General features: G+C 43.3%; 4 protein-coding genes and 1 long non-coding RNA gene across 26 annotated transcripts; 2 read left to right on the forward strand and 3 right to left on the reverse strand.

Annotated features, from left to right (window-relative positions):
• Positions 1-2,041: 2,041 nt before the first annotated feature.
• LOC142024009 (torsin-1A-like) lies at positions 2,042-12,365 on the reverse strand. The gene is given in 6 exon segments (XM_075015564.1): positions 2,042-3,494; positions 6,549-6,676; positions 6,767-6,942; positions 10,712-10,977; positions 11,744-12,010; positions 12,013-12,365. Coding segments are annotated over 6 exon segments (1,320 nt in total). The 5' UTR covers positions 12,245-12,365; the 3' UTR covers positions 2,042-3,243.
• A 1,340-nt stretch (positions 12,366-13,705) lies between these two features.
• C21H9orf78 (chromosome 21 C9orf78 homolog) lies at positions 13,706-27,982 on the reverse strand. 4 transcript variants are annotated; one of them, XM_075015477.1, is made up of 10 exons: positions 27,839-27,982; positions 25,677-25,736; positions 24,860-24,911; positions 24,314-24,384; positions 24,029-24,106; positions 22,633-22,830; positions 21,958-22,094; positions 20,624-20,722; positions 16,150-16,259; positions 13,706-15,408 (listed from the first exon to the last, which is right to left on the reverse strand). In XM_075015477.1, exons 1-9 carry the CDS (start codon positions 27,922-27,924, stop codon positions 16,168-16,170), a joined length of 873 nt encoding a protein of 290 aa, XP_074871578.1. In that variant the 5' UTR covers positions 27,925-27,982; the 3' UTR covers positions 13,706-15,408; positions 16,150-16,167. The 4 variants fall into 4 exon arrangements, with proteins under 4 accessions (XP_074871578.1, XP_074871577.1, XP_074871580.1 ...); XM_075015476.1 differs by having other exon boundaries at positions 13,706-16,259; XM_075015479.1 differs by having other exon boundaries at positions 13,706-16,259; positions 27,856-27,971.
• Positions 27,983-33,785: 5,803 nt separating this feature from the next.
• Positions 33,786-68,528, forward strand: USP20 (ubiquitin specific peptidase 20). Of its 6 annotated transcripts, none has more exons than XM_075015864.1 (27): positions 33,787-34,008; positions 34,830-34,881; positions 40,976-41,083; positions 41,655-41,752; positions 42,477-42,530; positions 45,081-45,143; positions 45,377-45,508; positions 46,062-46,158; positions 46,394-46,463; positions 47,082-47,195; positions 48,825-48,903; positions 50,258-50,690; positions 52,769-52,906; positions 54,547-54,659; positions 55,259-55,431; positions 56,120-56,214; positions 57,464-57,497; positions 57,948-57,993; positions 58,264-58,444; positions 59,165-59,291; positions 59,385-59,554; positions 60,723-60,804; positions 61,320-61,428; positions 62,376-62,478; positions 64,344-64,415; positions 66,072-66,256; positions 66,432-68,528. In XM_075015864.1, the coding sequence occupies exons 4-26, from the start codon at positions 41,672-41,674 to the stop codon at positions 66,230-66,232; spliced, it is 2,727 nt and encodes a 908-aa protein (XP_074871965.1). In that variant the 5' UTR covers positions 33,787-34,008; positions 34,830-34,881; positions 40,976-41,083; positions 41,655-41,671; the 3' UTR covers positions 66,233-66,256; positions 66,432-68,528. The 6 variants fall into 6 exon arrangements, with proteins under 6 accessions (XP_074871970.1, XP_074871965.1, XP_074871967.1 ...); XM_075015866.1 differs by having other exon boundaries at positions 40,990-41,083; XM_075015865.1 differs by lacking the exon at positions 33,787-34,008 and adding an exon at positions 34,485-34,608.
• Positions 68,529-77,954: 9,426 nt separating this feature from the next.
• On the reverse strand, positions 77,955-235,296 carry FNBP1 (formin binding protein 1). Of its 14 annotated transcripts, none has more exons than XM_075015794.1 (18): positions 234,937-235,079; positions 184,098-184,213; positions 175,373-175,429; positions 169,558-169,705; positions 155,727-155,789; positions 154,961-155,065; positions 131,104-131,232; positions 128,915-129,061; positions 117,190-117,387; positions 115,666-115,848; positions 109,269-109,358; positions 105,318-105,332; positions 99,921-100,030; positions 94,750-94,882; positions 88,856-88,977; positions 86,256-86,395; positions 84,633-84,791; positions 77,955-80,647 (listed from the first exon to the last, which is right to left on the reverse strand). In XM_075015794.1, the coding sequence occupies exons 1-18, from the start codon at positions 234,958-234,960 to the stop codon at positions 80,640-80,642; spliced, it is 1,947 nt and encodes a 648-aa protein (XP_074871895.1). In that variant the 5' UTR covers positions 234,961-235,079; the 3' UTR covers positions 77,955-80,639. The 14 variants fall into 14 exon arrangements, with proteins under 14 accessions (XP_074871895.1, XP_074871892.1, XP_074871903.1 ...); XM_075015791.1 differs by lacking the exon at positions 77,955-80,647 and adding an exon at positions 235,207-235,296 and having other exon boundaries at positions 84,613-84,791; positions 234,937-235,001; XM_075015802.1 differs by lacking the exons at positions 77,955-80,647; positions 184,098-184,213 and adding an exon at positions 235,207-235,234 and having other exon boundaries at positions 84,613-84,791; positions 234,937-235,001.
• On the forward strand, positions 92,009-93,952 carry LOC142024098 (uncharacterized). Its single transcript, XR_012648396.1, has 3 exons — positions 92,009-92,198; positions 92,400-92,585; positions 93,174-93,952. It is a non-coding gene; the product is annotated as an uncharacterized LOC142024098 (long non-coding RNA).
• Positions 235,297-257,461: the final 22,165 nt, after the last annotated feature.

Below are 257,461 nucleotides of genomic sequence, written 5' to 3' on the forward strand. Positions count from 1 at the left end.
GAGTGGGGGAAGTGCATTTGTGAGACTCAGGCTGGATGTGTGTACGACAAGCAGAGCAGCTCCCAGGGGCTAAGGATGACCCTGGGGCTATAACCTAGGCTGGCAGGTAACACCTCTGCCCTAAACAAAGAGGAGGGAGGAGCTGAGCTGGGTTTAAATCAGGGGTGGCTGTTAGGTGGTGGACGGGAGAGGGAGCTGGAAGGCAGCCAGCTGGGTGAGGGGGAATAACTGTCTCTAATTGCTGCACTGACTCTTCTGTGAGAAACTGGGCCTCTGTCGCCTAATAAACTTCCTGTTCTACCTGCTATGTGAGAGTCACTCCTGCCTGTGGCCAGGGTGCAGTGCATGGAGACCCCTGAACCCCATCACACACACCAATGCAGTTTCCAAAGGTGCCATTCAGGAGCACAGAGGTAGGTCAAATTAATGCTCCCTTCAGGTGAATCTGAGATGAGGATTTAACCAAGAGTTGCCTTTTTATCTCTGGTTCCACTGAGAAAGAGAGGCTGGCAGTTTAGTTGAATTCACTTGATCTTTGGGTCTCAGCCCTTTTCCAACAAGCCATGTTCCCCACTGTTACAGGGTCAGTAATGTGACAGAGTTGCTGGACTTTAAACATCTTATCTAGCCAGGATGTTGGTTAAAATGCCAGCAGCCCAGAATACACATCCAATAATTAGTGTGAAATCTGGAAACTAGTATTCTGTGCAAGACAGCGCTAACCCTCTTCACCTCTCTTAGAGGGGTAAGAATGTAACAGCATGAATTGTCAGAAGGGAAGCCGTGTTAGTCTGTATCAGCAAAAACAACAAGAAGGCCTGAAGCATACTAGAGAGTAATAGACTTTTTGAGGCATGAGCTTTCGTGGGCAAAGACCCACTGTGTCAGATGCATGTGACACCTGCATGCCATGCAGCTGCCAAAGAGGGTCTTCATCCATTAGTGAACTCACAGCACTGAATCCTGTTAGACTAACAGATTTTTTGGAGCATAAGCTTTTGTGAGTGGAGTGTAAAGTGCTACTTGGCAGAGATGCATGGTGCTTTGATCCACTGTTGAACATGAGAGGGTTACGATACTGTGATATAAACAAGAGCATGACTTCTTCAACAGGAACCACCAGGGACACTGAGGGAACTTCCTTACTTCCCCTCTCTCCTGACTGCACCATGTCACTACAGTACTTGTAGGATGTAATCCTCATTTATGTACTTCGGAGAAGCCAGCATATAGATGCTTATTCCTACATGCTTATTCCAGCTGGTCTGCACTGCAACTTTCAAAAACTCAGGTTCCTGCTGGGTTTGAAGCCAACAGGTTAAGGGAACCTCTAAGAATGAGCTATCAGATTTTAAAGACCAATTATGTTGTCCAAATGTAACAAGAATGCCACGAAAGACTTGAATTCTGCTGCTCCATTTTTCTACAGAGGTCCACTGCATACTGAAGTGCTGCACTTTAACAGTCTTCCCTAGACACTGCTGGAATGAATTAAGGTGGCATTTACTTTGCACATAGTCCTACTGGAAGAGGGCTACATTAATGTAACTAGGTATAGCAGTTACTGTACAGCCCCTGCTGCCAGCTGCAACTAACAAACCCCAAGTCTGCCATGAGGGCTCATGTAGACACAAGGCCATCATCACTCACCTTAGTTACAGCAGGAAGTGGGGTTTTCAGCTACGCTAGCTGCTGGACAAATTCAGTCGCTGTTTTAAGCACTTCTGGAAGACTGTTTTGTTAACAGAAGACAGGAGCCTGGTTTGTACTAACTCTGCTTCACAAAGTTCATGCACACTGAAGCAGTCTGCACTAATTACTCACTTGATTCACAGTAGCCCATTAAGGTTTGCAATCTTTTTCACCATTGGATGAAGAAACACATATCCCCTCCCCTACTTAGCCACAAAAGGTGTACATGAAAATTTGCATTTAAGCACAACATAATGCCTCTACCCAGAAGGCAGAAATATGGTCAGTTTGTAAATTTACATACAAAGGTAAGAGTGAGGCAATCCTTCAATATATTCAAACAGAAAAGTAGCATATAAAAATTTTACTGGTGAGACCTTTAAGGGAATTATAAAACACTTATTTTCAAATCGTAAGAACTAGAAACTAGAGTGACAAAGTGAACAGTGTTGTTTATAAATAAAACTGGCACAGGGTGCAATAACCTTTGTTGAAGGCATTACTGTAAGTATTTTTCCAGGTAGTTCTGAAGTGGTCTTCATCCTTTTCCGAACAGCACTGGCTTGCAAGGTTAAGATCAAAACTAAATCACACAGAGTCTGACTGGTGAAAAGTTTGGAACCAAAGCAAATCTTTCAAAATCCACATGGACTAGATAGGGTTCAAACAGATTCTGCCCTCCCATTACTCTGATTCTATGAAGCTGATGCTCCAAACAGGAAGCATCATAGGATTTTAGTTAACATCCCTTTTCTGAATTTCCCAAAAGGAAAGCAGCCAAAGTGCCACCTCTCCATTTCCTAGCAAACAGCTAAAGAAGGAACTAATTCCTTTACAGGGACACAAAACTTTGCTGCAATTCCTCTTTTTACTCCACTTTCTTTCACATAGTAACCTTCCCTGATCATAGGTAGGTTCCACATGGCTGGTGCAGTATGACACCAGAAGGGACTGTTTACAGTCTTGTATAATGCTACATAAAAGAACATACGGGCTTCACTTGATTCCAATGGAGCTGGAAGCACAAAGTGTGGGTGGTGTTTAGGAAAAAACTCAGCCCTGCATATTCCCCTTTCAAAGACAGGTTTGGAAATACCCAACCCACAGCTCCTATGAGTGATCTTGCAGATATAAGGGCCTTGATTAAAATATTCTTTACCATCTAGAAATCATTTCTACAAATTAAAACCTAATTAAAACCACATCAAAACTGCAGGTCTAGTGCACGTCAGTGTTCTACCGAACAACTGTAACAATCAATTTGCAATTTGAGATAAACGATAAGCACTGTTAGACAATGCTCCGGAAGGGGTGACTGCTCCATGCACAGTTCTTTCCTAACTTCATGGCACAGGCAAGACATCTTTTGAACATATGACCAGTACAAGGCTCCCCCAGTATAAAAAGACAAGTGTATTGCCACTTATTTACACCCGCAATGAAATGGTAATGGTCCTTTTTTTAAAAAGTGCTTGACAGTGATATATCTTGATTTCTTCACTTTGTGACGTGGTTCATTTTTTCCTTTGCTGATCACAGCATTGTAAAACATTATAAATCATAGTAAAAATCCAGCTTGGTGAACACAGTTTTGCATCCTTTATCAGAGTAAATTCTCTCTTCCTTGGGGAAGTAGGTCATCTCATCAGCTACTTTGGTGACAATTTCTTCATCCACCACGTACCCACGTGACTCAAGTTCAACCCTGACACACATTTTCACGTGTTTGTATTCCAGGGGCAGAAAGGGGACAAAATAATCAATGAGGTTTCTGTCGATCAAGCTGCTGTGCCAAAAGCCACCTGCAAACAAACACTGTTGGTTAGTGCACCTTGTGCATATGTTGACAGCCACAGTGGATGGCCATACATTTATCCCAGCTCCCTGCCACCCACCCTAAAGTTCTTTAGTCTTGTTTTTATTCTTAGTATAAGCACCTCTGTTTTTATACGGTCACACATTGCCCCCGTATGACAGCAGCTTCACCTAAAGCCAAGCAGGATGGACAGAGAAACAGCATGCACTGGAGCTGCTGCTGCACGTCAAGGCTACAGAGCTAGGAACACCTCTGCTTTCTTTCCTGTTTCTGAGTGCAGCTCCTCCAATGTCAAGCTTCATGTCTGTCTCTCTCCTGGGGCAGAATCTTCCAATTCTCCCAATTTTAGACTGGGTCCCAGCAACAGGATCTGGTAGAGCAACTGTGCTTACCCTAATGTGTCCAATGGGACAAAACAGCAGAAATGTATCACTTTAAAGACTAACAAAATGATTTAGTCGGTGATGAGCTTTCGTGGAACAGACCTACTTCATCAGATCCAATGGGGTTCAGGTACCTCAAGTTCTTCCCTTTGGGAAGCCCAGTAGCAGCGGTAAATACAGTGACTCAACAGCCGCCTCAAAACCAAGTACTGTTTAATCTCACCAGTAGGAAGAAAGCAAACAAAGGATTTTAAAACAACAAAAGGACTATGCACGTGTGCATCTTACTTAATGGCTTACCAACCCAGTTTTGGAAGCATAGGAAAGCCTTAGTGATTCAGATCCTCCAGCAGGGCTTGAGTGTTTCAGTCTGTCCCTCACAAGTACCTGCACTCTCACCACATAATTTTCTAAATTGTTATTTTGATTCACAGGCTGGGCAAAACAAGCTCTGTAACTTGGTTGGAGCCAAGGGATCGGGTTCTTTACCGATAACATCTCAGGTATTTTCTCTTAGCCCCTTTTCGAGAGTTTATAAAAGCATGTTTTTATTTCCCGGCTAAAGCTAAAAATGCAGCAGAGTGGGTAGATTAAATCAAAGCAATTCAAAACCACCAATTTTAAATGAGGATGCAAAAACAGAAAGCAAGAAACATTGATTTAAAAAAATCAGATTTAATGAAGTTCTGCATTTGTACTTTAGATACTTTCCTAAAGAAAGGTTGATTCTTATTGGGTGGTAACCATTACAACAGGTATTTCCAGTTGAATACAGCCTTTACATTAATTACATTTAGTACTTTTTTGGGGATGGAGAGCTATTTAAAAGCATGTGCTATTAATTACACACATTTAAGCAATTATATGGCTTAATTTATATTTATTTGGATTTTAATTTTTTATATTTTGACTATTCTGCAAAATGGTGAATAAAAATGTTTAGTTAATAAAGGTATTTGTGATCAAAAGGATCATCAAAATGTTTTGCATTTAAAACTGAAAATACTGTGTGTGATTCGTGAATTTAAATGCTTGTTTCATATCACATCTTCAGGATTTTTAGAACAAGCATCTCTCATCCTCTCACATAACCTAAGTCTACATTAGCCCCCTCCTTTCGGAAGGGGCATGGTAATGAGGGAGTTTGGAAGATGCCAATGAGGCACTATCATGAATATGCAGTGCCTCACTAGCATAATGGCAGCCACACGCAATTCGAAAGCGCCACTTTCAGAACGCATGCCACCCATGTAGATGGGGGCCTTTCAAAAGGACACCCCGGACTTCAAAAGCCCCTTCTTCCTATTTGGTTTTAGGAATAAAGGGCTTTCAAAGTGTGGGGGGTCCTTTTGAAAGGCTCCTGTCTACACAGGTGGCGTGCATTCTGAAAGCGGCACTTTTGAACTGAGCTTGGCTGCTATTATGCTAATGAGGCACTGCATAGTCATAGAAGCGCCTCATTACCATCTTCCGAACTCCATCATCACCATGCCCCTTATGAAAGGAGGGGGTAGTAGAAATGTAGCTATATAGATTGGAAAAGGAAAAATTTTCCTGTTTCTTCTTGGTTTCCCATCTTTGAATGAATTAGTCATTGAACTACCCTAGCCAAATAAAATGAAAAAGAAAATACTCTCTGCATCTGCTGAAGCAGCTTCTGTTGTCACAAGCTGGATGGACACTTCAACAAAACTTTGTAAAAAATGTGAACCTAGTCTTCATTTAATTTTTTTAAACCATCTATTTATGCACAGCACACCAAACTTCTGAAGAACCAGGTCACATACAATAATCATAAATCATAATGCCGTCCCATGTCCTTCACCGTGCATCATTCCGTTTCACCTCAAATCATCAACCAAAAAGCAGCAATTGAAATGTGTCCTGGTTATGCCACAGCACCTCCCTGCTTGAACTGGGAGTTCACATTGACCTGCAACTGCTGCTGTCTCTGCCCATATGAACGCTAGCCCTGACAAATTTGCTTTCTTCTTGGTCTCTTGGTAAATAAACCTGTACACACTTTCACCATTGTAAAATCAGCTCATCTCTCTCTTCTGCATAAGGCTGCTCAAAAGAATATCAAGTCCACAAATGCTGAATCCATTACTTAACACACCAGAGTCACCGAGTGCATTTCATAGTTTGTTATCCTGCGGACAGCTCTGTCGGACAGCTAACAGGCTGGGCCCATTGTTAGATTTCTGAGCTATTGTTACAAATTATTTTTAACTATATAACTATACCATTATAATTTAGGGAAAACGTTCCCTCAGACTGACAATCCATCCACCCTCAATTCTGAAGGGCAAGGAAGGATTGGGGCCTGGCAGTTATCATGCAGCCTCTGCTTATGAACCAAAGAAATCTACTTACTCGTAGGAAGGGGCATGGCAACCTTCCTCATCAAAGACAATGGCTCAGTGCCACAGGCAGCAAATGGATGCTTAAAATAATCCCACTGAAAAGTGCATGTACTCTGTTGAAAAGTCAAACTATGTAAAGAATGAAATAAAACCGGGGACTATTATAATTGAAGTATCTGTTTCTTAGGTGTTCTTCAAAGAAGAGGCAGTTGGCAAATACCAGAAGCAAGTGCAGAATCACTCATTCAAAGACAAGGATTTTTAGCCAGGGAAATAACCAACGTTACTCACTATTCTTGTTGTTGAAGACAGACAGAGACACTGAAGCTTCCAGGTCTCTGAGTTCCATGTCTTCCCTTTTCCTTCCACTCCTCCAGAAATCTAATGCCACTGCTGTTATCTTTTCAGCCCCAGCGTTGCTGCATCACAGAGGGAAAGGATTTTAGCTGGGTGTGTTTCACAGCGCATTCAGTTTACAGCATTTGAAGGATTTCACAGACCCACCTTACCTGAGAAAGATGAAGATGGCTCGTCGATAAGACACACCATCAAGTTGCTCATAGTAGTCCAAGAACGGCTTGATGGAGTCAATGAGTCCTGCGTGCATTTTATCCATTTCATCAAATATAAAGATTGACCTGGCACAGGTGCTCACATTTCCCCGAATCCAGGACTGCAACTGGTCCTATGTTATACAAAAATAAAGATGATGGCGAATTCCAACTGCAGCTATGTCACAGTGAAGACACACGGAATGCGTAGATTTTGGATCACCATTTTCCATTCAAAAGCTGTAACTTCAATTCTATACCTGTACTTGTGTGAGTGTCTTGATCAAAATCTGGTTGAAAGGTCAACAATAAAGAATGATTAAAGGAACACAGTAACAAATGCATTTTGGTTGTTAAAATAACCTTAAGAACTCAAGTGAACTATGGTAATCTGTCTGCAAGTATCCATGAAAAGAACAATACCTCAAGTCAGTGAATAAACATTAATATAAGGAAGTAATCAAGCTTGTAAGACAAAGCGAAGCCCAGAGAAGCAAATTAATTTCTCTGTTGCTAATCCTCTGCAGTTATATAGCATATTCCATCCTTAGATCTCAGAACATTTTACAACATTCTTTAACTGAGACAGTGGGCAATTAAGTGACTTAGTCAAGGTCAAACAATAAAATCACAGGAACAGCTAGGGATAGAACCTAGAATCCTAACTCACAGAGCTGTGCTTTAACCACTAGGAAGTAATCTAACTGGAAGTGATTTAAAATCTTTAAAAAGAGTAGATTTGTTCAGGAAGGGAAATAACCTAATTTAAGCATTTTATTATACAGGAAGTCCTCAGACTTATGACACAGTTGGCTCCTGAAAACTGTGTTGTAAGTCAAAATGTTGTAACTTAGAACTGCAATCCGTTGTGGGATCAAGCATCGTAAAGTTGATTCAGGGTGTCAGTTCAGAAATATTTTAAGTGCCGACTTTCGTAGGTCGAATGTCATAAAATTGAGGACTGCCTGTATGGCCCAGGTGTTTACTCACTGTTAAACGCTATTTAAGATTAGCTATGAGAGGGAAAAGGAACAGGATTTAAACCAATGATTCTGCTCATTTTACCCATCTCACTAGTATTTACTCCCTATACATGGGTGATGCAGCATAGGGAAGACTGCACTGCCTTGCTACAGAAAAAGATTTAGCACTCTTCATATGGTGAATTTCACATGCAGCTTTTCTTTTTACATGACCGAAGCACATAAAGACCCATTTCTACCACTGCATTCAGGAAAGATTCATCTGGGGCAGGACAACAGAAAACACATTAGAAGCAGGAAGACTACTAAACAACCAGTGGGGCCCCTAGGCAATCGAGATGCAAAAGGAGCAATCAAGGATGATAAAGCCATTGTGGAGAGACTAAATTATTTCTTTGCTTCAGTCTTCATGGCTGAGGATGTTAGGGAGATTCCCAAACCTGCACCGTCCTTTGTGGGTGATGAATCTGAGGAACTGTCCTGGATTGAAGTGTCATTAGAGGAAGTTTTGGAACAAACAGAAAAAACAAACAGTAACAAATCACGGGGACCAGATGGCATTCACCCAAGGGTTCTGAAAGAACTCAAATGTGAAATTGTGCAACTATTAACTGTGATTTGTAACCTATCCTTCTGTATGCAAGGACTGGAAGACAGCCAACATAATGCCAATATTTAAAAAGGGCTCTAGAGGCAACCTTGGCAATTACAGACCGGTAAGTCTAACATCAGTACCGGGCAAATCAGTCAAAACAATAGGAAAGAATAAAATTGTCAGACATGTAGAAGAACATAATTTGTTGAAAAGTCAACATGCTTTCTGTAAGGGGAAATAATGTCTTACTAATCTATTAGAATTCTTTGAAGGGGTCAACACACATGCAGACAAGGGGGATCAGTAGATCTAGTATATTTAGATTTCCAGAAAGCCTTTGATAAAGTCCCTCATCAAAGGCTCTTGTGTAAATTAGGTTGTCATGGGATAAGAGGGAAGATCCTTTCATGGACCGAGAACCGGTTAAAAGACAGGAAACAAAGGATAGGAATAAATGTTAAATTTTCTGAATGGAGAAGGGTAACAAGCGGTATTCCCTAAAGGTCAGTCCTAGGACCAATCCTGTTCAACTTATTCATAATGATCTAGAGAAAGAGGTAAGTAGTGAGGTGGTAAAGTTTGTGCGCGATACTAAACTGTTCAAAATAGTCAAGATGAAAGCAGACTGTGAAGAACTTCAAAAAATTCTCACTAAACTGTGTGACTGGGCAACAAAATGGCAAATGACATTTAATGTGGATAAGTGCAAAGTAATGCACGTTGGAAAAAATAACCCTTAGTATACATTCAATATGATGGGGGCTAATTTAGCTACAACTCAGGAAAGAGATCTTGGAGTTATTGTGGATAGTTCTCTGAAAATATCCACATAGTATGCAGCAGCAGTCAAAAAGCAAATAGGATGTTAGGAATTCTTTAAAAAGGGATAGAAAATAACACAAAGAATATTTAGTGCCCCTTTATAAAACTACAGTACGCCCACATCTTGAATACTGCGTACAGATTTGGTCTCCTCACCTCAAAAAGGATATTTTGGCATTAGAAAAGGTTCAGAAAAGGACAACTAAAATGATTGGGAGTTTGGAACGGGTCCCATATGAGGAGAGGTGAAAGAGACTGGGACTTTTCAGTTTAGATAAGAAGAGACTGAGCTGGGATATGATAGAGGTATATAAAATCCTGAGCAGCGTGGAGAGGGTGAATAAAGAAAAGTTCTTTACGTGTTCCAATAATATAAGAACTAGAGGACACCAAATGAAATTAATGGGTAGCAGGTTTAAAACTAATAAAAGAAAGTTCTTTTTCACACAGCGCACAGTGAACCTGTTGAACCCCTTGCTAGAGGAGGCTGTGAAGGCTAGGACTATAAGAAAGTTCAAAGAAGAGCTAGATAAATTAGTGGAAGTTAAGTCCATAAAAGACGATTAGCCAGGATGTAAGAATGGTGTCCCTGGCCTCTGTTTGTCAAAGGCTGGAGAGGGATGGCAGAAGACACGTCGCTTGATCATTGTCTTCGGTCCATCCCCTCTGGGACACCTGGCACTGGCCACTGCCAGCAGACAGGGTGCTGGGCTAGATGGACCTTTGGTCTGACCCACTAATGGCCATTCTTATGTTCTTTACAAGGGGAAATCCATAAAATAGAATTCTCCATTTTGAAAGATAATGTGTAAACTGTTCCATTCCTTTAAGCCTTCAATATGCATACGTTTTGTGTATATAGGTTTAAAACACTGTACAAATGTTCACTAATGAGCATAATATTCCTAACAGGTAGAAAAGTTTCATCCTCAATTTGCAGACTGCAGAAGAGACTGTCTCACACAACCTGGTGGCAGAATCAGAATTAAAATTCAGAACCACAGGCGGTGTGATTTCTCTAAACTGCGCTGACTCTGGTATCTACCTGGCTAAGGTATTTATATAGGCCCCTGTCACTGACATATCTCAGCATTTCACAATTTCTAATGTATTCATGCTCACAAAACCCCTGTGACGGAAAAACTGCTACTAGCCCCATTTTTCAATTGTGAAATGGAGGAAGAGAAAGACTAAGTCAAAAATACAGAAACCTTTGCTGGAATATGTGGAACAGAGAACTCAATCCAAGTCCTATGCTAGTTGCATTCTTCTCCTCTGGACAGAAATATGACAAGACAAGGAAACTTTTTTTTCACGTTCAGGGGAAGTCAGTCCCTAGATGTTAGCATTTGCACTTGAGACTCAGCATACAGTGTATTTTATTGTTTCAGACAAAAAGTGTTCACTTGCTCGTATTGATGATTCCATGAACTTTATAAACTAACAAAAGAAATAACCCACAATCACACTTTAAACACGGTGAGCTCCAGTATGCACTCTTACCTTGTACTGGCTAATGCTATGTGCATGGGGGAAATGCAAAGTGGACACAAATTGATGGACATATTTGCTGTTCAGTCCTCCTTCGTAGATACTCTCTGCAATTATTTTACTGACAAAATTTTTGCCAGTACCAGTCCATCCATGTAAGGAGAGAGTGAGAGGTTTTTTGGGGTTTGTGTTGTTCAAGAAGCCAATCACAGCTTTCACAATCACCTTCTTTACGAGGTGCTGGCCAAATAGTTTCCGGTCCAAATCCTCCTGAAGTGCTGAATAAAGGAGACACCAATCCAATAAGAAAAAAGGAGGTGACAGATTTTAGTGTCTCTAAGCTGCTTTGGAACGCAGGCCTCTCTGACACTACTCCAGGATGCCCAAACTTTGATCCCCTGGCAGCTGCCTTGGGATAACCAAAGAGCTACCCTCATTACAATGGAACTGCCACCTTTCTCTGTACTATACAGACATGACCTGTGGAGACTACAGATACTAGAGTAGGAGGCTCTTGATACAGCTGCCAATCGCACCCCCTCCCAAACTCCACCCAGTGTTCCTGTGGACAAACTCATACCACCAGGTCTCCCTTTTAAACCCTTCCTGCTTTCTGCATGGAAGCTGCCACACGTTTCTACAGAAAAAGGAAGAGCCCAGTCCAGCCTTCAACTTCTGAGTACTTCCTAAATCAGGACCACAGGCTCTTTCCTCTAGCTACATCCTCCCTTCACTCTTCCTGGCATCCTCCCTCTAATTGCCTGTGCCTGCCTCTCACTGCCCTCCTCTGCCTACTGCACTACAGCCCTCCCCGCAGCTATCCTACTCTGACCCCTTTCTCCGGGTAAACTCCCTAGAGCCCCTTGATCCTTCCTCAGCCTAAGAATCCCCCAAGATCAACCCCACCAAGACAATGCTGAAGTCCTCCCCGGCCGCAGTTACCCCACAACTGCCATCCCCATCACCCTGCCAGCCCCTCATCCCAGTCCGCCCGGCCCCGCCCCCTCTGACCTCACTCCCGTTCCGCCCCGCTACCCCGCGTACCTGCTCCCGCCCGGGGCCCCTCGTGCTGCAAGCAGCACTCCCTGAAGTAACAGTAGAGGCGGGGATAGGAGATGAGGCCGGTGAGCGCCGAAGCTGCCCCGGCCAGCGCCAGCCCCAGGCTAATGGGCTCCACCGTCTGCACCGGGCTGAGCAGCAGAGCAAGCGCCAAGGCAGTCCCCAGCGGTCCGCGCAGCAGCTTCATGACCCCTCTGCCGGGACCCAGGCCCAACCCGGCCTGACAGCCGCCACGCCTCCAATCCCAGCACAGCCACTTCCGCTTCCGCACTCACCGCTTCCAGAGCCGCCATCTTGGGTGTGGGCAGAGACCTTGTCCGGGTCCATAGGAAGATAGGCTTTCGCTGTCACATGGCAGCCATTTTGAAAACGAGCACTGACTGTCACGTGACCGAAACGTTCCCCTTGCGCACCCACACGCGGGCCCACCCTGCCGCGGTTGGTGTCTCCCGACAGGTCAAGCGTGCAATGACTCCGTACTGACATCGTGACGCAGCATCCTGCGCCACATGCCGTCAGGCTATCGAAACATGGCGTGACGCCGCTTCCGCGTGGCCGCACCCGGGGCGGGCCCGTCCCGAAATGACATCGGTGCGTGGCGCAGTGTGAGCCCGCTGGCCGGCGACACAACCGGTTCCCAGGCAGAAGAGGGGCTGGGCCAACCTCCGGCCCTGCCCGGCGCGCAATGCGGCCGCCTCCCCCGTGAGACAATGTCATAAGTCACAGAGCCCTGCCTGGCCGCACTCTGCTCTGAAAGAGCGCCTCCAGAGTCCAGCCCAGTAACGCACGGGGTATCCCTCGCCCTTTGTCCTGCTCGAGGCTCTCGGGGGGTCTCCCCCCACTGAACACTGGTGTCCCAAGTACCGTGGGCAGGTTGGTTCAGCAAAACCCAGGAGGCTGCTGTCACCATAAAGACTAACACTTTAATTAGGGTATAAGCTGCTGGGAGCTGTAGGTCACTTCCTCCGACGCGTGAAGGGAAAGAAAAAGAAACAGGGATACAGAAATGGCAGTGACACACCACAGCTAATTAATTCACGATAGAGCTGTCACACCATGCTCCATTCAGGAGGACGTGGGAAGGGCTCTTACTGCAAGAAGTCATTTTCCACTCTAGGGATTCTTGCCTTCTTATCCACATCTACCCGATTGAATTAGCTCTGATTTACCCTTGCCCTGTCTGGTTGCAGCGAGGGGTAGCCACATCACTTTGTTTCAGCAAAAAGAACAAGTCGTCCAGTGGCATTTTAAAGACTAACCAATTTATTAGGGTATATTGGTTGAAGTGCCACCAGCCTTGTTGGTTTTACTCCCATTTCTGTATTCCTACAATCTTTCTTTTTCTTTCACTTCATGCATCTGATGAAGTGAATTACAACTCACAAAAGGTTATGCTATAATCCAATTGTTAATTTTTAAGGTGGCAATAGATTCCTTGTCATTTCTATTTAGAATGAAAACATGGAGAAGCAGAAGGGGGGGGGGGGGGGCAAGCCTGTTATATAAGTCCTCTAACTCACCCCCTTTGAAAAGAGTAATTAATAAATGGTTTTGTTCTGTCTCCTCTAAGTCACTGCTTCCTGATCAAAGCACTTTTATATCTGCTCATACTAAAAAATGAACACTATATTGGCACTGCTTTCAACAAGACTGATTCATTATTCTTCCTCCTATTTCATTGTTAATTTGCGCAACAGTTTCATGCTTTCTAAATCAGGTAATTTTACATATCAATGCATTGTTGATCCCTGGATTAAAATAGTCTTGAGCATCATGAAAATAAACTGGATACCTTTGAATTCACACATTTTTGTTTACCAGACAATCAAACATGATTTACATCAAATGCAAGAATGTAACTCACTGAAAAGCCAACTCTTTCCTCCCACCCTTTTCCCCTGCTATAAATATGTAAAAGTGGCTAACCTCAAAATTGTAACTCAGACGTCTGGAGTAATGTTTTTAGTTTAATAGGTCAACATTTCTTATGCCATCCTTTGAGGAAAAGATAATTTAAATATTTGAAATCACTATGCTATTTATGCATACTCTAACTGCTAGACCATGCCCTACTGTAAATCTCTATTTACTATGCATTTAATATATACATAAGAGCACTTAAGATGCCTTTTCAGATTTATGACTGGTCATATTTTTAAATGGTGCAGGAAGTTGCCACCCATTATGTCGAAGCAAAATACTGAGTACAGTTCTGAGAACAACAAAAATAATCAAATATTAGATGAACTGTTCCATGATCACAGCATTTTTCATCCTGGAGACCAAAATCACTTAAAAGAATCACTTTCCCCATTTTACAGATGACATTAAGCAAAGACACACAGAGGCATTAAACATCATCTTCCAGATTACAGAGAGTCTGTAAGTGGAAGAATCATGGACAATGGTATCTGTACTTTCCAGGTATGTCTGCACAGTGAGTGGCAGTCCTCCACAGTGAATCTCAAAGATTTGGTTGACAGGTTTGCAAGGGCTTGTGCTATAGTGCCAAAAATAGTGGTACAGGTATCTAGGATCAAGCTGCAGCTTGAGCCCTAAGATTGAGCCTGAGCCCAAACATGTAAACAGCTATTTTTAGTGCCATAGCACAAGCCCAAGTCTGGCAGTCTGGGAGCTAAGACTGACTGCTGTGGGCAATGTAAATGTATCCTCAGTCCAATATTTGAAGCGCCAGACAATATTGCCTCTCTAACAATTTTCATACTAGATTTTAACAATTTGAGGAAAATTCTATTATTTTCCCCTCCCATTTAACACAAAATTTACATTTTTGTTTTGTATTAATTTTATTTGAAAGGTGCCAGTATAACAGGACTGAGGACAGCAATTCTTATAGGTGAGATGGGAGTGTCTCAGTGCATCATTGGCTTTTTTTTTTTTTTAAAAACTGATATTGCCAATAACCACACTGTCTCTGCTCTCAGCATACCCACACTAACAACAGGGCCAGCAACATCCAACTCATTTGGACCAGGCCAAACAGCTTTCAGCTAGGCACAACGTTCAGGTGTTACTTTGGCCGACAGCAGCATGAAGATTATCTGGAGCAGATGAAAGCCTATATGCAATTATCAAACACCTGACCATACCAGTATCTTTAGTATTACAGACAGGCAGGCAAATCAACTGTTTGAAATATACAACAGTGAAAATTAATTCTAAAAGTGTGGTTGACATGCTAGAGAGGATTCATGAAAGCCCCCAACAAGACTGGTTACAGACGATCACTGAAGCACTGGACGTGAGCTGGCTCTTGATCCCAACTCTCACAACAACAGCTGCTGGTCCTTGTTCTGATTCAATAATTTAATCATTTTGACAGACAATTTTACAATAGTATTTGTTTTAAGTACATCCAAGACTTCATTACACACAGCAGAGGATGTACCTAGCGTTCATATTACTGAAAGTACAGAATTTCATGGATAATAAAACTTTTATTTTTTAAAAAGTTAAAACTCCATTTCTCAACCTATTTTACACAGAGTTTTTGGAAATATATAGCTGGTGCTCGCTTTCAATTTATTTGGCTCTCTCATACAAACTCCTACATTCAGCCTTACCTCAAAATGTTGGAAATTAGATTCCTCCCACTCTCAAAATAGTAATATTTAAAGATTTTTCAGCAACTGAAATAAAATGAAAAACCCATTGCTGTGGAAAAAAATTCATAGCGAGGGGAAAAAAACACTCACACAATGGGGTTAAACATTAAAAAAAAATCTCAAAACATTCACTCCTCAGGCACCTACAGCAACTGACGAATTTCCCTACATCGAAGATAAGAAATCCTGTGATATGCAATCCATGCAGAGTAAAACACTTTCAAGATCTTATATGGTGTCCACTATAACCAGAAAAGAAGTTGAATACTGCTGTGTACTGCACAAATTCCTGCAGTATCTCAGACGCACGTACTGTACAAAATGCATGCCCTTTGGAACTAACAGGAAGTGCCTTTATATGAAGTCACTTTGGAACCTCAATCTGTCAAACCAGCCTTATACCTTCACTGCATGTTTACAGGCCAAAAGCATTTTTGTCTTTAACAAGGTTTTTGTTTTTTGGTTTTTTCTTAAAAAGTAGAAAAAAAAATCTACGAACAAGGCTAACTTTACACTAAAATAAATGTCAAAAAAGGAAATCAGCATACTTACAAAGAAAGTTTTATAACAAAATAAGTTATATACAATTCACCACAGGGAAGGGAGATTTCACAATCACCATGCTGACTAATTTACTACAAGTTTACAGTAAGAAAAGTCTCGAGGGTTAATGTTAAAACCTATGGAAAGCAATCCCACCCTCTTTAAGAGTTATTTACACAATATCTTGCACTTAAAAGCTCCAGCAAAATGTTCAGTCCATACCATTCTGCTGGGCAGATTTCAGTATCGCCTGTTCATCTTCTTGAATTTCTCATAGTGGTAGTCATCTGTTGCTTTCTCATTGGGTGGACGCTTGCGATTTGGAGGAGACCCTTGGAAGAAGAAAGAGAGGAAGCCTTTATTTCTTATTCTTAAATTAATAGATAGGCATAGGTGAGCACTGGAATGGGCTGTTAAAAAAGCCACCTGAAGCCCACAGATGGCACTTGGGGAAACAGGCTGGATGAGGTTGTACAGAGACTGAACAACTGACAGACCCCTACGGGCAGTCCAATCAGCAGAGGATTCTTCCCTACAGGGAAAAATTCCTCAAACTTCGGTTGCGCCACTCAAGGACTCCAAATCTAATCCTGGAGATACTGTTGTAATTAAACACCCTAGCCTGGGAACACAGACTCATGTACTGCACTCATACAAAGGTGGGGGTGTAGACTGCTTTAGACTCTAAAAGGGAACCAATAACCACTACCAAGGCTTGGATCACATCCAAGACTGGCTGACCTTGTGTTTTCTCTCCAGAAAAGAAGGAACCACCTGGAATACACACCTCCCTGGGAGGAAGCAAGGCAATGACCACCTGTAACATCAGTACACACCAAAGAACTTTAATGTATATAATATATGCATGCTGCTAGATGCCATATTAATACTAATAAGACTCTTAGTAATTGCTATAGGCCTAGTTGTGTTGTAGCTACCTTCAACCCAGATGACAGCATGGCACCTCAACTCCTCGTCATCTTCCTGACAACCTCGCTGACCTTTGCCACGCCTAAGCATCCCCTCAGGAATGCCATCCAGTCCATCGTCTCCACCGCTGGTGCCACGGATTGCTGGATGTGTACCCTGCTGAACTCCTCTACCACATTGGGAATTAAGTTTGTCCCTCTGAACCTGAATGATTGGTGGGAAGTTCTGGTTCTGGTTTTGTTATTGTACCCTGTAACGGGATGAGGCTTGCTGGGATTTGGTCCCTGACAACCTTGTCGTCCCGGGTGCTGGGAGGGTGGAACTGAATGTCTTGCTTGTAATTCCTTGGAGTGGAAGCCATTGCGTGCGAGGAAGCTCCAAGGTTAAGCTGGGCCCTTCTGTCCCGTCCTCCTAGCCAAGCTGGTGTGGGTAGAGGTAACCGGTTTAAACTTTTGCGGCACTGAGTGTCTTGCTTGTAATTCCTTGGAGTGGAAGCCATCGTGTGCGAGGAAGTTCCAAGGTTAAGCTGGGCCCTTTTGTCCCGTCCTCCCAGCCAAGCTGGTGTGGGTAGAAGTAACTGGTTTGAACTTTCTGGATTAGACCATAATTCTCATCTGCCTTCCTGTCTAATTGTTCTCTGTCTGAGTGTCAGCAAGGGATGGGTGGGTCTCAAAGTATGTAGTACTGGCCCAACAAGGAGGAGTTTGTGCTGTAATTAACCAATCTTGCCACTTTTAGGTAAACACTCAGAACAGATTAAACAGGATGTATCTGCCATCAAAGATGCAGTTAAAATCTTACATGCTGTAACTATCTCATGGTTAAAATGGTTAGCTCAACAATTAGAATTTTCTCTTACTCCATTCTTGCATTCTATTGTAACCACTATTTTGATTGTTCTTGTCATAGTAGTTGTGTCTTGTATAACACTGTGCATCGTTAGGAGACTAATTGATGCGGCTATCTCCTCCACGCAAATCCGATACATGGAGCTGACAAGTGATCCTAGCCAGTTCCGCGATTCCCCACATACTGATCGGATCATTGGGCACTTTTAGACTTCCCCCAAGGAGGGCAAAAGGTGCTGGCATCACCGCCACCTTGCGTTCTGGGATGTAGTGTGGTGCATCAGGGGGTGGAATGTAGCCAGACAGAGTCTCCCCCTTACAAGCCAGCTTGCTCATTGCCCCCCCACACCGAGGAGCACACAGGGCACGGAAACGGCTGCTGACAACAGTCTTTGATGCCCTCATTGAGGCCCAGATATGCTAGCTTATCATGACCCTGAGAAGCAGAAAGTACAGCTAGAAGGCTAACAGGCCAGACTGTCAACAAGAGGGGGGGGAACCCTCAGAAATCACCCCAGCTGGCATTGGTCAATATGATGCACACACACAATCACCCAGAAGGGGACGTGCCCCGCCCGCACAAAAGAATGTCCTGTACTCCTAAATTGTTTATCTCTTGTCTTACAAGTGCAAACTAAGTAGAAATGCCCTTGTAACAAACTGGAGTCACAAAGACAGACCAGTATGATCTGGCACCATAGATAAGAAAGAGAATACGTAACCCAAAAGGGGTATAAAAGATGGGTCCAGCAGAACTCTAACTTTGAATGCATTCCACCAACTTCCTGCTGGTCGGGTCAGGTGATTGCCTCCCGAGGTCCACTACTGGGGACGCCCAACCTCGTATTCGTCTTTCCGCGGAATTGAGTGACCGATCCGGCTTGGCTACGCTGGTATCGAGAGACGCAGAGAGGGTAAGATACACCCATGCTAGGTCTCTGACATTTTTTTGTGCACAGCTAAAGAATTAGAGCTCTGTAACTAGTGCCAAGATATCATTGTGTTAGATGGTAACAGATATCTTTGTATTGGATTGTAACGTAACTTGTTAACACCTGTACTTTGCTAGCATATAAGAAGTAAACAATAGCCTTTTGTAACCGCACGCTTATAACTGTAGCTTAAATAAACTTGTAACTAGTTAAGATCCAAGCCTAACCATTTTGTTAACCCTTTTGTCACTGCAACACAGCCGGCACAACAAAAAGAACTTTAACCGTTTGGTTACTACAGCCTGGCCATGGGAGAGTGTGCTAGGAGCTGCCTGCTCTAACAGTAAAAAACTGGGTTGTTTAGGACCCAGGGGAGTACCTCACCGCACATTACCCGGCCACCGGCTAACAGATACTGCAAGGAAACATTGTCATCCTTCACCCTGCCTTACACCACTCAGTCTGCAGTATTCCTGCTATTTTACACTCAAGCCATGAACAATGCCAGTATTCTTCAGACTGGCTTCTTTGTTCATCTAAATCCTATTTCTCCCTGTCCCCAATTCCTTCCAAAACAGCATTTCACAATACACCTAAAATTTCCACCTTCATCGTCATCTCCCCACCCCCAATTACTCTAGCCTTAGACCTAATCTGAGCAGAGACTGATAGCCTTCTGTCCCATGCTTGGCTACACACCATTAGTCAATGGGTAATTTCTACTTGTGATCCTGACCCTTCATCTATGATGGGAGATAGCAGGAGAGACATCATCCATCCAGGTTGCTTCATGACATGTCCAGCAGGGAGCAACTCTAGAATTGCACAGGCATCACCTTGCCATTGAAGATCAAAGGCAAACCACTCTACAAATCCTACCCATCAGCTCAGGACACCATGCTTTAAAGCAGGTAGTAGTAAGTCTCTTCCACTCCTACATCGTGGAGTATAGGCCATTGACAATTATCACCAGCATCTCCTGTCCTGGGACATGGTGGGCAAGAATGTTTGATGGTGGGGGACCGCCAAGAATTTGATAAGTGGTCAGAGTCCACACTTTTCTGGGATATTAATAGAGGGGTGCTGGGTCTTGGACAGAAGTTGGGTACAGGAGGGAACTCTGTTTGGGGACTGGGTGCAGGAGTGGATGTGGGTGGGGTCTCTGAGGGAGTTTGGGCGAAAGAAGCGGTTGTGACCTGGGGCAGGGGATTAGGGTGGATGAGGCGGGGTGCAGGGTTTGGGTGCAAACAGGATTCTGACCTGGAGGAATGCAGAGTCTTGGAGGGAGTTGTGATTGGGCCAGCAAAGGAGGGTTCAGTGGGTTTGGGTTGTAACCTAGGGGAGGGTTCAGTGGGTTTGGGTTGTAACCACAGTTGGAGTGTGCGGGAGGACAGGGTGCCAGGTAGAGTCTGGCCAAGAGGCGCTTATCTAGGCACCTCCCAGTCAGTAGCCCAGTGGGATCCTCAGGCAGACTCCCTGGCTACCATGCCCCCACATGCTACTCCAAGTGGCCAGCTGCTGAGACCAGCATGTGCTTTCTGAGTGGTGCACCCTTGCGGGAAGGCAGGTTTCTGCAGGCTGCACCCATCCACAAACACAGCCCAGGCAGTTCCCATTGGCTGGGAACTGGTCAATGGGAGCTGTGAGGATTGTGCTGGTGGTGGGAGCAGTGCCCAGAGAGGCCCTCCTAATGGGTGTGCTCTGCACAGAGACTCATACACTGGCCCTAGCAGCTGGCCAATTGAGCATGTGGAGCTGCAGCAGGCAGGGAGCATGCCCAAGGGTCCCACTGGGCCTCAGAGCATTGGCTCAGAGTATTATGGGAGGCTGGATCCAAATGCTTGATCGGCTGAATCCAGCCTGTGTGCCTTGTTTTGCCCATCCGTGCCTTAGAGAGCTAGAGAAGGTCGTATCTGTTCATGGATCATGGATATAGAAGACATGATACAACCAACAAGCTGCCCATGCTTTGTGTTTAGTACTCACGCTCCGGTTCTGGCTTCTCCGTATCCCCCACTCTCAGTGGACGGGCTTTTGGTTCTTCCTTATTCCTCCTCACTGGTGCATTCAGTTCCTCATGATAGACTGTGAAGAGACAGACACCAAATAATGAATTTTAGAGAGCAGCGTTGTTTAGATGAAGAGTCACAGACATGTACGGCTGGAAGAGCTCTCAAGAGGTCATAAGAATAAACCATAACGGGTCAGACCATCTATTCTGGTATCCTGTTTTCCCAACAGTGGCCAGTACCAGTTGTCACAGAGGGACTGAACAGAAGAGTTAATCAGATGATTTGTTACCTCTCACTAATTCCTATCTTCTGCCAAACAGAGGTTAGGGACACCACCCCGGCCCATCATGGCTAATAGCCACTGATGGACTTATCCTCAGTGAACTTTAGTTTTTTTGTTTGTTTTTTTTTTTAAACTCTGTTATAGACACGACCTTAAAATTTTCAAAGAATTCTACAGGCTGACCCCACATTGTTTGAAAAAAATCCTTTTGTGTTGGTTTTAAACCTGCCTCCTATTCATTTAATTTGTTGCCTTCTAGCTCTTGTGTTATGAGGAGTAAATAGCACTCCCTTATCTACACCAGTCATGATTTTATGGGTTTCAATCATATCCCTCTAGTTATCTCTTTTCCAAGTCCCCGTCTGATTAATTTCTCCTGATACAGAAGCCATTCCATACCCCCAAAATAATTTGTTGCCCTTTTCTGAACCTTTTCCAATTCCAAGACGCCATTTTTGAGATGGGGTGAACACATCTGCACACAGTATTCAAGAAATGGGCCTACCATGGATTTATATAGTGGCAATATGATATTTTCTGTCTTCTTATCTAATCTTTTCTTCATGATTTCTAACATTCTGTTTGCTTTTTTGACTGATGCTGTACATTGAGTGGATTTTTTATCACACAACCAAGATGTAATTTATGGGTCTCAGTCAACTGGGTGTTCACAAGTGGAAAGATGAATAACATGCTCTACCTTCAGTCTTGCTGTGTGAAGGGAAAGATTAGGGTAGCCAGATGATGTCCGTGTAGGAACCCCAGAACGTGAAAGTCAAACAGTGCTTAAGGTTGAAGATGTGAATTAATAAATTCTGCTTGTATCACTTATTTTCCACACCTATGCTTACTGCCTCTAATTAGTAGAGCAACTGCCCAAACCTGGGGCTAGAGAGTTACACAATTAGACAAACCAAGCAGGGATGGTCTAGGTGTACTCAGTCCTGCCTCAGTGCAAGGGCTGGACTAAATGAAACAGAATTGTAAGACTGGAAAGGACAGTCAAATGTTTCCATCGTACTTACATCTGTTGTGCTGGACATAGTTCACAGCCATGTTTGTAGGAACAAAGGAGGTTTCACTGTCTTTCTTTTTGTTTTGCTGCTCAGCCAGCAGCCTTGCCTTGGCATCCTCAGTAAAGATAATGTTTTTTATTTTGGCGCTGAAGGGAAAAAAACAACGAGGAAGATGCTTATTTATGTGATACAGAGAGAAAAAGGCCTTGGGGGCTCCACATACCAAAATACACAGAAGAGCAGTTTTATCTGAGAATGAGTGAACAGGAAGTTTCACATGGGTGGGGCGGTAACTGCCATTGTCTTTGACTGGCAATGTGGTACAGGCGTGCTGCATTCCAAGGATGGAGTGGGCCCTCACATCCCTCAAAAGCTCACACTGTCTTAGTGCCTGGTATGAGCCAAGACTACTGGAAGATGCTGCACTGCATAACTGAAGAGTGAACACTTCTATTACACTGAGTATTACCACAGTGCGTAAGACACCCTAGCCACTGACCAGGGTCCCACTGCGCTTGGTGTGGTACAAACACACAACAAAGAGACTGTCACTCCTCTTGGAGCGTAGGAAGGGCAGTGTAAGTTACCTCGGCACTTTCCTATCAATAGGCTTGCCTCAGACATGACCTGCAGGGATCACCAGGAGAATTCAAACGATAAATAATTGAACAGTGAACCACATACTCTATTCCCAAGTCAACTTCAGGAATACCACTCAGCATCTGATTGGACAGCATCTCTTCAGTCTTCTTGGCAGAAGAGACACGGATGCTCTCAGGCAGCTCGTACAGACAGTCCTCGGCATTCTTCAGCTTCACCTTCTGCTCCTCACTTTCTACAATCCCCTTCCTCTTCTTCAGCTCTGTCTCGATGTACTTCATCCTGAATAGCAGTGCACCAGGGATACTTGGCTTTAAGTTCTATTTCTTGCACACCCCTCCAGTGCCACTGACCACAGCTACGTCACTATCCCAGCAGGTAGGAAGGAGGGATGAATGATTTCTTTGATGTCACTCAGCTATTAGACACACTGGGAAGCAAGAGATCTGCTACCTTGTACAGGAAACTAATCAAATTCTCCCTACAATAAGTCCTTTACCAACCCATGGAGTATTCTGTCAACAGTGCCTATGGACCATCTGCCTGGCCAGAACGACAGACTAACTAGGGATGCAAAATACTGTTTAATTAGTTAACTGATTAAATGGGATGGGGATGGCCAAAAGGGCTGCTCCAACACAGCTAGGCTGGAGCACCCCTTCCACAGAAAGAACCTGTTCTTGTGGGGTTGGAGAGCCCTGGCCTACGGCAAGCCCCAGGCCACTTCACACTAGGACTGCTCTGGCCCAGTTGGAGAGCCCCCTACACATGGTACTCCCTGGCCAGGCCCACAATGGAAAAAGGCTGCTCCAGCTGTGCTGGAATGCCCTTCACCCATGGTGCTCTCATGCAGGGCCCTCACAGATAAGGGATGCTCCAACCCCCACCAGGTAACTGTAACCTGGTGTGTCCAATATGCTCACCACTGACCATTTGCAGCAAATAGGACGCTACATTGTGGTGAATGCAGCTCTTGGAGCCTTTAAATGAGGCTCCTCCAGAGAGCTGCACATGGGGAGTGCTATCTGCCTGCTCCGTGCATGCGCCCTACTGCTTGGTGGGAGAAGCGCACGGCGGTGGCCCCGGTGAGTTGCTAGCAATTAATTAAAAAGCAGGGGGATAGCAGTGGGGCTGGGGGTGCCTGGATCTGAGGGAGGGCATTTATTTAGAGCCGGGGAGGGGAGGAGAAATGTGGTGAATGTGGAAAGATGACAACTACGGGCGTAGCAATCTTTGAATTTCTTTTGGACACTGCTGCTGTAACCAATAAGACTAATCCTTTTAGGATGAGGCTTACAGGTTAAACATTAAAATCCCTATCTCTAACCACCAGACCACGTTGGGGTCCAGAAGTGAATGATCAAGCAGCCATTTCAATGTAAATTTGGAAGCTCTTCTTCATTTTCAGGGAGGACACCTGAGATACCCTATCTAGCACAGTGAATCAGAGCGCAACAACTATAACAAAGCAAACACTTACATGTCTGCATCCTCATCCCGCCTGTTGGTTTCTGCTGAGAAAGAGGTTCCCAGATTGAGATCCTCCTCTTCATTAATCCTAAACAGAATAATAATTTTAAACAACTTGACAGTCTAAGATGTAACCGACCAGACTGCATTAAATAAAGCCTTCAAAACCACACAAAACCTGGAGTATTTAGCCTGTTTTCTCCAACAAATTAAAGCCTTTTGGTGCTGTTAACTGCTGCAGATTCAGTAATGTTCAAGAGAGCGTTTTCCAAGACTGAGCCTCCCACACACCTACCTGTCCTTGCCACGTTCTTTCAGCTTCTTCATGTCCACCATCCCACCAACTTTTATCTTAAAGGGATCATCCTGACAGACAAAAAATATGTATGAGAGGAGTAATCGTGTTTGTCTTTCAGTAAAAAGAATGAAGAGTCCTCTGGTGCCGTAAAGATACACTCAAAAAATGCGTGTAAGCTTTTCTGGGCTGGAGCCCACTTCATGCATCTGACAAAGTGGGCTGCAGCCCATGAAAGCTTATGCCATACATATTTGTTAGTCTTTAAGACTCTAAAGAACAACTTATTATTAAAAAGTAGTTAGCACAAAGCTGCTGCCTAGGTTTATATCATCCTCAGGTTTACTTTCTTGAAAACTCTACGCTTCCATCAACTGTGCAAAAATGCCTATGATTTTTCTATCGTATGAAGCTGCATCTTACACTGCCTTCATTAATGCAAGTCATTTCCTGGAACTTGACTTTCAAAGACAGCTATTGGCCAGAGCAGATGCTTTTGTACTGATACGAACCAGCAGCTCAGCAATGAAAATATTCAGAACTTACCACCAATGTTGTCTCTTCTTGCAATTTCTCCCCAATGAGCAGACCTGCAGCACTAGCAAAACACACACACAAAAGACAATCTAAATTAATAGAGAAGCAGTGCACCGTACTTCTGGTGCTGACTACCCGGCAAGGTAATTTATTAGAAAAAATACTCTTCTTATTTGCTTTCCTCTAACACTTTCTACCTGAAGATTTCAAAGCGCTTTGCTAGTACTACATAATTAATCCATATATTACTCTTAAACACTAGGGAACTATTATCCCCATTTTACAGATGAGTAAAATGAGTCAGATGGATAAATCACTTGACCTAGGTCATGCAGTGAATTATCAGAGTTAGGAACAGAACTCTCAGCCACTACACAACACTTCTTTCCATCAAAAGGCTTATGGAAGAAAATGAAATAATAACAGGAGAGACTTGTTTTATAAATCTCAATTTATAAGCCATACACTAGATTGAGGAGCGTAAGATACTGAGATCTCCCCCGCTCTCCAAAATGTTACTACTCTGGGAGATAAAAACTGTCCATATGATATGGTTAGTTAGCAATATACGGCATATTAATAGTGAACTCTGATCTTATTCTAATTGTTTAAGGTTGTAATTATGCTGTCAAACGTTGCTTCACAATGAAGTCTGTTAAAATTACGGCACCTATCCCCAATATCTCCTCTTATCTGTCTTCTCCCTCTCATGGGTCAGATTCTTGTTGTCACTAATATCTCGCAACTATGAGTGAATGCATAAGGTAAGAAAGGGACAGGAGACCCTCAGATAAATCAGAAACTTGCCTCTTATTGTGTCACCTACCTCACCCCATTTGGCCGTCTTCTGAGACTCTGAACTTCTTTTGCTTCTTCAAGTTTTAATCTGGAGAAAAAACATTTAGTTTATTAGGACGGTCTTTAAAAAATGGCAGGCATTTTCTTCAGCTTTCACTCAATTGTCAGGGCAGACTTTTCATTGGCGTATTTAATCAATTTTTCTAAGCAGATCTCATTCTTTCTTGAAAATGTACGACAGTTTCACATTCCACTTCATGAATCAATGGGGAAAATCTTATATCACGTCTCTCAACATGTCACTTCTGTACAAGCTCCTCTGTTAAGTAAGGAAGCATCAAAAGATGGCTCCCAAATCCAAGTCTCTGTACACAATAGGGTAAAAATGCTGCCTTGAGTGACCAGCCCAACTTCAATTTTCAGTTTGTTTAGCTCTCCAACTACGATTGTCACACAAAAAAATAAGGAAGTCCTTGAATCAGATGAATTATCTGTTGAATGGTACGCTTTTCTATCAATAGTTCATGCTCTCTAGTAAGGTATTTTAGATAAAGCGTTTTCATAGAAGGGGCAGTGAACTTGTGAAATGCCCTACCTATGCTACATGTAGCAAGCAATATGGTCAGGTGAACATTACGTAACTGAGCAACCATCAAGTTTTATTGATGCTTCAGCGACAGAGAAAACCTAAATACGCATCAAAATAGTAAGTCTGTGTATGCAGAGGTGTAGATATTCGGAACCTCTTCAACACTGAGAAATTTCGTTATATAACAAGAACTGCTTATAACACCTGCCTAGAAAATGTATCCTAAACTAATTTCCAGAGTTAAAAGAGGAGAAAGAGAGAGAAACTAAAAGTAGTAGTCAAGGGGGAAAAAAAAAAGATATTAAAATGTGTTGATCTGAAAATAAGATGGCAAGTTAATGAAATTGGTTGATTCCATATGATAGGCATGGAGGCAAACTGGGAATCCTGCAAGAAAGGATAGAGAAGAGGCTGGTTCCAGCAAACAGAAGGAATTCAGAGGAGAAGGCCTGTGAAAGTCCATAGATATCAATGAATTTCCACAGGCTGCACACACCCACAAGCACAGTCCAGGCAGTTCCCACTGGCCTGGAACCAGTCAATGGGAGCTGTGAGGATTGTGCTGGGGGTGGGAAAAAATCATTCATCTCTGATGTGCCAATCAGGAAGTAAAAACGTGTGTGTTATTTGATTGGCGGAAGTTCAATGCTAACAACCTCTAAGCCAAACAGAATGCATATATTTACATGGTACAATATGATACATCAGCATTGCTATTAATCTCCATGTTACTTTTCAGGGAGTAAACAGAAACAAGCCATGCTCATTCTGTGATTATTTTAACCAAAACTATGACAACAATCCTGGCCCATAATTCCCACTTGTATCACGTAACAATGTGGATTTGTAGATTGTCTTGACCAGCTCCAAAATGCAATTCCAGTAGGTAATGTCTCTGTGCAAATTACTCCCCATGAGGATTTATAGTTGAATAGACATTAGACAGAGAAAACAGAGCAATAACAACAACATGTACAATAGGCCAAAAATTCTAAATAGAATGGATATAAATGAGGGGTCTTCTAGGGGGTTCATCAAACTCATCTATTTACCTAGTGTTATAACAGGCTACATAACAGCACCAGCGCAAACAATCCCCGCTAAATTTTCAGAGGGGTGGCCGTGTTAGTCTGTAGCTTCTACAGGGGACAAGCAGTCCTGGGCCACCTCAGAGACTAACAAAAGCATTCGGTCACGTGTTTTCATCGCCTAAAAAACGGCGGGAACGCTCGTGACCCCATGAGGGGGTTAGTCTCTCAGGTGCCACAGGACGGCTTGTTACGTGTACGATTTCAGACAGTGACTGGTTCGTGCTGCTCCACGCTGACATGTAAGTGCCCCGCTGACGCCCCCATGTGTTTACGGGACAAGTGTAGGGCCCAGCAGGGACAGGCCGCACGTGCGCGGGGACTGTGCGCGGGGACAGGGCTGTGTCCAGCTCGGGGCCTGTAGGCGAGTGGTTTCAAGCGCCGTGTAAGTGGGGGTCGCGCGAGGCCAGACTCCGCCCAGGGGCCCCGCGCGCTGATCAACGCCACAGGAGGGGCCCCGCCTCCCCAGCTGCTCTGCGGGGCCCCTGCTCCCCGCCGCGGTCTCCCACCCACCTGACCTCCTCCGCCACCTGCTCATCCTCCTCCTCCTCCCCCTCGGAGTCCGCTCGCCGCCGCCGGAAAACCTTCCCCGCCGGCATCTCGGCCCCGCCAACGGCCTTCGCTCCCCTCAGCCACCCGGCCGCGCTTCCGGCGCGCGCTGACGGCACGCGCACTGCCCACAGTGCCCTCCCGGGGGCGGGGCTGCTCCGGAGGGAGGGGCGAAGGAGGGGGTGTGGCTAGCTACAGGACTGGGCCGACTGGGCGTGGCCAGCAAGGGAGAAGCAGAGAGAGCAGCGCCGGGGGTACCCGTTGTCCAGAGGGAGGAGGAGGAGGAGGAGGAGGAGGAGGTGGAATTTCCCGGCGAGCTGTTGGGGAGAGAGGTAGGACCAGGAGGTCGTGGTTGGCAAACAGGCTGCAGCTCAGCTGCATCGCAGGCTTCTGTAGCAGTTCAGCAACTGCTATCAGAAGGAATGGGGTCAGCCGCCTTCTCTGTTGCTAGGAAGGCATCAGTTTATGCCATAATAAAACTGTCAGTCTTTAAGGTGCCACCGGCACGGGTGCTGGAACTAGGGGTATGAGAGGCGCTGCAGCACCTCCTGGCTTGAGGTGGTTTCCATTCTATATAGGGTTTGCAGTTTGGTTCAGTGGTCCTCAATGCATCTACTAGAAAATTGTTCCAGAACCACTGGACTCCTTGTTGTATACCTTTAGTACAGTAGTGCATAGGGAGCAAACTAAGATCAGGAACCCGTGGTGCTTGACAAACACAAGCTATTCATATGTGGCCTTGCCTCCAGAAGCTTTGCTAGTAAATACAAAAGGGTAGTACAAAGGGCAATAACAGACAAACAGGTTTTGACGAGGATTCAGTGGTATGATAAATTTTAGGCATCTTGGGGTCAGCTGCATTATATGTTTTAGTAAAGGATTAGGTGCTGTATTTCTATATATGTTTTAGGAAGAGATAGTACCCATTGCTTTCCATAATCTAGGAAGACTCTGTGGCATGTATTTGATATTTTAAGAGGTTTTGGAGCTTCAGGAAAAGGTCCATTACATGAAGTAGGTTTTAGAAACGATTCATAGCCATTAGTAATTTTAAGGCGGAATTGGGTAGTTTATGCTTTTGGGAAGAATCTGTTGCATCTTGCACTAGGGAACAGATGTTTGATAATTTAAGAAGAAGAGCAAACTGTCATTATGTCACTGCTAATCCAGAGCTTCCAACAGTTTATATGTAATGTTTTTGGTCTGACTAGTGTTCAGTGTCTTAACCAATGGGGAGGTTATGCCACAAACTGATAGCTCTCGCCATCAAGAATGTTTTTTTAGGCCTTGACTTTGCAATGGGGTCTACAGAGGTTTGAGGGTTTTCCTGTATGAGTACTATTGAAGGATTAGGTCTTGAATCACTGTGGTGTATTGGTACATAACTACTGGAACATACCTTCTCCTGTAATCCTATGAAAATTAAATGTTATGAAATTTAACAAAGGATATCGTAGAATAAAATTACACTACAAAGTGGACTTATTTTTATATGGGATTAAAAATAGGTTCATGTTCCTAAAGCTCTGTCATTCTCTCTGGAGAAATAATGTTCCATTACTGGGGGCATTTAAAACTAGGCCAGACACAACAATAGAAAGTGCACCTTCGGAAACAGTCCTGCATTGGCTGGGAAAGACACTAGCTGGCTCAGTAGGTCTTTTCTGTCTGACATTCCTTTGATTTCTTGAGTCTTCTTTTCTTTTAAAATTTAAATTTTACCTCCCAGAAAAAGGAAAGTTACCAACAACTTCTCTGAGATTAATGAGCTAGTGATGCTTTCCAAGTCGCTGAAAATCCAAGTTCACTCTCCTTTTACTAAGCAAGTTACAACCCACCATGGGTGTCTTGAAAAGAGATCCCTGCTATGTTTGGCATGATTGTAACTTTCAAGGCTTCTTCCCTGACTGCTGACTATTTCCAATGGATGGAACCTGGGAGTTAAGTGTGGAGAGGCAATTAGAACATTGAACTGGGAGTCTTGATTCCTGGGTTCCATTCCTTGCTTTTTCCACAGTATCACTGAATGACCCTGGCAGTTAGTCTTTCTATGGGTCAGTTTCATCATCTGTAAAATGAGAATAACACCAACTCATATAGGAGCTATCACTAAAGGATTTGAGATCCTGAGGTAAGAGATACCTATAGAAGTGCAAACTCATCCTCCTTTGTGCGTTCGTCCCATCAAATGGGGCCTGCTTAGTGGAAAGTATTACTATTATTACCGAGTCATCCCATTATTTGAAAAAATATTTTCCCTTGTGGTGCTGCAGGCAGGGATGCTCCAGCCTAGCTGGGACAGCCATGGTCCCCAGTCTGCTGGAGATGGGTTGCTACAGCCCAGCCAGAGCAGCCCCTGTCCATGGCAGGGGGGCCGGCTCCAGCCTAGGTGGGCTAGAGCAGCCTCTCAAGCCATCTCCTAGTTCAATTGGTTAACAGGTTAAACCTGACATTTAACCAGTTCACTAATTAAACAGGCTTTTACATCCTACCCAAATACCTTTCAACCCATACCTGGATCCCCCGACCCCTCATACTAAGCCCCATCACAGTTGGATCCTGTTTTGCTGAGCCTTCCTGCCTACCCCTGGTGTACCGGGCCTGGAAGGGTAGGTCCCTGAGGCATTTTTGAGACTGTCTCAGTCTTTGTGCTGTGTCAAGGTTGAATGCAGGCTCACCACTGAGTCCATGTTCTGGGGTGCCAGCTTCAGGGTGTTCTGTATCTCTGTGCAACCAGTGGCCTGTGCTCCCCAATGCCATGCTGGGGCCTACACATTTGACAAATAAAATTTGAAGAATTTTAAAATTTTGTATGCAGAACTATTTTTCTTTTTTGTCCAGTATTTATTTATTTATTTATTTATTTATGGCACACAATGCCCTCAAGCATAACAATCAACCACTGGATGGGAGATTCCACTAACTAGTTTTTCCGGCTGATACTTGGGTAAGACATTTCTATTTCCAGTATAAAGGCATAGAAACTCCTTTGGTGCAAAACAAAAAATCAGTAAAGTAGCACTTTAAAGACTAACAAAATAATTCATTATGTGAGCTTTCGTGGGACAGACCCACTTCTTCAGACCATAGCCATACCAGAACAGACTCAATATTTAAGGCCCAGAGAACCAAAAATAGTAATCAAGGTTGACAAATCAGAAAAAAAATTATCAAGGTGAGCAAATCAGAGAGCCAGAAGAGTGGTGGAGGGTGGGAATTTGAGAATTAGACTAAGCTGAGTATCAAAAGAGCCCCTATAATGACTCAGAAAATTTGCATCCTGGTTCAAACAATGTGTTGAATTTGAATATAAAATTCTTTGATGCAGTTGCCCCTGATCCTGTAATGAGAGACGCAGGAGTGAACACCTGCAAACTTTTTGTTACAAGGTCTGGACTTCAGAGAACTTCCTCCAGACCTTTGCAATAAACTTGCAATATTGTATTAGATATATTCAGTTGGTAACAAGGAATGTGTGAGGGTGTATGGCTCCTTCTGTGAATGATAATGCTGTGTAAGAGCCAGTTCTCATTAATTTTGATAACATTGATGATTATTCAGTGTGACAGCTCAAGAAACTGATTTCTTTTACCTGAGTGGTTTTAATCCATAAAAAATGTACAGGGTTCTTTGTGTCCTTTCGTGACTGTGATAGAATGCAGCTTTTACCACAGCAGAACAGCAGTCTTGAGAAGAATAATCTAAGGACTATACAAGGACAAAGAGCCATTGCCAACAGGCTGTGAAGTCCTGGAAATCACTACACCCTGTCAGAAGCAAGAGCCAAGCTGCAGAAATGCTATGCTTGCTTTCTGTTCCAGGGCATTAACATGCAGCATGCATTTTTCTTCCTTTGGAAGAAACAAAGAGCAAGTCATCTGTTAGTACTGTTACTTAGATTACAGTAACATCTAGAGCCCTATGGTGGACCATTTTGTTTTTGATGCTGTATCATGAGTGAAAGGGACACAAGGATATGACTACACAGCCCATGGCAGCGAGCCTCCCAGCCCAGGTCGACACTCTTGAGTTGCCAAGCTAGGACTCTAAAAATAGTTTTGTAGACAGAGCTTTGAAGTTGTGGCTCAGGCTGCAGTGTGGGCTCTGAATCTTAGAAACTGAGGGCCCCACAGCTCCAGCCTGCACCACAATGTCTACACTGCTATTTTTCAAGTCTGTCTGTCAACCTGGGCTGGCAGTATTGCTTCCCTGATCTGTGTAGACACACCTAGGCAGCGGAAGAAACCTGAATGTCTTTGCTTTGCAATAAACTTTCCTGGGGGGAATATACTGTGAGCTGTTTCTTGGTTGTTGAATGTGCCACATTACTTCCCAGGTTCCCAGGGCTTCTGCACTTCATCTCCTAGGATGGAGTTAGAACTGGGTATCAAACCATCTTGTAAAACAATGCACTTCCACTAGGGTCTATGGCTACGTCTACACGTGAAGCCAACATCGAAATAGCTTATTTCGATGTAGCAACATTGAAATAGGCTATTTCGATGAATAACGTCTACACGTCCTCCAGGGCTGGCAACGTCGATGTTCAACTTCGACGTTGCGCGGCACCACATCGAAATAGGCGCTGCGAGGGTATGTCTACACGCCAAAGTAGCACACATCGAAATAAGGGTGCCAGGCACAGCTGCAGACAGGGTCACAGGGTGGACTCAACAGCAAGCCGCTCCCTTAAAGGGCCCCTCCCAGACACAGTTGCACTAAACAACACAAGATACACAGAGCCGACAACTGGTTGCAGACCCTGTGCCTACAGCATGGATCCCCAGCTGCCGCAGCAGCAGCCAGAAGCCCTGGGCTAAGGGCTGCTGCCCATGGTGACCATAGAGCCCCGCAGGGGCTGGAGAGAGAGCATCTCTCAACCCCCCAGCTGATGGCCGCCATGGAGGACCCGGCAATTTCGACGTTGCGGGACGCGGATCGTCTACACGGTCCCTACTTCGACGTTGAACGTTGAAGTAGGGCGCTATTCCAATCCCCTCATGAGGTTAGCGACTTCGACGTCTTGCCGCCTAACGTCGAAGTTAACTTCGAAATAGCGCCCGACGCGTGTAGCCGCGACGGGCGCTATTTCGAAGTTAGTGCCGCTACTTCGAAGTAGCGTGCACGTGTAGACACAGCTTATGATGCCTTCCTTATTCTTTTCATGGTACTTCCTCTCACTTATCCTAGCTGCTAGTAATCCCCTCTCTGCTTCTGTAGCTTTATCTTTTGACTGATCAGACTGGAATTATGGAGATACACACACACACCCCTCCTAGAACTGGAAGGGACCTCTGGAGGTCATCGAGTCCAGTCTCCTGTCCTCTTGGCAGGACCAAGCACCATCCCTTTTTTTCTGTTTTAAACCTATTTGCCCCAGATTCGTAAATGGCCCCCTCAAGGGATTGAACCCACAACCCTGGGTTTAGCAGGCCAATGCTCAACCAGCTTTGAATAGCTGAAGAAACACTGGTGGGGGGCTGAGGTGGTTTCATGCAAAACAGACATTCAGGGTTCTTGCCCTGGGTATGTTCTTCACAGCTGCCAACAGCTGAATGGTACCGCCAGGGCAGTGCCTATGTGGTATCTGTATGACTTGCTCTTTGCTGGGTAGGATACAGTTCTCACCTGGGTGGGCTCAGGGTTTCTGTGCCTGCTCCTGGCTGCTGCCCTCAGGGGAGAGGCGAGCTGTGGTGTTGGGGGGACCCCGTCACTGCTTCCTGGTGACCCCCTCTGTCTGGGAACCCCTCCCCAGGCGGGACGAGCCTGGGCCAGTGTCTCCCACCAGGCTGCTCTCCAGGCCCTGCCACCCTGGTCATCCCTCTCCCGCCCCGTGGGGCTCAAAGCAGCTCGCGCTGAGGCGGGAGCTTCGCAGCTGTTCGCGGGGCTGGCACCCGCCCGGGCTCTCCTCGGCTCGCCCCGCGCTGGGGGAGCTGGGTGCCCCCGGCTCGGCGCTCCCCGCGGGCGGCAGCTGTCAGCGGGGGGGGGGACGCCCGCCCCGGGAGCCCCTCCCACACCGAGCAAGCCGGCTCCCTGGGGGCGGGCGGAGGGTCCCCTCGGCCCGGCCCCTTCCCATCCTGCCCGGGCTGTCGGCTGCGGCGCCGGCCCGCGGGCCTCTCCCCCTCCGGCAGCAGGTAACCGGCCCCGCGCTCCCGCCCGCTTCCCCGAGGAGGAGGCGGCGGTTTGGGCCTAGCTCGGGGCCGAAGCACCGGCCTCTCCTAGTCGGGGCGCCTCGCCTCGGTCCCGGCGGCCGGGGGACCTGTCGCGCTCCCCGGGCCGCTGTAGGGTGACTGGGGCAGTGGGCTGTCTGCTGCTCCCCGGAGCCTCCCCTGAACCGGGGACTTGGCCCCTTCCCCGCCCCGGGGTCGGGCTGTGGGGGAGGCGCTGCCCGGGGTCGGCTGTCAGCGGGGCCGGGCTGGGCCTTGTCTCGCGCGAGGGACTCGCTCTCGATTGGGGGGCGGGGGCCTTGGGGTGCCCGGGGCGGGGGACGGAGGCGGCTGCCCATTAGGATGTCTGCGGAGCTGAGGCACTTCCCTGTGTGTCACCCCCTGGGGCCAGGCCGGGAAGGGGCCGAGGGAGTTTCTCAGCTAGGTCTGGAGGTTCAGGAAGGGTTTTAATGCGGGTCTTGGGGGGTTGCGCCTGCACGTGCCCTCTTCCCATGGGGCTGGCGGCTGCACAGGGCCAGCAAGAAGGGAAGAGTCCAGGGGCCCCCGGAGAGCGTGCTGACAGATCAGGTATCTCCTCCCGCTCCCCTCCCCATAAAAGCATGCAGCCCATGTGGTTACTGACTGGCATGTGCCTGATGCAAGCCCCCCAGCTTCCTCCATCACCGAAAATTCCCAAGTTTGCAGCTGAGGGTACTGGGATGGTTTGAGAATTTCCACTATATTTAGGATTCTGCCAAAATGCTGATGTCCCCAAATACTGACTGCATTTTGCATTGCTTGTCTTTAAGGTCTTGGCACCCATCACCGTTGTCTTTGCTGTGAGCTGAGTGTCTTGGCAAGGTAAAGGGCATTTATCTTTAAATCATATTTTAACAACCAGGTTTATTTTCTATTTCTGGTCAGTAGGTGGGAGGGGGAACACAGAAGCAGAAAGCTCAGAGGCTCCACGGAAAGGGGGTGATGCAGCATCAGCTGTTGGAAAAATTATGACTAATGCCTGCTGTTCCTACTAGAAAGGGCAAGTCACTGCTTTGATTCAGCTGCACTGACATTCTGTTATTCCTCTGGTACTTAAAATATTGGTGTCACCAATGAAGCAGTTTGGCTTATTTAGCAGAATTTAAGGAACTTTACCTCTTCTCCTAAGCAACAGTGAACGCCTGATTCTAAGTATTCTTCCTTTCTTAATTAGTGCAGAATAATTTTGTTGGTTTCAGAACTGTGTTCTAGAATTAGTCTTTTCTGTTGTATCTTATCTGCTGAGTCATTCTTTCTGCTGGTAGTGGACAGGGTCCATATTTAACTTCTATTTTGATTGAAAGTGGTAACTTAATAACTACAATAACACTAGTTCCTTGCATGTTGAATAGTAACAAAGACATAGCTGTGCTAGTCTATATACTATCAAAACAATAACACTAGGGGAGGGAAATAGTTTTCTGGACCTATTGTGTTTGAAGAGTTGGATTTTTTTTTTTTTTTGGAGGATCCAAATGGCAAATACTTACAGATAGTTCTTTTGCAATCTTAAAACTTAAATATGTGGGCATATAATTTTTATTACCTCAGATAATTAATATATATTAAACATTTTGATTTGTTTGGGTGTATTCCAATAAATCAAGTAGTATCATCAGGGTTTCTACTGTGAACTGTGTTCTGAACATGGGCTTGGAACCAGAAACTTGTGAGTTCTGTCTGATTCCATCTCTGACACTGAGCCTGTCTTACATTGGGCAAGTCACTTAATTTTCTGACCCAATTTCTCCTTCTATAAAATGCAGATAATATTTAATAGGTCTGCCTAGAATGTTGTCTAAATTTAATTTCTGCAAAAATATTTGCAACTGACAAGCTTTAGTTTAGTTGCCCATAGCTCCTTTTAGCTAAAGGAGAAAAATATGTTATTGAGTAGGATAGGCCACTGGTTTTGGTAGCACGTGTCATCTTTGTAGGTCAGAGTTACTGTGGAACTGTTCTGACAGGTTCATGCAATATTTTGCAGTGTCTGTTGGGATGGCGCAAACTGGGGACTTGTTTTAAGGTTATTTTCTTTCATTTGAAAACAATGCATACATGTTGATAAATAAAAGGGTGGCTTTAAGAAATGTTTTTAATATTAAATTCCTGTTTTCTCAAGCAACAGCAGAGAGAGAACCTGTATGCATGAAGTAATTCAATTGGCCTAAGTCCTAGTATAGATTTGGCTAGGTCAACAGGAGAGCTTTTCTGTCAGTTGAGCTCCCACTTCTTTGAGAAGTGGATTTACAACAGCAGTGAAAAATAGGGATGTTTAATCCTGTTTTAATGGGTTAACCGGTTAAATGGGTGTATGTGGGGGGGCAGCCTCCGTGCTGCAAACATTGGTTGCTCCAGCCAGGCAGAAGCATGCCTGCCCATGGTGCTGGCATGGGTTGGGGGCACTTCAGCCTGGCCAGAGCAGCCCCTGTCTATGGTGGCCCTTGATGTGGTGCAGTTGGGGTTGCTCCAGTCAGGCCAGAGCAGTTGTGATCCGTGGCAGGGGGCCCCCTCCAGCCCACCTGGGCTGGAGTGGCCTTCGTAGCTGCCCCTCTCTCCTTGGGCCGCCATGGATGGGTCTACTTCAGCCTGGCTGGAACACATCTTTCCATGGTGGCCCTCCGGGGCTGGAGCAACTCCCAGCCTGCAGCAAGCAGGTGGCTGCTCCAGCCCTTACCAGTTACACTTTAACATCCCTAATGGAAAAACTCCCACCATTGCTGTAGTGTCTTTGCTATAGAGGCACAGTTGCAGCATTTTGAAGGGCCTGTCCACACTTGAAATGCAGGCCTATCAAGAAGGGTGGACAAAGGGGGCAGTTGCCCCAGGACCTGACGATTCTAAAGAGCCCAGGCTCCCAGCTGCTGCTGCCACTCCTGTAGCAGCACCAGCAGTTGATGGAGCCCTGGACCTTTTAAATTGCTGCTGACTGGTGTGCTCTAGGCAGCACCCATAGGCTGACTAGCCCCCAACTGCACCCTTTCTGGGGGGCACAGAGCCACCCCCTCATCTAGTCCAGGGCCCAGCAATTTGTCTGTCTACCCGTTGAAATGTTACAGTGATATCACTGTAGGACTTCGCTACCTCAGATGATGGGAGGGTTTTCCCATCAGCGCAGATAATCCACCTCCAAGAGGTGGTTGTTAGGTAGACAGAAGAATTCTTCTGTCGCATTAGCGTGGTCTACACTGCGGGTTAGCTCAGTGTAACTGCATTGCTCAGGCGGTGTGGATTTTGTAATAATGAAGACTAAACTTTCTACTGAAATCCAGACCTAGTGTAAATGTACCCTACAGTACAAGAAAATCAAGTTTTAACGGTGGTTGGTACACTCAATCATAACCTAGCTGTAGTCTAACAGATTCAGCCTTTGCTAGGTGAATAGGATTGATTCCCTTCCCAGTTGTACTGAAAAAATGAAGTACTGAGAACAAGTGGGTAAATCAACTCCACAGCCTCTCAAACACTTAACACACAGTAACAGAGAGGGAGCCGTGCTAGTCTATCTACTAACAAAACAAAAAAGCAGTCAAGTAGCACTTTAAAGACTAACAAAATAATTTGTTAGGTGAGCTTTCTTGGGACAGACCCACTTCTTCAGACCATAGCCATACCAGAACAGACTTAACACACAAGTTTAACTTGTCCTTTGGAAAACTGTAGAATCAGTGGAATTCAGTGGGACCACTTGTGTATGTAATTTTAAGAATATGTGTAAGTAATTGTGTGATCAGAGCAGCTATTTGTTAATTGTTTTAAAAATAGTTCCCGTTTAATCGAATGTACATCTGATAAAGATATTAGTGAGGTGCTGTTGTTTGTTGGACTGTTGATTAACCAAAGTTAACTTACAAGAATAACTAAAAAATTAATCTCAGATGGGTAACCATGCTAGCCTGTATCTATAAAAAGAGTCATCCCAGGCACCTTAAAGACTAACAGATTTATTCGGACATCAGCCTGTGTGGGTAAAACCAACTTCATCAGATGCAAGGGTTAGGCATCTGATGAAATGAGTTTTTTCCCATGAAAGCTTATGCCCAAATAAATCTGTTAGTTTTTTAAGGTGCCCACAGGATTCCTTGTTGTGTGGGGTGGTTTTTTGTTGTTTTTTTTTTTTTTTTAAAGATCACACTTTAAAACAATAGAATCCTAATTTATTAAATACTTTTGGATGTTTTTCTATGTTTTCAAATATATTGACATCAGTTATGACGCAGAATACAAAGTGTACAGTGATCCCTTTATATTTTTATTGCGCATATTTGCACTATAAAAAACCCAGCACTAATAGTGTGTTTCAGTTCACCTCATACAAGTACTATGGTGCAGTCTCTTTACAGTAAACTCTTTCATATCCAGCAGCCCTGGCATCGGGAGGTTGCTGGATATTCAAATATTCCAGATAGTAGACAGGGATATCTAGCACTGCATAACACTAAAGAAAAACAAGATTAGTTATTAAGAAACAAACAAAAATGTATGCAGAGCACTTTATTTACCAACAACAGTAGTATTGTAGACTGTAAATGTATACTGTATTTGCTGCATTTATTTGAATATACTTTCAGTATACTGTACTTAGGGAAAACATAACTAAAATTTACTTGTGGTCAAAATGCTGGTTGTTTGAGAATTCTGGATGATAGACTGTTGTATATGAAAGAGTCTACTGTATCATGAAAGTGTAACTTACGAATATATATACTGCTACATAACTTCTCCCAAAAACAAAACAGTAAGGCTTTAGGGCCCACATGTCCACTCAGTCCTACTTCATGTTCAACCAATCGTTAAGACAAACAAGTCTGTCTACATTTATGGGAGGCAATGCTGCTTGCATCTTATTTACAGTGTCACCTGAGATGAGAACAGACATTAGCCATGGCTGTTTTGTAGCCAGCATTGTAAGGTATTTAGGGGCCAGATATGCTAAACATTCATATGCCCCTGCAGGGTTCAGCCACCATTCCAGAGGACATAATTCCGTGCTGATAACGCTCATTAGAAAAATGCATTAATTAAATTTGTGATTAAATGGCTGCGGGACAGTTGTAGGCCTCCTGCTCTGTTTTACTCCATTACGCCATATGTTTTAGGTTATTGTGTTCTCAGACGATGACCCAGCAAATGTTCATTTTAAGAACACGTTTACTGAAGACTTGATGAAATGCAAAGGAGGTACGAATCTGAGAGTTCTAAAGACAGATACAGCATCCCACCTGTCATAATCATGAGGGTTAGCCAGCAGCCTGGGAGTAAAAGGGTTAACCTCCTTAGCCAGGTGGGGTTGGCCTATAGGAATGTAGGTAAGAATTAAATTTTGGCTCCTCCCTCTTCTGTTCTCTGTCTTTTTCTTCTTCTTTCCAGCCATGAGGGGGAGAGAGACAGAATATCTCCCTCCAAACACAAACCCTCCAATCTTCTGTAAGTAGGGTAAAGTTTAGATAGATAGATCCGTTAGGCTTTGTTGTTTTATGGTTTGGGATGTGGGATCTGATGTCTGTGCTCTTTTTAGAAATGTTCTTTTACTCTCCTTGTAACTAAGTTCTAGGCCCATGGTGAAGACTCTCCATGTGTTTTACTTTGTGACTCTTCCATCTAGTCATGAGGCTTGCAACACAAATATTGTTGTCATAATAAAAGTTCTCTTTTTCTTTTTATTAACCTGGTTTTGGTTAATGTTTGTGTCCTGGTTTTTACTTTTGGGGCTGAGATTTCCCAAGTAGTCTCTCCCTGGTTTCCTTATTATTACTTGGGTGGTGGCAGCTAATTTTATCCCCAAAATCTAAGGTTTTTAGGATTTTTGGGGGAAGTTTATACCAAAACATGGTAGATAAGGTTTTAAAGGTACTTTTGCTGGCCCCCACTTCTGCATTTATCTTGCTAAAGTGGGGAAGGAGCCATAACATGGTGGCAGCGGTGGGGCTTAAAAACATGAAGTGCCTTCCCAAATCTGAGAAAGATGAGGTGTGGAGCTTGCTTTCAGAAGACTTAAAAGATGTGGAAAATACAGAGCCTAAATCAGCGACCAAGAATATTTAACTTTCTGTTGACATCTGTGAACGTGTGTCAGCTCACACTACTCTGCATTGTTATAGAGCAAAACCTGTCCTCAGTGTGGACATATGTCTTCTGGAATGGTAGTTGAAGCATGAAGGATCATATGAATCTGTAGTGCATCTAGCACATAAATATCTTACAACACTGGTTACTGCAGTGCCATGCAAAGCCTGTTCTCACTTTCCGGTGACAGGTAAACAAGAAGTGGGGAGCATTATCTCCTGCAAATGTAACCGAAGTGTATTATCCTGAGTGGAATCCCACTTGTCATACTCTGCACAGTCTTCATAACTTACATATGTTAATGTTGCCGAGCAGCTATTTAACAGTAAACCCCTCAGAAATGCTGATGATTTCCTTTCTTCTGAAGGCTGGTTATTAACATAAGAAGTCTTCCTATACCAGTCCCCTCACCCTCTTTCATTCCTACGTTTGTAGTGATTAAGAACTGATAGCACTACCTTCAGCTAGCGATAGCTGTCAGCTTCTATACACAGCTATACTGAAGCACCTCAAAATTGAGCTACAGCTTTCTTTTCAATCTAAGCCTCTTGTGAAGAGCTCTACTAGAATTTCATGCTCTCTTGTGGAGCTTTGCTTATATTTGACAACAGGAAGTAAGATAAGATAATTAAGCTTGTTTTTACTTGTGGCCTGCTGAGCCAGGATGAGCAACTTGGTCTCCTGCAGTAAAAGTCTCTAGTTCATCAAACCAGCCTTGGATTAATTAAGAATGTAGTCATGACGTGGAGCTTACATGTCTTTCTCGTTACCTTATTTGGACTATTAATGAAACGACAGATGTAAATACATGTATGAAATGTGTTTTTGTTTTGTTTTGAAATTGGATAAGTATATATTCTCTAGCATCCACCGATGCTGTGGCATCCAGACCAGCTGGGACCCTGAGCTGTCAAAAGAGACAACTCTGTGGCTCATCACATTATCGTCTTTCTGAGAGGTATGGACTGAATAATTTTTCAGCAAATCCAAATCTTTGGTTAGACAGTGTGAACTGGCAGTTGTGGCCCTTAAAATGTGTATGTATATTTAGTTTTTTACACAGCTAGTACACTGAACAAGCAATAATAATCTTTGTTTGTATGCTCCCTGCTCCTTTCCATTGCATCACCTGCTTACCTCTGATATCATAATGCCACTACTCAACAATGGGCTCTTCAGCATTAGCACAACTGCTAGATTGAACTGTAGGGTTACCAGTTGTCAGGATTGGTGCTTTTGTGTGTTGCCTGTGATGCTTGGCGGTTTTAATTTAATGTCTGAGATTTAGTCATGTAGTACCCTCCTCCTGGTATTGGGACAGTTATATGCTCTGGAAACTTTTACCGATTACAGAGCAGCTGTATAATGTCAGTATTTGACCTTATCCTTCAATTTTAAAATGGTGGGGATTGTGAAAATCCAAATTTACAACTCAAAAGCATATCCATTTACTTTCCTGCTGGCTTTACTAGTGAGTCTGATATTGAACCAAACTGAGGCGTCATCGTGTGATTTCTGTACTTCTGTAGGTGAGCATTAGGTAAGAATGGGAGACCCAAGAGATGTCTGTCCTCACCTGGATTCCATAGGTGAGGTCAGCAAGGATGACCTGCTGCTCAAATCCAAGGTAAAGGAAGTGCTACTTGCAGCGTGGTTACTGTGTGTGTGTTTACGGTGGGGTCTGCTCTGTGATGCAAAGATTGTCCATATTCCCAAGTGGGATGTAGAAACTGAATTTGAAATACTGATGTCTTTTTGAGGGTGCCTAATACAATGAGGCTTTGTCAGCCATTTGTATTTCCGAAATACAGTTAAATCATATGAAGAGTGCTGTCTTGATGAGAGAGCCTAAGGGAAAGCACAGAACTCTAGCATTTACTCTTGTTCTGTCTACCTTTCTCATTAACAATTTAAGTCTTCAATCCTGAAATGGTTTCATTTGGCAGCTAATACATTTCCAAAGCTCATGGGGTTACTTCAGCAAAGGGGTATATGAAAGGAAGCATCTGCATGCTTGGCATTTTTGAGTGAGTAGAGGTGGCTGATGGAATTAGATTAAAACACCCTGGGGATAGTGTGCAACACTACCCTGGGGATAGTGTGCAACACTGGTGCATTTCTAAAGGACTGTTTATCCTGCTCGAAGATGTCTCTTATTCCCGGTATTCTAAAGTACAGTACAGATTTAGTTTAGGTGGAATTCATAGTAATGGGGAAAAATAAATTGTGCAGCCAAGCAAGTTTTTAATCTCTGTCCCCAAAAGTCAACTCAGCCAATAAGGCAACTCCTGCTCCCCTCTAAATCAATGGCCAGGCTACTAAAGTATGACTTTTTCTTTGTCTGACTGCAGGGAACCTGCCAATCATGCAGAGCTGCGGGACCAAACCTCTGGGCTTGCCTGCAGGTAAAAAGGATCTGCTATTTGTGGGTGCTGTGTGGTTGGGCTTCACATTTTTATTGTTTCTTAGGACAAAGCTGTACTTACTGTTTCAGGCTGACTTATCACCTTCAGATATGAAATTGGGTCTGAGATCATAGTAAACAAAGAAAGAAGAAAGAAGCAAGAAGCCCAGAAAAAGTGTCCATCAGCTTTCAATTATTCACAGAAAAAACAGAAGCGAATGATCAAACGTTAATACTGCGTGCTTCATGTCTGGGCCTATTCTTTTGATGCTTCACAAATGCCTTCCTCCTGGAGCCCCACTGGGAATGAACACTGAACAATGATACTACTTCCCATTTTTAAGTACCTGGTGATTGAATGGAACCTTCAGCATTAAAATGTGTGGAGAGATTTAAAATGTATGGAGCCAGGGACAATTAGTGATGTTGTTGAAAGGAGAGGAACAATACAGAGCTGACTTATGTAAGGTCAGAGCTGAAATGGATCTGGGATGCCGCCTAGTTTGGAACCTAGGCCCAATTCTGCTCTTGAGTAAGCAGATGAGTCACCATCGACATTAAGACAAACCAAACTTAAAACATTCTATACAGTGGTGTCAGTGACTGTGGTGGAACTTCACCTGCTTACACTGGCTTTGATCTTAGTCCATTTCTTAAAATGGTCCATGCTAAGAGCTGCAGAGTAGTGTTTCTCAGTGGGATTTCAGAGGGCAGATATCACCAGGGAAATAGGGCAGGGAAGTGCATGGCATTGGAAGTGTTATTACCACCTAAAGCGAGGAAAATCTTAATTTCCCCACTCTCTCCCCACACTTACTGTTCGAGGTCAAGCACCCTCTGTCAAACCTCTCAAAACAAACATGCAAATATCATATAGGATTTTCTTTGCTGTCATGGATACATTTACTATAAAAGCAAGATTAAAAATGTAAGGAAGTCATGAAAATGTTTGAGTTGAAAGAAAGGTTTGTTTACCTGAGAAGCTTGAGACGCACTGCTCCAGAGAAAGTCATAGATTCCCACAGTGCACCTGACTGTGCACTGATACAGCACACCTTTTTGCACCTGCCAAACCAATTGTCAGTCACATGTACAATCAAAAATTATACCTTGGTAATATGCACACAGCACTTTTCAAACAGAGGGGAAGTCACATATCCTAAGGAGTTTACAGTCTTTGTCAATTTCATTTTGCTGTTCTTTCTTGTGAAGTTTTATGTGCAGGAGCTTCGGAAACACCAGTAGTTGTACTCTGGTAGTGCAGGGGCTGCTCTACAGGGAGCAGAAAGAAATTTTTTCCACTGGTGAACCCCCAACTGGCAGGCAAGGATTGCTCTGTCTTGGCTGTGAATATCAAGTTGCATGATGATACTTACGATCAATATGCATCTTGATAGTTCCCAGGCCCTGTTATGCTGAGCACTGTGTAATCAGACCTAAAAAACAGTCCCTGTGTCAAAGAGCTCTTAGTAGGCACAGTGGAACAAAGCTGAAAAAGATTGTTCAGGAATGTGCAGCATCCCCAGAAATATGAGGCTTCTAGATCTTATACCTGTAACTACAGGGGCACATTATTCCTTTTAGATAAATTTCAAGTCCTTTCCAAAACATAGCTGTAATAAAAGAAAGAAAATGATGTTTGAACAAGGGGATTAATAGGGACAGATGAAGCGGTGAAAAGTAGGGATGTTAAAACTGCTAACTGGTTAAATGAGAGTGCTTAACTGGTTAACTGTTTTACCTTAGGTCTTGCTGCCCAGCCTGCCAGTCAGTCTCTCCCAGATAGGGCGGCTCCAGCCCAGTGTGGCTGGCTGGCTGGCAGCAGAGTTCACTGGCCAGGGTCGGTTAGCTGGTAAGCATGCAGGTAATTCTCATGCTGACAGGTTAACTGTTTAACATCCATAATGGAAAGAGAAGAGATGACTAGGAATGTAAAATCCCATTTAATTAGCTAACTGGTTAAATGTTAGGTTTAACTGATTAAACGGGGAAGGGGGTGGCTCTCCAGTTGACCTGACCCCCTCATGCCCTACCACTGTGGATGGGGACTGCACTCAGGGCCACTGCAAACAGGAGTTGTTCCAGCTGGGTTGGAGCACCTCTGCCTGCAGCATTCCTGGGCTGGGGAGCTGGGACCAGGGCTGCTCTATTTAGGATGAGGCTTATTGTTTAATCCGCTAAATGTTAATATCCCTAGAGATGACGATATGGACATGAACCAACTGACTGCCTTTCCTGTTACTGTCTGGATTTCATTAGACAAGCAATTTGTTTTTACAACCAGTTCTTGCATGATCACTGTGTAGATCCCTGGGTGCTCATATCAAGCGAGTGTTATCAGAACTAGCTTTGAGCAGGCATGGGCATAGGTTTTTTTTACATAGTGCCATGTCTTTTGCAATGCTGTGACTCACGTTACAAAGCACTTTTGTGGAGGAGCAGCACAGATGTACCTGGACCCATATGGGATCACATAAACCCATAACAAAATGAAAATGGGCTATCTTGCCACATCCAGGCTGCTCTGTCACTGTCTCCTCTCTCTCTCTAGGTTTCTTGTCCTTATGTTGGATGTGGGGAATCCTTTGCGGATCATAGCACTCTTCACGCACAGGTGAGCTATTCTGTGTAACTCTCTGATTCTCATTAGGACTGGTAGGGTTAGATTTCTGAATGACTAAACTCTGATCCACAAAGCGTTACTGATAATAAAGCTTACTGATAATAGCCATTCTCCACCACCTTTTGTGCCCAGACACCATTTATACAATGTCTATGGTGTGTAGGTTCCAGATGCTCTAAGGATCATGACTTATAGTTTACGCTTCTCCCTGTTTTGTTTTTTAGATCAAAAAGCACAACCTGACGGTGAACCTGACGACATTCCGGGTGTGGTGTTACGCCTGTGAAAAGGAGGTATTCTTGGACCAGAGGCTCGCAGCACATGCTCCATCCCAGCCAGCCAAGTTCAGTGAACAGGTGGGTCTTTCACCCCATAAGTCAGGAGAATACAGCTGAGTGGAATGCAATGCTCAGCAGGGTTTTATGTGACTATTAGTTTAGAACTCCCTATTATTGCACAAGCAAGGTTGAAACAAGGGCTCTCAAATCTGAAGGAAGTTGCTAAATAAACGTAAGATTATCTTTATGAAAAGCAACTTTCATCCAGAGGGATTTCTCAAGCACTTTAAAAACTGTGTGCATGTTTACATAATCACTCTGTCTTTGGCCACTTCTGAAGGGTGGCCATGTCTGGAGTGAACTGCAGCAGTGTTAACTGCCAGACTAGAAATGCACCCGCACCAGACGCTATTGCCTGTCCCTTGGGCCTCTCGTGGCACATCCTGAAATCTCGAATGGTACTCCATGGACAGCCTTGTTGTGCTACTGCGGTAATGCCATCAGGGAAGGCAAAGTGGTTATTGCCCTTGTTACTGGTGGACCTACTTAATGGCTGAGTAAATGGACACATCATATATCTCTCTGCAGATGAAAACTGCCATTAATGCTTATTTCTCTGCCTTTAATCTAGGATTCTCCTTTGCCTGCTCACCCTCTGAAGGCGGTTCCAATTGCAGTGGCTGATGACGGGGAATCAGAATCGGAGGAGGATGATCTGAAACCAAGAGGTAATGCCACGCTCAATTATGAAGCTGGTTACAACTGCAGCTCTGGACTCTAAGCCTTACGTTCAGAGGTTTCTGGAGAGCCTTTATGATTTCAGGGGGACTAGGATGCTGAACTCGTGCAAGGGACGTGCTAGATTCCCTTCCATCTTGTGTGGAATATAAAATTCGGTGGCTCTGAAAAGGAAGAGGTGCTGAAAAGTTCATTTTTGTCTCATGTCTCTTGCACTTTCTCTAGGCCTTACTGGAATGAAAAACCTTGGGAACTCCTGCTACATGAATGCAGCGCTTCAGGCCCTCTCTAATTGGTGGGTAATAAAATCATTCTGTCCAGCTACTCCCTTGAAACACCCAGTAAAATAAAGTGGAAATTCAAGTTGGAGACCTTTTTCAGGAATTGTATGCGTAGAAATCAGTCAGCCTCGGTGCAGAATAGGAAAGGAGAAGAGGGAAAAACAGATTAATGGTATTTATGGTACAAAAAACTGTAGAACATGAAACAGGGCAAATCAGTGGGACGCATCTCTGGATTAGTGGTGGAACTTCCAGCCTTTGCTTTCCATTGTGATCTTTAAAATATATAAATATAAATGATTTAGTAGGTGGAGGTACAGAGTTTTTCCTCCCAAATTCTTTTTAATGTTGTCCAAAATGAGGTAGCCTTGAAAACCTCAATGCAAAATAATTTCCCCCATCCTGTCTTGGCAACGAACTGCAGCATCTCTCATGGATCCCTATCATTCTGTTCAAAGGGAATGACTTGTTAAGAATCAGAAGGCTGAATGTACAATATCACCTCTTTTCCCTTTTTCTAAATATTACATTTAAAATGCAACCTTAGAACATTTCCTTTCTGTTTTGGTGTGATTTTAAGTGTACGTGCAGAAGAAATTCCCCTCCATGTAACTCTATCTTTCCTTCTTTAGCCCACCTCTCACACAGTTTTTTCTGGAGTGTGGTGGACTGGTACGTACAGACAAGAAGCCAGCATTGTGCAAAAGTTACCAGAAACTAGTCTCTGAGGTTTGGCACAAGAAGCGGTGAGTAATCCCTTCCCAGTCCAACCAGGGCGGCGCACAGTGGTTCATACCTCAGTTACAGACACAGTAAAAATGAGAGAGGGGTGACCTGTTCCCTGAATACAGGCTTTAGGGACAGCCCTAGAGGACGTGGTGTGCGTCACTTTGAGTGCATGGTATAGTAAACCCCTTATACCACCCTGCGATGAGTGATCAGAAGAACCAGGTCTAGAAACCTCTGACAATTCACTCCATTGAAATCAGACCAGTGAATCAAAGCATGAATGATGACGTTAAGTGCTTTAAACAAAGAAAGCTTAAAAAAGGCTTCTCTAATTGTCCTTCAGGTAGTGAGAAGAGGATGTGAGTATATTTGGCTGCTGCAGTATGAGTGCAGCACTTAGTGGTGCTGGTCTTGATTTGCAGGAAAAAAAAAAGCAACAGGCATCTCAGAGCGATATTTACAAATCAGTCTAGAAGGTGTTTTTGATTATCTGTTAGTGGTTTGCTCTTGACTCAGTATGAAAACTATCAGAGAGGTAGCCGTGTTAGTCTGTACCTTCAAGAACAACAAGAAGTCCTGTGGCACCTTATAGACTAACAGATATTTTGGAGTGTAAGCTTTCATGGGCAAAGACCCGTTGCATCTGACGAAGCAGGTCTTTGCCCATGAAAGCTTATGCTCCAAAATATCTGTTAGTCTATAAGGTGCCACAGGACTTCTGTTGTTCCGTATGAAAACTAGTAACCCTGGGCAAGATCCTCAGATGATATAAACTGGTGCAGCATTGCTGAAATAATTTGGTTTGTAGACCTGAATAATATGGCTCCCTACGGGAAAATGTAAGTAGTTACCAAAGTCAAATCCAGTATCTAAATGGTGCCTTCTATTTAGTGTTAATTGTTATCATAGTAGAAGACAGACAAGGTGGATGAGGTAATATTTTTTTTGGATCGACTTTTTGGTGGAAGAGACGAGTGTTTGAGTGTCACAGAGCTCTTCTTCGGGGCTGAAAAAGACAGCTAGTGCACCAGCTACTCTAGCAACGGAAATTGGTCCAGTAAAATACTTTTCCTCATCCACCTTGTCTCTCTCTGAAATCCTGGGATCAACACAGCTTTACCAACACGGCAGGCAGCACACTATGAGCAAGCTGAGGATTTTGAATGGACTAAGACTATTTAGAATAAGCTGTAGAGTGGTGGCAGTAATTTTTAGCAGTGTTTTATGTAATTTTAATGTAATTTATCTCTTGTGGGTTCTCATTATTGATGCAGGCACCTACATTTGAGGTGGGCACCACTCTTGGTCTTTGAAATCACAATAAATAAGTAGACCAGAACAGTCTGGCCACTGTAATGATGGAAGGCTCCATTACTTGACATTTTTAAAAGTGACAAAGCATTAGCGAATGTACAGTAGAGAAGAGTCTGTCACTAGTAGGGAGAATTGATTAAAATACAAGATAGAAATCTACACCACCTCAAATCTTCTGAATTCTAGTTAACGAAGAAAGTCAGATGTTTTGTAGCTACGTAGATAACTGATCTTTTCCCCGTTTCCTTTAAAATGATTACTACTCTGTTTTGTGCTTGCTACACGAGTCAGCTGTAGACATGATGTGAACTAATGTTTTTGTTCTCAAACAGCCCAAGCTATGTGGTTCCAAGCAGCTTGTCTCATGGAATTAAACTGGTCAACCCCATGTTCCGGGGATATGCACAGCAGGTGGGCCATTCAACAAAAAGATATGCCTAGGTTGTTCCACATCATGTGATCCTTACTGTTGTAGTGGAGCCTGCTTAATGAAGTACCTCATGTAAGAATAAAGGGACCGTATTAACTGGCTGGGTTCTGAGATTGTCCCATTTGTTTGTATCCATACTAGCAAGTTGCTAGATCTCCTGGGTCCCAGACAAACACTCTGTTTTCTTTCTAGATCTGCCATGAGCCTGCTAGGAGACTTTGGGCAAGGCTTGGCAGGTCTCTGTGCCTCACTTTCCCTGTCTTGTAAAATAGGAATAATGATACTGATCTGCTTTTCCCAGCATATTGAGATGTGATGGAAATATGCCATCTAAGAACCAGGGGATATTATTACATTAGAGATGAGTCTGGTTACACCCGCACTAAGGGTTACAAATACCAACCTTTCCTACACACATCCTTCTGGGCACCCAATTTAAATGAATCCTATTAAAAATATGCCTTTTTCAGGGAAGGGAGTACTTCACTATACACAACAACTTTAAAATGAAATTTAACCCTCATTAGCATCCTTCTCTCCATGTGCTTTCTAATCAACTACACAGATACCAGTGTACTTAAGCCATGATACGGGCTGGAAATGAAAACATGATGATAAAAAGATCAGTAGCTGAAATAAAGACCAGAGCTGCTATATTTGTCCTTGATGCAAAGTACATTGGATTGGAATTCCAGCAATAAAGTTTTAAAACTGAAGAGCTGGGGCTTCATTGTGTTTTACGCCAACTGTTTTATAATGTGTCACAAATCTTCAAAATGTAACTACCAAAAGCTCTCAGGGCACTAAGTGGTTCTCACTGGCTGATTTGTCTCTGATTTCTAGTGCTAATTCCTGGCAACAAAGGACTTTAATATCATGCTTGCGGTGAGAGATCGGGTTATCCTGTGAAGATGTTAATGGATCACGAAGATTGTTTTTATAGCACAGACTGTACTGTTTTTTGCAGCCCACTGTATTGTTTGTTTTTTCTCCTGGTTTTCCATGTTCTTTCAGTGGTGGCATCTCACTAAACAAGGCAGGTTCTTAAGTTCTGAGTCAGTGGCCCAGTTTGACCATCTTGAGTCTTTCCTCAGCTCCTGTGAGAAAGCAGAAACTGAAATAGTTAGCTGCAAATTGGGACTCTAATACCCAGGAGTTAGAGCAGTCAGTTAAGTGGGTGGGATGCCTTTGTCCAGCTGCTGAATGCCATCAAATCCACCTGGTATACCCTGAGGAACTAACTTTTGTGGACATCTGATGAATTAAATGGAAACTGGAGTAGAGTATTGTATCCAGATGAGCAGCAGATAATGTTGACTTTCCCCTGGTTTTCAGGACACTCAGGAGTTCCTGCGATGCCTGATGGACCAGCTTCACGAAGAACTAAAGGAACCTGTTGTTGCTGAGGCAAGAGATTCTGACTCCAGTGACACGGATGACAAGCGGGAAGGGGACCGTAGCCCCTCAGAGGATGAGTTCCTCTCTTGTGATTCGAGCAGTGACAGAGGTGATGCGGATGGGCAAGGCAGGACAGGGGGTGTGAGTGGCCCCCTAGCAGAGGCTGAATTGCTGATCCAGGATGAGGCTGGGAGAGGGATCTCTGAGAAAGAGAGGATGAAAGACAGGAAGTTCTCCTACAGCCATCGGAGGAGCAACTCGGAACAAGTCGATGAGGATGCAGATGTTGATACCACGATGCCAACTGATGGCAGAGCTTCTCCTGAAACCCTACCTCCTCCCTGCCCTGCCAGCCCATGTAGGACACTAGGTACTAACATGGTGTGACATGAAAACTATATACGGAACCAGAGCCATGCTCATATGTTGAGGCATGCTAATCGGGGGTTGTCAGACAGTTGTGCAAACATCGCATTCCTGGCTTCAGAATCTTTGTTTCTAAGATAGGGTATTTGCGTCCTCCAGCTTGCCTCATTTCTACCCTGGCAGTGCTGGATAAATCAGCAGAGAAGTACTTCAGTGGGCCCAGCTACTGAGGGGAGGAACATAGTTTACATGCTAGATAGGCTAATTTGAGCTGTCTCTGCCAAATGCAGTAATTTAAAAAAAGAAAAATACTTCCTGTTGAGGGAAAAGTGTGATTTATTTCCTAGGATTAGCACTTCTAACATTCATGCCAGAGCAGCAGTTTAAAGAAGTCAAGTGCTATATATGCTAACGATCAATATCACTAACACAAGATATACCAAAAGAAACCAGAAGGTGCGGTAACCTGTAACAGAGAAACCAGAGCCCAAGCTGAAGATGCTTTGGGACCTGTGCACCCTTTTAGAAGTCATGTGAGGGAAAAATACGAGCCTTACATATTACTTCCATGTTATCTTACACGCCTGCCTGTGGAACAGCTGGTTCCACGAGGGGTAAAGGAGAGGGAGGTAGTAAGAGGTAAGTGGAAGAGTGGACTCACAGCTGGTGCACACTTCATGGCTAGGTTTGTGGACCGCCAGCTCTGTCTCTAGCAGGCCCTATCAACTGTCGCTCCCATTGCTTGGTGGTCTCCCTTCTTGTCACTCCGCCTTCTGGCCTGGTTACATTTGGTCCAGCCCCTTTTGAGATAACAAAATCCAACAAACAGTCCAATGTCCCTGCCTGCCTGAGGACCCAGTTCTTCTCCCAGGGTTCTGTTGTTTTTTGTCCCATTCTGAGGGGCTTTGTATCTCCCTTACCCAGTGGCTGGGAGGGGAGCTCAGGCCCTCGCCTGATGCTGGATTGCACCCAGATATTCTATACCTAGCAGCCAGAGTCTGCTCCATTGGACTTTTTGCTGCTGTTGCCTCCCTGGACTTCCTCTTCCCACAGTCTCTTTAGGGTCACCTGTCAGGCTGGCTCTTGCAGGGTCTTCCGCTTCCTTTCCCTCTCTTCCAACCGGGAATTCCCCAGCAAACTCCCAAACCAATGGTATCAAATGTAAATCCATTTCTGCCCTCCCTGGGTTTGTCCTTTTGATCCCTTTCTGCTTCTTACCTGAGCACCTCCCAGGGCTCTCTGCATGGACATCCAAATCTTGTCCTGTTATCGTAGCTCCAAAGCCTGTGCCTGTGGTGTGGTGTGTAACTACTGGCCACCTGCTAGACTTCTCTGCTCAGGAGAGGATCCCAGGGCCAATCTCTTCTTTTCCCTCCTAGTCTCTCTGGTCCCAGAGAACTGCAGAATTTCTCCCTGCCATCCACTTCTGCTGCAGACTTGGTGTATATACCCAGTTCCTCTCACAGCTGGACCGCCTCTTTAATTGGGCATATCCCCCTCTCTAGGTGCAACTTCCTGGATTGATTGACTTCTCAGGTTCAGATGAACCCTTTCATTGCCTGCGTGGGTACACAACCCATCACTGGGAAACAGAGCAGTTTGTTAGTGCTGGGCAATGAACATTTTAAAAATATTTTTAAGCTGTGGCATAGGAGCCTGGAGAAGCGCCATGCGGTTCTGCAGAACAGCTGGTATGTAGAGGCTATGCCCCAGATGTGACTTCTCCATGTTTTGAGGTGATTGTGACCCAGCCTGCAGCCGTGTGGGCCCCAGAGACAGGAATGTCAGCAGATGTGGGACCACTTGTCAGTATCCATTTGGGCAGAATGAACTTCTTGATGAGGAGCTAAGCTAGAGGTGACTGGCGTCCTTTTGGTCTGTCTGACCAAGTTCCCCATCACGCTTGTGGTATCTGACTGAACTCCTCAGGCATTGGGTCTGTGGTGAGTCTGGTTTGGGAGCTAACCTCCCTGAAAAGGACTTTGCTGAGTGAAGATTCAGAGGCTGGTATTCTGCCAGGCTGACATGCCCAGTTTGGCTAGCACGTCTGGTGTTTCACTGATGGTCTCTCTCTCTACACAGAGCCTGACAATGATGCCTATGTGCGCTGTTCCTCGCGCCCCTGCAGCCCGGTTCACCAGGAGATGCACTCCAAACTCTCCAGCAGCCCCCCTCGCTCCAGTCCTGCACGTCTGGGACCCTCGTATGTGCTGAAAAAAGGTAGTGTAAACGGGAAGCTACAGCACCCAAGAGACTGAGCTGGGCATGAAGGTAAATGGCTGTGTGTGCAGGAGGGAGGAGGGGAACAGGGAGGTACAGAATCCATCATGACCCCTTGCCTAACAGTCCTTCAGTGAGTTGATTGCTATCAAAAGGGTATTAGGAAACAAATGTGGCTGTGTGTTCAGGGCCAAGCTAAGCCTTGCTGTCCAAATACAGCCTGAAAGCTCTCAGGAAGGGTCATCATTGGCCTTATCTTCTCTGTATCCCAATGCTAGCTTATTACCCACTGTCAGGAACTCCTGGGCTACCCTGCACTGAAGGGAGAGCAGAGGATGCACCTTCAGTCTTTAAGCTCCAGGGCAAGGGACTGTAGAGCAGTGTTACGAAAGGGCTATTGCCATATTCATTCAGCTCTCAGAAGGACTGAAGTTAAACACACTCCTCCAGAGTGTGAGCATTTTGAGGTGACCAAATCAGACCCTGGTTGCCTGCTGCTTCATCTCAAAGAAATCACAAGGCCAAATCCACCTTCCTTCCACTGCCCACGGACCCAGCAGGCTTGAGTCTTTGTCACTGGCCCTGCAGCTGTTCAATAAGATCATTCTTTCCCAAGCTACGCTGACCTCAGCTGGGAGATGGCACTCAGACACAGAGGTTCTAGCCCAATAAAAAGCACTCTGTGTGAGTGGGGTTTTGTTGTTAAACAAAACAACCACATTCTGCCAGCCGCCACATTGGCTGTGTCTACACTAGCCCCAAACTTCAAAATGGCCACGCAAATGGCCATTTCGAAGTTTACTAATGAGGCGCTGAAATGCATATTCAGCGCTTCATTAGCATGCGGGCGGCCGCGTCACTTTGAAATGACGCGCCTCGCCGCCGCGTGGCTCGTCCCGACGAGGCTCCTTTTCAAAAGGACCCCGCCTACTTCGAAGTCCCCTTATTCCCATGGCGGAATAAGGAATAAGGGGACTTCGAAGTAGGTGGGGTCCTTTCTAAAAGGAGCCCCGTCGGTACGAGCCACGCGGCAGCGAGGCGCGTCAATTTCGAAGTGCCACTGCCGCCCGCATGCTAATGAAGCGCTGAATATGCATTTCAGCGCTTCATTAGTAAACTTCGAAATGGCCATTTGCATGGCCACTTCGAAGTCTGGGGCTAGTGTAGACGTAGCCATTGTGTGATTGAAGCTGCAGTGTGAAATGTGTAGAGAGAAACTGTGTGATGGCCAGAGGGGAAAAGACAGAGGTCTCAGGACCTTGGCAGGATTTCATCATAAAGGGATGAAGAGAATAAAGATGTCAACGTGATGTGAGCCCACTGTGTCCTTCTGAACCTGTGCTAGAGAAGGATGGAGACAGACAGCACCTTCTAGAGCACAGTTCCCCCTCACAGGAGCCAGGTGTATTGCACTGGTGCAGATTGCTACACCCAGCTTCCTGCTCTTACCTGAGAAAAGGATGTTCTTAGTAGAAGCTTAAATTTGGAGCCTGTGCCAGAGTCATGCAGTCTGTATCTAAGCATGTACAAACACACTGGTCTTGTGCTGTACTCTCAGTGAGATCTCCCCCAGCTTGACAGCAGGAGGAAGCTATGGAGGAGAGCTTGTCGGTGATGTGGGGGTATGTGTGTCTTTGCAGCCCAGATGCAGGCTTCCGGGAAGAAGAAGAAAGAGCTTCGTTATCGCAGCGTTATTTCAGACATCTTTGATGGCTCCATTCTCAGCCTGGTGCAGTGCCTCACCTGCGACAGAGTGCGTTTCCTTCCTGCCATCATTCACATAATAAAACAGAAGGGCCTGCTTGTTTCAGAGAACTCTCCTTGGGAAACAGCTCTTCCCAAGTAGCCTGGCATGCTATGACCTACATGTGTGAAAACAGCCAGGCATAGGAATGCTCTGGGTCATTGTTTATGCGCTGCCCAGAGTATTTATTCTGTGTAGTTCAGTTATCTTGGCCATTATGCATGTCCCACTGTGGAGCTGACTACAGCACAGGGGAAATGAGGTGGGGGAGCCAATGAAATAGGGCTGGTGGGGTGGGGGAGCCTTCTGTGGAGAACTTGGCATCATGGCTTTTGGGAAGACTGTGTGGCTAGGAATGAGAGTGAGCACACTTCTGTCACCCTGTTTGTGACTGAGGACTAACCCCAGCATAGATGGGACAAAATCATTTCCGTGCTGCTTCTGAGAGCATGGCTGGGATGGGGCTGCGCTCTTCCTGTTGATGGTGCTGAAAATGGCATACAACTGCCAGCAGCACCTTACACTGGACCCGGTGAGGCTAACAGTTATGGGATGAGTATCTGCTGCCTTGTGGACACTAGAAGCTGGATTTCTTTGCATGCCTTCAGGTATCCACGACAGTGGAGACGTTTCAGGACCTGTCGCTGCCAATCCCTGGGAAGGAGGACCTGGCCAAGCTGCACTCCGCCATTTACCAAAATGTGCCAGCAAAGACAGGAGCATGCGGAGACAATTACTCCTCACAAGGCTGGATTGCCTTCATCATGGAGTACATCAGGAGGTGTGGTTCCCTGGGGTTCCTATATGCCATTACTCTCCCTCCTTCGGTTTGCACTTGTCAGTCCCTGGAAGGCAGTGACCCTTAAATGTAACAAGCTGGTTTCCCCTTTTGTAAAGAGCCATGGAGGAGAGAGAGAGAGCTTTGCCTAAAAAAGCCACTGCAAAGAACTAAGATGCAGAGCCAGGAATCTAGCTACAGCTGTGCTAACTGCTTTCCTAACCAAACACATTTTTTGAGTTTCAGTTGTGTTAAAAATATAAGCTGTGTTCAGTAGTAATGGCCGGCTGTAAAACATCTGTGACCTTAGCGTGCAGGTCTTCACTGGTGTGTTTCCTTTCATGTCAGTCAGTTCCTTCAGCTATTTCATAATGGTCCTTCCTGGCTGCTTTCCTTCCAGTGGAAGCCTCTGTCCAGAACCTGTCAGTGCCATTCTTTTCTTAACCTTTCACTCTTGGAGAGCCACATGTCCACCACCTTGGCCTTTCCAAGGTGTGGGCGGTACCAGTAGCAGGCCCAGTTCTGCGAAATAAACAATATTGTCCCATAATGCTGTGGGATGCTGGTCTTGTGTGCCTTCCAGACTCGCGTTATATAAAGCAGGAAGCACTGGGGAATTTTAGAAGCCAAAGTGCGTAGAACGCCAGCGAGAGTCATGTTTGTTTCTCACAAGACCCCCTCCCTTCCACAGGTTCGTGGTGTCCTGTATCCCCAGCTGGTTTTGGGGTCCGGTGGTCACACTGGAGGACTGTCTTGCTGCCTTTTTTGCTGCCGATGAGTTGAAGGGTGAGTTGGGGAAGGCTGCCACGTGTTGTCTTTGTCCGCCCTCAGGGAAGCTGTCTAACCCTCCCAGGTGCGTTTCTGGAGCAATGCAAAGCTGCTGGCTGGGAGCTGCACTACTGCGTTAGCTGTGCTGGGTGAAGGAATGAGTGTTCACTGTCTGCTTGGCGGCTGGGGATCCGGTTTGTAACCAGGGTGTGGGAGGCTCAGCAAACATATGATGATTGTTCCCTTTTGTGTGTAGCGAGAGTGCTTAGCCTGGGGTTAGTCTAGGCAAGGACTTTCCTGGGCAGAAAGAACAAGTTGGAGTTGGTAGGCTCAGCGAGGTTTGCTTGGGGGCAGGGTAGAGCTGCTCCTTTCCTGCATTGCTTGCTGGGTGTTGTGGTGTTCACTAGCCAACTGCTGGGTTGGATGAATTTGTCACGTGCTCTGGCTGTTGTATTCAGGGCCAATCAATGGGTCTTTGGCTCCATCTCATTGTGTTGCCAGGTAGCCAGTCTGGGCTGGCTGCAGCAACAGGGAGATCAAAGCAGGGGACTGTACTCTATGCTAGCTAGCGCTTTTGGGCCTGGTCTCTGTAGTATCCATCCTCCATACAGGGAGTTTCTCTGCACCTAGACTGTGGGCCTCATCGGCATCTCCCAGGTCCTGGTGCCGACAGGTTGCTTCTTGGGGGGATGAGTTCTGCATTGCAGAAGTGTTACAAGGAGACTTGGTCTCCCTTCTGCAAGCCCAGCCTAGGAGTCTGGGTAACCTCAGTCAGCCCGCAAGACTTGCGTGCTGTGCTCGTGGCGCAGGTACCCCTCTGAGAGCCCTCACTGGGGAGGCAGAAGGAGGCTGTGCAGATCTCGCAGCAGAACAGGCTCTTGTGTCCTTACCTTGGAAAGGAGAGCAGAGGGACTGGGCACATTTTGCTTGTGTCACTCTGGGGAGTGGAATGGAGGGTTTGGAGCAGTTTCCTCTCATCTCTGCTTTAACTGTGGGGAGAAGAGGCTTTTCCAGCCATACACTAAGCAGTGATGACAGGGCTAGGTGGGTTCCCTCCCACCTGGGACACACACCTGTGTTGCTTACATGGTGGCTGGCTGCCATCTGTGGCATGCCTGGGGGTGACAGAGTTTCCTGCCCAGATCTGCCTTACATCTGCCTGGCAGGCACTGCACCTGGCTTCCCCGTGTGGGATGAGAGTTTGGGACTGCAGCCCTGTGGCTCCTGCTGTCTGTAACACCATAACGCCTTTCTTTTCCCTTGGCAGGGGACAACATGTATAGCTGTGAACGGTGTAAAAAGTAAGTTTGTGTCCTCCCTCTCATGCTCCTTTCCCTTACGTCCTCTCTACCCAAACTGATTGTCCTCTCCTGCCCCCAGTCAGATGCCCTCTCTGCTAACCAGCCTGTTCAGCTGGGAGATGTTGAGTTCTAGGTCTGGAAATGACTTGAAAGCCTTAATTCGGAGGCACTAGAGGGCCTGGTGCTGGTGGGAGGAAAAGTGCCCACTGTGGTAAAGGACAGAAGCAGGGGAATGAGGGTGCCTAGGAGATATTGAGGAGACTTGCAGGAAAATGGAGAGGTGAGGCCTGTGGCCCGTGCTCTGATACATGGCAGGAAGCTGCTCTCACTCAAGTCCATTCCTGCTTTGCCATGGAGCCCAAAGGATTGGGGCCCAAACCTGACCTGCCCAGCGTAGCCTTGTGTCGCTGTCCTTCGTTCTCATGGGGGACTTGTCTCTTTCTCTCTCAGACTGCGGAATGGCGTGAAGTACTGCAAAGTTCTCCGGTTACCCGAGGTCAGTAGAGGTGGCTTGTGTCCCATCTCCACTGGTTACCTGCGTTCGCGCCGTGTGGGAAGGGATGAGTTGCCGATCTGAGATTTGAAAAGAGCATTTATTTCTTTGCCATAAGCAAAGTCCTCTTTGTAGGTAGACCAGGAAAGTTCCAGTGTCCATAGTATGAAGAAACTCCTGAAAAGATCAGGGGTCCAGAGAGAGAACTGTATTTGATTTAGGAGTTCCTGGAAACATTCTGTGCTTTTGTGCCCTCTCCATCTGGCTCTGTAGATCCTGTGCATCCACTTGAAACGGTTCCGGCACGAGGTCATGTATTCCTTCAAAATCAACAGTCATGTCTCATTCCCTCTGGAAGGGCTGGACCTTCGCCCCTTCCTGGCCAAGGAATGCGTCTCCCAGATCACCACCTACGATCTCTTGTCTGTCATCTGCCATCATGGCACAGCAGGCAGTAAGTTGCCCTTCCTGGTATGTCTGTTACAGAAATGCCTGAACATGAGATTGGTCTGATAGCATGTGTGAGAAGAACCTGATGCACTGGATTCTGATCTTGGTCTTTGGGCAATGCCAGGGCATTAGGTTTTCCACTTTGCCCCTCCTTCCCAGGTGATGCATGTAACGCACCAGCATGTTTTGTGGCGGAGTTGGCTTTGAGGCTGTCCAAGGTGCATGTTCCTATCGGGTTTCCCGGTTCAGACTTTGGGCTCCTTCTTAAACCTCTTCAGATTTCTTCTTGTTCCCTTTTCTGGAGTCTCCTCTTTCCCTCTTGCCTGTGAAGTAGCCTTTACATGGCAGCCTGGAGGCCCATTCAGGCGCATGCAGCTTTAGGCAGGAGACACTCACTTCGCACTGCTCGGGGCTCAGGCTTTGCCTGTTTCAGGTTCCAGAACTCCTGAGCCATCATTACAAACCCCCCACCACTCACCCTGCACTGGTTTGGACACACTTGCCAGTGAGGCCCCGAGCAGTGTTCCCACTCATTCAGCAAATGGGCACACAAAAACAGGTACTTCTAAGCTGAGACAGTGCCAGAATTCCCCCACACTGTCCTGGCAGGCCTGCCAGACTCCAGTCTCCACACCACATAGCGTGACCCTTTGCTGGACCAACCGTACAGTTGCAGTCATCGTTCCAGGCCTGACTCTGAATCTCAGTGCTGCTCCTGTTGCAGGTGGGCACTACATTGCATACTGCCAGAACGTGATCAATGGCCAGTGGTATGAGTTTGATGATCAGTATGTCACTGAGGTTCATGAAACGGTGGTACAGAACGCAGAGGCCTATGTCCTGTTCTACAGGTGAGTGGTGCCCGGGGCTGGAGTGGTCCATCCGTGCTGTTAGCATAGAGAGGCCAGGGATTGCTTTGCTTTTTCTCCCCTTTCCTCCTCCAGAAAGAGCAGCGAGGAGGCCGTGCGGGAGCGGCAGAAGGTAGTGTCCCTTGCCACCATGAAGGAGCCCAGCTTGCTCCAGTTCTACATCTCTCGAGAGTGGCTCAACAAGTTCAACACCTTTGCAGAGCCTGGTCCTATTACCAACCACACATTCCTGTGCGCACATGGAGGTGAGGGGAAGTGCCACCACATTGGCTCCCAGGCCGTCTGCAGTAGGGATAGTAGCGTTCACTCAGCAGCAGGTTGTTTCCAGCTTCTTTTGCTGATTGACACATTTGGATAAAAGCCCCAGCTCTGTTCCCAATGTAATGTGTGTTACAGTACAATCTGCCTCATGGGCAGAGACACCCATACACTCAGGAATGATGATTAGATGCTCATAGGCCTGGAAGGATAAGCTCTGCTGGGAAACGATCGCTTTCACTTCCTCAGTTGTTTTCAAACCAACATTCAGAAAGTCCATAGTGGGAAGAGGGTAAACTCTTGAGCAGAGGTAGGCAACCTGCAGCCCAGGAGGGTCATGGTGGTACGCAAGGCATTTTGTTTACTATCGCCCACGCACAGCGTTGCCAGATTCTGCTGGTTTCCATCTGTTTGGCAATACTGGTAGGAAAAACCTGAAGTCATGCACACACAAGCTGATTGTACACAACATTGTCTGTGAGAGCCGTGGACTCCCTCTGCGTCCACTCGAAGTGCTGCTACTGTTCAACAAAGGCCATGAGGCCTAGGCGTGCACGCAGGATTAGCAAAACTGCCCCATCCCAGGAGACCATCTTGGCTACGACAATCTTGTGGCCAACTGAGATGGAGGAGGGCCCCTCAAGCAGCCCACTCGCTAGCTCAGGTTGCCCATCATTGCTTTTGAGCAGTAGGGCAGCATCCCTGTAGAAGGTGTATGTGTAGCTGTACAGGTGTAGCCGGAGATTAGCTGCAAGCACCTACTGCCATTTACTACTGAGTTAATAGCAAGGCTAGTGTTCAGTGTGTTGTGGCAGAGGTGGGACCTGGAACCCTTATGGATAGGTAGAAGCTCAGTTTCTCTTTCTACCTGACAGAGTATTTATAATGCTTTAGTCAAAGCAAGAACTCTCCAAAAGCCCGGGTGCGGGAGCAGGGCCTGGCCTGAAGGGTGCAGCTGTCTTAGACGCATAGTGGAAGGTGTCCCACTGAGAAAGCTCTGCCACCACCCATTGTCTTCTTCCTTTCTTTGCCCCACTCCTGGGCTAGATGAGTGGTACCTGCCCTTGATTTCTTGTCTCCCTCCATTGCAGGGGAAAACATTTTCCTTGTTCAGTAAGTACGCAGTTTAACTCGTCCACTCGTTCTGGTTTGCAGGGATCCCTCCCAATAAATACCATTACATTGATGACCTGGCAGTGATCGTGCCCCAGACTGTGTGGGACTATCTCTATAACAGGTGAGACAAGCTGATGTACTACTTACCCTACCACACTGTTGAACAAACGAAGCGTTCTTGTGGTTGAGAACTACCTAGACTTGCAATGCTGGATCCATAAAGCCTGGGATCCTGCCTCTGGCATTGGCATGGTGCTTTCTTCTGAGGCATCTAAGCAGTTGTATAAAGTGCTGAGATTATTTCCTGATCTCCAGGGTGATTTATGCCCTGAATCCTGAGGCAGGGATTTCCCTCTGGAGAGATGGAGCCTGGTAGTGAGTAATATGAGAACACCCTAATCTAGCCAGAAAACCAGCTGTAACCTCCATTATCCCGGGGATCACAGAGGCAGGACTATTCTGATTTACACCCTGTAAGGCAGAGGCAATTTCATTCATTAAAATAACCAGTCACACTTCTGCTTCCCCTGGATACAGGGATTAGTGTAAGAATCCACCCTATGGAGATGTAGGGCCCAGGGCACTTCTTCACCAACCCAGTTCTCAGTTCCTCTTTCCTTCTTATCCTGGGCTCAGGTTTGGGGGCGGCCCTGCCGTGAACCATCTGTACGTGTGCTCAGTTTGCCAGGTGGAGATCGAAGCCCTGGCCAAACGCAGGAGGATTGAGATTGACACCTTCATTAAGGTGCGTGTGGAAAGGAACTAGAGAAGGGACCCCAGGGCTGGAGTCAGAAGTGGAGACTTCACCACAGATGGGTGGCAGAGACCTCACCCTTTGACTCGCAGAACAAGATTGGTCTCATGGCATGGAGATCCAGCTCTGTGGTCGCTGAGGCCCATGCTGTGCATGGCTGCGTGGGGTCGTGAGTTTGAGAGCCCTCTCTGGAGTTCCCCATAGAATCACAGAATTCTAGGGCTGGAAGGGACCTCAGGAGGTCACCTAGTCCAGCCCCTGGCCTAAAGCAGGATCACCCCTAACTAAATCAGCCCAGCCATGACTATGTCAAGATGAGACTTGAAAACCTTTAAGGATGGAGATTCTACCATGAAGCTCAGTAACACATTCCAGTGCTTCACCACCCTCCTGGGGAAATAGTTTTTCCTAATATCCAACCTACACCTCTCACTCTGCAACTTGACACCATTGCTCCTTGTTCTGTCTGTCGCCTGTGAGAACACTTTCTCTCCATCCTCATTAGAGTCCCCCTTTCAGGAAGCTGAGGGCTGCTATCAAATCGCCCCTCATTCTTCTATTTTGCAACTTAAATCAGCCCAGATCTCTCAGCCTTTCCTCTTAGGTCATGTGCTTCAGCCCCTAAATCAGTTCGTTGCCCTTCCGCTGACCCGCTCCACTGCGTCCACATCCTTTCTAAACTGGGGGGGGCTCAGAAATGGATGCAGTACTCCAGATGTGGCCACACCAGTGTCAAGTAGAGGGGAATAATAGTAACTTCTCTAGATCCCATGCTTAGCAAGCGGGAGCAGGTGAGCTGCTGTGGTGGTTGGGAAGGCAGGAGCTACAGCTGAGTAATCCTGACGAGGGGCGAGGTCTCTCTAACCCATAGGGGAAAGCACTGCTGCAAACCTCAATAGCCACTTACTATTTCCCTTCTCCTGTTTCTGGGTCTCCAGCTGAACAAGGCATTCCAGGCAGAGGAGTCGCCCAGTGTCATCTACTGTATCAGCATGCAGTGGTTCCGGGAGTGGGAGGCTTTCGTCAAGGGGAAGGACAATGGTAAGGAGCCCGAAGACTCTGGAACCTGCTGGAGGAGGGGCGTAACATGTGCCTGCTGCGCTTGCTGGTTCACATATATGTGTCGTCTCTGCTTAACCTGCAAATGACACCAGGCAAAGCAGGCTCACAAAGGGGGAACGGCTTCTTCCTCCAGCCACACACAAGCTGTTTCTCAGAGAGCACAACCAAAGAGCGACTCACAGGAAGAGGAACTTGAAGGCAGGGGAGTGGGCTGAGTCTCAGTGAAAACCCAGCCCAAGATGGTGAGGGTGGGACAGCGTGTGTCAAAAGCCCCTTTAAGTGCTACATGCTATGTTGCTCAAGTGTTTGTGCCAGCTTCTTAAGGTGGCAAAGTCAAGAGGCAAACAGAGGGTACAGCTGCACGACAGCATGAGCCTGGTTCATGCAGCTTGGGTTAACAGACCTGGAGTTTATCATCTTTGGGCTGGAGTATCCATGCGCACTTCTAGCCCAGATTAGAAATTCTTGAACCCTGGGTCCCAAACTGGGTCTACAGTTGACGCTGCATTATGCAGCCCAAAGCAATAGGGCTTAGACCCTGGGTTCCTGCTTGGGCACATGCCCTATGTCTCCACATGGTCGTAATCCAGGTCTGAGCTCTGGGTTAGTGCCATTTGTGTGTAGCAGGACGGGGGTGAGGTTTGAACCTTTGGGCTTGTACTGCAGGGTAGACTTGCTGAGCGAGGACCTGGCTTTCTTAAGACTCGTCCAGTCCAGGGTCAGGGCTGCATATGGTCACTGGCTGAAGGGCTAGTGTGATAGCTGGGAGAATCCAGGCTTGAGCCTCCCTTTCTGGAGGTAGCAGGGAACACACCCGGTCTGGGGGATGCTGTGTCAGTCTAGAATATTGTTCTGCATTTACGGTGCTTGTCAGCGGAGGCTCGCAAGTGGACACATTCCACTCCCTGTTTGATACACAGAAAAATGGAAGTACAGGGTGGCTGAGCTGTCCATAGCAACACAGTGGGTCGACAATAGAGGAGGAATCAGCAGTTCTGACTCTGTCCCTGGCTTTGACCATAAGGCCATGCTGGCCACAGTGCAGGGGCCTCCTTTAGCATGCAGGGAGCTAGATGGATCAGTGACGCACCTTAGTCAGCCCCAGGCTCATTGCAGGGTGACAAAGTGCTGCCTCCCATCCATGAGTCAGTTAGGTTGATGCAGTTACAGTCTGGCTGGAAGAGCAGAGGGAAGCTGGAAGTCTTCGCCACTTGCTTGTTGTTGTGTACTGCTGTACCTTTCCCTCCATTAACATCCTTTACGGCACGAGTGGTACCAGTTCAGTCCCTGAGAGGTAGCTCCACTCCACCAGTGGTGGAAGGGAGTGTCTCAGTCTTGCAGGGTCTGGAGCGCACCCACGCAGACAGATCTAGGCCATGGAGCTGCCTCTCAATTCCCCATTTCCTACAGCCCTGAGTTCTTGCTTTTCAGCAGTCCGAGCTCCTGGTGCTGAATGAGAGCTGCTGCCTGGGTGGTGCTGGAACATTACTGTTCTTTGAGGTTCTGTCTCTCATGGTTTGTTTTGGGGCTAGTGCCTTTTGCAGCTGCTAGCCAAAGGGAAGCATTTTCAACCCTGTTTATTGAATGCCAGGCTTTTAGATCTTGGACAGTTGCTCTCCTGGACATCAGCCAGTAGCAGTCACGCTGAGTCCCTCTGGGTTTGAATTCCGTTACATACACGCAAAAGCTCTTTGCTGTTATGTTTAGTGTGATTGTTGGAGCAAATCCTCATCCCACTCCTGCCCCAGATGGGCGTCCATCTGCTCAGAGAGCAGCCGAGGGCAGGTGAAGTTGGAGAAGCAGGAACCTGGGCTCACTGATTTACACTCCATCCTTTCTTACAGAGCCTCCTGGACCAATTGACAACAGCAAGATTGCATTCTCCAAAGGAGGTGGACATGTGCAGGTGAAGCAGGGTAAGGCCTTGAGCCTGTGTGTCTTTCTAGGACTGGTCCCATAGCGAAAGGGGGGCAGAGCCTGGAAATGTTCCTTTTCCATTCCAGTCATTGTCACTCTGCCTCTGCTCAGTGCAAAGCAGGACCGTTGGCTGGCATCCTTGTGCCAACTCCCAGGTTTTGCCTTCTCTGGCTGGGCTTGTGTCTCTGCCCCTCCTCTCTACGTCCTGCTGGCTTTTCACTCTGTACGATAAAGGCTGCACTTCTCTTTCCTCTCAGTCCCTCTGTCTCTCTAGTCACCTCCACCAGCCTCCCTCATGTGCAGGCCTGCAGCCTCTGTCTCATCTGCCTCATCACTTTCCATGCCCAGCTTCCCTGCCATGGTCTGGGATCTTGCAAAATCCAGGCGCATTTCTCCATCTCAGGTGCTAAAAGTGCTGCTCACCCCTTGAACGTTTCGTGCACCAATGCCTGGCTTCCCCTCTGGCCACATACCGTCGCTTCTGGCTCCCTCGAGTGTACAAACGTTGCTGCTGACTTCCTCCTCTGCTCTTGCTACCGGGCCTGCGTCCTCTGCCTCGACTCTCCTCATTCCCCGCATAACCTCCAAGCATGAAGTCCCTACACATCTGTGAGCCACCTGCCATCACAGTTTAAATCCCTTCCTCATCTTGGTACCCCTCCCATGCTGAGCCACGTGTCTGGGACTCTTTGCCTTTCCCGGCTGGCCTAACCTCTCTCATCCACTTAACTCTCTCTGACAACACCTTTTGTCAAATACAGCTTTGAAATCAGCCTGAGGTAGGACCTTCCTGCTGTGCATCAAAGGGGCCTGGATGGCTCTGACTGTAGTGTCAGACCGATTGCCCATTGGGGTAGGAACCTAGTACTCCACACTGTGCAGACAGACATTATATGATCACTGGTCTGAAAGACACGAAGCCCCGATGAAGAAAGTGTAGCCTGATAACGCTCAAAAAGCTGTGTAGGGTACATAGCCCTCCTGTCCAGGAAAGGCTAGAGCTGCTGGGGTCAAAGTGTGTTCAGCTACTGCGTGCTCTGTGTAAATGCAAATACACCAATCCAACGTGAAAGCCAGTCAGCCTGTTCTAAGTTGGGCCTTTCCTTGTTTCATGAGAGAGAGAGAGCCCAGAACCAAGGTCCCTCTTGATTAAAGATGTTGATTCCATGTGAGCCCCATCACAGGAGGGACTGTGCTGTTGGGGGTCCCCTGCATCACTTTTCACTTCCTCTTGGGCCGCAAGACATTGGCAACTTCATGGAGCCCTGAAGGGTTTCATGGCTAAGTTCTGTGTCAGGTGAGCTGCTGACACTGCTGCTTTGAGAGGAGGCTGGCATAGTGGCAGGCACAAGACCCCAGGGTTTGTAGCTCCCTTCATCCATAGCGACCCTTATGGAGAGCACTCTTTGCCTGGCACTGGGTGCACCCTGCCCATCGCCCATTCGGCGATCTGGCCTTTGCGCTGGGTTAGTATATTTCAAGTACAACGAAGGAGTTTTTTAAAGTCACATTTTGAGTGGCCTTGCTGCGGCTCTTCATCATCTGAGGAGAGGAGGGAATGACGGCAGTTTCCTCAGCCTTGGGCTGTAAACTGAGACGCGCACCCTGCCCCCCACCCCCTTGCATCTCACTGCTTTTGGTGCTGTGCTTTTCAGGAGCTGATTATGGGCAGATTTCCGAGGAGACGTGGATTTACTTGAACACGCTATATGGAGGAGGTCCTGAGATCTCCGTCCGACAGAATGTAGCACAGGTGCAGGAACTGGAGAGCCTGCATGGGGAGCAGAAGATAGAAGCAGAAACACGGGCTGCATGAGCCACACTGGACCAAAGGATGGAGGTATGCCACGGCAGCCTGATGTGTCTGGAACTCGGGGGTGTGTGTGTGTGTGTGGGATTGTAGGACTGAAGAAAAAGGGACATGGTCCACCTCAGCAAGTGTGGTGGTGCCCCCTTGAGAATAAGCTTGCTCCATTGTCCTTGTCTAACAATGCAAAACCTCATGTGGACTCTAGGTTTGGCTGTAAGGGTGCTGCTGGTCGGAAGAACCTTTCCATTACCCACCTCCTGCACAGCCTCTGTGCATGAAGCCATTGGAGGGAGACTGTATCCAAACACAACTTCAATGGAAAGACGTTTGGCCTGAGCCTGCCCCTGCCCTGCTTTGGCTGGTCTCAAGAGTAGCCCAAGTCTGCCTTCAGTGAGTTAAACTCTGCTCCTTTGCAGGTTGTGCTTGGCCCAGACTTCACACTGGCTTGCCCCTCAGGAGCAGTTCTGAGCACTTTTTGGAACATGCATGTATAAAGGAGAAACATTGTGTTCACATTGAGTAATGTTGTGACTAGAGGAACCCTGTTCAGTTGAAGCTGGTTAAAGCCATGAGAGCTGGTAGCCTTTGTTTTGTTCTGCTGCTGCACAAGTCACAAATGTTCAAGTTTTGCTCTTGTTCTAGTTCTTCCAGCCCAATTATAGCTGAGAAGCCTTCCTGAGAGAGAGCATTTCTCTTCCATTGTCAGTCAGGTGTGTGTGCCCCAGTGCTGCCTACATGTGCGTTCATCTGTTCTGCGCATCCTTGGTGAACAAAGCTGGAAGACTAGTAGCAGCTTCACCCAGGCCTTCCCTTGTGCTGTTTCCATTTGTACAAGTTCATTGGAGCAGTGGACAAGTACTAGGCTTGTGGGGCTCTTATGAGTTGCTTAAAATCAAAGGTGTTAAAAGGTCCGACTCCATTTAAGTTGCTGAGGCTGGACAGGGCAGTTTTGCAGCAGGCACCAAGTGCCAAGGTTTGGCCTATATGAGGTTCCCCCACTTCAGTTTCATAGTCACAAAATGTAACTTTTCCGTATTCCACTCTGAAAACATCACTGCACAGCCCAGGCCTACAGCTGTGGCCCTGAGGAGCTGGAGAGAACTTCTGAGCCAGGCCATTTGCTTGCAAGAATTCAGGTGTTATCCCACCTGCGTTGAAATGTCCATCTTTTGACTTACACTAAATCTTCACCAGTCCCGCTGGAGAAGGCACCTGGCTGAGCCCTCCCAGCTGTGGGACGGCCTTGGAAACAAGCAGCTCTCTGCAGCTGAGCCTCCATCCTCTCCTGCGTGCAATGCAGCGCTGAGCTTGTTCTAGCTTTTAAGGCAGACCTTGTTTGGTGTATACAGTGGCTCATTTAATGACTAGGAATTCTTTGCACCCCAAACTACTGCTCTAATGCAGCCAACAAGCAGGAGTGAGTGGGGATGGAAGGGAGGGTGCCAGATGACTGACAAATGGCAAACCCCCTTTTATGTCTAAGCATCTCTTCACGGTTACTGAATTGCTTAACTTTGGCCCCTCCATGTACCAGTGAGGTGGCTACAAAATCCAGCATGACTCTGGGAAGGGCTCTGGAAGCTCTTGGGTGAGACCCATTGAGTGCAGGGCAGAGCAAGGGTGGCACGGCTTCTCTGGCCAGCTGAAATGTGCGCCTGGCTCAGCCTTGCTAGATGTCTCTGAGAACAGCTGTGCCGTATGCTCACCATGGGGCTGGTGCTGGGAACAGAATGAATTCACTGCCTCAACTACCTTTGGTGCAGCTTGGCTCCATCATGTGTCTGACCTCACAAGCACACATGCTCCTGGCCTAGAAGATGATGAACAAGGGTGGAAGGGGTTGCTGTTTTCTCACTGCAGAGAAATTAAACTAGGCATGGGGCAAGCAGGAGTGAGTTTTGGAAACGAGGGCTTCATGTTATTTTAGACCAAATAGTTGCTGTGAATAGCAAGATGTAGGTGGGGATGGGGGGGAACCCTTCTAAATTGTTCAGTGTGTTTCTTTTACTGTCTTGGTTACCTGGACCCTTGTCTAACCAGGCACAAAGCCAGGGGTCAGGGAATGAGCCACTATTGGATTTCTCCATGTTTTAAAGTGGTTTCGTTAGCTGCTGCAGCCAGCATTAAATCTATTGCAGAGCCTCTAGGGCTGCATGTTGCATCTTGTGTCTGTGTTGTCTAAAGGATGCTGTACAGATTGTATCAGGGGTAACCATGTTCATCTGTATCCACAAAAACAACGAGAAGTCCTGGGGCACCTTATAAACTAACAGATTTTTTGGAGCACGAGCTTTTGTGAGCAAAGACCCACTTCGTCATCAGATGCATCTGACGAAGCAGGTCTTTGCCCATGAAAGCTGGTGCTCCAAAAAATCTGTTAGTTTATAAGGTGCCCCGGGACTTCTCATTGTTTGTACAGATTGTAATTACACTCCAGTGCTCAAGTATTACACTCTGTGCTGAGAACGTGTTACAATAAATACATTTACATTCAACAAGTTGCCTGACTGTTGCCTGTGTGTTTGGGGGCCTGAGCTGTACACAGCAGATGGCGGTGGTGAGAGTCCAAGTTTCCTGCTGTCAGGACCCTGCCTTGACAACGCTTCCAAACAGCAGTTGGCTTTAGCAGTGGGAGCCACTGAATCATGAGAGCACTTGGATTCTGTCATCTACAAAAATGCTTTTTGGTTGGACTTACTCAAGCAAGGCCCTTGTGCCTTTCACATGAACTTGGAACTGCTTCTTAGAAAGGCTCTGCATATTAATGCCTGCTCTTTCATGCACCAGTGCACTAAAATAGATGAGGAACATTCTCAGCTACTGGCTTCATTCTCTGATAGTCTCGTTAGCTGGATCTCCACTGTCCTATTGGCAGGACAGAGTGTTCGTTGTTCATATCTGATTCCTAAGGGAGCACTTGCAGAAAAGAGCTGCACAAGGTGAGTCATTTGGCCATTTTATAACTAGAAAGACTTGTGTCGCTAACCTACCATGGCAAGCTGGCTGACGCGAGGGGCCCAAAGGGTGCAGAAACTGTGGTGGCCAGAGCCCAGATCCTTTACATTGCTGCCAGAGCACTGTGCTCCAGGCAGCTGTGAGGGCTGGGGGCAACAAAGTGTGCTCTGGGCAGTACTGAGGACTGGCTGTCCCAGCTCCCCCCATTCTGCCTGAGGCCTTCTCCCTTCCCTGAACTGCTGAGCCAGCCAGCCTCCTCTCCGCCCCCCGTACACCTTGCTCAGGACCAGGCAAGTCTGTCAGCCCCACACCACTGTACCATGGTGAAGTTCTTGGAGAAATACAGGAGAAGTGCAGAGTGCTCTTAAATGCTCCTGGCAGGGTAGGTGTAAAGATCCAGATTGTGCCCAGGCCCAGCATTACTCCTCCCCTCCTTGACTGAGCCCAGGGGGTTCTGTAGGAATGGATCCTCTTGTGAAGAAATGTTAATTCTCATTTTGCCCATATGCTACATCCAGGGTGGAATGGAGCACTGTCTTCCTGATCACTACCAAATTCCCAGTTCAACTGAAGCTTGTAATCTGACAGAACTGCTGAGGGTATTTTCTGGATGGAATTCCAGGTGGGGAAAAGAGGGGGTGACTGATAGACTGGAGCTGGTAGCATAAAGCCTCAGACTGAAAACACTTTAGAGTTGCCTTGCTGCTGTGAAAAGTTTGTTTTCAATGGTGCTCTGCTTGGTACTGCCACACGGTATCAGGGCACGTCTTCACTGAGGGCTGGATTGATGGGCAGTGATCGGTCCAGCGGGGTTCCATTTTTCACAACTATAGACCCAGTAAATCAGCTTCCAAGTGCTCTCCTGTCACCTCTGGTACGCCATCAAAACGAGAAGAATAAGCAGAATCCATGGGCGAGCATCAGCTGTTGACTTACTGTGGTGGAGATACCATGGCAAGCAGACCCAAGTATATTGAATTCAGCTAAATTATTCACATAGCTGAAATTACATAACTAGGCTGATGGCCCACAGTAGCTTAGACAAGGCCTCAGGGACAGTGCCAAACAAAATTCAGACTGCTCCTCAAAGGAAGGCATTAAACTAAGATACTCCTAGTGATGGAAAGATCATTACATGAGACTATCCAGAGGGAGCTAAGTGTCCCAGCAGCATTCTGGAAGTTGGCAGACATTGCTTGACTGCTAAGAGAAGGGGATGTTTTATAGCCTGAAATATTTAACAGGAAAATGCTTTTGCAGTTGAAGTAGGCACAGAACTGTGGCTGCTTGAAACAGTGTTTAGGAGTGGCCAATCCTGGGCTGTAAGTATGAAATAGATAAGTGCACTAGGAGTTAATCTTTGCATATTGGAGTGTGAAATAGTTGCACTCTGGAGAGTTGGATTCTTCCAGGGAACATGTAAGCTGAAGTTCTTTGCAAGGGCTCATATTGTGCTATGTAAGAGAGGCAGTGCAAGGGCAGCTTCATCATCTTTGTGCTCCTTCAATCATGGTCTCATTTCCTGGCCTCCCTTCCAGGAGCCTGAAATTGCTGTAAATTTCACCAGCTTGCTGCCAGTGGCTCCAAGGAGTTGATAATGGCAGCTGGAGAGTCCACAGCATGAAGCAAGGGCTGGGCCCTGTCCTCCAGCTGAGGGTAGAGATGGAAGTTACATAATAACTGCTACTGTGCCTGGAGATCTCTGCAGTGGGCTAATCTTCTCTGTCCACGCTCTACATGTTTCAGCAGCTCTGTGCTGGGGGCATGGTGTGGAGCTGCTCTTTGGATCTGGTCTATAGAAAGCAGTATGCTACCACCAGCCTGTTTCTGCTGTTCACCAAAGTATACTCTAGTGGCTCAAAAGCAAAAACAAGTTATTTCCACTTACAGTCGCTATGATCAAAAGTAAAACTGCTAAACTATCTTGAGCAAGAAGGTCCTAGTACTTAGGTCTATGGTAGCTGAGACGAGTTATGAAGGGAAAAACCACAGCTTTTATTCCTCTGATTCTCAGCCTCTCCCCCAAAACTCATAACTAAAGAGTGTAACAGCAACGAAGGGTCCTGTGGCATGTTACAGACTAACAGAAAAGTTCTGAGCATGAGCTTTCGTGAGCACAGACTCACTTCATCAGATGCTGGTAATGGAAATCAACTAAAGAGTGAACGTTGCTCTGCAGCTGCTGACATTAGGAGAATGTTTGTAACATTTTAGAAGATGCAATCAGCATGTGCTTCCCTTTCTTGTGACTATCTCATGTTTCAGACAAACATCTCAAACAGTGCTTTAAAAAACCATTATTGTACTAAATGCTGTCTACTCATCACAAAGCTCAGCTCTGTTGTGCATCCACACTTGACTTTGAACCTGGTCTGTGATCAACAGTCTGGTATTTTTGAATAGGTATGTACAAAATTATTGGGCCCAAAAGACACCACAGCTTCCCATCACACTGCTGGCCTGATTGCTGCTCTTCACGGTGTGATCCAAATTCTGATTTTTTCCTCATGGCCAACTCCCCTCTTGTTAGTTTTCCACTTTTTTTCCTACTGCAGGTTGAACCTCTCTAGTCTGGCACTTGTCCAGCAACATCCATAATCGTGCATGATGTTATTTAGCCAGGTGACCACTTATCATGGGTTTGGCCAAGTTTCCTGTCATCCCATAAAGTTTGTTTACAGCCACCAGTTCTAGCTCAGCATTCTCTACTGCTGTTTAGCTGTAATTTACTTCTTAATGTCTTCTAAGAGTTCAGTAAGCAGTGGAAGTGGTGGTAATGCTGCTAAGCCATATTAACCTTCTGTGGTCTGGCAAATTCCCTTTTTGGCACCAGTCAGGTTCCCCATGATGCTGGACCAGAGACGCTCAACTGGCAAGGCAAGGGGAAAGCTTTGTTTATTCACTGTATGGACTAGCAGCTATTCCCCTGTACATGCTCTCTAGTTAGCAGATGTGATGTTTCTTCTTTCCTGGCTCTAACCCATGTGTGTTAAAACATGGTAACAAACCCATCCTCGCACCTGCTACTAACTGGCAGGGCAGAGCAGAGGCAATTTTTAGCCCATCATTAGCAGCTGAGCACACACCTCGCCCCAAGGCAGAGTAGTTTCTAACATTTTTGGTCCCATTCAATCTGTGAAAATAAGAGTTAAAAAACCAGTGACTTTGCTGGCCAATTGGCTTCAGCTCTCTACCTTTTTAGTCAGTCATCAGGGCACTTGCTCCATTTCTTTTTGAAGCCAGGACTACTACTAATGATTCACAAAGGTGGTGCTCTAACCATTCCTTCCTACTGCCTTCCATCACTGTAAGGACAGCCATGGTGGTTTTGTGGTCCATTTCTGACAGCATCTGACTCTGGCTACCGGAGGATAATTTGTGGTTTGGACACCACTCTGTAACACTGACCTCTGGCTGGCCAGGGCTTCCCATTGCAGCTGACAAACAGCTGACCTAGAAGAAACAGGGAGAGTCCAGTGATTTAAAAATAAAGAAGTATCCCAGTCTTTGAGTCGACAGCTAGCCACTTGGGGCAGATGCTATTTCTCCCTCCTGTGTTTGCACTGCTGAGCCAGATGCTACTCAGCTCAGGTGCTGAGTGAGCCTACATAATAACAAAAGACTTGAGCTGCTGAAGGAGGCTGATTTCAGTGTGCAGGGCAGAGTGCTGGCATTGAAGGAAAGCCTGCCAGGAGCTAGTCAGGGGCTTGTGGCAAATGCTGCTGTGAGCAGTAGCAGTTTTCGGTGATGAAGAATGGAAAAAGGAGCAAAGGGTGTTTCAGGCCAGCATCTGCAAGCCAAGGAAAATCTTAAAGTAACTTGATCAGGGCTACAGTAGAAAAGGCCACTTGAGTGTTCAGAGTCAGCTGAGAGGGGCTTTTAATTCACCAGCAGATGGCAGCATTCACAGTTACCAAAAACACAGCTATTATACATCAGGCATAAGTACATGCTACTGAGGGCACAGGGAGAGATTTCTTATTCTCTATTGAGAGGCTAATCCTCCCTATTCTTAGGTCAGATCTACACTACAGGGAAAGGTTGAATTAAGGTATGCAATTTCAGCTACGTTAATTACATAGCTGAAGTCGATGTACCTTAATTTGGGCGACTACGCTAAAGGTGGTCAACTAATGGGGGTCAGGAGTACCATGCTGGATGGGAGCACCCTGTTAATTCGATTTAGCATGTCCCAAGTAGGCACACTAAATTGAACTCCAGTAGATGGACTGCAGCAGGGTTGATCTTCCCTGTAGTGTAGATGTACCCTTACACTTTCCCATAGAGGGACACAGAATACACTGCTCTGTGTTTTGTGTAGTAACGGTAATTAACATCCTAAATTCAAGGCTGTTTAAGTGATAGTTCCCCTTCTGCAAGTAGTTTCTCTATCAGTCCAGAAGCAAGATGCTGTTCTAGTTACTAGCAGCCAAACGCACCTTCAAAAAGAAGTTAGAGGGAGGCATGGTTGTAACGTGAACAATTATTGCCATTTCCACTACCTAATTCCACACAAAAAGACATTAAAATGTGAAGCTTGTAAACTGAGGGATGGTTGGTGTTTATACACCCTAACTCTGCCCCCTCATGTATGCATTACAATACCATCTTCACTGCCCTCCCTTCTATATTCAATGCAACTGCTGAATGAGCTGTTGATGCAGCAGCTTTTTTTAACTTTGTATTTCATCCTCTTGCATAACACCTCTCACCCCATATCTTTTCTACTGTTCATCATGCAATCTCTGAATTCCTGTGGACTCCTGCCACTTGCACCTCACCTCCATCTTATCCATTATACCCCATTCAAATTCTCAAGTGAATAAGGCAGCACCTTCTGAGCCCACCTTTGTTTATAATCCACCCTGTGCCTGGAATGAAGCCGGGGTTTTCTGGGGAAAAAATAACACTGCTTGTGTAAATGAAGCCTGGACTGCAATGTGTCTGCACAAGTAGGCAGAGATAAAGATCACAGAATCATAGAATGCTAGAATTGGAAGGAACCTTGAGAGATCAAGTTCAATCCCCTGCACTCCCAACAGGACCATGCACCTATCAATCATTCTGCACAGATAGCATAGAAGTGTCCAGATTTTTGAGTCACCATGCGATCATAACAGGCCTAATCGTTTTTGGATAGAATTTCTTTATTTTCTAAAGGGAAAATTATCAAAAAAAAAAATCAACCATATTCACAGAATGTCAGCACCAGCACAAAGGGTGCATGCAAAGAGGCAGCTGGGGCCTGAGATGCGATTTCCTTGAATCCCCCCTTTTCTTCCACTTAACACCAGTCCAGTTTCTATCCTACAGGCACTTGCATATTAAAACTTCCTTCACTCACCCTTCTTGTGCACATTCAGTAAGGGAGAGATTCTCCATTCAGTCAAAATGTCCGGACAGGTGCCCATGCAGGGGCTATCACAATGCTGTAACAAATTTAGTTCTGTTGTATATAAACTAGTGTTCACGTGCAAGATATATTTTTCAAAACTTCAAAGTTAAACTGACTTTTTACTGGACCACTAGAAGTCACAGCTATGACTTAGTGATCGCAGTCCAGATTTGGGTGCTGCTGCATTCAACATTGCTTTGGCTAACTGTGCTAGGAGCTGAAATTTTGAAAATGAGATTTAGATGCCTGAATCAGGGAGGTGTTGCAATGTGCAGTGCAGTCACACCTCAAACAATTGTCCTTGTGGAATTTCAAGTTCCCAGTGTCTGACCCAGACCTGATAAAGCACTTTAAAAAAAAATATTTGAACGTTTTTTCCAGACAGCATAATTTCAGCTTTCTTCTCACATGACTGAACTGTTTCTGCTCAAACTCCCCAAAGTCCCATTCTAAAACTGCCAGTTGTACAAATTTTAGCCCAAAAGGTAAGTTTGACAAAGTTATCAGCTATCAGAGTGAAAGCATTTAGGCCGTCTTTATCCTAGGCAATTGATCTTCAGCCCAATTACTGCCAAAAGGTGCCTAACACCCCTGCTGTGATGTAAATATAAGTGCCACGCGTAAAAGTGTTCCTTCACCATCCCACGGATTACAGCAGCTACACACAAACATTGCACGCAAGCAGCTTTGTTTCTACTCATTTGCCAAGACATGTTGCAGTTGAATATAAAACTCAGACAGCATCGAGCAACTCACTGTGAATGCGGAGGAGGAAGAAACACCCCAAAGAGTTCCAAGCTTGTGATTTATATTTGGCTACTAGCAAAGTGACCTGGTGTTGCTCGGGTATTTAAGTGAAGAGGGTCTCTCCCTCCCCTCCCCCACGTTTGAAAATAAAAGGAAAACGTATATGAGGATTTGGGGAAGGGGAGCTTAGAGGCAGTGTTGGGGTTGGCTGTGGCCGGGGGTGGGGGCAGAGTGCAGGGGCTAGGTGCATGGGGGGACTTAGTGGAAGGCATGGGATTGCTGTGGGGAGGGTCAGAGGTTGGATGAGGGTCAGGGAAGACATCAAACTAGGGGAGTTCAGGGCAGGGGGTGGAAGGAGTGAGGGCTGTGGGGGACTGAGGGCAGAGAGAGAGTATGTGTGTTGTGGGCGTCCGGGCAGGTGGCTTACGGCAGGGGGTTGTGAGGATTCAGGGTGTTTACTGGGAGGTGGCCACAGTGGTGAAGGTGGAGCTGCCCTGGGGAGCTCCAGCATCCCAAGGAAAGGGAGGGCTGGACTAGATCAGCTTCTGCAGCCCCAGCTGCAGCTACATGGGAGGCACCTTCCTGAACTGTGGGAGAGGCTGGGGCTGGGCTCATTTGTGGGAACTGGGAGGGTGCCAGGCTGGCACTGGGCCCAGGGATTTTTTCCTCAACCCAGGCACAACAGCAGCTGGTGAGGCAGAGCTGGGCCCGCACTGTTTTCCCCAGCCCAGTGGCAGCAGGAGAGCTGTGGCTCTCTCCCACCCCCTGGTACAGCAGCAGTTGCGGGTGGGGGGCAGGGGGGAGCAGAGCCATGGCTTTATTCCTGGCTTTGTGCACGTACGCCACCTGCTCCTGCATTTTTCCCAAGAGGGAGGGGGCAGGTTTGGGGCTAGGGCTGTAGCTGTTTTCTATGGCCCTAGCCCAATAGTGATGTGGGGTGGGGGCCGAGCTACAGTGGGGGCCGGGAGTCTTTTCCTCAGCCCTGCCCCAGCAGTCATGGTGGGGATCAGAGCCAGGAGCTGGGGGGCCAGGGCCGTGGAAAAAGGTGTACCCTGGCACAGACAGAGCAGGGTTGGAGGGTATGCATCCAGGGCTGTTTTCCTGGCCCCAGCATGAGCTTGAGAGCGAGAGAGAGACGGGGTTGGTGGCCAATGCCTCTTGGGGGGGGGAGCTAATTGTGTACGGGAGTTGTGGGGGTGCAGCAGGGCTCCCCCTGCAAGGCACAGTTGGCAAACACTTCGGGAGGCCAGAGAGACCTGTCCCCAGGTGGCCACTGTTTTCCTGCTGTGGCTGGTCCCAGTGGTCACTCTGCAGTATGGCTGTTCCCTGTGCTCGCTAACCCCAGTGATGAGTTGGAAGTATGTCTTCCCTCCTGTTGGTGCCCCTCCCTCTCCATGTTCTGGGAAATCCTGCGATTTCAGGCATTTCCCACTTTCCAGGCACAACCAAACCCTGACCTTGGTTTAAGTTAGGGTGAGAGGAAACTGCAAACCACATTTCGTGGTCATAGTTCTAACAGGTTAAGAGGAGTTCTTGAACAAACATAGCATAGACAGACACTCAAATACATAATATCTAGAAGTAATGCATAGTGCTGTTTGCATCTGCAAGTCTGTGTGGTGATGGCAGATGTATAACTGCAGATATAATGGCCCAGCCAATTATAGCAGCAGCCCTTCACAGTGAGTAACCAGGAGAGTCTGGACCTTTTTTGTGAATCAATAGGACAGTTCTGCATGCATCCTCTCTAATTAAGAGGGTTAAATGAAACAGCATGTCTGGAATGAAAGTTTTATTTAAATACATAGATGACTTCTCATTCATGGTTACACAGTCAATATTTGCTTTCCAATGGAAGCACTTTATTTGGTTGAATTCTGTCTCCAGAAATGAATGGGCAACATCAGACCCTTTTACATTGGCAATGAAATCACAATACTTGAGATGCCACCAAGAACTAGAATTCAGTGCGCAAACACATACACAAATACAAATTTAAAAAGTGCTCAGCATCATGTTAAAATATAATTTGGCTTCTTTTAAGTCTCTTGACACCTCTATCAGGAAAAAAAATCAATATGCATCAAACTGAAAAGAACTTTTGAAAAATACTCAGGATTAAACACAACTTTAAGTATCAGTAAATATGTTTCTTTTCTTCTGTATTTACAAATGTTAAGAAAGGGCATTAGAAACACTGTTTTGCTAGGGACAATGGTGAGACTGCATTTTACAGAGTGTAAAATCACATTTCTTCAGTGTGATCTTATTAAATTCAAGCACAGTTTTCATAAACCAGTCATATGTTTGGAGAGACAATATGGGGTGACAATAACTTTAACTGGACCAGTTTCTCTTGGTGAGGGCAGACCAGCTTTCAAACTTACATGGAGCTTTTGTTCAGGTCTGGCATCAACCACCTGGTGTGTTTCATATCCTGGGACCAACACAGTTAAAACAATACTACATATGTCTTATGTTTAGTCTGTCATGTTTCGAGAACAACAAGAAGTCTTGTGGCACCTTTTAGACTAACAGATATTTTGGAGCATAAGCTTTCATGGGCAAAGACCCCTCTACATCAGATGCATCTGATGAAGCGGGTTTTTGCCCACGAAAGCTTATGCTCCAAAATATGTTAGTCGATAAGGTGCCACAAGACTTCCTGTTGTTCTCGAAACATGACAGACTAACATGGCTACCTCTCTGATATCTGTCATGTTTGTTTTTAAAATTAAACTTTATCACTTACCTAATTCTTACGCTGAACAAGCATACCAGAAGAAAGAGACCTAACTACAGTACTTCACTGTGGTGGAAACTGATTCCTTATCATCAGTTTTGAGGTCCAGGCTTCCTGAAATGGGGCAGCAGGTTTATAAAAACTCCACAGATGGTCTTCAATATATCCCTTTCAAAGTAAAGCAGGTGGTGTGGCCAAAGCTAATGCTCCTTCGAAAGCACTATGTAGCAACACTGACATGGGAATAGTTCAAACGTTCACAGAGGCTGACAATAATATACTGTCCACCTAGATTAAATATATAACAGAAAACCCTCTCTCATTTTTACATAGATGGCACAAAAAAGGTGAAAGTCAGCTGATTCTAGCTGCTGATTCAACAGTGCATCAGACAGAAAGGAATAAATACTGCAGCTAAAAATATGAGTAGATATTTGAATGCCTGTTGGCTGCTTAATCATTTAGGTCCCCTGATGGAGAGAGAGGCTGATCTTGAAATGCAAAAGAATCATCACACATTATGTTACAGTTCTGCATTCTGAAACTATATGAGCAAACTGTGCATGGTGGAGTTTATTCTGGTATCAAAGAGTCACAGATCTAAAGAATTAAGCAAATGCAGGAGCAGCAGTTTAATTGATTTTGACCCTTCAGACTGTGGTAACTGCAGCTGAAGGGCTTCAGCCATGTCTGAGTTTGTACCATCTGCTTAGACATGCAACCTCCTGGCCTATGTTCACTTGATTTAAAAAGCTGGCTTCTTGCTTGCTGATGCTTATAGTTCTCATGTATGACGAAGCATTAGCTACAGTATTAACTGCAGAAGTGAAGAACTCTGCTACTAAAAATAAGGGTTTTTTATTATTTAAAGAGGGACAAAGTTGTGGATACAACATTTAACCTACTGTAAAGACAACCACCTCATTCTAAGATGGAAAGAGCTAGGTGATACTGTACATAAAGAATGCATGATTCTTGGATACTATATTTTAATGTTGGCCCTTCTCACAAGAACAAGGACAGCTTTTCAACAGGCACAGGCCCGCCTGCAAATGAAAGGTGGCAGATTTCATTTTAGGGCCACTAGCCACAATGGCATCCATTTTAATTCTTTCATGCTGGGCTGTCTACAAAAAAACCCAGGACACTTCTAAAGAGCTGGGGATTGTTCCCAACTACTACAACAGGCCTTGGAGAACTATTCTTACTATCCACTGGCTGCTGTTAGACAAAGTTCGAGGAGGTGTATGATTACAATAGCCTAGTAACGTGAAGATTTTAGGAGGAAGAGAGTGAGGAATTCATAGTTGGAGATTAGAACAACCACCTAACCCCTCTCTAAGAAGTTTAGTTCCATATGAACCGGATATTTGGAAGCAGCACAACTTCTTTACTACAGCAGGGGCGAGGTACAGCACCACCATCAAAATCTTTCACCTTTAAAGAAGATCATATGACAATAGGATGGTCGATATGGGATGATGAACAAGTCCAAATTCCTGTCTGAAACGCCTGGGCAAAGGTCCAGTCCGTGGCAAGATGAAGGAGGGGACGGGAATACAGGTAGTTTTATTTTTTTAAAATGTGATTTCTGCTATACAAACACATTGTTGAGCGTGCGCAGGAGCTCATGCAAAAGGAGAAGGCAGGTAAAATGCTAAAAATCTGGAAAGGTTAAGAACAATGAGCTGCATATTGATGCAACTGTTAGGAAGGTATGCGCAGGCAAGGCAACAGGGCGAGCATGCAGGCTGAAACAAGATTCAAATGGAAGTCTTGGTGATGGGGGAAATGTGGCTTCAAACCCAAATGCCCAGGCGCATGTGCCAGTGAGCAGGAAAGCAAGCATATGTATATGAGGTGCGAGGCTGGCAGGACACAGCAAAGCCAATGGGGATTGAGCTCTTCGAGAGAGCACCAGCCATTTTTAAAAAGTAAAGAGGCTGGTTGACATTTGGGACCTTTTGTGAAAGATGTAATATTGAACAATGGGCCTGTAAAATTAAACATAATCAACTTCAGTCTAGTTCAGCTGCTGTCATATTGTTCCTGTCACTGGCTTTCCACTTGCATGTATCTCCTTCCCCATCTGTCTGATAAGCCTACCTGTGAGATTAGCATTAAAGGCACAATGTGAAATGCTGATGGACCAGTGTATACATTCAGGACTGAGGGCCATCGGAGAATAGAATCCTAACTGGCACATGCGTGGGATTCTCTGGTTACCCTTGGCAACAAAATGCACCCAGCAGTTTCTGTCTGGTTGTGGAGAAGGTGGTGGTGTGGTGCGGTTTGTTGGTGATGCTCTACGGAAGGGCAATGCCCAGTTGGCAGAACACTGGAGAACGTCAATAAGTTAGTATGAGCCACAAGTAACATGCCATAAAAAAGAGCAAGCGGCTGAGCAATGTTGGGATGGGAGTTTTGATTTCAGTTTTTTCAAGTGCTAACTCCAGACCAGATCAGGAGTCTGTTTATGTGGGCGAATTTGAACTGCCTGCAGGGTGAACAGACCATTTGTTTCTCCTTCTGTGACAAGCTCGCCCCAGGTTCTTGCACCAGCACAAACACCTTTAGGAATCTAAAACATAAGAGACAAAAAGAAAGACTCAAGTTAGAAAGAGGCAGGGGGAAGGGCTAGCCTTAAGAGCAGTGCTGATTGAGGGAGGTTAAAGGGGAAGGACAGCACCAAGAGTATTTTATCAGGTTGCATCGTGAAAGGGTTAAGAGCAGCTCTAAGTCAGAAATTCCCTTTGGCCAGAGCCGCCTTGTTCACCATGTCAGCCAACATGGATGTAACTGCCCTGGGAGATCCTCTAGCTTTAGTCAAGAGCTTTACCTTGAGCATAGCTCTCTTCTGGTGACCAAGCAGGATGCAAAATTCAAGAGTCTCCACCAAATGCAAAATCTGCATTGTTTACACCAGACAAAACAATTATCTTGTATCTGCAGGGGAGCAGTGGGCAGATTTGGTCAAACTACAGCTCCTTGTGACAATGAACTCCTGGGGAAGGCTAGCAGGATAAATATTTTTATATCTGGGCAAAGCATTTTGCAGTGATTAGAACACTTGTATCTAAAGAAAGTTGATAGTACATCAAGCCATAAACAATGAAGAGCCTTCATCTTGATGGCAAGTCAAGATAAGAAAAAGTAGAGATGCCAATATTGCTGTCTCAAAAATATTTGGTGACGTACATTCTTGTAAGCACATAGTTCTGTCTCAGAGCCAACCTGCCCTTAAAGTTCAAGAATATTCTCTTCCAGGGTTTTTGGGTTGGCCCATTAGGTGGAAGAACAAAGGATGAATTCCTCCGTATACAGGAGCACATTTAAATCTGAAATTATGGTTCATGCCTGTCTCTGATTTTCATAAAAAAAAAAGGAGAGAAAAGTAACATTTTAAAAATGCAGCAGCGTGAGTTCTTTCTTAAAATGTAATCACATCCTTACTGTTAATAAAGTGCTTTTCTGAGTCAGCAGCAGGCAAAAGGAGGGTTTGAACCATTTGTTTTGTGTCAGAACAGGTAATCAGTTTATGTGAATAATCATTTAAAAACCCCACAAGAATGAAAAAAAGCATGTTTACCAGAGGAAGAGATGGTGGTACAGCTAGCTATGGAGAGACCCTCACCCAGTAGACAAGTTTTCTTTAACAAGTAAGAACAGAACGTTAACACAGAACAGAAGAATGTATAAAAGTCCAGTGAGAGGCAGGCAGCAGGAAATGTAAGAAAAGTTATTGACTTAACCATAGAGTAAGACATCGTGTTATTAAAACAAAAAGAGGGTTAGAACAGCAAATAAAACCATTTTAATGTGTGTGTGTGTGTGTGTATATATGTATACATACACGTTACAGCAATAACTATCACTCCTTTATATATATATCTCAAAATTCAAGTAACTTTAGTTATTAAAATATATTATATACAAATTATTCTTTTTACGGAGACCACGAGGGGCATATATTTAAAAGGAACTAAACTAAAAGAGATGTCATTATATCTCATTCATAATTACTGTCTCCTACATATTTTGGCAAGTGCTAAGTAATAAGATCCTAGTTGAAAAGTAAAAATAAAAACTGAGAACTTGGGTTACAAATGTGAATAAATAGCTGAGATTCAATGAAGCCAGAGCAGTCCAAGGATTTATTCACATACAGTGGGGAGAATGTAATCAACAGTAGCAAGACCACTGAAATACTAATCCGACTGTAGCCCCCAACATATATTTTAAGAAATAAAAGCTCTGAAACAGGCTTTATACAGTGTTTGTTCCCCATACAGCCAGTATTTCTAGGGGAAGTGAACAGGGCATGTTTGGTGCAAAGGTACTTTGAGGCATAAAGGACTGGCGACAGAGGGGGGTTTAGCCGACAGAGGGACGTCCACACGGGCTCTGCTGTGCTGGCACCCTCTTCTGCCGGCACCCAATTCTCACGTGGCTATGGTAATGAGCTTCGGGACTATGCAAATGGCCAGCCATTTGTAATCCTGAAAAGCTCACTTTGCATAGCTCTGCAAGCAGCGGCGCTGGGCAGAGCTGTGTGTAGACACAGGCTAAGATATTTAGAAAACAATCAAGGAAACTTTTAAAAAAAATTAAACAAAAGGACAAAGGCTGGGACAGAAATGATTGCAAGTCTGTCACTAACTCCTGTGCAGCACACATAATATGCACGATGATACTGGAGAATTATTACTATTTGCACAATGCTACCTGTGTACTAGATTCTTTGCTAGATGCCAAACTGTGTACTAGGATTGGGAGTTCTGTTCAACACTATTATACACTGAGGTGAGCTAAGGACACAGTTGTAACCTTTATTAACAATTCTTTTGCTTTTGCTGGTTTCAGTCAATTAGTGTTTCACCTGCCTTTAGACAGTTGGGCATGTTCTGATGTGTTTCCCACCAAACCTGCTCCTCTGCTCTTGAGCAACTGACTTCACAAACTGCTCTTCCGATGTCTATGCATGCCAGAATGCTCAAGGGGAGTGGTGAACCCTCATTATTTCGAGGTGGGATTTTAAAATACTGTAACCTATCTGTTTCTGTTGGCTTTACTGGACAGCAGGGAATTCCGCAGGACAACAATTAAGTCTAGACTTGCAACTACCACTGTGTGTTGAGCAGGCATTATAGTGTTGCAGGCAGTCTCCCTACCAGAGAGCACCATGACAGGGAGTTGGATGCTGAGCCTTCTGCCTTCAGTTTTATAACACTTTACAAGGGTAATGAGAAAATACAGGATGCCAAGTTTTCCGCGCAGACTACCTTGGCAAAGGAAGGCATCCAACTGATCCTCTTTTTGCCAGTACAAACATTAAATGTCTGGATTATGGCAAGATCAAACAATAATCCAGCATGCCTTTTCAAAACCATGGTACTGCATTGCTTAATACTGAACCAAAGAAAAGGTAGTTAAGATAGTGTGGTTTTGTGCACAAAGCTCCTCTATTTCTATTGCCTATAATCTAACATGAGAGTTACACCTTCCTTTTAAAACAGACAAAAAGACTTCATGCACAGACGGTCCTTTGACTCCATGAAAGAGGAAGACAACTTGTAGGAATACATTTTTGAAAAATCCAAGTCCTATTTAACATCTTCCTGACTTGAAACAAGATGTCACTCCCTTATTGATACAGCTTCTTTTGATTGCTCACTGAGTTATCTCAGCAGGGAGATACAAGCAGGGAGCAGCATGCACATACCCTGACACCATGTACAGACTTTTCACTAATACAACACACGTTCTTAGTCATGAGGTGTAAATACTGACGAGAGAAACAAGAACAAAAAGCATGAATCCAGGCTCTGAAATATTCCATTGATTGTACGTGAGGAGAAGAACAAACAACTAACTGTGCGGTGCATCAGTAATAACATATGCCCCAAAGAGAACGGTCCAAACTGCAACTAATGGGAGGGGAATTCTCGTTGAACACCACAATTCTGTTTGATTTACTTAGGATTGTAGGGGATGCTGTGGTTACACTATCCATAGACACCCCCTTCTTCTCATAACTAGTAACACACTAAATGATGATCCCTGACTCAATTTGCACAGTCCACAGAACGTATGTTAGGATCTGAAAAGCTGCCACATTGAAAGAAAAACACCACTCTCATTACTTCATATATAACATCTCACAGAGTCAGTCTGCAACAAACAGTATACTTCTGACTGTGGCTAGCTGGATCTGGCTAGATAGAGAAGACACAGTTGTTATGATTGGCCTTGTATTCCCTACAGTGTTATATTGGCAGTTACCAGTAACGGCTTGATCCATGGCAGGCTGTCTCAGCCAGAGAAGGCTTGGTATTCCACTACTGTAACAGTTTTACACCAGTCAGTAGCTTCTTATCTGACCCAACTAATTTTTAGAGTGCACAAAGTCATATGAGTCCATTATTTAAGTGTATGAAATAATGCACTTTATGGCATTATACAGTCATTAAAAAAGCTCTATCTGCAACACAGAGCAATTTCAGGGTGGGATGGTCTGTAAAAGCAAGCAAAGTAATAAAAAAAGTATTAAATGTAAGTCATAGCACCTTTGGCATTTTTGTCCAGATAGACTTCGACATACGATGTCGGGACATAACCCTCTTCGTCTTCATTCCTTCGGATTCGTGTCCACCCATCACCTTTGTCTTCCTCTATTACATAGAGCACTTCGCCTTCTGCTACTGATATTGTGCCTTCATTCTGACCTGAGACACAGAGCATGCAGTTGTTTAGGATTTCCTGTCCATGGGAGAACATACAGACCTGACTATGGCCAACGCAGCAGAGGTACTGAAATATAACCTCCTTTAACCATGAGCAGCTGTATCTGGGAGAAAATAGCATGTATTCAAAGAACCAGAAAAATGCAACCCTAACATCAGACCTGTAATAGGAAATTTCAGTAGAATCAGCAAGTATTCACAAATATGTCATGAACCTGGGCTTCCACTGAACATCTTCTAACTAGCATTGAATATTCAGCTTTTACAGTTGTGCTGAGATGCCGCTACATAAGGCCACTGTGTTTCTTGACCATACACAGGGTAAATTTACTATCCCTTGTGTCTGGCAGTGATAGGAGGGTCTGTTCATCTAGCCTACATCTTAAGAGTGCATTTGTAGGTTAAATAATCCTTGCACAAAATTTATTCCTTACACTCTGAGCAGCTCATTTACTACTTCTCTCCCCACTGCACTATCTACTCATCTGCAAAGAGCTTGGGAAATAATTTGGGCCAAATTCTGCAACCAGCAAAGTTGGCAGAAGCATTCCCACTGACTTGAATGGGTATAAGATCAGACCCTTAGTGTGAAATGTCCAAAAGGAAGAACGCTTTCTGCTTTCTCTCTGATGTTTTTATATAAGTCAACACAGACTCTGATGTTGCACACACAGAGACTGTGGCATGTGAGAGATGCTGGTTCTCTCCTGCTCTTACACGGATTCCCTATGTGCTCGTGGACAAGTTATTTTGCATCGTCCTTTGCTCGTCAATACAATGGAGATAACAGCAGATCCTTTCTCTCAGCTGTTGATCATTTTAACAGGGTTGACCATCTCCTGAGAGGTCCATCATGGCCAAAGATTACTCTGCAGTGCCCTCCTGCCTTGGTTTCTCCCTCATCAGGGCCTTATATAGACTCCACATACTTGTTCTGTGGTCAAAATACCCCTCCTTGGGGCCTGGTTTTATCCAGAGAAAATTAATATGGCATTTCAAGTTCATTTTCAGTTTAAGTCTAACAAAGAAGCACTTCTCTTCCTGCTCCCAGGTCTTTCTGCCTAGAGCGCTCTTAACTCTTCTCCCTGTTTGCTCATGATCTTTCCTGCTTGAGCACACTATGCCCAGCTCAAGTCTTAGCTCCGAATTCCAGGACTGCTGGAGCCTGCTCTTTCCTAGCATTCTCTGTTCCCCCAATCATCCCCTTTGCTGCAGCTTCCAGAGGCTCTTTAGAGGGGATGCACTTGATCCCTCTCAGGTTTGCCTCCTTCAGTAAACTGGACTGGGTAGACCCAAGCCCTCTGCAGGACAAGCCACCAACTTATATCCATCACTGCTTTTCATGGCAGGAACTGAGCATTGCTTAGCAAAACAGGAGCCTCTGGATGCTACTTGTAAGAGAAGTAAACAATAAGAAGTGAAATGGAAGCTGAGGGTTAGTGGTACCTTCAAACGTATAGAGAGCTTTACACGTTCCTATGGTAGGGAGTGGTTCTTCATCATCAAACTCGTCGTCAAACTCCGTCACTGGAATCTTCATCTCACTCTCCTGACTTTGCTCCTCTGTGTAACTGCCATCTGGGCTGCTCAAGAAAGGAAAATATACAGCCACTATAGCAACTAGCCTCAGGAGAAGTGTGACAAGGAAAATGCATCTGCCAGAAACTCTCAGCTGTGGAAAGGTGCAGCCCATATGAGTGACTGTAGGTTGGGCCAACGTGATAATTTAGATGAATATTCAGAGTGTGTCATTGTGAGTCAAGTATCAGAGAGGAAGCCGAGTTAGAGTCTGTATCTTCAAAAACAACAAGAAGTCCTGAAGATACAGACTAACATCTGTTACTCTGTAAAGTGCCACAGGACTTCTTGTTGATTGTGAGTCTTGGCATTTCCAGCACGACTGGCGAAAGCAGTTCAGTCAGCTCCTCCTGCAAAGGCCTTTTGAATGCACTCTCGCACTTACCTTTCACCATGGCCAATGCAGTTGTTTGCTATACTACTGCATAAAAGGCTTGCTGCGTGTTCAGAAGGGCTGTTCCAACAGAAATACTGGCGCATGCATTGCTCAGTATCTTCTGCACATTGGAAAACAAGCTGAGGATTTTGGGCATTCCCAGAGTTTTTGGGCACTTGGATATTTCCATTTTTAGGTTTGTAAGTTATTTCCATTCAGAGATACCTCTATGGTAGTGTGTAACGTCTGAGAATATTATATGCATTGAATAAACAACATGCAATAGTTTCAGCCCAGCCAGGAGTAGAAGTTTCCTGAGACAGCCACATCACGTGAGACTTCCAGTCCAACTTTCCATTCTCACAAGGTTTGGGGAGGTCTCTTCTGGGAAAAGATGGGATTCTATCCAAAGTGCTATGGCTGATAACTACCCCACATAACATCTGTCTTTCTGTATGGAATTTATTCCACACAATTCAAGGACCAAGTTCTGCCACATATAAATCTGGAGGCACCCCACAGAAGTCAGTGGAGTTAGTCTGGATTTGCACTGGTGTAACTGTAAGGAAGCTGGCCCTTGTTTTCAGTCTGATCTGCAGAGACGAAATTCACATCTATTCAGAGAGCTAGCATGACACGTATGCATCACTGACATCCTACTTAATGTCCAAAATGGGACATGAGCGGTCAACAGACCTTATGCATTTCCCTGTGAGCATGTCTGGAAGTGACAGACCCAGACTGGGCTTTAGACCTGTTAATGTTCCTGGAAAACATTCACTCTATTCGCATTTCCCTAAGTTTTGCTGTGGCAAATCAAAATTTTTGCATCAAAGCAAGAAATTATTTTGTCAGCGCAACATCTTGTAGTCTAATCATGGATGAAGCTTGTTACCCACAGGATTTACATAGGGTGGCCATATTTCCCAAATACTGAATATGGCTAGTACACCTGGTAAAATTATGAATAGTAACAGAGAGGTAGCTGTGTTCAATGGCAACCAGTTAAAGCTGTGCGGTACAAACATTCAAATTAACACCAAGTTGACTGATGGCTGTTAAAAAGAAATACTGCAGAGCAAAGTCTTTTTATTTATCTTCTTATCTTTGCCTGGGGAGAGGTAAAACACACACATTCCCAAACAGCTCTCCAACCAGGGGTGGGAGTGATTAACCAACCTGACCTGACTTGACCTTCTGTACCCAGTGCTCTCTAGCCTCCTTGCCTGCCTAGGCCACTGGAATGGACAGTCCTCTCCCGTTACCTGGCACCACATCTTTTCAAGGCAATGTGAAGGGGGTATGCAGCATCAAGAGTTCCCCCCGCAGCTATCTGTCAAGGTTCACATTAGAATGTGGCAGGCAGCAGCCTTTCAGCAATGTGCAGAAGGGAAGGGAGTGAAGTTGCTGTTTGTGAGCTCAACGATCAGACCAGGGGCTGGTTCTCCGCACAGCACCTGGAGCAGGAAGCACCCCACAAGAGGGGCTATGGAGGAGCAGCAGGAGTAGAGAGTGAACAAGCACAGCAGGGAGAGGACAGTGACAGGGGAAGCATGTAAAGGGCCTGTGGGTGAGCAGTAGAGGTGACATGTAACAGGTCACCACCTGCCCACACTCACCTGCCACTGCTGTCTGGAAACGCAGCAGATGCAGGGAAGCCAGCTGTCTAAGAGGTGGCACACAGCAGGGACTGCACTGATGGACCAGCAGGGGGAGCAGATGCCCACCCCTTCTGCAGCTCTGTCCATCACCAGCCTTGCACACACACACACACCCATCCTCAGCCACTGGAGGCCTCCTCTCTCTGCTGGTGGGTGGGTAGCTGGCAAGCAAGGATCTGGCCAGCAGTAACACCAACCAGTACTGATGAGAGAGGAGAGACAGAAAATACAGGATAATTTGCCCATTTTGAAAAAGAAAAGTAGACACACCTGCGTAGGGGCTTAAATACAGGGCTGTCCCTTTAAAAATGGGACTTCTGGTCACGTTACAATGACTTCACCTTATAAAGAAGACTGCCTCTAAAGTGAAAACAAAAGAGTGTAACAGTAACTAGCATGCTTGTCTGGATGGCTCTGTACAGATACTGTACCTCTCTCGGTCCTGGGCACAGTTATTGACTGCTGAAGTATTCTGGGTTTCATACATTTCACTCTGCCGTCTGGTCTGTTCAGTCCGTGCAGGCAGCCTGCCTTCAACCTCAGCCAACCAGCCCTGTAAACAGAAAGCAAGGGTTTTCATACACCTTTTTAATGCCCTGGACAGCCAAAGGGCAGAGTCCTCTTACTTTACCCCTTTTGGAGTTATACCTAACACATGAACCACCAAACTACAGGCAAGCAATCAACTAGCATAAATACATTTAAATTACCTTCAACCTGCTAGTGTTTGAAGCGAGGGGAAGTAGATTCTACTTTCTAAAACTCTACTTAAAAACTACACTGTTGTCAGAAATGCATAAACTGATTCAAAGCACTATGTGAGCCACACCTGCTGGCTTAACAGCAGTACTTTTCTACAGCTATGCTGAAGTGCTGCTGGTCTTAAAAATACAGTAAACAGAAGGAAACCATGACAATTTCAGATACACAGAAGTACTCCCAAATAAATAAATAAATAATCCATTATCAGCCAAATGGAACAGAAGAATAGTTGGGAAGAAAGGGAAAGCCTTCCAACAGGGCCTCACAAACAATGAAGAATAAGACAAACGAATGTGACAAGCATCCAGAATTAATTGGCTGTGTGCATTTAAGTCCATAGCATAATCCATAGCACACAGAATGTAGGCCTTTCCTGCCCTTATAACTCATCTTGTGTAATTACAATAGTTTCTGCTTATAAAGGATTCAATTATTCCAACTATTATTCATACTCCAGAGTCTTTGCATCTTTAAAATACTTTCTGTTAACAGTAGAGACTGTTGCTTAAAATTGGCTCTATTTCTTCTCTGCAGCTGTCAGGCTTATAGGCCTTTTTACATTACCAAGTTATGTTGACACTCAAAAGTTGACAAAAACCAAAAATCGACACTTGCTCCCTCTGTCAACAGATCATATTCACGTTGCGGGCACCATTACTGACAGTGAGCAGTGCACTGTGGGTATGTATCCTGCAGTGCTGTGGCAAGACTGAGCTGATCGCTGTGCATCTTGGGATTCCCTCCAAATTCTCCCACAGCCTCCTCAGCTGCTGGGAGCAACATCATGAGCAGCTCTGAGCTCTCTGTGGTGAGAAATGTCACATGAGCTCTTCAGACTCTCCCCTCCAACACTGCCCCTCCCACCTCCTGCCATGGGACAGCAGTCTGCCGGCTGCTGTGTTCCTTGTACAGAGCAGAACGGGACCATTCCAATGATTTCCTCTTTGTTCCCCAACCAGAGCAGCACACTCAGCGGTCAGAGACTTCCCAGAGCTTTGAAAGGGGAGGGGCACATGCCTGCCGGGCAGCAGAGCTAAGCCATCAGGGCAGGCATTGTGTGATACTGGTGGAAACCACTTGTGTCAACAAAACTAACAGCCAAGTCTACACTGGCTCTTTGTCGACAACAAAGGGAGGGGAAAAGAAAAAAGTCTCTCTTAGGGGTAGAAAAATTTTTTGTCACCAAAAGAGTTTTTGGCAACAAAACTTGGTAGCATAGACAAGGCCTTAGACAGAACAGTCCATGGATCCTCATCACACTTTCCTTGGCAGCTTCTTTGGACAAAAACGTATTTGACCATTGACTGTTTAGATCTTGTTTTGGATTCTCGTAAGATCTCAGTGGGGGTTGGGTGATGATTAAACTTTTGGTGCCCATCAGTTTTTCACCATCAGTAGATCTCAGATTGGCAAAATTACCTCGGGGTGTGAAAGAATTAAAGTGAAGTTTTTCTGAACTCTCACTATGTTTTCTGAGAGGCATTTAAAATTGGATACTGTTGCAAAAACAAGAGGAGTCCCAGCGCATTTCAGAGCATTCGCCTGCATTCCCCTTCTCTGTATAACCCAATTTCTGTGACAAGTTAGAGAAAAATCTGATTGGCTGACAACTAAATATGAAGGATCCAGGATGTAGTTATGCTAAAAGGTGGCTCTAAGGCTCCACTTCCACAAAATACTTAGATACTGTGTAAAGGACAGTTACTTACTTCCATAATTGGTGTTCTTCGAGATGTTATTCATGTCCATCCCAATGCAGGCGTGCACGCACACATGTGCTCAGTAGCTGGAAAATTTTTCCTTTAGCCAGGAGCCGTCATGTCAGAGCAGTGCTCCCTGGAGTGGTGCCGATATAACGCCTAGTATAGGCACCCCACACCCCACTCAGTTCCTTCTTGCCAGCTACTCCAACAGCGGGAAAAGGCAGGAGGGTTTTGGAAGGAGGGTTTGGGTTTTGAACAACACATCTCGAAGAACACGTTATGGAAGTAAGTAGCCATCTTTTCTTCTTTGAGTGACTGTTCATGTGCATTCCAGTGTAGGTGAATGCAAGTTGACATCAGGAGGTGGGGTCAGAGCCCCAGAATGACTGTATTACACCCCTACCCACTGTAGCATCTTCCCTAGCATAGTGTGTGACCCCATAATGGGCTGAGAATGTATGTATGAAGACCAAGCACCAGCCCAAAAAATCTCCTGAAGAAGAACATGGGCTAGGAATGCTACTGAAGAGGACTGCACCCTCGTACAGTAAGCCCTGATTGGAGGATGGGGAAACCCTGCTAGCTTGTAGCATTCCTTAACATAAGCCATTATCCACGAGGAAATCCTCTGGGACAAAACTGGGAGGCCCTTCCTTCATCCTGTCCACCACAGCCATAAAGAGCTACCGCAACTTCCTGAATGGCTTGGTCCTGTCCATGTAAAAAGCTAAGGCTCTACAGACATCAAAGGTATGTAAGCACTGCTCCCTCATGGTAGCATGAGGTGTGGGGGGAAAAACAGGTAGTGAGATATCCTGATTGACATGGAAAGAGGAGCCCGCCTTAGCAGGAAGGCTGTATGGGGTCTCAATCTAACCTTGCCCTTGTGGAATACCAGATAGAGGGGTCCACTATGAGGTCCCTCAGCTCAGACACCCTTCTGGGTGATGTGTGGGCCACCAAAAAGGTTATTTTGTAACTTAGGAACAGCAGGGAGCACGAATGCAAGGGCCCATAAGCTTGGCCAACACCAAATTGAGGTCCCAGGAAGGTAAGGGGTCCCACATTGTCGGCCTAACTCTCTCCAAGCCTTTCATGAATCTCTTGACCACAGGGTCCAAGAAAACTGAAAAAACATGTGGACAAGGGTGCAAAGCAGAAACAGCTACCAGATGTACTTTGATGGAAGCCAGAGACAGCATCAACTGACTTTGATGCCACAGATAATCCAGAATCGAGGGGATTGTGGCCTGCAACGGAGATAACCCTTCTGGGAGGCCCAAATCACAAACCTTTTCCACTTTACAAAGTAAGTGGACCTCGTAGAGGGTCTTCTACTGTTTAAAAGAACGTCCCTCACTGAGTCCAAGCAGGAAAGTTCCATGGCACCCAGCCATGAAGCTTCCGTGCTGTAAGGTGGGGGGCAAGAGGTTGAGGTGCCGAAGCCATCCCTCCTCCTATGTCAACAGGTCCAGGCATAACAGGGGTGTTATCGGTTGCTCTCTGACAGGTCCAGCAGAACCGAGTACCAATGCTGCCTGGCCCACACAGGTGCCACCAAGATTACTGAGGCCTGGTCTGCTTGAACTTTGAGGAGGACCTTGTGGACGAGGGGAACCGGAGGGAACACATACAGCAGAGGGTCTGTCCATGACATGCCAAACACATCCAATGAGAACCTGGGACTCCAGTTCTGGTAAGAACAAAACATTTGGCACTTTGAATTGAGGTGTGTGGCAAACATCTCCACATAGGGACAGCACCAAACTTGGAAAATTGATTGTAGCACATCTGGATGAATGGACCACTTGTGGTTCATGAAGAACCTGCTGAAGTGGTCCACTACGGTATTGTGGAACCCAGATAAGTAGCAAGCCTGCAGGAGAGCTTTGTGATAAATGTAGAACTCCCATAGCCTGAGTGCCTCATGACACGGGATAGGAGCATGCAGCCCCCTACCTGTTGATATAATGCATTGCTGTTTTGTTGTCTGTACTCACTGACACACAATGTCCCACTAGGTTCTCCTGAAACACCTTGCATGCCAACCAGATTGCCCTGAGCTCCCTCCTTTGATGTCTGATGTGCGCCATAGAGCCTGAATCCAGCACTCCTGGGATGCACCCCCAGGCTAAATCTGACGCATTGGTTACCAGAGACAGGGAAGGTTTGGGAGGCCTGAAGGGAACCCCCGCACACACTGTCTGAGCGTCCAGCTACCAATGCAGGATCAGCAACACCTGCTGTGGCAACGTCACTAATTTGTCTCTATTGTCCCTCACAGGGGAAAATACACAGGCCAGCCACAACTGGAGGGGACGAAGACACAGTATGGCACATTGTACATGAATGTACAAGCTGCCATTTGCCCCGCAATCTTCACGCAACACCTGGTCGTGGTGGTGGTGAACTTGATCAGGTTGTTTATGATACCGGCTGTAGCCTGCAACCTGCCCTCTGATAGAAGGCCCTTGCAAGCAGTGTCCAGGAGAGCCCCCCACATACTCTATTCTTTTCGTGGGGACAAACATCGACTTCGCCTTGTTTATCAAGAGGCTGAAACTGTTGAAGGTTTTGTGAATGAAATTTATACTTTGATGAAACTGGGCCTTGGAGCTCCCTTTGACTATCAGTCATCTAGGTACAGAACACCTGGATACACACCTGTGGAGGAAGGCTGCGACCACCACCCGCCATGCACTTGGTGAAAACCCTTGGAGCCACTGACAGGCCAAATGGAAGGATTGTGAATTGATAGTATCCCCCATTTACCACAGACCTGAGAAACCTCCTGTGGAGAGGGTAGATCGCGGTATGAAAGTACATGTCCTGTAAGTCGAGAGTGGCAAACTAGTCCCCTGTATCCACCAACAGGGTAATGCACCCCAGAAAGACCATGTGAAACTTGATCTTTTTTACAAACTTGTTCATGCCTTGCAAGTCCATGATGGGTCACATTCCCCCTTTGGATTTGGGGATTATGAAATAATGGGAATAAAACCCCTGGCTCTTGAATTGTAGAGGAACCTCCTCTACTACCCCCTGATCGAAAAGCGACCAAATCTCCTCCCTGAGCAGACTCTCCTGAGTGACCCTTCTCTTTTTACCCTGTCAATGAGGACTACTCTGCTTGAAGAGCTGCCTCCATTAACAAAACCTTGAGGCGTTGAGTGCTATCTTTCAGAGTCCTTGGTATGATGGTCTTGCAAATCGGGCAGTGGTCCCACTGATGACTCTCACCAAGACACTTTAAACAAGCTGAGTGAGCATCACTCTTTAGCAGGCACTTCCCACAGTCGATGCAGACATTAAAGCCTGGTGACCTCAGCATGCCCCAGTACTGAGGTCTTGAGAAGTAAACAACCACCCAACGAATAACAGTAACTACTAACAATGGAAAAACAACTAGCACCTAATGAGATGTATTAATTGATTACAGCCCAACAGCTACACAAGAGATTACTCACAGGTGCACGGTGAATTCCAGCAACTGACATAGAAGCAAGAAGGAAGTGAGCCGGGGGGCGAGGCAGGTGCGGTCTCTATTGAGCACCATAACAGCGCCACTCCTGGGGGCACTGCTCCAACCCAATGGCTACTGGCGAAGGGAAAAATTTTCTGGCAACTGAGCACACGCATGCATGCATACCTACATTGGAATGCATGTGAACAATCACTGAAAGAACTATTATTCTGTTAGTCTGTAAGGTGCCACAGGACCCTTCATTTCTGAAAGAACTATAAGCACTTACTTAAAGCAATCCCTGTTAAGCATACACTTACATGCTTTCCTGCATCAGGACCTATTTGTTTAATGCTACCATCATGAAAGTGCATTAGCACTTAAACCCCATCCATACCTCAAATTTCTGGGCCTCAAATCGCAACTTCTCCACATTTTGTGCCAGTTCAGCTAACTTCTGGTCTACACTGGCTGCGTCTCCCATCTGTGGATTCTTGATGTAGACATCTTTCATTTTTGTTAAGGCATCTCTGTGAGAAATAAGGAAAATGAAACACAGGTAAGTCTAGCAGCTGCTGGGTGAGTAAATCCCTTTGAAGAAACCAAAAAATTCCAAACCCATTATTCCGCATCTCTGGTTCAATCACAATAGGTTAGAGGTACAACCAAGTGTGGGAGATTCCATTCCAGGGCTTTTGTTTTGTCTTGAGCCACCCATTTACTGAAGATCTCTCTTTGATGCATTGAAGGCATCTGCATGGAAAACAGTTCATAAACTACCAACCATTGAAAGAACTGGGTATAGCCTTTAGCAACAACTTCCAGACTTAAGCCATTACATTGTGCATAACTGGGATTTTTCCAGCCTCACACATGTTGAGGCTTATTCCACAAATAGTCTGTATGTTTTCCTTAGTGTAAAGATGGCAAAGTTAGTGCTACCAGCAGATCACTTCCAAGTTTGGCACAAGAAATGTAAACATGCAGGATTAGATTACAGTTAATGGGAACTGTGCATCCAAATCTCCAGCTTTAGTAATGAGACAAAAGATAACTGGATTCTTGAACTAGGACATTTTGGGGCAGAGGGAAGCCAAGATGGGGAGATTCAGGTTTGGAATTGTTTTTCTCTCCCATGTCTCCCACTGCTTAGCATCAGGATTCCTATTAGTTAACTTTGAGGAAAGATCTTGCTCAAAGCTTCCACGGTTTGCCCCTCCCTCCCTTTCCACTCCCCAGTGAACGGCCTCTGAACTTGCCAGATAAATATCTTCCCAGCCTTATGGACACATTGAAGAGCTTATATCATTTTTCAATATCCTGGGCCAAATGCCATCCTGGGGAACAGGCTAAAGCAGTGGTTCTCAAACTTTTTGGTCTGTGGCCCACCCCACTCAACATAAACCTTTCCATGGACCACCAACCAACGACCTATGATGAAAAAATGCAGGAGCAAGGGTAGGTGCAGTATTTAAATACCTGAAACACTACATTATTCATATTAGGCTACTGGCGCTATAACATAAGGGGGCGTATATAACTGGTAAGAAAGGATACATTAATAATAAAAAAATAAAATAAAGTATTAATTTATATCCAATAAAAATTTTCAATGTTGTCTTAATGACGGCAGAAGTAGGGAACCTTTTTTAGGTCAGGGACCACTGAACTACAGAAAAGTCAGTTGGGGTCCACACAGGTGAGAGACAATCCCCCCAAACAAACAAAAAAACCCTCACTGATGTGACCCCCACCTGAGATACCTCATTCCTCTGGTGCTCCAGCCCCACAGTGGGAGAAGAGGAGGAAAAAGGAGGTAGGGAGAAACAAGTTTCAAGGCTGCCTACAGACCGTCTTAACTCTTTTGGGATCCTTGGGTTGGTAGATTTTTATGAGCCCCCCACAGGCTCTGGGATGACGCCAAACAGAGGGATCCAGAGTGAAGGGGTGGGCTGCTAGGGAGTGGGATAGGGATGAGAGTGAGGGTGAAAGTCTGGGTGGCAGGTCGGATGCTGGAGAGGGCTGGGAATGGAGGTCTGCCCAGGAGGGATGGTGTGCGAAGGGTGGGGTGTCTAGATGGATGGGACAGTGCAGGAGCCAGCTGGCGTAGTGGGGGTTAGGGGGTGCGTCTGGCCAGGAGGAAGGGTACAGAGTCTGGCCAAAAGAGAGGGTGAAGAAGCGATGGATGGTGCAGGAGCAGGCTGGAGGTGGCAGATCCAGGAGTTGGGAGGGAGGAAGGTGCAGGAGTAGACCAGGGCTGGGAGAGCTGAGCAAAGGGGGATCCAGGAGTAGACCAGGGGTGGGAGAGCTGGATGGCAGTGGGGTGCAGAAGTGGACCGGGGCTGGGATAGTTGGACAGGAGGGAAGGGATGTGGGGGCTGGCCATGAGGGAAGAGGGGCTGTTTACCTGACTCCGCACTCTCAGCTGCTCCCATCTGCTGAAATACAGCCTACAGATGCAGCGGGGAAACTCTCCCAAAAGTTGTTTCCAGCATGGAGCAACACTTCTTCCCTTCCCCTGCGTGCCAAATATGGCCTGTGGGGTTCAGTGCCCCGCCTCCCCCACAGTGGGAAGCTGGTGCTAGAGCTGGAGTGCCAATGCGGGCGCCCTGCTGCACGGGGCAAGCCCCAAGCCTCGCAACCCACTTGCAAGACAGCCAAGGACCAGTATATGAGAACAAGTGGGCTAAAGGCTTGGACATGGACATTTCAATAACAAAACAGAGGGTGAATGCCCTTCATTTTGGCTTGCCTGATGAATATGCAACATAATTCGCTCCTGATCAGCAGAGATCCTAGTTTTCCCTGTGATAAAAAATCCAAAATTCTCTGATAACCCACTTCTCCCAAATCTGTGTTTTTTCCCCAATTAAAATGAACACTGAAAGCCCAAGCCCTGCTGCCTGGAGCTGAAACATCAATTTCCCAGATTTCTGCATGTGTGCTGGCAGCAGGGGGTTCTGCTGTACATGTTTTTTTTTCCCCCACCCACACAATGTAGAAAAACACAGATTCTCTGTCAAAAAGCAACTTCTGCGATTCTTCTCATTTTTCAGTGGCAAACAGATTTCTAGGATCCCTCCTGATACACGTTTATTTCACATTGCTCTGCTGTTTAGAGTAAAACTAAAGCCAGATGGTTTAGCTTAGTAACAACGTAGCAACAGACAGACCTTAGGTCATGATGTGACACTATGTCTAGCTGAGTTATGCAGCATTTTGGGATTGTGTTAAAGTCAACACATTTCATATCAACGCAGGTGCCAAATGTCTAGCATAAAGTGATGGTGCTTTTGAGGCACAATAGCAGGAGTGGAGTTTGTTATCCCCAAGTCTATCTTAGCATGCCACAAGCCTTCCTGTGCTCAACTAGAAGTCATTTCCGGCAGAGTTGTTGTTAATGGCAATGCGTTGCACCCGACTTGAGGCAGGTTGAGGATAAATGTTATGAGATTGTCTCTGTAGAACAAGCAGCATTCTAGGATTCAGAAATGAGTTGATTTATGAGTTAAATACTCATTAGTGGTGTGACTATTCAACAATGCTCCAGGCATTACTTGAATCAAAATCCCACAATCAAAGTTATAATTCTTTTTATTTGAGAGGTTCCCACAACATCTTGCACAATTGCAACCCTGTGTCTGTTTTTGCTTTGTGCACAGAGAAACTGGGAAAAGGAGTGGGCGGCAAGGAAGTGGGATTGTTCTGTGGTTGGGGCCCTAAAGGCATTTAAAATTTTTAATTCATTATTTTTTATTCATTCCGTATGTCTAACTGTTGCTTTTAGTACCCTGCTCATTAATCTCATTTCTCTATCTAATGTAATCTCCACTGTGCCCTGATTTCATGTATGATCTTAATATTAGGTTACACCAAAATCAATTACAGAAAATTAAGGGGAAAGGGAAATCTATTCAAGGAGAGAAACTACAGCTACAATATAACATAAAGGGGACATGTAAAACAAAAGTAAATAGCTATCTGCAAGTCTCCTTTCTCATTTCTGATATGAAATAGGGATTAGCATTCCCACATACATTATATAAATAAGATGGGGACTGATTTTAATAAAGTTATCAGTCTAACATAATTTTTGTAAAAACAACAACAAAAGACATTGGATAAAATTCACATTGCCAGGAAAAATTCTAGTCTCTGACTATACTAGCTTTATTCCTGATGTTGAAATATCTTTTTGAAAAGAACATTAAAGCTCTCTTGGCTGACTGAAGTGTGTATTAGATTAATTTCTAACATCATGGCAGAAGCCAAGATGTGAATGAATGCAGTGACACTGCAAATATAAGTGGCTAGAACTGATCAACATAAATGGAGCCATTTGAAGTGCTTGCTTCTCAGGTAAGATGACAAATGAAGTCTCCTAACAACAAACAAACAAAGTGCAAGAATCATTAGATCTTCTGCTTCCAGGAAATGGGCACCAAAGAGCACAGAGACTTTTAAAATGGGCACTGATGAACAATCTCACTCTTTTGTCAACTCTGCCCTGCAGATAACAGTTTCTGTTATTCAGAATCTCCTGAGTGCATATGATTCCTAAGCCTAAAAAGTACAAAAGATTTTGCCAACGTTCCAAGTGCACTATACAGTACTAGGTTAATATTGGATTTACCTTCAAATGGAGGACCATATCTTGCATTACAGGGAATGTGTTTGATAAATTATGAAGTGTTTTCCACTCTGTTCTATCCTAAACTCATGAACAATAGCAAGGCACCCGAGATGGAAAGCATCCAAGGCTTGATGTATTTACAATAAACCACTTGCTCAGTTGAGGTGTTTGTGCTTTCAGTGGCCCTGAAAGACATGGTTGTGTGGCTAGCTGAACAAAGATACATCCTGGATTCTTTAATTTCTACCAATACTCAGAAGAAGTGGGTTTTACCCATGAAAGCTCATGATCTAATACATTGGTTAGTCTTTAAGGTGACACAGGACTGCTTGTTGTTTTTAAAGTTACGGATTAGCACAGCTCCCCCTCTGTGACTCTGTACAGAAATGCAGCTTGCATTAAGGTACTGTGAATGTTGGGGCTGATTCCTGTTTAGAAACAAAGTATTTGTGACTCCCACCTGGCTCAGAAATACACAACTGCTTGCATTAAAAAGGCTGGTAAACCTGTGCCAGAAGGAAAAATGGTCTGTGCTGACACCATCTACACAAGTCATAAAGATTCTTGAGTGGTTGCCTTAGTATCCTGATACAACAGTGCTGGAATGCATGGCAGCAGTGGGTGGGTGCAATATGTAGATAACGAGCAACCATTCCCTCCTCTCCTTTTGTCCTTGCCCGTGTAGGTCAAAATTAAACAATTAACTTCAGAACTTAGACAATGGAAGGATTTTAGCTCATCTCCGTGGCAGTTTTTAATCATCTAGTGCTCTTTGCATCTTTTTATTCCAAATGCATCATGTCCAGTAGTGATTCACAAGGCATGACCTGCTATCTTGTTCTTACACCAGCTTGCCTTTGGTTGTTCAGGCATTTTTGTTCTGCTACATGAAACCCTCTTTGTATCATTCTTTATTATGTCATGGTTTGGCCTACCTTTGATCCATCTCCTTCTGAATGTCTTTGTTTAGTTCATCCACCTTTTGCTGGAGCTTCTTTCTTCTTTGCTCAGGTGGGAGATTGCTGAAATCCTCTGGTCCTCCACCCTATACACAGAATGGGAAGAAAGAAAAAGGCAAATGAGAGCCTGAAACCTTCCGGCTCATCCTTCAAAATTCTACACTGAAAACACTCCTTTGGAAAATCTGTGCAAAATCACCAAAGTCTGAGACATTTGCATGCCTTTAGATCCTTAAAGCCTTGAAGAGGTTGGGACTCAGATACTTGAAAAACATCCAATTAATAACCGTTGAAATTACCTGGGAAACTTTTGTTGACCCTAGTCAACAGAAGCTTTCTAGAGCTAGAAGCAGGGCGCACATCACAACCGGGTTGTTACCATGAAGCCTGCTCCCTCCCTTATGCTGTTTGCCATGGTCAGCATTTCACACTCTTTAGGACAACTCATAAGATGCACTTATGCAGCCTAGACCATTTCTAACTACAGATGGTCAGCCCTGAGCTGTTTTTAGCCTGGAAGTTGAGTATTGCTATTGATCTCCTGCAGTGTGGTTTATTTGGCTGCCCCAAGAGAGTAGCTATTACAGGCCTGTTTAATTTATAGCTTCTTCTAGCATCCAGATGCAATCAGCACTCAAGACATTTTTAAGTAGACAAATAAAAATGAACATAGAATTCTCCCTAATTAAGGAGATTTGTAATTTGCACGAACTTCCTCCAGTACTTGTATGTCACTTACAGTTTACATACTAGCAGTTTATTGCTTTTATAAAAAAGAAAAAAAGACTGCACCAATTCTGTCCGTTATGTGGAAGTTCACCCTACCCAGAGTTACAGTACAAAGCCATGCCATCACTCAGATCCCTCTCAAGCTGCTCGTGTGCAGCATGGCTCTGCATAGGAGTGAATTTCACCACCAGCGAAAAGCCCCTCACACACCACAGAGAATCAGGGGAAATAAAGCACCTAACAAGGGCCACAGATGGCATAGCCGTAGAAAACAGACAGCAGAAGTCTGCCAACCGAGAAACATGGGAGCCCACTGCTGGAAGTTGTGAATCTACTTCCATCTCGATTTAACAACATTTTATCTAACACAGTTCCATTCTGCTGGAGTCCCAATTTTTCCTGATTTCCCCTCCCACTGCAGTTGTCAGCCTCACTGGAAGCACTTGCCAGCTTTTACTCTCATGCTGAGGGTTCTGCTTCAACTGTGCAACTTTAAACTGCAGACCCACAGCCAGCCTACAGCTTTCTCTAGGGACACGGAGCTTGTGGGTGCTAGTGCCTTAGAAACAACCTTGATAAAATGGATGAACCATTTTCCATTTGGTTAGAAGTGCTCTCTGATGTTAAGATTCTCTTGCACTCACTCACTGCATAGACATTTTACTTTTTGTGCTAGGCATATAATTTATAACCATTCTGTATTATTTTCAATAGTTCAGGACCGATGCACCATATGTTGAATCCCTGAATCATCAAATAGGTCTGTTTCTCCTCTCGCTTACACTAGTTTAAATTGGGAGTAATTCTGTTAGAGTCACAGAGTCACTCTCTCAGAAAAACAGAGGAGGGAGAAACAGGCTCACTCCAGCTGTCATCTGTTTCTGATTTGCTTTGAAACAAAGTACCCTGTTGTTTGACTTCAGGCTGCTGCTCCCCTTCCAGGCATCACAGGTTAGAGAATAGATAAGATATATGCAGAGTATCTCCAAACCTTTATGATTTTTTATGACAGTCCCTGCTTTCACTGGCAGGGAGTGGACAGGGTGAGCGTGGCTGAAGACATCTCAACATTAATAAGCTAGTTTGACCCTAATATAAATTACTAACCTGAATTTATACAGAAGGTAATGCAAATTTAATGCCAATAATTCCTTTCTACAAAAGTACAAGAGAACATTGGGAGGGATAGCCCATCTTGCAAATGCAAATCCAGCCAAAGTACAGCTGGCCAGGCAGCTGAGTGATGGCTTGTGATCGAAGAAGTTGCTAGGTGGCTTATGTTAAAATGCCAAATGCTTTGCTCAGAAAAGAGTGATTCTGCAAACACTTTGCCTCAAAAGCTGCACACAGCTCCACACTGCATGGGCTCTCTAGGACAGCCTTTCCCTTCTGATTTGTGCTGCTTTCTAGACAGAGCATGTGTGTACAGGAAAGGAGTGGAAGGCAGTTATAAGGGGTCAGATGACACTCCCCTGCCCTAATAGGAGAGGGAGTGTAATACACACTATAGGCAGATCATCCAGGAACCCGGGCATGGCAGCTCTCTCACTTAGGCTGTGTCTACACGTGCCCCAAACTTCGAAATGGCCATGCAAATGGCCATTTCGAAGTTTACTAATGAAGCGCTGAAATGCATATTCAGCGCTTCATTAGCATGCGGGCGGCAGCCGCGCTTCGAAATTGACGCTCCTTGCCGCCGCGCGGCGCGTCCAGACGGGGCTCCTTTTCGAAAGGACGCCGCCTACTTCAAAGTCCCTAAGGGGGACTTCGAAAAGGAGCCCCGACTGGACGCGCCACGCGGCGGCAAGGAGCGTCAATTTCGAAGCGCGGCTGCCGCCCGCATGCTAATGAAGCGCTGAATATGCATTTCAGCGCTTCATTAGTAAACTTCGAAATGGCCATTTGCATGGCCATTTCGAAGTTTGGGGCACGTGTAGACACAGCCTTAGAGAGACAATTATCTCCCATGTCTCTACAGGCATTACAAGAGGTCCATGTATTTTGCCAATGGAATAAGATCACAACAGCTGTATAAGTCTGGAGTTTTTTTGAGGATGGGAGGGGAAAGGATAATTCAGTGGTTTGAGCATTGGTCTGCTAAACCCAGAGTTGTGAGTTCAGTCCTTGAGGAGGCCATTTAGGGGTCTGGGGCAAATAAACTAAAAAAAAAAAAGAAATCTGTCAGAGATGGTGGTTGGTTGGTTGAGAAGGTGGACTCAATGTCCTCTTGAGGTCCCTTCCAGCTCTATGAGATGTAGGTTTATAAACACACTACTTAGAGGATATGAACATGCAACAGACTCCCCGCAGTGATGCCTTAACTGCAAGCCACAAAAACACCTCACTGAAAATAGAAACACCCTGTTAAAATGAGAGGTTAATTATGAAACCTTCCTCTTGCAGAAACTGAGGCCCACATTGCAGCATCCATGCACAGCAGGATTAACAATTGTGGGTAGTAGACAGTACTTCAGACCAATGCATTAACTCTGCATAGAACTGCACCCCTGAGACTCAAAAAAAAAAACTCACTGAATTCATTGAGTAACTTTGCCTCAAAAAGGAGGATCAAACTTCTGACCCAAAAGGGTCAAGTCAAGAGCCTTTTGAGCATGATGGCTATATTTCATAGTACACGCCAATGCACAGAAAGGCCTGGCTTACACACACACACACACGATGCATCAGCCTGCTAACTATTAACATGACTGTTAAACAGTGAGTGGAAAGCCTTTGTATAAATATCAATGACTGCTAGACCTGTGCTTTGATAGAGAGGCAATGTGTGTGAGGTTACACCATTTGTTGATCAAACATCTGTTGATGCTTTTGAGCTACAAAGAACTAAGGGCAACTGGGTTTCTAAAGGCTTGTCTACACTACCTCCCTACTTCAAAGGGAGGATGGTAAGTAGGGTGTTGGGAGTTTATTAATGAAGTGCTGCGTTGCATATGCAGCACTTCATTAAGCAAATTCCGCCCCCCCCCCCCCCACGGCAACTTCAAAGTGTTAAACTTCAAAGTGCCGGCTTGCATGTAGCCGCGGCTCACCTGCCAGTACTTCAAAGTCCCTTTACTCCTCAAAATTTTGAGAGGTAAAGGGACTTAAAAGTAGCCCAGGCACTTCGAAGTACTGGCGGGTGAGCTGTGGCTACACACGAACCGGCACTTTGAAGTTTAATTCTTTGAAGTTGCCACGGGGGGAATTTGCTTAATGAAGTGCTGCATATGCAGCGCAGCACTTCATTAATAAACTCCCAACACCCTACTTACCATCCTCTCTTCAGAGTAGGGAGGTAGTATAGACACAGCTTAAGTAACTGAGGGATCTCTAGATCTCTTTGCCATTTTTCCTTGTGACTATCATGGGGCTGAAGTATTTAGGTTTGGACTGGATCTGGAAAGATAATGTCTACATAAGTTGTACTACTAAGGCAGCTTAAGTGATTGATGTTCTGCACTACATCAGTGGAGCCAAAAGGCCTGAAGTTCCCATGAAGATGCAGAGACCTTGCTGCAGGCAGATGAACAGCCTTAATGGCACAGGTATTCCCAGGAAGCCACCAATAAGTCTCTCACCTTGCAACAGAAATCCACTCACTTTGGAGAGACTTGGTGCAAAATGGTGACTCCAAGAATAATGGGGTGAAAGCAAGCTAAAAACCCTCACTGGCCAGAAGAAGGAAACATCCCAAACTAACATCACTATGAGCTACTGCAGAGCCTTTGAGGCTTCATTAAACTTAAATCAGTCATTTATACTTTTGCAGGTTCACCTGAAATGATTCGGCCGACTACTTAAATTGAATTCTTCTGGAAGGGACCAGGTGTGGCAAGCAAGCCAAGACAAGTTATCAAAAACATACCATCGTTTGGATAACTGCCTTAACCACATACTGTCTTGGATGTAAAATACAGCATCACATTCTTTCTTTTCACATATGCTCTTACCCCTCCCATTTTCAGTTTTGCAATGAAAAACTCTTACCATATTTCAAGATACCACCCCGTTTCCATCCAAGACTGGGTTTAGGATTAATATATATACACCATCATTTGCAAATTTAAATCAAACTAAGTTAACCTTCTTGGTTAAGGTTTATTTAACTTTCATTAATTTCACTATTAGTTGTTTTTTTTTGGAGGACTATATAGGGCTGTAAAATGCAGTTAACAATGATACAGACTTCCAATGATTATTAGTACCTGAACATGGAAAATATACAATTTATGATGGTGTTGCAGTAAGATAAAAGAAGTTTACTTTTATCTTTATAAAGGGCCATAGCAGAGACCCTCATAACATGAATTCTTCCACATGTATTTCAGGTACAGCAACAGAACTGTTTGGTATAATTTTTAACTACACTTGTATAGCCCTAGATTACAAAAAACAAAGATAAAACTATATTATAAATTAGAGTTAATTTTTAGCAGCTTATTAGAAAGATTGAATTCTGATCACCTCTATTAGACTCCAGACCTGTGTATTCAAAGTTATCTGATAAATGTCAAACAAAGCAAACACAAAGAAGAAACAGATTTAAAATTAATTTCAGTCATGTACATGTCATAGTACACACAAAAAACACACAGAGAAAATTGTGGTTAAGACATAGGACAAACATGCTGCAATTGTGCTTACCAGCTTGAGAGAAAGCTTCATGTAAAAATTGTAGAGATACAGGAAAAAAAGAGAAAAAAACAACAAGCGCATCAATGGAAGAGGAAATCCTTCAGTCCTACTGTTATATTAAAATGACACACACATATTCTCCTCACTGTTGATATGTGAAAATGGGCAACACTAGTAACAGATCTGTGCAAAAGTTCACAAGATGGGCCAAACACTACCATTCAGCTGCCATTTCATCAGTGGAAATGGAAAAGGAAAACATATTACACCTTTGCTTATTTACTTTGGCAATGCAGGTGAGAACCTGACCCAAACTGACTTACTTCAATGGCTAAGCAAGCAATAATGTATCCCCTTAAAGTAGAATTCTCACTCAGAAAAACTGACACTTTACAATACTTACATAATTAGGTGGATCACCGCACTCAACACTGAAGAGGCAATGAAATTCAGCCCCTGCTGTGGTGGCAGCCAACAAACGTCACAGGTGCCAGCCATGTTCTACAACTCTTTAGGGCAGGAAGTGGGAAATAATAATGAATTGAAATTCTGCCAGGACACAGGGACTGACCTCTCCACCAAAACATGCCATAGGCTCTCCAATGATTCCAAGTGGGGTCAGGGTCTAGGTTGCAAATCCCCACCCAAAAGACAGTATTCCCTTACTGTCTTGCTGGAACTCTAAGTATGAGAGAAGAGTGCTCTCTGTGTAATAACCTACACCACTTCTTGTACGTCTCCCTACGAAGTACTAATCATGCTCAAGCTTGTTTAGCTTATAAGGTCTGACAAAATTGCAGCAAAGGGAAAAAAATTACTCTTCTTTTTATCCAATTATTTCAGTATAAGGTTTTCACATTTATCTCCATGCCCACATTATTGGCATATATACAATTCCTTATGGGATATATGCAATCTCTCTCCTCCAAGCCTACTATATTTCTTTATGTAGAGCCAATCCAATATCATTTTGTTAGCCTACATCTTAAGGGGCTTCACTGGTGTGCATTGAAAGCCATATGGGTGTTCTCTCCATGTCCTACAACACTTAAAAATATTAGTATCATAATACGATGTTGCAATGCCTCATTACCTAAAGTTTAAACTACAGTGCCTTATTACCAGTGGTCAAAAGCCACTGTCACAGCTGCAACACAGGATGCTTTGCAGGAGCTGCACAGAATACAAATAGAAGCATTATAGCATTATTCCATTCTGGACATACGGGCATGAATTAACTGCTGTTCAATACAAGAAATGGGATACTGGAGGTTACTTGCCTGGAAAGGAGAAAATATACAACTTTGTTTCCCAACAGTTCATCCCACCTCATTTTCAGATAACCTGCATTCTGACTGAGTTGCAAGCCTCTCATGTGTAATGGTTGTGATTACAAACTATGTAGCAAATCCCGGGAGCAAAGAGATGCAGTTAAATGTACTCTGTGCTGAAGCAGAGAAAGTTAGATGGAACACAGAGGGCAGGTACTCCATTAACAGCATGAGCAAATCTGTATTTTAAGCCTTTCATGCTTTATGAAAATTGGATTATGAATATGTATCAGGGTAGTTTTACACAAAGTAACACAAATTTATTTGAGGTTTTGATCCAGTTTTGGGGTTAGTTTCCTGGGTGTTGAGCTCTTATAGCTGAGACCTCCTAGAACTAAACTGGTTCAGTATCTGTGTTGCTCTTTAGCAGGCAGTAACCACAACTTTGTGGTGTGGCTGGGGTAGATGGGAGGATCTGGCCCAGCAGGACATGGGGTGGGGAGCCCCACAGAATAGGAAGGTGGTAATCACTGACATGATCAGCACACCAGGAGACAACTTCAAGGGGACTTCTATGCTTCAACCAATCACATTTTGCATTCAAAAGCTGTACAAAATTTACAATTGGGAAGCCCATAGGTTATTGTATCCTAAGCTAACAAAAGTGACAATTTTAGGCAAGCACAGTTCTCCCAGACTGGACCTAAAATAAGGCAGGGCAGTGGAAGCACAAGTTAAGGAAATCTTTTTTTGACATTGTATTTTAATCTTCGTGAAGTTTTTCACGTGGTATCCAGTCACTTGGCAGAGTCTAACATTGTATTAAATTAAAAATATTCAAAAATACTCAAAAAATTAAAAGTATTCAAACAAAAATGTGGTCTTAAAACAAATGATGATAGATTGTCCATGAATTAATCCATCCTGAACTAGATTTTTTTTTATAATGAAACTGGTCAACTAAATTCCCTTGCAGTTAAGTCAATCAGTAAATAAAAATATGCCCCTAACCATCGAGCCTGGAGAAGACATACAAGCAGCTAAGAGGTCCATGAAATAGCCAAACAACAGTAACTATTTTTGAAAGATGAGGATTAATTATACAAATGGAAAGAGGAACTGGATAAATATCCTGCTGAAGAAACACAAATCTAGGCAGCCCTCATTTTCCTAATTGCTTAGCATTCCTGTGAACTTTAGCATAGACATGATCAGCACAAGTTGAGATCCTTCTACACAAATACACACAACAATTATGGTGCAGAAATAAATATTTATCTACAAAGCACTCTATAATGCACAAATGTTTGCTACATGCGCTACATTCTAAACACCAATTATTCTAAAGACCAAGCTATGGCCAAAGAGTCATCAGCATTAAAACTATTCTTCTACTGTAAATTCAGCAAATGTTAAGGAAGAATAGACATTATATGTCTAATGCATACATTTGTTGTTTGTTTAGTATTATGAAAAGCAGAAACTTTATTAAAAACACCCTCAAAATGTACATCAGACATTGTTATGCACAACATGAATAATAAAGCAGTAGAGATTCTAATGGGTTATAAATCAAATGAAAACAATGAAATGCTGGATTTAAAGCACAAAGTTTTCTGTTTTTCAAAAAATGTTTACATTATATGGCAGCAATTCATTTGCTGCACATCTGAGAAAACAAATTGTATTAAATGTAGTTACTAAATGTCTGCTTTTTTGTTTTTTGGCCAATTCTGTTGGGTTTTCACATTGAGAGGTTTGCTCATTTCATAGGAGAATGGAGACTTTTCTTCAAAAGACTAGAGAATGACATTTCTAAAAAGATATAATGAGCAAATCCCACCCAACTGTCACTTAAAGACATGTCTAACTAAGCCTTGCAGGGAACAATAAAGAGCTTAAATGCCACAAGCTTCAATAACACATAAGAGAGCATGAAAGCCAACAAGTCCATGTGTTATCGGATAATCACAGAGACTAACCTCACTTACAAAAGACAGGGGAGTGAAATAAATCACCGGACTTCAAGTTTATGCAAGGGTAAAATGTTTTATCTTTGATCTTGTAATAATCTCCTTTAGATTGCACATTGTGTTTACAAGTCACAGCTCTCAATCCTATGAACCACAAATGTTACATGCAGTTCAGGGAAGCTTTGATGCTAGTAGCAGTGCAAGTTAAAGCTCTATTGAAAAGAGGCAGTATATACCATTGATAGGAGTGCTCTCCCATTCCCTATGGACAGGCTTATATTTACGAAGAGGCAAAAATATTTTTATCAAATAGAGTGGAACCCTCTTAGAACACCTGTACATTGAACACCTTCACTGTATAACAGAAATCAGACCACAAATCTAACCAGTCTTGCAAGTAGCACACTCCAATAAGTTGAAATAGTTTGGGACTATGTTTTCCTATAGAGGTTTGTAACAGATAAACTCACATTAAGCAGGTTCCATTGTGGTCTGTATTTCCCATGTTTAACCATTTTATTGTGCCAATTCCAGCTTTTTGAGTACTGACAACTGCCCCTCTTTCACAAGATCAGTTGCTTCTATAAGTAAGTCATAGCTGTTCTTATGCCTTCTGCAACCCTCATTTTCACTGAAGCATTGTTTTGCAGTGTTGTAAGTGGGGTTAGCGACTGTGCAGCAACTATATGGGTCGATCACACCATACACAAACTTACAACATAATCCCTAGCCTCAACGGCACACGTGGGTTTCCCTAACGTCCTCTTCATGAGTTCTTTGTGAAAATACAAAGACTGAGTCTGCTGCTGAGTCAGCAAGAGAAAACACTTGTTAAAGAAGAGACTGACATGGACACCTCAACATTTACTGTTCCTACAGCAAAAGGATAGCTTTGGGTTTAATTAGCCAGTAGGTATGAGGGTGGGAACCTGCAAGATAGCAGGTAATTTCTTAGGATTTTTTTTAATTTTGATAAATTAACCATGTCATTTTTTTAAAGTTAGATTAAATATGTAAAATTAAAAACCATTTTTTGTTCAGGTCAGAACATATTGAGGGTATTTAAAAAAAACTGGTATTGATACAGAGCATGTATACTAAAATAATGAGCATTCCCAAGGGCAGTCATTTTTCTTGTGTGCTGACTTTCCACATCACCCATAACAAAAAACATTTTCTACAGGTGGACTGATAGTTAAGGTAACACATCAATGAAAAAGGTGCACAATATGTCACAGAGGCCAGACAAAATGATGAAGAAAACTTATTAATTGGTGCAATGGAAAGAAATATTACATTGTAATAAAGTCAACAACGTCCACTAGAAAAGAAACCACAAAAATCCCTCTCTTGTGTTTACTGGGATAGCCTGGAGAACAGAATCTGGTTGAGCCCACTAAGAAATACAATATCTGGATTTTTCTGTTTGCTTAAAAGAGTTGCTCTTTTTTTAAAAAAAAAAAAAAAAAAAAAAAAGCTTATGTTCCTGCCACTTGGCAATTATAAGATAAATTAATATCAGGTAACAAAGAATTGGATGTTTATGCTCTGAAAATGGCAGTTGAAAATGCAGAGTAGGCATAAATCAAACTATGAGTTATGTAAGTGGTTCCTGATTTTCTGCATATGCTTTTTTGCCCCTAACTTCCCTGAAGGGACAGTCAACTTTTGCCTGATTTTTTAAAAAGAATGATTTTTACATATGACATCTAAAATTATTATAACTAGAAAAGAGAAACATAAAACATAAATATTTCTCCATTTCTAGTTTGATTATAGTGCCTACCATAGATTAGTTTTCACTATGTCCCCTGTACTGTGTCTCAATTTCTTCTGTTTGTATGGGTCTCTCAGAGCAAAAAGGTAGAGATTTGTGGAAAATATCATTAGAAAGCCACAGAAACTGGCAAGATACAGACACCTACAACTACCTGTTACTGAATTTTTTAAAGACTGACCAGGATTCAACCACTCATATTGATGCTGACTGAAACTCTGTGAACTAAGCTGGGATGCACAAAGTGGGGAGTGGGCCCCTCGGGGGAGGGGTCATAAAATCTCATAAGGGTGCAGAAGACAATTGGCTGCTGGGTCTCAGGCTCATTCATCTAATTAAAAACACTGAAGTATGTTATTGTTTTATGTACATGCATTCGCATTTATACATTGATTAATAAAGTTTTTACTTTCTACCAACTTATTTTCTTACATGTGCTGAAAGGTATTTTTTTTCCATATGCACATAACCTAAATTTCTTTCACTTTGGATTGCAATAGACAGGTTGGGGGAGGAGTGCAAATTGCAGGGATGAAAGGTGGGGTCCAGCGTAAAGCGTTTGTTTGTCTACCCCTCGACTAAACTAATGTATGCTCTTGATTATTGAATGGACTCCTGACTTCCAAAGAGAAAGATTCAAGAAATCATCAGTTTGGAGACCTAATCCAAAACAGACTGAAATGTAGGATAGGAGTCTCATAGTGTTTCTTTGAATATTTGTTAGCACTTCTGTGCTATTTCTTTTTTTAAATTCAGGAATTATTTGTCCCAACCTTGAGCAGTGTAACATCTTATGTTTGGAAATAAAAACTCATGGAAATGACTAGAATTTTAAGAACAGCCAAATCCATTCTGAGTTCCTGAGGTAAATGCAGTAATTGTGTGGTTTTCACTTATTCATTTATTTTTTGGATAGCAAAGTACCAAAGTGCCATGGGAATTTCACACCATTTGCAATTTTGCATCTGTTGACCTAACTTATTTAGACACAGATTCTACCTAACTTGCATAAATTGCATAGTCTCTCACTATGCAATGCCTCCCACTGGGGCTAAAGGGAGTATTTATGTAGAACAGGTCAAATCCAGTTCCCACTGAAGTCCAGTGTAAACTTTTCATTGTTTTAATGAGAGTTGGATTTGGTCCTAAGGGACCAAGATGGATCAATATGAATAAAGCTGGCAGAGTCTTTAGAACTGGCTTTTATTGATTAGATTGATAGAAAAACAATCTACAGCATTGCTTAGGCATCTCCTGTGGCAACCTCTATTACAAGCTATTTGGCTAGGATGGGCATACTCCCTGAGCAAAAGGAGGGAGTAAACAGATAACATCAAGTTCTAATGAAACATTTCTGAACACTTCTGCTTTGCCAAGAATGCACTACATTTCACTGTCTTATGGGATTCCTGTATTTCTTTTCCACCTGTGCCTTTTCATCAACACATCTGTGCATCAATAAAAGCTTACTTCAATATAGGCAGTTTCTCCCAACATCCTAATACCAAATTCCCTCAGTAATACCATATTCATATATGTGTAACATCAGAGATCGTCCTCATATGCCGAATTCAGACCCTACTTGAATCAGGGCAGTACAGGGAGGGCAGGGCAGGCATACTCTTATAAATTCATTACCGTAAAAGCAATATGAAACAAGTACATACTCAACACAGCTGTGGCCCTATGCAGATATTTTTGCTGGGGTTATAGTCAACCTGCACTAAACATGAGGACTTGGATTAGACCACATCTGCACTAACACATGCCAGTCATATTGCTTTTATATATCTATAGGTTTTTCAAGCTAGAAAAGACCATTATGATTGTCTGCATAATGATAGGCCAGAAGCTGCTATGCTGAGAGAGGACTGGGGTTGTTTTCTGTCCCCAGAGCAGCCTGCATACCAAACGCCTCCTCCCCAGGACAGAGGTAGCCATGTTAGTCTAGCTTCACAAAACAAAAAAGCAGTCCTGTAGTACCTTAAAGACTAATATAATTTATTAGGTGAACAGCTCTTGTGGGACAGACCCACATCTTCAGATCTGAAAAATCCTGATAACTGACAACTGAGACAAAAGGAATTTAAAAGAAAGATAGAAAAAAATGAAATAAGAACTGACAAATTGTAGGACAGAAGGAAAGGCAGGGTGGGGGAAGGGGAAGAAAAAAGGTTTCTGCAAGTGTCTGTTAAGTTAAGTGGACTGCCTGGGCTCACTGAGAATATCAAAGGTGGTGAAATTATCCTTATAATGTGTAAGGTAATTGATATCTTTGTTGAGTCCAAGGTGATAAGTCTCAAATTTGAGAGTAAACTCCAGTTCAAGTGTTTCCCTTTCTAATCTGGTGATAAAGTCTTTTTGTTTTAGAATGCACACCATTAAGTGTTGGATACTGTGATCTGCTAAACTGAAATGCTCACTGTGAGCCATAGCATCCAACATTTAATGCTGTGCATTCTAAAACATAGAGACTTATTTATTCTCAAGCTGTCTCAGAGATACCCTACAAGTAGGGCCTCCATTGTAGAACTGAAAGAATGAGCTTCCCCCTCAGAAGTAATTAGGTGAAATTCTTGTGTAAAATTATAGAACTTGCTTCACATATGGATATATTTACAGAACTTACTTCATGACAAACTTTGCAACTTTCAGATTTCTAGTGGTTTTTAATGGGGAAATTATTTTTTAGTACTACTTTGAATGGTAAATTTGTCAACATGGCAGTTGCCAGACTGCATTATATTGTTTTTATATAATATTTAGAAGATTTTTTTTAAAGAGGATTTACTCTTTGTAACCAGATGCAGTGATTAGGATGTGGGTTGCACTGGAGTTCTCCAAACACTTCTTTGTGATTATATCATGTTGAAATTCTCTATACAGATCATCTTCAATCTTACTGAACATCACCTTCTGGACCAAACTATCAATGGGATTTTTTGTGCAGAGCAGAACTTGGCCCTTTATACCAAGTTTTCTCCTTATTATGACAGTTTTTAGGTTTTATAAAGTGAGCTAACAATTATAGTTGCTTTCCATACAATTTTATTATGCTTAGAAAGGAAAATAATCCCTACAAAATAACCTAATAACCAAGGCCTAGACCACGGGTCACCAACCTGCAGCTCTGGAGCCGCACGCGACTCTTTAAGGAAACACTTGCAGCTCCGAGAGCTGCTGCTGCTGACTCCTCTTGTGGCTCCAGAGGCTGCCGCTGCTTAAACAAACACTGAATTCAGTTACCTGCCATTGAGCCAACTGAATTTAGTTTTGTTGTGTAAGCGGTAGCAGCCAGAGATGCTCAGCAGTCAGCTGTGGCAGGGAGCCTGGAAGAGAAAGCCATCTGGGCAAGGAGCCACCCCACATGGGTGGAAGTCTAAGCCAGCAAGAGAGGTGCAGGGGGGAGGGCGGCGGAGGAGGAGGGGGAGACAGCAAATAGCGGCAGGGGGAGTTCGGCGACCACAGCCACTGCAGAACTGCATGCACTGAGATGAGTTAAGTCTGCGAACCAGGGTGAGGAGGAGGTTGGGGCTCTTAGGGGTTAATCCTGGGGGATGGGGCTCAGAGGGCTTAAGCCTGGGGATGGGGGAGGGAGGTTGGGGTTCAGGGGGTGGGGGGGTTTGCAGGATGGTGCACTAAAGCCTGGGGACAGGGGGCAGATTTGGGGTCTGCAGCAGGTAAAGCCTGGAGATGGGGGGTAACAACTTTCTAACTGGTACAAATTATTGCGTGTGACCTGTTCTTAAAATAGGGGTGATAAAAAGCACCCAGTTTGATGTTATTTATTAAGGACTGTCTCATATTCACATGCATTGCAGCTCTTGAAGGATTGATTTTGTAACTGAATTTGAAAAAAATGGCCCTTCTCATTACTTCAGTTGCAGACCCCTGGCCTAGACTGTGCCATCCACTTCTTAGCATGTTTAAAAATTGATAGAACAACAAGGTAGCATGATAGAAAAAACAGGAATGTCTTAATTTTCAAAACAAAGAAACATTCAGCCTTAAATGTGAAATTTTAAAAATGTTCAGAAGCTTTACATACAAAGACATCTAATTAGATTAATATCAAACTCAATATAAATACCTGAAACATCAATTTGCAACTATAGACTCATGTTCCTGCAAGTAGTCCACAGGAATTACATGAATAAAAGACTACAGACACATGTAAGCATTGCAGGATCAGGCCTGTTATTTTATGACCACTTCTCTACAGTTTACTGCCTAGCTCTGTTTATCTCACTTCAGAGAGAAATCTATGTAGCTAGGTGCTTATTTGTATATTGCTCTCTAAGTGTCAGCATCTCTGTGCAGAGCTATACGTTAGCCCAGGTTTTTCATTTTGGCTGTGGAGAGCAAAGCGCACCTCCAGAAAGGACAGTGCAACAGTGGCTTTATGCAGGCTGGGTTTGCTGCCTGGAATAAGTTAGAGAGCCAGAGGTCCTCCAATTTATTCATGCTGCCAATGAACTCAAAAGGCCAATCTGACAGGCAGGGATTACTTGATTGAAGAGAAGACATGGACATGTCCACTATCCTAGCAGCAAGAGGGACGGGAACTCAGACCCTGCAGCAATACCTCTGTGTCACTGAAGGACTGACCGAGCAGTGGGGTGAAACTCCCATGCCAATGGCAACTGCTGTAGGGCCTCTTTGCACTGATAGCACATTGCAAAGCTGCCGCACCACAATGCATCATCAAAGAGCCCTTACTTGTGTCATGTAGCCCCCAAAGGTGTAGAGGTATCAAGTTCTTACACATGTCATGAAATTCTAAATCATGGGTTTCCTTTCTTATAGTCAAGGGGAATGAAAGTCAGCCTAGAATCAAACAGAACCTATAGGCTCCATAGGAAACATACATAAAAACATATCTAGAAATGCCAGAACACAAGCTTCTGTATCTGGGGGAGGCAGCATGGTCCAACAGAGTGGGAGTTAGGAGAACTGTGTTCTTTCCAAGCTTTTCCACAGGATCACTGGCTCATGGGCAAACTCATTTAACTTCTGTTACTACTAGACTGAGTGCTACTCAATGAGGTATTTATTTTGTCGATGTGTAAAGAGTTATTTAATACATCTCTCCCTTCACCTTCTGAAAAAGGAAAACAAAAAAGGAACCTGTCATTTCAAACAGGAATCTGTTTTTTGTGGTTTCATTGTGGGGGTTTTTGACTAAAAATGACTTCACAGCACTGGATTCTTTGGGTCTGTTTGTATGTTATGGTAAAACACAATGGATCATTCACAAAACAAGTTTTTACATAACATAACGTGCAACAAAAGTATAAGAAAGACAGACAGCAAGAGGTATCCAGAGGAAAACTTACCCCGCGCTTTAGGCTCCTGAAGCAGTGGATTTTGGGTTTGGAGGTCATGAACTCGTTGAAGCGATGGGAGAGGGGTTCCTTTTGCTGCTTGGGAGACTGGGGGCCGTTGGGAACAGCAGAGGGTGAGGCAGAGGCAGGGGGAGGAGGAGGGGGCTGATGGGGGGATGTTAAAAGGGACATAAGCTACGTATAAGAGATGGAGAAGTGACAGAATAAAAAACCAAAATAAAAAGATAAAACACAAAATGAAAATAAGCATCAAAAACAATATTCAAAATCCAGGAAAAGCAATTAAAAACAAACAATTAAATATTTAAAGCCATGGTTCAAAGAAGAGGGGGGAAAACAGTGTCCAAGATTTGTGTTAAAGGAAGAATGTGATAAAAATGGAAGTGTTAGTAAGTAATGCAACAAAAAAGTAACATGGAATAATCTGACAGAAAGCTCATGCAAACTCTTACATGCACACTCTATTCCCATAGGACAGTCGGTGCTAGTTCTGTGGGCTAGTCAGAATGATGCATAAGTGTAGATCTTTCTTTACATGGATCAAATTAAGAAGGTACCTTAGTGCCAAGAAGCATTTCTATTACCTGGAAAACAATAAGTCCCATTCTTCCTGCTTTCAAGTCCCCATGCTCTATGCACACCACACTTATCTTTTAAAAATTACACTACAAATTTACAAGAGAGAAGGGTTAGGCTAGATTCTGCTGTTACATGAGTGTAAGCACTAGAAGACTTGATTCCCTCTTGCTCTGTATTTTGATTGGCTACTTGCAACAGTGCAAAATGAATGCACCATACTCTATTATTAGGGTTCTACAATCACTTTTCAGTGCTGCAAATAGCAAGGGAAAGAGAAGGGCAACAGAAAATGAGGTTGTTTCTGGTTTTGCATTGAGAGCAGATTTTGTCTAGTCTTACTGATACAGACCAATAATCCCAGATAAATGTTGCCATGCATCATGGTGTAAAGTATGACAATGGAGAGAAAAAGCTTAATGGATGTAAATGATAACGAGTTAAAAAAATCAGCTGCACAGTAATGGCTCAGTTAGATGTGCTGTGAAAGAATGAGTACAGCCATTCCCCACTCCCAGCTTCCCCAACTGCTGTACCAACAGTACAGGTTGCAATTATAATGCAAATAAAAAGCTGAGGAGAGTTAATAATAGTAACACTGGAGTGAAGCTTCCCGAAAGAAACAGTGTTAATTAGTTAGCAGGCACAGCACTACATAAATGCATATAATTCCCAATCTGATTTAGATTCAGAGATGGACCATGGCAAAGACAATTAAAAAGGTAAATAAACAAAGATCAACACAAATTAAGGAACAAATAAATAAAAATCTTAAAAGTAAAATATAACAAATATAGACTACAACAAAACATCAGTTATTAGTTTTCTGAGACTAAAGTTTGTTTGTTTTAGTCTTAAATTAATTGCCAGGATTACTAAACAAGACAGCTGTTAAAGGCTACAAACATACTGACATTGATGAAGTCTGAAAGTCAGTACCTTATTTTTCTTGATGAATGGCCACAATTTGCCCTTGGATTTGCCACCAAACTTGGGCTCAGATTTTCCATCGCCTCTGGAATTTGAAAGGCTGGATTCCGAGACAGTGCGTTTCATTGGCTGAGTGAAGTCTTCAAAATCAATATCTCCTGGTGGTTCAAAGCCAGATTTAAATGCTTCTATTACCAGTTGTGAATCCTGAAATGACACAAACACAATCTCTCTGTAAATATGTTGCAAACCAATGAAACTGAACAACAGTGTAAGAATAGTGGAGGAAAATGTCTGCTAGCCACAGGGAAGCATGTGATAGCATATAAAACCACCCCTAATTGCTAGTGGATTTGTTAGCACCCAAACCATCCATCACTCTCACGCAAAAGTCTGAGTCCAGTTTATAAAGACCAACTGCTTTAGACACCAATATTTTTGAATGGCCAAAGAAGGAGTAAGTACCAGCTAAAGAAACAAGACATTTGCAGCACTAAGATCAAATTCAATCAGAAATCAAAGAAGAAATATGATTCACTGACGATACTGAAATGGAAATGAAGAAATCTGAGTTCTTTTCTCAGATCACTCACTGGGCTACTGTATGACCTGGGCAAGTCACTTTGCTGTGCCTCAGCCTCCTTGTTGTAAAATGAAGCTTGATTGCCTTTATAAAGTGTTTTGAGGTCCACAGTTGAAAATTGCTATGTACATGCACATCATTAGTATTCCTGTTTATTTTAATCTAATGGCTTTTCAAACACTGGCTACGTCTACACGTGAAGCCTACTTCGAAGTAGCCTATTTCGATGTCTCCACATCGAAATAGGCTATTTCGATGAATAACGTCTACACGTCCTCCAGGGCTGGCAACGGCGATGTTCAACATCGACGTTGCGCAGCACCACATCGAAATAGGTGAAGCAAGGGAACGTCTACACGCCACAGTAGCACACATCGAAATAAGGGTGCCAGGCACAGCTGCAGACAGGGTCACAGGGCGGACTCAACAGCCAGCCGCTCCCTTAAAGGGCCCCTCCCAGACACACTTGCACTAAACAGCACAAGATACACAGAGCCGACAGCGAGTTGCAGACCCTGTGCATGCAGCATGAATCCCCCGCTGCAGCAGCAGCAGCCAGAAGCCCTGGGCTAAGGGCTGCTGCACACAGTGACCATAGAGCCCCGCACGGGCTGGAGAGACAGCGTCTCTCAACACCCCAGCTGATGGCCGCCATGGAGGACCCCACAATTTCGATGTTGCGGGACGCGCAACAACTACACGGTCCCTACTTCGACGTTGAACGTCGAAGTAGGGCGCTATTCCCATCCCCTCATGGGGTTAGCGGCTTCGACGTCTCGCCGCCTAACGTCGATGTTAACATCGAAATAGCGCCCAACATGTGTAGCCGTGACGGGCGCTATTTCGAAGTTAGTGCCGCTACTTCGAAGTAGTGTGCACGTGTAGACACGGCTACTGTGGCCATGATTTCCAAAGAAGCCTGCTTTTAAAAAAGCACATGGGTCAGGTTTTCAAAATTCTCTCAGCACTCATAAATCTGGTCAGATGTTCAAGAGTTCTGAGCATCCTGAGCTGGATATCCACTAGCCACTTATTTTGAGCATGTAAGTGGAAGCTGATATGTACTGTAATCTACCCCTACATCGCTTAAACAAAATCTAGCATGTATAAAATATTAACCCTTTGTGCAATGGAAACAGATCTTTGAATATATGGTTCAAATATGTAAGAACAGAAAAAATTAAAGAATAATCATTTTCTATCATCCTTCCTTAAGACGCATATACTTTATTGGTTTTTCTAGGGAGGAAACTTTTCATTTTATACCATATGGATATTTTTTTCTCTCTCAGGTCACCACAGAAAATGTGCAAGAATCCCTAGAGGGCTCATTAACCAGAGGGTATTAGGAACACTGCCATGACACTGCACTTTAAAGAGAAGAGTGGTGCTTTGACTATATTTTGTGGCTTTTGTTCATACTCATTTATAAAAGAGCATATGGAAGACATCTAGGACAATATGCGTATATTCAATCTGAATTAAGCAAAATTTTCAATATCACCTGAAAGTTTTAGGAAGGGTCCCACTGAAAGCTAATGAGATCTGTGCTCATAAAGATAAGTATCAGAGAGGTAGTCTGTATCTGCAAAAACAAAAGGCCGCACCTACGCTACCCTCCCTTTCGGAAAGTGTATGTAAATGTTGCAGATTAGAAATGCTAATGAGCCACTGAATATGTTTTGGGAAGAAGGGTGCTTTCAAAATTGGGGTTTCTTTTTGAAGGAACCCCATCTAACTAAACAGCTAGTTTTCAATTCTAAAGCAGCACTTTCAATGCTCTGGGTGGCCACTAGTATGCAAATGAGTCGCTGAATATTCATATCAGCGACTCATTTGCATTTTTTAACTGGCACATTTGCATGCCCCTTTTGAAAGTGGGGGGCCAGTGTAGACGTAGCCTAATAGATTTTTTGGAGCATAAGATTTCATGGACAAAGACCCACTTTGTCAGATGCATATCATCTGATGAAGTGGGTCTTTGGTCATGAAAGCTTATGCGCCAAAAATCTGTGAGTCTATAAGATGCCCCAGGACTTTTAATTGTTTTTGTGCTCATAAATCTACTAAGAGCTAATAGACCTGTAAACAAACCTCAGAGGAAGTGTAGCTCAGTCCCTTATTTATTAGTTACTCTCAGCTTGACATAAAAAACTTGCCTAACTCTACAACTAAAGATCCTTATTGATAAGAATAAAAGCAAGAGTTCGGGGGGGGGGGGAGGAAGGGTAAAACATTAAAAAAAAATCAGGTTATTTTATATTCTCGTGTTTTATTTCAGCCGTCTGAAGCTTTCATATCTTCTCTTTTAATTACATAATATTTCTTCCATATTGTCAAAATATCCTACCACTACAATGGAACTAAAAATAACCAGCTCATTGTGTGTATCAGACAGATAGAAATGTCATAACAGGAATTCTGAAATTCATAATACATTAATCCTATCTACTGCCAGAGCCTGCAGAGGCAAACTCCACACTGGTTCTGTTAACAGTCACTGTGGTTTAATCCTGCAATAATGACCTCCACCTTACTAAAGTTACTACAGAAAGCAATGGAAAAAGAGTAGCATGCTCCTAATAAGTACATTAGAAATGAAAAAAAATTCCATTCCTGGCTAGATCCATGCAACTCCTCACTGAGTTTAGTGGGAGTTCTGCATGCTGAGAAGCTGGCAGATTTTGACTCTGAACAAGTATACTACTTTCAAACAAGTAGAATAACTAAATAAATGAAGCCTGAAAACCCACCAGCTTTGAAAGAGGCAAGAGACAGTCTTTTTCAGTTTTCTGCTAATGTATAATGAATAATAAATATGTTCAATATATCCTGTGTAACCCTTCAGTGACTGCCAGAAGGGACTGGGTTCAGTTCCTAGGGGATTCCATCAATAGTGCAATCTAACGGGCTCGAGCCACCACCCAAATAATGGACAATCTCACCTCACCTGCAGGGTGCTTGTAAAGTAGGTTCTTCCCCTCTCGCAAGCACAGAGTCTGAGATAAAAACAGCTTGTTTAATAACAGTAGCCTAACATAAATTTACACACTGGCACGTGCAATATGGCTAAACAAAGGAGACGTAAACTCCCTTAAGCAAGGCACTGTCCCCAGAGTCTGCTGAGCCAAGCCTTTATCTACACACACACTGTGTAAGTGGCACCTCCACCTCAGCTCTTCACTCACAGTCCAGTCCAGTCTGTACCAACCTAGAGGTCACAGGTACATCAGCATGGAGATGCTACACCAGGGCAGGATCACCTACCATCCACTTGCGGAGGGAAAGGCAGAAGAGAAGAAAGGAGAAGTGTAGGACAATGCTGCTGTGAGGGGGCCCTAGGTCAGGACCCAGAGTAGTGGGTGGGCCAGGGTCCTCCTCTTCTCCCTTGCACAGCACCTTGCCACCCTGAGGAGTGGCCTTTATAGACTCTGGCTTGTCCTTTACATGAGGGGCTAGACTGAGCTAGTTGGCCACGGCGGCAGATACAAGACTGAGAATGGCTTATACCCTCAGAAGGGGACAAGAGACTGAGAAGTGGGCACTGCTGGATGACAGCATCCTGAAGAGGACACACTGGTCCTTGAGAGTGATGTGGGTCCAGAGCCAGAGCAGAGAGTAATGATGGGTGAGATATTGGCCAGGAAAAGACACCCTGCTGAGGACTGAGTTAATTCCCACTGTGACTAGCAGCAGGCACCACGAAGGCAATTAGCACCCTTTTACAGATGGCAAAAGAGGAATTCATATACATTTATTTTACTATGAAGCAACACCTCTATCACCCCGTTAGAACTGACATGATGAATGGCTTAGTCTCTCTGTAACTGGGGTTTCCCCTAATGCAAATATTGATAACACATTTTAATATCTCCACTTTGGGGATTCTCGCCCATGATGGCTCTTCAATTTTAATACTTCCTAATCATCTGAGTGTAGGCAGATGGAAAGGAGACAGGTGTGACATTTAGATGCAGAAGGCACCCTCTTAGATATAGTGAAAGAAAACTTTGAGCACCATTACCGTCAGTGTATAGGCATGGACATACCAGAGGACCAGAAGGGACCTAGCACAGTATGTACAGAATGAAAGCTGGGGCTTTCCATCCTTGCTCTCACACAATTCCTTCTGGGAGCTTGTTCAAGCCATGTAAGTATGTGCAGACCTCTGAAGAGCAAAGGCATAATACAAGTGGTTTTACACACCATGCGACCGCAACTGTGGAGCTTCCTATGGAGCTCATCCATTTATTTTATCAGCAGAATAAATAATTGCAATAAATTGCTACCATGAGTAGCAATACATTGCAATTGCGAGTGGCACCTTCTTATTTACTATACACACAGCACAATTTTAGCACTATAAATTGTCAGTTCCATAGCTGCTGTCTGGAATAGTATTATAATATAGGGTGATATCTGTAATGATAAATGTACTGAATTAGATAAAAATGAGGTGGTGATCTGCAGATGAAGTTTAGCAAAGAAGTACAAAGTATTATTTAATACTCTAAAATAGCACCAGCCTTTTAACTTTTTAATGATAAAAAGGACAACATTAAAATCTTAAAGATCCTTATTTTATTCCAACTAGAATTAATTTCAGATACTTGGGTACAAAAGGCATTGTTGCCCCCTTGCCCCCCACCGTGATTTTTTTCATAACTCAGAATATTTGGTATTTTTCTTAAAGCCTCAGATCCTGGAGTCATATTATTACATGAGAATGTCTGAATTAAAATTTTAAAATCCTAATTTCTAGACACTAAGGTTATATACAAAGTTAGACAACCTAAGTCAATTGCACCCAAAAGGCTCAAAACCCAAAAGCTAAATAAAAAGAACCCCACATTTATTATTTATAACAATCTTATGATTTTTTGAGTACTACACATGGAGCTGGCAAAACTGTACTAGGAGTTTGTGATGAAAAGAATGCAAAAGCTCCTTGCATTTAAGAACTCCATTCTCATCTCCACTCTGGTTACAAAGCTCAGTCTGTACAGTCAGACGTATACAAAAGAAGGTTGCTGTTTTTCTGCCATGGCAGTTTTTGATTCTTGCCTTTTGTTACTTTAACCACACATTATTAGCAGTTCTCAGTGCACGAGGCCTTGCCTGTCACTGGCTCATTTTCAAATCTGAATCCAGCTCAGATCCAGGTAGTCTGCCTAGCTCCACACTCAACATTTATGAGAAAGGAGAAGAGTAGGTGTAAAAGATAATCTGCAGTTTCATATTCCTCCAAGTGAAAAAACAGAGTAAAATGCCGTCATGGCTCTCTAAAATATCATACCACATCTATTAAAGACACAGCAATCATAGGGATGCAGAAGAGAGCTACTGGGTCAAAGCCACCCCATGCCATGGTAGGATATAATCCTCATACCGAGGACATTTCTGAAATTGTTATTGCTGCACTAGAAGCCTCTGCAATAAAGTAGCAAAACATGCAACCTGCAGGCACAGGGGCCATCTGGTACTATTGTTAGGGGAAGCACATTATGCCTAAATAAAGGTCAAGTTTTACTTCAGGAGGTAAATACAGATAAACAGGTAACATAAATCTGTAAATAGAAGTAAAGCAGAAAGAGCAGACTACACAGCCACTACTGAACATATGTCCTTTCAACAGGAAAAACTCCACTCCATCCCATAGGTCTGTTCTTTCTTGGTATATTTTAACCCTGTCTTCCTGCTTTTGCTACATCCCTTCCAATAACTTATCTTTCTTCTACAGAAATAACCTAGGACTCATTTATATTCTCTGATTCAGCTATCTTCCTCTGTAATTTACTCCATGTTTACTATCTTACTTTGGAAGGAAATATCCTTCCCTCCTCCCCACCATTTCCAAGCTCCCTGTTTACCTTTACTTTCCTGGTTTTTAAATGATACAATCAGCTCTATATAGAACTAAAGTGTGGTTTTCCAATGTCAAAAGTCTGTTGTAATTTCAAGCTTTGTAATTAATAACCAGATACATTTAGATACTTCATTATGGCACATTTCAACCAACTATAGAGCTTTAACAACAAAATGACTAGGGCTACATTACAGCAGTCCTTTGAAAGAAGTTATTTCAGAAGATCTATTTTAAAAAAACTCAGAAGATTGCAACCACACACAAAAAGTGGATCGAAAAAAACTGATCCGATCTTTCAATAGACTGCAGCCAGACCCCTCCTGCTCTTTTGAAAGGATGGGCCAGAAAACACTGCAGATTGAAAAATCCAGAAAGATGGAACACTGCTCTTTAAAAAAAAAAAAAAAAAAAGGGCATCAACACACATTATTTTGTGAAAGAATCTTTCAGAAAAAGGCACTCTCCCTCATCCTGGAGTGGAAGAGGACTGGTGGAAAAAGTGCCATGTTCTTCTGATTTTGTATGTTGACGACTGCTGGCATTTTTCAAAAGAGCCCCAGACTTTTTGAAAAAAAATCGCTAGTGTAGACAACAGCCAATGGCTACGTCTACACGTGCAGCCAACATCGAAATAGTCTATTTCGATGAATAACGTCTACACGTCCTCCAGGGCCAGCAACGTCGATGTTCAACTTCGACGTTGCTCAGCCCAACATCGAAATAGGCGCAGCGAGGGAACGTCTACACGCCAAAGTAGCACACATCGAAATAAGGGAGCCAGGCACAGCTGCAGACAGGGTCACGGGGCGGACTCAACAGCAAGTCGCTCCCTTAAAGGGCCCCTCCCAGACACACTTTCATTAAACAGTGCAAGATACACAGAGCCAACAACTAGTTGCAGACCCTGTATATGCAGCACGGACCCCCAGCTGCAGCAGCAGCAGCCAGAAGCCCTGGGCTAAGGGCTGCTGCCCACGGTGACCACAGAGCCCCGCAAGGGCTGGAGAGAGAGTATCTCTCAACCCCCCAGCTGATGGCCGCCATGGAGGACCCCGCTATTTCGATGTTGCGGGACGCGGATCGTCTACACGTCCCTACTTCGATGTTGAACGTCGAAGTAGGGCGCTATTCCCATCCCCTCATGGGGTTAGCGACTTCGACGTCTCGCCGCCTAACGTCGATTTCAACTTCGAAATAGCGCCCAACACGTGTAGACGTGACGGGCGCTATTTCGAAGTTACTGCCGCTACTTCGAAGTAGTGTGCACGTGTAGACGCAGCTAATGTGAGCTAAATTCTCTCTTTTCCCCCCAGGCCAGCTCTAATTTTAAAGTGGAAGGTTCAGATTAAGCTTTATTGTGTAAGAACCTGTAAAAGCATTTTTAGTAGATGAAACATCCAGTTTTTGCATAGAAAATCCATTTAAGAAGCAAGACCTTCCCTGCACAAAGGAAGTTTGTTACCAGATACATTTTGCTAACCCCTTTGTAGCTGTTCACTTGCAAAGAAGATTGGTATGTAAAACAAATATTATCAAATTTAAATATACTCAATATAATTGTTACTCACTGCAATCACAATAGCACAACTTGAAATGTCTGAAACTAATCTCTTCTCTTGGCATTCTTGTGCATGCATGCATGAGAGAGAATGCATATCCTTCTCCCACAGATATATTCTCTCTCTCTCTCTCTCTCTCTCTCTCTCTCTCACACACACACACACACACACAGCGAGACTGAGTCTGTACAATGTGCATGAAATAACTAGTGGCTTTGCAGCAATATAATTCTCTAACGGTAGCGGGGTGCTAGATGGCACACACAACCCAGTTTTGGCCCCAAACCCATCTTGGAATGGGGTACATAAATTAAAAGTACTACTTCTCCACAGTCTTGCAGGTGCTGGTGGATCACTGGGGCCATTTCACTGACATCAATGTGGGAAAGATCATGATACATTGGGAACACTGCATTGGACTGTATAGGAAACTGCCTGATGGGACTTTCTTTGAAGACAACAAGATTCCAATGGGGTACATGCAAATGTCTACCATGCCGACCTCTTGCTCCTGTGGCTCATGAAGCCTTACTCTGGGTACCTAGACAGCAGCAAGGAGCCCTTCAAACAAGAAGCTCAGAAGATGCAGGATGAACACTGAATGTACCTTTGGCAGATTAAAAGATCACTGGTGCTGCCTTTTTAGCAGGTTTACACCTCATTGAGAAAAATATTCCTAGGGTCATCATAGCAGTCTGCTATGTACCGCCTAACGTTTGTGAAATGAAGGGGGAAAATTTCCCCTGCGGTGAAGTGCTGGAGTGAAGCAGCTGGCTACTGATTTTGAGCAGCCAGATACCAGAGCAATTGGATGGATTCAATGAAGTGCTATTAGAATCAGGAAGGTTTTGAAGGAGCATTTTGACAATGGGGCCTAGCAATGTGTCTTTGTGATGTACTTGGCCAGGCAACGTTTTCTTGCAGCCTGGAATGCCTCTTGTAATGGTTGCTTCGTGAGCTTTTATTGCAATGAGCAAATGTTCCTACCTATAGGTACAGTGTTTGAATTTTAGAAACAACTACCATGTGCATGATACAAATAAAAGCTTATTTTGTTTCAAAGACTATACTTCAATTAAAGGATAAAATACTTGGTTTCAAAATACAAGATATGGCTATGAGGAACAGTTTCTCAGCTAGGACTCTCCAATTTTGTGTAACTCCAGCTTTCATCATGAAACAAGGCTCTAGGAGTAGAGTGCAAGGAGTACTGTGATGGTAAAGGAACGTGCAAGGAATGTGCTGGGGGAGTTTGGGGAAGGCATGGAAAGGCACTGCATGCTAGCTCAGGAAAAATTGTGCACGGATGTGCTCAGGTTGCAGCATTATGTGGAACGTGAACCTCTCTGTCTGGCCCTCGGGCAGCTTTATCAAACAATTCTTGTTCATCTGTCACCCACTCCTGCCCCGTTCTCCCTTTCTGGCTATCCAGACTGAGTTTTTCATTAACTGAATGGTTTGCGCAGAGCGTCCCCATGTATGCTTAGGGAGAATATTTTGAATACTGGCAGCTTTTTCAACAGGCTTAGGTAACTGAACAGGGGACAGGTAATTATGTCACTCTGAGGGTAACCTGGAATCCAAAAGTGCGTCTCCATACGGGTGGTTTCACACTGGGTCTGGATGAGGCTGAGGCTTACTTATGTGTTGGTCCCTGCAGAAATAATTGCCATTTGGCTTAGCTAAGTTTCCTACAGCAAGTGGAGGGAGAAGGCAGCTCTGCTAAGAAACCTACACAAAAATTTTCTGTGGAGAATTCCCATAAAATCCCGGGGTACACATACTTTTCCACAGGGCCCCCCAATGCAGTTACACAGTCCTTGTTGTTAATTTCTAGCCTTTATCCCTCCTTTACTATATAACCAAGTAAATAAAACCTCAATCTCCTAACACAGTGTTTCTTAAAATGGACCACAGGCCCACTTTGGGAAAGCTGCTAGTGGGCCCACGACACACAGTTTACCTAAAGTGTCCATTGCCACAGAGCCTCACAGTTCCCATTGGCTCCGGTTTGCCAGTTCCCGATAAACAAAGTGGCTGGGCCTGGTGGCACCTCTCCCAACGTGAGCCCACAGATCACTTTGATTCACTGTCCTATCAGTATGTAGCGTCAAAGCAAAATGCATGCTTACCAAAGCTTGCCTCTCTTGCTTCAATGTGAGCAGAGTGTTGGGTCTGGCTCTACCCCTCTAGAGTCAAAAAACAGGTCCTGACTTCACACCACTGGACTGCTCTGTTGCATGTTCCACCAGCTCCTCCAACTCCACTTCCTCGTCCACCGCGTCATCCTCAGGGCTACTGCCTTCAGTGCCCCCAAAACATCCACAGGGCTCTTGGCAGTTATATCGTCACCAAGGATAACATGCAGCTCCTTGTAAAAGCAGCATGTCTTTGGTGCTGAAGTAGAACTGTTGGCCTGCTTTGCTTTTTGGTACATCTGCCTCAGCTCCTTGACCTTAGCAAAGCACTCCTGTGTCCCTCTTTTGGTCCCTGTCCTGCATGCCACAAGTAGTCTGCCCATAGATAGCTAAGTTCCTGCAGCTTGAGTGAAGCTGCAGCTGTACAACCTCCTCTCCTCACAGGCCCAGCAAATCCAACGTCTCTGGCATACTCCATGTGAGAGCCCCCCTGTTGCAGAAAGCCCTCATCACCTGGGAAAATGCTGGGTGAATAGTTTATGCCATTCAAACAGGAGAGTTCAAAAATCCCTAGACATTTAAATGGAGGAGTAGCACATGCCTGTGTATCTACAGGACAGCAGAGTTCAAATTGGTGACCACTGTGATCATGATGGGCATTGTGGAACATTGCCTGGAGGACAATTAGGGCAACATAAGCAAGAGCTATCTCTACACTGATGCTGCATCACTTTATGTTACAAAAAGCTCTATGCCTTTTATTGAGGGGGTTTTATTTTATTGGTTTAAGAGGGAAGTTACATTGCTGAGAAGAGCATTTCAATGTGTAAACTGCCACTCTTACTGACAAAAGCTGACTTTGTTGACACAAACCCGAACAGTCACATCTTTAGATTACATTATCTTGTATAACTATATCCAAACAAAACATTTATGTATAGAATGCATGTTACTCAATGGCAACATGTGGGAAATGCACAAGGAGTCACATGCACATACACCCAGTGGCCAGCCCTCTGCCCCAACACTCACTGTCAGCACTGTGCTGCACTGCTTCTAGTGACAATCCTGCCCCTCCCACAGAGTGGCACAGTCTGAAAGCAGTACAAGCTAGAGCAGCTCAGGCTGCTCTTGGGCCACACCACTCTGGTGGAGAGACAAGTCTGCCCCCACACTCACCAGAAGCAATGCAGCACTTCCAGAGGAAGAGGCACGTGGGGGTGGAGCAGGAGTGGGGAGAAGGTAGGGCAGGGGCAAGACCAGGAAAAGAGGGGCTTAGGGATGAGGTGGGCTCAAGGAAAGCACATGCCCACCGCCCCCAAGCCTCCCTCACCAGTCACCACTGATGTTAACACAGTAAACCTGATAAAAGAAACTTTTCCTTCTTAGAAGCCAAAGGACCCTAAACTTTAACTTCTTGTTGTAGCTTGTTATAAGAAATTCGGGTCAAGGACCATCTTTATATTCTGTGTCTGTACAGTGCCTAGCACAATAGGGTTCTACTTCATGACTCACATGCCTAGGTTTTAGTATACAACTAATAATTAAGACCAGAAGGCAAAGAAGAAATAGAAAACACAAAACTTACATTTTTCTGATCAATTGATTCTGCTGCCTTTGTTATTCCATCCAGACACTTCCCGATTATGGGGGTCACCTGGCGGTCCACTTCTGCATAGGTTTTCATGCATTCACCTATTTTCACTATCCTCCTTTCCTCCATCTCTTGTATTTTCTGAAACATTACATTTTATTTTGATCAAACATCAAAAGTTACTTCACAGTTTCTATTAATGTTAATTTCTGCGACAAAACAGCTTCTGTTATATTGTTTAAATAAGACTTTAATCACAGGCAAATTAAGATGACTATTCACATGTAATGTATGGTTTATAGTGATAAAAGGGATCAAAGGATAGCATAAGAGTAATCTCCATATTATGTAAACATTATAACATCAGATCGTCTCAACATGTGTCCTATTTAGCACTACATAGAGCCTCTGTCTTGCTTGAAGAAAAGCTAGAAGAACATCTTAGTTTACAGAACTTCAGGATCTGTTCCACTGACCTCTGATAGGTCATAGGAAACCCAGATGTTGCATATTCTGGTTATGATGGATTATAATAGGGGGCACAGGGTGTGTCCATGAATCAGAGGTGCATATTTCATGTGGAAACATCAGACCTGATAGGACACTGCCCGCTGAGAACGTACCTCCCCAATATGTATTTTTTCCTGTTAAACTTTGACCCAACCAGGGATCAACAGAAAAATAAAACAATTACAGGAAAGAACACACTGATATCATTCTTTCAAAAGTAAAACAGCTCTCTGAATGCTATTTTAACACTTAAGGTAAAGTATGTGAATGTTCCAGTGCACTGATAACGCATAAGCATGTAAACTGTGCTAAGCCAAAGATGTAAGTTTGATTCAGTAAACTTTTGTGCTAAAATATCCTGAACAATCAGCACTAATTACAACATGCACAACTGTGCCTAGTCACACACCAGCTAAAAATCTAGGCTGATATGTCTGAACGGAGGTTGACTAATGCAATGGACTGTGTGTTTTACATGACTGTTTCCTTGTAACTGCACAGGAAAGAGGGATGAACAGGGAAAGATGTGGTTGTTCAGAACTGAGACATGTTTTATATTTAGAAGCTGTTCAGAAGTTATTAGTAGGGTGAGAAACCGTTCTCAGTGGTGCCAAATGGCAGAACAAGGAGCAATGGTCTGAAGTTAGAGAGGGAGAGGTGTAGATTGGATATTAGGAAAAACTACTTCACCAGAAGGATGGTGAAACATTGGAATGCGTTGCATAGACAGCTAATGGATTCTCCATCCCTCAAGGATTTTAAGTCCTGGCTTGACAAGGTCCTGGCTGGGATGATTTAGTGGGGGTTGATCCTGCTTGAAGCAGGGGGCTAGACTAGAGGACCTCCTGAGGTCCCTTCCAACTCTATAACTCTATGAGTCTATGATGCTATTTATTCAGCAAGTAGGTGTGTTCTCTTTCATAATTTGAAGTTTTCAGTTAAAATTGCTGTCTTCTTCTTTCAAGACAATATCTGGGATAAATTATTCCAAGAGACCTTGTGTTTCTCTCTCTATGGTCTTTCTTGGCCATCCTTGACATTTTTAGTAAACTTAGTCAAACTGTAAAAATGTGCCTCCTTAACATCCATTAAGCTATTGCCCAACATTAGCATGATATAAAACTAAACATCTTTGAAATCTAGGTTTGAAAACAGGTCATAAAGAAGCATGGGGCTTTACAGATGACAATACTTTCCATTTATTCCTGCCCCAACAATGCAAGCAGTGATTCCATTCCCCAGCAGCGCAGATGTAGAGAGAGTAATAGAACCAAACTACGAGTAATGTCATCAGGTTTGCCCCTTCTTGCCAGACACACAAGTAGACTCCCACTTCCTACACGATCAATTAGTCTGCTAGCTAGCCCATAGGGGAGGGACAGTTTAGTAGAAAGAGCTCCACACCATCTCTTTGGACTCACAGGAATTGTTGTTCCCAACAAAGAGAGTAATACCTCTTCCTTTTTTAAAAAAAGAGAGAGAGAGAGAGAGAGAGAGAGATCGATCCTGGGTTGCTGCATTATGTCCAGCATCTACTAATACAGTGCTGTGGTTTCTACAGAGCAAAGAATTGATATCACAGAATTAAGCTGTTTATCAATGCATTGTAACGTAGATAGTCAATGCAGCCACACCAAGAACAATTGTTCCAAGTCAGAACCACCACATCTCACCTGGAAGATGTTTGGTATGTGTGTGTGATAATGTTCATGTTGCTCGCGGTTAAATTTCTGAAGAATGGATGAATATTCTGCTTTGCTGTCTTCTGCCATTTGATGTCTTATCTGGGCTTGCTGTCTTGCCTGAGGAAAATCCAGAAGAACATTATTTTTAAGCTATTTGGACGCAAGTTGCACCAAAGTAGGACTGTATGGTTTTGGCCACTCCTACTTTATTCCTACTGTATTAACCACTATTCAGCACACGTAAAACTGGGGGGAAACATTTAGCAGAAGGATATTTGCACACTTTCTACTTTTACTGTCTGTCTTTGTTTAGTTTTCCCTCCATTACATCTTACCTGTCCAAGTATTTGTTCCAACTCTGCACTGCCAAAATTTACAGTACTTATTTTGACTCCTGGAGCATTTACTCTGCATTTTGGAAAACCTGGCCTTTGCTAAATACTGTGAATAGTTGGACCTTCCATGCTTCAAGATCCCATTGATTTCAATGAGAGGTAGGCCATCGGAGTGCTTGCAAGGCCAGACTCTTTAGAACTGTGTTCTTACTGTGACTAAGGAGATAATGGTTATTCTGGCCTACACATATCTTCAGTTCTAACATCTCTACTTGTTTTCTTTCTTTATTATTTGAGGAAGAAATCTAGTACCATAGCTTTAATTTTACTGCTCAGTTTATTTCCTCCAATTCCTATGGTCCATTTTATGTTTGTGCAGCTGATCTCTCCCCTCTCACCAATAGGTCATAGCCCTGCACATTTGAATTCTGTGATCATCCCGTTATTTGGGTAAGAACACGGTCATAGCTGTAGCTCATCCAGCATGCTCCTCTCTTTCTTACTGCTGAACTTCTCTCTGCATATATGGTTAGTCTTCCCACTCCCCCCAGGCCCTCCCAAATGTTTTCTGCTTTTCTATGAACAATTCATTTTCCTGCTGGTCAGCAAAGATTGTTTTGCTTTCCCATTTCAAAGCCAACATTACAATGCTGGAATCCTTCATATACCTTCACAATGCTTCAGCATTTACCCAGATGCATTGCCTTGAGTGACTCCCCTTCCTTCATATTTTTGAACTCTCCCCTTTTTAGATTCTCCTTCCTGAAGCCTTCTGTCATCTGTTACACTGTCCAATATTATTCTTCTCTGTCTATGCCATCTGTTTATTTTAGTTGCCTTTCCTTCCTTGCTCTTGGCCTTTGCACAGAATCCCTCCCTCACCCCTCACTCCATATGTCTGTGCCTCCTAGTCTGTGTTCACTTGTTAAAACTTTCTCTTGAATTTTATTCTCTCAGCCACTGCATTGTTGCCCATCCTGTTCTGACACAGCACACCTCACCTGTATATGCTCCCATCTATTCCAAAAAAAAAAAAAAAAAAAAAAGAGTCTCATGTCCCTGGTCTCAGAAAAGTAAATACATGTTTTGTCATTGGATTTCAGTGGGATCAAGATTGGCCATATACACTTAAACCCGTCTGCCTCCACTAGTTCTTCAGGCATCCAGGCATGCACCCAATCTGATGCTTTTTATCAAACGCTTGGAGCTGAGCTGAGAATATTTATGGAGGTCCTGAATTTTAAGATTCATTCCTATAATACGGCCAGGGTTTGATCACTCATTCCCTCATAAAACAATCCTATTAAGACAGTTCAGAATTCAGTTATTTTGTGACGTGTTCCAGGCAGACAGCTTCCTGACCATAAATCCACATAAAAGAACAAACCATGAAACATTTTAGGCATGAAAAATGGAAAGTTACAAATTATGCCAAAAGGTTTCAGATCTCCTCTATTCTTCTTCTATCCATCCAGCTCACAGATATCACCTAATTATTTATTTCAGCTCAGTTCTGCAATTTCTTTTGCAAGCACATTTGACTGTAAAACCTTCCTGGATTCATTTTACCTTAGTTTCATAAAATGATTTAAGAAACCCAGTGAGGACACATGCCAAGAGATAAAACAGTAGCATTAAATGCAAAATACTATAATTAGAAACAGATAAATGAACCAAAAAGGAAACATCCATATAAGATGATTCCAAGATTCTTTAACTTTCTGTATGCCTGTATGACTTCAGGAATTTTATTTACATGTAATGAAATCCCTAATGGGTAGTTAAATTGGTTTTCTACATGAGAGCTACATTATTTATTATACACAAACATGCTTGCATTAAATTTGACTAAGGAACAATTATTGTTACATTTTTACACTGAAAAAATGTAAAAATTAAGTCACCCACACAAAAATCTGACAGGCTTTAACAGTAATGTAAGATTGTCCCTTCCACCACCTCTTACTCATGGTCCAGCTGCTGTAGATCAATATTCACTTATATATCCCATTCTGTACAATCATCTAAGAGCAATTCATTGTTTGAGCTAAGTTCTGTGGATAGCCCTGTTCTGTTTATGCAAGCTGCCATTATCTTTTGACTTCTTCATTGAAACAAAAGACAAGTAACTCATTATGACAGATTTGGGGCCTGATCCTGCAAATCATTCCCACAAGCAGGTCCATTTGTTTCACATGACATGAGTGACATTAAATGACATTAGATGTAAGACATCAGTAAACTGTCTCACATCTAAATGTTTGCGGGACTGGGAACAGTTTTTAAAAGGTGTGTAACTGGCCCAAAACAGAACATAGTAGATGAATGCATGTTGAGCCTCTCAAGTCGTGCACTCTCACGTTTGGAAACATTTGTGGTCAGGCATGACTTTAGTTAGCCAGATATCCACTTATTATGTGTGTGACCAAGGTTCCCGTGATCCCATAAAGTTTGTTTATAGACACGAGTCCTGGCTCTCAGTGTTCTGTGCTGAGATTTAGCTGTAATTAATCCCTAATGTCTTCTGAAAGTGTCCAGTGAGCAGTGGAAGTGTTGGTAATGCTGCAAGACAATACTGACCTCCCATGTTTCAGCACATTTTCTCATTCGGCACCAGTCAGGTCCTGAGGGTGCAGAACTAGAGAGGTTCAACCAGTAACTAGAATTGGTCACATTCCAAAAAAATGGAACTCCTGAGAGTCACAGTAACATTACTGTTCTTCCTTGCCTTTTACTATGCATTGGACAAACTCCAGACATTTTAAAATATTTTTTTCAGTGAGGTATTTTTAATCTTAAAATATAAAAAAGCATGGATTTTTAAATTGCTACTAACATCACCAATTTAGTATTAAAAGAGTTATATTTTATAGCTTTGTTCTAGTACTTCAATGGAAGTTACAGAATAATGAAAATATGAGTCGGGGACATTAAATTTCAAATTCAGAACCCTAACAGATTTAGTAGCCTAGAGCTGCAGGCATGGAATCATACAGTCACATTGGGAAATAGACTATTGTAAGAGTATTTTAAAGACAAATTGCACAGCAAATAAAATACAAAACTAATTTTTGTTTATCCTGTACTGCTCATTTATATACACAGAAAGCTCCAAAGACATACAGGGTTTTTTTCTGCTTCTTTTTACATTAGAAATTGCTGGTGTTGGTTTGGCTTTTCCTAGAGGATGGACTTTGGAAGACCTGACAAATAGACCCCACACAAATTTGTGGATATTTGCTTTATATCTGTAAGTATCCGCACCCACAGATGTCAATGCAGATAGCAGCAGTTAAATGGGATGTGTGCCAAATGAAGTCATCCTTGTACGCTATAAAAAAGAAGAAGAAAAAAAGCACACACAGGTTTTTTGTTTTTGTTTTGCACCTCACGTGTCACGATATCACCGTTTTCATGGAATCCCTTTTTTGACATTAGTTTATTGGCCCCCAAATAAATATGCACGTTTATTTATTTATGCTGTGTACTTTTCAGCTGTCCTTAGGCTGTTTTTACTAAGGCAATTCCTTCTAAAAGCTCATATGCAACAGTAAATTCTAAAGGTCACAGATGCAGCACTTCTAATTAAGACAATTTCTTACAAATTGAACTGCAGCCTTATATCAGCTGCACTGTTAGTCTTTTCGACCTCACATCAGCCAGCACATGGTAAAATTCGGCTTCCCGCAAAACCACAACTCATATTTTAGAGTTCAGTTATTTCAAAGTCATGCTTTCTATAAACACCTGAGTTATAAATGAGGGATGAGGCAAATCTGTAGGTCCATACCCACAACTAGTATAAAGTGTCATAGCTTGATCTGACTAGACATATCAAATCCAATTTACACCATCAGGGAATTTGGCCCATGAAAACCTGCTCTAACATAAGAGGTGCACACAACTGCGTTATTGCTGTCTGAAAGATGATACTTCCTCTTCTCAACTTGCAATGCTATATATAGAAAGTGGGAAGAACTTAAAGCTGTAGCTATTAATAGAATGCATTTTCAGTACAAAATACAATATAAAATACCTATATACGAGGATGGATTTATTATGCCATGATGATGCTAAACATCTGTAAGGCTAAAATAAAACAAAGGATTATGTGACATGTTTTAATGGTCTGATTTTTCTATGCTGGAGAGCAAACTGAATAGTTGCAACAGTTTGGCAACAATTTTCTGCCTGTCTCTAGCAGCGAGCAGGAAAAAACAAATACTGTGGTATCAAACCTACATTTGCCACATTTCCTGCATCAATTTTTTATTTAACTACTGAATCACATTAACCAGACATGTATGCTGCAGCTACTCATTTCAGATGCTTGTAATGATCCCAGCAAGCTTTTGAAGATGGCAAAAAGGTGAGCTAAATGAGTGACAGTGCGGAGTGCCTTATGGATGAAATACTCCATTCAGAAAAACTTTTCCTTAAATTTAGAACTTACAAGAATTTCATATCTGGCAAACTTTTTTGCTGATTTAACATGGGTTACAGGACATGTTTGAATCTCATGAGGCTACTTAAAACTGTTCCTTTTATAAGCTATGCTCCAAGAATTCTGCAGTCTACTAACAGGGTGCATTCTTGCATACAATGGACACGGCATATTACAGCGGGATAATTTCCCCAGATCTTGCAATAATTTTTATAAATATATGCAGTATAATTCAAGTATCTGTCCACTGACCTCCAGCCAAAGCAAAGTACTTTCTAACAGAAGATTCTAAATTCTTTTTATTGTATAAAGGTTGTTTTTTTCTAAAATTCTCATGTTACCAAGGTGATTTGGAAAAGTAAAGAATACTGGTATGAAGCCAGAACTTCCAAATACTGAGATTCTTGGAGTGAATGAGGAATGTGGAAATGCAACATATTATGAAATCAGCTAAACAGGATTTTGGACAAGCAGTAAGGATGTTGTCATACCACACCTTGTCCACCTCCCATTGACAACAATATAACAGACTTCAATGGATTATGGATGTGACTCTTTTACAATTAGCATTCAAAAATTCTGTGAGGAATAAAAGGACATTAGCAGATTATCATGCCAGTACAATGATGTGTCCTAGACAAGTTTTTTAAAAAATACAATATTCAGACTATGTCATATCCCCCAGCAAGTTCTGTGTTAGGGAAAAATGTCAAATTAGGTTTTTTGAGGGGTTATTTAGGCTTCACTTATCCTAGTAACCATTTCAGTCTTCAGTAAGGATGAAGAATGGCGCATGTTGTCTTGAGAACAATTCAAGGGAACTTTTCAAAAGAAACATTCCAGAAACAGCAAAAGGCTCAACAGACATTGTCTTTTAGGATTTCACAGGCAAAACAGAACACCCACAGGCTGTTGTGATAGACAGCAAATGAATAACTGAAAAAAGGAAAAAAATCTCCCCATAAAACAAACTATCTCCAGGTCAATCCACAATGAGAACAGTTCAATTTCTCAGCCACTGCTCTTGAGCAGAAAGAAGTGCAGTTTCCAGCTATAAGTTTGATGGAGGTGCTTTTGTTTTTTATTTTAGTTTTGGGCAGACAAGCATGCAAAATGCAGCACTGTCAAGTGGTCTCCTGCCAAACAATAGAGCTGTCTTTGATAAACATAAGACCAGACTGAGAGGCAACTATGAACTTCAGAGCAGGCTAAGATAAAAGCATGCACCAATTTCAGGAATGTTTTCAATTGTTCCTGTAGTATTTCAGTCACAGTGCCCGATGCTGTAACACAAACCATGAATTGTTGCTTACAACTGCAAGCACTCATTGCCATTGAGTACAACGGTAGTACGTATGGCAGCTGTTATCATCAGTCGGGTTTGCAGGATCAAGTCTACAATGAATTTTAATATTATAAGCTATAGAAAATAGCTCTATTGACTGCTGTCCCAACTCAACAAGGTACTTGTGCATATCTCCAAATCAATAGGATCACTTGCAAGCCAAAATTTCGGCCTGTGAAGTCCCTTGCTAAAATCATACATTAAATGGGACGGAGAAAGGGCAGGTTTCCTAATCAGATCATATATTAAAATACATTACAAATGATTTTCAAGTTGTGTTTTGCCCCATTGTTGTTTATTCCTTTTTTAATTTATGTGACCAATCCTGCAAACCTAATAATTATTATTAATTATTTTCATTACTGTTGCATCAAGAAGCCCTAGTCATACTCCAAGACCCCAGTGTTCTTAGGTACTATATAAACAACTTAATTTATGATTAAATTCAGCTAGTGACATCTTGACTTCATTAAAGACAGTTGGAATTTTTCCATTGACTTCAATAGGGCTAGGGTTTCACCATTTGATTTTAGTTCTAGAAGGATCATGTCCTATTATTAACTATTATGCAATAGTCACAGAGCGGTAGCAGTGTTAGGTTGTATTTTCACAAAACAAAAAGGCAGTCATGTGGTACTTTAAAGACTAACAAAATAATTCTGAATTCTGAAGAAGTGGGTCTGTCTCATGAAAGCTCATCACATAATAAATTATTTTATTAGTCTTTAAAGTGCTACACAGCTGTTTCTTTCTTACACAACAAGCATTTTGATCATCTCATTGACTAAGTAGGGAATAGGTTTTCATCATTCAATTTCTCTGGTAAAAGAAAAACACATTGTTATTTTCAATAATTAGAAGGAAGATGCCTAACAAGCTGTGGATTCCTGAAAACCCTTGGCTAAATGTAGCCAAATACAAATGAGCAAGCAGCTGACAGGGAGGAAAAAAGCTTCATTATCAAACTCTAGCAAATGTTATCTAGTGCGTTAGCACACCATGTAGTTCTGCCAGCCTATCCGAGCACAAACTAATGAGGGCTTTATTAGAACAATAAAATACCAGTAGGGCTCTAATGAGTAAGACAATCAGATTTACAGTGGTCAGAAAAAAACACTGTCATTATAAACCTGTACAGCAAATCCCAACCACAGTTCTGGGCCATTCTACTTTGAAAACAAAAAGTCATTTTCAAACACATATTTATACAAACCCATTCAGTCCTGGGACTAGCTACCTACCTATCAATCAAAGAAAGATTTGACTTGTGGTTAAGGCACTATTCTGGGACTTGGTAGATCGGATTTCAGTTCCTACTTCTGCCAAAATTGGGATAACTATAATTCATTTCTCCCATATTTTTCTCTATTTAGACTCTAAACCCTTCAGGGCAGGGACTGTCTCTATTAACAGTCTGTACAGAACTTAGCCCAAGAGGACCCTCATATTGATTGGAGGTCTGTCAGTTCTACAGTAAAACAAATAATAAAGTTACAGCCACTACTAACCCCTAATGGTAGTAAAAACACGAGCAAAGAAGATCCATCCATACTGCTGAGTGCCTTATTGAATCAATCATGCCTTGAAACCAGAAATCTCCCTGCAACAGTGGTTTGCAAGCCTCTATTTATGGAGCATAAGAGTCTGCAGAAACATCCCTGGTGGTCTGCAGAGTATAACACAGGGAAGCTGGAATGGTGGAAGAAAAATTAATCCATATGTGTTTGAAGAGGCATGAAGCATAAATAACCAGGAGAACTACTGCATAATGATAACACCTAGTGCAGGTCCAATTTACTGCGATAGAAACAGGTGTTCAAATGCCTGCAAACAATGAAAAAGAGAAGGTTTGGAACTGTGGCAGATTAAACTCAGATACGTGGTGGTGCTCTGTTTTGCTGCAGTAAAATAAGCAAACTAAATTCCAGGCTGCATAAATTGTACTATATTATATAAACAGTGGAAATTATTCCAGCACTGAGGGATGAGTTACATCGTATTTGGAATACTATGCACAGCTTGGTCATTTTACTCTATGAAGAATTTTGCAGATAATATTTGCAAAGAATGTACAACCACAAGGCAGGACTAATGGAAGCAAGGAAGTTGCTGTTTTGAATTTGTTAACTTTGCATTATTTTGTATTTATGGTCTATAAACTACTGACTGCAAAATGTTAAGAACATAACGGTCATACTGGGTCAGACTATCTATCAGAGAGGTCTGCAACCAAAATAGCGAGAAGAGCCATTTTTTCAAATTCAGGTACAAAAACTCAAGAACTTCAAGAGCTGCAATGCACATGAATATGAGTCAGTCCTTAATAAATAATGTCAAACTGTGCTTTTTATCACCCCAATTTTAAGAACAATGCACACACAATTATTGTGCCCAGTTAGAAAGTTCTTACCCCCATCTCCAGGCTGTACCCGCCCGATGCTGCAAACCTGCCCCTCATCCCCAGGCTTAACCCCTGTGAGCCGCAACCTCCCCACCACAGCCCGCAGACTTAACTTGCCTTAGCATGTGCAGTTCTGCAGCGTCCAGGCCACCACCTCCCCCTGCTGCTCCCCACTCATCTCCTCCTTTTTGGCACAGTTGTGTGCATCGGACAGGGGCAGGCTTGGCCACCCTCCCCCCAGCTCTCCTGCGGGCTTAGCCCAGGTGGCTCCCTGACCGGCCGCCTTTCTCTTCCAGGCTCCCTGTCGCAGCTGACTGCTGAGTGGCTCTGTCTGCTTTGAGTGTCTCTGTCTGCCACAGCTTAAACAAAAAATCTAAATTCAGTTGGTTTCACAGTAGGCAACTGAATTTAGACTTTTGTTTAAGCGGCATCAGCCTCCGGAGCCACAAGAGTAGTCAGTGGCGGCAATTCCAGGAGCTGCAAGTGACTCCTTAAAGAGCCGCATGCAGCTCCAGAGCCTCAGGTTGCTTACCCCGATCTAGCACTACAGTGTCCAATATAGTTTCTGTTTGCCACATGTGGCAAACTGGACACTGTGGTATGGTGAAATGCGACTCTTTAGAGCTGCACACATGGAACACCCTCCTCCTACTACACACACACACACACACACACACACACACACACACACACACACACACACACACCCCCCACCACCACCACCACCACCACCACCACGCGGGACAAGTGCATGGCAGCAGTGTGGCAGCACATCCGGTGGCCCCAGCAGCTGCAGCTTGTGGTGCGGCCCAGGCACTGCAGCAACTCCAGCAGCTCTGATGAGTCACTGGCAGTTTGTGCAGAGGAGGGGTTGGGGTGCCTGGCTGGAGGGCAGGGGGTGGCTGTGGCAATCCTTAAATTTCTACTGGACACCTTTAATCTATCAAATGTTATTTAGCCCAGCATCAGAGACTGGCTTACAAAGAGTATGCAAAATCCTGAGCCCTTTACCCCACTTTTACTTAGTTCTTATTCAGGCAAAATAACCACTGAATTCACTGGAATATTATTATTAATTTAGCACCGAGGAGCCCAATAAAAATGGACAAGATGGTCCCAAGCATATGACACGAAGTTCATTAGTCTCCTATTGTAAAATAATCCACGCATTATTACTACATCCCTAATGGAAGTTCCGTGCCCCCTATTTGATCTTTAGTAATTTAGATTTTTGCGGTTTACATATTTCCCCGTCCTGTATTTTGCAATACAACATGATGAAACTTTTAATAAGGGTGCATTTTTATAAGATGCTTAGTCAAATGGCCATTTAGTGAAGAACTTTTGTGGGGTACAGCTCCTAACAGAAAGGTGATGAGGCCAAAGATTTGCTGACTGGCATCCAAAAGCTGCTGACACTAACTATTAACCCTTAGTTGACCAGAAACCTAAATTCATTGCGAGTCAAAATGGAAAAGCAGCTGTTAAATATCACAAGACTATCACTAAGGTAAATAAACTGTAACTAGGACTCACAGTTACAGAACATGTAAATGAATATGCATTCCCATACAGCCCTGCGTTTTTGGGAAGCAAACACTTTAGAAAGAAGGTGTACTGGTTGTCGGGGATTTTTATCTCTAGGACATAATCGCCCCCGTGTGTCAGGGGAAACAAGCCTCTGGCTGAGGTAAAATCAATACAGGGACATGGAGAATCTAAAAAAGCTTATAGGCCGCCATTTTGTGGCCCACCTACGGCCATTTTGGGGCAGTTAGCTCCCCCAGTAACTTGAATCCATAAAGCTAGGATCCAAACAGAGCCCTCTGATTGGCCGAAGGGAGCGGGCTTCTGCCAGCTTCCAGAACCTTTGACCGAGAGAGAGGACCTGATTGAAAACCATAACACAACTCATGAATATGGAAATTACCTTATGAATAATAATGTAAACTCCCTATAAATTCAGGGCTCTCAGCCCATTTGGATTCATTCTTTCTGCCTCGCCTCCCCGGCCTGAACACTTGTTCTAAGAAGACTGCAATCAAGACCCCTGCAGCACTGGGGCCAGAGCTGCGGGGTGAAATCACTGAGGCAGCAAGCCCTCTAGATGGCTCTGCCTCAGAAGCTAAAAGAAATCACTGCAGCAACCACCCTCTGGGTGGCTCTGCCAGAGCTAAATCACTTTGGCAACCCTCTTCTGGGGGGGCTCTGCCTCAAGAGCTAGAAATCACTGTGGCAGCCATTTCCCTAAGTGGCTTTGCCTGAGGGCTGTAGAAATCACTGTGGCCTCAAAGCTGAGGCATTGCTGCTGTGCTCACGCCCCAGAGGGGGCATTGTTTTGAGCTGCTAAAGCAGTACCACTAAAAGAGCTTCACTGCTGTTTCAGGTCCCTATAAAGGGAAGCAAGAAGCAGCAAACCGGCGCCGCCAAACAAGCACCTCTACGCACCCCAGCACCGCGCTTGCGTCTAGGAGCGGCAAGTGGGTCCTCAGGCGTACCCACCGGGTGGCAAACTGGCCCATGGCTCCGGCCACGGGTACTGTGTGCCCGGTGAGGGAAACCTAGGACCCACCAACACCATCGCCGCTCCATCCGCCACACCAACGCACGCAAGCAGCGCCGGTGCTGGGGTACTTCCTGACCCCACCGGATTGGACAACTCCTCGAACTCAACTACACCGGATTGGACAATTCCTCAGACTTGACGGAACACCGGATTGGACACCGCCTCACAGGACATGTAATTTGATTGGGTCTACGGCACAGACGGGCCATACACCTCATATATCTAAGACACTTGGTGGGCACCAGAGCCCCTTAGTGGGGAGTGGGAGATTCGTGACTCCCACTGTACCGTCTCTCGACAGGGGGAGGGTAACACCTGGGGGTCTGACCCCTTAAGGCCAGACCTGCGAAGCCTACCACACTTAATTAAGAGGACCTAGTTAAGACTTGTTATAATTATATGTTATTGCAGTTTAACATTGTTGATGGTTTTATACATATATATATATATATATATATATATATATATATATATATATATATATATATATATATTAGATATATCAGTTTACAGTATTAATAACTTAAATAGTAAACAAAGATAAGTTCTAACAAGTTTATGAAAACTTCCGTAAGGAAATACCTATAACCCCTTTCCTCTCCCTTTCCCTGTCTATTTTATTCATCCCAAGTGGGCTAAAGGTCCCGGGAAAAAGGGTGGGGTTTGGAGGTTATTCAAGGGCAAAAGACCCGGTTGCCTCCGCCACTACCCATTTGGGCCAGGAGTAGTGCCCCAGCCCAGGTCTCCCTTCCCTCCTCCCCCTTTTAATTAATCCGTTTTTCCTTTGCAGAGAAATAAATATATCACCATAGGCTTCCAGGATGGATCACGCATCCATTTTTGTAAGTTAGAGTGTAGTCAAAATAGAGTTGTTAAACTGGTTTATATGTTTATGTTGCTATTGTGTTTTGTTTGTTAATAAATTTGTTATTGGTTCCCTTTTATACCTGCCTTGGTTCCTTCTCTCCCTGACTGGGTGCCTGCCTGCTAGGGGGTGGGTGGACCTTAGGTGGAGTTCCATTGCCCTTTAGTGACTGCGTTACTCCTCCTGCTGGTGGGTGGTGGGACTTCCCTTTCTTCGAGGACCCTGGGTTCTGGCCCCGGCTCGCCCGCACTTGAATTGGCCACTAAGTCACGGGGGGAAACCACCGGGCGCTGTCACTGGTGAGAACTGAGCAATGCACATTTGGCTTTATTCCACAGACCTCATACAGACATTACCAGAACAAAACCCCTTTCACGTCCATGGGATATTGTGTGAGTAACAAGTGAGTAAGGACTGAAGTGTTTAGATCACAGTTTTATGTTAAAAACAGGACAAAGGCAGCTATTTATTCACCAAAGTCAAAATTCAGTTTCTGAAGCAGGTCAGAGGCCCAGCACAAGTCTTATGTCCAATTTACCTCCCACATAAGAGCTTAAGTGGTACACAGAATTTACGCTTGGCCTGTGAAGACTGCCTATTTTGTCTACATTATTCATATACTATTATAAATTCCTAGGAGACAAAATAGAGATTGAAGCTGGGGGTTTGGGATTATTTCACACAAAGAATGAAAGAATTTTCTCTGTATTAAACCCATTTTTAAAGTGCAACAGAGCCCTAAAGTTTCCAAAGTGACTAGTGATTTCAGATGCTCGATTTCTTATTGCTCACCTAGTGTTACCTTAAAATGGGCCTGATTCGCAGAGGGCAGGTGACTTGTTTTACAGAAAGTGCTAAGACCCTTTAAAGGTTTGTCTACACTGCTTCTTAAAGCCCACAGCAGTGCATCTGAGAGCCTCAGCCTACAGCTTCGGTCTCAATCTATGGCCTGCAAAACGGCTGTATAGATGGTCTGGCTTGGGCTGGAGCTGAGGCACTGGAACCCATCCTCCTCCCCGGATTCAGAGCCCAAGCTGCAACCTGAGGCCAAATGCCCACGCTGCTATATTTAGTGCCATCACACAAGCTCGAGACGGGAGACCTTGGCTCTGAGACCCTCTGCCATGGGTTCTAGAAGGCAATGCAAACATACTTAGAGGGTCTAAAAACTTAGATACCCAAAATCCTTTGGAAATTTCGTCCCAAAGCTCTTCATGGGGCAAAAGCTCTGAGATGTATACCACAACTATTCACCTGAAGGCTTGAAGAAGCTTCTTCTGTGGCTTGCTTGTGAGGGGCTTTTTAAACACCTTATCTTATTTTGTTATGACTGGCCTATTGTTCAAACAACAGGCACTTTAGAACAACAAATTAAGGTAAGCTTTACACACGGATCAGAAGTCTGAGACCAGACCCCTCAGGTCTTCTGTAACAGCAGCTCAGCATGTACTGGATAATAACAAGTTATAAATTCTTAATGAAAAGTGTACCATCTTATAGCCTGAGAGAAAAGTGAATACTGTTGGTCCACCTCTATTTGTAAAGGCAACAGAAGATGCTTCTCCCAGGAATCCCTAATTGGCACCCTTTCTAGATCTATGCGTAATCAGAATCTGTCAGTGAAAGCCTGGTCAGCGTATGACTATTTGTTGTAAGAGTAACAGACACTCCTCTGACAAGAAGAAACAACTTTTTCATTTTTAATACAATAAAAAGAGCCTAAGAGCAGTTGGAGGGAGTGGGGAAAGGAGTGTGTTTGTGTGTGTGTACATTTTAGACCTACTGGTAGCAGGTTATCATCATTACTTTTACCGACTAGAAAACAAATTAATATAACGATTAAATTGTTTTGTGTTTTTATCCTTCTGTACTGATAATAAATCATTGAAATATCTTATTTCCCTTTGTTATTTGCAATCAACCCTATTTGTTACTGGATACAAATGATAGGGTAAGAGCATATAATCACACGTACACACTTGTGTGTACTGTGGCACTGGACCTGCAGATGTGGTTGGGAGGATTTATGCAGCTACCCACCAAAGGACTGTTGTGTGAATAAGGCACTGGTCTGGAACTCAGGAGATCATTCCAGTTCTACCATGAGTGACATAGGGTGTGGTCTGATAGCCACTGAAGTCAAAGGAGGTCTCCTGTTGACTTCAGTGAACTTTAGATCAGGTCCTCAGTCTTTCTATGCCTCAATGAAATAAATAAATAGTATTTCTATACTTCATATGGTATTGTGACAATAAACTTCTCCGCATCTGTGACGCACTCAGTCACTACAGGGTTACAGCTATAAAATCAGATCAACTGTAGTTTTTTATTTAACACTGGGAATAACGGAAGCCAGTCAGGTCTGGAGGAAAGGAGACTGTAAAAGCATTTTGCATCTTCAATGGGATTCAGTGCAACCCAGGAGCAGACATATAACAAGCGCAAGCACTTGCAGGAAGCATCTACAAAGGCAAATGCAAAGAAGAAGAACTCCACATCACACAAAGTAAGAGATATAAGTACAGCACAGGAAGTGAATAAAGCCTTAATGCAAACAAGGCCATTCCGGATGTGGGCGGAAGATTTACAGAAGATGAACTATTTAAAAAAAACCCAGAGGTTATTGCAGGGACTCAGGAACCACTCCTCATAAAAAGTGAATTTTCCTGAACAATATGAACTGTTGAATAGCATTTCTGCACAGAGCCACAGTGCTGACAGCACTGAGAGCCACAGTGCTGACAGCTCATACACAAGCTCCAGTTTCTCATGTTAGAAATGGACAGTGAACTTTATTTACAAAGAACTTATCATTATCTAGGATGTGACTCTGTGGTTTTCCTGCCATGCTAACGTAAGCCTGGTTCTGCCAGGTGCTGAGCACCTTCTGCAAAGTGCTGATTGCCTTCAACTGCCCTGCTAGAGGCAAGGGTGCTCAACACTTGATGAACCTAGGCCCTAGGTGCTTTCTTTTTAAAAAGCAATTCTATAAAATGTTACATGCAAAAACAGACCCTTCAGAAAAGAAGGTAGAGAGTTTTTTATTGCACAAAAGCTGCAAAGGCAAGGCAGGGTATCACACCATCCCATAAAGATGTCAGATTGTTAGTGATTGCAGCACTAACGAAAAGGAACAAACATCAGTGCAATTCCTTATATGTACACTGACTGGACTGCTCATGTGATGAATCATTTCCCCAAATGGTCAAAATATTAAATAACTACATGGTGGTTTTTGAAAGAGAACTGCAGCAAACTTCCACATCTCACGGCCATCCAAACTCAGCTACAACCCCAGTGACTCCTACAAGTCTCTCTCAGTGTCAACAGTGTCATGTTAGTCCATTTTGAGGATTTCCAAACCAGGTCCCTGAAACAGGACTTACTGAAAAGTTTAAGTTTTCTAACCCGAGCTCACTAAGCCAAAGAACTGAACAGACAAAACCTTTCTGAGGAGAGACACATTTTATGCCAAACTGCACATGTGAGTTTACACCTCCATACTGTGTCTCTGCACACACCTAATGGTTGTGATTTAAAGCCTGACTGTGAATGCAGAAGGGGAAATATGCACAAAGAGCCTAATTCATGCCTTGTCTCCATGTACAGGAATTGGCCACAACTGCAGATCTGAACCAAGGAGTGTTGCTGGTACTGCCACCAAAACAGGAGCAGGAAATGGACAAAGCTCTGGACCTGCCACCTGACCGCCCTCCCGCATGTCCCTCTCTGCTCTGATGCACAGGGGAGCACGTGCTGCCTTCCTCTTCAGAGGCATAGTAAGGATACTTCCCTTGTGCAATGGCAACCACTGAGTTTCTCTGAAGGCATTGTTATATAGCAGCGGTTATCAAACTGTGGGGCAGGACCCCGAAGTGAGTCATTTTCCCCTTTGAATGAAGACACCAGGGCTCACTTAGTCTTGCTGGGCCTGGGGCTGACATCTGAGCACTACTGCCCATGGCCAAAGCCCAAGAGTTTCAGCCCTGGGTAGCAGGGCTCAGGTTGCAGGCTCCCTGCCTGCGGTCAAAGCCTTGAGCATCAGCTTTGGTCCTCCTGCACAAAGCAGTGGGCCTTAGGCTTTTCCCTACCCAACACAGCAGTGTGGCTCGAGAGGGCTCAGGCTTTGGTCCCCCTCATGTTGTCCAAAAGGGATCACGGTGCAATGAAGTCTGAAAACCCCTGATGTATAGGGATATGTCTACAGAGCGCAAAGATCATCCTTCATTTAGGAAGCAGGAGTTCTGGACTACAGAGGACGGAACAAACTGTGGCTCTTATAGCATCTTTCATAGCTGTATGATGTATTTGTTTAAAGACAAATAGTTTAACTGTAGGTAGAATCACAGAATCATAAACACTAGAACTGAAAGGGACTTTGAGAGGTCATCAAGTCCAGTCCCTTGCCCTCATGGCAGGACAAAGCACTGTCTAGAGTCTCTAGACCAGCGGTTCCCAACCTTTTTCAGACAGGGACCCCCCCCCATTTTGACAATTCAGGAAGACCTGATGACCCAAGGCAATTCAAAAGTGGGTTGCAGGGCAGGAAGAAGTGCCATAACTATCAAATTTTGTGCCTGTGGCAAGAATATAAAACTGTGCCCCTTCACATTTATGTATTAATAGTTATCCCATAAAAAAGGGAAAATACATTAATGAAATAACACTATTTTAGTTTATTATTTTATTATTATACTTAATCTGAGTTGTGATGGGGGAAAGACTCATCCTCAAACCACTCCCTCCTGCCCTCAGCTTAAACGCCACACTCTGAGGCTGGAGGGCAGTGGGGGAGTCACAAACAACAAAATGAAAACTGAGAAATCAGCTACGCAGAAGAGCAGGTGGGGCAAAAAGGGAGGAAAGAGAAGGGGGGCAAAAATTACTGCCAGAAACTATTTAGTGGCTTGCCTGGGATCACTATGAATATGAAAGACATGGAAGCAGTCTTTGTAATGTGTACAGCAAGGGTGTCCAAGTTTTTTCCTCCACTGGGGGCCACACAGCATTTTTTTAAAATGTTCCAGGAGCTGAACACAAAATAGCCTCAAGCCACCACAACCACCCCATCCCCAGCCTCAGACCCCCATCCCACGCAGCCCCAAACCACCCCAGGCTTAAACCACCCTCAGCCTTGGACCCCTGCCTGCAGCCCCAAATCACCCGCAGACTTAGACAATGCCCCAACCCAGAAGCCCAAACAGCCCCAGCCTCAGACACACACACCCCCTGCACCCTCTTCACCAGGGCTGCTAGGCTGGGCTGCTCCCCCAGCCCTCCTGCTCCCAGCAGGTAACAGTCATTAAAACCAATTAACTAAAATGTTAAGCTTTCAGCACTTAGGCATAAGGTAATTGCTATCTCTTACTGATAAAGATAACTGTTGGAGACAGCAGCTATCTCTATTGATAGATAGTTGCCAGAGGCAGCAGCATTAAGAAAATGCAAATGGCTTCTTTAACAGCCACAGGCACGTTGGAGCTGCCCAGTTGGCAACTCTTAACAAATCTAATTGCGACCCATGCTTGGGTCCCAACTCACAGTCTGGGAATCCCTGCTCTAGACCATCCCTGATAGGTGCTTATCTAACCTTCTCTTAAATATTTCCAGCGATGGAAATTCCACAACCTCCCTAAGCAATTTATTCCAGTGTTTGACCACCCTGACAGTCAGGAAGTTTTTCCTAATGCCCAACCGAAACCTCTCTTGCTGCACTTTAAGCCCATTGCTTCTTGTCCTGTCCTCAGAGGCGAAGGAGAACAATTTTTCTTCTCCCTCCTTGTAACACTCTTTTAGGTAGTTGAAAACTGCTGTCATGTCTCCTCTCAGTCTCCTCTTTTCTAGCTGAACAAGCCCATTTCTTTCAGTCTTCCCTCATAGCTCACGTTCACTAGACTTTTACTCCTCCTTGCTGGTCTCCTCTGGACCTCCTCCAATTTCTTCACATCCTTCTTGAAACGTGGTGCCCAGAACTGGACACGATATTCCAACCGAGGCCTAATCAGTGCAGAGTAGAGCAGAAGAATGACTTCTTGTGTCTTGCTCATAACACTCCTGTTAAAGCAAAGTACAAACTCCCCATGCCTTAATAATAAGGCCAACACATTGGAATTTTTTATCTCAGCACTACTTCCAAGGGAAACCAAGCATATTAGGCACAATCCAGCCACTGACACTTAAATTTTGCAGTCAATTAATCCTATATGTTGCTCTTCCTTTAGTTCCTAACAAGTGTGACTTTAAACATAGCTGAATCAAAGCAGCCCTTTGAGCCATGTTCTTGCATATTCAATTTGTTTTGATAACCCTTCCTTCTACATCTACTCTACTTTGTTCATTAGAGGGCCTAAGATCAGCTGCAAGCTCTGACTGCAATTCGAGGAAGAAGAGCCTAACTACAAGTCATGCTCTAGTTTCACCACCACCCTATGCCATCCCCAAATAAGGTCTGTAGAGTTCTTTTAAGTGTTGATCATTAGCTGCCCTAGCCTACTGCAGGATTTCCTGCTGCATTTGTCAAAGCTGGTTATCATCTAAAGATTAAGATGTGGGGGCGGATAGGAGATGCAGAGCCTTCCAAAGCATCCTCTTGTTCTCAAATTCCAGGGGCCATCAGAGAATCACAACTTAAAAAAAAAGAAACAGCAACTTGCAAATGTAATTGTGATGCACTGCATAATTTTAATGCCATTTCTCTGCAAAGACTGATGCAAAAATAGCCCATACTGTCTCATCACGTTAGTAGGTACAGGCTAATGCAGCAGAGGTGTTTATCTCAAGCCCAGAAATCAGGGCCACTAATCATGTTGTTTGGGAGCACCTTGTTCGGCCAGCAAACTGAACAGTACTGGCACCAAATGAAGCCAAATTGTCTGCTATCCTGGCCAGAAAGCTTTTGGGAGTGAAACTGTGGCAGCCAAGTTATGAGAGGCAAGTGAAATTAGAGACAATGTAATAAAAGAAGGGCAGAGAATTATCATATTGCATCACTTGAGACTGAACAGTTTTTGTATCTCTCTGACATAAGTTAGCTAAAGCTTACTCCAACTGCAGTTCTTGGTTAAACAATATCCTATTCTGCACTTAGGAGTTATGTAAGGGCAGACCCAGTCACATGGACAGGGTGAAGCAAAGAAAGGCTATTATTCACAGCCTGACATGGATAAATCCAGTTTAACACATGCACTTAGAAAACACTGTCCTCTCTGTTTGAAAATATTATTGGCACATTCAATTCATTTTGATAACCCTCCCTTCTGTGTCTACTCTGCTGTTGATAGCATAACTGAGGGCTTGACTGATGCTTTCTGCAGGGATCAGTGGACACTCATTGCCACCCTTAGCAATAACTCCTGCCTTTCTAATTATTCATTTATTGCCTTCAAATAAAGTTATTTATTGCACTCTCCGTCATTTTACAATAACTTTAATTTACAAAAACGTGATATGATGGCCAAATTCTAGAAGGCAAACCTCTCCCTCCATTTTCTCCTCATTTCCCTCTTCATTTTACAGGAGAGGAAAATGAATTTTGCCTTCCAGAAAGTGCCTAGTATTATCTTAGGCACCACTGATGGATGACTTAGTTATGGTCACAAACAGGACACCAGAGTTAAAACTAGGATTAGAACTCAGGCTAAATGACAAGGTCATGTCTGTGTACTTCTTGGGTTTGACCTCATCTTTCATAAAATCTTGGGGGGAAAATTCTAATTTTATAACTAGAATATGAATTCTAGAATGTATTTTTAATAGATACAGCAGAGATAATCTCTTTGTAGCATCAAACGTGCACAAAGCATTACACTTTTCACATGCGCGATACAGTCACCTAAAAAATACCATGACAAATCCAGAGACGTGATAAGAGATTCAATCTACATAGTGCAAATTTACAATTAATAGCTGGGAAAATGATGAAACCACAGGAGACTTTTCTCCTTTCATATGCCAAAATGCTTTGGGGGAATTTTCTGGGCTTCTTGTACATTTTGTTGTGCTGCTCTTAACATACGGTGACCAGATGGTATCTGCCTACTTCTCAACTTCTATAATGATGAATGAGACAAGGATATCCTAACATCCTATTGATTTCAGTTAAATATTAGGTATGATAGCTTCCCAGCTTCCCAAAATGAAAATTAACTGGGAGCAGCACATAGCAGACTTACCAATGTACAAAAAACTACACTGTACATGGAACTTATTTTTGTATAAATCAAGTGTCACTTGAAATTTGATAGCTTTAAGACTTCCCCAGGTAATGCACAGATTGAATTGCTTGAGAGCTAACCAGAAAAACACACCTCTAACACTCCAGTTTTAACTTCATGCAGGATATGACAAAAATCTTTTCTCTATGAAGAATATGGTGGCATTATGCCATTTGTGGCCTGGTTTTCAGAGATGCTGACTTCTATGGGTACCCTTCACTTCTGGAAGCCAGGACATTAGGTGTTAAATTAACAACATAGTGTCCTGTTTCAAAATACTGGTGGCTATTTTTGACCCTTATGGACGAAACTGTGCCATGCAAGACAAAAGTACCTTAACTAATTTTAGCAATCTAAAAATACCTCTCATACTTCTGCATCTTCCAAACAGATACACAGCTTCATCAAGAATAGCAGTGATTTAGATAACCCATCTTCCTTCATGTTGCCTTCTTAAATTACAGAAATGTCACTGAGCAAGATATTCAAATATACTGTATCTTCATGCATGCACAATTCTGAACCCGGCTAAAAGAAAGACTTCACATTTCAGACCTTGATTCAGCAAAACACTGATACACATTTGAAGATAAGCATCCGCTTAATTGCTTTGCTGAACAGAGGCCAAAATGCAGAAGTTACAAATAATGTGAAAATTTGATGCCAAATGTGATCCAGTAGCATGTTGCTAATCATTGGCATATCACAGAATTCCAAAGTTTACATGAGCTTTAGACTAAATGCATTATAACATACTCTGATGATAATCCTTACGGTAAAGAAAGGGTTGGCTCTAAATCTTAGTCCAACCTTACACCCTGTGCTCACACAAGATATCCCACGGTCACTAATATGGGTGAGGATTAAATGATTGGACTCTACCTTGGTGTACTAACAACAACAGTATACCATTTTAGAGCATCCATGTGGCCAATGTCATACCACAGTGCTTCTCAAACCAACATTCCGTGTTAATGTGCTATAATAAAAACTGCATTAGAACATCATCTATTAAACACCTTTAGGGCATTAATATTACTGATGCATCTAAAAAAAAGAGAGAAGAATTCCATACATATGATGGCCCTAACAAACAAGAAGAAGCACCCCCAAAATAAAAATACATACTAAATCCCGTGATACCACTCTGTGTCAAGTCTGATAAGGGTACTGTACATGCCACTGGTATCAAGCAAGACATAAAGCAGCAACTTACAGTATGAAAACATTTTCTGTCACACAGCAAGTCACTGTGTTTTGTGAATAACCACCCTGTGTTTGCTGAGATGAAGTCACATACTAACACTTCATGTGGGATGTTAGAACATCTCTGCTACATTCAGAAGCATGGAAAGCAGGGATTTGGACTTGATGACCTGCTGGGGTCTCTTCCAATCCTATGATTCGATGCTTTACTGGAACCACACAGCAACAGCCAACATGTAGATTGTCATCAGAACCAGTCATCCTTGGAAAACCACTATAAATTTGATTATGCCTCCCTTGCTCATGGGAAAGTAGAAAGGATAGCAAAATTGGGCCTTTAATTGTGTATGTCAATGGGTCTACTTGCAGAGTAAGGTGCAGAATTTGACTATTAATTAATACTGTGCTTCAACAGCCATTCTACTGATTATTTCTATTTTAAAAAGGGGGCAAGAGGACTACAATTATACTGGTTTGTGTTTGAACAAATAAATCGGGTGACCAGGAAATATTCTGGGCCCTGCCTTTTTGATGCCTTTAGCACTGTGCCACGCACTAGCAGATGCTGCACATGCACTTACCATTGAGAAATTCTCCACACTTATCCGCTACATTTTTTACATGCTTGACATTTTTTACTTTTGATGCGCATCTCAGGTTAGCACACAGAATATTCCCTCCATCACGTCAATGCCCGTGTCAATTTTCAAGGTAGGAAATGGTACGGGTGTTAAAAGAAGAAGGGAAGCAGTATGGACTGATTATGAACATCGATAAAACAAAAGCAATGGTATTTGGAGATAAGGAAATAGGAAGGAAGATCAGTGTGGATGGTATTGAACTAGAAAATGTAGAGAAGTTCACATATCTGGGGAGCAACATAATGTATAATCTAGACCGTAAGAAAGAAATAGCAACTAGAATAGCGAAAGCAAAAGCAAGTTTGAAGGCGATGGATAAGATCTGGAAAAGCAAAGCAAATAGCTTAACAACAAAGCTGGGCATCTTGAAAATGTGTGTATTCAGCAGCATGTTGTACGGATGTGAGACTGGTGATAACGAAAGATTCGAAAAGAAGAACATTGGTGTTCGAAAGGAGCTGTTATAGAAAAATTCTGAGAATAGGATGGATGTAGAAGGTCACCAATGAGGAATTATATAGGAAGATACAGCCGAAAGAGAACCTGCTGCAGAAGGTTATAAAACAGAAGCTACAACTATTTGGACATGCTTGTAGAATGAACAATGAACAAAAAATCAAGACTCTAGTATTCAGTATAATAGATGGTTTGAATAGGAGAGGCAGACCCCACAGAGAACGGATAGATGATGTAGTAGATTGGTGCACAGCTAGTCTACAGAAATTAAGCCACTCTGCACTGGATAGGGAAAGATGGAAGGAAATAGTGAGAGAGGCATCTGAACCCATGGTTATTGATGATGATGACTATGCCTTTGCTTGTGTTCACAGAATGACTGGGTCTACACCAGCCTCAAACTTCGAAATGGCCATGCAAATGGCCATTTCGAAGTTTACTAATGAAGCACTGAAATACATATTCAGCGCTTCATTAGCACGCGGGCAGCCGCGGCACTTCGAAATTGACGCGCCTCGCCGCCGCGCGGCTCGTCCCGATGGGACTTCTTTTCGAAATGACCCCTGCCTACTTCGAAGTCCCCTTATTCCCATCTGCTCATGGGAATAAGGGGACTTCGAAGTAGGCGGGGTCATTTCGAAAAGGAGCCCCGTCGGGACGAGCCGCGCGGCGGCAAGGCGCGTCAATTTCGAAGTGCCGTGGCCGCCCGCGTGCTAATGAAGCGCTGAGTATGTATTTCAGCGCTTCATTAGTAAACTTCGAAATGGCCATTTGCATGGCCATTTCGAAGTTTGGGGCTGGTGTAGACACGGCCAATGACTATCATAGTGGGATGGCCATCCTTGATCTGCTTCTGCATTATCAATATTTAATAATAGTGAAGTCCAAATCTTTGTTTATATAGTTCTCCTAGAGATGGAAGCCCAGGTGAGCTGTGCTGCTGACTGTGAGCATTGAGTTTCTAAGTAGAACCCCCAATCTGGGCTACTCGCATCTGATATAAACTGAGTTAACTCCACTGACTTTAAATGGAGCAGTTCCAATTTAAAATGCTGAGAATGGGACCCTCACTTTTCTGGGCAAATGGAGATGTTCCACTACACAGAATCCGTCAAATAGGCCAAGCTATGGATTGACACAGTTAAGATGACAAAGTGGATGAAGTAGCTCCTTTCATTGCACCAACTGCTGTCAGTGAGCTAGAAAAGCTTTTGAACCTTGTCTTTCTAGTATCCTGGGACTGACAGAGCTACAATAATATCGCATACAGTTAAGACGGTCAGTTCTGGAACATGTGTATTCTCAGTGGGACTGAAGGAGTGACCATTCTAACACATGTATTCTCAAACGGAGTACCTTGTCACCTAGCTTACCTTTTCAACGTCTGCTTTTGTAACGTTGATGTCAGCATCCATTTTCTCAAAATACTGCTGTGCTCTATCAGCTTCCTTGCAATCACGTTCAAATCGCCTTTTACTCTGTAAGGGAAAAATGAACCCATCAGATACCAGAGAGAAACCATTTGAAATTCAACATACTAATAAACACTTCCTAACTTCATTTTCTGTAACCACTGTCAAGAGTTTTCAAGAATAGTTTATTTACAGCTGAACATATTTCCTCTCTAACTTTAAAGCCGTCAAAGTTAATGGAAAGAAAATCTTTGATCTGATCTTCTGACAGATTGGTTGTAATGGTAAAGTCTGTCTTGATATCCCCTTAGTCTCACAGCCTCTCTCCATATTGGGCACGTTCTTGTTCTGATCTGTCAAATAACTAGCCTCTCTGCATTTAAATTCCTCACTGCAGAGAAGGCCACAATAAATAAGCCAATATTTTGTGTGTGCACCTATGACTGGACAACTAAGATATGCATACACATAACCTGCATATCCACTCAGCTTTCCTTACAGTTCCCTCCTGACAGTTTCTCACTTTTCCTCATTGTGTCACATCTATTACTGACGTCCAGTTCCTGAAAAAGGCACTGTTTTATATCTTTTAGTATCCTTTATAGACAAGATTTTTCACATCATGTTCCTTTGCCTTACAGATGCTTTTCTCAAACCATATTGTAATCTCCTTTCAAACAAGCGTCAACATAGTTATAATATCACATCTGAAGGTGTTTCCACTTACTGCTTCAAGCTGTTTCCAACAAGTTTCAATATGCTGTTGTGCCTTTCTGCCATCATGAAAGTGCTGTTGAAAAAAATCCCAAAATGTTACAAACAAAAGAATCAACAATCAGATTAGAGAGGATGTAGAAAAACAAAACAAAACAATGTTGCATCTCTTCTGAGTCTATCCAGACATACAGGTGTATGATAGCTGTTTTATGTCTCAGTAGGCCACAGATTTACATCTACAAGCATTAAAATGATTTCATAAACAAAAGTATAATTAATCCCTTTAGCAATTCCACCTCACCGTTGTTTACTGTAACCTTAATTATTGGTCTCCCATCCAACCAACCGCACATTACTTCCATCTGAACAAGGATCTCTTTAAACACCAACAGAACACTTCCTCTGCATTAATTTTTTTCTCTATGTGATGCTTGCCCAGCCATCTTCATGACAGAATCATCCTCCTTGACCAACACAGTCTAGCATTAGTACTGGACACTCCTTAACTGATTTTTCTTCACATACAATATAAGCATGTTCTTCTTTCCCCCGTTACAGGCTTATAGTCTTTGGGACTGACTATCCTCTTCTATTCTGTTTTGAGATGTGTCCACTTGCTTTGAATTCTTATTTGTCGACATTAGGTTCCTATAGAAATTGTAATGTGTGAAATGTCTATTATGCAGCCGATTAAATGACATGCCTTGTTAAAAACAGATTAACCTCCTTACTAGAGTAGTAATGTGTAAAGGTGCATTATTTATATCATACCCGGCCCACCAACAGTAATTCTGGATCCCAGGGCAGAACAGTCAATGGGGCCCTGCCTTGAGCTACAAACTCCTCACTCAGCAAAGCCCCAATCGCCCTCCCCTCCACTGCCAGAAAAGCCCTGGGGTGGCCCAACACCATCCCACACCTGCTCAGAGGAGCCCCACAGCAGCCACACTGAGTCACCTCTCCCTTTTCCAGACCCAACCTGCCTGCTGTGGAAAAACTGCAGCAGTGCCTCTTGATTTAAAGACATTTTTGATATTCCCTATGCAGGCCCCAGGCCCAGTAACCCCACCCTGGAACCTGCCTGGAGCATATCAAAAATGTCTTTGAGTAAACACCTTTCCCAGAACAGGTAGAGCGACTGCAGCAGTGGCCAGGGCCTTGGACCCTTTTAATCTGCCCAGGTCTCTGGGCAATTGCCTCCATCCCCCACCCCTTCTTGGTGGACCTAGTATCATACGATAATCTTATTAAGAGATGCCTGTTTAAAATTCTCCTTGGAATCAATTTTAAACAAAAGCTCTTAGTACTTATAGAATTGTCTTCATCAGAGGCTCTAATGCGCTTCACAAAGATGGGCACATCCTCTTTTTACACAAGGAAGGAGAGGCAAATGGAAGTTAAGTGGCTTGCTCAGGACACAAAGGGATTGAGTGGCACAGTTGTAAACAGAATCCTGACTTGCAGTTCCCTGCTGAATCATTTTCACATGCTGCCTTCTGTAAGAGCCCCTTGCCAAAAAAAAATAATCCAACAACAACATGTTAACAGGCACAGACATATCTTCACATTGCATCATTATTTTCATCTCAGAATTAAGATTTTACATTGAAGTCAGACAACTTTACAAGGAAATCTCAGCAAGAATAGGCCTGATCCTGGCAGATGCTTAGCATTTTCTAATGTAAACTTCAGTGAATGCTGTGGGTTTCGCAGCATCACACAGGGTCAGGCCTTATATCTATTTTATGCAAAATAACATACACAGTTACATTAGAAAGGATAAAACCTCATGCTTCATTATAAGAGACAGACAGTAATTGATGGGGTTAGGAAGGAACTCCTCCTCAAGGCAGATTAAACCACAAGTGGCCACTACAGGGTTGCCTGCACCTTCTTCTGAAACAGTTGTTCCCACTCACTGTTTTTGAGCCAAAATACTGGACTATAGGTGAAAGCCAATCACCAGCAGGTGGGACTGAACCTGTGACCTTAGGAGTTAAAGTCATGTGCCTCTACACTTGAGTTAAAAGCCAGCTGGCTCTCAGCTAAGACTGCAGAGCAGACTTGACAGTGGTCTCTGTGCATCTGGGTTACATAGGTCCTTCAGCGGAGGTAGCATGTCCCAAGCTTCAGAGACCTTCGAGGAGTTCCTCACAGACAAGCCCCCCACTTGTAAAAGCTGATAAATGACTAGTGAGATTGAACCTGTGACTTCAGGTGCTAAAACCACGTTCCTCTACCCCATGAGCTAAAAGCCAAATGCCTCTCAGGTAAGGCTGTAGAGCAGATTTTACACTCCCTTGTCCGTAGTCTCGGTGCTTCAGGGCTACATATAGATCATTGTCTTGATTCTATATGGCACTTCCTGTGTGCCATTTTGATGCCATGAAACAAGCCAGCTATTTCCCAGAAGGGGGTTAAAATAAGACTCCAAAGACCATTATCATCATTCCCACAGAACACCTAATAGTATTCTAATTGCCACAAACTCAGGTTAACGTTCAGGTGAGGGAAGGAATAAAGACCAATCTGAGCATTCTAAATAGCACAATGTGTAAATCCAAATCTTTCCTTTGGCCTGGGTGCTCGTCGACTGCAAAACATAGCAGACCAGGACATCATTTACCTCTAGCCTAGAATCGTCACAGTAGAAAGGAAAAAAAGAGCGACAATGTCAGTACCACTTTTAATTATGGGTATGTACAGTGTACACCTAGTCCCACCTATAGAGAACACTTGAATGTGAAGCAGCCAAGCCATAAAAGGTAATGCAGCTAAAAAGCTGGCAATGCTACAGCTCTGAAGAACACATCCTTTCCCATTAACCCGGATCATACTTGTGCTCTTGTAACCTTTACCCACCACATCCCACTTCTGTGGAAAAAAAACAAAAAACAAAAAACAAAAACAAAAACACCACAGTAGGACATGACAAAAACATGTCACTGTAAACTCCCTGCTGGAGAAAAAAAAAACCCAAAATTAAAAAAACCCTCCAAAATAATTTAAAGTTCCACACCTAGAATCAGGTTTACTCTTATTCTGTAGAGTTAGTATTTGAATATTTTGAGTATTTCACGGTACACTGTAATCTCAATTTCAGTTTCTGTGTCTTGGTATTTTTCTTCCAAGTAATTTGTAGATGAGTTTGTAGTGAGACACAAGGGGGCTGATAATATCACTTACTGGACCAACTTCGATTGGTGAGACGAGCTTTCAAGTTTACAAGTTCTTCTTCAGATCTGGAAATTGAATTCAACGCTGACCTACACTACAAACTCATGACACTAACTATGAAAATCCACACCCGTGACTTACACAGTTGTATTAACCTAACTTCACTCCTCCAATCGTACAGAGGAAACAGGAGGCGAAAACAGATCGGGAGGGTGGGCAGAATTGTTAGTGGGTTAAATATTATTGTAATAAACCACAAATCTAGTGTCTCTGTTCAGTCCATGATTGTTAGTGTCTAGCAGAGTTATGAATTTAAGCTCTCAGGCTCATCTTTTGAAAGTGTTGTGAATGTTTCATTTGACAATGAGGGCTGCCAGGTCAGATTTCACATGATTGCTTTGTTGGAAAGTGTTCACCCACAGCTTACATGTGTGATCTCATTTGTGAGCATAGTGATTTTCTGGTTTCACCTACATATTTGCTATGGAGGGGGGCAATAAACTAAACAATCTGTTCAAAGCTTGTATTTAGCAGTGACACTAACTTAGGCCATGTCTATACTACCACTTATGCTTGCAAAACTTGTCACTAAGGTGTGTGAAAAGCCACACATCCTTGAGGGACACAGGTTTCACTGACAAAAGTGGTAGTATGTACAGCACTATGTCTGTCGGTGAGCTTCTCCAGACAACATAGCTACCACCACTCATTGAAGGTGGTTTAATTATGTTGGCGGTAGAGCTCTCTCCTCATCACAAACAGCGGCTACATAAGGCACCTTACAACAGCACTGCTGCGTCTATGTAGACCAGCAGTGTACACAGGAATTCAAAGATTGACACACTCGTGGTTGTTGTCTTTCCATATGTGCCACATTATACAAAACTTTATAGAGCCAGCCACTCCCAGCCCTCACCCATATAAATGTCCTCTCCCAGAGCCAGGAACCCCCAGTCCCCTCATTAAAATTCAATACTGGCAACTCACCAGGGCCACCAGAACTGCCACACTGTTCTCCCACTAAATGGTAGGGCATGTGTGCAGAGTGGGTGGATGGCACTCCCTGCGTGCAGATCTCAAGAAGAGCCACACTTATAGGCTCCAATATCCGCACACAGCTTGAGAGCCGCAGGTTGGACATCCCTGTATTCGCCAGAACATATTCATTCCCCTCACCTGGTCAGGGGTCTGTATCCCCTGGCCACTCCAGGCACCCCATTACATGACACTCTTTGCACATTCATTCTCCTCCTCCCCTAGTCAGGGCTCTGTATCCCCTGTCCAATCTATGCCCTCCCCCTTGCACACATCCTCCCTCCACACATTCTGTCCCCTCCACTCATCGGGGCCCCAGAACAGGGTATGTGGGGGGAAAAGGTCATGGAGATCCTTGCACTCTACCCCCAGGGAATCACTCACCAGCGGAGACTAACATGCCAGGATCCAAGAGTATATTATCCTTTTGTTTTCCTTATACCCACCAATCTGTGATTAGGGCCCCCTAAACAAAAACGTTGTAGACTGGAAAAAGAAAGTTTTGTTTATAAGTTAAAATGCTTTGGAGTCCATGCTTTGGGGTTGGGTATGGTAGTAAGTGTTGTCACACGGTTGGAGGTGGTTTCATAAAGGGCAAGGAAACAGCATGGGTGTGGGGATGATAGTTAATGGTAGGAGATTCAGAACCCTTTACACTCATTCCTAAACTCAGTTTTCAAGGCATCCAGGATTTCCACTGCCTCTTTTTGTGCTTTCCTGTTTGCCCTTGTGTTTGATTGCTGATCATATCTGGCCAGGCTCTTTGCCTCTGCACCCAGTTCTCTCCCTCACCACACAAATGTTATGAAAAACACAGCAGGCCCCAATGATAAGGATAATGTTTTCTTCACTGAGGTCTAAGTGGGTCAGGAGGCATCTGAACCTGGCTTTAAAATGGCCAAAGGCACATTCTCTCACCATTCTGCACCTGCTCAGCCCGTAATTTAAGAGCTCCTTACTGGCGTCCAGGGTACTTGTGTACGACTTCATGAGCCAAGGGATCAAGAGGTAAGCAGGGTCACCAAGAATCACTATGGGCATTTCCATGCTCCCAATATTTGTTTTCTGGTCTAGGAAGAAAGTGCCACTCTGAAGCCTTCTAAACAGGCCAGAATTCCTAAAGATTCACACATCATGTACCCTTCCTGACCACCCCATGTTGATGTCAGTGAAACAACCTTTGTGATCCACCAACGACTGCAACACGATAGAGAAGTACCTCTTGTGGTTAATGTACCTGAGACCTTTGATTGATTTACATTCATGTGATTCAACAAAAAGTGTTCTGCGTATGGACTTTTCAAAATAGATTGAGTACAAGGATTTTTCTATTTTCATAAAATCAAAGGACTAGGAGAGATGTCAAGAGGTCATCGAGTCCAGTCCTCAGCACTCATAGCATGACCAAGCACCATCTAGATAATTTTTGAGTGCCATTTGTCGAATGGTCTTAAATTCCCCTGATGGAGATTCTACACCCTTCCTAAGCAACTTACTCCAGCGGATAACCACCCTGAGAGTTAGGAAGATTTTCCCAATATCCAACCTAAAACTTCCCTTGCTGCACTTTAAGCCCAGTGCTTCTTGTCCTATCATCAGAGTTTAAGGAGAATAACTCTTTCCCTCCTCCTTGTAACAACCTTTGAGGTACTTGAAAGCTGTTATCATGCCCCTTCTCTGTCTTCCTTGTTCCAGACTAAAACCCATCTCTTCCAACCTTCCCTCATAGGTCTTGTTTTCTAGTCTTGAAATCATTTTTGTTGTTCTTCTTTGGACTTTTCCAAACCTTTCCTGAAATGTGGTGCCAGAACTTGACACAACACTCCAGGTGAGGCCTAATCAGCAAGGAGCAGAGTGAAAGAATTACTTGTTGCTTTTTACAACATTCTCGATCCCCTTATATATTCTAATTAGATGACAATATAGTATAATGCATTTTAAACAGCTGTTTTTTTCTTCTCTGCTTTTCATTGTTTATTGTTCCAAAGGGCATAATGTAAGACTGGCAACATGGTGGTTAATATCAAATGAGCTCTGTCAATTTAATAATTCACCTCTCCAAAGTTCTCCCTAGTATCATTACAAGTTACTCTTAAAATTACTATAGGTGGAAAAAATTAAAGAAAGTAATACTTTTCTCCATTTTCCCAGTTAATTTAATTTGTGCATTTGGCAGCACTTTGTATATAGGCAATAGCAGTTTCTCCCATAACAAACATAGGAACTATCTATCATACTGGATCAAACACGATCTATTTAGTCTAGTACCCTGTCTTTGACAGTGGCCAGAAGAAGGATTCTCAGAATAAAAAAGAAGAATTTTTGATGAACAGGTGGTCACAGAAATTGCCTTCTCTCTCTTGATCAGCTAACCTCAGAGGCAGGAAATGCTGTCTATTGAGAAAAAGTCTTCTCTTCCAGGAACAGATCTTCAGTTCTTCTCCCTCTTGTTTTTAACAACAGTCATGTAAGCAAAGTTTAACATTGCGAACAGTGTCATGAAATATATGACTTTCTTTACATGTGTTTTTATTTATTTGGTGTTTTTCAGATGTGTGATTATTCCACCTTGGTCTTTTAGATGATCTTTAAATTGACTGTTACTGTTTCTAACATCTAACCAATAACTAAACTCAATTTTAAAGGCATACTCTTAGAACAGCTAACCACAGGCTAGGTTAACTAAAACAATCAGAATTTAGATGTGATCCTGTCTCCCTCTAGGAAGCTAAGCAGACTAAGAGAGTTGTGTTTAAAGATCAGAGTCTGAGAAACCAGAGTCTTATAGAAAAAAGCAAGGAAGGTGTCTATACAAAAGGGACAGAAAATTAGCTGTCCGAGGCTACTGAGCTGTACCACTATGTAGTGCAATGTGAACAGACAGACAGAAGACCTAAGAGAGTTTGTGGCAGTTACATTTATACAACTTTATTTTATGCAACCTCTAATTTTCTATGGCGTAACCAAAATCCTACTTATTGCAAATTTCCTGTTAGCCAAAGCAGAGAAATTACTCCTAGAACATTCAGGTAAGGGAAAATGCATTATGGTCCTGATAGCATGAGAACTGCTGCAAAAAGAGGTGCAACAGTGAGTGGCTATAGGGATCCCTTAAGCTCCACTAATCCTCAACTTGAAAGCTGCATAGAAATTTCATGCCAGGGGATGTAGCCAGAAGGGGACTAGTGCTGAGGGAGGATAGGCACTGAAAGAAGTGACAGCAGGATGAACATGAGACAGAAGAGATGGGAAGCTGCAGCATTTCAGTCCTGCAGTTCAAATAGAAGAACTCCACAGGAGAAAAGCTTCAGGGACTTTGGCAGAGCCCTACTCCAGCAGCCCAAACTTCAAGCAGCTCCACTGAACCATCTGGCATTGGGAAAATAGGCCACATATCAAGTAAGGGGAGCTGTGCATGAAATCTACATGCTGAGAGATGGGTATTGCAGACTATGTGGAGACTGCACATCCTTGCTGTTAAGTCCTTGGTACAGTACTACTCACACTTAAAAGTGCATAAGTGTCCTGCTCGATCAGGGCGAAAATGCTTAGCACCTTGCACGAAGCCCACAATCAAGATTACGTTGTATTATACTGTTGCTCATAAAGCCAAGATACTACATTAACACTGCCATAAAAAGATATTTGGGGTTACAAACACTTCAATAACCTAGGAATTAATAGGTGAGCTACCCCTAGTTTTTCTGGCTCCCCAAAAACACCCTGCCATCTGGTTCTTCTCATTAAACAAATTCCATTTCTATTCATACTAAACAGAAAGATGCAATAGCAGCAGGATTCCCCACCTAAAGCCGTCACATGAAATCTGCCAGGACAAATGTGACAATTCTTCACAAATTCTTCAGTCACCGAAAAACACTAGATTTGCAAATTAAAACTGCAATCAATGCAATCTGTACTATTTTTAAATAATTAATACTTTTCATGTTCTTATAGTGCACGTATATATAAAAGAGTACGTATGCACTTGCATGTGTTTATTATCACATATTTTTTAAAATGCTCTATCCCGAATTAAAAGCATCTGCTTCTTCGTTACAGAAACCTAAACATGTACATGTACACAGCCTGGCTGTGGCTCAAATAATAAGCACATCCACAACAGTTCTGGTTCAATTACTATTTTGTCTTTGTTTCTTCATTCACTTACATTACGGGAGATTTCCCAAAGGTCTATCTCAGTGCTATTTTGGATATACTGTATCAGAGAGGGTGTGCAATTGGATGAGACATGTGCCTGGAGTGCATGCCCAGAGACTTTCCTCCCCTTAGGCCCCTCAGGCTCAACCGTCCTATGCAATATTAGAAAGAAGTGCCAATGGATACAGAAGACCTCCTGCTTTATTGCCATAGTGTTTTGCGGCTCTGAGTCATGCTTCAGTATTCATACCACATCTCAGAATACGTTAACCATATTTGTACATCTTATAGAATATACTATTTCCTGCTCAGACACCCTCATGCAATAAACTAATGAAGATAATTTTGAGGGCATCATAGCTCAACCTTCATAACTGTCAGAATAAAACTTAACCTGAAACTTAACAGTAAATGGATTTGCTGGGCGCACAGCCAAAAAATGACCTTCGCAATGTTTTCCTTGTCAGCCAAAATAGCCAAGGGTGTATTAAAATTAACTTTCAACCCTGTCTAAATAAGTCTTCCTCTTTCAAACCATTAACCACAATAAGCACATATCCCATCTAGCTTCTTCTTTAAACAAGCTGCAGTTGCTAGTTAGCTGGAGGTTTTGCAATATATTCATAGTTATATGCAGTGTGAATTTGTAAGTGTGAATTTCACAGTGGAAGACACTATTTATCAGTTATGGGCAAAGAGCGAAAAAAAGTTTTGTTACCTCAAATTTTTTTTTTTTTTTACTAACTTTTCTACAACTATCTACCTCATTGATACTCCATCACTTTTCAAATTTGAGCTTTCTGGTGAGACATAAAACTAGGGTTCTGTGCACCTGTGGTCATTAAAAGTTCCCATGCTGCTTTTAGTAAGAGAAGCGATCTCAACACCAATGTCCTACTCAAATTATAAACTAGTTAACTACATTCTGCCCACCAAAATGAATCCTGTATCTTCCAGTTGAATTTGGTATTCTTCTGCACCTCCTATCTGAAAATGCTGACTAGCCTTGGGTATCAAATTGCTGCCATGTTTTGCCCCAGATGTGTACGCATTTCAGTTGGTTGCATGATCTCTATATATAGTTGTACTGTCACTTTGTTAAGTTTACAATCAAGTTGGGGAACCTTCAGGAGGAAAAACGGTTGATAGGCAAATGAAAAGAATTTCTTATCATGATACTTAAACATCTCTCTTCTCTACTGCCTCATCTCCATTTCTGTCTCTGCTCTTACTTAACTTTTTAACAGTATGATTTAGCTTTGTAGAGCACTAGAGCTGTGTTCTGAATGAAAGACACAATGACTATAAAAATATATTATTGTAGAGTGTCTTTAAGCTTGTCAGAATCTTCCATAGTTAATCGGATATTTTCATTCCACTAATGAATGGTTTCTGTGCAGCTTTTGTCTGACACTGTAACTCTTATTTTTAACTTTTATAGTTAAAATTTTAAATTAAAAACAGGTGTCCATAGGTCTTATAGAGGCATAATCTAGCATACTGGTCACTGAGCAGGGACTCTGGAGATGTGGGTATTCACACCTCTGCTACTGACTGGCTGGTGACCTTGGGCAAGTCATTTCACCCTCTCTGCCTCTTCTTTCCACCCACTCTTCGTCTGTCTTGTCTACTTAGGCTGCAAGCTCTTCAGGGCAAAATGTCTCTAACTATATGTTTATACAGACCCTAACTCAATGGTTGAGGCTTCTAGGCCTTCCCATAACATAAATAAATATGTGCAAATGTGTGAAAGACAGACATTAGCACTGTTCTAGTGCCAGATTCTGACACCTTTTTTCACACTGACTAGTGCCTTTCTCCATGGAATTTGTACGGCTGCTGGAAAAGTAGGGTAATATTTAATATGAATAAAGGGGGCCAAATTCCTCAGAATGATTTATTCTTCTCCAGCACCAGTAACATGAAGTCCACAAGATGCAAACAAGAGTTTACTGTTACCAACAATGCTCAGAGCAGAACACATGATGTGATAAAATTAAAACCACTGCCTGACCTATGCTGCTAAACGTATTCAGGTTTTATAAAAATAATCTTTGCCTGATTTTTCTGACAAACCAGGACAAGGCAGAAGTACAAAGATCTTGTCTTTTCATCAATAAACTACATGGTCACTGTCAGTATCCAGATATATCTGCCATAATGGGTTAACTACCTCTTCCCATACTTTCCTGAGTAGCAAACGTCACATCTACAATAGGTTATATATGCAGACATTAATTATATCCTTTCACAGCCAGAAGAAGAGCTCTGAAGGTCAAAAGCTTGACCTTTCCACCAACAGAATTTGGTCCCATAAAAGATATTACCTCACTCAACTCATCCTTCACACCAGTCAAACAAACCCAGTAACATTTTTAAACAACATCAGGAGAAATTCTCTCAGAACACATCCCACTTAAGCCCTATGTTTTAGAGGCACAGACTTCATACTGGTCCTCTGCAGAGGTGAATTTCACCCATAGAAAGGGAGAACAAAGTGAACATGATTCAGTACCGTGTTATTCCTCTTCCACATAGGTGAACCCATGTCAATCAGTTATGTCAACATGAAATCAGGAGTGAAACACTGGCCAATCATATAATGAATAAGTATATCCAAAATGTTGAAAAAAAATCCACTTTTCCCTCCTGAGTACTTTACAAACAATATTTTTTTTAATTGGGGAAGGGATAGCTCAGTGGTTTGAGCACTAGCCTGCTAAAACCAGGGCTGAGCTCAATCCCTGAGGGGGCCATTTAGGGATATGGGGCAAAATAGATTTTAAAAAATAAAGGGCGTGGGGATGGTTCTTGGTCCTGCCAAAAGGGCAGGGGACTGGACTCGATGACCTCCCAAGGTCCCTTCCAACTCTAGGAGATGTGTATCTCCATATATTATTATAATTATTAATTTCTATCTATCTAAGGTACTTATTTGGACTCCCAAACCTATTATCAGAGTACTTCAAAAATTGTAAAAAAAGTGTATTTATTCTATTAACACTCCTATTAGGTAGGTCAGTGATATTTTCTTTAGTTTACACATGCGAACAGCAGCACCAAGCGATCAACACTACACAGAAGTTTGGGACACAGCAAGACTTGAACTTCAGTCCTCCAAGTCCTAGTGTAATGATCAAATCATCTAATCACCCTTCATTTCTCAGAGTTTATAATGATAATAATTTATAGCACATGATCTAATTACCTATTTATACCAAACTGAAAGTAGGACCTTCCCCCAGAATATTCTCAGAAATCCTGAATCATTCATTAATATGCATCATAAATGTTTTTGCAAGACTATCAACCCTCTGTAATATTTAACACACCAACAGTTTTTGCCTTCTACAAAGCCCAGTGTGGGTGATGTATTATTTATGTTTCCAAGAAACAATCAGCTACATCTGAAGTGAAATAGCAGCTTGCTTTTCAATATTACTTGTCAATCATGAAACCTATGCAAATCAGACAAGGATTCAACATTCTACAAACACAAAGCAACAACGGTGGATCGTAGACTTCCACTGTTAACAGTTTAAAGCTGCAGGAACAGCAAGTAAATTTACTGTCACATACTGTCTGCTATACTCTTATTACTATTAGGTACTGTCAATAGACCCAATAAGCAATCTGAGCTCGGCTGCCGCACTGAAGCTCATTAAAATGACACTAATGACTTACTTTTCACTCATATATTACACATTTACAGTGCATCTATTTCACTTTCACCACACATCAATACCATTTCCAATCACTTTACTCACAAGAAAAAAATACCAAATCCCACTTCCATTTTCAACAAGACACTCACAGAAATGTGTTTTAATTGACATGCATGTTCCAGTCTTGCCTTAATTAACCAACAAGATCTTTCCATTCTAAACATTTTTCTCTTTAGTTATGGGCTGAATCATTTGAAGTGACAGAAGAATACTTGATTAGCGCGGTTCCTTCTTTGCCATATATACTCTGTTCTTCTCATGACTCTCTCTCCACTCCCTCTGTTTGCTTTTTGCAAAGACACACTGTTATATCTGGCAGCAGGAAGCCCACCTAAGCAAGTGTGCAATAATGGCACATGGATAGGCTGGGTGGAACGCAATGGATGGTGGTGTTTGACACATGGGCATGTCTACAGGACAATTAAAAACCATGCCAGCTGATTTGGGCAAAGGGGATATTTAACTGAGATGTAGACTTTCAGGTTTACACTGAAGCTTGGGCTGTAGGATGGGAGGGACCCACAGCTCAGGCTGCAGTGTAAGCCTAAACTCCTACACCACAGTTTAAATAGCCCCACAAGCCTAAGCCTCAGAAGACTGAGTCATCCGGCATGGACCAGTTATGAGCACATAAATGCAGTGGAGATAATGGCATAAAGGCATAATGGCCTTAGAAGACTGTCTGACATCCTGTAAATTAAAGGCATGCCAAGATATATAATCATTATAGACAGACTTCTCATCCTTCCAGTATTGTACTAAATAGTTGAAGTTTTTCAGGGTAGCAATCAAGCAAAGCATTTAAGCACCTGCAGACAGTCCCACTGACGGTGCTTAAGTGCACTGCTGGATCAGGGCCCAAGTACTTAACAGGGTTGCCAATTTTGCTTGGACATGTTTCATCACATTATATAATCTTTAATTTATGATTAATCTTTACTTCCTGAAGACTCCAGGACAATCCTGGAAGGTTGGCATCCCTCACTCAGAACCCAGGGTGGACCCCCTAGTTTGTTAGCTATCCAGAGTTCTTGTTTAAAAATGTAATCTTGGAACCTGATTCTCCCCTACTTTGCCTGCAGGAGAGATTTAGGCCAGACATATCTGCCTTTCTAAATTCCAGACATTGCAGAAGAGAAGCAGCCATGGACACATACTATGTAATGAACATGGATACTACTTGGAAACAGATAAAAGTATACACCTTTGCTAAGTTTAGCAGACTGGGAATAGATTTCAATCAAAAAAGGGCTTTCTCCCATCACAAAAATTTGCATTAAACACCCTGAACACCTATTTTTTAAGCTACAATTTTAGACAAAGTTTTACTAACCAATTCTAGCAAGAGGTTAGGAACGCTGGTCCAGACCACTGATCAAAATTCTTTCAGCTAGTCTCTGAGATGAAACATTTCTTCTTACTGCATGTTAAACACTATGCTATTGTACAAACCATGGTTTTTTGGCTGAAGACGCCTCAAGTACATATGGTTTTTATCACCTTAGTTACAGAATGTTCTCCTGCAGGCACTAATGTCTAATACTGTACTACCATATTTGAGTCTAACAATTCAGTGACTTAGCCTGTGTATATAACCCATTTTTTGCCCATACTTGGTTCATTAGCAAACCTTGATTTTGTTTACTAACTTTGCGTTAACCTCTCATCAAATATTTGCTTACTTTTAATCACGTATTTAAATATCAAGCAATTGTGAAAAAGTAAAAAAAAAAAAAAAGTTACCGATTTCCTTTCCTGTTTCAACTCTTGCACATAGCGTGTTAACTCTGCAGTGATCTGAGAGGTCATGTTCTCTGAAATGACTTCATGCTGGCCAGCATAGTCATTCATTTCATTCAAGTTGACTAGGAAGGCTTTGCATGATGTGTACCTGCAGAGATAAAAAATGCACAATGCTTTTAGCCCATTTGTTTTCAGGAACACATGCTCCAAAGGGAACTTGCAGTCCTACCAGCATTCCCCGCGTCTACACGTGCCCCAAACTTCGAAATGGCCATGCAAATGGCCATTTCGAAGTTTACTAATGAAGCGCTGAAATGCATATTCAGCGCTTCATTAGCATGCGGGCAGCAGCGGCGCTTCAAAATTGACGTGCCTTGCCGCCGCGTGGCGCGTCCAGACGGGGCTCCTTTTCGAAAGGACGCCACCTTCTTCGAAGTCCCCTTATTCCCATGAGCTCATGGGAACAAGGGGACTTCGAAGTAGGCGGGGTCATTTCGAAAAGGAGCCCCGTCGGGACAAGCCGTGCGGCGGCGAGGCGCGTCAATTTCGAAGCGCCGCGGCCGCCCGCGTGCTAATGAAGTGCTGAATATGTATTTCAGCGCTTCATTAGTAAACTTCGAAATGGCCATTTGCATGGCCATTTCGAAGTTTGGGGCACGTGTAGACGTAGCCACTCAGTAATACTGCACAAGATGGGGTGCTCATTATTAGCAGAAGTTCACTGGCAGGAGTTTAGTGAAACGGAATCCCATGCCATGCACTGACAGTTCTCTGAGAAAACGACCATGACGTAATTATAGTTTTACAGTGGCTTCTTATACATACTAAAAGTATTTGGGCTTTACCAATCTAAAAACCATTCTGAAAATATTTTCTGGTTTTACTAACCATAACGGTCCTGATCTTCCTGTTTGCTGCACTATCTCAGTAAGTTGCCAAGAGATTTTGTGGTGGGCGGGAGCAGCACCCGAACTTCTCCTTCCTTCACAGCCTTAGGGGCAGGCCACGGGCCAGAGCACAAGGCCTGGTGTGCCAGATCAGCCTCTGAGCGGTATGTTGCCAACTCCTGCTCTAGCAGCTGTTTTACAGAATGAGGATCTGCCCAAACATCTAGATAAGCCTAATTATGTAATTGTTGAGTCCAAACCTGTACTTACTGAAGTCAATGAAAACACTCCCATTGGCTTCAATGGATGCAGAGGCCTTTCTACTTTCAGCTTCCAGTGGAGAGGACCTTATCCCTCATTTATACATCCCAGCAGAATTTCTATCTTTTGTGATGTTTTACTTTACAAGCTTGTGTATAATTACATGAATCTGCAGTTAACTAACTTTAAAAATGTGGAATGAACTGATATAAGTCAAGAAATGTGAAAGAGAAGTTACTCACCTGTGTAGTAATGATGGTTCTTCGAGATGTGTCCCCTTGGGTGCTCCACAATAGGTGTCGGGCTCACCCCGGCGCCGCAGCTCGGAAATTCTTCAGCAGTTTCCGTCGGGTCGCACATGCGCCGATGCGCATCGGCTCTTCGCGCGCTTACGGTCACGTGCGCGATCCGGTCCCCACCAGTTCCTGATCAACCGCTCCAGACGCTCTTGAAAAACACACAAACAGAGCTCCGAAGTGGGGAGGAACGGGTGGGTAGTGGAGCACCCACGGGGACACATCTCGAAGAACCATCGTTACTACACAGGTGAGTAACTTCTCTTTCTTCTTCGAGTGGTCCCTGTGGGTGCTCCACAGTAGGTGACTACCCAGCAGTAACCCCCCCCCCCCAAAAAAGGAGGTGGGTACCCGATTTATGCGCAGCTTGCCCGTGAAAGGACTGCTGTCGACAGGCGTGTATCCTCATCAAGCATCCTGTGCTTGGCGTAGTGCTTGGCGAAGGTGTCATAGGAAGACCATGTCGCCGCTCTGCAGATATCTCTCAGCACGATGCCTTTGAAGAAGGCCGTTGACGCTGCCATCACCCTAGTAGAGTGGGCTCTTGGCGGAACTGGCAGAGGAGTCTTGCGAATCTCGTAACACAGTCTTATGCAAGACACAATGTGATTTGAAATCCTCTGTGAAGATAGCGCTTCTCCTTTTGACCTGGATGCAATGGACACCAGGAGTCTGTCCGTTTTCCGGAAAGGTTTAGTTCTATCGATGTAGAAGGCCAGTGCCCTTCTTACGTCAAGTAAGTGCAACCGTGCCTCTTCATTTGAGTTGTGAGGCTTAGGATAGAACGAGGGCAGCACTATTGGTTCGCTGATATGAAAGTCTGAAGAGACCTTCAGAATGAAGGCTGGGTGTAATCGTAAGACCACCACTTCTTTTGAGAAGATCGTGCAGGGTGGTGTGGACAATATGGCCGCAAGCTCACTCACTCTGCGAGCTGACATGATTGCCAGGAGGAAAGTCGTTTTAATAGTAAGTAGTCGAAGGGGGACCGTAGCCAATGGTTCAAAGGGCGGTCCTGAGAGGGTGTGTAGAACTAGGTCTAAACTCCATGACGGCGGTATTGGTTTCCAAGGGGGGTACAGATTCACCAACCCCTTTAGGAAACGCGAGACAACAGGATGGGCAAATGTGGCTGATCCATCCTCTTCATGCCAAAACACTGATATAGCCGCCAGATGCACCTTTATAGAGGATAGCGAAAGTCCCTTTTGTTTGAGTTGTAGCAAATAATCCAGAATTGTAGGTATGGTGGAGTCCTGGGGTATTAGTTGCCTGGAGGAACACCATTCGGAAAAACGCAACCATTTGTGCTGATAAGTCTTTCTGGTGGAAGTTCTCCGACTACATTCAAGGACTTGTTGTACCCCCTCTGAGCATGTAGTCTCTAAGGCGCTTAGCCATGGATTAACCATGCTTGTAGCCGAAGTCTCTTCGGGTGCGGGTGCAGTATTGACCCCCGAGCCTGAGTGAGAATGTCCGGTACTGTTGGTAGGGGAAATGGCCAATGTTGAGCCATGTGCAAGAGCAATGGGAACCACTGTTGCCGGTCCCAGGTTGGGACTATGAGTATCATGCGCGCTTTCTCCCTTCTGGCCTTCTCCAAGACCTTGTGTAAAAGTGTCGTGGGAGGGAACGCATAAAGTAGAGGGCCCTTCCATGGGATCATGAAGGTGTCCCCCAAAGACCCCTGTCCCATGCCCGCTCTAGAGCAGTACTGGGGACATTTCTTGTTTTCTCGGGTGGCGAACAAGTCGATTTGGGGAAAACCCCATCTGCGAAACACTTGGTGAAGTAGGTCTGGACGGATCTGCCACTCGTGAGTGGGTGCAAAGTGTCTGCTGAGTTGGTCCGCCTTGACGTTGTGGACCCCCGGTAGGTATGAAGCCTTTATGGTTATATTGTGGCGATGCACCAGTTCCAGAGTCAGACCGCCTCCGCACAAAGCGTACAAGACCTGGCTCCCCCCCTGTCGGTTTATATAAAACATGGTGGTGGTGTTGTCGGTATTCACACCGACTATTTTTCCGTGCAGATAATTGTGAAAATGCCTGCATGCATTGAACACTGCCCTGAGCTCTAGTATGTTTATGTGCAGTGTCTTCTCCGCGTGGGACCATAATCCTTGAGTGGTTTTGTTGTCCATGTGAGCCCCCCATCCCATATGGGAAGCATCTGTTGTAATGAACACAGTAATTTGCAGTTGGCGGAAGGGCACCCCTGTTAGGAGATTCTTGGGGTTTCCCCACCATGTTAGTGACCTTCGTGCCTCTGTTGTAAGTGACACCCTCTTGTGGATGGTGTGGATTGAGGGTTTGTATATGGTTGCCAACCAATGCTGCAATCCTCGCATGTGCAGCCTGGCGTTTTGCACCACAAACGTGGTGGATGCCATATGCCCCAACAGTTGTAAGCACGTGAGAACTGGAACAGTGGGGCTGTACGTTAGTAGTTGTACGAGAGATTCGATGGCACGAAAACGAGCCTCGAGTAAATACACCCTTGACGTGACTGAGTCTGTCCGAGCCCCTATAAACTCTATATTTTGCGTGGGGTCGGTCTTTGACTTTGAGAAATTGATGATGAGGCCCAATGAGGTAAATGTGTTTGTGGTGATGTGTATCATCCGTAATACCTCTGCCCAGGAAGTTCCCTTTAGCAGGCAATCGTCCAGGTACAGGAAAATGAAGACTCCCTGTCTGTGTAGGTATGCTGACACCACCGCTAAGGTCTTGGTGAAGACTCTGGGTGCTGAAGAGAGGCCGAATGGGAGGACTTTGTACTGGAAATGATCTGTGCCCACAGGGAACCGGAGGAAGTGCCTGTGGGCTGGATGAATTGCGATATGAAAATACGCATCCTGTAAGTCGAGGGCTGCAAACCAATCGCCATGGTCTAGTGCTGTGATTATTGAAGCCTTCGTAGTCATTTTGAAGCGCTGTTTACATAGATACTGGTTCAGTGCACGTAGATCCAAAATGGATCTGTCTTCTTTTCCATCAGGAAATACCTGGAGTAGAACCCTTTGCCTTGAAATTGTTCCGGTACTCTCTCCACCGCCCCTATGAATAGGAGGTGGTCCACCTCCCGCCTTAATTCTAGTAGGTGAGAGGGGTCTCTGAGAAGGGGTGCGGTGGGAATTGGAGAAGAGATACACCACAGACTCCTTAAAAATCTCAGGCCTCCATATAGTGGATGTGTTCAAACGAGTAGCTCAATCCCAAGATATTCAAGTGGCGGAGGTGCAGGAGAAACACGTGAGAATTGGAAACACCATCTCAGGCCTCCATCTTCTTCTAAAATAGCTATTCCTCTGGACGATGCAATCATGGAGGCGGCCACTAATATATGGCAGACTCCATGTGGACTCCTGGCAAGATTCACACTTCTTAAAGCCGGGGGATGGCACTGTTAAAACTTAACTCTGAGTCCTTAGGTGCTAATAGCACACTTAACAGTCTATTAGGTGATGTTAATAACCATTGGCCTTTGAAGGCTGACAAACAAAAGCAGTGGGCCCGCCCAGAGGCGTCCACTGCGGTTTTTAAGATAGTCTTTAGCTTTTAACAACTTTTAACAGAGTAACTAACTATAATAACTATAGAACTGCTAACTATGAACTGTTAAAACTATTAACACGAGAAAAAAATAAGATTTATCTGTCTCAGGCATTGGAGCCAGAGAGGATTCTGTCTGCAGCCGTTGGCAGTTGAGAAGGAACTGGTGGGGACCGGATCACGCACGTGACCGTAAGCGCGCGAAGAGCTGACGCACATCGGTGCATGCGCGACCCGACGGAGACTGCTGAAGAATTTCTGAGCTGCGGCGCCGGGGCGAGCCCGACACCTACTGTGGAGCACCCACGGGGACCACTCGAAGAAGGAGGTTAGGTTTAAAAAGCTGTCCTTTTGGAGATTCCAGGATTCTCAGCTTAAAGATTTACTCTTGATCCCACAAGCTCAAAGGGGACCTTCAAAACCTGTATATGTGCACAATGCCTCCCCCATCTAAATGGCTGTTTTTAGCCACGTGGTGTCTGGCTGCTTTCCCACCTCAGTGACAGACTCTCCTGCAGCAGGGAAAGACTCTGATAGAGGGGAGGTAGTAGGGAAAGGCTCTGGCAGCTCCTCACTGCCGGTGTCTTTCCCCATTGTTTTAGAGTCTTTCACTGCCACGTGTAATTATACACCATAATGTGGATGTAGCCTGATTTTCACTGTGGCATATAGCTTCAAGTGCCCTATGAGTGGCTGCAAGCATAGACATAGCTTATTTCTAGGACTTCTATATTCTACCACTCTTGCCTCTCAATAATTTACTCCCTTCTCTCCACAAACAAGACACATCTCTACCCATAGGTTGATTTGAACATACTTGTATTCTTCCTCTTCTTTGGAGTTCTTTTTGGGTTGATATTTCTTTGAAAGATTCCTGAAATTAAAAACAAATAAATACATAAGTTGTTTCTTAAAATTACCAGATGTTCTCCACATGCTCCAATACTCTCACATCATCCCAGCATTTATTATTTAGCTATAAAGAATTGATACCTTAATAATAATAATAATAATAATATACACAGTGCAGTAGTGCCCAAATGCCAGACCCCCATTATGTTAGGCACTTCACGAACATATAACAAAGACACAGTGCCTGCCCTGAAGATTTTACAATCCAAGTGCAAGACTATATATAACAAGTAGATAGATCTCTCTTTACTCAATGCTTTTTCTTAGCCAAATGTGCAAGTAGGCATCCTTCAGTCTGCATAGACTATGGATCGCGCCCTTTAAAGTTTCAATTGAGGACTTCATTTACAGCATCTATTGTGACTATAAAGACCCACACGAGAGTGACAGTCCTTGCTGCATCTCTTGCAGATGTAGTGGGTGTCTGGCAAGTCCTTATTGTGCTTTCTGTGCGCTCGCTTTTCCTCTGCTAGCTGTCTGATCTTCAACTCGCCCTTCTGAAGGCCCTTGTGTAACCCCTGGCTCCATCTGCTGCAGTTGTCTGCTAGTTCTTCCCAACTGTCCAGCTCGATGTAAAACACATTAACAAATCCATGGCCACCATGGCTGTAACCATGCTACAAATTTTGAATGTAATGGTGGCAATGGAGATTGGCTCAAATTGTCCTGCTCCATAAACACATACCTGGTCTACCTGAACAAAAGAAGAATTTCCTGCAGCTATCAGTGACATTAGGCCTATGACATCAAGCTGCGCTGTTCTGATTCCATCCAGGAAAGAGCAGCTGTACATATACTCATCAATCAGCCCATTACAGTATGATTTGCTACTGAAATAGTGACCCATGAAGACTGGTAATCCCCATCTAGCTGTGGCCTCTGCTTGATGCATGGAAAGTAGGTGAAAAAACACTGGCCAGTTGTTGGATGCAGCACAAGATGGGGTGAGCCTGGGGAAGTCCTGCTTAATCTTTTTGATTATCATCTGATGGAATGAGAAACAGGGAATCTGATTACCCATTTCACCACATACAGTTCTACACATTATTATTCATCATCAAATTATCCGTTCACTTGTAAAATCCTAGTATACTATTTGACTGCATTTATGGAATAGAGAAGCAAATGGTAACAGCCTTCAGCAGCTCTCTCCTAGAAAGCAGGCTCTACAAATCACTAGCCAATGGTAAATCTAAGGTTTACCATATTATGTGCCAGATATTCACTCAGTGGAGCTCATCAGTACTTACAGCTTCAGAAGCTGTAATAGTCTCCTTCTAACAGAGATATTTATCCTCTACTCTCACTGTGGCACAGTTCACAAAGTATTTTTTGAAAATGCAGACTAGATGGCTTATAAACAAAGCGGCCATGTTGATTTTTTGAGGGCTTCCATGCAGAACTGTATGCAACATACTGAAATCAAAGTTATGTTTGTAGAGGAACCTGCATTTTGTACTGTCATATATCAGTTTCACAACACTAAGCAATAACGGTTCCCACAATAAACACCTCTCTATTCCTCACTTTCCTTGGTACTTATTTCCTTATTTGTTAACTGTCTGCATTTCCCATTTCCTCTTTTGCAGACTATTATTTATGCAAAACAAATATTTTTCCATTAAACCTGTTTCTACTTCCCTAATTTCTTTTCTTCTTTACACTTGAACATAAGGATAGAATTGTGATGCAGCCAAGGAAACCAGCCAAAACCTATTCAATTTGTGTACATTTACATTTTTCAAAATAAAGGGAAACACACAATGAAGAGAAGTGCAGAGACAGATTTTATAATCCATACCCAAAAGTTCACTTGTTCAAGAATACAGTAAACCCTCAAGATATGCGCAGCCAAGCTGCGCATCTCAGGTTAACGTGACTGCCGCCCCAACAGATTTCCCTGCTGCTGTCAGGGACGGCAGCCTGACTCATGGCTGCCACCCCTGACAGGAAACCACTTTCCTGCTCCTGTCAGGGTGGCAGCCAGTCCTGTCAGGGCAGCTCCCCTTCGCTTGCAGAGCCAGGAAACCAAACAGGGCAGCAGCCCTTTCACAGCTCCTGTCCACTGACTGGAGTCAGGAAACTGACCAAGGCTGCTGCCCTGGTCAGTTTCCTGGCTCTGCAAGGGGAGGGGAGGGAGGAGCCAGGCTGTTGGTGATACATTTTGAAATCACTAGTAGTCCTACTTACAACAGCTTCATTAATAAATAAAGATGCAGAGCTTTACTGTTTCGGTGGTGGCTTGTAACATTAGCTGGTCTTTTGTTAATCCACAGGTGGCATGGCTTTGAGCAAGCTCTCAGCTGCATGGGGAAGAAGGGCGGGGCCGAGCTCCCGCCTCACATGCCAATGAAAATTGGCTTATGTGCCACTCTTGGCACCCACGCCAGGGGTTGCTGACCCCTATTGTACACAATAGGCCAAACTCTGAGCCACAACACATCATTGTTTTAGGCAGAAATCCTTACCAATTTCAATGGTAAGATCTTCTTAAAACCTGATGGCATTATTAGGCCCCTTGACTACAGTAGGTTTACACTAGTAAAACTGAGAGCAGAATTGGACTCACTTTATTTAATTTCTCTTATCTGTCCTGAGACTCTCATATGAACATGGCTTCTATGATAGGCAGCAGGGCAAATTCTTTAAGGTCAGTTTCAAGTCTCTTATTTATAGTGGGTAACGCCCCTTCAGCTCCAGCAGCTACAGTATAAATTCATGAGGCCTTCAAAGTTAAATGACCTACTCCAACCTTGATGAACTTCAAGGTGATAGAAAGTAATCTAGATTTTTCTACAAATACGGGTTGAACTTCTCTAGTTCAGCACCCTCTGGACCTGACTGGTGTCCAGTGAGAATTTTCCAAACACAGGAGGTCATCAATGTTGTCTAGTAGCATTACCAACACTTCCATGGTTTGCTGGGCTCTTAGAAGATATTCAGAGGTAAATTAGAGCTAAATAACAGCAGCACATAACACTGAGAGGCAGAACTGGTGGCTGTAAACAAATTTTATGGGACCACAGGAAACTTAGCCAAACCAATGATAAGCAAACATCTGGCTAACTAAAATCATGCCAACCCACATATGTTGCCAGGCCAAAGAGGTTTACCCTGTATTTCAAAGCTGTATTCAAGAGTCAGTAAGCATATGTATTAAAATTGTAAATCTCTCAGTGACTTGATACAAGATGTGAGAAAAATATTAGTGTTGGAGCTGAGTGGATCTAACATGCATTTAATTCTCTTTTTTAATAAAGGAATTAGAACAGCTAATTTCTAAGTTGTTATCTGTAAACAAACAAACAAAAAAACCACCTAGAATTTTTAAGTACCTAAGTAGCCCCTGGAATCATGCTTAAAGTCTCTACATGCACCCTCCCAGCAAAATCTGAAATAGGCCCCTTGCTCTTCCCTGATTTTGACCACCTAACATATACAGAGTACTAGAAGGGGGTAGGGACTGTGCTTCCCACAATAAGGTCTGGCCACATCCTACACAGGGATGCAAAATGAGAGATGGAGAGTCTCCTGGTGTTCCTCACCATTTGCACAAACATACTGAGGCCAGCCAGACTCCACCTTGTTATTGGCATCTCTATTACCTTCTATGCCTCTTCCCATAAAGGATGCTCTGAAACTGAAAACTCGATCCACGTTAACCTATACAATAACAGAACCCTGCAAATGTGCAGAAATCCACTTTATATCTTCGGGTATCTATATTTAAAGACGTGGACGTGAACATCAGGGGCTCATTTTTGCAGCTACAGATGAAGATGCAAAGACAAATTTTGTATCTTCAACTCTGCAAATATCTGCTTTATATTCACAAGCAACTGTATCCTCAGACATGAATGAAAATATCTGAGGCTCATTTCTGCAGATACGGATACAAATTTTGTATCTGCACATGTCTCTTCACATTAAAACTGTGAATACCTGCGCTCTTGTTTCTTAATATAGTTTAAGCTCTTCATTCATGGGGAGTGTAATAGGGCCACCAGCCCATACCCACCGGGAAGAGGTTAATGCGGGATGAAGGCAGCCTGTGCAGCACCCCAGCCAATAAGGAAAGGGCTCTCAGAGGAACCAATCAAAGGGCAGCTTGCTAGAATAACCCTGTATAAGAAGCTGCTCAGACGAGCTGAATCAGTCGGATCCTGCTCAAGGAAGGTGCAAGACTAGCTCCCAGCAAGACAGGAAACACCTAGGGAGACAAGGGTTGAGCAGGCTCTGAGGACCAGAAGAGCACCATAGCCTTAGGCTATGTCTACACTAGGAAATAAAGTCACATTTAACAAAGTTGACTTTATATCACTAGATTTTATAAAGCCGAGTTATGCGTATCCACACATTTAGAAAGTCAACATAGTGTGTCCCCATTACCTTTGATAAGCTCAACTGTGTCAGCAGTGCATTGTGGGCACCTATCCAACAGTTCCTGCACCCTGTTGCATTCTGGGTTTCTGTGCCAGTGTGTTATCGGAAAAAATTGTGTCACAAGTGTCTGATGTCATAATACCAGTGTGCATTATGCTCACTCCCTGCTCCTTCGGAAAACAAACTGCCAAATTCATTTTCACATCACTTTTCCACAGCCTACCCCAGCACATGCCATTACAAGGCAAAGGGGCCAGCCACACGGTAGGGGGCAGCTGCAAAGTGTGGAGGGCATCTGAAGAACTAGGCAGATCTGTGGTGGTCGGGAATCGAGCAGAGGCAGGCCGGAGAATCTAGGCTGATCCTACTTCCTGCTTCCTACTTCCTGCTTACCTGGAGAGCAGCATAGGTGAATGCGATAGTCAGAACAGACACATTGGGGGCATTGGGGGATACTTTTGGAGGCCAATAAAATCAAATTACATAACGCTGTGTCTACACTAGCATTAAGTCAACCTTGTAAATTCAAATTTGGTGTTACTCTTCATGAAAAAGCTGGAGTAGAAAAATTGACCTTAGAACCCCTTAAAAATCAACCTAATGATATTTGTAGTGAAGACAGGTATATTTTAAAATCAACCTTACTCCCTTAAGATTGACTTTATGCTCCAGTGCAGACATAGCCTCACACTTGCCAGAATTCTGGTCCTGATACAAGGGCCAGAAAGGTCCAAGGTGTCACAGGGAAGTGGCGTAGGAAGTGAGGGACAGGCAAGGGAGAGAGGAGTAGGGCAGGATGAGGTTTCTGCCAGATAGTCCCTGGGCAGTGAGTCAGAGTAGTGAGCAGGCCTGAGTCTCTCCCCTTTCTCCTGGTACTATACCTAGCCACAACTAATAGTGGTCATTATGAGCTGTGACTTGCCCCCGAGGTGAACAGCTAGACAGAGGCTGCAGCTAGCTATGGTGGGTGGTGGGGGTGGGGAGGCAGGACTACTGAAATCCCCAGAAGGGGACCAGAGACTGTAATGGACACAGCTGGTGAGCAGCATCTTGAAGAGGATACCACAATCCAGAAAGCAATGTGTTTCCGGACAACAAGAGCATGGAGAGAGTGGAGAGCAACAATGAATGCCACACCAGTCAGGCAAGGGCACCCTGCTGATGAAGAGCTAAATCCTAAAGGACCAGCAGGAGGTACCACAGTGGTGAATCATGGCCATTACAGGAGACAGATGTGGGGACTAAGAAAAATGTTCACAAAAGACTAAATATGCTAATAAGAGTTTTCACCAACCAAAAAGCATGCCATTTCCTAGCATTTCAAACGTCGATGTTCCCATTTAATCCTGATGTGTCCAGTTGCCCTTCTCATTTGAACTTCTGAATATGCAGAATAACTTTGGGGCTGTGTGAAAAGCACCAAGCCGAGCATAGTTTCACACACGAAGGATTAAAGGGCGTATGACAGGGATTAACAGTTGGATTAAACAAATATGTTTCATTATTCATCACTACTGTGCCAGCAGGGTTGGTTGTTTTGTTTTGTTTTGACTATAAAAAAAATAAAAGTTGGAAATTGTAACCACAGCTCTAATAGTCAGTGAGAAATAATTTTTTTCATAATATAATATTTAAACCTTTAGTTTTAGTTACTAAAGGAATGGCAGCAGCAAGATTATTGATAGGATCTGAGTTATTCATTGATCTAACTAAGAGGCTTTTCCTGTAGAATTGGAAGGACTCTTCATCTGATTAAACCGATTTCAGTAATCATTTGTCAAGTTCAGTATCTCTGTGGTAAGCCAAAAGTTGAAATGCCTAAGGATATTGCCTTTTTGACTTGTTGTTAACCAGTTCACTGTCATTACTGCCTTGGTGTATTGACTCTAATGATAGAATAATTGCCAGTTTATGGGTGTCCTATTCTCTGCAGTCTTTCTTGAATTTGACATTCTCAGCTGTGGCCCACAGAGGCATGCTGCCAGTCTCTTTATAACAGATTCTTATCATAAGGAATTCAACACCAAAATGCCTATTTATTTTATATAAATATAGATTTAAAAAAATAAACCCACTAAAAACTAAATGTCAGGTGATGACAACCTATTTTAAGGTCTAAACTTATATCAAAATTGTTTCAATTAAAAGAAAAAAAAAAGCATTACATGCTTGCTACAAAGTTTTTTAAAAAAAGTCAAACCACTGAACTGGAGGAAGTCACTGACCAGAGTTTACTGCTGTCAAATGCTGATTTAATATTTCAGCAAACTATTCACAGGTGTAAAGCAAACGTTTTCTTCATTTCAATTTACTTAACCAGTTCAGTTTAATGACCAATTCATTCAAAGTTATGAAACTTTCAGAGAGCTGAAAAAGCAGGGAAGCTTGTTTTCCTCTTTCCATCTATGAAGATAAGCTAAGTGTGAGAGGATGAAACCCAACAGTTCTAAAATGCTGAAGGACAAACATGGTAACTAGAACAATCATTTCAATACGTTCCGTAAAGGTAGTACTTCCTTTGTTTAACAAATTAGTTTTCAAAGCAAAACTTTTTTCTTATCTATCCAGCGCATTTAAGAAACCTTTTAGATAATAATTTTAAAAAAAGGCCTCAAATGGCATTCTTGTGCATTTTAATTCATTTGAATTGTCACTCAAATGCAGTTTGACACAAATCACAAGTACAATATCATCTAGAAAATATAAAATGCATCACTCACCATTTTCTAAGAACATAAGTCAAACAAATGTAAGTTAAGCTATTTACTATTAAAGATGTGTGCATAGACATAACATCTTCCGAGTTAGCAAACTGAAATACCAAATTAGTGTAAGAACTGCAATTATTCGCAAATCAGCCTCTTTTAATGGTTACCAATCAATGAGAGTCAACTTTATGAAAAAATCACTGACAAGTATAAATGCAGCACAATTAAAATTGGTTATTTAAACTGACTTGATTTAAATCAATCCACCCTAAGGGCAAAAATACATCCTTCTTCAGCAGCAGAAGTACCTGAGGGTGGGCTTTAGCTAGACATAAGCTCATTATACAACAGGTCCTTGTTTATGAGAAGTCACACAGCTATGACAGGTCATAACCCATCTCTCTCAAACACAGCTATTCAAGAAGAACACCAAAAACCTTTGTACGGGTATTGTGACTTGGGTTTAGTCATAGGCTAGAACTAGAATCTCAAATCTGAATACCTCTGACTTTTGGGAGTAAGAAAGACTTTCAATCTGAATCTCTCAGTTCAGTGCAGACTGTAAACAAGTAGAATCTTATTTTCTGGTTCTTTCTCAGATATATTCACATACTTAACGAGGGGCACTAGTCTCATGAGATTTTGACCATTAAACTGGAAGTTCTCATGAGACTTTCTTAAGAGTTCCACCATTCAAGCTGCATTCACAATTCTGCAGGCTTTTTAGGCTTAAACGTCACATGAACTGCTAATGAGATTTAAAGCAGCTGAATTTAATGTTTCAATTCAGCCTTTAGGCTAAACTCTCACCACCCTTGTTCACCCAGCCTCTCTCTACTATCATGTACAAAGTTCCATGAACTGCCTTGCACTCAGTCCACAAACCATAAACAAACAAAGGATGTTAATTATCCACATACATGACACTTTTACTTTGACAAAGAATTTGCCCTAATGTTTTCCAAATGTGTGAAATTAACTTCCGCTTTTACTTTTCTCCTGTTTAAGCAATCCATTCTGTGTCCTAAACAGTATTCTTAAAAGCCAAACAAATGAAGATCTACAGGAAGGGGAAAGTAAACTAGATACAAGAGAACCTCAGAGTTACCAATTGACTGGTCAACCACACACCTAACTTGGAACTGGAAGTATGGAATCAGGCAGCAACAAAGACCAAAAAAAGTAAATACAGTACAATACTGTTAAATGTAAACTAATAAAATTAAAAAACAAATGGACAAAATTAGGAAACTGTTTCTGTGATGGTTTCATTTAAATTCAGATAGTTAAAAGCAGCATTTTCTGCATAGCAAAGTTTCAAAGCTGTATTAAGTCAATATTCAGTTAAGCGTTTGAAAGAACAACCATCCTGTTTTGTTCAGAGTTATGAATATTTCAGACTTATAAACAATATCTCTTCCCAAGGCATATGTAACACTGGAGTTCTACGTTATATACACAGAGCCTAACAAGTGCCAATCAATCTAACTGCATTCACCACATTACTTGTGTCCTTCTGAAACAAAGATATCAACTTACCTAAGTTGTTTTGCATAGCTAATTTCAATCTCCGTTCTTTCTTTTACAAACTTGATGTATTTTTCCAGAACATCAATTCCCCATTGTGTGTGTTTTTCTAAGTTGTCAAACTGATCCTGCAGTGAACCAAAGAGATAGTTTTGTCTCATTGAGTTTGAACATAACTTTAAAAAGCAACAACCCCCAAAAGGACACATCACTGCAGAGAAAGTATGGTTAATATTTTCCATAATTACAGTTAGGGTTTTTTTGTTTTGTTTTGTTTTGGGTTTTTAGTAGCACAGATTTTTATAACAGCCTAGCCAAGTCCTATTCTAGAGAGGCCGAGACAGTAACACCCAAGTGCTGTTTTATGCAATATGTTCATTTCCGAAAGTCGAGTTTGTCATGTGACAAACAGTTTCGGAACACCAAGAAATGTTTGAACAGATGTTTGCAGATTTGTGCCTTTAGGACTGCATTAATCTTATAATTACAGATAGCTAAATGTATGGCTCTTTCACCAGAGATCCACTCTTAACTAACAACTAATTTTTTCCTCAGGTTGATAACACATCTTAGATATTATCTAAACTTTGTTGAGCCATTCCTCAAGATTTTCTTTCCAACAGTTGGCATTTATTGAACTTCTTTCTACAGAACACAACTGACTTCCCAGAAAACACACAAACAACTGATATGCGAAAAAATTACTTTAGCGCCATTTGTAGAAGCCCTTCTTGTAAATGCATATTTACATATAGATGCTACTTTCATTTTTAAACACTGCTGCCACCCAAAATCACATGGTTTTCAATATGTCTTGTGCATCAAAAAGCATTCCATGTGTCAGTCTGGAGTTTCCCAGAAGCCAAAAGATTAGACAAGAGTTCTTCCAGATTAATTACCAAATCATTGTAACACAGAATTCTTTCCAGTCACTAAATATCTAAAGCAAAAAAATCTTAGCTCTTCAAATTCTAGCTCTTGGACATTACATACATTAGTTACTGTTTAGTTTCACTGCACTAACACAATACACAAGCATATGTTACCCAGATCTGGTCTTCTGAATATATGGTTCACAACACAAAATCTAACACAAGCCTAATTTCCTCCAGTATAACAAAATGCAGCTGAGGGTTAGAATGAGCATCTTAATTATGTTCCTAACTGAGTGGTACAGAGCAATAGTCACAGCTTGCCAAAAATGAATTAAGTAGAGAAAGAGCACATTGGGGTAAAATTAAAATTAAATCCTTACTATCTTTTTGGTAAAGTCCATACTAAGCTGCAATAGATAGCATTTTAGCAGCACATGTATAACAACTTGAAAAGGCATCTCACTAATATGACTTCCTTGCATATTTACCTTGACAGAAATGCAATACGAATCCATTATTTATCTTGTCTAGCTCACAAGCTCTTCAAATCTCTGTATTTTAGTTCCATGTCTTATGAAAGCTCCATATCTAAACAGGTTTGAGGTCAGTTCCTCAGCTAACAAACTGATGTCGCTCCAGTTTGGTCAAAGTAGCTATGCCATTTTACATCAATAGAAGATTTGGCACTGTGTAACTTTTGGTTTGTAAAATAATCAGCAAACATCAGCAACAGACTGAAAAAACCCACTTCCGTTGATTAGCAGAAGAGAATAACAGACTGCACTCCCACAAAGTCTACTGCAGTGCACTAATATTTTGCTTCTAAGCAGACTACATTTGGGGCAGCGTAACATATGGCTACCAAAATATGAATTATTTCTCTCTGGGTATAGTAAGTTGGTCTTGCATAATGGAAGCTGTTACACTGGTTGCTAATCTTACTGCTTTCTTGGCTGACAGATTTGACTCAGGTCAAAAACCACCAATATACAGAATTTTATAAAGTAGCTAGTTAATATAACTTACAGGAATTATCTATTCTCAGGCACAGTGTTTACCTACTTGAGGAGTTGCACTCGCTTAATTTACCGTGCAATTTTAAAGTGATTTAGTTAAACTGAAGCAACAGGTTTCACGGAGGCTGATTCCTATTTAAGTTGACTAGGAATAGAGTCTCACTAAACTAAAATAATGCACTCTCAAACCAAAATAAGGTATCCTTAACCCAAAATACAGTACCACCATTTACACTGCAGTGGGAGTGGCAGAAGTTACCTAAAGTGGTACAAGTTTGTCTGTAGACAACCCCTTAACTTCAGAAGCCTCCAAAAAGATCGGATGGATACAACAACCAACCTCTCCTCTCCTCAGAGGCAATTCAGGTCAGAAAGAGTAGAGGTGTAATTTCCACCTTTAGCTCACAATGGCAACCATATAACCTCTGCTGAAGTCAATGGGATTGCAGATGTGTACCAGAGAGCAGAACTTGATCCATTGTCTGTCTCTTAAGGTTTCTACCAAAGAGCACTGCCAGCTAGAACATTCCATACTAGTCCACAAGATAAACCATTCCTAAATAAATCTCAATAGTATGTTACACATCCAGTCCCCCAAACTTTCTGGAGAAATTCTAGTCCAAATTTATGCAAGTCACAGCACTCTGATCGGTACGCTATACTAACAGCAAAGCTTAGCGACCAACCATACCTCTTGTACCCTTTTCAAAGAGGAGGAATCATATTCTTCGCCAACTCCCCAAGGACACGAAGAGATATTACCCTTTGAAAAACGCAAAATGTGCTGAACGATCACAAAGATACAGCAAGTTCACCTTCAGGAGGTGATCACCTTGCTCTCCCTTCTAAGTCTGATCAGTTTGTTTAACACCCTATTTTTGGAATACCATTTTAATCAGAATATGAAAAACCTGGTAACTCCATGTGTCTGAACAAGTCTGGTCTGCTGTCCCATAAATTAGTCCAATCTGCTGTTTGACTTTGCGTTGCCTGCCCAAGTCTAGTTTAGGAAAAGAGAATTCCATTCTGTGCAACACAACGGACTGGCTGAAATGCTGCAGTGCAGGCAGCTGCCTGGAAAGTTAAAGATACTAGCGGCGTTAAAGAAAATACTAACTTTATAAATAGACAGGAAATAGAGATAATTGCCAGTGGCTTGAGCTATGATTGGAACAAACAGTTGCAAGCAGGGTCTTTTCTTGGAGCAATACGTATTAATGTTCCCCCCCTGGCTGGAGCCCCTGCACCAAAACCCCAAGCCAGGGCCCCCATCAACCCTGCAGCAGTGCAGGGGCTAGGAAGAGGACGTGAGGCTGGGAGCCACAGCCCCTGCACCCTTCTGCACAGTGGGGTGGGAGCTGGAGTCCCAGCTTGCCCCACTAAGGCAGGGGCTGGTGCCCCTGCCGACCCTGCAGCAGTATGGCTGGGAACCTGAGCCCAAAAAAATAAACCACGGGTTGCAAGCACTGAGATCCATAAACCAGATGAAAACAAGATGAACTCTGGCTGTTTACTGCACTCTTTATTAGAGATGAAAGTTGCAACCCCTTTGTCACTCAAAAGTATTAGCAGTTCCAGCTGTAAAGTGAATAAAGAAGCACCAGTCTGGGTGTAATCTCTTCATAACATGAGTGTGGGTGCATATTTTATCCTTCAGGAGGCAGAAAAATATCAAGGGATAGTGAAGATAGGACAAATTGTGCTGCCAACAATACAGACGAATGATGTCTTGAAAGACAAGTGGTGCTGTGAGAGAAAGGACTCTAAAAACCTATTCATCCTCATTGTCCCACCTATTTGTTCAGGAAGTGGTTCTCAGGAGCACAGAACTATTACCATAGGTAAATTACTGGATAACAAATTACAGCTTTTAAAAATGTGTAATCCTTAAAGCTACAGTCTTTAAAATATCACTAAAAGATTTAATTTGGAAAAGGAAGATTTCAGAAGCTGTTAGCAACAGTGTTTACCCTCCAGATACAATCCGGGCAACGAATATTTGTTCTGATGATTTAGAACCGTAATTTTCAATCTGCAGTCTCCAGATCCCTAAGGGTTCACAGAAAGCCTACTGTTTTCAAACAGGTCAGCATCTCTGACTATTTTAGGGGCTGGCAAGTGAAAACAGGTTGAAAAATGCTGATTTAGAGTTTCTAATGTGAGCTTTCACTGGTGAACTTTGTTAACACTACTTAGAATCTGAAAAGATAGCCAAAATGGCAATTTTCTCTATCACTCAGACATTACAGGATGCTTCTCTACCATACGTTTTGCACTGCTTTGCTCAGTCCTGTTTTAAAATGTCTCCAATAATAGGACTTCTATCACTGTTCTTCAGAGATCATACCACATGCTGGCATACCTCAGTTAATAGCCTTCTGGAGAGCTCTGAAGGAGGTGTTTTTTGAAAGCTCTGTACTTTCCTCTTACACAGTTTTTTTTTCATTAAATTTGGTCATTTTCTAATTTTCTTCCTGACTCCTAAATGCTGTTGTTCCAAACAGAACAGTAACTATCATGACCATACTGGCAGCAGTTAATTAACAACAGTAAAACAGTCAACCTCAAGCAGCTACAATGCTGCCTATCTTGTACAATTTGAAATGTTAAGGGTGCAGATTTTCCAATGCACAAAGAGTTAGATGGCTATGTCTCACTGAAAGCCAATGAAAGCTGGATGTCTAATTCTCTCTCTCTCTCTCTCTCTCTCTCTCTCTCTCTCACACACACACACACACACACACACCTCTCTCTCTCTCTCTGAAATGGGTTTAAGAATGGAGTCCTTCATATTCCCTGCACAATCCACAAAACAAATAAGGACCAAAGAAAGGATGTAGTGGACATAATGCACTGTGAGAAGGCCATAGCAGAGGACCACAATTACGAAAAAAGGTCATCTCCCCACTTGTTTCTTTGCAATGAAAAGAACCCAAGCTTAGGTCCAGCAGGGGGCAAGGAAAACGATTAAAGGGCTGGTGCACGTGACCTACGAGGAGAGGCTGAGGGATCTGGGCTTATTTAGTTTGCAGAAGAAAAGAGTGAGGGGTGATTTGACAGCAGCCTTCAACTTCCTGAAGGGAGGCTCTACAGAGGATGGAGAGAGGCTGTTCTCAACAGTGACGGATGGCAGAACAAGGAGCAAAGATCTAAAGTTACAGAGGCGGGGAGTGTAGGTTGGATATTAGGAAAAACGGTTTGACCCTAGGAGTGTGGTGAAGTGGTGAAGCAGTGGAATGCATTACCAAGAAAGGTGGTGGAATCTCCATCCCTAGAGGTTTTTAAGTCCTAGCTTGACAAAGTCCTGGCTGGAATGCTTTAGTTAGGGTTGATCCTGCTTTAGGCCAGGGGCTAGACTCAATGACCTGCTGAGGTCCCTTACAGCTCTATGGTTCTATGATTATTTTCTAATAGCATCATCAATTTTTTCTCCCTGAACCAGCAATTGCTTTACACAGAGTACTGATTTTAGCAGGACAATGAATTAATGAGGATACCTCTATTACCCTATCTCCCTCCGTCATCTGCATGAGTTTTTGTATACCCTTTTGTGCTATGGTCTCCCAGACCATAAATTTCCCCTCATTCAAAACTCTCCTTCAGATTCATTTCTTCCATGCTGCCCACAAGAACTGAGTAAAAATATCTTAGAAGAAGAAGATAACACTTTTCACTGAATGAACAGGATATGCACATGCCTAAATTAGTAACTGCCTACTCGTTCTACTATACCCTTTGTTCTTTCTCACCCCACTCCATTTCTTCTTTTATTGTGCCGACTTGTCATACTGTGCAACATTAGGCCCTAATTCCTGAAGATGGGCTTGGGCTCTGATATCCATGTAGAACCATCGGGACTTCCCCAGTTTCATTTACACCATCCCCCAAAAGCTTATAAACTAAGGGCCTGAATCTACAAGCTAAACTATGTGGCTAAGTGTGGTAGAAACTTGCACAACTCATACCTTAGGTTACCTGGGGACTATGTCTTTGCATTTTTACTGTGACATACCTATCAGTGGAGATCATTATTACTATAAGAAGAAATCACGAGAGGAAAGAGTAGTCCTTTAGTCACTTACTTGAATGGGAACTGGGGATGTAAATCTCTTAAGCAGCTATGAAAATCTATACCCTATAGCACTGTGTGTTTCTAACTATTCTGTTTCTGATCGTGCTTCTGAAGTATTTTTATCACAATCCAAAGTAATGTCAACACTATGCATTCTATTCACAGCTCTGCTGCAAGCTGTTTACGCTGCCAATGCTCAGACTATAAGCAGTCACACAGACTTGGTTTCCCTCGTTTTATTCTAATCACCAAAAGATCAGAAGATAAAAATCTAGGGAATACCTGTACTGAGATCTAAGGTGTGACTGCAGCCCAGACAGACATATGCAGGCAAATATTACTACCAATAGCAGTGCAGATGTGGTGGCCTGGGCATCTGCTCAGGCTATTCAAGCACAACAAGGACTCCTGTCGCCACATCTACAGTGATATTTTTAGAAATGCAAGCATGGTTATATCTACCTAAATTGTAATCACACCTTGGATTTTGGTGTAGATAGTCCCTTAATCACTGCTCCAAGGTTAAACAATCAGAGTCACTAGAACAGCAAAGCTTGGGAATAAGGGAAGAAGTAAGAAAAGATGATGCAGAACAAAGCAATGAGGCAAAAAAACAAAAACAAAAACTATGAAGTTTCTTCCGCAGTAAAGAAAAATAAAGATTTTCAACATCAGTCAGCATTTTGAAATTAAAGCAACAGTTTATGGGTATTTCAATCCATATCACCATGCGCTCTAAGGAACTCATACAGACAAGTAATACAAGTAAAAACAATATTTGCAAAACCAACACTCCATATCTAACCTTAAGGAAGATTTGTTTGGTGTTCTGGTCAGTTTGGGGTATTGGTTTCCTGGGTGCTGAGCCCTTCCAGGGCTGAGCCAGTTCAGCACCTGTTCTGTTCTGCATGGGGGCAGTAACTCTGTGCTTTGTCTGCGGGAGATCAGAGGATCTGACCCAGCAGGACAGGATGGTAGGGTACCACAGAGGGCAGGAAAGCAAGCATCAATGGCATGATGAACACACCAGGGTACAACTCTAAAGGGATTTCTGTGACTTTAACCCATCACAGTGGCATTCTTGCCCTCAAAAGAAACCCGCATAACTACTTTAAAATGACACACAGTGTTACTACAACAATCTGTAGCCCATTAACTCCCCTCTTTGTCTTGTGACTGCAGAGGGGTTAACTGGCCCACTTCACCTTGAAAGGTCTCTTTCAAAATGTATGATTACTGAAGAAAAACTCTGTGTAGCTCAAAAGCTCGTCTCTTTCACTATTGTAAATAATCACAGAGCAGCCATGTGAGTCTGTCTTCACAAAACAAAAAAGCAGTCATGTAGCACTTTAACGACTAACAAAATCTTGAAATTCTCATTAATAAACAAATATCCACACAAGATGCCAAATTGCAGGACTTTAATAATACAAGACAAAAAAAATCCATAAAGCACACTTTTCCTACTATTTTGTTAGTCTTTAAAGTGGTACATGACTGCTTTTTGTTTTCAGTATGGAAAGAGATTACTTCATCCATTTTGTCTTGCTAATATTGTGAAGGGCAACCCAGGCTAGTGAGTGGGCCATGAGTAACTCTCCTTCATCTCAATGGGCCACAAGATAGCTGTAACCAGGACAATCTCGCAGGATAAGGTAGTTTTGCTAACTGCTCTCGTGTACTTAGAATTTTCATAGGATGGCAAATGAACCATAACAGTGCTTTGATTGGATGGAGAGGAAGTGCATGGCTCTTGTAATGCTGTGTGCTATAAACACACACCTCATTTCACGTGCCCTCACCTTAAGGTGTGTAATACTGGTAGGAAAAAACCTACATGGATGAAAACCAGCAGAATCTGGCAACCCTGCACATGGTAATGGAAAACAAAACGTCTCATGAGCCACATATAGAACCCAATGGGCTTCATGTGACCCGTGGGCTGCACATTGCCCACCACTGCTCTAATATCCTGGGACAAACACAGTTGCAACAAAGCTACAGAGATATCAACTACCAATTTACCTAATACTAGCTTGCTTTAAAAAAAAAAAAAGTGATTTATTTTTCCCAAATTCTGGCTATATGGAAAGATAACTCCTCATGCCATGTGGAGATCAGCTTCGTAAGATCACCCATCTTTTAAGAACCAGAGAGGTAGCCGTGTTAGTCTGTATCCTTGAGAACAAGAAGAAGTCCTGTGGCATCTTATAGACTAACAAATATTTTGGAGCATAAGCTTTCATGGGCAAAGACCTGCTTCATCAGACGTGTGAGTGGGGGTGTGGTTTCAGAGGGGTATTTAAAGAGTGGGGTCCCAGTAAAAAGGAGGGCCAGAGCTGACAAGGTCTATTCAGTCAGGGTTGAAAAGGGCCATTATCAGTAGTATGTCTGGAGAGAGGAAAAAAGAGGTCAGATAAGACCGGTGGGTGGGTGTGTGTGTGTGTGAGAGAGAAATAGGATATGGCCCATTGTCAGTGTAAACACCTAGGGCAGAGAAGCTCCTTTTGTAAGGTGCGAGCCACTCCCAGTCTCTGCTGAAGCCTTGGTTAATGGAGTCAAATTTGCAAATAACTTGCAGCTCAGAGATTTCTCTCTCCATTTGATTTCTGAAGTTTCTTTGTTTCAGGACTGCCACCCTTAAATCTGCTACTGAGTGTCGAGGGAGACTGAAGACCTCTCCCACAGGCTTCTGGACATTATCGTTCCTGATGTCTGATTTATGTCTATTTATTCTTTTACAAAGAGACTGTCCAGTTTGGCCAATGTAAATTGCAGTGGGGCATTGCTGGCATATGATGGCATATATTACATTAGTAGGTGTGCAGGTAAAGGAGCCCCTGATGGCATGGTTGATGTTAGGTCCTGTGATGATATCGCTGGCGTAGAAATGTGAGCAGAGTTGGCAGCAGGGTTTGTTGCAGGGACTGGTTCCAGGCTTAGAGTTACTGTTTTGTGATCTAAAGTGATTTGATCAGCACTGAAATAGTTAATGTTCACATCCATGCAAAACAGATATATGACTGGGGCCTTTATTTGTCATTACATTTCAGCCCCCTACCCACTCTGATGAATGGAGTAGATTGCACTTCTCTTCCTGTTATTTCCAGACATCTGAAGACCCAGGTAGATAGCACTTCATAGGCCATACTCAGTTCACACTTGGTAGATTCCTTCACAGATGTAAAGGCTAAAGACTGGAAGGCAAATTCCATTCCAACTTTATTAAGTTATTGAATTTATGCCAGGAGGGAGTATGGCCCTTGATTTTTTTTGCAAATTAAATATTAATTCCTGAAGGAAGGATATCAGAGTCTGATGGAATCTGCAAAATTACATCATCAATCCAGACCAGCATGAAGCAAATTTGGATATCAGTGTTTAAAGCACGAGTGGTTGCTCTGTTCTACACTATTGATCCCATTGTTCTGGTGAAGCTGCAATGGTGGCAGTACAATCATGGGACATTTAAGAAACCCTTCAAACTGTGTTGCAGATTCAGAACTAATAAGAGGAAATTAACCAAGCAATACTTAGTATTTCTGTATCACTCTCAGTACCCCAGCAATAGAACTGTGAATAGGACAGATTAAGAGCACTTAAGGAAACTTCTAATTCTTTAAATTTTGATGCCCCGAGGTTCTACCTTAGATCACAAAAGAGTCTTGTTTTCCAAAACCAGGAAAAAATGAAAAAAATTGAAGGATTGCTACTGTAAGGGTATTTTCATCTTTGACCATCACACTTTTTTACCACATCAGTATCCTTACTCATTCCTCAGGAAAAAAATACAAGAGAAGATCACAAAATTACATCACAGTGTTGTAAGATTTTTTTTAAATTACACAGAGGCTCTGTACACTAATATTCCACATTAAGACGGATTACGAGCAATCAGCAGTACCATCCCTGACATCACCACAGCCAATCTGGTGTCTGACCTCTGTAACTTTGTTCTCACCCACAGTTATGTCTGATTTGGGGACAATTTATATCTCCAAATTAGTAGAACTGCTATAGGCACCCGCACGGCCCCACAATATGCTAATATATTTCTGGCTTACCTGGAACAATGATTCCTCAGCTCTCGTCCCCTATTATCCCTCCTCTACTTACGATATATCAATGACATCTTTATGATTTGGATCCATGGTATAGAGACTCGAGAAGAATTCCACAGACACGCTAACAATCTGCACCCCACCATCAATTTAGGCCTTGGCTACTCCACGCAAGAGATACATTTCCTGGACACTACCATAAAAATCAAAGATGGGCTGATCGGTACCACACTCTACTGGAAACCCACAGATCGCTATACTTACCTACACACTTCTAGCTTCCATCCTGCACACACAATAGATCCATTGTTTACAGTCAAGCCCTTATGTACAATCGCATTTGCGCTGATCCTACTGACAGAGACCGAAAACTACAAGATCTTTACCAACTATTCATAAACTTGAATTACCCACCAGGAGAAATAAAAAAACAAATCAACAGGGCCAGACAAATACCCAGAGACCAGCTACTCCAAGATAGGCCCAAAAAGGCCAAGAACAGAACACCACTGGTCATTACCTACAGCCCCCAACTCAAACCACTGCAATGCATTATTAAAGACCTACAACCTATCCTTAATCAGGATGCCACACTCCAGTAGGCCCTACGTGACAGGGCTGTTCTCTCCTACAGACAACCTCCCAACCTTATGAGGATTCTCACCAACAACCACAGTCTATACCACAGGAACACCAGTCCTGGAACTTTTCCTTGCAACAAAGCCCATTGCCAACTTTGTCCACATATCTATTCTGGAGATACCATCCCTGGATCTAACCAATTTATTCACAGAATCACGGGCACATTCTCATGTTCCTCAACTAACATCATATATGCCATCACGTGCCAACAATACCCAGATGCTTTGTATATTTGACAGACTTCAAACTCACTTAGACAAAGAATTAATGGGCATAAAACAGACATAAAAACACTCCTGATTCACGAACCTGTCAGTCAGCACTTTAATGGAATGGACCATTCTGTTAATAACCTGAAAGTTTGCGTGATACTGAAGAGGAATTTTCACAACAGTTTGGAAAGAGAGGCTGCTGAACTCTCTTTTATATTCAAATTCGACACTAACAAGTGGTTTGAACTGGGATGGAAATCTTCTAGGTCATTATAGGGGCTCTTATGCATACTTGGCTTTATCTAATTCTTGACTCCACGCCTTCTGCCCCTCTACTCTCTGATTTGCTCACCTTGATAATATTTTTCTGATTTGTCAACCTTGATTACTATTTTTGGTTCTCTGTGCCTTAAAATTGTGTCTGTTCTGGTATGGCTATGATCTGAAGAAGTGGATCTGTCCCACGAAAGTGCATCACCTAATACATTATTTTGTTAGTCTTTAAAGTGCTACCGGACTGCTCTTTTGTTTTGAGAGTACATAGACTAGCACGGTTCTGTCTGTTAGTATTTTAGTAACAGCAGATTTTTTTTTTAAATTAACAAGGCAATGAAAGTCTGTTAAGTCCCTCCAGGTAACGAAGTGCAAACAAAGTACATGAGTTTAGATGCTCAAGGACCTACGTTAAAGTTATGTCCATATGTAACAGTATTCAAGCAAATAAATAATACAGTAATAAGTCAAATGTATAATAATATTGCAAGAACCATTCAGAAAGTAATGGTTAGTAGAAAATATATAAGCATCCTCCTTCAGTTCCTCGTGTGTGTGTTTGGTCTTCTCCCCTTGCAGGTAGTGACAGCCATCAGTACGCTCCTGCTCAGGAGGGTTGTCCATATCACAGACCTGGACGTGATCGTGGCTGGCTTCACCACTCTAGGGTTCTCAAACTGCTTTGAAGAGATTAACAGGACCCACATCATCATCTGTGCCCTGGACCACCATGTGGTCTATTGTGCTGCAGGCCCTTGTTGACCACCTGGAATGGTTCCTGAACAATTACATCAGGTGGTCGGGCCAGGCACATGACACATGGGTGTTCTGCAGCTCCGGCCTGTATTGGGGGATGGCAGCAGACACCTACATCTCTCGCTGGGAGCTGGCAGTTGGGGACATGGACATGCCTTTGTACATGGTGGGGGATGCTGCCTACCCCCTCATGCCCTGGCTCATGAGGCTTTACACCGGCCACCTGTACCCAACCCAGGAACTGTTTAATGCCCACCTAAAGCAGGCATGGAACCAAGTTGAGTGTGCCTTGGCTGCCTGAAGGCACTGTTGAGGTGCCTCCTGACCTGGCTGGACATGGGAGAGCACAGTGTCCCCCAAGTGGTTGCCGACTGTTATAAACTCAACAACATTGTGCAGGAGAAGGGGGAAGCCTTCCTCCTGGAATTGGGGGCAGACGCCGGCCACAGCTATGAACAGCCAGGCGCAGCCCCAGTCCACTGGGCCCACAACAATGGGGTACCGATCTGGGAGGCTCTGTGGGAGAGCTTGTCCCAAGGACCCTCCCCCAGGACACCCCGGTGGGGGCATCTGGCCTGCAGCCCCACCACAACCTCACCATGACCCTTTCCTTTGCCTACTCACTGCTCCCTGACCCACTCCAATAAAGAGGGATGCAGTGGTGATGAACAAATAATGTGTTTACTTGAACAAAGATAAATGTTTTGCACAAGGTTTATTTATTTTTTTTTTTTTTTTACACATTCATATACAAATTGCAAGGATATATAACTATCTACAGCATCGGGGGGCTTGGGGGTGCAGCCGAATGTGGCTGGGAGGCTTGGGATGGCGGGGGTGTCAGACCAGTGAAGGCTGTGGACCCATGGAGGAGCAGGGCCCCCAGTGGCATTGGTCACAGGATCCCCTTCCGCTGTGGGTCCAAGGTCTCTGTTGGGGCTGGCGTGGGGCCTGGAACATAGGAAGGTATAGAGGTTGGTGGGGAGGCTGCTGCAGCGTTGGGCTTGGCTTGGGGAGCAGGGGAGGCCTGGCGAGCAGGGGTGCTGGCCATGGCCATCACTCTCTGAAGGAGCTGAAGCAAGCCTTGGGTCAGGGCACTGGGGCTGGAGGGACAGGACCGGGGGTGGGGGGTAGGGTACTCGGGGGGGAAGATGGTGGCAGGAAGTGTGGGGGTGGTGACTACAGGTGTCTAAGCCAACAGGCCTGTCAGATGGTGGTGGCAGTGGCAGCAGCATCAGATTGGGCCATAAGTCGTTCCCAAGCCCATGTCCGCCAGTCCTGTTCCCATGCCCTCCCATTCCCCTTTATCACCAAGCATCCCCCTTCAAGGTCTCTCCCCCAGGGATGGGGCTTTCCCCCCAACCCCACCCCTTGCACCCCTCAACTGAGGGTTCCCCTAAACCCAGGGGAGAGGGCCCACCCACCTCTGTGCAGGGCCTGCAGCCAGAGAGTGCCTTACCTGCATGAGGACAACCCCAACGATGGACTTCCCCACACCGAATTGGCTTCCGAGGGAGTGGTAGCTGTCCGGAATGGCAAGCTTCCAGAAGGCAATGGTGACTCGCTTCTCCAGGGGGATGACAGGCCACATCTGGGTGTCTAGTCTGTGGAAGGCAGGGGCAAGCTAGGCGCAGAGCTCCACAAAGGTGTTCTTCCTCATTCAGAAGTTCTGGAGCCACTGCTGGTTGTCCAACTGTCCCTTGACGAGGCAGTCCCACCTGTCGGCACTGGTGGTACACCTTCAGACCCACCTGATCACCCAAGGGAGCAAACACAGGTGTAGCCCTGGGGCACTGAGGGTGTGCTTCTCAGTCCCGGTGTCAGGCGTGGGCCCCCAGGGGTGGAGGATGGCTGTGATTAGTGGCCATGGCCACCTGATCACCCAAGGGAGGAAGTGCTTGCCAGCCACGTGACCCTGTCTGACAAAGTTCCAAGGTCTGTTCTGTCAAGAGAGCAGCTGGGCTGTGTGCCTGCTCTCTATAATCAGAGCAGATCACCTTTTCAATCCTCTTTTGTGCGTGGACACACTCTGTCAACCCACGTTTTGTTGGAAGAGCTCTTCCCACAGTACCTTCTGTTGACAGATCACTCTAATGTCTAACTCTAGAGCTATGTCTACAATAAATTAAAACCCCTTGCAAGAACACATCAACTGTACTGCTACCCCCCCCCACACACACCACCCCCAGAGTCTTTAACCCTGATGTTGTGTTCCGTGAAGGTTAACAGGCGTTTAACTATTTCTGGGTACATCCAAATATGCTAGATTAATTAATCTTGATCTGAGTATTTAAAAAAAAAAAAATCAGATTCTTTGCTGCTTTACTGGGCAAATCTCAACGTGAAGAACAAAAAATGCCTTTAATCTCCCTAACATCCTACAAATTAAGGGTAGAAAAACATTCTGTTCTAAGCACATTGTATGTTCTTGGATTAACTCAACTCCTTATTTCAGCCGGTGAGTGAGTGGAGGAGCAGCTGCCGTACCCCCTTCTGAATCTTTCTGCTTTGAGCTTCTCTTACCTTAGGCCCATAGAGAATTAAATTCTATTTCTCTTGGGCCCAGTCAGTACTTTCTTCCTTACCCCAGTTTAAAGGAGGCCATGCCAAGAGCTGCCCTGTTGTGCTGCCTTACTGTCAAGACCAATCCCCTTCCTTCTAGCTTCATTTTATTTTTCCTTTCACTTATGCTGAAGAGGTGATAAAACAACAACGAACAGAGCAGCTCAGAAGAGAGCTGTGGCGCCAGCCCTCTGTGGAACGCTTAAGATGTGACTGGAGGCCTAGGATCTGAAATTGCTGGTGAGGCAGAAGAGAGAACTCACAAGCTGAGGGTGAACGGTGACTGAAAGGAATGATGGCTGTATCAGGAGGCACTGAGTAGATAATAAATAGCAAGGATGGGTGGCCATCTGCTGTGTGAGAGAGAACAGAGTGATGCCCATATTTCAGACAAAAGAGGAAAGTTTTGTGAGAAGCATGTATGTGTGAGAGCATCCTGGATTCTCAAGTGAGATTGTGCACCTGCCTTATGTACATATACTGTTGCATGGGTGAGTGGGTTACGTATTTTGGATGTCTTGTTATATGATGGCACACACTCTTGTGCTGGACCTGGTAAAATTTTTCAAAAAAACGTGTATTAAGGGAACAAGGATCGGACCTCGCTCCTATTGAAATTAAGGACTCACTTGACTTCAAAAAGAGAGTTTGATTTTGATCTTGATCCCTTATGTAAATAAGTGCCAACATTAAAAGAGGAGGTAGTACTAATAGGAGTTACTCAGGAGAACATCCACAAAGATGGGAAGTATGAGAGGGGTAGCTCAGTTAGTCTGTATCTTCAGAAGCAGTAAGACCACCTGTGGCACCTTATATACTGACATATATTTTGTAGCAAAAGCTTTCATGGACAAAGATCTACTTCATCAGTTGTATGACTGGACGGTTCCAGAGGAGGGTTTAAAGAGGGAGTCTCGGTCAAGGGGAAGGCCGGAGTTGACAAGGTCTGTTCAGTTACGGAGGATATGGTCCATTTATCAGCAGTTAATGTGGAGTTCTGAACATCAAGAGAGGAGAAATCAGGTCAGTTGCCCACAAAAGCTTATACTCCAAAATATCTGTTCATCTATAAGGCACCAAAAGATAGGAAGATACCCCTAAATAAATATATTCCCCTTGTAATGCCTAAAGGCATTTTTCATAGAACACAACGCTGAAATAGTTGTCTCCCTCAAATACGGAAATTGGCACTGAGGTTTTACCACAATGAGAACCGGCTAACACACACCCTATTTGGAAATAAATATTCCTTTCTGAGCAAAAAATTTTGCTTCTAAAATTCACACAAGATGTCTCAGAATGGTTCTGGGTTTTATTTTTAAATGTGCTATAACACAAAATAAAATTCAAAGTGCAATATATGACTTTTTCCTGTTTAAACACACAAAAAAAAGTTAATGTCAGAAGTCCAACAGAAACATCAACTATCCTATTAAATTCAACCTTCATCACAGTCTTTTTCTGCATACATTTAGTTATTTATGTTGAGTTAAGAAGTCATATCCCAGAAATGCTATTACATATGAAGTCTTATTTTCTCACTGATGCACACTAGGAAAAGCAGAATCTGGACCACAGTATCCAGAGAGCGGCAATCAGATTCACAAAATGCGCAAAGGCTGCTACTGCTGAATCCTACTGGGACATAGTTAGTGTTAATCAGAATTGTTTAACTAGTTTAAAAAAAAAAAACAAAAAACCACAGTACTGTGCTCTTCCTTCTCTCCCCTGCCCCCATCCCCACCCCACTCCGGGGAAATAGGAAGAGGATTGAGTGTGTTTTAGCCTCTAAGAGCAGAGGAACATCAGAGTGCCTATACTGTATCAGACCAATGGTTCATCGAGCCCAATATCTTATCTTCTGACAGTGCCTGGTGCAACATGCTTCAGAGGGAGCAAACACAATTACCCAGGCTTCCGACAGAGAAAGGGAGCAGGAGGAGTGGGTTAAGCGAGGGGCTAGCTTCCCTGAGCCTGTGGTTTACCCACCACCCATGACTGAGGGGGAACACAGCAGTTTTCAAGTACATAAAAGCTTGTTATGAAGAGGAAGGACAAGATTTTGTTATTGTTTGTTATTACAGGCTAAAATTGCAGCAAGGGGGATTTCAGTAAAACACCTCCCCATCAACTGCTGGGAGCGAGCCATGTCCATCCCAACTGAATTGGCCTCATCAACACTGGTCCATTTTCAAGTGAAACAATAAAGCACAAAAATTTATAAAAAATATTTGTTCTATCACAGCATTTAGGAGCCTGAGTCATGGACGAGGATAGTGTTGTGTTAGGTACTGTACAAACACAGAACAAAAAGACTTTCTCTTTCCCAAAGAGCTTCCAATTTAAGTTACTTTTTGTCAAATTTTGATATGAAATTTTTAAACTGCAAAAATTACCTATTTTGGTGTTACCTGTTCATCTGCCTTACTTTGCAGAGCAAAGAAACACACAGGCAAAACAAATAAACACAAGACTAATTTTAATCTACTTCTAAAATTCTTTAAAAGGCAAGTGGTTAAACAAAGCAGTAAAAAAATTGAGATTTTTAAAGCAAAGTAAGGATTTTGCCACATAGCTCCTATTAATATTAGTGGGCATTGTATGGCCAAATTCTTTTATCAGCTTTCAAATTTCAACCAACGTGTGCCTATTATCAAACACTTTTCTTGTTTAATTTCTGTAACTTTTTATGTCTTTTTTTTTTTTTGAGATTATTAAACCTAAATTTAAACACGGACTATATCTTCCACAGTGTTTGTACAGTACCAAACACAATGAGACATCAGTCTATGTACTGTGGCTTTTTGACATTGCCACAATCGAAGTCTAACTGATTTTTGTCTGTATATAATGTTTACACAGTGACCAAAATCATGAAATGTGGCTCATCTTTTTCTAAGTATCCCCAAATTGTTTATAATATAAATGTTAGAGTGAAACTCACAATCAGCAAAATTAAAATGTATCCATGTTCCAGACAGTGTATATATACACAACACTTTCCTCTCCTGGATGAAAGCAGAACTGATCATTTGTATGGCATAGTCTCTGCACTACTAACACATTATTGAGAGGCCCCTTAGCTCAAGTGACAGGGGCCACCTTTGTCATTAGTGTGTAGTTCTGAATGACCACAACATGTGCAGTCCCAAACCCAGCCTTCTAAAATGGAGGATGATGTCCAGACTCTGCAGGTGCACTGAACACTCTTACACATTAATAACAGGTGTCTCAATCAGCCCTAGGAGTCCTTGGATTTTTTACAATTCATGCTTCCTTGTTTTATAAGCAAATGGTCAGTTTGTTTTATAAGCAAATGGTCAGTTTGACTCTGTTTTTAGAAACCCAAAAGCGATAACTTGCCTTTAGCTTGTGTATGGATTACAGAATGAAGCTTTGTATTCGCTACTTGCACCACACGTACATAAAACCTACTTTGGGCCAAACTGTGCATGTAGTTACTGTGGTGCAACTCCAAACAATTCCAACTGGCACCCATGTACATAAAGGCAGAAATCAGCTCTTAGCGTCTTTTGTTTACTGCACTGAACATCTGAATTTGAAGAAGGCAATAACATTTTTCTTAACCAATGAAACTCTGTTCAGACTCCCTCTGAAGCCACAGTAGATTTTCCACAACAGAAGCCTCTCTCTGCTCTCATGAACAAGATCCCAGCAAAAATAAATTAATGCACCAAAGTAGGTGGAAAATAAAGGAGAAATATTTGTGCAAAATGCTGATCCACGCAAGCACACAAAACATTTATTCAGTAGAAACCATGAATAATATAATGTGAGGCAAATCACCAAGCATCCATTAGCATTCAAACTAGAGTACAAAAAATGGTTCACAGATACATTCATGGTTGTCAGAGAAACCAGTTTCCAACAAGAACAGCAGGGCTGTAGTGCTCTACAGGACTGTCACGCAGCTAGCCTGTCTACTTGTTCAATGGTACCTGACATTATCTTAGATATCTAAGAAATTATTAGCAGCTCAAAAGAAACACTTTGATTAGTCATGCCAGAAGAAATAAGGACAGGTCACTTGCTACCAGCCTCCAAAATGTGAGGACAAGAAACAATTGTTTTGTGTACCGTACACATGGGATCCATGTAAATGATTCAAAACAACAGATTCTTATAGTATGATTGTCCATATTTGTTAACAATAAGCAGTTCTGTGGCATCTCAGAGACTAACAAATGTATTAGGTCATGAGCTTTCGTGGGTAAAACCATCTAAAGGTTTGTACCGTTCCCTTAATCAGGCAATGAGAAGAACTGAACCAAAGCACACAGACTATCATCGTTACGTGTATTCAGCAAATTGTATCCACAATTTAAACAGAAAGGACACACAAACAGTGTGCAAGTGAGGCATAGTGAAGCAACTTGCCCAGGGTCACCGAGGTGACCTGTGCCAGAACTAGACATTAAAACCAGATCAACAGAGTCCAAACCCAGCACGTTAACCATGACTTAAAAACACAAAAAATCCATTTAGAAAATAGAGGTAAGATACCATTGGTCATCTGCTGACTCTGCAAACTCTTCACCCTTATTCTTGTAATACTTCTAGCCTCTTAAAGTAAATAATGCAGGTATTTTATTTGAGTGAATCAACTGTGAACCCATCTTTTTGCCATTTTAGCAAGATCAGGGAATTTTAGTAATACAAATGTGACGTTTAATCATATTGAGCAGGCAATCCATTGAGAAAAACTGTACTACATAAAGGATCCAGCCACTTTATACTAGCACTCTGGATAAGTAAGTTCAGAGGCACAGGAAGGATTATTCAGTTTGCTTGTCATTGCTGCTTTTGACTTGCAATAAGTCTTTAAATCCTCTCAAAGAAAGCATGTGAACGGTTTGCATTGTAACATACACAGTAATAATAATTACAGTTACCTGACAGGACATTTTATCCTTTCAAAATATTTGTACAAAAATTAATGGAACACAAGTAGGAAGATCACTAAATATCCCCCATTCTGCAGACAGAGAAAAGGAAGGAGAATAGTTAACTGATTTGCCAAAAGCCACAACAAACATGAGAGAGAGCACTGGAAGTCCAAAATTCGTGGGCCCCAGCATTGTAGTCTAACAACTTGATCACTTCCTTACGACACACAGATTTAGGGCAGGATTTTGAAATCCAATCAGCATTGATCTAACTGATACCACTGTGCAACTCCGTCAGATTTGTATTAACTGCCCAAACCTGAGCAGATTTGGACTGCTAATGCATCACCATAACATTCTTATTTCAGTTGTGATGCAAGAGGCAAAAACAAAAACAAAAACAAAATCTATGTTTTACCCACCCAGCTTTCTATTAATCTTCCTGGCCCAATCCATCAATAAAAACAAACATCTGCTTGAACCTTACTTTGAACACAAGTTTGTTTTTAAATCTAATTATGCCCTTTTTTGTATGTGTCTTTGTTTTTTAGTATTGGCCAGTGGAAGATAAATATAGGTTTCATTTTTTTTAGCTTAATATAAGACCTGTTCAAATATCCAAATACTAATTTACGGACAACAGGTTTCCCTGCAGAAGCAATGGAAGATACACTTTGAAAAGCTATGTTGACTGAATCAGAGCCCATTAAAACCTTGCGACATTCAGGCTGGACTACCAGTTATTCTGTGATGACTTACCTGGCTAAAAAGGGTTCCATATACTCATCCTACAAGACTTCTTCAGTCTATCTACTGCGAGTGGATACAGCACAGGCATTTCACAGAAAAATTGCATAACTATATATTTTGGTGAATACGTTGAATTAAGGAGTATCAGAAGCACCATATTAGATACATAAAAATAATTATAATACATTTAGCACACTGAGGGCCCAATCCAAAGCCCTTTAAGCTTCGCAATAGGAAAAACGCTATTTGACTTCACTGGGCAGTGACTATATAGCACTTTTCATCCATAGGTCCAGAAGTGCTTTATAAAGCTGACCAGTAGGCAATTTAAAATGCCCTTGAAAAGAATTTAAAATGAAAAACAGTGCTGGCATTTAATAACATTACAGATTTTGGTAACACTTAAGATACTAATAAATGCTAGCAAATTAACATGCTACACCCAGTCACTTGGTGAAAAAAATTTCATTCACATCTTAGGCTACTTGTACTGTGTTCTGAATGTGTTAACAGGTTGACAAAGATCTCGAGTGCCAAAAAACTGTTCTGAAAGGCTGCCATAGTTTCTCAAGCATAAAGCAGCTTGCTGCACTTTGGACTGATTGCTGGAACAAAAAGTTTCCTTTAAAAAAGCAGCATGGAAGACAAGCTCATAGCAGTTATGTTATTAATTAGAATATTGATAACTAGGATTCATTGTTACAGAGCTTCATAATAAAACCAAGTAAGATGTGGACTGACATTCTGAATCAGAAGTTATATCATGTTATTTTATTTGTCGTTTTGCTAGGACTGTTTAGCTAAAAATAGTCTGCATCACAGCATCCTACTGATATGCACAGTGCTTATGTGATGCAGGAAATTGTTTCTTAATACAGCTCAACAAACAGAGACAGACAGCTTTGCATTCCTTGCTTCTACTTGTCTAATGTTCTAATAAGATCTAATCATAAGCTCATCACAACACAAATCATGCATTTTATACATCAGAAAGAAAATTCTGATTCTCATTGTGTTGCCTTGTGTTCTTCTATTGGTGCAATGAAAAAAAATGTGATGTATCAGAAACAATGGCAAAGTACATAAGTTGCTCTTTTCCAACCAGTGTTGTGGGAGGAAATCTAACAGACATTTGTTTCACTTCCAGAAACTAACAAATTCAAAAGGGCAAATGAATACTCTAAAAGTCTGTTTAACATAACGAGTGCCTGCAAATTAGATGCAAGTTCTTCACAATCCACTTTCGGGTAAGCTGCTATTCATTGTAGCCAACTGATATTAACTACAAACCAGTTTGTTTAGTAAAGAGGATAATGCAAACATCCTACGACTAAATTAGCACATTGCAACATATCATGGTTAGGGACAGTGGTAGAAAGTGTGAGTCTTAGTCCCAATCTATCAGTACTTCCACCTGGCTCCATGGGAAAAAATAAACTTTACTAGCCTTTTTCTTGATTACCTCCCCCTTCAACTATTCCCTCCCCACCACCTCCATCTGGGAGGCCTTGTGAGGGTGGGGAGGACTGGAACCAATCAAGGCTTATCCTACTCTGGCTCACCTGAACAGGAGATGAAACTAGCAGCCCTGAAGTGGCTATTCTACCCCCATATGGCAACCACGATGCAAGTAACAAAGCAATTCCTTACATCCCTTTATTCTTCTGCATAAGAAAGTAGGTCAACTCATGCTTGAGCATTTAAAGAGTAATCAAATCCTTGCATGGATTTTTAGAGTTGCAAGCTTGTCACCCACACAATACTCTGAAAGTCTACTCCTGGAGAGTTTTAGCAGATGCCATTAAAAATTGATGCTGTATATGCTTGATATTTCACAGCAATTTACTTGATAGGGATTTAATCTGTACATAAGGTAAATAATTCTTTGAAGACAGCTTGTCAAGAATATGGATTTTAATAACATTAAGCAAAGACATCCTGTTACAGTCCCAAAATATCCTATCATCACAGTATATAGATTTTAAATTTTAAAATTACAATACACTGGATGTCCTTTTGGTGGAATCACTTTCACTAACTGATATTTTGCCTTAGCAGAGACATTCTTCACTGGTTTGAGGTTGTTACCACAGTCAGGTCAGTACACTCATGAGAACAGTACCCACAACAGCACGCTGTTTTTCCAATGTTGGCACAGTCATGGAACGAAGGTGAAATGGATGAAGACCATCAATATCATCACATTAAATAATTTTGTTTCCGCCACGCAGGTATTGCATCCACCAACTGGCTCCTCTTTCACTTTTATTTGGCTCTTGCGGCAAGGACAGTCATTTTTGTTATATTTGCACTACGCCTAGCAGAATGGGGCTCAGGCTAGGTGCTAACATAATAATAATAAATAATAAAGCACTAATAGTTATAATAGGTAAGATTTTAATGGTGCACAGCCCATTTGCAAGCCCTAAAAGAGGGGCGAATTTCACCCAGTTGAGAAGTTTATCTCCTGAAGTTACACAACCCTGTAGTTTCCGTAACACAAATTTGCCAAAGGCCAAAAAATTAGATCTTTCCCCACTTTAAACCTCAGCATACCAATTCCTACTCCAACAATACTCTTGTTAAAGCTAGCAGAAAACAGTAGCTGCTTGGATACTAGGTAGACTGGTATCTTGTAAATTACACAGATTGCGCAAAAGCCTTTGAACTGTAGCTGGATTTAGAATGTTTTTGCTTGTAGTTAGGAAGAGTTGAAAACTAGGGTTGTAAACTTTGGTTGGCTGAATTCCTGGAGGTCTCATCACATGGTATTACCTTTAATTAAAGATTAGTATTTAATTCCTGGAGATCACAGGACAATCTTGGAGGGGTGGCAATCCTAACTGATGTGCAAATAACAAGCAGTCCTTTGGCACCTTAGAGACTAATGAATTTACTAGCTCAAGAGCTTTTGTGGGTAAAACCCACTTCATCAACTGAAAAAAATAAAGTTGGAGCACTTAGTTTTAAAAACAAATTAATCACAAAGGGAAAGTTTTTATTTTGTATTAAAGACATTTGACTTTGGAAGTTATGGTGAACTTTATTCAACACAGTGCAAGAGATGAAAATCCAAGTAATATCTTAGCTTTCATGTACTGAAGAGAATGAAAAGAGACCTCAGTTTGTAATAGCCTCTTCTCATACTAAGAGAATCCAGGTGCCCTTCATTTCCAACTTTACTGACTCTCTTGTACCAGTCACTGCTGTTGCACATATCTACTGGGCATAGAGCATAAAAGGCAATCATATGTCCCTTAAAAATTATAAAACATACAGCTTTGGGGCAATTAAAAATTTACTTACTGCTGACATTTGTCTAATGTGGCCCATTTCAGCAACATCACCTTTTGTGCATATTGGTTTAGCTCTTATTTCTACAATACTCCTATATCAAATTGGCCTTCAAACTATGTATCCACCAGCAGAGTTTTTCTGTGCTAAAAACCAGCATCCCTGTGAGCGTTCATAATTTCATTCTGGGTCAGAAGTTGCAGTGTATTGTTAAGAGTACTGTTAATTGGTTCAGTCAAATGTACTCTCTAGTTCCTTAGCCGTTTTGAAGAAAAAGAGATTTAAGAATACTACTATAGTACCAATAGATTTTCCATTATTATTATTAGCTGGATTCCACCACCATTAGTCACATCAAGTAATATCTCACAAAGAATAGCCCCTTGTAATTAATGAGGCTCTTTGTAGAGTAAAAGTCTATTCAATGTGAGTATAACTTCCAAAGATCAGGTCTGAGGCTCATTTCCCCTCAAGGAAGAAAACAGGGGTTTATTTCCCCCTTTCGAAAGTATATCTTACACATAAGGTGAAAAAATTATTTACCTTATCATAATGCCCAAAATGTGCTACATGCTTTCTAAACATAGTCCCCATGTTAGAGTGTTTCTTTTAAGTACAAAAATCAGGATATGAGAAATCTGTTAAGAAAATATTTGCAGATTAAGGTCAAAGTCAACCATCCTATTGTGACAAGATAGCCATATGGTACTTTAGCATTATTTTCCAACAGCAGTAATGGATGCAGCAAAACAAGTTTGCTCAACATGGTATAGAATATCCTTAAGAGTTCATTATTTTTACTGAAAATCAGTCAATAAACTTAATTAGAACTCAATTTTATTCATGTCAATAGTAATATCTTAAAGTTTAATTGAATGTTCATATTTTCATCTCTGTTTAGTGCTAATGAAATATAGGTCATAAGGATTTAACCTACTGTTACATCATCATTTTATACTGCTACTATATAAATATGGGATGCTAAGCTCCTTCCAACATTCTGTCACATCACATTATCCCACTTTTCACATGTAACAAGCAGTCCTATGGCACCTTAGAAACTAAAAGAAATGACTAGGGAATCTAAGGTGCCAGAGGTCTGCTTGTTATTTGTGAAGCTACAGACTAACACAGCCACCTCTCCTGACATTTTTCACATAGTATTTTAATAACAACCTCAATTCAAATAGATACAAAGTATAAACAGAGCTGCTGCATTTTCAGTATCCCATGAATGGCTTCTAACATGTTTTAGTGGAGTTTTCAAGCATTATTTTTTATCATTACATTCCTGCAGAAATATCATCAAGGTCACTGGACGACATGTGAGGAGAGGGTGGACTTGGGACTTGCTCATAGGAATGGAAGACTTGTTAACATAATTAAACCACCTCCAATGAGCAGCAGTAACTATGTTGGCTGGAGAGCATCTCCTGACAACACAGCACTGTCCACAATAGTGCTTATTGGCGTAATGATCATGTGACTCTCCATATGCATTATGAAAATATGCTGATGATAGGACTGTCGTAACACAGATATGTTTGACACAAGATAGGAATAAGGGGATTTCGATGTTGGCAGGGCCCTTCCGAAAAGGACCCCCGTGTAGACAAGCCGCAGGCAAGTGAGCGGCAGCACTTTCGAAGTGCCGTGGCCAGCGGCATGCTAATGAGGTGCTGAATATTCATTTCAGCGCCTCATTAGTATTCTTTGATTTGGCCATTAGAATGGCCATTTGGAAGTTTTTTGTAAACGTAGACACAGCCCAAGAGACAATGATCTGTGATGCACTTAACCTTCTTGGGGACATGCATGTTAGCCCATGAAGAATGGCTACAGGGACCCTACAGAGACATGTGACCATGTCACCTGACACTGGTCCTCATCTTGAATTCTCTAATTTTCCATAAGAAGCTGGGAGGGTGTCAAATTGTGAAGATAAGGACTCGTGCATTATGCAAATCCTGCTTAAGGTGGGAGAGTGAGGTAATTCTGGTCATTAGCACTCCACAGCTAAACCCAACAACAACTGTTGGAAACCACTAACACTGAACTGGGGAAAGGAACTGAGGCCAGGATGGAAGGTTGTCTGGCTGTCAAGATTACCAGAACCACATTTAGAGTGACATCTTATATATAACAAGTTTTCTAGTATATTAAGATTACCTTGAATGCTTATTTATTTTGCTCAGTTACACACCTCGGTCTGTCTTCTACTACATATGACCACTTAAATCCTATATTTTTAATACTTAAAATCACTTTTGTTTAGCAATAAACCTAAGGTAAGTAATTAATACCAGAGGGAGCAAGGAGCCTACACATTTCTCTCTTTACATTGGAAAGGAAGATTAATTTCATGAATTTTCACTGTTCTCTTTTCAAATAGTAAGAGAGAGGGAGCTGTGCTAGTCTACATACTATCAAAACAGAAAGCAGTCAAGTAGCACTTTAAAGACTAGCAAAATAATTTATTAGGTGAGCTTTCATGGGACAGACCCACTTCTTCAGACTGTTCTCTATACAGTATAAGACAGATTTATCTCAGCTCCCAGAGTGACTGTGTACTTAAGTGCTGGGAAAAGGTCTCACGCTGTGCTGCTAAAGTGTTTTGTGTCTGCAGTCCTTTGGTGTGGCCCTGTCCCTGTGACTGTGCTGAAGGAGGCTGGAGAGCTGAGCTCATCAAGACAGAGTTACAGGGTGCACAGGCTGTCAGGGGAAGCAAGCTCAGTGGTGTCCCAGCACATCAGCTGACAGTCTCAAGGAGGTCCCAACCCATTAAAATAACATGTTGATCAGAACATAGGAATTGACTCCAGGGATGCTCCAGAGCTGGACCACCTAGAAAGACAGCTCTCCCTCCCCTCAGCGTCTCCTGCCTACCAGCAAACCTGAAGAGAATCTCTGCCCTCTCCCTCCTGCTTGCCACAATCAACTGTTTCATGGTATATAGGAGACTCTGGAAGAGAGGGAGAGAGTATACACAGGGCAAGAGGGAAAGAGGCAGGACAGAAAGAGTGGGGTGGGGGGTGAGACCTTGAGCAAAGAGGTTGGGTGGAGCCAGTGGCTGAGGTCTGGGGGCTGAGCACACCCAAGAATCAAAGGAAGCCAATGACTATGACTCAGAGAGGAGGGGTTTTTTTCACACCTTGAGCAATGTAAATTACACTGACAAGAGTGCTAATATAGACATAACCTAAGTACCTTTACAATGCTCTGTAAAGACCTTAAACTGAAAATAAATTGTTTCTTGGACTACTCAGTTCATTTTTATGACATGTGACAAGTCCCCTATTGTCCCTCTAGGGTTTCTGCGCTTCTTGGTAGATTTTTATTGTGTACCTGAGACTCTTGGTCGCCCTTCCACTGCCTTGAGTCTTTCCAAAAGCAAGGATCTCCATTTACCAAGCCACATTCATCATAGGCAAGTCACGGGGAGAAGGGCAAGACCCTTTCAGGAGATTTTGACACCCCTGTTCTTCCACTAGGGCACCTCTCCAGGGAAGGAGAGAGAGTACAGTACCACCCACTACTTCAGCTTTGGCCCAGGGACCCTAGATGTGAGGCAGCTGATGAGGCTTTTCACCCGGCCCCAAACACACCAACTTTTCCCTGGGCCACTTCTCCCACCACTTCCCTCTAGCACCTTCTTCCCTGCACCTGGCTGAGCCTCTTCTCTCTTCAAAAACCTCAGTTCTCCAGCCTCTCTTCCTGGCTTGCTCCTCTTCTTCTTCCCTGCTTTAGTGAAGTAGGGGGAAACCTTTTATATTGAGCCACAAGGCCTTAACTGGATTGATTTGCCTTTTTTTCTGCAGGCTGATTCTTAATGAGCACCAGCCACCTGCCCTGGCAGCTGGGCCATACTTTCTTTGAGCATAAAGTGGTGAACAAAAAGGCATTGACCCACTTCCTGTATACTTGCCATCCACCAGGCTCTTGTATGGCTCCCTGAAAACCTTTGAGGAACGATCAGTGCTGTCTGGGACTCTCTGCTCAGTGTCCCCTTCTGGCTCCCTCGTTTTGGCCCTATGACCTCCACACCCATCCCTGTTTTTCTTTTAGTTATCCCTAGAATTTATTTGAGGTCCCATATCTAGTGGATCCCGCTTATAGGGGTGGGGATCTTGTAGCTGTGGACAGGCTTGTGCTCACCCACGTTCTTGGTCCCCAATAGGACCAGGCTCTTCTAACATGCAGTCTGTGGTCTGCCACAGATGCTTTCTGTTTTAAGAGGATATTTGCTGAGAGGGACCGATCCTGAAAGATCTCCGTTGACTTTGTGAAACCTATCTTGCAACTTTTGAAAAATGCTTGCTTTATGAATTAACCTTTTCAGTAGTATAAACAAACCACTTCCCAACCTTTCCCAGATGGAGACTCATTCTGACAATTCAGGAAGACTTGGTCACTCAAGGCAATTCAAAACTGGGGGGAAGGGGTACGGATGACTGGGCAATGCTGTAACTAGCTAATTTTGCACCTGAGGCAAAAATATAAAATTGCGCCCCCTCATGTTTATATATTCATAATAGTTATTTCATAGAAAAGGTGAAATACATTAATAAAATAAAAACATTACATTTACTATTGTTAATCAGAGTTGTGGTAGTGGAAAGACACTCATCCCCAAGCCACTCTCCACAGCTTAAATCCCACCATCAGGGGCTAAAGGAGTCACAGTCAGGGGCCAGAGAGGGTTAGGGGAAATCGCACAGAGGGACGGGAGGAGGCTAGGGGAGTCACACTCAGGGGCTGGAGCCAGCAGTGCCAGCTGCAGAAGTCCCGGCCGAGTGTGGGGGAGACCCCTGACCCCTGAGGCTGGAAGCCAGCTGGGGCACAGAACCCCGGCTGGCAGTGCCAGCCATGGGAACCCCAAACAGGTGCTGGGGGAATCCCGACATCTATGACTGGAATCTGGCTTTGGCACAGATCCCTGGGTCAGTAGTGCCAGCCGTGGGAACTTGGCTGGATGCAGGGGTGACCCCCGTCCCCTGTAGCTGGGGCCTGAAGCCCTGCCCCACTCTCAGCCCCCAGTCCCAGCCTTAAGCCTCCCAACCTCCAACCCCAGCCCTGCCCCATCTACCTCAGCTGAGCTCCTTTGGCTCCCTAGCTCTCTACCGTATGCCTTTTTCACATATAGGTGGGCAGTTCCCTGCCCTGCAGGGAATACATAAATACATTTATTAATGTATTTCACCTTTTCTATGAAATAATACTCAAGTTAATTGATTGGTTTATCTTCCTGATGGCTGTTAAGACAATTAGGAAGTTGAGTACCATTTTCAATGTGAAAGGCTTCTTAAGATCCACCTGGGAAGCTGCCCAGCCCAGCCAAGACCCTTTTCAAATGCTGAATAGTAACAGAGAGAGAGCCCTGATAGTCTATATACTATCAAAACAAAAAAGCGGTGCTACTGGACTGCCTTTTTTTTTCCTTTTCAAATGTAATCATGACCATCGGTTCAGAAACCGTGCTCTATATAGAGAAACAGGACATTTCCCCAATATGCAAGAAAACAGACATCTAACTCCCTTAGACAAAGGGTCAACGGGCACAAAACAGACATTAAAACACTCCAGATCCACAAACCAGTTAGTCAACATTTTAATGGAATGGGCCATTCTGTCAATGACCTCAAGGTATGTGTGTTACTGAAAAGAAATTATCGCTCCTTTGTAGAAAGGGAAGCAGACGAATTAACGCTTATATTCAAATTCGGAACATTAACACATGATTTAAATCGGGATGTGAACTTTCTGAGTCACTATAGGGGCTCGTCTGCATACTTAACTCAATCTAATTCTTGATCTTCCCCCCCCACCCCTCCACTCTCTGATTTGCTCACCTTGATTATCTTTTTCTGATTTGTCCTCCTTGCTTACTGTTTTTGGTTCTCTGTGTCTTAAATATTGAGTCTGTTCTGGTCTGGCTATGGTCTGAAGAAGTGGGTCTGTCCCACGAAAGCTCACCTAATAAACTATTTTGCTAGTCTTTAAAGTGCTACTTGACTGCTTTTTGTTTTGATAGTGTATAGACTAGCACGGCTTACTCTCTGGTAATATGCAAGAACACATTTTCTTCCTGCATAGGTCTCCTTGAAACAAACTGGGGAGGTGAGAGAATGAAATGAGGTTGACAGAGAGGACTAATTGTGCAACTGGTCCTACTGCAGAAGCAGAAGTTCTAAGAGGAACCCATCACAAGCAGAGTTTCACCCCTCTGGAGTTGAGGACTGAACACTTTAATCATTGTGAGCAAAAGCCTCAAATCTCTCCCTCATCTCCCAAGTCATCCAACATCTTTAAGAATGGTTTTGGAGGGAGGCAATGATGAAAATAATTATTGCAGTGGTTCTCAAATTCCACTGCACTGCAACCCACTTCTGACAACAAAAGTAGTACATATCCCAAGGACGGGGACTGAAGACCAACCCACACCAAAGATCACTACCTCAGGTGTGATGGAGGTAGGGGGGCAAAGCTGAAGTTCAAAAGCTTTAGCCCCAGGTGCGAGGCCCGTAACCTGAGCCCTGCCACCCAGGTTTGAAGCCCTCAGGGTTGGGCTTTGGTCCCAGGTGTTGGGACTTGTGCATCAGCTTTGGCCCTGGGCCCCAGTAAGTCTACTGTCAGCTCGGGCAACTCCATAACAGTGAGGCTCCTCCAACCCACCCTTTGAGAATAACTAAAATATTCACAGAATACTAGAACTGGAAGGAAACTCGAGAAGTCATCAAATCTAGTTCCCTGCACTCGTGCCAGCACCAAGCATCATCCAGACCATCCCTGACAGATGTTTGTCTAAAATGCTCTTCAAAATCTCCAATGACAGAAATCCTACAATATCACTAAGGTATTTATTCCCAAGCTTAACCATCCTGACAGTCAGGAATTTTTTCCCTAATGTCCAACCTAAATTTCCCTTGCTGTGATTTAAGATGATAGCTTCTTGTCCTATCATCAAAGGTTAGCACTTATTGCAATCTCCTCTCATATTTTTAGCAGCCATTCATATGATAATGAAAATGCAACAGCTCTGTTCCATTAGTATTGGAATCAATACTGCTTACAGAAAAGAATAAAGCTCAGTAGTTCTGTACCGAGACAGGCAAACAAGTCAACACTTTGGAAATTTATCTTCCTGATTGTGAACTTAGTCTAACGATATGAACACAACTCACCCATCTACAACTGGTGGTGGAAGCAGTGTAACAGATGGAGAGTAAGCATTTATAAATTAAGTATGCCTCTAAGGCTACATCTACACTACCATATATATTTGATTTTATTAAATTCAATTTTATAACTCTGGTTTTTATAAATTTGATTTTGAGTATCCTTACTTCCCACAAAGTCAACTTAGTGCTGCCACACTAGAGTGGCCAAACATCAACTGTTACAGCAGTGCATTGTGGGAACCTATCCCACAGTTTCCTCAGCCCTGCATTCTGCACCCTCCCCCCCGCAGCTCTGCTGTACCCCCACCACTGGAAGCACTCACCCTGCTGCCTGGTTCCAAGGCCCTGCAGTTTGATGGGAGCTGGAAAACTGACCAGCACTCCTGCACCTGGCTGGCGGGAGCTGGAAGCCAGGTGCAACAGGGAGCTCAGTGCTGCACTGGTCAGTTTCCCAGTTCCCACAAGTGGCAGGCTGCTAGCAGCCAGCTGCAGCAGCACCACGAGTTTCGAGTTTCGCAGCTCCCTGCCACTTGCAGGAGCAGGGAAACTGACCATGGCTACCGCACTGGTCAATGTCCTGGCTCCCGCAAGTGGCAGGCAACTGGGAGCCGGGTGCAGCAGTGCCAGTCAGCCTCTGGAGGTTAATTAATTCTATTCAGTGACATGGTGCTTACACACTAGACTTCATTCGAATTGTTAAATTCAAACTTAATGCTACACCCACCCAGTTCCAACGATATTATGATACCAGTAATAGTGCTCCCTAAATTGAGCTACTGGTATTTACAGTGAAGCCAGTCACTCAATACAATCAAGCTAACTGCCTTAAATTCGAATTTATCTAGTAGTGTAGATGTAGCCAGTGTCTTAACATTAAAAAAAGCTTTTACACACACACACACACACACACACACACACACACACACACAGTTACAGTGAGTGCTTTAAAGAAGGCCGTTAAACATGAAATGCTGCCCTGGAGACCTGACTCATTCTAAAGTCATTAAGCACACTTACATGAATAAATGGATGAGGAGCAAGGTCCATGATCTTTTATAATTATGAATATGCTTTAGTTAAAATTGTGGCACTGGAAACAAGGGCAGAATGCCAAGTGATCTCCAAAATTAACAAAAATAGTAAAGTCATATAAAAATACAAAACAAGTACAGTTTTACAATCAAATTAAAAGTGCAAATCCTTTTCAAGTTAATGCTATATGGCATCTACTATTATTTTACTGCAGCTACATATGGCAAGATAAAGTTAACTTTTGTCAAATTATCTTTTTTCCATATTAAAGAAAACACTGAAAAAGGTTAAAATTTAGCAAAAGTAAGTGTCTGCAAAGATTCTTTCACTGCACTTAAAATAATAAGTTGCAAATATATGGAATATCCAAAATAGCTGTTCTTCAATACTTTAATTCCCAATACTTTGTAGTGTACTTTGCTTAATTTACATTGCAGAAAATCATGTTCTGCAAATATGTAGACCAAATGCTCTCAAATCATTTCTATAAGAAAGGGCAGTCTTTAAATAATGAGCTTGTTTTCATACATTTGCCTAATAGAGTCTTTCCAGGGGAGGATTATCACTAAAGCATTCTTTGTTGTAATGTTATTATTGGATATGACTCCAGAATATGGCATCAAGCACTATTAACTGCCTAAAACTAAAAGTAAATGAAAGATCATCTACTTCTTGCACGCTGCTCAAGGACAACCACACCAGCCTCATAATAAATGGGTAATTCTTAGGAGAAGCAAGCTTTTTGCATTTAAAGAAAATGAGAAGTGAAATATCATCGTGACTTAAGTTTCTCAGAAATGCTTATGCAGAAACAGGTATTAGTAACATGTGAAGCAATACACAAAACCTACTACATGCAAAACAACTGTTTCATTTTTGTAGGCAGGTAACCAGCAACAGTCTTGCAAAAAAAAAAAATAAATAAAATCAAAGAGTAGATTCAGCTGAAATAATACTCAAAAAGCTATTGGCTAATAGGAATTCAGTGACCTCCCCAGATATTGCAGCCTTATAGATTTAACAGATGCACAGATTCTAAAACCCAAAAGGACCACCACATCCATCCAGTCTGACCACTTCTAATACCCAGGCCACTTATCCCAACAACTTATACTGAAAATAGAGCACTCTCTTTTAGAGCATCATCCACTGTCAATTTAACTATCCCATGTGACTCCTGGAAATCTGTTCCAACAATTGATTACCGTCACTGCTACAAATGTGTCCCTTATTTCCAGTTTGAATTTTCCAGATATCATCTTCCATCCACTAGACCATGTGTTCCATTCTGTTAGATTAAAGCACCCTCTAGCATAGGACCTTGTAGCCCTAGTAATATAATGATGGAAGTTGGGAACATTTACAATAGTACCCCCCTTTCGAAAGGGGGATGCAAATGAGACACATTGGCATGTGCTAATGAGGCACTACAATGAATATGCAATGCCTCATTAGCATAATGGCAGCTGTGGCTCTTCAAAAGTGCCACTTTCGACTGCGCGGGGCTTGTCTACATCGGGTCCTTTTTGAAAGGACCCCTCAGGCACTGAAATCCCTTTGTTCCTATTTTGTTATAGGAATAAGGGGATTTCAACATCTGCAGGGTCCTTTGAAAAGGACCCCACGTAGACAAGCCGTGCACAATTGTAAGCAGCACTTTTGAAGTGCTGCGGCCGCCACTATGCTGCTGAGGCGCTGCATATTATTTACAGCACCTCATTATCATGTCCTGATGTGTCTCATTAGTATCCCCCCAAGGGGGGGGTGCTACTGTAGACATGGTCTAGGTGTGGATTTACTGACTACCACATATTGCAGTTAGGAAACTTGGGCAAGTCTTCATGGGATTCTGCACAAAATCCCCCAGTATTTTAATTTGGGGTGGACTCCTGGAACAAAATAGGAAGGAGAGTTCTTTCAAAGATGTGGTTTATTTTTGAAAGAGCCCCATCTACACTTCTTTTTCTTTCAAAAGAAGCTCTTCTGAAAAGGGATGAGGCAAGAAAAAACACCAGATATGTAAATCAGTGCTTCAATTGCATTTTCAACTTCCCTCATTTTGCATTCCTCTTTCAAAAGAGGAATGCAAGTGTACACACAGGTCAGATGAATAACTGACTCTTCCACAAGTAATTTGAAAGGGGACATTGGTATGAATTTGCCAGATGCTCTTCTTCACCAGCAAGGGAAAGAAAGGAAATGTACCAATGAACCAGAATGAACAGGTGAAGAAAATACAGGGCCATCCCTAGGCCATTCTGTGCCTCACGTTAAGTAGTGTCTTAGGCTGCACCTGCACATATCCAGCACAGCCAGAGGGAGGTCAGTGCTGCTTCAAGCAGCTGCAATACCCTGGCCTGCACTCTGCCTCCTGGATGCAGCCACCTGCCCCTGGACCTCTGTTCCACCTTCCAGCCCTGTGGCCCAATCCCCCAGCTCCTCAGCCCCCCTGTTCTGCCTCCTGACCCTGTAGTCCAATCATTAGTCATATCTAGCCCTCTGCTCTGCCTCCTGGCCCCAGTGGCTGAATCCCTCAGCACCTTACACCCTGCTCTTGTGGCCCCAATCCCCTTGCCCTTTGCTCCACCTCCCCATTCACAGCACTGATCCCCATTCTACCTGTTCCCCCACCAGCCTTCATATACTGCTCTTAGCCCCAACAGCCCTGGGCACAGCCCTCGACCTTGCAGAGCTGCTGTTCAGTTCCCCTTCAGGGAGGGAGGGTGCAGGTGCTCAGGCTGCAAAGAGCACCTGAAGTCATGAGGGCAGCCCTGAGGAAATACATGAGCGTGTACACAATCAAAATGGAACAGAAAGTGAATTTCACCTACACAAGCCCATAGTAACAGAGAGGAAGCCGTGCTTATACACTATCAAACAAAAAGCAGTCAAGTAGCACTTTAAAGACTAGCAAAATAGTTTATTCTGGTCTGGCTATGGTCTGAAGAAGTGGGTCTGTCCCACGAAAGCTCACCTAATAAACTATTTTGCTAGTCTTTAAAGTGCTACTTGACTGCTTTTTGTTTTTACACAAGCTTAGATGAACTTCCTCTTCTTCCACAGCAATGAGGAGAACAGGAATTTCCTCAGTGCTCTCTAGCAGTCATAGGCTACATCTACACTAGAGAGCTTTGTTGACAAAACTCGTGAAGCGTCCGCATTACAAATGTGCTCTGTTGACAGTAAATCGACAGAACGTGGCACTTTTGTCAGCAGCATTCTGCTATTTCCCCAGGACACAAAATGCTTTTCTCGACACTCTGTCAACAGAAAGCAAGTGTGGACACCCTGGGGGGGCCCTTCATTGACTGACTGGGCTTCCAGGTCACTGGGCAGCCCTGCCTCCTGTGCTTCCAGTTGGCCATTCTGCAAAGAGAGCAGCCAGGCAGTCCAGCCAGTCTCTGTCGACAGAGCGGAATGCTTTTTCAATCCACTTCGCTGTCTGGATAAATTCTGTTGACAGAATTTTTGTCAGACACTTCGGTCAACAGATCACTGTAGTGCGGACATAGCCACAGTGAAACAGTCTCCCTCACCAACAAGAGCATTTTGGTTTAAAGTTTTTAGAAACCTTTAATTATGGTCCAAATGCTCATCTGGCACAGTTGCTAATCTCAGGCAGGACATGGGAAAGTAAGCATCTTACTTTCACAAGCTTTAAATCCCACTTCCAGATAATAGATTTTGTTTCAGTTTTCATGTTGGGATGACCACAGAGAAGAAACCATAATCTCCCAGAACCTGTGGAACCAAGTAAATTTGGATTGCACTAGGTTAGCGGAGTGTTTCTGGAGACTGGGCTCATAGGAGAAAATCCGTTTCTCTTTATGTCATTATAATCATGCTTGTCCGTATCCTTTCATTGCAACTTCATAATCCAATTAACAAGTCATTTATAAACATTTTAACTTTTGTAGCAAAGTGCTATGCTTTTGTTATGCAGAGAATCTCAAACTGCCCTTATAAAAACAAAAAGCAGTCAAGTAGCACTTTAAAGACTAGCAAAATAGTTTATTAGGTGAGCTTTCGTGGGACAGACCCACTTCTTCAGACCATAGCCAGACCAGAATAGCTATGGTCTGAAGAAGTGGGTCTGTCCCACGAAAGCTCACCTAATAAACTATTTTGCTAGTCTTTAAAGTGCTACTTGGCTGCTTTTTGTTTTGATAGTGTATAGATTAGCACGGCTTCCTCTCTGTTACTGCCCTTATAAAGGCAGAGAAGGATTTCTATCTTCATTTAACTAGTGAGCAAAAAGAGCTTAAGCGATTCACTCCAGGTCACACAGAAAATTTTAAATAAAGCCATGGAGCCCCATTCCTTTCACTCATGCATCTGACAAACTGGGTCTATGACCACAAAAGCTCATGCTTCAATAAATCTGTTAATGTATAACTGCCACAGGACTTCCTGTTATTCCTTTCATTATACTCTTGTACATAAATTACATTCACAGACATCATTCTCTACCCAACAACATAATTAGACATTTATACCACACTACTACCACTGTATTTTAGCACCTAATATACAAGACACTACTCACAAATGGTCAGATGCAGTGCTCATCCAAGTCAGAGGGAGTTTTTCCCTGACTTCAATGACAGTTGGATCAAATCATAATATCTAAATCCACAAAAAAAAAGCCACTAATCCCCTCTCTAAAACTTACTATGCATTTAACTTTATGTACTTCACAGTGCACAAAGGCAGAGGTAAAAGTAAGTGGGTCAACCTTGGTGCGCAGCTCTGACAAGAGCTATCTGAGTTGTGGCAAAAGCCAGCAGGGAGCTATTTAAAAAACTAGCAGAGACCCGGGCGCAACAGGACAGTACCCAAAAGAAATTTTAAGTTACTTTCACCCCTGCTCAAAGTAAGTCTGTGCTTCAGTTTTTGCACTATTCATTCTTAGAGGATTTACACGATTCTACACACATATAGCAAAGCCTGTTGCAACAATAGTAAGATTTTTAAGAAATCAGTAAGAGATCAAGTAACTGTCAGTATATATATACAGAAGGGTGCTATGGTAAGCCTCTGCATGCAGCCTTAACTTTGGCATTTCCTGACTCTTAGAAGCTTATTTGTTCAACTTTAATGTTCTTTGATCAGTTATTTTTGGATGAAAAATGGAATCTATACAAAGGATAGAAAAAACAGATTCTTAATACGTGCCATGAATGGAAACTATGCAGTTCATACATTTCTTTTTTTCCTCCCTAGTCAAATCTGAATGTAAAAAGTATTGCCCCACACAAAGCAAATGCATTAGTCCATTCTGTTAAGGATGATTCTGCCCTTCAGCCTTTTTTCTTTTATCCATCATTTGATTTTCTGATTATTGTAAAAACCCCTCTTATTCAAGAGAGGCTCTCAAAGTCTATTATGGCTTACACATTAGACCCAGACTGTTTAATTTATCCCTAATACCTCAAGGAAGTTTCAGGGCATAGTGGCTCATATAACCTGTCTCTGAAGCCAGCGTCATAAAAGAATCATTCTCACCCCCAACTGTGAGGTTAGATGAGCCATTTGCCCCCAGAGAGAAATTAATACTGCTCCACTGACACCAGGCTCCATGGACAGCAACTTCCCTACATATTTTGAACACAGAAAAATGGTGAGCATTATGTTTTGTAACCCCAATCCTAAAATAGCTCTCTGTATCTGTACTTTATGATAAATAGTGGAGGATGCAAAAAATCTCTTCTCTGGCTTCTCATTACTCTCTCAGCATCCCAAAGACCAGTCCTTAAACCAGCTAGCAAGGAAACATTATGTCAAGCCAATCTGGACGAAAAACCAAACATATCAATGAAAGGGAAGATCTTGACCATTGATTTAGTGGAGTTCAAACAGTAGCTAAAGGTGTTTGAGAAGAGTTGTTATAGAAAGATCCTGAGAATAGGATGGATGCAGAAGAATTAGTAAAATTTTATGAAGTTTATTTGACTATACTTATACACCAAGGTGAGAATATTTGCCAAAGATTACCTTCTGTGAAACACATTAAAATTCAACACAGTTCTAGGAAAATAAAGGAAATTGGCCTGCACAAACTCAGGTTTTGCTCTTTCTCCCTTTCCTTTTATGCTTCATCCAGAAGAGGAAGGCTGATATCACCGAACAAACATTTATGTAGTTTGATATCTGCCATTTTATATAAAGCCAGTTTTCTCCTTTGCTACAGAAACAAAGAAAAATCTCAGCTACCCATTCAGTAAAGAACATAGTTCCTATAAACCTTGCCTGTGACAGAGCAACAGCACTCATGTGGGCATGAAATATTTTTCCTTGTTCATTTACCTTTGCTAAAAAACAAAATGCAAACTCATTCACTTGCTTGCTGCTGCATGCCACTTTGGTAGGTTTTCATGTATTTTTTAATACAACAGAAATTTGTTAAAACACAAATTAATGCTTTCAGTATTTATTAACAGATATAATTCACTGATTAAATAATTTAAAAACTATTCATTACATAAGCTCCATAAAATTCTGTGTCTGTAGATAGCAAATGGAGAATAAACTGCACACACTTCTAGATGCAGCTCTTGTTTTCAGATCTGGTCAAATATACACAGTGGTTATGTGTAAACTACAGCAATCTGTCAAAGAAGAGATCTTCCAACAAAACTTCTGTTGACAAAGTGCGTCCACACACAAAAGCGGATCAAAAAAGCAATCCACTCTCTTGACAGAATGGTCAACCGGAAGCACAGTAGAAAGGCTGCCCAGTGACGTGGAAGCTCTGTCTGTCGACAGAGGGATCCCCAGGGCGTCCACGTGGCTCTTTTGTCCACAGAGTCTGTTAAGAAAGGCATTCTGCCTCGTGGGAGAAAGGCAGAAGGCTCTAGATAGTGCCATACTGTCAACAAAACATATTTTGTGTGTGGATGCTCCACAAGTTTTGTAGATGTAGGCAAAAGGATAAGAAAATAAAGTATAACTGCAGAGGTCTTCAAGCTAACAAACTACTCACATACGAATGCAGGTTGAACCTCTCTAGTCTGGCACCCTCTGGGCCTAACCAGTGCTGAACAAAAGAATTTGCCAGACATTGGGAGATTAATTTTTCTTCCAAAATGGGAATTTTCAGTCTTTTTATTCTCTCCTCATACAGAAGCTGCTCCATACATCATTCTTGTTGTCCTTCTCAATACCTATTCCATTTTTAAATCTACCTTTTTAATTGAGGTGACCAGAACTGAACTCATATTCAACGTACTGGCGTACCATGGGTTTATATAGTGGCATTATGATATTTTCTGTCTTATTATCTATCCCTTTCCTAATGGAGCCTAACATTCCGGCAACTTTTTTGACTGCTGCTGTACATTGACCACATGTGTTCAGATAACTGTCCACAATGACTCTAAGATCTCTTTTTTGAGTAGTAACATTTAATACAGATCCCATCATTTTGTATATATAATTGGGATGTTTTCCAACGAATATTTCCTTGCATACATCAAAACTGAATTTCATCTGGCGTTTTATTGTCCAGTCACCCAGTTTTAAGAGACCCATTTGTAACTCTTTGCAGATTTCTTTAGACTTACCTATCTTGAGTAATGTATATTGCCAGCAATTTTTGACACCTCACTATATGCTCTCCTTTTCAGATCTGTTATGAATCTGGTGAGCAACATGCCTTGGGAAGAGGCACCATAATTTATATCTCACCATTCTGAAAACAATTTATTCCTACTCTTTATTTCATGTATTTTAACCAGTCACTGATTCAAAGTGGACCTTCCTTCTTACCCCATGACTTCTTACTTTGCTTTACAACCTTTGGTGAGGGACCTTTTTAAAGGGCTTTCTGAAAGTACAAGTACACTATATTCATTCATGTTTGTTGACCACCCCCTAAAGAATTCTAGCAGATGAAGCGTGATTTACAAAAGCCATGTTGACTCTTCTCTAACAAATCATGTTCAACTATGTGTCCGATAATTCTGTTCTTTATTATGCTTTCAATCAATCTGCCTGTTACTAAAGTTTAGCTTACTGACTGTAATTGCCACAATTGCCCCGGGAGCCTTTTTAAGAAATTGGAGTCACATTAACTATCCTCCAGTCATCTGATAGAAAAGCTAGTTTAAATGATAGGCTGTGTACCACAGTTAGTAATTGTGCAGTTTCATATGTTTCCTTCAGAACACTTGTTCCAAAACCTTTTCTACAGATATCTGGAACGGTTCTTTGATTGGTCAGCTACAAAGAGCATCTCAGAAGTGGGAATTTCCCCCACGTCATGTTCTGTCAAGACTGACGCAAAGAATCCACTCAGCTTCTCTAAAGCCGTGTCTACACGTGCACGCTACTTCAAAGTAGCGGCACGAACTTCGAAATAGCGCCCGTCACAGCTACACGTATTGGGCGCTATTTCGATGTGAACATAGACGTTAGGTGGCGAGACGTCGAAGCCGCTAACCCCATGAGGGGATGAGAATAGCGCCCTACTTCAACGTTCAACGTCGAAGTAGGGACCGTGTAGTCGTTGCGTGTCCCGCAACTTCGAAATTGCAGGGTCCGCCATGGCGGCCATCAGCTGAGGGGTTGAGAGACTCTCTCTCTCCAGCCCCTGCGGGGCTCTATGGTCACTGTGTCCAGCAGCCCTTAGCCCAGGGCTTCTGGCTGCTGCTGCTGCTGCAGCTGGGGATCCATGCTGCATGCACAGGGTCTGCAACCACTTGTCGGCTCTGTGGATCTTGTGTTGTTTAGTGCAACTGTGTCTGGGAGGGGCCCTTTAAGGGAGCGGCTTGCTGTTGAGTCCGCCCTGTGACCTTGTCTGCAGCTGTGCCTGGCACCCTTATTTCGATGTGTGCTACTTTGGTGTGTAGACGTTCCCTCGCAGCACCTATTTTGATGTGGTGCTGCGCAACGTCGATGTTGAACATCGACGTTGCCAGCCCTGGAGGACGTGTAGACGTTATTCATCGAAATAGGCTACTTCGATGTAGGCTTCACATGTAGACGTAGCCTAAAATAGCCTTCTCCCCACTGGGTGCTACTTTAGCACCAGTGGCCCCACTGACTGGCTGGCATATTTCCTGCTTCTGATGTACTTTAAAAAATAATTGCTGCTAGTTTTTAAGTCTTTGGCTAGCTGCTCTTCAAATTCCCTGTAGCCTGCCTAATTATATGCCCATGAGGAAATAGTAATTTACAGATGGGAGATTGGGGCAAAGAGATCAAAGTTAAAAATTTCCATTAGTTTTGGGTGTCCAATCTTAGACACTAGGAATTGATTTTTTTAAGAATACTTATTATTATAAAGCATGTCATATCTTCAAAGCACAGCTCCCACTGGTTCCAGATGCAACTGGGAAAGCTCAATACTTCAAATCAGATCCCAGAGCATCAAGTGGGACTCCCCAAAAATGGAAATGCACAAATAGTGCCACCTGCGGAAGTGACTTCAAGAATTGACTTGGGAAATCTGTGGCAGAATCCAGAGCAGCATACTTTTGCCTTAGCCATGAGGCATTCTTTTTCCTTCTGTAATCCCCAGCCCTATTAACTGCAGAGCTTCCAACTTCTGCAACAAATAAGTTAGGAGATCCTACAGCCAACAGCCTCCTTTACTCACAACCCTCATTTCTATAGAGCAGGCCCATCCTGTGTGCTGCATGAGGCAAGCGTCCCATGAAAAAAATAGTAGGTGTCATCTCATTAAAACAGGGTTACCATATTTGAACTTTCAAAAAAGAGAACACCGCTGAGAGGGAATGTATCTGTAACAGCATCTACCAACTCATATTGTATGAATGTACTGTATATACTATATACTGATACAGACACAATTCCTCTCAGGGGTGTCCTCTTTTTTGAACGGTCTAATATGGTAACTCTCATTAAAAACTTTATCATAATGCATCTCTAGCACAAAAGCCACCCATTCCCTCTGTCCCCATCAAATTTCAAGTCCCTGTTCCAAACCACAGGGATATGGAAAATTTACGTCTGAATTGTTACAGGCTGTAAATGTCATATGCCACTAAAAAGAGCATATTATGGGACATTTCTAGCAACTTAAACATGCAGTCTTACAAACCACATCAATAATATATGCTATTTTCTCAGATACTCCTTTGCAAACTCCTTGTCTGCTATGTTGCTACACAGGAGCAAAAATAAAATCTGGGCCTATAAAGGGTACAGGAGTATTGGAGAGATCTATTTTCCATATAGTATGTTTCATAACCTCACTTTTCCCCTAAAAAGCATTGACACAAAAGAACTACCCAAAAACTGAATAAACATGCCCCAAGAACATAGCTGAACTATTTGGTATTGAAGCAAAGACAATTCATAATCCATCAGGTTATTTCCTAGGGATTATTGGATGTCTGGATGAACTGACAGCCCAAGCCATTCATTAATTCTAGAAACAGAACCAGTGCTCAGGCCACTGTTTTTATAATCTGTGCTTTCCCTCTGTAAAGCAAAAATTAAAATAAATAATTGAAGAATTCTAGCCAAACTGTGGTATCAGCTAAACCCACTGATTCCACTAAGGTCCACAGGTGTGACATATGGAGGTCTGAGGACATCTGGCTTCCCTTAATCTTTCTTTTAACACCACAAGGAATCTAGAACTTGAGCCCAGATTTTTCACAAGGCTTACATGAAGAAGAATAGCGGGATCAAAAGCCACTGTGAGCTCTGGGCAAGCTGGGAGTGGGACACATATCCATGACCCTGGAAGGGATGAGGCCTAAAGTAGTCAGTCCTTAATGCCGCCCCAAGGTGGCACTCCCCGTTACCCTAACCACACAGAGTGGTGCTGCCATGGCTGTTCATCTGTCCACCAATGCCTCCCTATCAGCAGGCATGAGCAAGAAACATGTTAAAAAATATCTTCGGAAACCTTTTAAAAAATACTCGGGAACAAACCTTTCTGAGTAAAGTGAGTCAAAAGAAGTCAGCCATATGGAAAATGAGACTACCCAAACAGCCCAGCAGCAACCTAACCATGTGAAAAACCCAGGGAGATCTTGAGTCACCACTGCCATAACTGCTTGGAATGCAGAGCCACATGCTGCTCCAAAGAAAACATACTGTGGCATCTCAGTGCTGAGACTGCCACCTGAAGAGGGAGGAATCACTGCACATGTCAAGAGAGCACAGCATTTTTTTAATTCTGCTGGTTTCACTAGTTTGTTATAAAATATATATTATATTTGTTAGATACAAAGACAAGGTTCTGGAGAGAAAAAAATTCATCAGACTGGCAACATTTGTTACGCTCAAGGGGAAAGCTATTTTAAAATATACTTAGAATTGTAAAATAACTGCTAGAGTGCTTGATTTTGTACATAAAATATGGATTACCTTTTGAAGCCATTTGATGGAGGAGTATTTTGAACAGATTGAGAATGTTTTTCCAAAGGTTCATAAAGAGGATGGTCACCGACAATCAAAATTACATGTGACGAGGTAAAATAAGTTGTAAAATGTACAGCTGCTCTTTCCCTCAGTAAGGATATTCATACTGAGCATGAATTATGCAACAAAAGCTCAAAAAGGAACTTTCACAACATTACACAAAACACAAGAACTAAAGGTCACCAAATGAAATTAACAGGTCTCAGGATTAAAACAAACGAAAATACTTCACACAACAGTCGACTTGTGGAGCTCCTTGTCAGAGGATTTTGTGGAAGGACAAAACTATCACAAGGTTCAAAAAAGAGCTAAATAAATTTACAGAGGATAGGTCCATCAGTGGATATTAGGCAGGCTGGGCACGGATGGTGTCTCTAGCCTCTGTTTGTCAAGAAACTGGGCACGGGCAACAGGAGATGATCACTTGATGATTACATATTCTGTTCATTCCCTCTGGGGTACCTGGCATCAGCTACTGTCAGAAGACAGAATAATGGTCTGATCCATTATATCCATTCTTATGTTTTTATGTCCAATTAGAGGAATTTAAAAATCCAAAAGACCATGGTCTCATGTTTGATTGCACTCACTGCCCATGGGGGTACAAAGATTTGGAGTTTCTAACTCCATGAATGAAAGATTCTATGAGTATGAAAAGAAAAAATAAGTTGTGCTCTGCTCCAGACTCATTCTAAAGGAGTGTAATCTTCCTATTCATTAACAAATAGGCAGAAAAATAGTAGAATGGGCCTATTAAAGTACCTCATTATTACAGAAATCTTCTCTTCTTAAAAGACAAAAAGCAGAACGCTAGATGAAACTACTCAGATATTTTAAACACATACACACGTGAAGAGTCCAACAATTCCTTTTACAGTCAGTATGGATGGATTCTTTCCACCAATCGAGTTATAAAATAACCATGGCAAGTGTACTGAAAGCTAATACTCAGAACGTTGTTCTTTTATAGACAAACAATTCCAGATGGTAGTGCAAGAGTTTTCACAAAACTGATTTATTTTTCTTATTTTAAAAAGCAACTTATTTTAAAATGCTCTAAAAGAAGATAAGCATGGAAGCTGTGCTTTTAAAAATATGTTTAGTCGTTTGCTGCTTTTGGCCTGTCACATCACTCTTACTGGACAAGTATAAACCACAAGTATAAAAAGACATATGTATTTAATAAAAATATTGTAAAATTATTCGTAATTTTAATAATGAATTTTTTCACCCAAACTATAGGCAAATACAAGCACACCTCATGAAGAGAATGTGATACAGGTGATAAAACAATAAGATGTTAGGATCATGGCATTACACACTCCAAAACTGTCCAAATATGTGACATTTTATCACTGAATGCGGTATCCTTTAAAAACACAAACAGGGAAAAGATACTCAACTCCAACATCTAATACAACCATATTACAGGAAAATGGAGAGCAACCAAAGAGTGCATTTTTGCTACATATGATCAGTTTAATTGTGGGCCCAATTCTTTTCCATGGCCTTCCTTACTTGGTTTGAGTAGTGCCTTACTGTAAGAGCAGGCTTACTGAAATCTTGACTCTATTTAAGTCAACAGAATTTTGCCATTGACTTCAGTGGAGCCATGATTTGACCCATTTTCTTCAGGAAGCTACTCAACAAGGGCAGTATTACTCAATACAAACAAGAAAAAGGTAGTCAAGGGAGCAAAACTGACCACCATCTAACATTTTGAATGCTTCACATAAGGCAGCTCATAACAATTTAGAGCTAGTTTGTGCTAATACTTACTATCCATCATTGGCTATGTCCACACTAGAGGGTTTTGTCAACAAAACACATGGAGAGTCCACACTAAAAATGTGTTCTGTTGACAAACTGTTGACGGAACTTGGCACTTTTGTCAACAGCCTTCTGCCTCCCCCCATGAGGCAGAATGCACTTCTTGACAGAATCTGTCAACTAAAAAGCTATGTGCATGATCCGGGAGGCCCTCTGTTGACAGATAAGGCTTCTGGTTCACCAGGCAGCCCTGTCTGCTGTCCTACTGTTTGGTCATTCTGTCAAGAGAGTGGCCAGGCAGTCTGGCTGCTCTCTGTCAACAGAGGTGATTGACAGAGCGATCCACTTTCATGTATGACCACAATCTGCTGACAGAAGATTTATCAGCAGATATCTTCCAACGGCCACGTCTGTTGACAGATCGCTGTAGTGTAGATGTAGCCATAGTGCCTACCACTATTTGATGGGAGATTCTCCTGGTAGTAAGCATTATGCTCAGTAGTAAGTGTTTGCAAAAATCATGCTCGTCACCATATGTAAAGGGAGTTCTCTCACATTTCCATATGCCCGATAATATATCGGCTCTTGATTCACCATATAAAATTGATATACTTTTCTAGTTCAGTATTCTGATGCCTCAAGAAATGTTTCCTTCTCACTTAACTCAAGAGGGTAATGGATTAGCGTACTACACAGGCGCGTTACTTAATTATCCAAAGAATTAATCTTTTAAATTGGGGGAAGACACAGGGCCCAAGATTATGCTTTACATGATCTATTTCAAATGTAGTGCACAGAATAACCTAGGTGCTGGGTTTGAAAGAGAATCAAGAGATCAACCTTAGATACAACTTTGTAGATCCTCCGACAAGAAGCAAGCAGACAAAAACACATGTCATTTCATAGCACACCTGAATTCAGTGCCAAGATGATAACACTTCATAATAACATAGAGACCAAACACGCATGCAATTCAATTTAAGACAGAGTGTAAAATACCTCATTTTTAACACCCACATTAAACCCCATCAAAATATAGTAGTAGTAAGCCTCCTCCACTCCTATTAAAGTAAATCTCTACTGTCCAGAAGTTTAATACTTAACAATATTAAAGATTGACTTTAAAATAAAATGTTAAAATGTGGGTGCTGTCAATAAAACAGGGCCATGAGTAATGAAAGAAGAAACGATGCATTAGTAGCAGCTAGGAAGTAGCCCTCAAGTTCTCAGTGTTGAACAAGAATTTCACTTGTCTAAATGAATAGGACATATATGTATGACTACATGGCATATGGGAATCCACAGAATATTGTTAAGTAAAAATCCATTATTTAATTATTAGTGTTCATATAACTACTCTGAACACTTTCCACAACTTTGAAGTTATGTGTACTGCACTTTAAAGACTTGTTACCTGTAGATCAGGCATGTCCAAACCGCGGCCCGCGGGCCACATGCGGCCCTGGACAGCTAGTAACGCGGCCCCACAAGATTGTAAACTTTTAACATTATTATGTGATTTATATACATTAACTATATTTTATATGCGGCCCAAGACATTTCCTCTTCACTCAATGCGGCCCAAGCAAGCCAAAAGGTTGGACACCCATGCTGTAGATAATAATATGCTCTTGCATTTATATAGAAACTTTCATACTGGAGCGTCCTTGGAGGTTACAAGTATTAGGTATAATACTAAGCACAATTATACAAATTTCACTTACGTAAATAGTCTCACTGAAGTAAATGTGTCTATTTCCATTAATAAGGATTGTAGGATCCAGCGTTCTTTACTGTACTTTTTGGTTGAAAGGGTGGCTGATAGCAAACAGACTCCACCACAAAGAACCAAAGGGAAGGGAAAATTTTAAGTGAATAACTTATTTTTCACATTCAGCATTAAGTTATCACATCCACAACACCACTACTCACCTGGTCAAGATTCATTACTTTAGTAAGATTAATTTTTCTACATATAATCACTGCACTTGCAACATACATGATAGTCCATAATAGCCAGAATGGGGTTCTCCCCAGCAATCAGACAAACCATTTCTTAACCACAAGTTATATGCGGCTACCTCAAAATTATATACTCTACCAAAACCAATCATCGAAAACAGATGTTCTTTTTTCATTCCCTTTAACATGTTGACTTTTTGGCTATTGCACCTTCCATTCAAGATAAACTAGAATACAGAGGTTAGTTTTAGTATAGTTTGCTATGTAAATTGACTACTTGCTATACAGGGGTCCAATCCTGAAATTAAAAAGTTAGGGGACTTACTAAAATTTATTAGTAATCCTGAAACTCAAATACTTCATTTAGAACATTTAAATGCAGGCACACAAATATAGATATTTGCCCTCTTCTGAAAAATAAAATATTGAAGATGATTCCATGGGATTTTTATAGCCCAAGACACATGCAAAAAGTTTGGTTAACTAAAATTTTGTAAAACATGAATGTACTGAAATACTCATTTGTTGTTATATTACCTTTCTCAACCCTAATATCAGCACTAGTCCATGCTGTGAATTTCAAAAATAGGACACTGAGTAACATGTACTTATTAACATCAGGAACTATAAATATCATAGATACCTGAATATTTATAGAGATAACCCATCCTCAAGTGCCTGTTGCTCAGAAGTAACTCCAATTATTCATGGTCCCAGGGCTTGAGGATGGGGAGAACAGGGGTTCATGGGACATAACTGTTAATCTCTATGGCCTCATAATGAGTTGTGGAGTATCTCAGATATCATTTTGACCTATACAGTCTCTTCTTAAGTTGTAAAAAGATGCCTCATTTCAGCACTCCACAGACAATAGCAAGCACAGGATATTTAGGGTTAGGCACCTCCTGCAAAGAACAGTGAAGAATGTGGAGCAGTTACTGCTATGCTGTGCAGTACACTTGCATACAGGAAATGCTGTGCAAAACAGGCTTCTACACAGTCTTCCTCCATGTGTCCCCTGCTAGAGTGGGGGCCCCATACAATCTCATTACCCGGAAGATCCAACCTGATATTAAATAGAATTGTCACATTGTAAGTTGTAATGAATTCTGCTAGTTAAGCATACATTTAAATTCAACAAGACCACATACTCAGGCAAAACTCACACTGAAGGCGGTAAGAGTTTTGAGTAAAATCTCAGTAAGAATCTCATAACTGCAAGAACACTGTATATAAATACGTCTTGGGAATACAAGACCAAGTCATCAATCATATTTGAAAATTTCTTGTGAAATATGGTACTTTGCAATCAGCTTTCTTTGCAGGAACAAGCACATATTGTACATAGACATATAAATGCTAATAGTCTGGCAGCTAAAAAACAATGTATATTTCACCTTTCCTTTGTTAACTTTCAGAGGCAAACATTATGCTCTCACTGCTAGTACATCTGCTAGCCTTAGATGCAAGTACAGTAATACTAATTTTTCAGTGGATTTTAAATTGCTAAACTTTTGAAGGAAAACATTCACTACTGTCCCAATTGTGAGGCATTAATTCATGATGCCAATACACACAAAATTCTAGACACATATTTATTTTTTGTGCCTATCACGTGACTTCTTAAAACAGACATTGCAATTTAAAGTTCACAGAAACTTAATATTTCAAGAATAACGCTACCATTAACTAAAGTCAGTGGCATATATTAGCACTTAGTCAATAAAAAAGCAAGAAAAACTGATGAATTTTTTAACTTCTGTTAAATTGGAAATAAGCCAATTCTGACCAAATCCTATTCTTCTGAATAATTGTCCATTAAATTTTCAATTTAGCTCTGCTAAATTTACTCTTTCCTTTCGCTGGTAACATGCCATGATTATCAAAGTTTGCCTAAGATACTAAGAGTGAAATCTTAGCCACACTGAAGTCAATTGGGCAAGATTTCACTCATGTTCTATGGAAAACGCAACAATTTATTTATTCACATTTACAGCTCCTATCTAAACGTTTTTCATTACAGCAGTTCAGAGTAGGGATGACAGATTATGTGTAAAAGGTAACATTATTTTCTAATTTTAAAAAACCCCAACACTAATCACATCACTTGTTCTTGGTATACTCTTCTTCACAGATTTAAATATTTCAGAAAATAAACATAATATTACTTTATATGACATTTCAGAGTTTTTTCATTTAAAAAGCGTTATCCTGCTTCATTCTTCTTATGCTCATTATTTTAATATTTTTCTCTCCCCTTAAATCATCATCATCATCGGTATACAAAGCCAAAAAACAGGCAGCCCTGTAAATATTCCCATGCAGGAGGACTGTTGAAATAGTAATAAATCTACATAGCATTATTTGCTATTGTTTTAATATTATGTACCACATTTACCTTGCTCATGTACAATAACCTCTAAATAAGCATTTGCATCATAATTTACTGCCTAAAGATAAACAGGTTTAACTAGAACATTAATATATCACAACAGAGCTGGATGCTTAGTCATGTGTATGTCAAAGCAGGCCTGTAATACACCTGTGAAGGATAACAACACATCTAAAATACCTAATCTACTAAACTGTCTCTTTATAGAACCAGTTACGTTTACATCTTCACTTGCACTGATTAGCATCCTTTAATATTTGCAGGAATAACTGAACCCCTGCATCGTCTTGGAACCCAAACAGTTTTCTACCACTAATTTTAATGTCCCTAACCAAATCTCAGTTTCCTTTTTCCTTCTCACCCCAAAGCACAGTTCTGCCCAAAGAGTTTTAATACCCTATCATTATCACGTGTGTGCAATCCCAAACCCGCTATTACATTTTTGCTCCACGCTCCACTATCATGCTGCCAAACATGGCTGCATCATGTCCTTGTGTTAGATGTGTACTGCATGTATTTTCCTTTTCACCTTTTAGGATTCCCTCCCTTGTCCTATATTTGCATGCAGGCATCAATAAAATAAAAACTGCATTATTAAAATCTAGCTTTCTTTGTGCTTAAAAGTCCCATATTTTTAATCTTTCAACCTAAGTAAAAAAAAATGCTTTTCCTTCTCACTTTGCAGGATCACTTTAAAAACAATCAGGTAAACCATACAATCAAAATGCTCTCAGTTTTTAATTTTTAAAGTATTTTTCACATTTTTCCCACATCAGAAATGTTTCCCAATTGAAAACATTGTCCCTCCCACCAAGTACTGAACAAAAACAGCAAGAGCAAAAGAAAAATGTATCTGCTTTTCTTTCCTGCAGCTCCCTCTCCTGAAATTGGACCCCTCGTATACAAATTCATCTCTGAACTATTGCACCATGCCCTTACAAAGTGAAAATTTAAAAAAAAAAAAATCACTGTCTCTATTTTGAAAGTCAATCCCCCTCCGCTTTAAAACTCCATTTCTATTTGTTCGGTTTTGTTTGATTTTTTTTAAAAAAAGAATAATCACTTTCTTCAACAAGAGGAAGAAAAATAAATTCTGGCAAATCTATTAGTTATTTCCCTGTACCCTTCTCACAAATTTTTAGAAGCTGATGGCTTTTATAGAGATCTAGTCAACAGGGTTTCCTTTTTGTTGTAGTCTGTGGGTAAAATAACCATGCCAATGACACCTATCCCTTCCAGCACCCTTGGTCTTCAGTGCTTCTATCACTGTTGTACGCACCCCGAGTTTGCAAACAGGCTGCAGGCATTTCCTAAGAAGCCACGGGCTTCTTCATAAAACGGTGTAAGTTTACAGAAATATTATTCAACCTTCTTTCGCAGCAGCTGCACGGAGACGGCGCCTGCGGCCGCGTGCCTCAGTGCAGAGCCACTGTGTGTATCCTGGGCTCACAAACCGTTATGACAATAAATTACAGCTGGGGGCTGGGAAGGAGCGCTGCCTTTGGAACACTTTTCTTGCAAAACGTGGGAACTTGGAAAACCTTTTCTCTGCAGCTTTAGCCTCTGCCGAGGGGTTCACACCCGCCCTCCTCCCTATGCAAAGAAATAATAACCCTCCCCCTGGTACTCAGCCATGACTCCCCCCCTCACACTCACCCACCCACCCATTGCCACAGAATGTCTCTGCCCTCCACACTTACCCACAGCTCTGTCCCCCAGCTCATGGTTCCAACAGATCCGGAGAGGAGAGGGTGAGCGGGTGGCCCTGAAGAGTGCGGGGGGGATTAGCTCTCTCTTGCCCCTTCTTTCTCCCCCTCCCCACAAAAAAATCAACCAGCCCTTCCCCCTTCCCCCTCCTCCCACACGATTCCTTTGGCTGCGCAAAATCTCCCCTCCCCCCCCCACCTCAGCTCCTGGGTTTGGGTCTCTCTCTCTCTCCCTCCCTCCCCTCCTTCCTCTGCTGTGCTCACAGCAGCTTCGGCTGCCTCATTTCTCCCTCCACATAGCAAAATGGCCCGGGAAGCCAGCCCCAGCAGCACCACACCACACTGGGGTGGAGGAATTGACAGCTCCAGGGCACTGCGCACGCGCCGCCCCCCGCCCGCCGGCCGAGGCGCGTCAGGGAGGAAGGAGAAGCTGAGCGGGCGGGGGCGACTGTGCAAGCGCAGGCGCAGGCGCAGGCACGCGGGGCGGCTGTTGAAAGAGCTCGCGCCCCGGCCTGGGGCAGGCTGTTCGTTGCATGCTCCGCTGCCTGCTGTGGCGGGTGAGCAGAGTGGCCATGTGCTGCGCGGATGCAGTCCCGTTGATTTGCACGCCGGTCCCGAGGTTTGTAGTGCTCCAGCTGGAAAGCATGGTTTGCGCACCCAGCTTGCCCCCCAGAAGCACGTCCCTTTTGCAATCCACGCGCAGGGCAGGGATTTGTGCATAGATGGGAGTCACTGAAGGCAGCACGTGAAACCCGTTCTTCCTCTGCCCAGCAGCTGCACGTACAAAATGCACTACTACGCTGTAAGGCAACGAGGTCAGCCCTCCATGCTCCTGGACAACTTGTGTGTATTGTAGGCAGGTATCTTCTTGCTCAGCAAGTGTAGCAATTTCATCTACTTGCCTGGGACAATTTTCCAAAGCAGTCACTACTCACAGGAAGGCTATATATACGTTTTGGTAAACGTGAATGCCTCACTGACCTCTATAGCTCTGCCCTTCTTCCAAATATTTTCACAATTAATTCTCCAGGTCTATTCACCTCCTTGTCTCCTCTCTGTTGTTGTTCCAGGTTTCTTTTACCTTGGGCTCTTACCCCCATTTCTTATCACTCAAGTAGTACCAGTCTTATAGTTTTTTGTTTTTAATTATTATTATTGTTAAATAAAAACTCCAAATTATTGGAAATGTGCTACAACTATGGGGGGAATCAAATGACTCCTGGAAAACATCACATATGAAGTGTGTTAGTTTCACATCTGGTTGACTACTGCAAATTCAGCTAGAAATTAACCCAGTGATTTTTAAGAAAATCCAGTGTCAACCATTTATTACTTCTAAATGTTACTCTTAAGCATGGGAGATTTAATCAACCTGTCTCTCTTAGGCTATGTCTGCACTAGGGGAAAACTTTGAAATGGCCATGCTAATGGCCAAATTGGAGAATACTAATAAGGCACTGAAATTAATATTCAGTGCCTCATTAGCTGGAAGCATGCTAACGAGGCACTGAATATTCATTTCAGCACCTCATTAGTATTCTCCAACTTGGACATTAGCATAGCCATTTCAAAATTTTGGCCAAGTGAAGAGACAGCCTAAAAGTGACAAGATAATTGTCCAGGGCATTATATCAGCTATGTGAACCTTCCAGAAAGCCATGCTTATTCACCCATCCCCTAGAAATGTAAGATTTGTTTTGGAGTAATTTCACTCAGCAACCAGTATTTAACCAGGCTCAGCTGTCACTTAATCTGATTTTACAGTTCCGCTTTCTAACCACAGGAAACTTGCAAAAGTTTTTCATCACTGTTTTCAAATGTTATTGAGCCTATTCCAGAAAAGCTTACAAACACAAACATGTAAATAAGTAACAGCTATTTGAATAAGAAACAGGCTGTAAAATTGGGATTATCATTATTCCAAACATTTAAGAAAGTTTCTACCACTGTAGCGGGTGGGCAACTTTTACCCAATTTATAGCTAGATGGTTCATTTTCCTGCCAAATAAGGGGACATATAATCTTCATCTCACTGAAATCACAAACCCCCCTCTGCCCTCCCATGAAAGGAAAGAAGCAGATGATTATTAAGGGATTTCCACAGCTACAGCAAAAGTGTGCACACAGTTTGAATTATTTCATTACGTAAATATCTTATCCAATAAATAGATTTAAATGTAAATCGGACTTGTAAAATACTACAGCAGTCACCATTGTCTTTTGAAAGGAAGGGATCTATGGTTTTGTTTGTGCTATTTTTTAACAGTGAATTTGTAACAAGTTAGACTCACTAGTCACTTGAACAATGCTCGTTTTATGTTCATTTGGTAGCTTTTCTGATATGAGAGCCACATTTAGGTGTTCTCACCTAGCTTGCTGCCTAACTACAGCCCCAATCTTGCAACAAGTGCTGCTTGGACAAATCTTTGCAGCAGGGCAGGGCCCCACCCATGTTAGGGATCTGCCCAGAGCTCAGTGCAGGATCAGGGCCTGTATCTGTATTGGTGCATTTTGGGAAAGTATCCCATTTTACATCAGCAAAGAAAAAGTGCATTTAGGACATGCATGCACTGCAGCAAGCAGGGCACTCTAGGATGTCCTTTTGCACAAACATCTAGAATAGGGCACAAGCCAAACCTGTTGTGCTGGCATAATTAGGGAATCCACCTGTCCATATTGAAAGGGGTGGGAGAAGGGAGCTCTCAACCAGTTAGGCAAACACAATTACATTCCAGCACTCTGGCTGAGCATGGTCACAAACTTGAGTTTTAACTATGGAAGGTGCAGATACATGACATATGGAGAGTCAACCATGCCAGTGTCTGTAAAAATTTATTTAAAAGTTGTTGGGTGGAAGGGCCCTTACTCCATCCTGTGGAGCAAACTGAATTATAAAGTAAAACCCCAGATATATGTGGAAAGGAGCTCCATTATAATAGACTCTTTTAGCTTAGGGGCTGTCTGAATTAGCCTTCCCCACACATTCACACAAATTTCCAGGGCATTAGCTTAAGGCTGCCAACTTTCTGACTACAAGAAACTGAACATCTTTGCCCTGCCATGCCCTGCCCTCCTCTGAGGCCCCATCCCTGCTCACTCCATCACCCTTCCCTCTATCACTCACTCTCCCAGACTTTCACTCGCTCATTTTCAGAGGAGTTAGGCAGAGAGTTGGGATGGGGGATGAGTACAGGCTCTGGGCTGAGGGTGTGGGTTCTGGGGTAGGGCCAGAAATGAGAGGTTGAAGTCACAGGAGGGGGCTCCAGGATGGGGCAGACGGTTGAGGTGCAGGGAGGGGTCAGGGCTCTGGCTGAGTGTATGGGCGCTTGGGTGAAGGTGGGGATGAGAGGTTAGTGTGCAGGAGGGGGTTTCAGGCTGGAGCCAAGATTTTGGAGTGCAGGAGGGGGCTTGGGGCTGGGGCAGGAGTATGGGAGGGAATGCAGACCCCAGGTGGGCGTTTGGGTGCAGGAGTGGGCCCAGGGCTGGGGCTTGAGGTGCAGGATGGGGGCTCTGGGAGTTTGGGTGCAAGAGGAGGCTGAAGGGTGACAGAGGGAGTTTGGGTGCAAGTGCTGCAGGATGTTTACCTCATGTGGCTCCCAGGAAGTGGGGACGTGCCCCTCTGTCTCCTAGGTGCATGAGCAGCCAAGTGGCTCTGTGTGCTTCCCCTGTCTGCAGGTGTCATCCCTGCAGCTCCCATTGGTCATAGTTCCTGGGCTATGGAAGCTGCAGAGCCAGTTCTCGGGGTGGCACCAACACCACAGGCAGGGACAGCACGCAGAGCCCCTGTGGCCATACATGCACCAAGGAGCTGAAGGGACATGCACACAGAGTTAGCCTCTGCAGCCAACTAGACTTTTAGCAGCCCAGTCAGCTGCTATGACTGGCATCATCAAGGTATCTTTTTCATGTGCATTCCAATCAAAAACTGGACATCTGGCAGGCAACCCAGTTCAGCTAGACCAGCAGTAGCAATATTGGTGTCTACACGGGGCTTAGGTCATCTTAATTACATCCCACAGAGCATGAACTTTTTCATAGCCCTAAGTGATAAGAGTTAAGTCAACCTAACTTTGTACTGTAGAGTGCCCCACAGAAAAACAGTGGAACTGCCATGCCATACACAGGCTCACACACAGATTACTTTGGTTTTAGGTAATATCCCTTTCCCCTACCTTTGTCTATCCTGTCTGTTTAGATCAGAAATTTCTGGGACAGTGATGGTTCATCACTCTGTGTTTGTTGCACAGTACCCAACATAGTGGGGTTTCATTCCTGGTCAGTCTCTAGGCAAGCGGTGGCCAACCAGTTAGAGATTAAGAGCCAAAATAGCTGTGGATAGAGTAGAAAGAGCCGTATATTGTACATTTATTTGTGTATAGCTATATATAATACATATCTATCTCAATGTAGATATATCAAATTGGTATATATCTATATTATCTACCTCTATATAGATATAATATAGCTATAAACAGAGTCTCAATACCCTCCCCCAGCTCTAACCCAATCTCCCTCCCCTCCTCCAGAGCCAGGTATCTCCAGTCTCTCCTACCCCTGCTCTAACCCAATGCCCGTTATGCCTGGGACTTACCAGGACCACCACTGCCACGCATTTCTCCCTCCAGGCACTGAGGTGCATCCACAAAGTGGTGGTAAGCAGTCCACACGCGCAGCTCCAAATAGGAGCTGCATTTCACTGATCAACGAGCCACGAGTTGGCCAGCCCTGGTCTAGGCACTAACTTAGTAATAACCATAATAGCAAAATCAAAAACATCTAAAACCAAGGTGTGAAGCCTGAGCTGCTAACAAGTTGTTAAAACCTCAGGAGTGGTTTAGCTGGTGCTCAGAAAATAGTTCTATGCTGTTACAATCCTACTGGGTCCAACACAGCTGAGAAAGGAGCTAATAGGAGTTTTGCCTTTAACTTCAACTGGACCAGACCTACTGTGAATGTGCCACAACAAGGGGTTATCAAACTTCATTGCACCACGTTCCCCTTGTGACAACCAAAATGACTTCCATAACCTTAGAAGTGGGGACAGATGCCTGAGCCCCACTGCCCCAGATGTGGGAGAAGGGCAAAGCCTGAGTCTCAGACAGTGGCCTGTAACCTGATCCCCGCCACCCAGAGCTGACATCTTTGCCCCAGAGAGAGAGGTTCAGGCTTTGCCTTCTGCCCTGGGCCCCTGCAAATCTAATGCTAGCCATGGCAACCCCATTAAAACAGGGTTGTGATGCATTTTGGGATCCTGACCCACTGTTTGAGAAGTGTTGCAATAAGGTATGGGCTGCATCTGGGAAATTCTCTATGTTCAGGACTCCCATGGATTTCAGAGTTCCACAGGCAGAGCACATTCTGTAGAAAAGGCAAGTTCTGATCACTTAGGCTATGTCTACACTACAGGGATCTGTCAAGAGAAGTTACTGTTGGAAGATATCTGCCGACAAATCTTCTGCCAACAGATTGCAGCCACACACGAAAATGGATCACTCTGTTGACACAGTGGCCAGACTGCCCAGCTGCTCTCTCAATAGAATTGCCAACCGGTATTACAGTAGACAGAATCTTCCAGGACACTGGGAAGCCCTGTCTGTCAACAGAGGGGCCCCTGGAGCATCCACACTGCTTTTTTGTTGAGAGAGTCTGTTGAGAAAGGTGTTCTGCCTCCTGGGGGAGAGGCAGAAGGCTGTTGACAAAAGTGCCAAGTTCTGTCGACAGAACACGTTTTTAGTGGGGACACTGTGAGTTTTGTCAACAAAACTCTCTAGTGTAGACATAGCTCTAGGCCAGGCCTAAATTATAGGCCTAGATCAGTATAACTACACAGTGCCCTTTTGGTAAAAAAAAAAGAGGTGCCAGTACTTAGCTGGCTCCCCACCCCTAGCCAATCCCCATAGCTGGGGCTGCCAAGGTGCTGGAACTCAGTACCATAAGTACTGGCACAAAAAAAAGCACTATAACTACTCTGCTGAGGGGCTGTTGAAAAATCCACATCCCAGAATAAGGTACTTACGACTGATCTAACAGCCTCACCGCTGCATAGACAGTGCTATGTTGGCAGAAAATCTCACAACCACAGAGCTACTGCCTTTCAAAGAGGTGAATTATTTATGCAGAGCGTGAAAACTCTCCTGTTGGCATAGGAGGGTCTTAATTTAAGTGCTAGAGTAGTGCAGCTGCATCAGTATTATGTTTTCAGTATAGACCTGCCCTGAGCAGACCAGAACTTATTCTGGAGGACCTAAGCCAGTCTCTCATGAACTGTCACCTGTAAGAAACTTTATGGATCTAAAAAACCTGTTGGGTGGTTGGTAAATAATTACAGCAGTCAGGGGAGATAAAATAAAGCCCTGAGCTACAGTTCTGTGTGAGACCCTTTTATTGGGAGGGAGGAGAACTCTCTTTCACAGCTACCAGTAGCCTGGCCAGCTTTCAACAAGCTAGGCAGGGAGAGGACACACCTTGCCCCTGGGTCACTGCCACTGCAGTAGCTTGTGATAGGCATGGAACCCGCCTAATGCTTGTAACCTCATACACACTGGAGGCTTACAGAGCACCGTTCTATCTTGAAGCATGTCTCTACTTTCCCTAGCAATGAGAAACTCCCTCCACACTATACCCATCCACTAGTTCCCCCCAGTGCATCCCATTAACAAACGCCTTAACCTGCCCCCACCTCAGCAGCTGAAACTCATGAGGTGTGAAAGTACCTATGAAAAGAGAATGGAACATGAAAAAAACCATGCCATAGCTCAGTAAGAACAAGTGCTGATGAAAGGGGCCGAATCCATGGGGAAAGCCTATTTAGAGCAATTTCCACTCCAATGCATCTGATGAAGTGGGTCTTTTCTCATGAAAGCTTATGCTCCAATATATCTGTTAGTCTATAAGGTGCTACAGGACTTCTCATTTTTGTTACAGCAAAATAGTGCACCTTGTCCAAAAGCTACAATAAGGTTTATCACAGTAAATATGCCAGTGTGGAACAAAACTGCAGCATTTTTGACTCCCAGCCCCAGGACTGCCAGAGTTCCACCAGCCCCATCACTGCTGTAGCTCCCCCAGTCCCAGACAGCTAGTTCAGCTTATTGGTAAGGTGCAATCTTAACTCCAGACCTGGTTTTAAAAAGCATTTAAGGATCTGGATGCTCAAGAGACTGAACGAGAGACTTCCATTTCTGGATCACAGGTTCAAATTTGACCCAGGTCAACAGGGACTGAGAGTAAAATAATAGCTGTTTGGTGGACTATGTGAAATAAACAGGTGGTCCCCATGTAGTTATTAGTGCACAGAAAAAATCACCACAATTAGCAGGCTTGTTTGGAGTCTACCACAAATACCATAAGGAAAGAACTGCTCCCTGTCATCCACTGATGCAGGATCTCTACCTCAGGACTGTGGTTTATCAATAAGGTGATGTATGGACACTTCCATTTTGGCTGCCATTAGAAGCACTGTTTCATGTAAGCATATCATTCTGGTACCTTCCACAAGAACTAAACTCACAACAGAAAAATTAAAAATCTAAGTTGAAAGAAAAGATAGTTGGGCCATTCCTCTCTTTTTAAGAAAAAGGATGAAAGCTTTTTCAGTACTAGGTTTGATGCTAAAAGGACATCTTGTGGCCAGTTAAAGTAATTCAGTGAAATATCCTTGCAAGATGACTCAGGGTTTTTGTCTCAAAACAGTTTCTGATGCCAGTCCAAGTTCCATCTGTTTACAATCATACTGCCATGTTTACATTATTGTCTATCAATTAATATGGAAAAAGTGGAAGTAAAGGCAAAATGAGGAACATAAAGTAACAACTGATTAATCATAATTGACTATACATGTGACCATCTGGCACAATCATGGTATTGCACAAATAGAGATCATATGAAGCTTCTTGTATGTTTTCTTTATGCAGATTCCTCCTTCCCCACCCGGTACTTCCCCCTTTAGAGACTATTCCTTAGGCTCAGCATGGAGAAACTTGCACAGCTACTACCCTGTACAGGCATATGGAAAACAGATGTCACTTTCTAGACCTGGCAATAAAACAACTAATTTTATTCTTTAAAGGGTCACTCTAAATTGTAAAACAATTGTCATAAACTGTTTTTACCAATTTCACTAGCAATGCTTTATATTGTTAAAAGTGAAAAAGTAAACATTCAGTTTGATTTCATTATTCATGCTCTCTGTTTTTTGTATTAATCTCTATTTGGACAATGAAAATTGGTGAAGTTCTATTTTGTTTATTCAGTAAACTCTCTTTTATCTGGTAGTCAATAGATAACCAGCACAAACATGCCACCGTGTTGAAGTAACTCCTAGCCCCAGGCTGCCAGAGTTCCACCAGCCCCACCACAGCTGTAGGTCCCCCAGTCCCAGACAGCTCCCCAGGGCTGGAGCTACTGGAGTTCCCCAGCCCCAATGCGTTCCTCCGGCCCCAGAGCTGCCAGCATGTTCCTCTGGCTCTTGCTGGCTTCCTGGCTCTAGAGTTGCTAGCTTCTCCCAGCCAGGAATCCCAGATCTTTATCTCCCCTGTACCTCCCCAGCTGCTCTCTGTTAACAGGCATATTTTCATCTCTGGCAATCTCCCAGTCCCAGGGTTGTTGGATATGAAAGAGTTTACTGTAATCCATTTCGCTTAATATAGGTTACAAAAACCCAACAATTTTAATAAAGGAGCAAAACACTTCTTATTTTTTATTTTAAAGGAACTGGAAAAAATCAGTTCATGAAGGGGCAATTTTTCAAGTTCCCTTGCAAAACAACACAAGGTGCTTTTCCTGCTCCTTTATTGTTGGGTAAAGCAGTCTTTTCAGGTTTACCTTATATAGATACTTATTCCTAATTACAAAGTCAGAAAAACGCAACACCCACAAATTCCAAAACCATAAGGAACCATTTTGATCATTTAGTCTCACTCCCTGTAAACCTACTAATTCCCAGTCTGCAATGAGTTCTGGATAGGCTATGGAATCTCCCAATAGAGGGAGAAACAATGAAACTAACTATACAAAAAGTAGTATTTAAACAAAGTGAAACTGAAAGCAGAGAAAGTAATTTATATCTTTAATCCCTTTTTATGACAATCATACTAAGTGTCATTTGTAGCTTAAATTTCTAGGGGATACAAACTGATCAGCTAGAAAAGTGATTTTCAAGTTGACAACATCTCTTTCATCCTTTATGCCTAAATATCAACTTTCTGTTGTAATTAATCCTATCAGGTGGCACCTAAAAATCTGTGCAAAACCAACATTAGAAGTTAAAAATAAAACTAACAGAGAAAGTCTCAAGGGAGGTAAGAACATTATCAGATCAAGAGTTACACTAATAACAACTGAAAACAGGGACTCTTTTCTGGCATCTATATTGGATTCTAATATTTTAGCTTCTAGAACTACATTGGACTGTGTAATTCTCTGAGTTCTTTATCTCAAGGCCTAAGGCCATGTGCAGCATCAGTCCAGCTGCAAAGGGGTTGGGCTTATCAAGATAAGCAATTGACTAGTTGCATACTGTCAACTGACTTGTCCATTGATCACCTGTGAAAAAAGACAACTATACCAGCAAGCATGCCCTGATGTGGGCAACAGCCTTCTATGTATATTTTTATTGTATCAGTACCATTGTTTAATGTTTTAGCATTTATTTTCATGGTGTTTTGCATTTATCATTGTTGGGCAAATATGTTGAAACTACAGTAAAGCACAGAAGTGTCAGAAACATGGGGTGTATCTACACTAGGAACTAACATCGAAAACTTTGAAGTTAGACACTACGTAGAAGTAGCCATCAGAGAGTCTACACACATTTTCCCTTACTTCAAAGTTAATTTCAAAGGAGCCCAACTTTGAAGTCCTTACTCCATTCCCGGGAATGGAGTAGCGCCCTAGTTTGAAGTTTAACTTTGAAGTCAGGTACATAGAGACATTCAACTTCAAAGTTGTTTCCTTCAAAGTTGTACTTTGAAGTAAGCAACCTGGAAGTTATTTTTTTAGTGTAGACACAGCCACAGATGAACATAATATGTTGGGGAAAAGTCAACATGGTTTGATTTTGGGAAAAGGGGCTTTTGAAATCACAGGGGTTGTTTCAAAAGGACCCCAGCTACAGGAGTGGCATGCATTTCAAAACCAGCAGTTTTGAAGCCCGCGTAGCCGCTATTAAGCTAATGAGGTGCTGCATATTCATAGCAGTGCCTCATTAGCATATTCCAAATGCCATATTACCACAGCCCTTCCAAAAGGAGGGGCTAGTGTGGCCACAGCCTTAGAATTATTTCTGGGGGTCAACAAGCATGTGGACAAGATAGAACCAGTGGATATGGTGTGCTTAGATTTCCAGAAAGCCTTTGATGAGTTCCCTCACCAAAGGCTCTTATGTAAAGTAAGTTGTCATGGGATATAACGGACGGTCCTCTCATGAACTGATAACTGGCTGAAAGACAGAAAACAAAGGGTAGAAATATACGGTCAGTTTTCAGAATGGAGAAAGTTAACTACTTGTTTTCCCCAAGGGTCTATACTGGGACCAGTCCTATTCAATGTTTTTATGTTTATGTGATCTGGCAAAAGGGGTAAATTGTGAGCTGGCAAAATTTGCACATGATACTAATCCACTCAAGACAGTTGAGACCAAGAAAATTGTGAAGAGTTTCAAAAGGATCTAAAAAAACTAGGTGATTGGGCAACAAAATGGTAAATAAATTTTAACGCTGATTAATGGAAACTAACGCTCATTGGAAAAAATAATCCCAAATATTAATACAAAATGATGGTGACTAATTTTAGCTATTACCGCTCAAGAGAGAGATCTTGGAATCATTGTGGATAGTTCTCTAAAAAATCCACTCAATATGCATCAAGTAAAAAAACGAAAAACCACAAAACAAAACCAAGGACATACAATGTTAGGAATCATTAAAAATGGATAGAGAATAAGACAACAAATATTTCCCTGCCTCTGTATAAAGTTATGGTATGCCCACATCTTCAATACTATGACCAGACGTAGTCACCTCACCAAAATAGATATCTTGGCATTGAAAAAGGTTCAGATTGAAAAACGTTAAAAAATGTGATTATAGGAATAAGGGGATTTTGAAGTGTGCACAGTCCTTTCGAAAAAGACCCCATGTAGATGAGCTGTGAGTGATTGAATGCAGCACTTTTGAAGTGCCATGGCTGCCATTATGCTAACAAGGTGCCACATATTCATTGTAGGTCCTCATTAGCATATCCCAAAGTATCTCATTAGCATCTCCCTTCTGAAAGCGGGGGTCTAGTGTAGACATAGCCTGACTGTTGTTGACATTATTTGCCCAGTTACTTTTGATCATTTTTGGTCAAAAGCCCAATCCTAAGTAAAGGGAAGGCGAGGGAAATGTGTGTTTAAAAAATACAGGCAAGAGCAGAAATCCTTAGTAAATGAGATTTTGTGTTAATTTTCTAGAGGTGAGAGAACACACCACACTGTTTCTGACTGCTTCTGACAGGGGTAAACACCATGCCAAACTAAAGTCAGCATCAGATCACTCAACCCTCATTAAAATATGCTGAGAAAGGGACCTGGACGTCCCGGGGGGAAGGGGGAATGATCCACATTGCTCCCTTCTTCACGTTTTCCACACTCTGTACACCTGTCCTCGCAACTTTCGCCCCACGCCCCGCCTCCTTGTTCACCCCCAGACCTGCTCACCTCGATCCCCTGCACCCCGCCACAACTCCCAACCTCATTCCCCTGCCCCTCCTTTACCACCAGGTCCTCCCGACCTCACCCACCTGTCCCCCGCTTGCCCCCAGATCCCCCACCTCCCTCCCCTGGCTCCTCCTTCACCTCAGACCCCTCCCCCCACTTCCCCCACACTCGCTACTCTGTCCCCGCCTGCCCCCCTTGTTCTCCCTGTGCCCCGCCCCACTCTCACTCCTCCGCCCCCGCTGACCCCAGCAACACCGCCCCGGATCACAGGACATCGCCTTGTGACCTCGGAAGTGGGTGGGGCTGCGACGCAAGGGACGCTGGGAGGAAGATGGCGGCGCGCGGAGGCTACACTCTGTGGGGAAGGCGCGGAGGCTGCTGGGGCTGTGGGTGCAGGGAGCAGGGTCAGGTGCAGCAGCTCCGCCGGCGGGTAAGGCCGGGGCGGGGGCGCGTGCGGTAGCCCAGGGCCTCTGGGGACGGGGCAGAGCCCAGCCCGGGCCGCGGGGCTGGACCGAGTGGAGGAGCGAGCTGGAGACCTGAGCGCTGGCTCGCGGGGTGGGGCGTACACGCGGGATGCCGGGCCCCGCCTCTCCCGAGCGGCCGGAGGGACGTGCCTAGAGGGCTCAGGGCTGCGGGGTCTGTTTTAAGAACCGAGTCGTGCGGAAGTGGCAGCCAGAGGTGCTTTGCCGAGAGACGAGGCTTTGCCTTGGCGTGTTCCATCACGATTTGCTCTCTTTGCGCTATGGTGTAGATCCCGCTGTGCAGACTCTGGCTTGACAGCCGCGTGGGGGTTCAGAAATTTCAAGGCAGACGGGGGAAGCGGTGCTTCCCCAGCCAGGTGTAGCTCTGTCCCCACCCTCTAGCCAGCTTCCTGTGCCCCCATGGATCCGCTGCCTCTACGCAGGGCTTCCCATCTGCTGTCTAACTCCTGGGCTCTGCTCCCCATTCAGCTCCTCCAGCTCTCCTTGTCTTAATTGTTACCCCTGGAATTCCTCATCTCTTATCCAACTCACTCCCCCTGTACATGCACCTGTCACAGACTGCACTGCCTGGAGTGCTGGGACTGGTGGTGCTGCAAGTGCAGTACCTGGGGGAACAGAAGCAGCAGGGGGCAGGGTCTAGGATCTAGCCTTTCCAGGTGTAATTTTGGGGGCCAAACAGATGGGTGTGGTGGGCCAGGTGTGACCTGTGTGCTGTAATGCCTTCTCCTCCACTCTCAGTCATAGCTTCTGTCCACTCCAGTGATGTTTGCTCTTCCGAGGTTCTGAACACTTTGTAAAGTGCTGTAGGAATCATCAGAATGAAAGGAACTATTTGCACAGTTATCTTCAGTTATTTGTCAGTTATCTTCTGGGTTTTTTTGTTTGTTAATGGGAAGCCCCAGAAGAACATGCCAAAGTAAGGTGCCACAGGACCCTTCATTGCTATGCCAAAGTAAGTGATACCAGCAGCAGGCCTACTCCTACTCGCTACTGCTTTTGAGGCTGCAGAACTTTCCTTGAGATGAGGAGAATGCATATTAGTAGGAGAGGACTGGGTGTCTCTATTTATTTATTTATATGCAAGCCACATTTATGCAACAACATTCAATCAAGGTAAATTGCAGCAACATATGGCTACCAATATTTGACCTACTGGGCATGTTTACCATGATTGGCTATAATAGGAAGAAGTGGCACTCATGGATATTATCTTATGTTCAATGCCACTGTCCAGTACAGTGCCTTGTGGGATACCAGCCTTGGGTCCAAGGATTTTTGAGAACTAGGGGGTCAAACTTCCACAGTGATGCTTTCACCATCCCATCATTTGGGGCCATTTTAAAAACATTTTGAAGTGTGCGTAGGGAGAAGAGAGGTTCAGCAATAACCAGATGCAGGTGGACGCAGCAAATAAAAATGTCACATGGTTGCTAGCATTCATAAAGCAGCTTCTCATAGTGGATCATAACTGCTGGGCCCGAGATGCAAGCACTGGTGGGTGGGGGTCTCAGTAGCTGTTGCACTCCTGGAAGTGAAAGGCTGCATTTCTGGATCTGTGTGCTGAGTGTTCTCTAGACATACATCATAAGGACACTCCAACGAGAGCGTCATTGTCAGGGGAGTAGTGAGTGGCAATTACATTTTTGGAAGATTGTAGTATCAGATTGCTATCGGCCATTGGCAAGTCTTAATTTGAGGCAGAGGTTCCTGTCTTTATAGCTGTATCTTGTGTGCTGCATAACCTCTGTGAAAGAAAGGGGGAAAAGATACAAGCAGGGGAGTGCAGTGAGATGGATTAGCTGATCTTGAACAGCCAGACACACATGGCTACCCCTCTGAAACGGGCTACTGGAAGAGCGTGCTGTGAGCTGTGTGTGATGCTTTTGTGAGATGAGTGTCTTCATGTGTCTGGAGCTTAAATATGGGTGGTTTATTGACTCCCATTATTAACTTTGTAATGTGACTGTTATGTTTAGTGAAAAGTAATAAATATACTGAGTTTCTGAAAATAAACCATTGTGTCCAGGTAAACATGAAACAATATTACAATGTAAGTTCACAAAGAAAAAAACACATCAGCAGCACTGTAAGACTTACAGCCACCACAAAGATAGAGGGGGACCTATACTTTAAGACACAAGTGTAAAAAAAGCTTGTTTTAAAAACATGTCTGAGGCTTTCAGTCATGTCACATAAGTGTATTGTGACCAAACCTGTGGTTTTCATAAATGAGAGTTGGTGTAGCTATGGTTCTCTTTGCAAATAAGTGATGGTCACATAAATACCAGCTTACACCAGCAACTCACAGACTGCTATGCTTATCTACATGTCTCTAGCTTCCATCCAGGGCACACTGCATGATCTATTGTATACAACCAGGCACTAAGGTACAACCACATTTGCTCCAATACCTCAGACAGAGACAAACATCTACAAGACCTTTACCAAGCTTTCCTGAAACTACACTACCCACCTAAGGAATTGAAGAAACAGATTGACAGAGCCAGATGTGTACCCAGAAGCCACCGGCTACAAGACAGGCCCAAAAAGGAAAACAAGAGAATACCACTGGCCATCACATACAGCCCCCAGATAAAGCCTCTCCTCATGCATCTTTTGGTCCTATACCTCTCCTGCAGCAATTGTTCTGTCCCACCTTGGTTATTCTCCATATTATTGGCTCCCTCCAAGCCCTGTTTTCATAGTCAGAAGCTGTAGAGCATTGTAAGGTATCTCAGAACATATCCTCCCTGGTCTGCTTCTTTCTGCATTTGAGCAGATTGTGCAGGGGACACCTCTCAAAACCACCATGCCAGAGGCTGCTGATTAAAATATACAGCCACTACAAGGAAAGAAGTCTCAAAACTCATAAATATCTTTTAATAAGAAATGCTAATTGTCGCTTTAGCTTTGAGCACTTCTTTATAGGACCATCTTGCAGCTCAAGCCCAGATGAATACCGCCTGTCAAGGTGGGATATGGTGGTGGGTAGGGTTGTTAAATGGGTAACTGGTAGGTAGACCAGTAAGCATGAGGCTGATTGCTATGTTTGTGGGTTTACTGGCCCTTGTTAGTGAACTCTGGTGGTGTTGTGAGACTTGACGATAACTTCCCATTGAAGAAAAAGAAAGGTGCTTAAAAACAGAATGTACAGGGTTCATTGGACCAAATATTCATAAACCTGAATTACCCACCAGGAGACAGACAAAACAACAGGGCCCGACGAATACCCACAGAGCAGCTTCTCCAAGATAGGCCCAAAAAAGCCAAGAACAGAACACCACTGGTGATTACCTACAGCCCCCAACTCAAACCACTGCAATGCATTATTAAAGACTTACAACCTATCCTTGATCAGGATCCCACACTTCAGAAGGCCCTAGGTGACAGGCCTGTTCTCTCCTACAGACAACCTCCCAACCTTATGAGGATTCTCACCCACAACCACAGTCTATACCACAGGAACACCAGTCCTGGAACTTTTCCTTTCAACAAAACCCACTGCCAGCTTTGTCCACATATCTATTCTGGAGGTACCATCCCTGGACCTAACCAGGTTATTCACAGAATCACGGGCACATTCTCATGTTCCTCAACCAACATCATATATGCCATCATGTGCCAACAATACCCAGATGCTTTGTATATTGGACAGACTTCAAACTCTCTTAGACAAAGAATTAATGGGCATAAAACAGACATAAAAACACTCCTGATTCACAAACCTGTCAGTCAGCACTTTAATGGAATGGACCATTCTGTTAATAACCTGAACGTTTGTGTGTTACTGGAGTGGAATTTTCGCAATCATTTGGAAAGAGAGGCTGCTGAACTCTCTTCTCTATTCAAATTGGACACATTAACATGCGGTTTGAACTGGGATGGGAATTTTCTAGGTCATTATAGGGGCTCTTATGCATACTTGGTTTTATCTAATTCTTGACTCCCCCCACCTCTGCCCCTTTACTCTCTGATTTGCTCAACTTGACAATATTTTTTCTGATTTGTCAACCTTGATTACTATTTTTGGTTCTCTGTGCCTGAAATATTGAGTCTGTTCTGGTATGGCTATGGTCTGAAGAAGTGGGTCTGTCCACGAAAGCTCATCACCTAATACATTATTTTGTTAGTCTTTAAAGTGCTACTTGACTGCTTTTTTGTTTTGAGGGTTCATTGGGTTTGACAAAATGCACGTTAGATGTACAACAATCTCTGCTTACCACCTTTTATGCAGTGGCTTTCAGCATTTCAGCCCATATGTTATCTGTTACTAAAATGTTTCTGCTAGTGGCTCTTCACTTGTAACTAATTACAGCAGGTCGGTTTGCCAGATCAAAGGCCACAGCTTGTGAGTGAATGTTTGGCAACACACTTCTTGAAACAAACTGCTGACAACAGAGTTGGATAAATTACCCACATAAATATGATGTCACAATAGGATGAAAGCAAAGCAAAGTGAATTATTTCTCTTAAGAGTTTTTTACTTGCTTTTTGAGAGACATTACGTTGTTTCTCAGATAAGGAACCGTTTTTTTCTCCTCCAATATGAGGGCCATTTTATAAGTTTATTTACAAAATATCTTCTTCCTTGAAGATAAAAATAAATGGTTTGACATTGAAAGGCTAATCCTTACCAGTAAGATTCATTTTGGAAAACTCTGTCCTTAAGGACACATGCTGTTTGTGACGGTAATATTTTGTACGGAATGTTTGAAAGGATTAGAAACTTTTTTTGCGGGGGGCGGGGGGGAGCCTGCACTTAAAAAATACATGCATGGAAAGAATTTTCACAGCTGTTCTAGAAATAACATTAAACATTTCCTTTAAATAAAAATATGGCAGATCTTCTGCCATGCAACAGTTTTCATTATTCGCTTTTTAACCTATTTTCGATAGTGTAGTGGTATTGTTCTGTCTGGACAAGACATTGCAATTTTTTTTAACACAACAGTGGAAAAATTCACTAGCTTTTGAAAAGTTCTTAAAACTTTTTTAACTGTCTGGCAAAACATTAGGGTCCTAAATAAATCTTGTTCACATTCTTCCATGGATTGGGAAAAAAATCTATTGTAAAGGTCCCATCTACATAATTGTCAGCAGGTATTCAACTTTGATGCAAAGTAGAGCTAGAATAATTTAAATCATTGGAAGCTTTCCCCCTAATAAAATTGTACAGGAATTATATTAAATGAACACATGTATCTTACTTTATAGCAGCTCTTCAATTCACCAGCTCCTAAGGGAGAAAATATTCTGATCTGTTTTACATCATGTCTGATAAGTAGTGTTTTTTAGTTAGTTTTAAGATGCTAATGCTTTAATAACTTAGTCTGCGGCTACACTGTAGCTGTAATTTAAAATAACATGCAATTTGCAGAACACAGATTGCATGTTATTTTGAGTTAATTTATTTCAAACTGCAATTTGAAATGAGTGTCTGTTTCCAAGTTTCCACTACCCCTTTCAAGAAGAGGGGTAGCGGAATCGGAATACGGCACTCAAAATAGCCCTGTGGGGATTTTTAGCCATAGCCTTAGTCTGCTTTACTATATGTAGATATTTTTAATTGTTGCCTTGTTATATTGGGGTCTTTCCCCAAAGAAGCTCAGATTTCCATTATTCGTGCAGGATAACCTTCAAAAATGCATCATGTAGTGCCAGAAAATGATGCTGAGAAGCTATCAGTATTTTTCTGGCTCCAATAGGATGACAGGGAAGAGATTCTGCTCTCTGGACCCGCCCCCTCCACCCCCTCACACCGGGGGTAATTGAACTAATCACTGAAATTTTCAGATGTTGATCTCTAGCAGGGCACACATTCATTTGCCCACCTTTTTGTGCCCTGTCGGTGATAGTGTTTTCTGCAGCGGATTTGAAACAATGCATTTGGTCCTGGTTTAGCTTACTGTATGCGCCCTCCGTTGGAATCCTCTCTAGTAAGACTGTAACCACAGTATGTGTAAGTAAATGTGAAATTTATGAGCAATCAGTTCAGCTGAAAAAAGTGGATGTGCTGTGGAATTTTCTCATTAAAGCGTGCCACATTACTGAAAAGGTTATGAACCACTGCATTGACCCAGCTTGACCTTGCTGAACGAGAGGTTTGACAGGATCATAGTATAATATGGTATTTATATCTAAATGAGATCAGGGCTTGAGCTATGGGAATGTATTGGAATCAGCTAATTCCTCTGTAGTTTGCCACAATGGCTACGTCTACACATGAACCTGACATCGAAGTAGCCTATTTCAATGTGGCAACATCGAAATAGGCTATTTCGATGAATAACGTCTACACGTCCTCCAGGGCTGGCAACGTCGATGTTCAACATCGACGTTGCGCAGCACCACGTCGAAATAGGCGCTGCGAGGGGACATCTACACGCCAAAGTAGCACACATTGAAATAAGGGTGCCAGGCACAGCTGCAGACAGAGTCACAGGGCGTACTCAATAGCAAGTCGCTCCCTTAAAGGGCCCCTCCCAGACACACTTTCACTAAACAGCGCAAGATACACAGAGCCGACAACTGGTTGCAGACCCTGTGCATGCAGCATGGATCCCCAGCTGCAGCAGCAGCAGCCAGAAGCCCTGGCCTACGGGCTGCTGCACACGGTGACCACAGAGCCCCGCAAGGGCTGGAGAGAGAGCATCTCTCAACCCCCCAGCTGATGGCCACCATGGAGGACCCCGCTATTTCGATGTTGTGGGATGCGGATCGTCTACACGTTCCCTACTTCGATGTTGAACGTCGAAGTAGGGCGCTATTCCCATCCCCTCTTGGGGTTAGCGGCTTCAACGTCTCACCGCCTAACGTCGATTTCAACTTCGAAATAGCTCCCAACACGTGTAGCCGTGATGGGCGCTATTTCGAAGTTGGCGCCGCTACTTCGAAATAGCGTGCATGTGTAGACACGGCTAATGACAGCTGCTTTCTAGAAAAAGCAACTTGTGTTAAAACAGCAACTGAAAATCTTGATTCACCTACTACATAATTTTTTGTGTTGCAATATTGCATATTCCCCTAGCTCATGAGGGCAAGGAGAAAACAGCATTCTGTGCCCCAGCTGGGCTCTTTCAAAAAACAGTGCTCCCATTCAGCCTCCATGGGGCACAAGCCACCTTTCAATGCCTCATGGACAAGTTGCTGTAACCCCATGCTAGTTATGCTGCCACTTACATGGATGACATCATCCATACCCCAGACTGAGAAAGGCATCTGGCGAGAGTAGAGGCTGTCCTAGCCACCTTTAGGCAGGCTGGCCTCACAGCAAACCCAATCAAGTGTGCAGTAGGATTCACTGAAGCCAAATATCTGGGGTATGTGGTGAGAAAAGGGGTGGCGGAACCCCAGTTAAATAAGCCAGAAGCAATACAACAGTGGCCCCAGCCAAGACGGAAGAAACAAGTGCTGGCTTTTCTGGTGGTCGTGGGTTATTACTGAAGATTCTTCTCACACTTTGTGTTACGGGTGAGCCCCTTAACTGATTTGGTAAAAACTCAGGGCCTGGACCTAGGTCAGTGGTCTAAGGCAGTGGAAAAAGCATTCCAGGACCTGTGGACTGCCCTCTGTAGTGACCCAGTGTTGATAGCCCCAGACTTTACAAAAGAGTTCACCATGCAAACAGATGCATCAGAGGTCAGGCTGGGGGCCGTCCTGGCACAGACAATTGAAGAAGAGGAACATCCAGTTTTATGCCTGAGCAGGAAGCTGCTCCCCAGGGAATGCAAATACACCATAGTAGAGTGAGAATGCCTGGCTGTAAAATGGGCCCTGAAGGCACTGCAGTATTACCTGCTTGGGGGCTGGTTTGTCCTAGTCACTGACCATGCTCCACTTCAGTGGATGCAACGGAATAAGGAACAACACTCTAGAATAACCCAGTGGTTCTTATCCCTGCAGCCATTCCAATTCAAGGTGTAGCACAGGGCTGGGAGCAAACATGGGAACGCGGATGGGCTGTCCCTCATGCACTGCCTTGCATTGCAAGTTGCCCAACCCCTGGTGTTGAGCTGGGGGTGGGGGAAGGATGTGTAGCAGATCACAGTGTGAAGCTGACAGGTGCCTAGGGGAGGGGGAACATTTTGGGCATTGGAGGAACCCCTTTTTGTTCCCCTTGTAAGTTCCCAGAGAGGACAGCTGAGGCTCATTGGGGCAGCCAGCATCAGGCTGTAATTGAAGCACCTGGGACCAATAAAAGCCTTCAGGCTTTCTGTAAAAGGCTTTCCCCAGGCAGCAGGAGGGAGAAGGGCATAGTACCCAGAGAGAAGGAGACCAGACCAGGCAGCATGATACAGGGGGAAAGATCCCAGATGGTAGTGGTGGGTGTAGAGGCCCAGGGAAAGGGAGGTGTTGTGTGGCAGGGGCAAAAAGCTCCACTGGCTCCCTTCTTGACTATGGCCCCTGGGCTGGAGTCCAGGGTAGTGGGTGGGACTCAGCTGACCAACTGGGGTAGGGCTGGAGCAGTTCAAAGCAGCAGGAGGAGGGAACCTCCTCCACCCCAAACTTTGACTGGCCTATGATGAAAATGGCTTGATAAAGGGAGACCCTTGCCTTTGGGAAGTCCCAGGGCAATGAGGGGGGGCCTCCATGTGTCTCTGAGGCCCACAAGGAATTGCCTGAAAGTGCAAGACCCTTTAGGGATGGTTGAGGGGTCTGTCACATTTGGTTTGCTTGTAAATCAGTTGTTCTTGGAGGAAGTTACATTCTGCTGGTTTGAATTAGCCTGTACAGTTCAAGCAGTAGAAGGTATCTTCAGTGCCTGTCCTCTCTATTGTATAATGTTACTCTGCATGATTAAACAACAGCTGCATTTTAAAGGAGTGATTGCTGTGTGTTCAGTGTGCAGTATTCTGGGACTTCACAGGGTGGGAAGCACTGTTCCTTTCGGAACATGAATTCTAAGCTAGCATACCTGTGATTGTGAATTGCAATAGTTAACCTAACAACAATAGTGAAAGGTCTTTCTTAGCTACACATCTAACACCTCTCTAATCAGGTAGAGCAATGCAAAGGATCCTGAAAGTTACTTCAAGGCAAGAGAAATCCCACTTCTGAAGCTCCACATTTCTGTAGTCTTCTCATCTTTCTTGGACCAGGTGGATCCACATTCTTTGTAAATGCAGGTAACTAACTTTCTACCTCGTTATCACATGCAAAATTGGATTCTCTTGGTCTCTGCTGGGGAACAGTCTTGTCTGTTCACCCCCTCTTGCCTGCCTTTGGCTTCCTCTCTCCCAGTAGAATGTGAGTCATCCATTTTTGAGTTACAGTAGGGCAAGTTTGTAGTCTTAAATGGTCTTGCATGCTTAAAACGCTTCTAAAGGTAAACCGGACAAAACGGGGTGGTGTTCCTGAAGGCCGTTTGATTTGCCAAAAGAACCTTGGAGAAATTAGTAATTCTAGGACTCATATTACTGACAGTTTCTGGAGACTCTTGTAGTTCAACAGGTACTCTAGGGGTACCCCTTGAGGATACAGGATTCCAAAAGCACTAAGAATTTGCTAGCAGTGAGAAATGAGCCACACGTAAATGAACTTGAATTTCTAATGTACGTCATGGTGTTGTAACTGCATCAACTACCTGGGCGAGGTAATGTCTTGTACTGGAACGCATTCTGTTCTCTTTTGCCAACAGAAGATGATCCAGTAAAAGGTGTCATTTCACCCACGTTGTCTATTGAATTTCCTGAAGTGATCCTTATGCAAAATATATCCTTGAAGCATTTTTAAATATACACATTAATCTCTACCTCAGACTGAAACATTTGGCATCTCAAGATGCATTTTTATAATGTCACTATAGGACTCATGCTACTTCTTATGCTACTTCTGCCTCCTTATGTTCATGGGAATTATATGTTTAAGATTTGCTGGCTCATGGAAGTCACCCCCTCCCCTGCCCAAAGTCTCCGTCCTTGATGCTCTGTCTGGTATGTATAAAATCTTCTTCTCTGTTTGTTTCTCTCATGTGAAGGGAAATGGAGCAAGTGGAAAGCAAGGAAAAATGTATTGAGGGAAATGGCAGCTTGTGTACTAATACCATGATCCCTACTGAAATTCCAAAACACTTTCTAAATTATGTATGTATAGGTCATTTCTCCCATTGATGAAATGAAGCTGCTTCTGGGGTGGAACATGGCAAGAATTCTGTCCCAACAATGTGCAGTATTTCTTAGGAGGAAAAGTGCACCACATGTTAATCATTAAAATTAAAGGGAACATTTAGCAGCCAGAGTGTGTCAGGTTTACACTGACACTTGATTAAGGGAGAAAGTGAGCCTTCCTGTTCTTTGAAGTTGTTCCCAGAGAATGCTAAAGACCACATTTGGTCAAGGCA

Source organism: Carettochelys insculpta, chromosome 21, assembly GCF_033958435.1.
Source record: "Carettochelys insculpta isolate YL-2023 chromosome 21, ASM3395843v1, whole genome shotgun sequence".
NCBI classification, from domain to species: Eukaryota; Metazoa; Chordata; order Testudines; family Carettochelyidae; genus Carettochelys; species Carettochelys insculpta.

What these genes read in the sequence shown, in the direction of transcription:
- FNBP1 (XM_075015791.1), bottom strand. Translation starts at nt 234,960, where the DNA reads ATGAGCTGGGGGACAGAGCTGTGG. An exon ending in TGAAACAGGAAAGGAAATCG is followed by an intron (nt 155,790 to 169,557) that starts GTAACTTTTTTT and finishes TTTTTTCAACAG; the next exon opens with CACTTTCATGATGGCAGAAA. An exon ending in CAGAAGGAGATGGATCAAAG is followed by an intron (nt 94,883 to 99,920) that starts GTAGGCCAAACC and finishes TATTTCTCACAG; the next exon opens with AGATGCCTTAACAAAAATGA.
- C21H9orf78 (XM_075015477.1), bottom strand. Translation starts at nt 27,924, where the DNA reads ATGCCGGCGGGGAAGGTTTTCCGGCGGCGGCGAGCGGACTCCGAGGGG. An exon ending in AGACGGCCAAATGGGGTGAG is followed by an intron (nt 24,912 to 25,676) that starts GTAGGTGACACA and finishes GTGTTTTGCTAG; the next exon opens with TGCTGCAGGTCTGCTCATTG. An exon ending in CTATGTCCAGCACAACAGAT is followed by an intron (nt 20,723 to 21,957) that starts GTAAGTACGATG and finishes GTCTCTTCACAG; the next exon opens with TCTATCATGAGGAACTGAAT.
- USP20 (XM_075015869.1), top strand. Translation starts at nt 41,672, where the DNA reads ATGGGAGACCCAAGAGATGTCTGTCCTCACCTGGATTCCATAGGTGAG. An exon ending in CTTCAGGCCCTCTCTAATTG is followed by an intron (nt 46,464 to 47,081) that starts GTGGGTAATAAA and finishes TTCCTTCTTTAG; the next exon opens with CCCACCTCTCACACAGTTTT. An exon ending in ACATGTGCAGGTGAAGCAGG is followed by an intron (nt 64,416 to 66,071) that starts GTAAGGCCTTGA and finishes TGTGCTTTTCAG; the next exon opens with GAGCTGATTATGGGCAGATT.